Below are 288,358 nucleotides of genomic sequence, written 5' to 3'. Positions count from 1 at the left end.
GTGCATAGCCCAGAGTGGAGAAGCAACAGAAATGAGTTTCTGTATGGAGCGAGGTGTCAAAGGAGCATCTGGCAGGGAAGGAAGTAAAACAATATCAGAAACCCATTGGAGGAAGGTGACTGATGAACAATGCAAATGTTTTTGTCAGCTCGGGGAAGAAGAAATGACTGTGTTCTTTAGGCCGGAGTTTAGGAGAAAATTAACTTAGTCTCCCTGCTTTAATGAAAAGGAGATAGCAGATCTTTCTCTATGCATTTAAAATACAAATAAGATTAAAAATAATGGGTGTTCATCTGCAGACTAAAAGACAGTTTAAATTGTCTTCTCTCTCTCTCTTTCTCTCTCTCTCTCTCTCTCTCTTTGCTTTTGTTTTTTTGGTTTTGTTTGTTGGGTTTGTTTTTTTGTGGTTTTTGTGTGGCCCATGGCTTTTCTTTTCAGAGTGTACTGAGACAGAACACTTTATGTAATCTTGATTCAGCCAAGAAGTTAATTACCATACTGGAAAATATTTATACACTTGTGCCAGAACTTCTCCATGTCAGAGTTTGCACACCTTCCCTTGTATTTCCTGTATACCTATTAGAAATGCACAGAACTCTGTCTGCACTGTTCTCTCCTTTTAATCTCCACCCTTGTTTGTCCAGGGCATGGTGTAGGCACATGGTGTGATTCTTGGTCCTGTGCAGCAGCAGGAGTTGGCCTTGTGGGTCCCTTCCCACTCAGGATATTCTATTCTATTCTATTCTATTCTATTCTATTCTATTCTATTCTATTCTATTCTATTCTATTCTATTCTATTCTATTCTATTCTATTCTATTCTATTCTATTCTATTCTATTCTATTCTCCTGAATAGCCTGTTCATTTTAACTGTGATAATTTTCACAATGAGTTTGTATTCTTGATATACAGTAGATCATACTGACTGAAGACATACTGACAGAACCCATCCCTGACTTCCAATTAAACCTGACGTCTGTGTTGCTGATTACAGATGTATTAGAATTGAGTTTTTGTTGAAATTTTTACTAAATTAAAAAGATAGTAGAGTGGTTATTGTCTCAGTTGCTGAGAATCATCTCTTCCCAACTTTTTGGAGGACTGTGCATCTGAAATAGATACAGATTTCCAAAGGAGGGGAGCAGGTATGAGAGAAGGAGCACCTGCAGTTGGTTTTGCCTAAATCATCATCTGGAGAGGACAGAGCTTAACTAGTGCTTAACAGTGAAATGTGAAATACTGAAATGATGGGCAGGACTGTATTATTTGTCTCATGAGTGGCTAAGAGCAGGCATTGTAATTCATCAGAAATAGAACTAGCTGTGAAGGACTTGTCTCATGAATACTTAGGAAGAAATTGAGGCTTCCTCAAGAGAGACAAGCCTCAGGATATGGGGGCTGAAGTGTTATGAAATGCCTTTGTCTCTGGTGTTCCAAACCCTTGGAACACTCATGTGAGCAGACCTGGCTCTGAGAAAGGCAAAGTGGATAATTGTCTATTGGAGCAAACTCCTGCGAGCAACAAGCTGCTGCTGTTCACTGAAGCAGAGATCAGCTGCTTCTAGGTAAGGCAGCAAACCTCTGGCTTTCCCAGGCCCTTCTGCTTAGCTTGGCTCACACACAGGCTTTGCCTGATCTGTTGGTGTTTCCCACCATGCTGACACACCATATGCCTGCTTGATTATGGATTACCAACTTGAATTTTGCACCAAACCCTGTGCAGCTTCCTGAGGAATATTCACTGAGCCCTCCTACACCTCAGGATGCTCTAGGAACAGTCCTCCAGCTGACTGTGTCCCTTCTTTAAATTAAAAATAAATAAATTTTTAAAAATTAAAAACAAACAAACAAAACCCAAACCAACAAACAAACAAACCACCAAAAATAAAAAGCAAAGAAAAAATAAGTTATTAGCTCCTGCATCTGGCACAGAGAAAATTAAGGTAAGAGCATTTGTGGCCATATTTTGGGTAGATGAGTAGAGACTAATAGGAAATTTAAAAATGTGGTGGGTTTTTTCCCCCAGGATGGAAGAAATGTATGGGTCTACTGAGAGTGGAATTGTGGAATAATGTCCATAGATAAAAGCCAGGCAATCCCTGTAATGCATGGCTCAAGGACACAAGGACTACTCTGTTTCTCTTGTAACTCTTGCACACTGAAAAGGAATATGGGGTGTGTCCTGGGTTGATTAACCAGAACAGGGAGATACGAACTGGGAAAATATATTGAGATCACTTTTATTGACAAAGGTGGTATGGCCATCAAACAGAGCACAGAAGTACTCTGCCACAAACCCCGAGATGATAGCAGTTTCTGCTTTCAACTGAAAAAAACTATGCAAATAAAGACTTTAACTGCAATGTGTTCTCCAGAGCACAGTGAACCTACCTCTTCTGGGGAAGCCCAGAAAATGAGAGGTGTGCTCATTACATGTATCTTTATGGTGCTGCAATTTTATGAATCATGAGGAAATGTGAAGACACAAAGGAATGGGTTTGACCCAAGAAAAAGTCAGACCCCTAAATAGATCACATGCTTGCAGAGACAGATGCTCAGGAAGCCCCACATTTGGCCTGGTTGAAGGACATTATTTCAGCATGAGAGTGACTCAGACCCAGAAGTACATATTCATATGTACACTGAATTTGTCTGCTTGTCTGCCTCTGCTTCAGACTGGCCTAGCACATGCCAGCCTGCTTTTGAGATGTGCTTGCTTTGCATTGAAGGACTTCAGTACCTCTATCAAGCACAGTGTTCAGAGGAATGATTAGACACCCAATTCCTATTAAAATGAGGACTCAGGCTAATGAACACTAATGAAAGTTTCACTATAGGAAACTGAAACTCTTCAAAAATTAGGCTTAACCATGTGGATACACACAAGCTAATGAAAATGGAAATCCAGTAGGACCAAGACAGAAGTTGTAAAATTTAAGTGTGCTGTTCTTGGATTTCTTTTCCATGAAAAGCATTTGTTTATGTGTTTGCGATGGCACCATGAAAAATTATCCTTTTTCAACCTTTCTGTACATATTGAAAAATGAATTGTAGTTATATATCAAGACATAAATACATACATGTAAGCATAAAACCGTTTCTGTGCAATGTAGGCAAATATATATATATACATACATAAAAGGAAAGTATTAACTGAGTAAAAGACTTATATTCTTTCTTTAGTTTGAAATCTCTGGACTTAGTATAATTCTTTGAGAATTACTGTAATGTATAAAGGCACACAAATACCACACATCCAGCAAAAACAGCTTGACAAAACAAAAGCACATTGGTACAATCTAACAGCTCATGTTCTTACTTTTCAGTCACTAAGGTGTGCTTGAGAATAATAACATTAGAGGCCAAACATGGCTGTGACTGGAGTCCAGGCTAGCAAACCCGGCTGGGAGAATTAGCATGACCTCCCTGCTATTGCCATTAAGAAATACTAAAATGAGGGAATGTACAAGGAGTAAAACAGATGAGGAAAGGACCAGAAAAAGATAAAGTCTAGGGGCTGGGAAAGTGAAGAAGGTGGTTGCAGAGAATTACAGCTACAAAAATGTTTCGAATAATAGTTTCGTATTCTGTAATATGATCTAATGGTTCCAGCTGGTCCTAACCCTGATGGAAAGGCTTTGTTTAAAAACTGTAAAAAACTTCATTTTTCATAAACTCTGAGTAATCTGGGAAAAGAGAGACTTTGTCTGATCTGAATTATTTGGTCTTTGTTCACACTGTATTCTTTGCTGAATCTAGGGAACAATATGAGAGCCCTCCTGTGGCCAGCGGAACACCTGTAAATTCCCTTGATTGCAGTCAAAGACAAGACAGCTCGCTAGATCATTACCTAGTGTCTGATTTCTTGTTCAGTGGGAGTAAGTTGTTATTATCACACTATTTATTGTGTAGAGGTGTGCATGGCATTCTCAGCAATAAATCAAAGGCAACTGTCCTCAAACACTGATGTTAGAGCAACTAAGTTTGAGCACAGAGAGAGTGAAGTGAAACACAGAGGTAACACCAGTACAGAACATAATGAATTTTTATCTACTGCTGTAAGTCAGCACAATTCCACCAACACAGACAAAAGATGATAACTGAATTGAAGAGGTAGCCACATGGAACACTTTAACAAAAGGCAGTGGACTTGAAGTGGAAAGGATGACTCTGAGTGCCAGTCTGTCTTCATTCACAATGCACTGACATTTACACCAAGATGGAAACGATGTGAAATCCTGTGCTCTGACTGGGTGTTTTTTATATATCCCTTTGCAGAATGTAGATACTGCACAAGCTGCGCAGCAGGATTCTTGTTAATAGTCTCCCACTTCTAGACAGCTTGAACTCTCCTGGGCTAATCCTCATTCACATCAACTTGGTTTACAGAAGTATCAAAACAAAAGGATTCAATAGCATAAGAAAGGCTGAGAGATAACATTTTCAATATCCATAACTTTTCCAGTAAAAAAAAAAAAATCCTTTCGCTAAAGGAGCAGAAAAAGGTTCTATGCAGCCTCTTAAATATTGTGAAAAAAGTGAGTAGCTGGTCTAAGTAAGTACATAGATACCTTGAAAGGTTAGGAAAATAACAACTTATATTATGAAGACTATGAGCCAAACTAATACTTTTAAATCTAAGAAATTTGACACCAATTTATTCCTTTCATAACTACAAAAAGGAAATAATCTAATTTGATACAGTCAAATTCAAGAGGACATACTGAGAAGTGACTGCTTAACTCCTCTGAACAAATATGTTTGAAGCTTAGCCTGAAGAACCAAGTGTATGCCTTATGCAATGCAATATGTTACATTACTGAACTCTTTAAATGGACACAGGCAGCTGAATACCTTGGGAGACTTGTCAAAGATAATTTACACAATATTGGTGATGATTTTTATTAGCGTAGGTGCAGAAAGAAAAAGCAATGTTTGATCCTTTCAGTGCAACATGAATAATGTTGCCTATCATCAGGTCACCAGTTTTACATGTTTTGTAAGTCAGAGCAAAATGCTGTTCAAATAATCTATATCTGCAGTTTTTCCAGCAGCAGATCAGCATTACCCAAAACCCCTAACTAGTGGCTCCCCAAAATTTTTGTGTTTTACGATCCTTCTGGACTTCTAGATTTAGCTGTCTTTGCTCTCCTTGTGCACATGTGCAACATGTGACAAACTCTGGCTCAGTACAAGAATTTTAACTTGCGAATTCAAATCTGCAAATCTTAATCGGTCCAGGTGGGGGCCTTTCTCTCTTGGTAGTACAGCCAATTGATCAGTAGGTGGTGGTGGTGCACTGTCACCTGATGCAATTGGCCGACGACAGTAACCAGCCGTTAAACCATTTTTATTACAGAGCAGACCAGTAACAGCCTTGGACATGACCGAGTTTTTAATATATCGGAACATTAGAACATTAAGAAATGAGAAAGACTAAATATGTTTCTTATAAACGAGACAAAGTTGTGCTTTCTTTTTTGTTTTCTTTCCCCCCCTAGAGTTTCAGCAAGCTTCTAAACTTCCTTTTCTGCATCCTGTATTTCAGTTCAATGAGAACAGACTCCTTCAGCTTTTGCTGTTTTCGTATATTAAATAGAAGCAAGGAGAAATAAAGAGAAATAAAATAAAGAATAGGAAGATTCTTAATGAAATTGTCAAACTCTATAAATCCTATAAAAATGGGTATTTGCCACTCCTCCTCCCACATTGACTTTGTCAAAGCAGCAAATCTCTGGAAGTGAAGAAGAGACAGAAGGAGCTGGTTTAAGTCTCCTTTTTCCAGGCAGGTGAGACGGAGAGGACAAGCACTGGGGACATCCTTCACCTGTTCAGGTACAGGATTCTGGCATGGCTTTATCTCTGAATCTTGATCTGTTTGCACTGCTGTGGGTATTTTAGAGCATCTTTCTAGGGATATATGTGCCATTATGCACCTGAATCCAGGGTGCTTGTCATGGAGATGTACTGTATTGATCTTGGGGCTTCTACTGAGGAAGGAAGAAATAAAGTCTTGGAGCAGGATCACAAATGAGTGAATTAGAGATGCCTTTCTGAGCAGTTCAAGTGCTGAAACTTTACAGCAAGACCTCTGATGGGAGTGACAGGCTGAAAGCATTGAGGAAATATTGTAGGCTAGGAACCACATTGCAGAGGCAGATCAGATTCCCAGTTAAACACGTTTGCCACCCGCTGGCCAGGCTGCAGATTTGCCTGCTGCTGCAGTGGGAATTAGCAGTTTGCAGTTAGAAGTATTCACATATGATGGATGATTAGGATGTAGAAAGCATAGTTTAACAATAGACTATCTTTGAATATTTATAGGCTTTTCTTTAAATTTTAAATGTAATGGCTCCAGAACTGGGCAGTGACAGGGCCATATTAACACTTTTAATTTGCAACTCACTCCTCCCATCAAAAGCAATACTTTCTCAGTTCCTAAGTCGTACTTTTTCGGCTGACTGACAGATTATGTGCATAAATAATCAGAGCCAAAGGAGCAATTTCATGTGGGCTATGCATAAAACCTTAGTTCAAACATTAGTTCAAAATTGAATTAGTACTTGAGAAGAGGTAAGAAAGGTGATCCACACTGTTCCTTTTCCTCAGCCATCTAGTGCCAGAAGAATCTGGTGTCAGAAAAGAGAATTGAAGGGGACGTCCAGAAGACTTGGCTAAAAATGTCTTCCAGCAGTATTGGTTCCTATTCAGTTTTGGTTTTTGTCCTATCTTCACCCAAAACCAGAACTGTACTGTGGGAGTGGACGAGTCTTTACCTCATCTCAAAAGCACCAGTACAAGCTGGGCAGAGAAACAAAGAAAAATATGCCCCAAGGCTAGCAGGCCAGAAACAAGAAATGGCCTTTTCAGATTTACTAAACATGAGTCAGATTTTTTTTTTCCTTTCTTTCCTCTCTACTTCACTGTAATTTTTCTATCACCTAGAAAGAAAAGCATGTTTAAAGATGTAATATAAAGAGTAATTCCCATGCTGCCCCTTTGGATTTGAAAGCTGGTAAGAATTTATTGCTTAGTAAGTTAAACCCGATACTGTGACATTTCTAAGGGCAATGGTTATGCATATACATCCTTATACTATCTCTGGGGTGCCACTGCAAACAAAAAATACAGTCCTCACAGGGTAATGATATCACCTTTACATGACTGAATATAGAAAATGGAAGACCATAAACTTTTACAAACAGTTTCTCTTTTATTAGGTCCTAGAAAAATATGTGTTGTTTTAAAAGGAAACAAAGTAGTGAAGGAGTGAGAAATTTAAATAATTTTTCATGCTACTTCAAATATTAAAAAGAGAATACAATAAAATACAAAGAAATTAATAAATTTGGACTGCTCAGATATAGGTAATTTTGCACTATGAAGGTGTTAGTGCAGAAACATTATTCACGTCAGAAAAAAACCCAAGTCTCCGGATAAAATTAATATCTTATAGAAAAATAATAACACAGCTTGTACTGTGAGGCTTAGTCATTAGTGAAGTTATTTAATATAGCTCTTTCATACAGTAAAATTAAAATGATAAGTTAACCATAGTTAGGACAGTTCTTTCTTGGTTATTCTTATATCAATCTTAGAATCATGAACTTTTGTTAAATCGGGTTGAGAACCTCCATATGGATTCATGAGGTTTTGCACGCAAATAGAACTTCTTACCCTACAAAAACTGAAGAAAATGTACCTAAATTTAAGTATCTCCAGTAACCAGAGGGAGTAACTAGTCCTTTAAGGCATATAAAGTCATGAGTGGCTCTCTCTCTGTCCCCTTATATATATATATATATATATATATATATATATGTATGTATGTATAAGTATTTGATGTAGTGTTAATGTTAGTTATCACACCTATCCATTTAATATGAAATCTCTATTTTTCTTGCTTAGATGCATGGCAAAAGATTCAGAGACAAGGTAACACCTAGAGAAAAATATCACTGTAAACACTGCAATTAAAAAGTACCCAGGTCCCTCTGTTCCTTACCATGTTATAGGGCACAGTACTGCACTCCCTGATTCTGTAGATGATACCTATATATAAAGAAAGGCAGACAATAGAAGTCAAAATGTGTTCTTTAACTTTGACTTGAATGCAGTAATTTATTTTGTGCTTACTATTACCTCACTGAGACTGTTTCCAAGAAAGCAACATTTAGTATTAAAGTTGAATTTCATGCTTTCCGAAGTATGCTGTGGGAACTTTCCTGTTGCTTGAAGAGCTAATGAATTTTTCAAGATGATACTTTAAAAAATTGCCACTCAGCTGATTACCTCTTTCTACAGCTGTTGATAGACTTACGAGCAGTACTGGAAAGACTTCCAGTACTGGGAAGAACTCTGCAAGGTTGCTTTTGCCATTCTTCTGCCTTAGGCTACACTTAGTTTTCAGTTCAGCCCAGTTTTCCAGACTGTATGTCCCAAGTCACACTCCAGGGAAGATGATTCGTATGTTTCCCTGGTCTGCCTGTTCAGAAACACTTTCTAAAATCTAACTTAAGCCTCCCTCGGTGACACACAAAACTTTTCGATTTTTATCCTGTACAACATGAACATGGCAAACAGATTACTTCCTTCCTTTGTAGCAGCAACTTTTTACGTGTCAGAAGCTTATGTCTGTCTCCCTCCTCAGTCTTCCTTTCTTTTGGCTGTCAGTCTTTATAGACAGTTAATCATTCTTACTGCCCTCCTTTGAACCTCTTCCAGATCATTCACATCTTTTTAAAAAGAACTGGAGTTGCCAAATATCCCTTATAATGTGGGATTTCCCATGTTTAAGCCCCAAATCTCACATGCCATATTAAAAACATGTGAAATATTGCCTGCTTGAATAGTTCCTCTTTATTTAAATAGGTGACATGGGTTTTGAGGTTGAAACATAGAAACTTGCAGCTGCTTTCCTGCCCATTCTTTAGAGCTGCCTTTGGCAGCACAGAGCTGTGGCTTGGATGTGGCTGCGACAGAATTAAAACCAAACTGTCCCTAAAGGAGCTGGGGAGGTCTGAAGAACAGTGCACACCCTGAAGCTCCAGGAAGGCGTAACAGTGTTTTTAAATTCAGAAGTCACCGTTTCTGAGATGCTGCCCTGCATCAGATGTAATCCTTCACTCAAGGGGTCACTAATGTAATAAGAAAATAAATACTCCTATGTTTTGTAGACAATGCTTTTGCTTATACACCTCAGGAGGTGACATTTTAGGTCCTCGATTTCTGTTTTTCTTGAGATTCTCCACGCTCTCTTCTCTGCAAAATGCTATCCAGTAAGTCATGCTCTATCCTACATTTGCTCAATTGCTTATACCTGATTACCTAAGGACCTTGTCTTCACTGTACTTCCTCTTTTTCTTATCAGAACACTTTTTTAATTTACCAAGATCATTCTGAGTTTTCGTCCTGGCCTCCATTACTCTTGTTGTTTCTCCCTGCCTGTTGCTATCTGTGAATTTAATGCCTGCTGTGATTTCAAGTGCACAAATGATTTAAAAAAAAAAAAAAAAACAAAACCCCAAAAAAAACAAACCAAAACTATAACCAGATCTTGAACAGATCTTTGAAGTTTATCTGTATCTTTAATTTCAACAAAGAATCATCTGCTATGTTAGTTGGAGCAAGTAGAAGCAGAACAAACTCTACTCCTTGGACACCATTTCCATGGATACGATGTAACACAGAGGTATGAGTTTGCTTCTTGTGTTTCCAGACGTGTGGAAGTACTGTGCTGCTTGGAGAAGCCAGTATCAGCTCTTGTCTCTGGAAGGAAAGACTGCAGAGTCATTCTGAGTGTCCTTAGCCCACCTTCCACTGTCCACTGTGGGAGAAGACTTGTTTCAGAGACATGAGTACACATTTACCTGGGGCAGGAGATCAACCAAAAGGATAAACATCTCCTCTCAGTGCTAAGAATACTCCAGGACTAAGAATATCTTCTGCAAAATATCTACTTCAGCAAATAGGAATGCTTTTTCTTGGAGTCCCTAGGTAACTGATAATAACAAGAGAGAAACTACAGCCTCTTTCAGGCTCTAAGACCTGTGACATTCAACTGCAACAGTGTCCATCACCTCTAAAAATAAAAACTGTAGCAGACCCAAACTGCATGAGAAGATCATCAAAAGGTCTGGGATCGCTCACTTTGTGAAGAGTTTTAGAGGAATCTTTTAATAATTTTCTATGAATATGTATGAATCTTTCCAATCTGGGCCTATCAGAGGAGCAAAGCTTGGCATTTAGGAAATACTTGAACCTAACTCACTTCATTTCTTCTCCCAGCACCCTGATTGATGACATTTCAGTGTAAAAGAAGGCTTTGCAGCTGACCTTTCCATTCCTGCCAGAGAGACCTTGCAGGCAGTGGCAAATTCTGTCATTACCCAAGGTGAAAAACATACTATTCATCCATATCCAGTCTGGACATCTTGGAAGGATAAGAAATATATTTCTAGTTAATTTGATCCCAGTGCAAAGCTTTCAGTGACCAAAGTGGGTGAAAGGGAGTGAAGAGAAGCAATTTGAACTATGTTTGAAAGCTAATTTCACTCACTTATGCTATTTCCAGCCAAATTCTAAATTTTAAGCCATTTGTTATTATTTTCCAGACCATTAGAAAATAAATTCCCATTGAAAACTGAGATGGTGGTTTATACCATCCACTTGCCAACAGTGAGAGTAGAGGTGGCTGGAAAGACATGAAATGTATAGCCTGTGCTGATAGAACATGGTCTTGCAGGATTTATATGCACTCAGGGATCACTTACAGGACTGTTTTGTGCCTGTGTGGCCAGACATGTGAGCGTCATGGGCTAGTTTTTCTTTGCAATGATGCAAGAGGGTAGTAATTCCCACATTTTTCCCCCAGTGACAGGGGAAAGGTAGTTTTAAGGCCTGGAAGGCTGAGGATTGGGACCTCTAGTTTCTCTAAGGTGATTTTAAAAAATTCTTTAACTCCAGACACTTCAGATTACTAAGCTCCTTAAAGATTTATGATGTTTATGACAATCATTTTTCCCTGTGATATTTCCTTTCTGCTCAAGTATTTACAGGAATAAAAAGTTTTCTTTTTTTCCCACATCAAGTCAGCAAAGCTTATCCTGTGAGGATTTCTGAATGAAAGGGGGAGATTAGTGTTTCAGGGACATACCTTAACTCACTTCAGAAGCATTTACTGGACTTCCTGCCATGCCTCCTGTCCAGCTGGCTGGGCAGTCACTGTCCTGCCTCCCTCTGGGCTTCAGCTTTATTTTATTGGAAGGAGTTGGGGAAAAAAAATCCACAAACAAGCTTTGAGATGCTTTATATCATAAAATCCCACTTGGGATGTGATTGTTTTTGACTAAAGCAAGGAGCTTTACTTAATGGGATTAAGGAAATTTCCAGCTGCTTAGAGATCCTCCTTTTCTTTGCCTCTCATTGACAAGGGAAAACGTTCAATCATAATTGTATTGCAGGATAATACATCCAGTGGCTTTTGACTCAGTGCCCGCCCACAGCTATCACTGCCTCAGCTGTACAAAAGGGAGCCAACTGCCCTCAGGGGTTTTACCAAGACCTATTTCTCACCAAGGTAGAGAATATCTATTTTGGTCCTTAGATGCACTTTGACATTTACAGAATCATAGAATCATAGAATAGACTGAGTAAGAAGGCACCCATCAGGATCATCAAATCCAACTCCTGGCTCTGCACAGAATCCCCTGAGAACCACACAATCTGCCTGAAATTAACAGTTCCTTTTTTATGTCCTGCTCAAGATGTTTGGGAAAAAATGCAAAACATCTTATTTTTTTTAACATTAGCTTTTCACAGAAAATCACTTCAAACTGATTTTCATTCCTACATCTTTCAGTTCTGGAGTATACTTCACTGTGATTGTGATGGAGCTGCATATTAGGATCACACAACTTTTGTTAGGACAAAGGAAGATGTAGGACTGTGAAATACAGCAATCCATCTTAAAAATAGTAGCTTCCACACCACTGCACAAATTAGTTACATTATATTTTTGAGATTAGCACAGTGTGCTTCAGAAAGTCAGTTGCCCTTTCACCCTACTCTTCAAGTTTTTTTACCTTCACTGAGCTTTGTTTCCCAAAAATATTTAGAGGGGATATTAAAAAGGGGATTTTTTGAGATTTAAGTTCATAGTTAGAAAGATAGCCCTATCCATAATGGTTTCTAAAATCAAACCAGTCTTAGAGGATGGTGTAATTTTGAAAAGCAGATCACTAGTCAATTATCTGCCCAAGTATGTGTTGTTATTTAAGGTTACTTGGCATTTAACACTATCAGTGAGTTTTTATCTTGGGAAATTAAAATTCTGTGCCCAAAAGAGCTTGCAAAAGGTTTCACCAAAAGAATAAGGTGCAAATGTTTATAAGTATGCCTTGTTCCAGTTTGAGGCAGAGAAAATATGCGTGACACTCTTGGAATTTTTCTACTTTTTCTTCTACTGTCCAAAATCTGTTTTACCTTTTCATTTCTCTGTCAAAGTCTGTTATGCAGGCCCATGTCGATGACAATCTCTCCTCATGAAGGTGGTTGCTGATCATCCACCAGGATGCCAAATGCAGCTGGTGCAGGGTATGTGGACACTGGGGTCCTCATGGAGCAGCCAACTCTGCATCTGAACCATCCCCACCAAGGACTGCTCTGTGCCCTCCCCTCTCTCCTTCATCTAGGGGCCTCTATACAAATATGCATGATTTCTGTATGTGTGTTTAATCTTTTATATTTAATTCAATATGTGAAACTATAAAACAAGTACAGTTGTTTGATGAGTAAACTAGCATTTTTTCCCTAGATGGATTCAAAGAGAATGGATAAATTTTGCTTTTGCTTTAAATATTTTCAATGGAAACTTGTATTTTAAAACAAGCTATAAAGCTTGCATAAACTCAACAAGATGAGGCATTATCTTCTAAATAAGTTTTCATTTTTTCCTAAAGAATCCAAAATATTTGGAAAGTTGAAATTAATATTCTTTGATTTTGCTGCAAGACTTGCAGAAAGCCTTGGGGATTTTTATTACAAGCTCTATCACCTTAACTTTAACATTTCTTTATGTAAATGAAACTCTTGTTAAGTGCTAAGTAGGTTAAATCAGCTCTGCAGAGATTGCTAAGAAGTTTGACTTAAATTTATGCCCTCCTCTTGATTGCCTGATTTTCTTAGGAAATCATAATTCCACTTCCTTTCCAATTGCCATGGAACCTAAACAACTTATTGAAATGAGCCAGAATTAAAAAAAAAAAAAAAAAAACCCAAAACTGCAGAAAAATAGAACAGAAGCAGGAACATAAAAGGTTCTGACTGTAGGCAGGAACAAAAATTTAATAGTGTATTCTTCAGAGTGTTTCCCACTTGCACTCTTCTGATTAAGCAGTGCTGCAAGAACACCAAAAAAAAAAAAAAGCCAAGCTCCATATTTTTCTAAAAAAATATATAATATTATATTACTTTTCATTAATATGTTACTTTTCATTGCTATCTCTTCACCATTTTTTTCCCACCATGTTCTCCAGCTTTCACCCACAAGTCAGCTAGAGAGGCCTCAGGGCTCCAACGTAGAGCTTGAATGACACATTAATCACTACTGAAAACTTAGAGACTTCATGCTCACCTGGTTCCTTGGTGCCTATATCACTTAAGCACATTTTTAATACAAGGATCTCCCAAATGAAGCCCTCCACAGATTACAGATTACTCCAGAGGAGAAGTTTTGTTATTTAGTTTTTGCTAAGGACTGTTGTCCAATAGGAGAATGTGTATCTGAAAAACTTATGTTATGTCCATATGGAAAGGTTAAAATTTTTATTAAAGGTGGATTACAACATATCCAAAGTGTTCAGTCTCCATAATGCAGCAGGCTCATGCCCAGTCTCTTCAAAACACCAGAAGAAGAAAGATGCAACAGTAATCTTTTATGCAGAAAAATACTTAGCAAATATACAAACTTGCTGAAACATCCCCTGAGAGGCTAAACAAATTTCTACTTGTAATCTTTTATAGCTCCTTTAAGATGGTATTTTCTCCCCTAAATACAATGTTGAAATTCTACTTTCAGCATGTTTGAAAAATGAAAATGATGTTTTCAAAACTGAAAAAGAAGTCTTTGTGAATAACTAAATCTCAAGAACTATAGCTACAGACCTATAGATACAGGCATTACACCACTCAAAAGTTTCAAAAACCACAGTGTTTAAGCTTAATAAAGCCCAGCATCATCTGCAAGCCAGATTAGTAAAAGGGTATGATGTCTTGCCAAACTTCAGGGAAAGCTCATATTTTCAAGAGTTCATAACTCAGTTGTAAAATAGTAACAACTCTTTTCCAGACTTCTCTTCGGTACACAAGTTGCAATCCAGAGACCCTTCCATTTAATCAAACATAGTTCACATTAAGGGACAAAGAAACCAACTTAGAATATATTTTACAGTGTTTTGTTTATAACACTGAAGTTTTATGATTGGGAATCATTGTAAGAGAGACAATGCAAACAGTTATGTTTATTTGTAGAAATTGAAGAAGAAATGTTAAATATCTAAGTACCTATTTTTGCGTACTACCTTTCACCAGTAGATTTCATTAAGTCAGATGTCATACTCCATGTTAATTAGATGAGCACCTAGTTCTGTGCAGTACTTTTTACCAGCAGTTGCCAAGAAATCATGTTTGAAGCCTGTCATCTACAAAGAAACAAGTTGAGTGATGTATAAGCTGAGCTACCATACTGGGAACTGAGGTAGGGAAAACATCTGGACATCTTTACTCCTAACTGGGCCTGCTCACTAAAAAGCAAGTTATATGTGCAGTAAAAAGTACAATGCACTACCATCACATATACAATTTATTGAGAAGAAAAGGGAAAAAAGGTAAAATAAAAAAAATGCAATAATACAAGAAGACCACTGACAGAGTCAGAATACAACCTGAGCAGGGTGATGGAAGCAGTCCAGGGGAGGTGCTCTTCCTGAAACAGTGATCTCATAGAAAAGGTCTGGTAGCTCCGGTCCTCTGGGAATCCAGTGGGTTAGGGCTGCTTCTACTGTCCCCAAATCTCAGCCTATATCCAGGTGAGAACGCTTGGCTCCTCCCCCTGGGCAGAGCATCTCACAATGGGATGATGAGTCATGGAAGAGAGCCTTGATGGCCCATTAAAGAGAGATAGCTCCTGGAGGGAGTTATCTATGAGTCATGGGCAAGGCATTGATGGGCCAGTAACAGAAGGCACCCCAGAGGGAGGGGGGCCTGGGAAGAGCACTGCTCCAACAATTGCATTCATCAGTTCATGAAGATGGTGATAGAATACATCCTATACTACAACCCAGGAGAGTGTATTACAAAGTCAGGTCTGTAACAGCCTGTTCACCCTACACAGCTCCAATCATGGATGTAGCCATGGCTTGCTCTGGCCAGGAGAGATCAGTAGCCCTGCAGGGCTCCAGGGAGGGCTATATTTGCTTCTCAGGGGCACCAGGAGTCTGTCATCCATGAGCTTTGGAGCATGCCATGCTGGTATGTTTCTTTAGCAGTAACTGGAGATGTTATAATTATAGTAACACTATAACTATTATACTGTTATAGTATCCTAATAAACAGGTTTTAGATAGAGATTCTGCAGTTGTCCTGAACACCTAGATATTAAACCAACAAGTTTTAGTGGTACAGAAATTCAGTTCCCACTCATCCCCCTTCAAAACAAAGCAGGGAACAAAGTCACCCAGTATTGTCCTTCACCTGAGCACCTCTAATAGCAGTAGTTTTGTAAAGCTTTCTTTCACAGTATATGTGTGTGTGTATATATATATATATATAAAATATGTTATACACTTAATACAGAAATATGTCATGTCTGAAATTGTCTTCTGTTGAAATTTGTGTTCCTTATTCTATAAAAACCTTACAAAATAATAAAGTTTCTAAAAAAATTAATAAAAATTAGTGGTCTGATTCCTTGCTTGCAATATAAAGCTAAATCTTCAGTCTTCAGTCACCTCTGTGGGCTTATTTATATCTCAGGCCAAGCATGCCTGTGACAGTACAAAAGGAACATCTGTTTATGCAGAGCAAACAATCATTACCCATTATGAGGGCAGCACTGGAACAGAGATATAATTAATTACAGTAAATTTAGCACCATGAATTGAAGGACTCAACTCCCATTAGCAAACAGGGGAGGGAAGTTCAGCAGGCAGATAACATCTTTTATAGACAGGGATCATATACATGCCCATTTCACACTTATTTAATCTTGCAAAAACACTATTAGGGGAAAAAAATGTTCCTGAAAAGCAAATGAGCTAAGGCATTCAGACACCCCATACAGAGTCTGTGTTCAAGAGAGCCCTGAGCAGTCAGGACAGCCCACGATCCAAGCTGGCAGACCCACTGGGACATGATGGAGCCCTGAGTGCCCCCATGGACTGATGCAGAGCAGTGCTGCTAAGGCACCTGCCTCACCCCTTTGGATGTGTGCCAAGGTAGGGATGCACCAGCATCCATGGTCTGCACCACAACCCACATGTGGTGCACACAAGAGGCTTCCTGGGGTAAAAGATGCCAGGTAGAGCAAGGAAAAGAGTGCAGGGCCATGCAAGCAACCTGCCCAGGGTTTAAAACCTTCAATAAGGTTCTGCAGTAAAAACCAGCGTGTGATTGTTGGCATGCTGCCATTCTCTGGAGGTAAGAGCAGCAACCAGAGTGAGTATGTTCTTGTGAAGATTCCTGAAAATGACACCACTGTATATGGGACCAAAGTGTGGTAACACCTCTCTCTTTATTTCCTAAGCATGCAGCAAGACAAAGCAGAAAACAAGTTATTAGAAAAGCATCAGTGACTTTGAGATGGGAATGCAATAAAAATCCCAGAAAAAACAGCTCATATTTACCAGCTGTACATATGAACAGCTCTACCATATCTAAAAACCCAACCAGCCAAAATTTCACCTGTGGAAAGATCTAAGAATTATTATATGGACTGACCATGAACTGTGTCCAACTAGGTTGGAGGCTAGATGCTGAAGTTTCTAGAGGACTCTCTCTGAACCACAGGCTGTATCAGAGAAAGTAGAGCAGGAAATACTTCCAGAGGTGGAAAAAGGTCTGTTACATTCCTTAAAATTTAGGCATCTAGTGCTGGAACATTTTTCCCCTTATGAGGTACAGATGATGAGAAAAGCACAACAATGAGGAAGGTCTCTTGCACTCTATCTGTAGCACTGATGTCAGGGAAGAACTAAGAAATGTGTAAGTGCTTTGGTAGTTTTGTAGTCTTTGGTCCATGACTGAGTAATTGGTGCTGAGGATTCTGGAGTAGGCAGTAGTACCCTGTTTTAGTGTAGTCACTTTTTTCATCTTACAGGTAGGAAAACTTTAATTTAAGTGTTACTGATAACGTCCAATAAAAATAGTTACTGACTTTATTGACATTTTAGCATGCAAGAAATTTTTAGAATGCAATTTTTAGAAATTATTTTGAACCTCTTCTTTACCTTCACAGATAGGTATTTTTCTATGTTGCTTGTGAAAGAATATAATTTAGGTGCAAAATGTTTGAGTTAATTCCTCTCTGATAATACAAACATTTTCTTATTTATATCTGTAACTTGATGATGAACATCATCAGTTGCAGAATTCTGTAATGTAATCTTTAGTTACTCAAAACACCAACATGTCTCCAAATTATTGCAACTCATGTAAAGTGTCCAAGTTAGATGCTAACCCTATGTGAAACTGAAACTTGGGCACCAGAGATTTTGTCATGTGGTCTAAGCGTTCATTAAAATTGACAGAAGAAAAAAATACATGAAAAGAAAAAGTAAATTCAGGAAACTAAAATCTAAACCCAACCCTTGGCTGACACTTGAAAACACTTTCATTTGTAGTTTTCTCAGGTATCAGTTAAAAGTCAGCATGAGCATGTACAAACAAAGCACAGATCTGGAAATACTGCTGTGTCAGAATCTCAGCTTTTACCATGGACAGTGCCAGGGTGTGTATATCAACCTCTTGTGGTTTTAAAGATTACACTGTCTTCCTCATCCTTCATCCCTGACCCCCTTGCACAACTAAAAGGAACACCAGCAACATCAGTTCCTGGCCTGGCAAGTGCATTGTCCAGACCAAAACACCTAAAAAGTAATGTTAGTGATTAGAGGGAAACAACTGTTCCATGGCAGCACCCACAAAACTGTCTTTCTTGTTTTTCTGTCATCAAAGGGCTAAACAGTGAGCAGTGTATGACTTTACAACTGTTTTCATGGATATTTTATAATTCAGACACCATACCTCCCAAAATTTGTCATATGTAAACGACAAGATGCATTTAAAAGCCTGCCTTTTTATGAAGCACTTAAATCATGTCCTGTGCCTACATCTGTGTTCAGATACTTCCTGGTCAAGTAAAATGTGCAGCAAAATCAAACCGGGTATACACACAATCACCTGTAGTTTACTTAAGTAACACTACCTCAGAGAAGCAAGAACAATAGTCTAAGAAGTGTTAAGAACCCTTTATTTTCCAGCCGACATGCACAAATCTACAGCTACTTTGTTCCCAAAGGCCAATTTTCCTGTATCACATAATGAAAATTGTTCCTTCATTTGGCCTGAATTTTGGTATATGTTTAACAGTGAGTGCTTCCCTAATGTCACTGCTCATCTGCTATTATAAAACAATACTTACAGCTTGTTTACACTTCTAGCTGACTACATTCATTTATACTTCATAGAACATAGTTTTCTACAACAGTTCAGGAGCTACCACTCCAATAAACCAGAATGATAATCCAGTACAATCCTTCCTATCCCAAATGTCAGAATTTATTTCCATGCAATTTCTGGATCAGTTGCAGTCTTTGCAAATCTTATCTAACACTATCTCTTCTAGGAAATGTTCTAAAATCAGTCATGCACATATAATTGAGCTTTTTGTTTGGTTTTGCTGCAATTTCTATTCTGTAGCAAAGATAGCATTTAAAGTTCAGACAATTCTCAGAGTTTTTACCTTATCTGTAAGTTAGGTATTTGCAGATGGGTAAAAGGTATCTCTGTATTTTAGTTACAGTATTTGCAATACTTGTCCCTTGTGGTGATGGCAACAGTCAATTTCATCTTATGATACTTTCTATTAGGACATTACATTTTTATACCTATAGACCAACCTCTACTTATTTGAGTTAATTTCTGATAGCACCTCTGGCATACACCCTCCAAGTGTCCAGTTTTCATGCTACTGCTGCAGGAGATCTGTATTAATGCACTTTATGGAAGTCTAATTTAGACAATCTCCATTTGTCCATACCACTGCTGGTGAATCCCAACAATTTTGTCAGAGACCAGTTCCAGATTTTCCAGTTACGGCCACCTTGCTCTTCATATCATTCTGCTTGTTTTCAGGGACCCACACTGAGTTTAAATCTCATTGGAAAAGCTCTTCTTTCCTTCAGGAACTCTGTATTAGGACCTAAATGGTCCAACTAATCAGGCAGCTAACATCAAGCAAGTCTTGAGAGAAGGATGAATACATGGGAGCCCAAGGGGACAGCAAAGACTACAGCAGAAGCCTTAGTGGGCTGGAGGAAGAGCTTCTGGTTGCAGCTTTTCATACATGTGAAGAATTGTAGCTGCTGGTATTGTCAGTATGCCAGAAAAAGGAGCAGCTGCAAGAGAGGGAGGAAGAGAGGACTGTGTAGGACCTCCTGACTTGACCCCACACTCCTGTAGTGTAAATTTTTCCTCCCTCTCTCCTGCCATACTCCACCCATAAAAATTTGATTACTATGATTTCATGCAGGTGAAGCGAATTTCACTTCTAAGATTTGAAAGTTGTTTCATTTTCAAACCCTAAGGGTTTACAGTAAAAGAGTGGGAAATGAGCTGTGAGAGATCATGGGTGTGATTTTTTATGTGTGGGGTTTTTGGGCACTCAGTTTCAGGAGCTGGCTTTTTAATACTGCTGAAAGAACTCCACACTGAGGATTGCAAGCTATCACGTGAATGCCATAAAATGAAATACCATCTCTGCAGGAAGTGGTTTGTTTGTCTGTGTTAAACTTCACATCTGCCAGTCATAATAGCAACCTTGTAAACCAAAAAAAACTCAATGTTAATGTTATCCTTTATTTAAATAAAAAAAACAATTAAAAACCTACTTTAAAGCTGTCATTTCTTGATTCATGTCTTACAGAATAAGCTATGACTTTTCAGCATATAGAGTGACTATAAAAAGAAGCTGTAATTTCCTATGTAGTTAAAATTTATCCTGAGTCCTTATTGCTCATCTAATATATTTTGGTCATATAATTATTACATGTCCAAGGGAATGTGTTTTTTCCATAACTGAGCTCCTTATTTGATATTTCTCTTGCAAAACAATTCAGAACTTTTCATTCTATTGTTTTCCCTACAATGCACAACTGCAGAGATTGCACATTTTGTCAGACATATTCATACTGTAGCAGATTTCAGTATTTTCTTCAAAAAACAGTGATTGTTTTTATTATTTAAAATATGTTAATATTTTGTAGAAAACCTTACAGCTGATTTAGACAGATCTGTAAAAAAAACCTTTATGACGGCATTATGACCTGTGGGAAGCTGGGGAACAAGACCATGGGCTACTGGAAGCATAAGGCTCCTCAGAGAGAGCTTGCTCCTACATGGGCTAAAGCAGTGCCAAATTTGTGGAAGGTTCTTTGACATAGGAAGCCTATGGGCTGTACAAGAGGAACTTGGGTTGTAGGATCCAAAGACAGACCATGAGAGATGGATGTGTGTAGGATATTGATCCTGACTGTGGAATTGGCTGGGTGTTCCAATTACCTTCCTGTAAAATTCTGTGCGGTAAGAAGAAGAGGGCTGGTAGGACATACATCCACAGCTCACACTGGTGAAAGACTTACTGGTCTGGGTGCAGGAACCTTTTCAAATCTGACTGTTCATATGTTACCTATGAAGTATAGAGCCCTGCTCTTTCTTCCAAATTACTCATTTTCCCTTGTATCAACAAATTTTAGTCCTTGAAAATATTTGATGGAGTCTTTCACCCCAAGCCCTCCTTCCTGCAGCTCACAAAGGATGGCCACTGCTCTCTGGTTCACTAATTCCTTATCCAAAGGGAAACTGTTCTGCAAGCGCTGCTAAATAAGAACACACCATCTATCACACTTAATAAAAATGAAACACAGGGACATCAGGCAGCAAATATAAACACTCCCACAGACCTCCTGCCACCGTAAAATAATTCATGGGGTTGGAGCTGGAGTGGCATTCTGTCCCTGATAAAGTTCCCAGCTGGCTTACCAGCACCTAGAGTTTCCCTGGCTGTTTGCAGAACAGTCCCAGCTCTAGTTTCAGTTCAATAACTTATTTTATTTGTGACCTGCTGCTAAGGAAGTCTCAGATGTGGTCAGGTCTCACTCAATGAGCAGAAAATTGTCTCAGTTCTATCAGAACAGCCATCACTGAGCTCACTCTAAGCACTGCGGCTTTTTATAGAATAGTCTCAAAAGAAAAAGGTTTAACTGCTACCAACTCATTTTTCCTTTCTAAAATGTCTCTCACAAGTCACTACAAAAGGGAAGAAAAATCTTTCTTAGTCAAATAAACCCAAGAAGAGCAAATAAAAATAGGCTATGGACAACAATTAACGTAAAATCCAATACTCTTCCACCTTCAAACCTGTAATTTTGTGACATCATGTGGGAAACTATCAAAATTTCCACCTTTACTCCTACAGGTGCTATATAATAGCACAGTTTGCAGTGGCGGCCACATTTTTCTGGCCATATGAGATTTCAATAACATTCTTATCACTCTCCCAGTCACAAGAATCTCTTTATAAGAATGCTAATAACTGGTCTTTTAGAAAGTCAAGTCTATAGGAGAAAACCTAAATGAAAAGTGCAAAATGAGGATTTTCATTACTGTAAAAGCTTTTTCTGAGAAACAACTCCAAGTCCAAATGAGAAAGACTCAGGCTATAAGTAGAGGAATGAGTTTGCATATACTAAGTCCTTTAAAAGATACAGCTAGATGTGGTGCCAGAGAAATGTCTATTATTTTCTACTAGGCATGGAAAAATCAATGACAAAGAACAAAAAAGAGAGTGATATAGAAGGAACGTGCCAGTGGCAACCTCAGGCCCCAGCAGAATACTGCTCTCACAGTCAGGGATTCAGAGGCACACAGCAGCATAACAACATTAACTCAAATGTTTCTGTCAAATTTCTTCTCTTCTGTTCTTTGACACTATCATTGCAATAGCCCTTTTACTCCCATATGGACAAAAAAATCCATCAAAATGTGAGAGCAACAGGTGAACTGAAAGCATTTCTACACTTGAGTGATGCGTGAAAGTTAGAACTGAAAGAGTGAAAGAGTGAACCGAAAAGGCAGTTCTCATATAAAACATAAGATTGGGCTTCTATGAACATAAATCTATGGATACACAATGCAAAATTCATTCATTCATATCATTGACATAACATGAATGAGCTGCTTTTAATTGAATGGTCTTTCCTTTATCCCATTATTCCTCTATTAAAGCATGTGGCTGCTCTGACAATCTATACTGCTGAAATGAGTTGCAGTGTACAATGACACTCACTGCTGCATCATTGCACATTTTTCCAGCACTAACAAACAACTAGAATAAGAGTCTGAAAATACTTTTGTTCCATTATAAACTCAGAAACTTAGAAGCTTGATTAGTTCTTCAGCCATCGAACTCCACTGCAAAAATAGTGCTGGATCCAGTGTACTTTGGATAGAGGGGAAACACATTGGCCACACATCATTGCAGAGAGTGTTTGCTGCACCAGAACAGCCTGAGCTGAGAGGTGAAAGCTACACTATGAAAAGGATTTAGGGAAAAGGAGGTATTTTATAGAAGTCAAGGAAGTTATGATCAGCAATCTAGATCCAAATTATAAAGGAGTTATCTTCCCTTTAAAACCTGCTGTAATTAAAATTGCCTAAGCTCAAAAGGAAAAAACAACATCTTACTACATTCTTAGTGAAAGCCAGGATATTAGAGTCTCATTACCTGAAAAAAAGTAGGCTGAAATTTTTGAAGTCTCTGATGAAAATACAAAAGTCAGCTTGAAGTGAGCCAAGACTAGGCTTTCTTGCTGATAATAAAGTTAAACAAAGTAATAGTTGTTTCATTAAGTGTGGCCTGGAATTTTTTCTGTTTTAATCTCTTGAGTAACATAAAAATACACTGTAAGTAAAAATTCAGAATAACTAAAGTAATGGCTATATTTATAAACACTGCTACTCCTTTTGCCAGGTCATTTGGAGTGTTCTGCTGCAAAATAAACAGATGTTGAAAATACTAACACACTAATATGAAAACAACCTCTTAACATTTAAACAAGGACTGTTTGAGAAACACACACACACACACACACACACAAAACCAATCAGAAGCAGGAAAAAGAATGGATAGAGGCAAAAAATATAAATAATGGATGAAATGTGACATAACCGAACCCTCTGAGGTGCAGAATGCAAGGACAGCCAGAAATGCCCCCTAAGATGCTGTCTTCTGATAATGTGTAGGAGAGGGGTAAAGCCCTGGTGCCAATACAGACACCCCCAGTGCTAAAACTTGTCAGAAGCACCACGGACATGTCCTAGGAGTGTTCCCACTCTTCCACTGCAAAAAGAAGGAAATGCAAAAAGATGAACATTTTCTCCATTGCAAAGTAATCATTGGTACACTTCTCTCCAGGAATGTGTTGCTGCCAAAGCTCATGGGGAAGCAAACTTCATAGGACAAACCAGTCTCATCCATGCCCTATCTCCAAAGGGAAGGGAACACCTCAAGAGGGGTGTTGCTGCCTGGAGTAATCTGTCTGTGCCTTAGCCCTGTGTCTCTGTTTCTTTCTCTGCCTCAACCAGTAAGCTGCAAAGCTGGAACAGGGACGGTCTGATCCAGAAAATGTCCATTAAGAATTCAGGACTACAAGGGATTTGGAGCAGGTGGAAACGGCTCATAGTACCCTTGGCACACAGGGAATCTCCCCAACTACTAAGGCTGCTGAGGTCCCTAAGACCAGGTGAGTTACCAACCTGTTTAGCATTGTAAACAGCTACAGGAAACCTCCTCTGATGGAGAGAGCTGCCAGAATCATGGGTCTGTCACCAGCCATGACAGGGCACAGGGGTGACCTCTGAACCACTCCACAAACCGCTTGACATTTCCAGCTTCAGATGTTTGGCTTAAGAACAGAAAAAAACCCCAACTCAAATCCAAACTAAACATGTACTTTCTGCACTTAGAAAAGCTTTTTCCTCCTTAACTTTAAGGCTTCAAAATTAACCACAGAAATTTCCTGTCCAAGAATAAATAAGCCCTAAGCAATTTCATGACACTAAACACCCTCAGCATCACTCATTCACCTTTCTTTAAAAGAGAAACAACTCTTATATGTCTCTTTAATAGTTCTGTGAGGCCTCAGGCTCCCACCTTACAAAATATTTAAGCAATTGCCTAACTTTAAGCACTTAAACTCACAAAGAGCCTAGAGCAGTAATAGAAAAATGAGAGTGCAGAGTGTAACATAATACTTTGTGCAACAGATAAAAACAATGTATTGTTTTGGTACAAATTCTGGCAAATAACAATTTTTTCTTTTTAAAGGAAAGAACAATATTTTGAAATTAAATTAAATCCAAATCTGAGCTTCGTTCTGTGTTCTGATACACACACAAAACTCTTATGAAGTGAATAAATGTCATTAATGTGAGTGTTACACTGATATTAAAAGACTGTGTGGAGACATTTAACTGCCTCAGAAGAGAAATTGAGGAAATGCTTTCTGGTTTTGCTGCTCAGTGTGACCATTGACTAACTATAAAGTTATTCTCATCACTGGCAACACCTAAGCACAATAGAGTGTTGAAAAGCATGTATGAGCTATGGATAGAAAAACTCTATCAGTGGTATTTTCATAGAAGCCATTCAAACTTTCATTAGGAGAATGCTGGGTATGGAGTGTACTGAGGCCTGTACAAAGTACAGACTTTCTGGCTTCAGAAATTTAACTCTTCATAAAAAGTTAGTAACATTTTTCATTAGCAAGTACCTGAACAAAAGTTTGGGCAGCCTGGGGATACTCAGACTAGCATGCAGTGACAGACATCACTGTACTTGTAAAAGGTTTTGCTAGTCTGGGCACACAAATTAGGTTTCCTTCCATTTGTACAATGCCTGAAAGATATGCTATTAAAATTTAACAGAGTAAATTATCAATAAGAAGAGTTCTGGGAACATTTGGTGCTCCATATTCTTTACTGCCTTCATGATAGTTCTTCTTTCTAAGACTTAATCCATCTTCCTGCCTTAGGAAGATCTACATGATCTCTCTACTCCTAGAACAACCATGGTAACCACATCTGAAGTGGTCAAAGTGAATCTTCACACAATGTGCCCATGCATTAGCCATGCTTTATTCCTGGGGGAATACAGGATGGGGCTGCTCATCCTCCTCTCAGCTACATGTCTCCTTCTTCTGTCCCGGGGTCGTGCTGTACCAGAAAAACCAATCTCAGCTGTAGAGCTCCTGGTCTGGAGAGGTACCTGACCTAGAGCTGTTTAATTTTAAATAGTCTTTGCTGCAGAACAGTTAGGGAAATACTGACAGGTTACACCAAGATACTGGCTTTTTAATGGTTTGGAACAGGGAGTGGATCCCACACAGTGGGACCGGAGTCCTACACAGGAATCCTAAAATCATAGGGCCAAATTTATTCTCAGTGTGGCTGTATTGGCACTAAGGAAATTACATCTGGAATAAATTTAGCCTTTAGCTTGACAAAATGGAAACCTTGTGAAAATCTATTGCTGAGTTAATGACAATGCTGAGCAGTTAGCAATTTTCCAGTAGGTTCCAATACACATGATAATGAATTGTTTTCCTTCTTTATTGGCAGTCAGCCCTGTTTAATCAGGTTGCTAGAAGGCGGGCAGTGTCCTTAAATCCTATTTGCTCTTTGCTTCCCGAACACAGAGAAGCATCTTTTAGGGCTGACTGTATGTGCACCTGTGATGCACCAGCACAGCAGCTTCTCCTGCCAGATCTGCTTTGCCCAGCAGCATCCAGACACAACCTGGGTTGGTGGAGAAAGCAAAACTGATGTCCTGCCAGAATAGTGGAATGGGACAGTTCCCTAATGCACTAACTTGAATGAGATACAGCTGGAGATCAACTCTAAGGAGAGATAGGGGAAAGTCTGTAAGAATGGAGTCCCACTGAAACATGGCCTCTGCCTGAGATAGTAAAGCCTGGAAGAAAACCTCACCAGAGGCAAAATAGGTGAAGAAATGCCTGTTCCCAGTGCAGCTGTTTTACCCTGCATTCTTGAGAGCAATACCAAATGTAAGACTGGCTTTGCAGAAGGTTTGCATGGGGCACAGGAGTGTTCACTGTGAATTTATCTCCCTGCCCCAAATTCTCAGTTCTGATTGGAAGGGGATGTGTTGCCATCTCAGCAGACTTTGCCACTGCAATCAATTTTGCACTGTTTGCAAGATACTAGGATGCATTGTGCTGCTGTAAAAAGTGCTGGAGAAGAATAAAATACTTATTTTAAAAATAATTTATACTAATGCTCCCAAATGTAAAAAAAAAAAAAAAAAAAAAAAGGAATTTTAAAAAGAAAATTTAAAAAATCCATCATAGAAAGGTTTTCAAACAGTCTTTGGTTTTCAACCTCTTTCTTGCCACTGAAAACAGTGGCCTCTGTCTGGCATTTAACTTTTCCTGCAGCTTCACAGAAACTTCAGCTGGAACATCAAAACCCCATAGTATCTGCTGTTGCTTCACACTAACCATGCTCTCATTATTACAATACAAATTAGTATATCTTTCACAGCAGTCATTATACCTATGAAGAACTGAATGACCGTAGTAGCTCTAAAGACCTCAAACAACTTAATGATAAACCATTCCATTCTATCTTTCCGTAATCAGAGTGAACCTTTCCAGGTGTTCTTTAGCCAAATCACTTAAGCAGTGTCCAGGTTTATATATAAACATTCCATTTGCTAGTTTATAGTTTCCTGTCTTTTGCCCTCTTTAAAATGTGAGATTCAAATCTGCTACTTCTTAATCTCCAGGAATCTCTCCTTGACTCTTGTGATCTTCTAGAAAATGTCAGTGAAAGGATTACAGATGTGCCTTTTCTAAAAACTTACATTATCTGGACTTCAGGCTCTGTTTGTTTTTAGTGCATCTAGAGTTTTATAGCTGATACTGCTGTTACCTCTAACACATGGTAGACTCTCACCCTCCCTTTCCTTTCTGCAGACAGCTACAAATGAGCTGCTCAACAAATGTTCTGTTTGCTATCATCCAATATCTATTTCTCACTATCATTTTTCATTGTCCCTATGATTATCCTTTGTCTGGCGTGTGTATATATATAAGATCATATAACATTTATCACATTAACCACATACAAATTCCAGACCTGGACAGTTGTAAGACATTATTTTATGTGCAACCAAAGTCACTTATCTGAACAATTTGCAGATGTGATCTCAGAGCTGCCTCCAAGTGCAGAGGGAGGAATGGTGACCAAGAGCCTCCTGCTCATGCTGGAGTGGGACCACGCTTTGAGTCAGCCTCAGCCCCAGCTCCTAAGCAGTAAGATAATCAAATTATGCAAAGTGGGCAAAAACTCTTTTGATGACATAAACGGGAACACTTACTTTCAATTCCTTCAGGAAAACTAAATGAATTAATATGTGTTCTTGGATGACTATACTCAGAGGTACATGGTGGATTTGAAATGGTTCCAGTGATGATGACTGTCACTTTACATTGGGGCTCTCTGCATGATTTCTAGAGCATGTTGAAAGAGCTGTTGTCAGTAGCAAAGCATTCTTTATTCATTCTTAAGTTATTTATTTGCTTTTGAAATTATTCATTATATTTTATTTTCCTTAGTAATTTCCCTGTGTTTCTACACAAAATGAAGTGGTTTTTATTTACTAGCACCTTTTCTTATTTACTCTCAACCTTTTGTCTGTTCCATAATTGTAACAGCCTGTGATGTACAGTGAAGACTGAGAATGCAAAAAGTGATTAGTAGCCTACTGTCACTTAAAGTATTATTTATGTTGCTTAACAATTCACTCTCTAAAATTGTATCTATTTTTTTAAGCTATTTGGAAGTATAGCAGATATTAGTATGCATTATAGGAACTAATTTAAAAACCATGACCAACAAGAAAAAAAGTTCTACTCACTGTGACATCCTTCTCTGTAGTAGCTAGCCATGCCTGTAGTAGGAAAAAAAAAAAAAAAAAGACTTTCGTTTCCAGGTAGGAATAAACACCAAAAGCTAACTTCATTTATTTAAATAAATGCAATGAATATATTTATTACTGTACCTTCAGCTATAGATGTTTATTTGTGCAATAATAATGACTGGCAGTAAGAAATTGACCAATTGGTGTAGCTCATGTGCAGCACCCAGCAGACACTAAGTAAATCACAGGGGTAATGCGATTCTCCTGAAAAGACTGACATTTACAAGGAAGATTTAGCCTTTAAACATTCAGTAGGTGTATGGTGGGATGTCATCACATCTTTTCATTTTCCCCATTTGGTTCTGCATGGTTCCCTTTGAGCTCCCTTGTACTGAGTTTGAATAATAATTAGAGTTGCCATCTGACAAGCAATGTGGTTTACAGATTAAGGAAATGTTTATTTTATAGAGATTAAAACACAGTAAAGTCAGCAGATTTTAAAAGAAGTTATCCTGTAGTCTCATTATTTTACTTTCTGCAATACATCAAATTTTATATTTCCGTAGTAAACCATGGATTTTCCACAGCAAAAGAGAGATGAAACTGGTCATAGCGTATCAGATAAATATATTCTCCACCAGCAACACACCAGTGATTTTGCTTAAAGGTGTCTATTTCTCCCTGACAAGAGCCACTTTAGGTTTTCACCCTCTCAGTAACCCTCAGTTTATCTATAATGACAAAAACAAGCTGTGTTTTACGGCTAATATTTATGTACGAATATTTGACGTGGTCTCCCGGCAGGCACCTCACACTATTATTTCCATTAATTAAAGTTCCCGGCCCCCGCGGGGCGCACACACCGGCCGGGGCACGGCCCGCCCCCCTCACGCGCCGGCCGGGCCGGGGCGGCCGCCGGGGGGCGCTGCACCACAGGCCACGGGCCGGCCGCGAGCGCTGAGGGCGGAGGGCTGAGGGCTGAGGGCTGAGGGCTGAGGGCGGGCTGAGGGCGGGCTGAGGGCTGAGGGCTGAGGGCTGAGGGCTGAGGGCTGAGGGCGGGCTGAGGGCGGGCTGAGGGCTGAGGGCTGAGGGCTGAGGGCTGAGGGCTGAGGGCTGAGGGCGGGCTGAGGGCTGAGGGCTGAGGGCTGAGGGCGGGCTGAGGGCTGAGGGAGGGCAGAGGGCGGGCTGAGGGCTGAGGGCGGGCTGAGGGCTGAGGGCTGAGGGCTGAGGGCTGAGGGCGGGCTGAGGGCTGAGGGAGGGCAGAGGGCGGGCTGAGGGCTGAGGGCTGAGGGCGGGCTGAGGGCTGAGGCTGAGGGCTGAGGGCGGGCAGAGGGCTGAGGGCGGGCTGAGGGCTGAGGGCTGAGGGCGGGCTGAGGGCTGAGGGCGGGCAGAGGGCTGAGGGCGGGCTGAGGGCTGAGGGCTGAGGGCTGAGGGCGGGCTGAGGGCTGAGGGCGGGCTGAGGGCGGGCTGAGGGCGGGCTGAGGGCGGGCAGAGGGCTGAGGGCGGGCTGAGGGCTGAGGGCTGAGGGCGGGCTGAGGGCGGGCTGAGGGCTGAGGGCTGAGGGCTGAGGCCGGGCTGAGGCCGGGCTGAGGGCGGGCAGAGGGCGGGCTGAGGGCTGAGGGCTGAGGGCGGGCAGAGGGCTGAGGGCGGGCAGAGGGCGGGCTGAGGGCGGGCAGAGGGCGGGCTGAGGGCGGGCTGAGGGCTGAGGGCGGGCGGGGACCGGGCCGGGACCGGGCCGCCACTGAGGGAGGGGCAGGTGCCCGAGGGCAGCGCAGTGTTGTCCTGTCCCTTTCCTCTCCGTGGACACCTCCGTGTGCCCATGGAGCTACCCCGGTGTGCTTCAGGCTCTCACCTCCCCGAGAGGGGACCTCTGTCCGGCCACCCCCGCGATGGGCGCAGCCCGAGCCCGGTGACAAAATTCTGCCGGCAGAAGCCTGCAGAGAATCAAGGACAGCTCTTGGCCTCAGGGCAGGCACCCGTTTTGTTAGCTCTGGTTTAAGGATAAAAGTAAATTCTTTCATGTCATTGAGTCCATTAAAAAAATATTTTAAAACTTACCTTGGAACGTTCATAGAATCGTAAAATTGCCAAGGTTTAAGATCATCAACTCTGAGCATCAACCTGGCACTACCACTGGAACCCGTAAACAGCTAAACCACAGTACCCAATACCACCTCTAAACACTTCCAGGCATAATGATTCCACTCCCTTACGAAAAGAGAGGGATCAACTGATAGGACATTGAAATGGACCTTAAAGCTCTTCTAGTCGCAATCTCCCTGCTATGGACACGGACACTTCTCACCAGACCAGATTGCTCACGGCCTTATCCAACCTGGTTTTGAACACTGTGAGGGATGGGATGCTCACAATCTCCCTGGGAAACATGTTCCAATATCTCATCACCCTCACAGTAAAGAATATCTAACTCTCTTTCAGTTTTCTACCCATTGCTCCTTGTCCTATCACTACAGTTCCTGATGAAAAGTCCCTCTCAGCTTCCCTGTAGGGCCCCTTCATATACTGGAAAGTTGCTATGAGGTCTCCACTCAACCTTCTCTTCTACAGACCGAACAGCTCCAACTTTCTCACTTATCTTCAACTTCACGGTCCTCATCTGGACTTGTTCCAACTTGTTTCATGTCCTTCTTATGATGGGGACACACTTCTCTGGCTTTTTTTTTTTCCATCTTCATTTTTATCTCTCGCTCCAACATTTTTGCATTTTTATTTCTAGTCTCAAAACAAACAGAAAAAGTGCTTTCTTCTGGTTTGTCTGCAGCCTCAGGATACCATTCTAAATATTTTCATTTACTTTTTTTTTTTTTTTAATCTGTGTATTTATCTGTGTCTTATTCAGAATGAAAACAAATACTTGAATATTATGTCAGTTCCTCTCAATTCTGCTGCTTGACTGTGATTACACAGCACTATCTGAAACACCCTTGAGACAGTGAAGTGGTTCAGAAGTGCTGTTTACAGCCCCTGACAGAGGCCCTGTTCCTCTTCCAACTCTGTCTACAGGGCTGATTAAAGCAAGCACAGTATAACATAAGGTTGGGGTCATTTGTGCTGCCATCCTGGTCAAATTATTGAATTAGAGAATTCTGACTTTCTGGAGATTATATTCACCTTTGAGAGTCTTCTGAGAGACCCGGCAGTCCTGAACAGCTGGCTACAGTTGTCAGCCTGATTTGTGGCCAAAGATGATGTATTCTATTTTAAACATGGTATTTAAATTCAATAATTAATATTTTCCCCCTGAGACCTCATAAAATATCATAAACAGGTAGAAATTAGACTCATATTCCTTGATATTTCTGATCTTTAGGCAGTTCTGCAGTCTTTACTTTCAGCTGTGCCAAGAAAGCGCTGACTGGCACATTCTGCTCAAAGCTGTCCTAACCTTAGTGGAAGGCAGTGTCACCTGAAGGGGAGAACTGCAAGCTTTCTGTAACTGAGGTTAATTTTGTGTGAAAAAAGTTGTTCATATTATCTACCTGCCATGCATTATACTGTCAAGTAATTACATATTAAATCAGAGAAAACATTTAGAAATATCAAGATCTAGTGGTTCAATTCTGGGTTTTTTTCTCTTTTTCACAACAGTCATGGTATCAAACAAGGAATCATAAGAGCCCCTCCTTGAAAGAAATCTGAATTTTTTACAGCTATGGGAAGTTTTCTTTCCTGCTTACATTTTACATTGCAACACCAGGTTATATTTGCTCTCTTTTTGTGGGAACACTGTACAGGTTGCTGGAAAGCAAGTGGGACTAAACTTTGAGAGGCAAGTTGAGAGCAGATGGGTCAAAATAATGACCTAGAAGAGACAAAATTTTTATTTAAAATTTTTATGTCCTTTGTTTTTCTAACTTAATATTGGGCATATGATTAACCCAGCAATGTGTGTTGCTCATTTATTTGGTGACCTTGCAAAGATGTTGTATCTATTTCCCATGTATGGATGGAATCAGGGTACCTTACAGTGAACAGTAAGGGACTGTGACACAGACCAAGTGCTGAGAGGCAGTGTACATTAGGTTTGTCACAGTGCCACACCACTGTGATGACACAGCTTTCACACAGGAGCTGGCTCCTCTCCTGCCAGCTCAGAGCTCAGGCAGAATGAACATGTGTCTGTCTGCACCCATCTGCCCAAAGTCTCTCAGATTTCCCTGGAAGGTAAGATACCCCAAAGGTAAGAAAATTCATTATCATGCAGAACATATAGATTGCTCTATGAGTCCTTGTTCACATTTGTGCAAATGTAACTGATTTCCATATATTCCTGATTCATCTTCAAAACATCAAATCTTCAGAGTTAACTGGCTGAAGCTCTGCTCCTAAAATACTGTCCTCCTGATGATTTTCTAGTCTTTGTGTGCAGTTTCCTTCTCCTGTAGAGTCTGGGGAGCTGATACTTCTTGATTTAAAGAGGCTATTTAGGAACTGAGTAATGGCTGTACAATGATATGAAGCCATTTATGTCTTTCCTGCTGGGTGCTTGGCAGTGAGCACGTGGGTTGTGCCATCTTGTGCAGTTTACAACGATGTATTAATATACAGAGAAACAATCTGAACTGGAATTCCAGTTCCCCACACTCCCTTCTGAGAAACATAAATGAATCCCAACAGAACAGAATTTTGCCCTCCTGACTATACCAATAACCATCCCACATCCTCCAGAATGTTCTTTTAATGGTGTGTTTATGGGATAAAGTTTTCCCACTAAAAATCACTGCAAGAACATTCTCTGTTCATCAAAACATGAAACCAAGTGGCTGCTACTTCTTGAAAAGCATGAAGGCATTGTTGTGGACATTGTTCTAGTATTTACAGGGAAAAGCAAAAAATAGCAGCCTTTTAGAGAGGTTTAACTCAAATCCCCATGCGCAGCACTGTTGCCTCCAGCCTAAAGCCAGTGTAGCTTTTGATCCTAAGCCTTGCAATCTGAAGTTATCCTGTGGTTCTACAGTTGTGTTTATTTTGGAAGATACACAACAAATAACAAGAGGAAGGATATACAAGATAACACAGAGAGCTATAGGGAAAGGGGTTGCAGCTCCAATGACGGGGGAACTTTGTGCATGTGGCCTCTGAAAACCAAAAAAATGTCTGTAGATAATATTTGCTTTTTCTATGCTCCCTTGGGCAAACAAAAATAAAGGGCAGAGGGAAATGATGTTTTTTCTAAATTATAGCCCTGGGTTACTAAGGATCAGATAATGTTTTAATCAGTTGATCTACTGAGGAGGGAAGCAGAAAGTTTTAGCCTCAAACTCCTGGAGAAGGTTGTAAAACAGACAGGAAATCCATGCACTGTAAATGGGAGTCTGCTGTGAGTTGGGTGAAATGCTGAAGTTCTCTTCTGGGGGAAAAAATACCCACCATCTGAATTGGCTTCCATGTCAGTTGGAAGGAAAAGTTAGAATTCCTACTCCCCCATATACTAAGCATTCCCCAAAGCTGAATTTTGGGAATGCAAAAATGGCCTTATCATAACATTTAATTTGAGTGAAGTCATAGCATTTTGTCTTGATAGAGTCAACAGACTTTGTTTCAGCTTTTGATCTGGAAGCTCTTTGACAGATAAAATGATGGAAGCCTATTCTCTGAAGGATGTATTGCTCCCTCAGAAATCTCATGGATTGTTTTTCCAAGCAAGCTGGGGCAGAAGAAGTTAATTGGAATATAACTCTGTCATGATGGCCAGTTTGATAGTAATCCAAAAGACACTAAAGTGTTCTAGTGAAGGGCAGTATTAAGAGTGACAGCAAAGAGTGACAGTGAAAATCTTTGGTGCTGGCAAGGGTACTACATTTTATAGATATAGACACATATATATTTGTCCTACAGTATGATAAAATCTATTGGAAAACTGTCATATTTTTCAGTAACATTTTAATTGTGCATAATTAAGCATATAAGGTAAAAGAAAAGCCTTGTTAGTACCTGAGCAGTTAATTGTGACTGGTTGTTTGTTTTTAGTAGTAACTAGCATTTGTTCTTGTAAGATCAGCTCTTCCAAAAGATTTCAGGGTAGTCTTGCTAAGTAGCCAACAACCAGGAGTGAAAAAATAAGGATGAAAGCATTACAAGTAGATTAAATGTTCATCAGTGAGAACAAGGAAAGAGCAAGGCTTTCAATAGCCCCCATAGCCCAATGGAAGTGGCAGCTCTCAGACTGTCCAAAATTCACTCAGATATAAAAAGATTCAAAGCAAACCATGCACTTCTAGGACTATGTACTCTGACAGCCATGCTCTTTGTGATGTAAGGTCATTGCCAAGGGAAAATGTTATTGTCCTCAAAGGAATTATAAAGGCAGCAAGCTAAGGAACCTGCAAGCAAGGAAGAACAGGATTCTGACTAAGAACAAGTGAAAATGCATTTTCTCGGCCCAAAAGGTCCTCCACTGCTAATTTTCTTGAAAATTAAATCAGATGCAGATCCAAATATTTGCTAATAATTAAAGAGATTATTTAAAAAGTTGTGTGACTAAATGCAAGAAAAAATTTCACAGGTGAGCAGGTAAAGAAGAGGGGACTATTGGGGATAGCTGATAGAAGCAAAGTGCACAGAAAAAGCAAGAAAGAAGAGTGATGAAAACAGTGATTAACTGCAATTGAGCTCCTAATGGAAACTGATTAATTTCAGGTTCTACAGGAAAAATACATTAAATATTTACTCTTTTATCTGGTCTGATACCAAGGAGGAAGGCAGTTATTTTAAAGGAGATTCATATGGCTGATAGGGAGGAAGGAAGTAAGGACAAGTTTAAATTAAGACATGGGAAACCAGGAAGAACAAAACAACAAACACTGTCAAGGAGATGGACTGGGTGACCTTGCAGGTCTTCTCTATCAGATGCTTCCTTGACTCTTTATGAAGAGAGCATGGTCTTAGTAACAGCTAATGAAGATGTCACATTAATGGCCAACTTGAGCAGACTTGTCCTGCTCAAAAGAAATAGTCTGCTTCTCTACAATGTCTTTAGAATAATGAAGATACTATAATGCAGCTCAGAGATCATCAAATTACCTCTTCAAAATATTGTCAATGAGCAGAGCTTTTCTCCTCTTACTGTCTAAGTGTAGTGATATCTGAGTTGAAAGTTATTTTTTTTTCCAGCTGCTTTGTACTCTACTGAGAATAACCAGGATAATTGTCTGGGCTGATCTGCAGTCACTTCACACAAAAGCCACCCTGTCCATCTAGAGGCTTGCATCCAGTTCATATTTGTGGGTCACAATCCAGTAGTTTGCTACAGCCTTACACTGCGAGATAGAATAGCCCACCGTTTTATGGAATCCTAGAACAGTTTGGTTGGAAGGAACCTTAAGGATCATCTAATTCTAACTGCCCTGCCTTAGACAGGGACATCTTCTGCTAGATCAGGTTGCTTAAAGCCCCATCCAAGATGGCCTTGAACTCCTCCAGCGATGGGGCATCCACCACTCCTCCGGGCAACAAGTTCCAATATCCCACTACCCTCACAGTAAAGAATTTCCTCCTAATCTATTAAAAAATCTACCCTCTTTTGATCTAAAACCATTACCCCCTCAACCTATCCTTGATTCAGTCAGTCCCTGTCTGCCTCAGGGCCCCTTTCAAGTACTGGAAGGCCACAATAACATCTCCCTGGAGCTTGGCTAAAACCCCAACTCTCTTAGTCTGTCTTCGTAACAGAGGTGCTCCAGCACCCTGACCATATTTGAGGTCCTGACCTGTTCCAGTAAATCCATGTCTTTCCTATGCTGGGGGACCCAGAGCAGATTTAAAGGGAAAGAATTAGCTCTCTCAACCTTTTGGGCATGCTTCTATTGATGCAGCTCGGGGCATGATTTGCTTTCTAGTCTGCCTGAGTATACTGCCAGCTCATATTCAGTTTTTCATCCATAGATCCCCTGTGGAAGGCTGCTATCTATGCAGTCATTGCCCAGCTTGTGTCCTTGCTTGGGGTTGACCCAACCTGACCTTGTTGATCTTCATGAGGCTCACACAGGCCCAAATCTAAAGCCTGTCAAGGTCTGCCTGGATGTCATCCCTTCCAGTCAGATTATCAACTGCATCACCAGTCAGCTTGGTGTCATCCACAGATTTGCTGTGGGTGCACTCAATATCACTGTTCATGTCCCCAGTGAAAATGTTAAATAATATTGGTCCCATATGGCTCCCTGAGGGACACCACTCATCACTGGTCTCCACCCAGACATTAAGCAGCTATTTGAGTGCAACCGTCCAGTCAATTCCTTATCCACTGAGTAGTCCACCCATCAACTCCACATCTCTCCATTTTAGAGATGATAATATTGTATGGGACAGTGTCAAATGCTTTGCAGTAATCCAGGTAGATTTTAACTGGCGATTGATGGAGAGACAGGAAGATTGATTCATGATCAGAATTCAATTTTACTCAGGTTTTCTAAGTCTTATATAACATTTCAGTGAAGTTAATAATTTCTACTACAATAATTAGACGATCATACAAGCAACTCATGCATTATACAACATCTTTATCGTAGAAGGTTGATTGAATCTTTTCCCTTAATCAAGTTTTAATCCCATCTTCTCATAAGCTCAAAGTTCTATTTGTCCTTGCCACAACATCCTAGTCACCAGACTAGTTATGCTAATTAAGTCTGTCTTACTCTCAGACTTGTGTATTCCCACATCGAGCTGTTCTGGAAGTTCCAACATTGTGGGAAAAAAGAATGAGAAAATACCAGTCTTTGCACTCAAACCTGCAGAAGTGTCAAAGAGAATTGCTAAGGGAATAGCCAGATAATAAGAGGAATACTATGCATTGTTGAAGTCAAAGGATACTAAGATGGTAAACCAGTGGGGCCCCTGTATTGTCTGCATTTAGGTGAGTTGGATGGGATTTTTGTGCTGGATACCAATGTCTTGGATTTGATTCTTGCAAAAGAAGTAACTGAGTACTGTCTGGTGCTGTACTGTATGTGAGAATCCAGCTGAGAGCAAGTAACGCTGCCTCTAGGCTGCCTGGTCAGGTGATCCTCATTCCCAGCCTTTTCTCTCTGAGAACGTGCATGTTGGAAAAAGCGCTGCATTGGAGTTAAACCTCTCATCACCAATCACAGAATTACAGGTTATAATACATGTCTGGGAGCCTTTTAAGTCCTTAGTTTCAGGCACATGCAAAGTAGTTGCTTTCTGAATTCTTCTTCTCAGCTAAGAAGAATGACTACAACTGTGGAGATGATAGTAAGGTACTTTCTAGTAGTACATCCACCAGTTACTTCCTCCCTAAGTCCTTTTTTTTTTTTTTTTTTTCCCTTCTTGCCTGTATTCCTCTTTATTTGCAGCCATGCCCTGACTGTTAAAAAAAGATAGCTAGAGTGTGACACAACAGGCATGACTGCTGGGAAACAGCTTCTCCAGAGCTGTACTTCACCCCTATTTTCCTTCTTTGTTAGGCAACCCTCTCACTTACACTTAACCCCCAGCCCCTGCACAAGAAGCACTTTAGAATCCCCCTTCAGGGAGGGTATATGGCCAGACTGAACCTTAGGCAACTATTTCTGTCTTTTATTTTCATGCAAAGAGTGAGGTGTTTCAGTACAATGGGAAATAGTCTTACTAAAATTCATGTCCAGTTCTGCCTGAGTGGATTTATCAATAGTAAAGCAAAAGCATGTCCTCTCACATTTGCATTAGCACCAGCCAGAGCACAAGGTGATTTCATCTCATGGGACATGGTCTCCCTCTATTTAGAGGGGAGATCAACAGCTACAAATCATGCATTGTTCACACCTGAAACAAATCCAGTGGTCCCAATGCAACAGTTATGGAAGCCCTGGGCTGACAGTCTATCATGAACCCAAAGACTATACTGTGCCTTGGATTTTGCCATTTTCCACGCTTGAGTACTTATTTGCCTCTCCAGAGCATCCAATTATGCAGGAATTAGTTACACACTATGTTAAATTCATCTGAGAGATATTTTCATTTGCCAACTATTTAGCCATCCTCACTTTCGAAAATTTGTGTCTCAATTGCAGCAGTTGTTTCATCTTCCAACACTTTGCCTTTGAACAGGGAATTTGCTATCATTGTTATATCAGTATTAATATTTATTGTATCTAAATATTACAGGAATGTTTGTGGGGTTTATGGAAATATTGATTAAAAACATTAGATAACATGGGAGCAGAAGTGGATACCTTTTTAGAAACACCTGCTCAGTGATGAGACTCCATTGCCAATGTTCTCCTGTTTCCAAATTAAAATTTGTCACTTCTTGTACATTTAGTTGGTAATCCACTCAATGTGAGCCACACTGATTCTGATTCACACTGAAATTACTTTGCAGTCAAAGAACCCTCCAAAATCGAATGTTTTAAAGAACTCAGCCTTCTATCAGTGCTGCAGCTTTTACCAACTACATTTGTAATCTCATTTTTAAGATAAAGGTAGACAAGAACATTAGCCATACAGAACACAGGATTGCTCACAAAACTACAGGATTTACTCTAGATTGAAGTGTTTCTGATTTTAATAGTAATGGTCATCTATAAAAGACTCAGGAGCACTGAAGACCATCCCACTGCCAAACAAAGTCAGAGCTGCTACCAAAACTTCCTTCTTTCCATACAAAGGGTGATGGGAGGTAGGAAAAAAGAGGGTGATTGTGTCTGTGGGTATTTTGGTTCTGGCATCAGAGAACAGCAGCTGTGAGCTCTTCAGCTCTTCTCAAAGCCTTCCACAGCTTTCTTAACTGGAAAGGGAAATTGGAAGTTAGAAGTTGATAAGCATTCTAGCTTAGCCCATTTCTGGCTTCCTCATAAAAGTAACAAAATGTAGTGTTAAATATGATGCCTCTGTGTGACATTTCTGTTGTAAATGTGTTGTTACAATTATGTGTGCAGATATACTGAAAACTAACATGGGAGCAATGGTACTTAAAGTTTGGTGTACACTCCTAAAATGGAAAGCAGCCATCGATTTATTTACCATGACAAGAATAAAATAAATCTTGCATGCAGCATAGTTTTAAGGGGAAAAAAAGAAGGATTTGATATATAGCCATGCACCAAGGATCCTGATTTGGCAGTTTCCATTGTTTTTTCTTTGGGAAATGTTTCTTATCAAGATGGCTATCTGGGATCTTTCTCATTTTTTCTGTACCTTGGAGTTTTTTTCTTAGAGAAAATGTTTTAAAATTCTAGATATAATCACGATTTTTTTCTTTGCCTTTTCAGACTCAGATATGCTCTAGGTTCTGTGCTTCTCAACACAGACTGACAGGCAGCTGGGGGAAAAATGTTACTTTATAAATTGAAGCTCTTGTTTCTTCCTTTCTTTACTCCCTTGTCCAGTCATCCAGATTGATTCTTGACTGAAAACATAATTTAGAGCATTTATTGCTTTCCCTCAGACCAGAGGACATCTATTTTTTTAAAGGAAAATTTTCATAAATAGTACTTTACTAAAATACATGTGCTTCAGAAGCTGAATTGTTACGAGCCTTTTCCACCCAGGCAGCTGGTGAATGAACAGCCTCATGGAAAGGGCCTCATTGCTGGGACATGGAGTCAGGACAGCAGCTGCGATGTTTTACTCAGGTAACTGTGTGGGATGGTTTTCTCAGGTGTGACACAAACACAGCCCCTCACCTGTGCATCCATGGCAGTGCTGCAAATCCTTGTGTGCTGCCTACCATCCTGACCCAGAGTGTACCTGTGTGCTGCAGTGCCATGGGCAGACACAGCAGAGGACACAGGTGGCTTCACAGTGCACGTGCTGCAAGAGCTGCTCCTGCCCCTCTGCTCCCACCAACAAACATCACACCCATGTAAATGACAAATGTGGGGGAATGAGATTTGATAAGGAATAAGAAAGAGGGAGGAGGTATAAGAAAAACACACTCCCTTCTGCTGACATGTCATCACTAGAACATCTGCTTTATGTCTCAGTGTGCTAATGATCTCTCTGAAACCCCACTGCAAGACAATTAGGGCTGATAAATCACTAGGGGTTTTCTAAGGTTTTAAGATCCCAGATGCTATGGTGGAAAAAAGGAGGCAAAAAGAAAAGAATGGACACTTTATCTCACCTAAAATCTGCTGAGTGCTGACACAAAAAATATAACTTTAAAAAGATAGTAGAATGCCATAAAACACAAGAAGGACAAGGTGTTTTTTTTTCACTTTTGTCTGGATTCCAACTCATACACAAGACATTCTTCATGATTATCTCTTTTTTTGTGGGGAAAAAAATTAAAAAGGACCTTGGTCTTCCTTGTCTTTAGGAGCTGTGTGTATATACATGTTCTTGACTGATGAACTTTTATGCACATATGAGCTTTTTCATCCAATAAAAAGTAATTTTAAAAAATCAAACCATAAATTACAGGATGATTTCATTGCAAAGGTTAGGGGAAAGTCAGAATTGTTTGTTAATGTTTATTCTTTCCCTCTCTAGGACATAGTCAGTTACAAGGCAGTATGTATCAGGCTTTTCCAGTTGTGTTTGTACACACTACCTCCCACACCCTCACAGAGTGGTAGAAGACAGATTACATACTGTTTATAAAGCTAAAGCTGGAAAATTATCAGCAACAGATAGTCTGATTAGCCTGAGCTTCCACCTTGCTCATGAATTTTCTGGTAGTGGATCCTGGTGTTTCAGATTAGTTTGCTACTGAGATTTGTCCAAGCAAGGGACAGACCGGAGGAGCTGGGTGTCAGCTGCACCACTGGGGAACTATAGCAGCTTTTCAGAGATCCCGGAGGAACTGACTGAGAAGTTTACAAACACTGAGCAGCAAGCTGATGCACCACAAAGAAGCCACTAATATTAAGGAAAGGTCAGTTTTCTCAGGACTAGTAAACATTGCCTGGAGTTGGTGTCTGGAGTTGGTTAGTACAGAGCCTCCTCTCCCTCCAAAGGATTCTGAAAAAAACAACTTCCAGATCACTAAGGTCTATTGTTTAAACCAAAATAGAGGGCAGGATCCTTCAGGAAACTGGCAGTACAAACCTGCTGTCCTTCAGTGGTAAACCACTTAATGTATTTCCTTCATTAAAAGACATGCATATAGTCATTTATGTGATGATGTTGAGAATGAGGATGAAGGTGATGACAGTAGAACTAAAGAAAATTGCAGTGGATGGTTTCAGTAATCACAGGTTCCAGTCATTTAAAAAACCTGCGATGCTGATGTCAACTGATATCCTGCATTTGTTTCCCTTGTGCAAGAGATCTCAGTGCTGGCATTGACCTTACACCACAAAGAGCATGGCTGTCAGAGTACATAGTCCTAGAAGAGCATGGTTTGCTTTGCATCCTTTGTATAGAAAGAAGGAAGTTTTGGTAGCAGCTCTGACTTTGTTTGGCAGTGGGATGGTCTTCAGTGCTCCTGAGTCTTTTATAGATGACCATTACTATTAAAATCAGAAACACTTCAATCTAGAGTAAATCCTGTAGTTTTGTGAGCAATCCTGTGTTCTGTATGGCTAATGTTCTTGTCTACCTTTATCTTAAAAATGAGATTACAAATGTAGTTGGTAAAAGCTGCAGCACTGATAGAAGGCTGAGTTCTTTAAAACATTCGATTTTGGAGGGTTCTTTGACTGCAAAGTAATTTCAGTGTGAATCAGAATCAGTGTGGCTCACATTGAGTGGATTACCAACTAAATGTACAAGAAGTGACAAATTTTAATTTGGAAACAGGAGAACATTGGCAATGGAGTCTCATCACTGAGCAGGTGTTTCTAAAAAGGTATCCACTTCTGCTCCCATGTTATCTAATGTTTTTAATCAATATTTCCATAAACCCCACAAACATTCCTGTAATATTTAGATACAATAAATATTAATACTGATATAACAATGATAGCAAATTCCCTGTTCAAAGGCAAAGTGTTGGAAGATGAAACAACTGCTGCAATTGAGACACAAATTTTCGAAAGTGAGGATGGCTAAATAGTTGGCAAATGAAAATATCTCTCAGATGAATTTAACATAGTGTGTAACTAATTCCTGCATAATTGGATGCTCTGGAGAGGCAAATAAGTACTCAAGCGTGGAAAATGGCAAAATCCAAGGCACAGTATAGTCTTTGGGTTCGTGATAGACTGTCAGCCCAGGGCTTCCATAACTGTTGCATTGGGACCACTGGATTTGTTTCAGAAGTGAACAAGGAGATGTCCTCCAAAGAGAGATCTGTGTCTAAGTTTTTCCAAAGTGTTTTTTACCATTTTCCAACATAACTTCGCCTCCACATGCATTCTGGTGACACATATAGCTACCATGAATATTTGCTGGAGATGGTGCAGGAACAAGTCAAACACACATGGGAATGTTTGAAAAGCCAGTTGCTAGATGCACTGCAGATGTTGCTTGTTTGGAACCCTGGTAGCTGTTCTGCTCACAATTATTTCCAAAAATACACTAAAAACTGATGTGAACAGCATATTCTTTTTTAAATCAATACTTTCACTTTGCCACAGTTTTGTTCTGTCTTTGACATTTCAGAGATGAAAGAAAAAAGTGACTGCAAAGAGAGGCCAGAATATCTGAGGAAAAAAAAGAGGAAGAGCCACAAAGGAGAAGGTTAGCTTTTGTTTTCCACTGAATGGCATTTTTAAAAACAATTAGAATTCATTATTTCTTGAAGAACCTTGTCCTTAGTCTTGCATGCTTATGAGAGAAGCAAAATGAGAACAGTATGCACGAAATTGTACACTGCAAATACTCTATGCCTTACAAATGGAAAAAACCAAAACTATCACAGTAGATGTTATTGTCTCATAGTTTGGTTTTTTCCCTTCTCTGAATATCATTATTCCAAAATTAGTTTGTTTATGAACAAACAAACTCATAAAATGTGTAAAAAATTAGGAGATAATGGTTTTGCAGATAAAACACTAATTTAAAATAAATTTATAAGCTTTGCTTAAATAAAAATGAAATGTTTCAAACATTGAGCCTTCTTTACAGAAATGGGGTTGTTTTTAAGCAGTTAAGTTTAATGTCTTTTAAAAAATCTGACGCAAATATAACTTGAATTTTAGAATCTGAAATCAAGTTTTTGTTTAAAAAATTTTAATGACAAACTTTTGCATTTACTTGAACAGGGAGTGGTTTTGAACTGCATACCACTCACCTGCATGGAACAAAAAAAAGTCAACCCTAACCTTTGAGAGCTGTTGTCTAAGGGAAATCCTATAGATGCAAGAGAAGTCAGTTGGGCTCTCTGTATGTGTATTTCCCTATCACTAATTTACACCAAAGAAAAGTATTTTCTTTCCTGTCTCTTCATTCCACATGCTCCTCAAAATTCAGAGTTGAGACTGAGGAAGATGTCACCCTCCAACATAATATCTGTCACAGGTTAATGAAGCTGTGAGGCTGTGGCAGACTCTGTGCTGCTGATCTCAGCGTCACCACCTACATAGGTTTTACCTCTGCTAAACACACCCAATGACAGTGACTTCAGTGGCATCTACAAGCACTTGGCTTCTCAGAAATCCATACCAAAGAGCATCAGAATTGGCCAATTATAAAATTTGCTGCTACTACTATGGCTGTGGCTTTTGTAATTAGTTTCAAGACAGGCATTTTCTGATGCCAAGTTGCTCCTGACAGTGTGCACGAGGCTGAGAGGGTAGCACCAATGTAAATCATCGACCCAGCTCTCAGCAGGGTTTCTGTTGGCGCTCCTCACTGGAATGTGCACTGGGGCTGTGCTCTGTGAGCAGCAGCAGCCTGTATCTGTACTTCTCAAGAAGAGGAAAGAAATGGCTTTGTGGAAGAAACTTCCGCATTACTGACATTCCAGTTGTTCCTTTGAGCCACAGCCATAACTCTCTCCAGATGTAACCCTTCACTTCTCCCTCTTTACAAGTTTATTTTCCTTGTAAGGAAGAAAAACATGGAAAAGATTTTTGGTGGGTGTAAACCAAACTGAGAAGTACTGAATGTAAAGAATGAAGAGGGCTTTATACAACATTTGGCAACAGCCAGTGAGCTGAGTCACAGACACAAAGCCATGGAAGAGCTAAACCTCATCAGATGTTCTGTCTAGGTGAAATCCATCTTCTTGCCTAACGTTGCATGGGAGAGGAGTATGCGTGTGCTGGTACAAACATAGGAAGGGAAAACTTTGCCTAAATTTATGGCTTGACCAAGGAACTCTGGCCTCTATAGCTCCTGCTACAAATTTTGGGCCAGACAGAAATCTGGAGGTTCTGTACACATCCTGCCTGGGAGGGTTCTACCATAGCCAACATGTATGTACAAGGCTGTGGCAGCTCTATAGCTCTTATGTTTCTCTGCAGATGTTCTCTAGAGCAGGAAGAAGGTACACAGTGAAAGCAGTCAATTTTCATGTTTTTAAAGTGTTCTCCTGGTAAGAGTATGGTGATAATTCTGGATTTCAGTTTCAGTTTTGGGCATAGGTATGTACCCTTCCAGTTTTTGTATGAATAATACTTTCTAGTTTTCAAGGCTGGAGGGTCTCTGCAGCTAAACCTATGTCCAGGCAGGATAAAAGAGTGAAACACCATTCGTTTCCCCACCTGGGAACCCTATCTCACACTGTGACTAAGGGCAGGGGTAAGGGGACCACAATCATGGGTGCTATTTTAACCTTTTGGTGAGTAACAGGATTGTGGTAAAAAGCTGAAGTGCTGACTGAGGTGTGCTGCCTTTTACCAGAAATTCCCAAACTCTGCTCTCCTACCAGAGGAGCTGTGGATGGACCTGCCTAAGCATGTTCACAGCTGTGCTGCTCTCCAGAGAACCAACTGACCAGAGAGAGGAGTTGCAAGAACAAGGTGTAGACCCCTGGAGAACTTTGGGGTTTTTTTGGACTTTAGTTTACTGGATGGAGAAATCATAGCACCAGTCTCAAAATAGTCATTGTATTGACTCCACTGCTATATTGTTGTTCTGTCTGGCCACATTAATGAATGAAAAAATGTTGGTTTATTTTCCTTGAACAAACATAAAGTACACCTTGTCAAGAGACCTTCAAGCAGATATTTAGCTTTTCCTGAGGTTGCAAGTAGGATATGATAGTTAGCCTATGATATTTGTACCTTTAAAAACAAGCCCCATTGACAAATTGTAAATTTAAAAACAGATAAGTAATTTCTGATGCCAGCAACCCTGGGCATCTCCTAGATACTACCAATGTGGCATCATAGCATTAACAACTTCTTCACCTAGAAGCCCTCCTGAGGCTGTCAGTTTGCAGAGCAGGACTGATGCCCAGAGCTGCAGCCTGAGGGCAGAGGTCAGCTATGGGTCAGCTACGACAGTAGCATAAGAACAGAAAACATAAAAAAACTTTACTCATCAGTGACACCAAAATTCATTTTTGAGAAGGCCAAGGAAATTACCTGGGAGCAAATGAAGACCTTCTGCTGAGGTGCTGTGGGCACCTGAATGCCACTTGAGAACATCTCAGTGTGGAGCCTGCTGTCTTGGTATGTGTGAGATACAGTAGTTCTTTTCCAAGGACACGTTGAACTACTGATTCAATAATTCACATTTGAAAGAAAACTGCACACACAGATGCAGTAGGCCAGGATTATTCCATATTTTATGTCAACACATAGATATCCTACAGAGCATTGTTTTTATTTCCTTCCCCCCACTTCTCTGTTTTTTGGTCTGGTTTATGTTTAGATTCTTATTGAAAACATGTGAGAGTATCACAAACATGAATTTGGCTGCCAAGACTCAGGTCCCTAAAGCCATATGTAGGTATCTAGAGTGGCTGATTTTCAGATATCAGAGTTCAAAGCATGGGAGAGCAAAGCATTGATTTAGGTGCCTACATAAAAATCCAGTTGTTTTGAATGATCAAGTTAGAAAAAAATTTTCCAGTATATTCAGGAAACTGAACATGAAAATAATGAACCTTTGAGCATTTGACAAGTTAAATGTTTAAATGATTAGCAGGACATGGCAAGGCTGTAAACTTTCCAAGACATTCACTGGGGATCTCAAACAACATAGCTGGAATTCCAGGCTTCTTCAAGTTCATTTTTTGGCAAGGGGTCACATTTAGACTGATTGTGTTAGGAGACCTAGGGCTGATTTAAGAGAAATTTAGGAGCCTTAGTTCAACAGAGTAATTTGGACCACATACTAGTTGGGGAAGCCAGCCCACAGAGGTATCCAGCCTTAACACTGCTGCTTCTACTGCTGCTGTCTGTAGATGCTCATGCGTGATCACACAAACTCAAAAGTGTATCAGCAGGAGCACTTCACTGCTGGAGTTCTTGCAACTGGTGCAGAATAACTCAAAGTCTGTGGGAGGCCCAAGCTACTGAGCCTGTTTAGATGGTGCCACACATAGACAGGCTCAAAAAGAGATCAGAGCAGAAAGGGACACTACATGTATAACAGCCTCTTGGCCACTTACTCAGCCAAAAACGCAGAGCAAGTGAATGTTAGAATTAATTCAACCTGTCAGGATGTGAACAACCATTTACTTCTCAGGAGAGGACCGTAACTGGGTGATGGACATGTCTGGGGAGAGATATATGCATCATCTTTCCCACAGCACTAGTGCCACTGGTGCAGAAAAGGACACTGGGCACTTGGGAACCACAGGACAGCAAGCATTGGCACTCAGAGAGATGGCATCTTCTTGGGGTTCTAAATGCCCATGCTTTGACCATTTTGTAATACAGAAGATGCAACCCACTCACTCCTGTAGCACAACTTTCCAGTCCCAGGAGATCACTTTCCTCAGCTGACTGCAGCCAGACCCTTGTCTCTCTGTAGCCCGTCTGCATGGTGGGCTGCTGTGAACCACAGCACAGCCAGAGCAGAGCATATAACACAAGGCTGAGATGAGCTCCTGGGCACCACCTCTGCCTGCTTGTCTCCCCTACCTTGCACACCAGTGCTCTTCTGAGAAGTGGCCTTGGGACAGTACATCCCAGTGGCACCCAGCGCCTAAGCCCCCAGCAAGGCAGGGAAAACAGCCCAAGCTGATGCCTGCTGTTTCCTCCTTGGCACCAGACTTGAATGTTACCAGATGGGCTCAAAAGAGTTGCTGGAGAGTAAATCCACAGCTATAATTTCCACTGGCTGTACAAAGGCATTGAAGTATCTAGGAGAGATGACCTGGGTTGCTGTGATGGGCCAGATGACTTCTATTTAGGTATTACAATGCCCAATTTAGGAATCCAGAATAGGAAGTCTCCTTATGGCCCTGGCATGCTATGACCATTGCTTATTACGCTGTTCATAATCGTGTCATTGTTTCCATATGAAACATTTTATTACATCCATCTGCTGCTCCATATTTTATATTTGAAGTGCAGGCCTTCAGTGCCACAGATTTGCTCTGTGCCTAGCACATAGTAAAGGCATGCCAACACCCAAATCCTGCACTTCCCCCACAGGTCCTGGTGGAAGTACTGAACAGTTGAACAAAATAGTTAAGACAGTAGATTATTTAGAAAAATGCTTCATTCCTCCTTAGAGCACCAGCATTTGAGGTGTTTTTCAGCTGGTGCCTGCTATTTAATGAGGCAAAAAATTCAGGACTTGGAGAGCATAATAAGAGATTGACTCTATTCAGCATTTTAAGCTGTAGACATCATTGCAGTACATGGAGAAGACAGTGTTTACAAAAGTTTTACACGCCATCTTTACATCTGTGATACAAGGCAGCCAAAACAAGGAACTGCCTTGTTAACACACAGGCTCCACTGCCAGCCTCTTCCACTCATGGTGGTTTTATGGCAGCTTTGGATGCTGATATGAAGTGATCCTGCTCCGTTTGACAAAAAGCCATGCCTAGGCCAAAACTGTCAAATGTTCTAATCTTTCTGACTGCTCGGCTTCAGGCACCTCTGATTTTTCGGAGGGCACCCAGGGATTCAATGCCCCAGTCACTTTATCTGTAACCACTCCTTATTTAAGTCAACACACCAGCTTGGCTGTTGCTCAGAGACACACATTTTCAATTCCTTGAAATCCTCTTCAATAATCTGATTCACAGTTGCTTGTGTATCTGTACTCCCACTGAGGGCTGTGCATCTCTTCTGTTACAGAAACAAAAAATGCCTGGTGTGCAATAGAACAAAGACAAGACACTACATTTCTATCTCATTGCTGAAAGTCTCCAGAGTAATCCTAGAAAACCTCTAGATGTGACAGGTAATTCCTATAATTCTATGTTCAAAAGAAATACAAGCTTGATTCTTTGAGTGTTCATGGATCCAAAGTTGAAAAGATTAGTATTTAATGTTACTAGTTCTTCCCAACTAAACTGTTCTACACAGCAGCTTAGAAAACTATTATTTGTATGACAGTTCAACAGCTTCATATATATTGGATTGATGAGAATGGAACAAGCAGACTTTTTTTCTGCAAGCCTGATCTTAATAAATAGCTCAAATCACAGTATTCATTGCTACTTTTTTCATCAGTTTGGTTTTACCTTATTGCATCACTTATAAATGATGGGCCAAATAATGCAAACATAAGCAGCTAAAAAATAATCCTATATGGTTTTATGGGTCTGTGGAGAAAGAAAGGGAGCAGCCATCCTTCTCCAATACAGGCACATGAACTTGCAGCAGCAGGTCTGTGGAGGCTGATGTTATTCAGCACTGATTTGGCCTTTTAAGCTTGCTTCAGCCTTAGAGAAATGGGAGAGTTCTAGTTTCCACCTGAGGAGTTTTTATTTGCAACACATATCCAGCACTGTTATTTGGTGGACCTGCTGCAGATGAGAAAGCAAGGGATGAAGTGCTTTCCCAAAATAACATGAAGTTTGTGGGCAATCCCACTGCCCTCAAGGAGGAGCTATGAGGGGGCTGGAGGGTAGGCAAGACACCAACTGCAGGAGGGAGTGAGGAGAGGGAGGAAAGGGGCACAGAGAAAGGAAAAGAGTGCTTCAGGAAAAAGGGACAACAAGCACAGAGCCCCTGAGTCCAATGGCAGCTGAGGAAGCATCTCTTCATGCCAGGTCTGGACAATGCTTTATGCTGGAGGCGATCCATGTCTTTCCAGGCACTGCTCCTCCCTGGTGGTGCTCACACCCCACACTGCCACTTCTTCTCCTGCAGACCTGCTCAGGAGGGACTGGTAGTTAAAAGTTCACCAGCTCTGAGTGTACTTGCAAAAGAAAATCCACATTTTTTCCTGCCCTTCATTCCTACTCTCCAGAGAAAGCATTTCTGAGATAATAAAGTCTGCTAACCATGGTCTACATAAGATCAGTATACATTCTGACACAATGTAACAACTGTAGGGATGACAATGAGGAGTACACAATATGTTTTCCAAGATTTCCTCTTAAAGACATTGAAGTGAGTCGATGGTTTCACACAGATGTTTGCTTAAAATGGCTGGGGGGCCAAGTTCAGGGTTACTATGTTCTGCTAAATTACAGAACAAAGACTTAGCTGGTTGCTTAGTGAAATAATCTGTAATAGATATGGCAAGACTGACTTTTTGTGTATATATGGGCATTAGAAAAGTGGGGTGGAGACTAAACACCCCTTTCCCCCCAAATCAAGTAGAATATATTCTCATCAATCACACAGGAATTACTGAAAAGCTGCAGAGATGTTCATGAGACAGGAGACATCCTCAGCATTTTAAACAAGAAGCAGATGCAGAGGAGATGGCACTGATTCTCTACCATCCAAACCAGTTGAGTATGGAGGAACCAATGAAGCAAATAATATTAATGAAGCAGCACTCAACAGGGCAGAGCAACATGCTTCAGAAATCTTTTAGGCAAACATGTCAAAAGGACTGAAAACTGTTATGGTATTAGCATTTTCTCCTCTTGGGAGAGTAACAGCTTTGTCTGATCTGTTAGCATCTTACATTAAACACAAATATCACTGTTAATGTGTAAGTGCTTCATTAGTACCCTAGTATATTAAATGTGGAATTAATAAACTAGTAAACCTTGAAAATATCAAGCATTCATTACAGCCAAAATCACATAGCTGCCATCTTCACTACATCAATTAATTTTTCAATTCCATTGCTGACTTAGTTGTGCCTCCTTCATCTGTTTGCAAAGAGTTGCTTCAGTTTAACTACTTGAAACTGGATTTAAAGACCAAAGATTTTGCATGTATATAGAGAAGTTTCTTAGTGCATGTAGCAACACTTGATAAATAAAACCATACCATTTCAACACCACTTTACTCCTTAGGTTTCCTGGGTAAGCCAGAAAGTTTCCACAAAAGATTTAGTTTTTACTAGTTTAAAAGAAAAGGCTTTCTGTTACCTTTGGATAGCACACTCTGTACCACTACAGTGAAATATGTCACAGTGCCTCAGCAAATACTGAAGTCATTCTGAAACAGCAGTGAAGCCAGAAACTGGAAAAACTTCAAGTGTCATGTCATTATCGCCTCCTTCCTTCTCTCAAAGTCAATGAATACAGTCCTTCATTTAGGAATGGGAGAGATTCACAGTTAACACAAGAAGCCTGTCACAGCTGCAGCTATTTTTACTTTCATTATCTAATTACTAGGGAAATAATCTCCTCAAAGTTTGCATGAGCAATGAATCAGTTGGCCATTGTGGAAAAAAAAAAAATCACTGTACTAGATCATTAATCTCATTATATTCTGGGGTCACATCTTCTCATCTCCTTATTTCCAATCCATCCATTATATTAATCATTCTTTCTGTTGATTCTGATCTGTGATAACATCTGTGTGTTTAAAGGTTTGATTTCTCCTCTCCAGCCTCCTCTTCCTAAGTTGTTTAGAGTTATTGTAGTATCCTGCAGCCTCCTTAACTGTTTGATAGCAAGTCCCTTGTGTGCAGCTACCTTGTGTTTATTCTTGTACCCACGGTGCTTGAAGGGCAGGGCTTCCATGGGATTGTGTTCTCTTCAAGAAAAACAAATCTTTCCTAATTTTAGGCAGTGAGAAAATTTTAGTCTTTGTCCTTCTCCACAAGAAAGTTTCTTCTTGGTGTACCGAGTCAAATTGTGACTGTCTCCTACCCCTAGTTTAATGATGTCAGTTACCCATGCTGTGCCTGTTCTCATATACAGGGCACGTAGGAGATGGTGGACCCAGTTCTTTAAAACAAAATTTTTTAGTTTTCACATCACTTGGCATGACAGTATTTGTTACAACAAAGCCAGAACACTCCCCACCTGAGCTATCTCCTGATGTCTCTTCCAAGACCAAAATGGAAAAAAAATAACCCAGATATAAGCCGGGGTCTCCTGTGAGACTTCACTGTTAGTTTAAATCTATTTTCTTGTTCAGGTCTTACTATGCTGACCTATCTTTTCTCAAATGCTATTAAAATATCAAAAACCAACAAAAAATCAGTAAGCCTACCTGAAGAGCCAAAAACTATCATATAAATTTATAATGTAAAATTTCTACAAAGAATATGAAATCTATGGAAACTTTTTTGAAACTTTTTGCAGCTTCAGAGGTTATTTTCTGGTGCTGCAGATCTGGGCAGAGTGCTTTAGCTGGGAAAATATTAACCTTCATGACCAGGAGAACATCACAAGAGATGGTGTCTGTGCTCTTGCCAAAGACTTGGTTTGGCTGCTATACATTTGTCTTGTGCAAGTTTAAAACATGCCCTCCTCTCCCCAGGTTTGCTAGGAGAATTTCTTGGTGTTTGGCTTTTAGGGCAATGATAAACAGGGCACACCCTGGCCCTCCTTGACAAGAGAAATGCAGAATCTAAGGTTGTTTGTTAATACAACTCTGAATACGAACTTGGGTAAACTCCTGAAAAGTAAGCTAGCCCCTGTAATGCACTGACCATTTAACACAGTGTCCTGAATTCTGCTCTGCTGCTGTTATCCTGAGTGGCTTCTGGGAAAGTAATACTGTCTGATGCAGTCCAGTTTTGGAAACAGTTCCTGAAGTCTGCCTTAAAAAAATCCTCACTGAAACAAAGAACAATATACAACCAAAAGAAATGTAGTGCATTGGCTAAGTAGAATAACATGTTGGAAACAAATGAAACCGTCTGAAAAGCAAGTTGAACAATTACTTCCATTCTTCTTTCCTAAAAGTCACTATGTACAGTAAGGTAGCATCTTGAATAGCTAAGCACCTCTCCAATACAACACACAGGGAAAACAAAAACAGTCCTTCAATATTAAAAGCATTCCTGCTGTGTCACATCATGGTGCCTGCACGAGCTGAATTCAAGACTTTTTATTGTCAAGAGGTACTGCCATTACACTACATTTTAATATGGATCTTTGCCAACAGTCATAAATAAAACACTCATAAACGATTCCTAAAGGCAGTGTGTCAGATGGTATTTCATTAAAAAAAGGCTTGCAGCAATGGAGTTCCATAGGCCATGGATGGCTGGGGCTTTCTTTCCCCTGCATATCTCTAGGTGTTTTGTTGGTTCCCAAAAGGCTTTTTAGTTAATGTAAGCTATGCCCACTAGAAGATCCTTCATGCTAATGGATGGAAAGTTCACAGCTAAAACAGAGAAAATCAGTGTTGTTTTCAAGAGCTGTCTAATATGGGAAACCTGTAAAAGCTGTGAGAAACAGGAAAAACTCAAAATTAGTTACAGAATGGTGACAAGGAAAAAATTAAGCTGTGGTAAATTCAAAATTGTATTTGCTAAATATCTTTAAAGATTAAATACGTAAGGGAAAGCATATTCAAATATACTCATCCCTGTTATGCAAATTCTGAAATTTTCATGAAACAGAAAATATGATACAGTCTGCTGCATGGATAAAATAACTGGACAGCCTTTCTCAAATTCAGCAAGAAGCATGTGAAATAAAAGATTAATGTCTCTCTGTTTACTAGACTGCTGTGGTGGTCATGGCAATAAAGGGTTTTAAAAGACTAATTTTTAAGTAATCTTCTGGTTTTCCTGCTCTTTGGACTCCTCCCATGTTCTCTGCAATTAGCAGCTCACCACATACATTGGGAAGCATAAGACTGAATTACCTTTACAGAAAGTTGCATTTAGTAACTCATTAAAAAACTGACATCACTGCAACAAAAGTTCAGTCATGTAAGGATGTGACAGAGGTTATCATGTAGCACAGAACTAATATACTGAGGGGAAAGATTATGTCAACTGCCTGCTAGTGTCCACATCCAGGATGCAATCTTCCCCAGGGAATAAACACTCTTGGAAATCACTGAAACCCAGAAATATTTACAAAGCTGTTTGCAATTTGCAGCCAAAACTATCCACAAATGCTGGGAATAGACTACAGTCCTTGACAATACACAACTCTAGACATTTCCATGGGAGAAGTTTAATCTACAAGGATGTAGAAATACAAAACAAAGTATTGCTCAAAGTAACTGCCAGATCATGTGCCTCTAATTTGGTTTCCAGTGACATTACACAGCTGCAGCCAATGGATTCCAGCCAGGCCTAACAGTCACTGAAGTTCCTTTTTTGTTTAAATTTAGTATCTGAACATGTTTTGCTCGTCATTGAAATGGAGAGTAATTGCTCAAAAGTGAACTGTAGAAGTTACAACTGCAAAGAACTTATTAGGTCACCTAGTCCCATCCTCAGAGCAATGCAGGATTGAAAACACATTGCAAGAAATATTGAACAGCACTGTATTTGTTTTCCTCACCCCCCCCCCCCCCGCCATTCCATCTTTCCTTTATTGTAATTGTTATCAGTATATTCAAAAGTTTAAAAAAAACAACCACACAACCACAAATGCCAGTGTAAACATGCTTCAGGTATATAAGTAATATAAAGTATTGCACATACATAAGTCCTATGTTCAGTATCTCCATATGCTGGTTGTGCAGATGATGTGATTACAATGAGCTGCTGATATTATTTCTGAAGCTGCTACACACAACAGTTAAATATTTACAAAAGCTGGAAGCTCACATTTTTCTTCGTGAAAGGATGATTTTGCTTGGAATGTATGGGATACAGAGGTGTGCAAATATGGGACAGGCTTGCTTTGTGATGGTGTTTATCAGCTGATATCTCTAATCTACAAGGGATCAGCTCAAAACCATCTGGGGGAAGGAGTTTGTTAATGGTTTTCTGGGGCACTGGGAAGTTGTCAGGCCTCTCCATCCCTAGGAAACAGAGGTGCTTGTTTGTGTGAAGCACATAGGTGCTTCACCTCTGTGTTCAGAGGCACGTGTCCCCTCTCAGCAAGTCTTGTGGGCACAGTGCATCTGATAAGCTAAAGACTACATAAAGGTCTTCTTGCAAAGTTGCCTTAGATATGAAAATGTAACACAGCTCCTGCTTGGGTTTCCCAGGTCAGTCTGCATACAAGAAATGATAAAACTCTAAAATCTCATGTCAGACTGGCAGAATTGACAGTGTCTCATGACTACTCCTGTCTTGAACTATTAGAAAGCAGAAGGGCAGTTGTTTAAAAAGAGCCAGAAAGTGGCAGAATGGATGAGGCCATTTACCAGTGGAGTAGCTGAGATGGACTGAAAAGGAACTAAGGAGAAGGCAAGTGGTGTGTATGTTTCATAAAATGAACAATACTCCTGAAGTTTACACAGTATTACTAATTTCACACTCATAGGCAGCACTGAAAGACTCAAGTGTAGAAATGTCACAAATTTACAAAAATGTCACAAATTCACAAAATTCACAAAAAAAATTTGCACAGATCAGGGCTAAGAGCCCCTTCTGAGATAAAGACCATTTGCTGATAGAAGGGAAAGAATGAAACATCCCTTCTTTGGAATCCTAAACCCAGAAAAAAAAATAATACTAAATGTATATTTTTAATCTTTACCTCAAAATCTCTTTCTTTTTGTTCATGCTTGGTTGGCTGGCATCCTATTTTTCTGAATGAAAACAAATCCTGTCACCCTTTCCTGCAAGACTTTACTTAAAAAATAATTTAATTAAGCCCTAAACTTTGCCAAAAGCATTATTTTAAGATGTTGCCAGCTTGTAGATTGAGAAACGAAAAAGGCAGAGATTTCTTTAGGTGAACAATTATGGCAGTAGCTGTTCCATTTTAAGAAGTGATTTCAATAAAGTAACAGGGAAAAGGCCAAGAAAATTTGCCCCATCCACAAACCCCCCAAGCCTTTTCAATATCACCAGTGTGGCTGTGATAATGTAAAGCAGTGTTTCAGAAATGACTGTATCCTGTTCAGTGTACAGCTGCCAGCCATCAGCAAAGCAAGGACAGGGTCACTCATCCCTGCTCTATACTCTGCTAGGATTTAGTTATTTGGGTGTGATACTGCCAGCTCTGGGCTGAAAGAGATACAATGTGTACTTGCTTATCATATGTGTCATCTTGTAAAGTGTTCCATAAATCTTCTGCTTTGCAAAACACCTTGTAGCCAAGGAAGTTGTGTTCTGGGCGTACAATGCATTTACTCTTCTATTTACATGCAAATAAGTATGTGATTTCTATTATTTTTTTCATTTCTTCTCTCAAAATCTATGTTGATGAATATATCAGATACTTATTCCAAAAAGGTGGAAAAATAAATAATTGTGCCTCATCTATAAAGTTATTTATAGACTACCTTTGTGTTTCAGAAGTACTTTCACAGTACTGATATATTGCCTGTCTCCCTGAGCCATAGTTTCACAGAAGTTCTTAGGGAGGTTTCAAAGGTACTCTGCATGATACAGTAGCATTCAGAAGGTTTGTCCTGCTTCATCTTCTAGATGATACAGCAATGAAGGCATTCTCTCCTTGAGAGATCTGGGCTTGTTCTGGAAGCATCTCAGTATACCACACGTGCTCAGAAGTATCTGCTGAAACGTAGACTGGAATATGGGATAAACATTCTGTTCAAATGCATATATGTTTATAAGGCAGTGATAAATTGCTTTCTTTGGCAAGGATGGCCATCATGTGGCATGTTCTCAGAACATTGCATAGATCAGATTGACACCATGTCACTTTCAGGTACAAAAGAAGACTGGTTGGAAGGAATCTTTCATTTAATCTTCATCATGTTTCTAGTCTCTCAGGCAGGATTCTGACTTGAACTGTCACTCTTTTCCTTTATGCATCAGTAGTCTTGCTATTTGTCAGCTGTTGCCTGTCAGCCATGTCATCTTGAGGAGGTCTAGCTCTGTCAAAGAAGCCACACTGCAGAAAACAATCAACAGAAACAAAGATGTCATGGTAAGACAAGAAGACTCAGCTGCAGTTTGATTCTTCACTCAGGCAACCTGCAATGTTGGGCACAATGTATGGCAGGCTGAGAGACTGTGAAGACATCTTATTTCTATCCAAATAATTCCCTATGAAAGTTTTAGATGCAAGGCATTGAGTTTCAAAGCACAGTTTTAAAAATCCAAATTACATGAAAAATTTCTTTGCAGGAGATGTAAAGTTGGCCTGAATGCTGGTATGGACTGATGCTAATGAGAAATCTGCTCCTCTCAGTTCAGCAATGTGTTCATTCAGAAAAGAGATTTAGACTGACAGGCAGTAATAATAAAAGAAGTGTAATGTGTGTTGGGAAATGTCCACAGGGCAGTGTTGTGACCTAGTCTAAAGATCACTAAAGATGAGATTCCTCCCACTTTACTTAAACTGCCTAAAAGTCCCTCTTTTAGTTGAAAGCTTGAAAGTTCACAAGTCGTTAAGGGAATATACCACCAAAACGTGATTTCTCTCCTCCTTGCATGTTTAGACATAGCTTTTTGCTGCTGCTACCCAACCGGGTGAAGCTGGGAAGTCAGCATAGGCTGTACACCTAACCATAACCTTTAGGCAGCTAAAGACAGGTGAACATATCTTAACGTAAAGAATTATTTCAATCCTATTTTTAATGTAAACTGGGAGGATGGACAAAGGCTACACTGGCTCTCTGTAATATAGCAATTTCCAGTAATTTGTCTTAAAACTTGTGAAGTAGTATAACAACCAACTCAAAAATAGAAAATTTTAGAAAACAAAATATATGATCTATTAATATAAAAGGAAATATTCTAAAATTAATTCTCAGAATGAGGAGTGTTGTTCCATGCTGACAAAAACTGGAAATTCCTGAATTATTCAATGAAAACAAAGTTAGAGTAACTTCTGTTTGAACCTAAACATCCTGAAATCGAGGATCATAGGTCTTGGGAAACAGAACCAAACTCTGTATGCCCATTTGTAACCAGGTTTCAATAATAAAGGAGGACTTTGAAAACAAGTTCCCTGCATAAAGGTCAATGACACTAGCATGTCAGAAATGCCAAAACAAAAAAGACACGTGTACTGTTGCTTTTGCTCCACACTGTTAAAGATCACAAAAATTCTAGCCTCTCTTTTTATCTGTTGGAATCTTTCAGTATTTTCAGGGTTTTTTTTAAGGCAACAGTAACAGAAATAATGGAACATACCTTCCATAAAGCAAGGGTCAGCAGAGCTAGTACTAGTAGTCCAAGAAGTATGGCTAGTATTATAACCCACAAAGGGATCTCAAAGGACACATTTGGGGTGGACCAAATGACAGATGTTCTGATCTGTAACGAAAGCAATACATTTAACGAACAACAATGAAACAAGTAAAGCAAATCTGACAGTAGAATACAGAGGTTAGAACCATTGACTTCAACACCATTTTGCAGATTAGAAATACACATTTACCGAAACTTTCCCATGCTGGCTTCATTTATTGTAATTTCCTTTCCACTTGTTCATGATAATCAATAGCAATAGAATTCACACATATATAGATAAGTCTTGTCATATCAGATATACAAATAATTTTCCCATAATACAGAGTGGCAAAAAAAGCCCTTGCGTGCAGATGCTTCGTGAACATTCAACGAGCAAAGTTCTGCTCACATGCTGGTACAGCTTAGGCCAGTACATTGAACTGCACTGAATTACTCTCTAACAATGGTTGACTTTGGCCCAAACTCTTAATTCAAACCACAGTAGATACCACCTACATTTTTCTTATTTTAATTTCTGCTGACATACCAGTATACTTTTTTCCAATGATTTGAATTTCAGTTAAGCAGTCCAAAAATGAAATTCAAGCAGTGTGTATTGTCCTTGTGATAAAGGCTAACACACAGTATGATGTTATCTTCTTTTGAAGAAGCCAAGCATACAGACTACTACCTAAACGGGAAACACGTGTGAAACGCGCTCTCTCACTGTCAGAGGCTCTACAAAGCAGCAGATGTTAACAACAGGTATCAAAGATTTTAATTGACTTGGCAAATTTCTCTCTTTAGACCTGCATGTGGACAAAGAGTAGTAATAACCCTTTTGTATTTCTCCTTTTGGGGACACCCACACTCTCCTCCTGACTCTCCTTTTCATACCCTGTACAAAATTTATTATATGCTCTCAGGCTCTGCTTGGAAGGCTCATCATCAGTCTCACTGAATATTTGCTCTGTCCCTGCTACTCCCAAGTGGGAAGGAATGAGTTTGAGCTTTCATTAGCTCTTCCGACACAATTATATCCCTTCAGTCTTAGTTTATTTTCTCTTTGTTGTTAGCCTAGGAAGTGATTTCTCTCTGGGGTTTTCTCTTGGACCTCTCTCATTTACTGCTAGTCTCCCTTAAACACATTAAGTATGTGACACATGGAAGTTATTTGCTTTATGACATGATGAGATCAGTTTGCAAAGAAATTGATGACACAAACTCTTAAATGATATTTTTTTCTGTACTCAAGGTAGAGCTAGGAAATCTACTCTTTTTAATCAGTTTCTTGGCTATTGTCCAGTCCCTAATCTGCACTCATTTTAAATGTTCTATGTTTTTTTCCTCTGTTATCTTAGTGATTGATGCACTAAAAATTTAACAAAATACTAATTTCTAATTTGTTCATTGAAGGAACAGCAGCCTAAGTTTTAAGAATGGACACAACTTTGTAATTCAGCTCAAAACTGTTTCCACTCCTGTGCCTCTCACTTCTGTCCTTGAAGATGGCAAATTTAATAATTTAATTTTTTCTGCAACACCCAGTTCTTTCCACTCTCACTTCTTCTTGTGATCAGCATTCCTTCATAGTCTTTTCATTCTGAAAGCACCAGTAGATCTGTCTTCCAGTTACTGTCAGGCTTAACTGGAAGACACTTTTGAATAGTCCTTTTCACTTCATCTGTGCAGCCAACTGCTCCCTACTCTGACACAGTGCTTGCAGAGATGGCAGTCTGGTAAGCTCTACTGGAGAATGTATTTTTTATAGTATCCCTCACCGGGAAAAAAACAAACATAGAGTCAAGCTTTCTATGTAGGAAACCACTTGCTTTCTACCAAAGCTTACACTGGGGGTTATAGAGAAGATTCCAAGACACTCCCCAGTCCTGGAGTTTGCACTTTAACATTGGCTCTAAAGATGAAGAACCGGCAGTGCTGGCCATGCCACTGTTAATCTAACAAACACAGCTAATATACATCCTTAGAGCAGCAGTTATAAGTCTAATATATTTCAAAAATATAACATCTACAAAGAATAAATACAGGAGCTAATTAAAGCAAGAAAAAATATTTTAAGGCAAATAGTATTAATAAAACAACCCATGAAATGTCACCCTTATGTTCCAACAGAAATCCTGATGGTATGATCAAGTGATCAACTACGCCATTGTAGGAATACCATTCCCTTTTCCAGCCTCCTCCTTGGGTTGCTTCTTAACCACTGCAAAATTTCATAGGCTCTCTGCATCATTAAATTCAGCTAGAGCAGAGCCCATTTAGTAGGATAAAATGTTCTTGAATGGCTCTGCTTGTGTCTCAGAGTGGCATTAATATGCAAAGGCAGAGAAAATGACAGAAGAGTCATCTGAACAGTCTGCAGAGATTCTTCCCAAGAAAAGCCAATTAAGGAAAAAGATTAATTCAAGTAAAAGGTTAAATGACCAGGGAAAGCAGAAAGGATGTGGTTACAAGGGGCTGCTTGAAGCCTGTAGAAAACAATGAGCTCAGCTGTCCAAGGAAGAAAGCATCTCCTTTCTACTGATAGACAATCATGAACGCTGCCCTGAAGCAAGCCTGATCACATACAGCACAGGAGTTTGGAAGTGCTGATGAAAATTCATAGGCCCCAAGACAGCAAAAATGGACTGATTCAAAAACCCCCAAGTCATTCAAAATGTGCACTTCCTCTGTTGGCAAACTCTGAGGTATTACACACAGGAAGTTACAAATTTTATTATTGTTTGGAAAAGACCTGACATTGTCAACATACAGATTGCATATCTAAGATTTGAGCTTCACTACTGTTTCTATTCCTAACACTATCACTTGCCTGAGCATGTTGCTGTGAATCTGGAGCACTAATGTGAATGACTGCTTAGCAAATCCATCTTAAAACAGCAGAAAAAATAAAAGGCAAGCACTTCTTTCTGTTGTCTCAAGTTAATGAAAGACTGACTCCATTTTACAGCAAGACCAAACCATAGGGAAGACCTATTTACATACAAAGACTTTGTTTTGCCATTTCTGCTACTGATAGCTTCAACCAAATTGCTAGGTGGCATAACGTGACTGAGATAAATACTAGAGGAAATGGGAGCCAGCACTGCTGCTTTAGGGTGGATTGTAGAACATCAGCAAAACAGAACAAAGAGATTCTGACAAGGTGCTGGCTAGGTATGGACAGCATGACAGATGGACAGTCATCATGGGTCTGGCCAGAAAAGGGCTAATTTTTTGAGCAGTCTGGAGGGGGCATGGCCAGGGCCTGGAGGTTACTCTATAACAGCTCTCATTATTGCCTGAGGCTGGGGAAGGGAGTTGCTTCTGAAGTTCCTCCCAATGGACTAAGCCTGGCAGAGGGAGCTGTCAGGAATTGTCTATTGTTAGGGAGCTTCCCTGTCAATTTTTCCTTTCTTGTACCCTCTGTCATTAGTATTGTTGCTGTTACTTTTCATATTTAATAACTTTCATAGTTAATTTTCATATCTCACTGCTGTTTCCTGTAAATTGTTCTTATCTCAACTCGTGATCTTTATGTTTTGTATCTTCAATTCTTATTTCCATCCTGTTGCAGGGTGAGAGGGAGGGGAAAGCATGGAAGTGAGCAACTGGTGCATGGTTTGGAGAGTCACAGTGGAAGGACTAAATTGAGGAATACCATTCCTAAACTGTGACAACAGCCTACTGAAGGACTGTACATCCTGAATATGGAAAATATCTGAGGGGACAAGTACTTCCTTCTTGGAGTAGGAAGAAATTTTGGTTTATAGATTTTTTCAGATAGTATTTGACTGAACCACGTCTGGTTCCTTGGGCACTAAGTCCACTTTAACCCAATCTAAGGTCACTACTTCAGCACCACAAGTGCTCTGAGGGGTGAAGTAAGCTGCTGTGTGGTGTTTAGGTCTAAATAGCTCATAGGGCAGCATACAATTCCACAGGAGCAGAGCAACAACTAGACTCTTAATGTATGCCAGTTCACTCTTCAAAATTAGGTAGGGTCAATCCAGATTTCAAAGCATGTTTGAGATCCTCCTGAAATCAGTATAAACAAACTATTTCATTAAGGATGGTAGATTTCATTAGGTTTTGGATAAAGCTGACAGTAGTGTATGCAACTACAAGTACACATGTGGCCTTTCCATGCCCTCTTTTATGTGCCACTTCTGCATGTTTGCTGTATCTGTGTGCTCTGTTTTCTTTCCTCTTAGGCTATGAAAATAAGACGAGCTAGCTCTTCTTCTGTTGTCTACAGACCGCCTATCAGCATGGATCCAGACAAGGACATGTGAATCTTCCTGAGGATGCTAAACAATTATGAGTCATGTAGCAGTACTCAGCCTTGCTTGTGCTGCCTGTGTTCAGAATCATTTCTCCCTTCTTCCCTCTGTCATTCTGGCTTTGCAGGCAGTCAAGTGCAACTTGTGGTTTAATTTCGGTAGCTCAGCTGAAGCTTGACAATTGTTGAAACATAAACAAGAAATTGTAATCTTACAGAAGAGAAGGGTATAATGTTCATAATCCTTGGATTATCAGCAATGAGCAAAATAGACAGCAGAAATTAAGTCTATCCTGGATCAAGCAGAATGCTGCTGCAAAGCTGGCACATTCTCTTCTCTTCTAGCCTGAGTGCAGCCAATGCTAATGAAATATTTGCCTGCTAGAATCTTGAAACCATCCTGTTGCACTTGCACCCTTTTCCCACAAATCTTTCTTTGTCTTAGGTTTTAAAAGCAAGGGGATGGTTGTGCAAAGTACTTGAGATTGATTTCCTGAGCAGGGGAGATTGTATGTAGGTATCAGCCTCACTCCTGCCTGTGTGCATTACCAGTAGGGTATAATGCCCTTGGGCTGCCACCCTTTATACTCTACACAAAGACTTGCAAAACTACTAATGCAGCTGCTGGTGAACAGTTTGACACTGCATGTCCTGAACACCCACAGACTTGAGGCAAAAGCTGGAGGGGAAGACAGAAACAAAATATTCCTTCAGTTTTGTCTGCCTTGTTTCATCCTTTTTACAGGACTGTCACTTCTTCACCCCATGCTGTCCACAACAGTTTTACAGATGATTTTGATTTAAAACAAGTTTGTATTTTCAGCTTGGATTTCTGTTCTTCTCCATGTGGTGGGTTTAGTACTGCAGGATCAGAGCCAGAGAATGTTTCCATCTAAGGTGGCCAATATGAAGTGGAATTTTTATACAAGTGTTGTATGTTGACACTGTACTTTAGATGTGTATTGGCTTTTCTCTCTGTTCAGGACAAGACTATGCTGAACACTAAAAACAATGCCTGCTTCTCTGTCAGGTGGGTGAAAAGCATATCTCCTAGACTTGAGAGGAACCATCTCATTTCTGACACTGCTGAACATCTCACACCTTTTGTATCCAAAGGGTGCCTAAGAATGCCATCTGCCTCAGGCACTGAGATGAGGGTGAAGTCAACCCAAGAGTTGTGCAGAGAGCCTTTGTTTGCTATTGGAAATAAAATCTACTCTGATCTTAGCACAGATGCTGTCAGATAGTCTTAACTTCATAACCCTTCTTGTGGTTTGATGGAAATAATTTGTTGCTTATTAAAGTGTTTTTCTGGGGGAGGCTTTTAAAATGTGCCTTATTTAAAATGGGCCATAGTTAAACTCACTGTAGATAAAAGTAAGCAGATAAAGTAGATAAAACAGTTATTAGGGTTTTTGCAGCTATATTTCATCCAGTTTGGATTTTGCTTCTGATTTTGGTGTTAGTATCTCTTCAAAATAGTGTTTGATTCCTCTGGAAGGGAGCACAAAGCAGAGAGAAGCACATGTAGTAATCTGCTGGTTCTCTGGCACTTCTTTGTGTATAGATGGGAGTTAGGTTTGACTGGTGCAAATTTCCAGCATCTGTGGGGAGAATCCAGTGCATGCTAGTGGGATTTTACCCAAGTTTTTTCCTCTCTGATTCTTTAAAAGACACTTCTAAAAATAAAAATAACTTCTCCATAATTTATCCTGCTACTTTAAGAAACAGCAGCTAAATTAATTATTATTCTAGTGTTGCTGCTTTTGCTGCCCATGATGATCTTTCTTTAGTCTTCAGAAATTTTCTTTACAGAGGCTGAGAAAAAGGAATTTTTTTGTACCCCTACATGTCCCCATCCAACCATTACAGCATCATGTTCTTATGTTCTCAAAAGATACTCAGAATAGAACGTAAAAGCTCCCTCAAGCTTGAAGTCACATTTGTGTTTTACACATTACAAATGATTATACAAATATATTTCATGAGGAATATAAGCTTGATTAAAGTACTATCACCATGTAATAGCTAAAGAAAGTTATAGGCCTTAGTCTGAAACCAATGTTACTCACAGGTCAAACAGTTTAGACTAAAGGCATCCACAGTGAAAATCCTATCAAATGTTTAAGAAAAGCAACCATATTTCAAACTGTCTCAAGAATCTTAAATTAAAATAGAGCAAATTTCTGCTTATTCTAACTTTGTACTTTTTGCAATAAAAAGTACTTTCATGTTGCACATGAAATTCGCCATGTAAGACACTAATATTTACCACAACAATACTTGCAGCAAAGAAATGAAAACCTTCTCTTGAATGAAATAGCTGTTAGCAAGGAAATTCAACCAGTTGTATAATATGTGGTTGCAATTCTAGGACTACCAAAATTAATGGAAATACTATTATAGATGTCAGTTGATTCTGGTTTAAGCTCCATGCTAATTTTCTGTTTGATGTATTTTCATTTAATGTTCTACTATAAGATATCTAGGATTTCTTACATTTACCTAATGTTTCACATACCTCTGTATCATGACCCTGTCTTCAAGATCCATGTGTCCACGACCTATATTCCATGATGATAAAGTCCTCAGAGCTACAAATAGGACTACATGACTCTGTAAACTACTGATGTGTATGGGATTATTCATGCCATTAAAACTAAAAGTAAGTATCAGCCTGCATCATTGGAATCCAGCAGTATATGAATTAAATGAAGGACATATGCTCTATTCTTTAAAATTTATTATCTTTATATAAACTTTAAAGTGCTAGCTGATTATTAGACATATACTTCTGAAAATTGATTTTAAAAATATTTAATCTTTCTTCCACTTCCACCTTTTTATTATCTGAAGGAAAACCATAAACCTTGAAAGAAATCTTTGGAAGCTTTTAAAACACAAAGAGTGATCTTTTTCAGAAGGAGCAAAAATATTAAACTTTGCCCAACTTCAAGGAAATATTTCTTCTTGCAAGTGGAACATCAAAGAACTGGTGCATATCACACATCAAGCTGTAGAGCTGGCAGGCATCCACTGCCATGTCCAGATATGAAACGACATAAAAGTGTTATCATTTTTCAACATTTTACAGTTGCCATTACAGGCATTTTGCTGTAAATCATTTGCTGCAAATAACAAGCATTATACTGGCTGGAGTAGGAGAACGAAATGCTTATCTGATCATCTGGTAGATCATCTGACACTTGTTGAGAACAGCAGGCTATCACCTGGGGTAAAGCACTCCAGTCCAGATGAAGGCCCCACTATCAACAGAATTCTGCACATGTGTTTCTGGTATGGAACACATGCTGCAAGAAAATAAAAAAGAGCCTGAGTATGTCTGTCAGCTTGGTGCCTTTGAACCCTTCTGGATGAATACTGCATTAAGCACCAATCCTCTCTAGTGAAATCATCGTTCTACTGATGATGGAGGTTGGAGTCACTGTGCACACAAGAACCAAGATTTTACCTTGTGTCTTCCCAGAGCAAGTATCAATCAACCATTCAATCTGTGCATGAAGTGTCTTATTCTGTTGGTTTTCTAACTAAGAAAGTATTCTGTCCCTACTACTACATCTCAACAGACTGATATGATGTATCTCCACCACAATTCAACTTAGCAAAGTTTGAACTGAGCTTACCTTTTGAAAGAAGGAACAGAACTGATGAATCTTTATAAAGGTGAGAATATTAAGTCTTAAAATTTCAGATTACTCCTACACTAGAATCAATTTTTGCCCTCATATTTTACTTATTTCTATCAGTAATGACAAAATAGAGTGCTTTTTAAACACAGTATTAGACATCATAGGAAACAAATTGCTTTAAAGTGCTCCCAAATATTTGGCATCAGCAAACAATTAAATCAAACTTATGCCTCCATAATTAATTTTTCATGTAGTACTCCAAGGGCATATAAGTCTTGGTCTGCAAACAAGGCAAGTACTTTAGCATCTATCTACTGTAAGGATTACCAAGTAAATTTGTATCTTGCACTTGAAGTGCTGTGAGGTGGAAGCTCTAGAAAGGCATACAGACCTTCCTGAAAATCAGGGTATCAAAGAAACCTAATACAGATGAGAGATAAATTGCTGTAGACAATACACAAGCTTGTGTGAGAGAACTTCTGACTGGGAGAAGAGTGAGATCTCTAAACCTGACAGAAACATGATTCTGGATTTTGCATTAAAATTTCCTCCAGAATTTTTTTTGCCCCAAACAAAGAAACTAGATACTTGCTTTCACAGTTCTGTTTTCTTTTGGATAACAAATCCATCCTAATTGCAATAAAACAGTCTGCACATTAGTTCAGCAAGAAATTATTTTAAAATGTAGTTAGAATCATGTATCATCAACTTCCACAAAAACCAATGAAGTTATTTCCTTTAGGTATTACTTCAGGAATTTACAGTAGAAACACAGGAAAGACCAATCTCAATATTTTCATCTATAAGAACTTTCACAGCTGTGATCAGAGTGACCAAATACATGTGCTTCACACAAAGACATAATTTTCAGTTACTTACTGCTATGCTTCCCTCGGGGAGCTTTTCTGGTTGCACTTTATATGGCATGCTCTTAACTTCAAAGGAAACATTGGAAGAAAGACTATAGAGATAATTCTTTCTCTGAAATGATAGAAAAAAAGAAATTATTAAACCCCATGTTTATATTTAAAAGCATTATGAAAGATAAGCAGACAAAAAAGCTCCAGAGCACTGATTTCATAAGTCAAAGATGGTTTCTTTTGGTAAAGAGTGCAGAAATATTGAGACCTGTATGTGTCCATGAGATAAATACAGCACAGAGCTGCAATACAAAGGCACGTGTTCAAAATGGGGAAGAAAGGTTACATGCAGAAAGATACATACAGTTGTTCCTCATATTTCTCTCTGAAATAGTTTAGTTAAAAGCATGGGCAAAGTTTATGGGGTGTCTGAGTTTTAAACCCTCACCTCTGCTGACCAAGCTCAACAACCAACATGGGTATATTGAGAACATTATTATGTTAAGACCAGGTTGGGAGAGCTTCCTGGTAGCATCAAAGAAATGCCTGTGCCTTCCCACCAAGCAACAGAAAAAATGACCATCTTTGAACTTCACTTACACAGAATCACAGAATAGTTTGGGTTGGAAAGGCCCTCTGGAGATCAGCTAGTCCAACTCATCTGCCAAGGCAGAGTCGCCTAGACCAAGCTACACTTAGAATGTGATTGATTTCCTATTGCAGTACAGCTCAAAAATCCTACTCACTTTGCTTGTTTACTAAGTTGTGTCAATGTGAGAGGAATGTAAAGCAGACATTTTTAAACTAGCCACCTAGTAAAATATTTATATAGCTGTCATTAAGCATTTCAACAAACCCAAAGATGTGTAATTGATTTTCTGGGCGATGCCACATGCAATTCATTTTGTATATCCCTTCCCATGTAAATCTGGGGTAGTGATATGGATCTCTTTTGAAAGTGCTTCAATATTCTCAGAGAAGCATTAGATTGTTAAGTGCTAATATGGTCAATGGAATCCAGAGGGCTAGGAGTTATGACTGTTATATCCTTTTTTCTATATTATTGTAATTATCATCCTATTTTTGCTACCTGTCTTAATCTTTTATGAAATATGATGATCAGTTCTCAACACAATATTTGGCTGATGATTTACAGAAAGACAGAGCCTTGTAAGTAAATCAGAATTTCCTTCTGTCATCCAGCATATTTGGAACATTGTTGTCACTTCCTAAATCCCCTTTTGCAAAACCTTCTCCTTCCTTCTATTTCTCACACATTTAGGAGTTCTCCTCCGTTGACAAGATTTGTTTCCTGTGTGATTGTTCAGCATCTTTTCCTCAGTTTTTCCTTGTAGTTTCCTGTTGCATCAAAGGCATAAACCCTCTCAAAGAACTGCTTCTCCTCCTCCAGTTGTTTGGCTGAGCAAAGACTGAGGTAAAAAGACCCCTTGATAATTTGGGCTACTGTTTCTTTCCTTCACTGATGAAGAAAGGTTTGTTTGTGAAATGACCTGAAATAAGCATAATTTAAGCCTGGGAGCCAACTTGTATGCATTTGAAGGACCATGTCCCAAATCAAAGTTTTCACTGCTGAAGTTGGACAGCATATTTAGAGTTTGTTTGCTCCAAGCCGAGGCACAGTAGAATCAACTGGAGCAGTATGGTCAGGACCACGTCCAGTTAGGGTTTGACTATCTCTAAGAAAGGAAACTCCACAGTCTCAAGAAGCAACCTTGTTGAAAAAAAATTCAGTTTTTTATCACCATCCAAGTAAAAAAGGGGATTTTTAATGTTTAAATGGAATTTCCTGTATTTCAATTTGTGCTTCTTCCCTGTTCCTTGATAGTGAGAAGACTTGCAGTGTGTTCTTTACTCCCTCCAATTAGATGTTTACACATGCTGATGTGATCCCTCCTGAGCTTTCTCTTCTTCAGACTGAACATTCCCATCTCTTTCCGTCTCTCCTGGTATACTGAATGCTCCAAGCCCTTAATCATCATTGTGGCTTTTAGTTGGACTTGCTCCAGTACGTCCACCACTATCTTGTCTCAGTTAGGCCAGGACTGAACTCTAGATCTGTTTAATCGGTGCTGACTACAGAGGAAGAATCAATTCCCTTGGCCTGCTGGAAACGTCCTTCCTAATGCAGCCCAAGAGGTTGTTGACTTTCTTTTCTCCAAGGGCACACACAGCGGGCTCATGTTCAACTTTGCACCTCAGGACTCCAAGATCCTTTGCTAGAACACTGCCTTTCATTTGGTTGGTTGGAATAATCCTATGTATTGACGCACAGGATTATTCCTCTTGTGGTACGACACTTTGCATTTCCCTTTGTCACACTTTATGAAATTCCTGCCAACTCACTTCTCCAGCCTGTTGAGGTTCCTCTGAAGGGCAGTACAAACAACTGGTGTATCAACCACTCCTTCCACTTCAGTACCATGTAAAATTATCAGGCTATCAGGCTGGTAAGCAGGATATCCTTTTTGTAAAACCATGCTGACAGCTTCCAATCATCTTCCTGTCCTTGTGATGCTTGCAAATGGCTTCCATGATTTTTTTCTCCATCACTTTCTCTTCTCAAGGACTGAAGTAAGGCTGACTGGCCTATAGTTCTCTGAATCCTCCTTGAAGACAGGTATTACCATGTGCTTTCTAGCAGTTTTCAGGAACTATCTCCGATCACCAGGAACTTTCAAAGATAATTGAGAAAGGTCTCACATTCTCATTGCCCCTCCCTCAGGACTTGTACGTGTATTCTGTCAGGTTCCTTGGACCTTGTGTGTCCAATTTGTTTAAATGTTCCCTTATCCTGATATCTCTCTGCTGAAGATCAATGTCGATAGTGGCAAGTTTCCTCTCTGGTTGCAGAGACCTTGGATTACTGTATGCAGATTTTCCCAGTAAAACGGTGCTGGAGGGCTTCTAATTTAACAACTCTGTCCCTGCATTCTCAGACACTCTCTCCATTTCTTATCCAACCCCTGCACTGGGTCAACTGACTCTGCTTCCACCTCTTTTATGTTTCACAGAATCACAGAATCATAAAGATTGGAAAAGACCTCCAAGATGATTGAGTCCAACCTTTAACCTATCACCACCTTTGTATGTCTGTGTTGTACCAAGATGGCAAAACCGCATTTGTGAGGATGCACGGTTCTCAAGCCTAAAGGATGATGATCCTGGAGAATCAGTAGTTCTTCTGCACTTTGCTTTTTTCCAGGATCATCTCCCATGGACTTCTTCCAAACAGTTCCCTGTAAAGGGTATTCTCCTGAGCTCCAGGGTTGTAGTTCAGGTATTACCCTTGTCCATTCAGTCTCCCTGTTAAAAAACTAATTTTCTCCGCAAATATGTGAGGGTGATAAAAAGCCAGCACATTTATTGCCTTCTGGAACTCATTTGGCTTTGCCATAATTTTGTTCTTTTAAAATATTGAGAGCAGCTGAATGGCTATTATGAGAAAATTCAACCTCTCCTTGGGGCTTATACTAGGAAAGAGCAATACTAAATCATCTGTCTCAAATGACTGCTCAGGGATAGTCAAATCAGCTGCTTAACACAGTATCAAATGAAAGGGAACGATCAATATCTATCGATTTCTATCAGTAGCATATAAAATGAAAAATCAGACACGGTAAATAAGTAGTTTTATACACTTTCATGGTGATCATCTATGAGGTGATATTCAGAAAAATAACTTTTCCATATCACATTAATTCTTTTCCATTTCCAGACTCAAGACATTCTTTATATTTTATTCTTCTGCACTAGATTCCTCCTCACACAAAATCTCAGCATGTTTCTGTGGCTCTGCATTTAGAAAAAAAGCCTGAAAAAAGCCTTATATTTTCAATCCTAAAAAATTCATATTAAGCAAGATTCTGGATATTATTATATGATTTATAAACATAGTATGTAATGGAAAGAACAGAATATGTTATATTTTTGAAGAAGCAGATATTAGACATTCAGCTGGATTGGCTAAGGTACAGTAAAGGCATTAACTATCTTGAAACCTCCTATAAAGGAAATGTAGCAGTAATGGAAAAATAAAGCCTTTCACCTACTATACATGGCTTATTTAATTTTCAGCTTTTATCAGCAACAAGAACATCAGAGGAGGGTACTTCCTGAGGATTAATGCTTGGCTTGGGTTAATAAGCTTGGGTTGTGACCACAGCTAACAACTTGCCTCAACCCTTGATTAGGCTCTTGGAAATGCTGGAATACAGGAATGGAGACCATAAAAGACTAGAGAGTATTTTCCTGCATCTACAGAATTACGAGTTTGTGGCAAAGGACTTGAAAACAATGACTGTGGTCAACATTGGTTGTAAGCAGGATTCTTACTTGTACTAACACCTTTGAGATACAAGTAGCTGTCTTTCTTACAGCCTTTTTTTATAATTCTCAAGCTAATTGTAAGAAACAGCATTTCTTTACCATATCATTTTTAAAATAGCGTATGTTTAAATATTCAGTATTTACTGGAAGCTGCAGGACTTGTGGTTTGAAATTCAAGCTGAGGACTTAGTCATGGCTCAGAGGATGGAGAAGAAAGAATCTGGTATTTGTGCCAGTGCTTAATGACCAACAGTAGAGAGCCCAGCCCTATGTACACTGGCCTTTTGTGGTTCCCCTTGTGTTAGAACAAGCAGAACCTGATCTTGTGCTCATTGCTGAGACAGTAGTTTGCAATATTCTGGGAAGCAGGCAAAACATGGCCATCCCCTGTGTTGCCTGGGTGGCAGATCCTGATGATGCATTTATTAAAGCTTCTCTCTCTCTACATGCTTTTCTTTTACAAATAGATCTTTGAATTGAAGCCTTTGTTTTCTTTAAAAGTTGCAAGACAATAAAGCAGTCAGAAATGAAGGAAAGGGTTCCAAATAAATATTCAGTGTAGTGTTTTACTACAGACAATTGATACTGAAATAATGTGAGAAGTGATGGGAAACCTCTGACAATGTGAAAAACAGTTCTCCAGGCTCCAGTGGAATGTTGGTGCTTTCTGCAGGAAGCTCAAGTACAGATCTGCTGACCCCTTCAAAGGATCTCTAAGGCATGTGGGCATCTTGGTCAGAGAGCACACTGAAATGCAGGGAGAAATCTGGATCCCAGGGAGCTAGATTGAGGATAGCAGGAATAATATCTTTTGCAGTTTAATGACTGGCAGATCATTGCTGATCTGCAGGTTTGAAGAGTTCAGCTGCTGGAAAGAGTCTCCAGAATGAGTCTGCTCCATTGCCTCTATGGAGAATTGTTCAGGCCTTCGGAAATCCTTTTTTTCCTCTGCTGAGATGTAGCCCAGTGAAGTCTCCCTAGCTGAAATGCGGATACTTCCCCTATGGCAAATTGCATGCTGCGGCGGTATTCTCAACCCAAGAACTTATGACTTTTGCACATGGAGTTTGGTGCTGTTACAACAATACTGTCACTGCTTGATTAAAAATTGTTTCCTTTTGTGTCTGCTGGAGTCTGGCACACTTTGAAGACAGGAGAGTAAGCAATACCTTTTAAATGTATGCTTTGGGAATTCATTAGCTTGTTTTCTTTGACCAATACGTTCCAAAACCTCAACTGCTGCCAATAGAGTAGCTTACGTAAATGCTGAGAGTAGAGCTCATACAACTGCTTCTTAATAATTTGTTTAAAAATGTACATGTGACTCCGTATACACGGTCAAAAAGTATTTGTGCTATTTGTAGCAAGAGGACATGTCCACCAAATATAGCTGTGACCAAAGACAATACTCTGAAAATCAACGCATCCTTCTCTTTATCATTATATTCTTACACTTCACATACTGTATTTTTCACATCCATTTTAACAGCCTATTTTAAGTTATAATAGAGGCAGATGTTTTGTTGTGATTCCAGAAGACCTCAATATACAGATGATAATGGTTATCAATCTAAGATGTTTATTTCTTCATATATCTAACATTACCTATACTGTAGCACAACTGGGGAGAGTCTCATGTTCTGCTCTTGTTAACACTGAAAATATTTTAAATAAAAATGAATGAAAACAAAACTAGGCCACACCCAAAAGACCTCCAGTTATTTCAGCCCCATGCAAATATCTCTTTCTTTCTAGCTTTCATTCCACATAAACAATCAAATCCAGTATAATATATTATTTTTGGCCACAACCAAAGTTTTGAGTTTTACTAATTTTGTTTTTTCAAATAACAACAGTTTTTTTGATGCAACTGAAAATTTTGTATATGACTTCCTCCTTTTGTTATATATGTGCCTTGAAGGGCAGTGCATCAAATTTTTGGCCTTTAATTCACAGTCTGAATTAAAATGATCTACATAAACTTCCATGTATGGCTTATATATGGCAATGAATGAGGGCACAAGATGTGTCTCTCACTAATTTTTCTGTTTCCCCACTTCCATCCACACACAGGGATTTAGGAATTTGGTTATTATTTGAAAATACTAAATGGGATGTTTTCCACTGGACACAGAAAGAAGTTCTGTGCTGGAAGATGCTGAGGATAGAAATTATTGTTCCTTGGGGTTGTATTCCACTTACAGATCAAATAATTGCTCCCATAGTAAAGATGATAGGAAGAAAAGTGAACAAATAAAGGCTCTATGCAAGAGGATCTCTCACCTGTCTCACATCACCTCCACCTCTGTTCTGAGCTCTAAGCCTCTGCCAACACATGTGCTGCAGTGTGACCCCACTGCACAGGCTATCTGCATTCTTCCTCTAATGGCCTTTGTGCAACTGAACTGAATCCTTACCAAAAAAGCATTACCTGGCCTAAAGAATTTCTACCACACTAAAGAGGCTCTGAGTTCACCAGTAATAAAATTAGGAGATTCTCAACAAAATTTCTCATTAGAATATGCACTCTAACAGTGGTGACAGCTCCAGGTTCCAGGCAATGAAGGCAAAGGTGGATGCCAAGACTGGGAGAACTTGTAGTTGATGGTCCAAACCAACAAGATATTACATCATGGTCTTCCCCATTTTCTATACCTTTACAGACCTCTCAATTTCTTTTTATATCCTTGGTGCAGCTTCAGCAGAACATAACACAATCATTTTATAAAGCAGAAATGTGGGGCCTCTCAAGCTGACTTCCAGTCCTGAATTCTCTAATCATTGGACTGCCAGCTCTTACTTCTGGCAATTAATATGGAATAAACCAAGTCCTCTTAAAGTCTTTCAACTAATTCTGTAGGCACCTTCTAAACCATTTTTGGATTCTTTGTTCAGAGAGGGAGGACATATTCCCACTAAATCCTGATTTGAGTGCCCATCCTCCTGAGGAGGAACAGCCTTTATGAAACAAGCTGATGGTTAATGCAAATCACTTTGTCTGAGTTATCTCATTTTCTCCATGTGCTGAACAGGGACCCTAAGTATTTAGTTTCATGTTTTGGATACCACTCTGGGGTCAGGCAGCTAGGATATGAGTGTTGCAGCGCACATCACTGTTAATATGTCAAGCATATATTTCTATTTTTAGGCATCTAAAAAGAAACAGGGTACATGCACATTCAGAAACATTGAAATAATGAGTATTTAATAGAGAAGCCAAAATATGACTTTGGGTACCAAGACAGCACCCCAATACAGAGGTGCTTCTCTTGCTTTTCAACTTTTTCTGATTAAAACTAGATTTTTCTCCCTTCTAACTATTAAAGTTCATGCGATCAGGAGTGCCAAATTCACATATCTGGCGCCGTCAAAAAGTCAAGAGAGAAACAATGCAATTATGTTCAGTAATATTAAAAGAAAATACAATAAATTTCAAACTTCTTGGGAACCTCACACACTCTCTGTGGTTTTGTTCTTTTTTTTTTTTTTTTTTTTTTTACATTATAGCCTTCCCTAGCTCTCCCAGAAGGAGATTTGTATCATTATGAGAAATTTTCAGTACAGGATGAAATTGTAGCTAAGAATGTGCTGAGCTTCATATCCCACAATGTTGTAAGTTCCAAAGAGCTTGGAGCCTGAAGGTTGCCACAAATCAGACAGATTATACAGATTCAGCACTTAGAAATGTATTTTCAAAACAGATGTTTTACTAGACAACTCCTGAGTCTTATATTAAAAAGTACCCATCCATTCGAAGAATACTGGGCCAGACCCCCTTGGGTCTCCCTTAGATGACTCAGAAATATGATGAGACAAATGGGGACATAATAGAGCCCCATCAGAGCACAATGTAACATAACCATGTAAGGTTGTTTCTGTTTTGAACGAATCAGGCTATTATTTGCCTGCTCAGCAAGTCTGAATCCAAAAGTCAGCTTTACTAGAGGGTTCATATTTACAGCCAGACTTTGAAGTTAATCCAAAAAAGTATGTGATTCTTTTTGGCCTTATCACAACGTCTGTCTCTGTCTTTTTTGGCTGGTTGGGAAATTTGGGCTGCTTTATTTATTCAAACATGTCTAATCACTGCATGTCATTTAACTGTTATTTGTTATGGGAGTTTGGGTTTTAAGGTGACAGGTTACAACTGTCAAGAGACAAAAGGGTCAGCTGTTGTCAGTTAAACTAAGTGGAAGAGGAAGGAGTCACTCACTGCATGACAGGTCTTTTGCAGCAATAAAACACACATGTTGGCCCATACAACTTTGATGAAAAATATTAATTATTTCATCCTAGCACAAATCAACCACTTTCAATAAAATCCTTCTCAGGCTTGCATTAGCATATCTGTAAGAAGAAAATACATCATAACACTGTGCTCTGGGCTTTAATTAGCACAAACAAGTTCTTCTGCAAATCATCATGTCTTCATTTAGATTATAACACAGTTGAGGAATGTTGTATGTCACCATTATTCTGATTTTTTTGGCATATGAAAACTTTTATATTAACTGAATGTGCAAAAGAGGTTGCAATGCTTCTCTAGAGACTTTTACCCTAAGTTTCTTTACAAAAGCATGACAGTGGGGCTCAGTCTGGCCCTCAAACAGTCCTGGTTCACAGTCATCCCATCCTGATTATTTTGACTTTTGCATTTTAATTCTCAGTTTGAATCTGCAGATTTCAGCCTAGTTAACAACAGTTACAGCCTTACTGAGGGCAGATTATGCCCTTTTTAGGAAACTTATTATGTTCTACAGTCTTTTATGGTGATGACTGTATAACTGTGAATTTTAATAGGGCCTGTGAAAAAGGGAACTGTTTTGAGATGAGTGGAAGGAAGATAACCAGACCCTAGGACACTATTTACTGTTTCCAAGTTTGCATATGAAATAAGGATCATGTTATTCTGGCAGCTAATTTGACAGAAATGGGGAAATGCAACAGTTCTCTGCGAGCTACCTTTTTCTACTTAGGAAAAAATTCTGTTGGTTTGAGTGGAATTTTTCTGATTCTTAACAAGACTTGCAAGTTACTGTTCAAAGGACACAGAAATGTTTACAGGGAAAAGGTAAAATCACAGCCCATATAAAGTCTTGTTTGGCAAAGGCATGTAAGGCCAGTGGAGTAAATAGAAGATGTTCTGGTAGGAATGCTTCTCATGAGGTCTTTTCACGCAGTGAATCTACAGGATGGGTCACCGTTGTCCCTGCCCACAAGCTGGTGTAACATTCCATCTTTGCCTGGAGCTCAGTGAGTGAAGGGAGGTGCAGGCAAATCAATCAGGATTTATTGAGGAGCAAAAAGGAGCTAAAGGAACTGCAACACTGGCATTGCCTGGAGTGTTTGCACACATCAGTGTTCCAAGGCCCAGTTTTGACCCTTTTGCCCATCCAGATCAGACAGAGAAGATGTTTCAAAACCAGCTGGATAATATATCCTCTAAAGATACCTTTCTGTATTGTCACTGTCTACAGAGTTAGCAACCAGCTTTGGCATCTAACTTTCAGATTACTAAAATTACATAAAATGAGTCCCACTCCTCTTGCATTAAATGTGCTACTGAACTTCATGCAGTTATACTTGTTCTGAACCTAAGTCAGGGTAACTAAGGTTACACCTCAGAAAAAGATCTTGTTCTTACAAAGAGTCACCAAAAAGAGGTGATTTTGTGTCTTCTGTAGCTAGTTTATTTCAATTGTTTCATCTTCTGTCACAGTCAAAAACTCAGATAAACAGTTTCTCATTAATTTTGTTTAACTTTATTCTCTTACAGATATTTTTGATACATACTAACCTAGAGTTAAGAAAATCCTAATAAGGCTAATTTCCACTGAAATAGCTGTAAATAGCCTAGAAATTTCATCTAAAGATCTGTGCACAGGATATTTCACAAGATCTTTTTGGCCTTTACAGAGTTAATTATATTTCACCAGCAGAATGATGAGGAGAAAGATTTGACTGGATCTGGAATACATCAGGCTTAGTTCCCAGTAAGGAAGGTAGCTAAGGGAGCTTTATCTTTTGCTTGGTGAAGAAAATGATGAAGATCCTCTGCGTTATTCCTTGCTCACTGCAGTGCTCAAAATTGTCACACATTGTTCCAGTCAAGGAACAATCTCTGCCTCTCTGCCTGTCTCTGTGTATTAGGAATGGAGAACCAGTGCAGTGAAATTCTTGTCTGAACTTAACCGGCCGGTGTGAGCTTGTCCAGCAGTCTCTAAATGGAACTGGAAAGAACTGGAATAAAATTTCCATTCTATTTCCCAATAGATATTTTTCTATAGCTGTAGAGATGCTTACATACTAGTATTTTCTGTCCTTTGCAAAAGCTTGCACCAGACAATGTCTGTCCTAGTTCCCAGATTTGAAAGGACAGAGACATCCAAGCTGGCATGCTTCTGGGCTTGAATTTGAACCAGACCTTGTTTTTTTGTTTTTTTTTTTTTTTTTTTTTTTGCACTAGCAGATGACCCACTCAGGAAACCTAAATGAGGTACACCCAGTCTAGAGTACCTAGACATATCTAACATTTGTTAAGTATGCTTCATCTTAAAAGCATTTTATTTGTGTTAATGGAACTGAAGAAATTTCTTGGGATTGATTGTTCATAAAAAGGAAATGCACTAACAAATCAGGAATTAGTTCACTTAGTATCTGAAAGGATGTCCTTTGTTACTGAGAGAGACAGGAATCTCTTTTCTTCAAGCAAAGCCAGGTAGTGATGACAGAATTAAGTGCTCTTCAGTCATAGTGGTCCTATAACAACTTTTGGAGGAAAAACACAGAATGTGACCTGATGTCTTGACAGATGGGTAGAAAAACATTTCAAGTCACCACTGCCATAGTCCTATATACCAAGGGAGACAAATGACCTCCTGAGAGTTTGCACCCATTACGGATTTGGAGCAAAGGTAGTTAGCTACTGAGCTGGCATTCAACTTTCTGGAAATATTATCCCATCTGCTCTCATTTCTCCAGGAAGGCAAGTGAGGATTAATTTCTTTTGTCTACTTTCATATTTGAGGGAATGGAGAAATTAACTTAAAAGGTGTGAGGAGCTTCATTTAAAGCTGTAAATTGAAGATCCTCAATTCTTCTCTTGCTAGGGTAAAAGGTACCCTGCATATAAAGAATTCTTCTCCCACAGCTATAGGGAGCATAGGAAGGTACTTGCATTCCAGATCGACTGGGGAATTCTAAATTCCTTGAGAAAGAAGCTGATAATAAATCAGCTTGATCAAGATAGGAGATGAAGGTATTTCTTAATAACAACAAATGGAATTTTAAGTTTCTCAGTTTATTTTCCAGTGTTAAAGGTATAACAACTACACAGTAAATACAGACACATGGCCAGCTGTGATGTAACAGCTCACAGTAAAATCCCTCTGCCTTACAAAATCATAGAATAATTTGAGTGGGAAGGGAACTTTAGAAGTCATCTGCCATAAGCCTGGACATCTTCAATTAGCCCAGGCTGCTCAGAGCCCTGTCCAATCTGGCCTTGAATGTATCCAGGGATGGGGCATCTGCCACCTCTCTGGGCAACCTGTTCCAGCATTTCACCATCCTCATTGTGAAAAACTTCTTTCTTGCATCTAATCTAAATAGATTCTCTTTTTGTTGAAAACCTATTGCATCATGCCCTGCTAAAAGATTTGTTCCCATCCTTCTCAGAAGACCCCTTTAGGTACTGGAAGGTGCTAAAAGGTCTTCCTGTAGCCTTCTCTTCTGCAGGCTGAACAACCTCATCTCTCTCAGCTTTTCCTCACAGAAGTGTTTTATTCTTCCAGTCATCTTTGTGGCCCTCCTCTGCACCCACCCCAACATCCCTTTATGCTGTGTGAATATAATCCTGAGAGCAGAAGTTGGAAATGTAAGAATTTACAAAGAGAAGTTTGATTTTTTTTCCATTGTCTACACTGTCCCTTCTTTTAGTAGTAAGACAGATTGTCACTACAAGTGTCATGTATCATATGAGCTTGATGCATACTACTGTTCCCTAGATTAACAGAGAATGAATAACAATGAATTTTTAAACTAGACATACTGTACATGATACACTGTTTGGCTCCAAGAAAAACCTTCCACTGGGAAAGAGGTTATAAATGCAAAACATTTGGGCCAGTCCAGGAAAGCAGAAACAAAACCAGAAAAGGTATTTAAAAATAATCTTGGAATCTTCAAGTAGGATTCAGGACATAAATCTGAGAAGGCGTGATAGCAAAAAAAAGAAAAGTAAGAAGCATGCAAACAACATGGACAGGAACCAGTGAGATGCTATCTTCAAAGAAATTGGTAACAAAAAGTATTTACATTTGCCCCATTTAATTTAATTATTTTTATTTTTAAATGTCTGGTAAAAAAAAAAAAAAAAAATTATATGTGTATAGAAAGAGATGTTTGTGTGCATTACCTCCAGGAATGTTTGTGCCCAGAGCCGGGACCTGATTTTCAGTGCAGCACTCTTTCCTCTTTCCAGCTGTCCCACAGTGCACGAAATTAGGACACACTTCACATTTGTACAGTTCTGAGCAAAAAATAAAGGGAAGTCATACTTATGCTTTGAGAATGAAGTAATTTTCAAATACTATAAATAAGCAAAAACAAATCAACTTTTCCTTAAAGAGCTAAATAGTCTGAAATCAGTAATTTAATCTAATATACATGAGATACCCCATGACTCGTTGTGATAACTGTGAACCAAGGAGCAGACTCTTTTTGAATCACCAATGACTACAAAAACCTACCTATAGTAAAGAAAATAAAAGTAATAATTTTCACCAGTGTTTACTCTGAAGAACTCTTAAAACATCCAGGCACTTACCAATCCTTTGAAGCTTGTGCTTTTTCCTCACCTATCAATCATTTTATGATTTCAACACTATTTTTTCTGTTCTCTATGCATTGTTTATTTATATTCCTAATTTTTTCCCTGTTTCTAACTCTCCTGGTTTTCCCACTGATATTTACATCATAGCAGCCAGAACATTTGCTGAGATTCATTAGTTGCTTTACTTGAAACTTATTGTCCATGAAACATTCCTGATGAGCAGTGATTCTGGCTCATACACAAGGCTGAAGGGAAAAGGCAAGCATTGCAACTCAAAACTATATACTCCTAAAGTCTGCCAGAGGAATGTCACACTAAAGGTTAAAAGCTGACTGGAAGCCACTGAAGGGAATAAGCAGAGTCTAATTGGGTAACCACAGAAATTACATGGTTGTTCAGGACATAAAAAGGAAAAAAGACCTCATAAAAAATGAATAAACATTTGTGGAAAAAATGAAAAAATTTGTATTTACAAATGGGTTTTATCTGAGAAGTTTTGTTTGACTCAGGGGAAGGCTGAGGTTTTAATTGATTCCTATTTTTATAACAAAGCAGAGCATCCCTCCCATGACAGAAGGCCTCGTGACCTCAAAAGCAAAGTTAAGTTTTCACAAGTAAGTGTATTCCCTAGTGAGAGTGAGAATGCACTACCAATGCCTAATCTTCAGGAAATGAGATGATGATGCATGCAACAGATCTGAAAACACCCTTAAGGAATCCTGTATCTTTACAGACAGCTTTCCCCACAAGTCTGTCTTACTGGAGGATAAGCAGAAGCTGTATGATTAATTGCTGCTTTTTATATCTGCCTGAAAATGAAACTGTAAACCCTGCAACTATAAACTTTTTTTTTTTTAAATGAACATTTTAAAGTATCTGTTTATTTGGCTTTAAACATCCTCTAAACAGATTTGTTTATTTTGCAGGAAGGAGAAGACTTGTTTTCATTAATCACAGTGGCCAAAAACACACATTTGCAAAATAAATCATTAGTATGCAAAAAACTCTACTTTTTGGCTGACATTTTAGGACCTGAACACATATTTCTGTTTTTCTTAGTAATGCATTTAGCCTGTAGTAATTTTCAGAACAATGTAACATTGGAACTAATGGACAATAAACCAAATGTTTAATCGACAGTATAAATAGAATAAGAGGTTCTCAGAACATTTTGTCTCTCTGTGAAAATGCTTTGATGAAAATTAAAATAATTTATAAATTCTAAAAAAAATTTACAATTTTTAACAAAGAATTATATTTGGCCAATCAGTCTTTTCCAGAGTAACATTAATTTTCCATGTATACTTCCAATGTGTCAAATAAAAAAAAAAAAAGCATCAGGCGCAACTGATGTTGAAGGCACCCAAATTTGGGACATCTTCTAACTGAACTAACGACACTGCTTTTCTATGCTCACCCTGGAAAAGTCTTGCTATATATCCAGTGATAAGCACTGCACCCAATTCTATCTTAATTTGTGCTGATCAAAAGCATATTTTATTAGAAGACTGTTCATCAAATTTCCAATTTCATATTCCTGAGTACGCCACTAAATATGTTTGACCCATCTACATCAAGCAGCTGAAAATTCTCTGCTTCATATTTTAAGTTGCAGACACAGTGCATACTTCAGAACTTTGTTAACCACTTCCAGTTGCTGCAGTCATTTTTATGCTGGCAGCCTATGAGCCTAGTCACTTAGAAAGATTACTGAAAATTAAGATATCACTGAAGAATGGATTAAGTGTTCTGTGATATTGACTGGCATGTCTTTGAAAGTACTGGCATTTTTCCTTCGGACCCAGTTGAATTGGATTCTTTCTAGGGTATTGGGTTGATGAAAGAATGGGACAGGAATCAACAGTCATTATTGTTTAAAATAGGTTAATCTGTGATTTTGTTCTTAATAATGTTACAGTTTTCATTACTTTCAGATTCTATCTTCTTCCTCTTATGAAAATTGCCAAATTAACTTTCAGAAGCAGTAATTATTCTATTACTCCCAAAGACTTAGGTTTGTGAGGTTCTTTGCTTCCAAATTCTAGTGAGGTCAAGGAATCCAAGCATGAGTTTGCAGTAAACAGCTTAATAAGAGACTGGACAGCATGAGACACTCAGCCCAAGGTAAAATAGATGGAAGGCACTGACTGTGTGAGTCCCTTGACTGATCTCAAGGTCACTGAGTCTGCACATTGCCTTTGGGCAAGGGCAGCTGACAGCTACGGTGCTGAAGTATGCCAAAGATGGCAGAAGTGGAAAAAAAACTTCTGAAAATACAGCCAAGTCCAATTACTCATGTACCAGACTGTCTAATCAGAACTATTTTCCTAGGAGAAAATAGTGCTGCTACTGTAGAGAGTCTCACCCTTCCCTGCACAGTCCCAGCATATAGCTTTTAGATAGCTCACCAGTATTTTTGCAGAGTTTTTCCTGTGAGGTTCTGCCACTGCAACATCCCTTCTCCTGATGTAATGAGAAATTGTGGAATTATATAAAAAAGCAGCAAGTTCAGGAGTGTCTTCTGGAACAGCAAACTGCAAAGAGAGAAATGGACATGGTAATGACATACACATAGAATGATTCTAACAGATTTGTTCCTGTCTCAGAAGTCTTGAATTTTGGATTAACACTGTTTTTTCAATAGAACAACATAATAATGAAAATACGCTGTCTTCAACTAGGAGCATGATGAGTTACAGCACAGCAAAATATTGCCTAGTTATAAGAATTACAGTAGACAACATTTTTCTCCACTTTTTACTGGTGTCAATTTTGTTGCTGTACTTCATAATTTACTTAATTTATTTAAATTAATATTTAAATAATACTTAATGTTCAACTCTCAGGAGTAAATTCTGATATATGTAACAGGATAAATTTGGAGTCGTTCACAGTAGTTTAGTCATTAGTTCAGATCAGAATTTGCCTAATGAAATATAATTATTTTACCAGTTTTAGAAAAAAAGGGAAGTCTGACTTCAAATAACAAAATTTTTGATCATGTAACAAATATATTACAGATTTGTTCTGGTAACAGCTCTACTTCATATAAAGCAACAGCTTCTTCCTTCTTAATATCACATTATAATGCATTCTCTTCAACTTTATATTTACAGATTCTTGTTCTCCAATTAGAAGTACTTTTGTTGGCAGTTTGTCTTTTAATTTCTATACAGGGCATTTATGGCTTCTTCTACAAAGCCTCAAATAACTCCTGGAGCCAACTGCTACAGAAGGAAAGATAAATTTTAATTCATGACAATCCAATCGTGTAAAATCACAATTAAATATACATGGAAGTTTACAGTAAGATTCCCACAGGAACTCAACTAAACATAGAAAAAGATGTTCCCTAAGGACATCAGATTATAAAGCACTACATCAGATCCTTCTTATCAGTTCCTTTAACCTCTGAACACAAAATATCTTAAACAAATTCCTAAGGAAAATGTTTGTAATTGTAATAAATGCAGTAGCATGACAGGGAAGAAAATAGCAATAAACACACACTAATGCTGTGTAGTACTAGATTTGGAAAATTTGTGTCATTTATCTGATTAAAATTATAATGCTGTAAACAGAACATAAACATTTGACATCATCTGAGATCTTCAGTCAAAAGCATCCTACAAAGTGAAAGATATTAACAGACGAAAACCCATGGAAGAAAAGAAGAATCCTTTTTTTTTTCTTTTTTTTTTTTTTCCCCTGTTGCTTTATTAGGTTAGCATTGTCTATTTGCAATAAGGGAATCCTTAAGTAGTTAAAAAATATCTCTCTCTCAATGTGGTAACATGTGTGAATTCTCCTTCCGGAATTCTTTCACCAGCATATAGACTTCTTTATTGACAAATTAAAAAAAAAATCCTCACAATATAGTAATATACCTGTGAAGAAGTTCTTAATATATGATCACAATGGATATATATGTAGATCCACTTGAATACTAGAGGGTTTTCATATTTATATTTTTATTTTTTCATAGATGCTAGAGTGTTAACATCTTAGTATTGAATTTTTACAGCAAAGGTTTGAAAACAGCCCTCTGAGGTTAAGAGGAAACACATGCATCTCCTGCAACCATTTAAAAGCAGAATTTGTCCAGTGGCCTAAGATGTCCAGTTTAAAGATATTATTTTATCATTCTTGAGCTGGTCACATGGAAATGCTCAACTGTACAATCTGTATCTGTACCTATTTTATATGCTACATATTTAGCACGCAATGCTTTATCTTAGAGGATCACTCCTTCCCTTTAACTACAGTGTACTGTCTCAGTTTCTCCACCATGGAAAACTGTGCTGCTTTCTTCTCCTAAGCATTATTACTTTGGGCAGGTTTCCAGACCTCTCCAGCTCCCCACTTGTCATTTCAAAACCCTGTTTCACTTTTCTTGTTTTCTAACCAGTCAACAGCCTTTGCTGCATTGTGTAACTCCATCAGAAATGCTCTGGAAAAAGACTTTTTTGCACAAATAATATACACATTATTTTATGTTACTTATATTATATTGTATTGTATTATATAATACTACATTACATTCTACATATTTAATATTATATCATATATTAAAATGTCATATAATAGAAATATATTTTATTACTAGATTATATAAAAAATGATACAACAGGGTGGTGACAATTCAAGAGCAATGCATTGGATGGCATTACTTTGCCTCAAGACCAAGCCCTAAACACAATAGCAACAGTTTTGCAGCATGAGGAGACAGTACCTCTGGAAGGGCTTAGCTCCTGCCACACATGTTGGTGGGTGTATCTTATACAAGTGGTGGATTTTTGCTGTTATTTCACTACTTCCCTGACAGATGCCTCACTCGTGCTACTGCAGTGCTCAGCTATTGAAAATGTGCCTTGTGTATCTGTACATTCTACCACAGTGGTCTTTATAGGTACAGGTTTCATAAAAATGGTTTTTGCCGTCAGTCTGGGAGAAAAAAACCAACTCATCAGGAAATTGTCTCAAGACAGAAGGTAATCTAACTGAGCCCTCTTCTCGTCAAAGCCACCTTTAGGAAGAGTAGGAAGGAAATAAGAGGCATGCATACACAACACTCTCCTAATAACTTTCAGCTTCCAAATGTTTTCAGATCAGGGACTTGCTTATCTATATGAAGTTTTTGTTCATTTACTAATCTTCACTGGATTTCTCTTTTGGGAATTTGTTTACTTTCCTCTTAGAATCACGTAAACTTTTAACCCTGACTACTTCCCTTTGGCCACAAGTTCCAGACACCTGAGACCTGCCTCCATGAGCAATCACTTCCTTTTGCTTGCTTTGAATCTGGCTCTCCATGCTTCATTAGATGTTCCAGTTCCTGTGCAGGAAGAGGCAGAGAACAGTCAATCCACACCCACGCTCTTCCTGCCACTACTCATTTTGAGGATCATATTTTTGCATAGTCACCTCTTTTCTAGACTGAAGAGTACTAGCATTCTGAGTTCTTCTGCATTGGAATTAATTCCGTATCTCTGATAAGCACTTTTTGAAGTAATTCAAAGGGGAAATGCCTCAGTGCCCTAAGAGAGGTAGGTTTGGGTATCCAAGAGAAGTCAGGCATTTAATGTCCTTAGCCTTATTTGGAAATTTGAGCTAAGCATCCTGTTGTTTGTACAAAACTTGAAGGAGCCTGTCCCTGTGTCCTCTTGCCACCTGAAGCAATAGATAAGCATTACATATTTGAAACCTCATTCGTGTATTCATGCTGTTCAATGCTTTGAAAAACTGAAATAAGGAAAGGATATTTAATTTCTTGCTATAATGACTGTGCATCTAAAGTCATATTCTGCCACAACAGATGGACCTTTATGACAGGAAAACTCACAATCTTCACAAGAATTTAGTCTTTTTTATGTAACAGATGCAATCATTATCAAGTAAGAGAAGGAAGAGCAAACCAATAAAACAAATTAAAAAAAACAAACAAAACAAAACAAACAAAAAAAACCAAAAAAAAAACCAAAAAAAAAAACATTGCCTGAAAATGTCAGTAAGAACTGTGGCAGTATTCTACCCAGCTTCTTAATTCAACCTGAAACAAAACACAGTGGCCATGGTGTGAGGATGCTGAACTCCTCTTCAGGTACTTGCAACCTGATACGAACAGTGAGTGTGAGAAGCTAGGCTTGCAAGTACAAATGCAGCCCCTTAGATTCTTCCTCCTCAGCACTTTAGAACAAGAGGTAAAAATTAGGTAGGAAAAATATGTAGAAATTCCCTGTCTCCAATCTTGCTGTGCTTTGGGTATAAAATGGACAGATATTTTCTATCTTCTGTTTCCAATCACACATTTGCTTTTTCTTTCTCTAAAGAAACTAAATAAAAGGGTGGAATTCCAGCACCTCTTTCATTTCCTGGGTGAAACACAAAACTCTAGCCATACTGCATTTGGTAGACATCAATTTTTCTTTACTCTTTTTAAGTATGTATTATAGTTCTGTCTGTTTAAGCTAAAGACTTGACTCATAGCTCCTTAGGTTATGAACACTCCTCACCACTAGAAAGTTGTCTCCCCTTTCATTGAATATACTGAACTCAAACCCCCTCTGGTATGCAAAAGACGTAGAGCATTTTTAGCACTTGGAATGCAGCTCTCCCTGAAAGATGTTTAACAGGCTACTGCTTAAACTTGAGAAGTGTTGTTGTTTACTCCAGAAATGTCTGGAATCAGTCATGCTTAATAAACTGGATACCTTGTTTTTGATGGGATAATACATAGAGCTGTGTTTTGCTTAATCTTCTGACTTTTAGCCAAACCAAGCTCTATTGAGAGGATCTGCCATCACAAACAAAGATCTTAAAACAGGAAATTGTCCAAGCAGCCAGGGATTGTGTTAGGAAAGCTAAAGCCCTAAGAGAATTAAATGTAGCCAGGGATGTTAAAAACAATATGAAAAAGCTTCTATGGATGGTCAAAGGGAGATGAGGGAAAATATAAGTCCTCTCCAGAAGGAAACAGGAGACCTGGTTACTCAGGATATTAGGAAGGCTGAGGTACTCAATTACTTTTTTACCTCAGTCTTCACTGGCAAACAGTCCAGGGACAATGCCCAAATCACAGAAGAGTGATTTAAGTTCTGCCTGTTGTAGGAGGTCAGGTTTGAGAACATCTAGAGGACCTGGAGGTGTACATGTCCATGAGACTTGATGAGTTGCATCCATGGGAACTGAAGGAATTGGCAGATAAACTGGTTAAGCAACTATCCAGATCTGAAAAGTTGTGGCAGTCTGGTGAAGTCTTCACTGACTGGAAAAGGGGAAACATAACCCCCATTTCTAAAAAAACTGAAAAAGGAAAACCTGCAGAACTACAGACCAGTTAGTCTCACTTCTGTGCCCAGCTCAGTCATGGGGCGGATCTTCCTGAAAACTATGCTAAGGCACATGGAAAATGAGAAAGTGATTGTGATTATTGAAGCCAATATGGCTTCACTAAAGGCAAATTGTGCCTGATGGATTTGGTGGCCTTCTATTGTGGGGTCACAGTGTTGATGGATAGGGGAAGAACAACTTACATCATCTACTTGCACCTAGACAAAGCATCTGCCACAGTCCCAGATGACATCCTGGTCTCTTTGCTGGAAAGACATGGATTTGATGGAGCCCTCAGGGGATAATGAATGGGCTGTGTGATCACACTCAAGGAATTGTGGTCAATGGCTTAATGTCCAGTTGGAGACCAGTGATGTGTGGTGTTCCTCAGTGCTTGGTATTGGGATAGGGCCCTTTTTAACATCTCTGTTGAGCACAGAGATACAAATATCTTTTATCTCTCATATAAATCTTCTCATATAAAGAGTACAGAAACTAACTATGTACTGAGCACACAACTTTGACATTAGAAATGTTATAGACTATCTATATCTCGCTTTTTACCCAGGAAAATTATCTTGGACTGTTAAAAATTCCAAAGAAAGTTCCATCCACTGTGAAGCGTAGGCAAAAAATCCCAATCAAAATGCAGAAAGGGACAGAAATAAAATACTTACCTTTATTTGCATTGTATTAATAGGAGAGCTTGTTTGACAGTTCAATGGTCCATGTGTTTGAATGTGAAGAATATAAAGAAGAAATTCTTCTCTACTGGATATAGGCCAACCAACATGGAGAACTGTATTGTTGATGGCACTTGGTCCTATATTGTGCAGCTGTTGAAGAAACATGATCAGTACTTTCCAAGGCACTAAATAACAACAAAAAATACTGCACCAACTATTCAGATATTTTCAAATTATTAACAGACACAGCCTTGAAGTATTTAGGGAAGGATGTATAGATTATTAATATCACTTCATTGATGGAAAGTCTGTGGCAGGTAGGAGAGAAGGATTAATAAGTCACAAAGCCACATTAAGTCACAAAGCCAATAGCAAATCTGAGACAGTCTTTTCTGTTTGAGTCTGTGTTCAAGATATTCATCACCCTTCCCACTTTTTCCTACATGTGAAGAGTTGAAATGATCTAGAAAAGTATAAAAAAACCCCAACCCCAAACACAGCAGCACATAAATCCTACAGAAATATAAACAATGAACCTTAACAGATCATCAGAAAACAGTAGTCAAAACTTCAGAATACAGAAGAAACACATTTCAGGGCAGAAGACTAGAAGGTAGAGCAGAACCTAAACTAGCTCCTTTGGTTAAGAACTGTATTTTCAACACTCTCAATCTAAATTTCCTCAAAAGAAGTAAAGGAACTAGTTTTCCTAAATTAATATCCCATGACTTCTTTTTCTGGGGAAAATGAACAAAGATAGAAATAATAAAAGTTTAGAAATCCAGGCAATTAAAATAGTTTCCTTATATCAGTTTACAGTTTGAAAATAACTGATGATAACAGGAGTCTGGACATGTGTTGTCACTGGGCATGAAGACTTAAAGAAGCTGAACACCATGGACCTTTATGCAAAGTTTCTAGAGATGTGAGAACCTCTTTTTCAAAACTTTGCAGAATTTTTGTGACTGATGAGCTTTAGTTACAAATAAATAAAAAATACCTTTCAATCTTACATCTTCTGGAAGACTGCTTCATAGTTTTTATGCTTTGCTGATATAAACCATGTAAGTGGTTTCCTTAGTAACTGTAACTAATCACTGTAATAATTTTAATATATTTGAAGTCAAAAATACATTTTCACAAACAACCCAAATGCTTGAGACAGGATGATTTGTTAAGTATTTTTCAGTTTAGAAAAATATATTAAGATGAGGAATTCACAAATGATAATTTGTATTTTACAATTGTATTCACTACACTTTAGTATGTCATGCAAATTGTAATCTTACACTGCTGATTAAGCTCAGTTGCTTATGTTTTCTTGAGTGCTAGTTTGTGAATTATAACCATATGCAAAGCCCTCTGCTTTACCCTCTAGAATAAAGGCCATCCATCAGATTCTAAGGATGGCTTCTATTCCATATAGTTCACTCAAATCCCTTTTTCTAAGCTGAACTCTTTTAATTGACAAACCATCCATAGGAAAAAACCAACAAAAATACAAGGTAAAAATATGTGTACTTCAAAAACTGTGAATTATTTTCAACAGAACACTTCCTGAGGTAACAAATTACATGTATGCCTGCATTATTTTTTTTCAGTTAGCTAAACGTCAGAGAAAACATTTTTTCCAGTGCACAGCATGCACAGCTTCTAATGAGAAGATATTTGATATTGACTATAAGGAACTTTTAAGGACTGTTTTTAATTCTTGTCAAACACCCCAAATGTTTATAAATCCCTTAAATATCAAGACAGACTCCTAGCATAAACTACTATCTCCTCCACTCACATGAACAGATAATGGGGTTGCGAATTCCCAGATTAAATTTGGGTCATGTGCTGAAGTCAGAGTATTTACATTTGAGCCTTTATCTAGCTACAGATAAAGACAATAAACCAAATTCATCAGGAATTCAGTGGAGGCAGCGTGAGGTCCTGTGGCAAATATCCATAATTTTTACCTCATATATGTGTTCTACTAAAGGACCAACTTCTTCTTCTTTTGTAGGTTGATCTTTGGGCTCCCAGTTGTGAAGCGGCAAAATAATTGTTGGGGGGTGAGACACTCTGTAATTATACAAACCAGGTTAAAACAGTAACTGTTACCAGTGACTGATTGCATTAGCTTTTTTAAAAAAATTATGATCAATATCAAAAACTGAGACCTCAAAGGCTTGTAATTTGGGCACATTAATTAGAATTAGATGAATACTACAATGCCTCGATAAAATACTACCCAATTCTTCCAAATGACTGAGGGTGTGCATTTAGTATCATACTTCCTGTGCAGGATTGTCCTTTCCAGACAAGGGTGTAGCTCTGTTTGGAGAGAGGAATCCAGTCTGTTGGGCATTTAAATCATTCTCACTTGTAAGATACCTGAATACATTATCCACAAAGGTAGAGTAAATAAATGCATTTTTCTATTTCCATTTAAAGCCTGTAGGTGTTTAATGTTATGCATCTTTCTTCCCTAGAATACATTTTTAGATATTACTTTAACTCTTCTGACCATAAATTTCTATAACACCTGTTATTATTCCTTTAAATAACCATGCAAAGTAGCCTATCTCATCTTACAGATATTTTGTCTTCCATAAAGTCATGATGGAAACTGGTGTACTGAGAAACAGAATTCAGGACTAGAGTCTAAAGAAGTGCTCCAGGCTTTCCAACAGCTTTGCAAACAAAATGGCATTTAAAGCACTCTCTAAAATATTGTTGCAACTAGCAATACACATATAAAACATAAACAAAGAAAACTGTGACTTAATATTTGACATCTTTCCAGCTGCTTTTTTCTTTTTCATTTTCTTCTCTATTGGATCCTAAGAAAGTAGTCTTCTGTTAACATTTTACTTGAATCACAAACATTGTATTTCCCATAAAAATTGGAATTTCATTGTACCGATCCCATTCAGATGCCAACTAAACCTCACTCAGTTCAGCAGTTGGGAAATCAGATCCCAAGACTTTTAGCATGACAGGTCAGTTCTGGCACAGGTATCTGTCATCTAGAAGTACTGCATGTAGCTCTTGGTGCTAAAATGGTATTACCCTTTCTTTGCTAGGGTCAACTATTACTCAGTTTTGCTCATTTATGGAGTCCTCAGCTGAAATAAAATCCATAAAATTTCAGTGTTGGTTCTGCCAAAGCTGGAGTTCAGCTAACAGAAAACCGTTAAAAAAATCATTAATTGCTTTAGAGTGTAAAATTTAAATAACATGATGGACATCTAGGCACTGATGTTAATCACTTTGCAGTGGCCCTGCTGCAGAATGCCTCTTAAATAAAAGATTGGATAGTTTTGTTGCAAATGCTGAAAAAATACCATTGGAAGAAATAAACTGTTTTTGATTACAGCTCTTATGTCATATACAATGAATGAAATGTCTGAAAGACCATTTTCTACAGTACACAGCTTCTCAAAGCAGCAAGAAATCCCAGAGAAGAACAGCTTAATACCATTCAGCTGAAGTACAATGATTTGTGAAGTTTGGAGTATTCTGGAGTATCCTGTAACTCTTAATACCTCCTCAGACTTCAAAATGCCAGCGGTTTGTACTAACAAGCAGGCCAGAGGACAAATTCATAAGCCAACCCTAATAATAAAAGAAACTCCACATACTAATTTAAAAAGTCATTTCTGATTGGGTACTTAGCCTAAGTTTCACAAATCACCTTGTTTCCAATATTAATTTTAATTATTGATTGCTGTTGGAGAACAGGAGCTTCAGAGTATTGTTACAGAAGCCAAGACACATAGACCCTTAATCTACCAGAAGAAACTGAAAATCAGAAACTGTACAGAGACAAAAAGAAGAAGACATGCGATTTCAAAACTCAGTGTTTTCTATTGCACTGCCAGGGAAGTATTCATATCCATGGAATTACAAAATGCAAATAATAAATTCAGACATTAAATTAAAATTCTTGTATATAAGAACATTTATTTTAAAAGAATTTAGTTTAGAATAGATGGTTATTTTGTGGACTTCTGCTATTGACATGAAAGTAGTAAAATTAGGTCAAATGAAAACCAAATCCACTCTTTTCACTATTTTATTTTGCATTAAATTGAGAATATTTTTAACATTTGAATGACTTATTAGAGAAGGATTTTTCCTGGACTTTTAGGTGACAATTATAATGAAATAAGAGTACTGAAAAATAAGATAAATGAAGTACGGCCCACAGAAAAGACTTATATGAGGATATACAATAAAAATTCTGCCAGGTCTAAATCCTCTCAATCCAAATTACTTCCTTTCTGAATCCTTCACTCCTCTAGTGCTTTTTCAGCAGTGGGAGATAACAATGACAATACCAAAACTCTTACGTTTTTATAGACGAAGAAAGGTAAGCAGAATAATCAAATCTTATTATCAAAGCAACTGCTTATTGAACTTTTTAAGGAGTTATGTTATTGTTCTTTGAAATAGGATATTGAAGAAGATTTATTCCTTTCTCACAGAAGGAGTATTTGCATGGTCCGACTCTGCAAGTATATCTGCATGTGTGCATATGCACAATTTCATAACTACTTATTTTTCCTCAGTAAAACGTTTAATGCATCCAGTTCTACTCTGTGTAACTCTCAGAAAAGTAAAGAAACTAATGCAAGATATTTTCCAGTCCAAATGTGGACACAGTCTCTCTTTTATTTTTATCTAGGAAACAGTGAGCAATTCCTTTGGAACTGCATGTTTTAGCATCTCTGAGTAATTAGTAAAATCTGTCAACAAAGCAGTTGGGAATGCTACAGCTAATAAGAAAACTAAAATACTTAAGAGGAAAGAAACTGGAAGTCATTCAATTAAGTAATTCCACTGCATTTAATAACCTGTTTCTTAGAACTGCAGGTAGCAATTCAAGCAACTTTTTCCACTTATCACCAAGCTCAGAGGAACTGAGGATTTTGTGGTCATTTACCTGTTTCATTAAAAATAACACACTATGGCACAGAAAAAGCATGATGGAGGCAAAGTTTCCAAAGAATCTTCAAAGAATCAAAAGTTTGTAAGACTTTTTTGTTAAAGTGAGGAGAGACTTCACTAAAAAAATAGAAACTACAGCGCTGGAAGCAACCCTTACTGGGAAGTCCTGTATATGTAACCATAACTGTTCCAGTCTGGAAGCCCAGACAGTCCTCAGCCTGGGTGTTCACCCATGGCAAGACCTAGCAGCCACTGGCTCCCAACACTCTCACACATCTGTAGCCCATTAAATAACACTTTTGATTCTTTTTTCCTCAACCTCTACTTTGTATTACACCTTTTGTATTTTTCACCTCTCTTTCTATCCAGCTGCTTTCCTTAGATCACCACTAGCTACAGAAAATGAAATTATATTCTCACTTCTGTTCTTATTAAACATGTTGTCTGTCAAGTGTTCCTTTTCAGAAATAAAATAATTAACATATATCCACACAGTCTCTGAGTGCCAGTCTTTTTTCTCCACCTGACTAGTTTTAGGCTCTTCTTAACAAAATATGATGAAAAATCGTTTAAAAATCTCTCTGATTTAGACTGAATATTAGACCAGATTAGAGCAGATAGACTGAATATTAGAGCAGAAAACATATTCTCTGTGACCTGCAAAAATATCTGACTTATTACTAGCACTAGGTAGTCATATTGTTTCAGAAGTGACAACAATAAAAACATTTTTATAAATCAAAAAAACCCATAAATAAATGCATTTTTATTTCTTTACATCTATGGCAGCCCTTTGAGGTGCATCACGTAAGAAACATCTACCCCTCTTGTATTAGCCAAGCCTTATGGCCTGACTGTGAAAGTGAATCTGGGCCTTGTAGCTCCTGTTCAACCCTTGCAGAGCTGATAACAGTTAAGGGATTTTTTGAGCTGTAGTTTCATAAGAGGAGATGTAGGAAATCTGATATCCCAGCCAAAAAACATTGGGGGCGATTATTTCCTTTAAAAAGACATCCTCCCAACTTCCTCCAAGATGCCAGAATAGGAGTCTAGTTCCAATCTTTTATGGGAGACTCTAATATTCTTATAAAATCTTAGAATCATTTGGATTGGAAAAAAACTGGAAAATCATTGAGTCCAAGTATAAAACTAGTTCTGTCAAGTTCACATTAAATCACGTCCCTCAGTGCCAGATCTGCATGTCTTTTCAGTATCTTCCAGGATAGTGACGGTGACACTTCTCTGAGGAGCTTCTTCCAGTGCTTGACAACTCCTTCTGTGAAGAAAATTTTCCTTACATCTAAACTGAACCTCCCCTGCTGTCACTAGAGGCCATTTCATCTTGTCCTGTGACTTGTTACCTGGGAGGGGAGACTGATTCCCGCCACACTACAACCTCCTTTCAGTTAATTGTAGAGAGCAATAATGTCTTCCTGAGCTTCCTTTTCTCCAGGCTGAACACCCCCACCTCCCTCAGCTGCTCCAGGCCCTTCACCAGCTTTATTGCTCTTTGCTGGACTTGCTCCAGTACCTCATTGTCCTTCTTGTAGTGAGGGGTGCAAAAATGATCCCAGTATTCGAGGTATGGCCTCACCAGAGCCAAGGACAGAGGGTTGCTCAATGCCTGCTGGCCACACTATGTCTGACACAAGCCAGGATGCCACTGGCTGTCTTGGCCACATAGGCACAGTGCTGGCTCATGGTCAGTTGGCAATTATCACCTAATTGCATTGTATAATTTCCAAAATTAAACTGTATATGAAAACAGAGATAGAAATTATCATTTTTGGCCATATCCTGTGTTTAATTTTTATATACTTTGTGTCAGTGAACAGTTTATCATAACTCATTTCTTACTCATCTTTTCTCCAAAGGGCTCACTCTGCTCTCTATTAGGACATGCCTTGCTATAATGTGTTTCACATTTCCAGCCATAAAAGCAGTAGATTCTGTTTGGTATTCAGCATTAAGTGTCCAAGTGGTTGCACAAGAAGACCTACATATATGAGCAGGCATTTTATATTAGTAACATCCATGCACAATTTGAATGCCTAGATAAAATGTTGGCTCTGACAGGTGTTCCCACAATGCGAGATTCTTTAGGTTGCTGTGTTCGCACAGACACTCAATAAGTCTGTGGCAGCTCCATCCTGCAAGGTTTGCAAGGGTGAGACCCAAGTGTCCTTAGATGGATAATGCATTTAGGTTTACAATATCCCAAAAGATCCAGTACACAAGATTATCATATGCAGAAAGATTCTCTAAAAACATAGTTATCATAATGAGTTGAAATAGTTGAATTCTTACCCTCTGATCTGTACTTGAGCCATAGCACTGATGTTGATATGGAGGTTCACTAAGTTGCTGGTGGGATTTATCTTGTTAGAACTGAAAAATATATGTACAAGTATTAACAAAGGTTTTATATCAGAACTCTAGATTATTGTATCACTCAATCCATAAGGCCCACTGGACATATTACAAAATAGGATTACTATTGCCAGTCTTCAGTCTTGTAGGACACTGGTATTTAAGTTGCATATTATTTGAGCTCATCACATATTTAATAATATCTTCAACTCAAGCTTCCTTTAAAGAATCTTGTGATGATGAATAAGATGACACAAATTTATTTGGCTCAGAATATCATGTAAATTCTCTTGTACAACTTGGCTATTTGTGTAGATAAAAGTATCTTTATAGAATAGAAGTTTGCTTCATGCATTTCAGGAAGACAGTGTTAATGAACAAGACAGGCTTTGTTAGAATAAAATTTATTTTTATGACTCTCCAAACTTGTGACTTTTGCATGACAGAGTCTTTGGGGAAAAAGAACCAAAGATCAATTGTTTCTTTCATTTTCTTATTTTATTCCCTCCCCTATCCAGAGTGTTTACATTTTTAAAACCACTTTGAAGTGAAAACAGATCTCTGTGTTTAAAATCTAGAGCTCTCACTCATCTTACTGTCTTTTCTTATTGCAAACCCTTAGTAATAAAGGTAGTTTCTCTTACTTCAAAGGGCTACTCCTGTGATAATAGCCCATTCATATAAAGAAAGGTTTGCAGGTTGAAATTCGTGAAGATAGTAATTACAGACTTAGAATTTATTTAATTATGGGATTAAAGACACTAAATTTGGGGTTTTTTTTTCAATCAAGTGTGGTCTTCCTTGCTCCATGAACACTAAGCTTCAATTGCTCTCTCAGTTTGCTGTTATCACATCTGGGCAGCATCAGTCAATTGGAAACATTCAGAGGAGGTCAGCATTCCCAGTGACTGACTCCTGAGAAGAGCAACACTGCTTTGATCCAGGCTTTCTGGCCACAGATTGCTAAAATTAAGAGCAGCTCTAATTTGCTTGTAAAGTAATGCAGATTCCCATCAAACATTATCTTAACTTTTATGTAATCCTCTATAACCATTGTTTTGAGTATAAATGTACAAAAATTGCTTCAAGTATAAAAATTTTTATACCGCTGCCTTTGTTAGAATAAGCTGCCCTCCAATTTGCATATTCATCTCCTACTTTCCGTAGAATTAAAATACAGATTTTGGTCATGTATATCTGGTGTTCAAACTTTGTTCATGCTTTATGGCATTTTTAGAGAAGAAAATAGTTTAAATAAAAGTGCCAAGACATCTCTCTCTAAGGGGTACATAACTGCATAGCAATATCCACATCAGAAAAGGAATCAGATTTCAAGACACTACTCAGCCTCTTGCTTGTTTCTTGTAAGAATGAACTTCAGTCTTCCAAATCAAAATACTTATTTTCCTCTTGATGTTTTGAAGCAAATGAAAGTTCTCTATTTTGAAGAAAATTAAACTAGGACTCAAATTCAGATGTATTCTTGCCTCTATTTAGGCAATTTCCTCATTTTGCCTCATGGAGTTCTGTTCCATTTTTCTTTTAGCATTGTTTTACCTTGTCCTTGTTCACTAAGGATATAGAAACACACAAATTGTCCTGCTGCTTGTGAACAAATGTAGAAAGCAGTGAGTTTTAACTGTAGGGTACATTCCCTATGCAAGAAATTTTACTCCTTTACTTTTTCCTTTTTTGTTGTTTTTAAATACCTGTGTGCTCTTTAGCATTTTCATACCAGTTTGTAGCCCAACACATTTCCTTTCTTTACATTTTACGAGTCACACTCGTGGAAGAAGCATGAGATGTTATTGTCTCCTGAAGTTCAGGCTTATTCCTCAGGAGATTCTTGTCACTTTTTAAAAACAGTTACTTACACTCAACTCTTAGACAGATTTAACTACCCAAAAAGCTCTGGACCTCCTCAATTTCACAGCATGATAAGGGTAGTGACATGAGCCTTGGATAACCACTTAAAACTATTGCTTGCATTAAGAAATGAATAGTGGCATGGACAGGGGACCTACAAGTAAATGTGTCTCTCTCCAGAGGAGCTCACGTCCAGGTTTGCATGATCCCCAGCCAGATTCCAGGGACAGGGCTGAGGCCTGACCAAGCACCTAATGGACTTCTGTGGCATCGCTGTGCCCTTCCTGAGTTTCTGCATGTCCTTTCCTTTCAAGGGTTACATTATGGAGACATGACTTAAGCACTTTAAATGTCTCAGTTATTTACCATAATGAACATGATCAAGGCCCTCATAAAAGGCCAAACATTAGCAATTAAGTCTCTGCATGTGGGGCAGAGAGGGCCCCATAGAGAACTCCAGTGTGCATTTGATGAGGACAGATGGAGCAGAAGCCCTGCCACCTACTGAAAAAGTCCCAGGTTTGTTTTTGCTGTTATCCTAACCTAGCCCACTCTGCTTTTTTGGAAACAGTACTCTTCAGCATAAAACACAAGATTCTACAGTATTAATATGTGAGGCCCACAAATGGGGAGGAATCTAATGAAAAAATTACAAAGGTTCACCTGCATCAAACTGAGACAGTTCTCTCCATGCCAGTAAATCTGCTGAGCAGATTTTAACTGCTTTCCTCTTATTTTCTAAATTTTTGTGAAGAAGCAGCATGTCTGGTTTAATTCACAGCATGACAGATTTGTACATATTCACCTTGGTTACAAAGTGATTACCCTTTATTAACTCTGATGTAGAAAATAAAGTTTGGATTTGACAAATCTGTAGAAGATTCTTGGATTATTGACCAAAATCAGTTAATATGCATTTTAAAGAAATAAGACTGATTTTCGTAACAGCTAACAAGTCTCCAACCTCAAAAATTCTCATGATATAAGCTACCATAGGAAAATCCCTGAAATTATTACTGATACTTAAGAAGGACTTTATTATATAACAAACTTCATATGCCAAGAGGAGTTCATAATTTAAATAACCATGCCCTTGATAAAATATCTAACCTTTTTATTTGCAGCTCAAAATTGATGCTGAAATCTGCATTTTCAAAATGCTGAACAGAAAATCGAATGCCTGTAGAGAACTGAGAAAGAAACAAAAGAATAGGTTACTTGAAACAATTGATCTCTCCAGATCAATAAAGCAGTACAGTTCAACATTGCATTTCACAGACTTATACTGGATACTGTTGCCTTTTAAACTTAGTATGAAATAACATCATCTAGTTGTTCTCAGGAAAAAATACCATCCTGCCTGTGTATGCCACCAGATGGAAAACTTGGCTGGAGAGAGGAAAGATCAGAGGAATAGAGAAGCACACTCCCAAGAACACAGCAGTGGGCCCTTCTTCATCCAGACAGTCTTTGCTTTGCTTTGCCAAGCCAAGTGAAGCCAAAAGAAAATAATAGTTGTCTGGCAGCTCTCATCCCTGCCTCCATCCATGCACGCCTTTGTCCAGGTCTGCAGGGCTTCCTGGTCCCTGTATGGTCTCTGCACCTGGGAGTTCTGCACTGCATGCTTTAGGTGTTGTGAGGCTGACTGAGCACCCGAGGCTAAATTAGCAGCTATTTTAGTATACTTTTAGTTTGATTCTTTTCTCCATTGCAGTTCTGTTAAGAGGAATACAGCTTCAAAGTTATATATGCAGTTCAATTTGCCACAACTTGGAGTGAGTGACCAGAGGAGAGAGTAAAACACAGAGTTCCCAAAACTGAGGGAGGTGAATCCTTCCACTGATGCTGCCCTGTGTTTAAGTAGGCCTGGCTTCCTCCCTTTGACAATTTCTATTTGTTTTGCAAGAAGAGCAGGGATAAGCAGATTAAGTTTATTCAGAAGAGAGAAGGGCTAACTAGAGAAGGAATGTACAATATCCCATGGTGGGGTCTCTGCAAGCCTCTTGTTGGACATATTTATAACCCCAGTATGGAAGTGGCAGGTGAGTAACAGGAGATGCCATCTGCCCTCAATGTTAAATTAATTAAATTCTATTGTAATGTTTAAATTATTGTTTTCATTATTTCAACTGCACGTTTTAAATCTGATAATTTTCAAAATGTGAATTTTGCAATTCCTACAACATCTCACTCCCCCTCTACCTTCCATCTGGCCTGATGGCAGAATTTTTTGCAGGGTAACATGAACATTGTACTTCCATTTTTTAAAAAAGGACGGTAACACATAGATATATCTTCCATGTGGGTAAATAATCTTCCTGAGAAATTCATCAAAAGGCATCAGGAAATGAGGACATCATTCCCTCTTTTCTGCCAATGTCTGACTACATGTGGGAGTGGGGTGGGGGAGAAAAAAAAAAAGCTATCTGCTTGGCATAATTTCCTTAGAATATTTAAGAAAACCTTGTGAACCACAGGACACTCCAATGTAGGGACTTACATTCAACATCATTAAAGATGAGGAATTTTCCTCTGTGGATGTCATTTCATATGTTAAAGCAATTCCTTTTTCCCACCAATTTTTTTTTCATTCAGTTCTCCTATTTCTTCATTTGCAGAGGTGCAATGCTATCCATCACCAGAACAAAACTTACCTAACATGTTTCAACTACTTTCAGCTGACTCATGCTGAAGCAATACTGTCATCATAAATGGAATAGTGAGTTCAAATCTGTGAATTCTGATTATCTTAATGTCATAGTTACAGTTGCTCTCTCCTTTTAAAAGCAAAACCTTTCAGAGTCTCTCAGAAAAGAGAGTGCTCATTAAATTATTCAGAAGTTGAATAGAATATACTTGGAATAGAGATGTAAGCTCTTTTTAACTTTTTGGAGATGATATTAGCAACTCTATTGATATTCCATTCACCTTTAAAAAGATAATAACTTTCTTTAGTCTTTTAGACAAGAATTTCCAAATATTAAACTCACTGTTTTTCTTACTGTTTTTACTAACCAGTCTAAATTTGTTTCCACTTATAGCAGAAAAAAGATTTGATGAAGCAAAGATAACATTTTCATCAAACAGAGCAGACATGATCTGCAGTTTTGATGATCTATTAAACCCCTGAGGTTAAATCTCCTATTTAATAGTGAAACACTCCTACTGTACAACTCTAATAAGTTGCAGATGTTGTCTTTGTATAGTCACAACTTTGTTAATGTCAAGTAACCCTTGACATTGCTACTAATAATGGGGAAGAGATGATCGCATGCCCTTGCTGAAAACCCACTGAGGCCAAAGGAGTTTAACTTGCTTGAACCTATAACTTAGTAATTACTCAACATCCTTATTTTACTAGGACATAAATTTTATCAGAATGGTTTATTTTTACTTAAAATTTCCAAAGTGAAGTTAGTTTCATTAAAATTACATTATTTTCATGTTTTTAACATCATGTATCTTTGAAATACATGACATTTCTGCTATTAGTAATAAGTTTTAATCTATTATGTTTGACAGAATTTAGGAGTCTACTGGGAGACAGGGGTGTAGCTTTTTTTGAAGTGTCTTACAGTGCATTAGGAAGATAAAACTTTGCACTCTTGAAGAATTAGTCTGGGTACATACCAAGAAATAGGCAAGATCTTCCAAGCCTTCAGTCTTCTTATTTCTATTAAACTTAGAGATTTTTCTACTAGGATCTTCTCACTTGCTAATGCCACTGAACAGGCATTGGGAAGCTTGTCAGTTTGATTCATTTCAGTGTCATAAATAAGTATGTTGAGCAATCTTTGCCAGTGAGATGTTGTCAGATATTTAGTTTGCCTTCTGGGCCATTTGGCATTGAGGTTTTCCTTACCATTTATTTATTTATTTATTTTATTAACTTCAAAGACATTACTGAAAAGGTGAAGTACTTTTTTGTGCCCAGTAAACAATTCTAAGAATACAGATGACATAATGCACTTCGAAGATGTAAACACTACAACCCCACAGTCTGCTGCAGTAATATCCCACAGATTATATTACAAATCTCGACAAAACCTTCATACTCAGAAGTTGATCTTCAAGAGCTCAAGAATTCTAGGATTTCAGGGTGCTGGCAAGTCATTAGGGTGACTCAATAGTTAAAGAGTTTTAGGAATGTTCAATTTTGACCTAACCCTTCCTTCCCACTCACAACTTCCACAAAGAGTCCCTTTCTGACTATTTTGTGATCTCCTGCCAGAGCAGAATTGTTTTGCAAAACTGGAAATGGATCAGAGCAACCTTTTGAGATTTATGCAATTTGTACAAAGGTTTGGTATTTTGCTTTTGGAAGTACATTTGCCATCATTAATATGTTTTGACTGGAAGAACACAAGTCCTTTCACCTTTACTGAGTGTCCAGGAGAGCTGGCTTCAAAGATAAACTTAGGATTTAAGATTTCACTTACTCTAATCAAACAGTGTTGCCATCTGGCTTTGTAATGCTCTACATTTGTATGCCTCAGTTTTAAAGGGCTGAATTATTTTGTTATAAAGTAGAAAACCCTTGAATATTTTATGAACCCTGCTGTTTTATTCTGCTGCTTCTCTCTTTATGAAGTAGTTTGCTTAGGAGTATCTGGTAATGGAACTTACAGCAGTCCTAGAGTAGATTCTGAAGAAAAGGATTATTTATGCTGTGAAAATTCATAGAGACAGGTGAGAGTAGTAATGTTTTAGTGGCCACCAAATGGCATTCCTGAAGTCCTCACACTGCTAGCATTTTGGGTGAAGGATTATGTGGAAACAGGGCTTTGGATTCAAAGGGAGGTGTACAAGGGTCTGTAGTCTAACACCTCTACACTTAGACCTTTCCATCACTTATGCTTATGACAATATGCAAACTACAAAGATTTTCTTCTTGGTATACAAGTTAGTGTCTCTTGTGTTTGTTCTTCCTTTTCTCTTCCAGCCCAAAGGGTTTATGCTCTCCTGCCCAACCCCACTGCATCCCAATCACCCACAATATTCTTGTCCACTTCTGTCTGTACCCTGAGAATTTGCGTCTGCCTTGAGACTAACTAGGAAACTACTAAGCAGATAAGTAAAACTGCTGTCTTCTCAATACTAGAAATTATTTGCTTTGAATTGGAATTTGTCTCATGCTTTGGCCCATCACTGCATCCCATCATCCCATTATGAAAATTCCATTCCTCAGAAATATTTTCAATTACTTTTACTTTTTAGGTTCATTAAGTAGAAAAAAACAAAACCTACAAAATCTTTTGGCCTTCTTGTCTATGTCCTTCTCAGATAATGTTTATAGTCTCTTCAGACTTCTAGTTCAATGAAGTCTGCACCAGGAAGATTCCTCTTCCCAGGAGATCCATCACCTAGAGTTCAATTTTCAATGTTTTCCACCTCCCTGTAGCTCCAAAGAATCTCTGGGACTGCCTGTGACCATATAAGCAGAACACTGAATGAGACACCTGCCCTCATTGACCTTCTAACATTCTATGGCTGATCTGAGGCTATCCCTAAGAACCAAAGAAACTTATTCTAGTCCCAATCTCCAATGATACGACCCATTTTGTTTTTCTACCAATGGTCAGACATGAACTGCTTCAAGCTTAAAAGAGGCCAGGAAAGCTACCCTCTGTAGAGAGGCTGAAGATTGATATATTGATCTTCCATAGGATAAACCTTAACTTAGTAGGGATTTTGAAAATACTAGAGAAATTTGCTTTGGTTTCTTTGCAAAGCTGTCCAATATGAAATTAAAACAGTAGCAGGTTTCCATTAAAAGCTGTTAGTTATTCCTGATATGTGTTTATGCTGTTCACTGCTTCATTTTTATTAGGACAGTTTTTTATTTAGGTATCAATATTTGGATTATTTTTTTTTTAGTTAAATATTCATAGAACTTAGGAGTTTATGATAAACACTAAATTCCTCTGCAAGAGCATCCATAGCTGAACATTCCTGGATTTAACACTTCTGGGATTTCCTGGCTTGTTTTGTTATGAAAAAGGGACAAAAGAATGACAACTGTAAAATTTTTTATCTCCAAACCTATTTTTATCCTTATCTAGTGTTTATCATTAGTTATTACACAGTTCCACTTTTCTCCAAAAACAAGGCTACCATTATTTCATCTAATGTGTAGTAAGATTTATGAGATGCTGTATTAGGAAAAAGCTTTAGGATTAAAATAATAACTTTAAAGCAAATGTTTATTCCAAACACACTTTCCTTGATACAAATTGTGATACAAACTGGTAAGACAACCCCTATGCACTCAAAATGAGAATCACACTGAAGAAGTTGTCATTTACTATACATGTATCTGTGTATTTTAAGTAGAGGGAATACTAAAAGGGAGAAGTAAACCAATCACATTATAGATTGGAATTCTCATTATCCTAGTGCAACTTCTAATGAAATTATAGTGATAAATTGAGTCATTCTCATTTTCTTTGAGTGACATAAACCCCAAGTTCTAGCATAATTAATCTTTTAGAAAAACAAGTTGTTCATTTTTCAGAAGCACATTTCTGCCTCATATTACACCAACAAATTCTTGTCCAGGTAGATAATTTGGTTTATGTGCTGCTTATTGGGACGCATTCTGGTAATTGAATAATTTTCCATTTGTTCCCCTTTAAAATTCAATTAGATAAAAATCAGTAAATGCATCTAGTTTTCCCTTACGTTTGCGCCAGCCACCATGGGGTTCCCAAGATCACAAACCACCATTCTAGTTTCATTTTCCATCTTGTAATCACAGCTCAATACGCGCAGTGCCTGCAACAAAAGGACACCAATACAGAGGTCAGAGATCACAGTGGAATGCATCCAGTTGGGAAAGTGATGCCTTTTTGACTGTGACCTTTCTTTTGATTTTGGACACCTGCTCAGTGCACTATCAAAACATTTAGTTGGTTATTGTCTGACAATGGGGGAAAACTGATGCCAGGGAAAAACAAACAGGATAGTTTCCCAGTACCTTAAGAATCATTATGAGATCACTCTAATGTCTAGTTTTACCATACTGCTTTGTTGTTGTGAATCATTCATACAGCCACAATGAATCAACGGAGAAATGAAGAGTAGGCGAAAATAAGTGAGAACAGGTCTCATAGTAATTACATGCTTATCCATCACCAGAAGTCTCTATAATGAATTTCTGACATTAGCAAAACTTGAGTATGGATCTATTCTAGATCTTTGCTTTCCAATCTGTGGTAAAATACTTAGAATATTAAATACTTCTGTTAAAACATAAACTGCTCTATGTGTTTATAAATTAGCAACAAAGGAGATAGACTTTCACATTATCAGATATAAAGATTTTTGTTGTTTACAGCAATTTTTAATACTAGCAATATCATCTGTAAACAAAACCAACTCTACAAGAGGAGGAACAGCTGTAAAATAGTGCAAGCTAGGAGATACATAATAATGCAAAGCAATAAAATGTGGGTGGTTTAAGTAAAATGCGGGGAGTTTTTTTTCTGTTTTCCTCTCTGACATATTCAGTAAATTAAGGTATTTCCACATATGTGCAGAAGTAAACCAGCTTTGTAAAAGCAGGATGCAGCAAGCTGCATTACCTTTCTGCTCATTTGTGATTCTCACAGATGAAGCAGTGTGAGCAAGTTCATGGCCTTGACATAAAACGACCTGGGAAATCTCTGGTCCAATTTGCCCTATCTGTAAAAGGCAGTATGGACACAATGTCCTCATAATTTCCTGACATTAAAAGAAAAGACAGGGCATGTCCTAAACTGAGCCCATGTGAAGCATGCCCTCAGCACACACCTCATTGTATGCTGACATTTTTATAGTTTGCTAGGAGGAAACAAAGTTTGTTACACAGCATGTCCAGTGCACTAATAGCCTCCCCAAGCCTCTCTAGGGTTGGGAGGGAAGCATTTTTACACTCTTTCCAGCTGGTTAATTAGAGGTGGGAAGCAACACATGGGAGAAAAGAGGGTGTTAACACAGTTGGAATCAAACTTGTCTGGAAAATTGTCCATTTGATCTTGATGTGTGGGTCTATAGTTTTGCTTTAATTGGGGGAGGGGGGTTGAAATTGAGGTCTAATAGTTAGAAATAAATACTCATTTATATTAGATATTTGGCAGTTTCTTTAAAGATGCTGCATCATAGACCAGCACAGAGTAAATCAGCCCTTTTCACACTTTTTTTTTTGTTCCTCAAAGGCTGAGAAAATAAAGGAATTTTTCAAGTAGTCCTTCCGCAATCTGGTGGTTATGTTCCTAGACTAAAAATGATTAATGGTGCAGAATTTGTATGACCAGCATCACAAAAGCTAATTTGTGCAGTATGAAGATGTGACAAAGGATCAACTGTGATAGAATTCCTTCCATAATGAGATTCACTGTCTTTGTTTTTGCATTCATCACCTTTTTGAGGTGGTTAAGTACAATACAAGAAAATTAAAACCAGTCAGGAAGCTAGCAATAGCTGAGACTTGTACACCTACTATTGTCAGTATCAGTGTATTCACACGTAGCTTAGCCAGATGGAAGGGTTTGCCACAAAGGCCTTCTACATGACATAGGTAGCAATTCACATTTCTGTAGCAAAACATGATTTTTTTGGCAGCCTCGAGGAGAAGTAAAACCCCAACAACTACCACATATGCTCCCAGGGTGCATTTTAACTAGAAAATGATTGGATGATTTAAGTAATCCAGGAAATCTAAAAACTTGAAACTCTTTTTTGTGGTTGTAGTGATGAATTACTAATTGATGCTACAACAGCCAAACACAACAGGCTGGCAAGAAAAAACTTCCTCTTTCCTTTATCATCACCTTCCAATTTTATTTTCTGAGGGAAAGGGGATGGATTAGGTACCATCTTCTAGTTGATGGATATGTATGTATCTAGTTGATGTATGAAGAGTAGTCTTTGCCTTCACCAAGCTCAAATCACATCTCATCGAGCCAGCCACAATATACCTAGTCTAAGAATTTCCACGTAAGGCAAAAATGTTCCAGGTCCTTTTCGTATTTTAAGAGTGCCATGCTATAGTTCAGAAAGGCATGGGGGGAAATGGCTCAGAGCTTATCCACTGCAATACCTCTCTGGATGTGATTTTACCACTCTGCAGTTTCCAGCCTAAGCAGAGGTGGCTCTGCCAAAATACATAATGTTTTTGGTGTGTAACAAATATCTGTTAGTGCTTTGTATTTGCCTGATTTACTAATTATTCCGTAAGAATTTGGGTCCCAGGTTTTCCGGCTAAAGTAGGATTGAGCTGTTCAAAATGGGCAACGCTGTCATGGAGCAAAGGGTTAGTGCACAGTATCCAGGCAATGGGGGTTCAAACACACAGTCATGTTAGTGACTGTTTTAGTGTAAGGATGTACCATACAGCAGTATATCTTGTCTCTGGATCTACTGTTGGAAATGTAACATGGTTATACTTTCTTCTCTGCAGATAATTTCAGTAAATTCACACCTACTGCATATGAAGAGTTGCTGCAAGCCAATGGGTTTCCAGGAGCTAGTGAAGCTGTGGTAATGTTCTCATTTACCTGGTTTCTGGACCTTCTAAATGTTTCCACAATACAATTGATGAAAAACACACTTGAGTTCATTAAAAGTCATTCTATTTCAATCCTTAGTTTTTGACTAAAGGAAGTGTCAGTATCTGCAGGAATCAATGAAGCTCCAAAATCATCTTCCTGACCTCAAACTTTAAGATCACAGACATTCACTTGTGTCTCCACTTGCATATGATCACATTTCTGCAAAATATTGTTCATTTTTTTTATGCAGTTGCACAGTCTGTGTGCAGCACTCTACAAAATCAGGTCCAAGATAAGAAGATAATGCCAACTGAGGCAGGTCAAACACTAAATTGCATAAAGCTGAAGGGAGGAGGTAGAAGGCAAATGAATTTTCAGTTAAGTTTTTGACTTCAACAGCTTCCAAGTGTTCAAATGATACAGAATAATACATTGTTAACATGAATAAAAAAAAGCAGGGCTGGACAGGAGGCACCCAAGGCATTTCTCTATTAAGCACTTAACGTGTGTTTCTTTATTAGATAGACTTAATCCAGAATAGCCCCACAATAGATAAATATCCTCTATGCATACAGTCACTTTGAAATTATGACAGTGTAATTGAATTATTTGATTCTACAGATATTTCAGTTCCATCAGAAATTTATCAAGTGATTTATTCAGCTGATTACATTTCATTTATTCTGGTCTCAGTCAACTCCTTAACTGGCTCAGAGAAGAATCTTATCTCTGCCTTAATACCAGGAATTCCGCAGTTTGGAGAAAAACAGCCACACAGAGGATTGTAAACACGGATGCAACCAAGAGGAAATGCAATCCTAGAGGCAGAGCTTTAAGAACATGATTGCAATGGGCTCTATCATAAATTGACCTGTCTGCTGAAATTGGTCTGCATTAAATTAAGTATATTTCAGGAGCAGTCACAGATGCCCTATTGTCAGGATACAACAAAAACACAAATAAAAGAACTGAAATCCTGACTCCACCACAACTGACATGAAAACTGTAATTTTCATCTCTAGCCCTGCCTCAAAAAGTGCCTGCAGACAGAGGGACTTTTTCTTCCACATGCCTCAGTGTTTACTGCATTCAGTGTGATGATTTCTTCTGTTATCTTGTCAGTTCAAATTACTGTATTTTCTCAAAGCCCTGTAAGTTTAATGAATTGAGTCCCTCTCATTTATACTCCCTTATGCTCATTTATACTATGACCCCTAAGAATTTGGTGATCCTGATAGCAGAAGAATTTACATTTAGAAAATGTTAGAAGAAATTAACAGTATAATTTTTTTTTCAAATTAACGTAGCAAATTAACATTTTAGCTTACTTATGGAAATATAATATTGCAAAAATCATAGTTTTAAAAAATATACATTTACCATTTAAAAACAATAGAAAGAAAAAAACTTGCTTTCAGTGCCATTTGTAATCCTCCTGAAAATGGTCCTTGAAATGCAGAAAGAAAGACACTAAAAATGATGTAGAAAGTAGGACTAATGTTTTGATTCTTCTCAGAAAGAACATGATGACATCTTTTTGAATGGAGTAAGTATGAAAAGCGAAGAATATGAAATAAATTATGTGTAGGAGTGAGCTAAGTAAATGTGGACAAAATGAAGACAGTTTTTGATATATCTACAAGGATTCAGAACCGAATTTGTCAGAAAGGCATTTTATCTTCCCCAAAATCTGAAAATAATGAAGTTGTTGTATTGTGTCTCCTGGGTTTTCAAAATTTTGTCTTCAAAAGAAAGACAAAGTCAAAATAAAAAATATTCTAACTTTAAAACTCCTTCTGAATCCATTCTAGCTTTCCTTTATTCTTCCAAAGCACCAGGATCTTTCCTTCCTCTCTCCAAGAATATATCATGTCAACACTATAAAATTAATTTTTCCTAATATCATAAAAAGCTTTGAATGATTTCTCCCTGGTCCAAACCATAGAATAGTTTGGATTGGAAGGGATCTTAAAGATCATCTAGTTCTACCCTCTCCTGTTGTGGACAGGAAACTTTCCACTAGACCAGGTTGCTCCATCCAACCAGGCCTTAAACATTTCAAGGGATGGGGCATCCACAGCTTTCCTGGACAACCTGTTCCAGTGCCTCACCACCCTCACAGTGAAGAAATTTTCCTAATATCTAATCTAAACCTACTTTCTTTCAGTTTGAATTTATTCTCCCTTGTCCTGTCACAACATGTTAGTGTAAGAAGTGCCTCTCTGTGATTCTTTTAGGTTCCCTTCAGGTAGTAGAAAGCCTGATGCAGCCCAGGACAGATTTGGCTTTCTGGGCTGTGAGTGCACATTGCCAACTCAAGTCCAGCCTCTTGCCCACTCCCACCCCCAGGTCCTTGAAATAACAGATATGTGCTAATATGTGCTTGGGTGTTGGAATCAGTGCCTCCTCTGACACCTTGGTAAAGTCCCAAAGAACAGTGAAAGATTTCTATAGACGAATGAAGGAAAAATGTAACCATTAGTAACATATTAAAGAGAACTTTAGTTTTGTAGATTACAGTCCAAAACACCAGAGGTTTTGCTAAGAGAACAAAATGAACAGGCAGTAGGAAAAGATTGGTGTCTTTAAGATATGCTTCTGAGATGTGAGGTTGCAGAGAATTTCTATCATCTTTGATAGATCATTACTCCTTGTAATGTTTTTCAAACTAGGTTAGAAGCCCATTAATAAAGTCACTGACAGAAAGAGAATAAGGAAATACCTTGTAAGTTACTTTCAACTTCCTTAAAAACATTTGCCTTCAAAAAGGAAATTAACTTGCTTTCTCCCACTCTCACCCTTGAGGCCCTTTTGAACATTCCAGGCACTAACAGAAAAAAAGCAGGCTCATGTTGCAACAGCTTGGGAGATATATGTGCAGATGAGGCTATTCAGACTTGCTCTCCAACAGAGAATACACGAACACTCTGCTTGTTTTCAGGATAGTGTTTCATCTTTGCTCTTAAAAAACAAACAGATCCAAAAAGGAAAAACACTGCATGTTCAGTACAGCTCAGCAGGACTTCAGTCAGTCCTTCTGTGAACACTGGCACATTTTACATTTTAATTTGCATTTTTGGTCCATTCGTAACATAAAAGAATTGACAACAAGGGAAAACAACTTTGTCCAACAGTTAATGTCCACCTATTCAGGATATTAGAGACTGGGTCACCCTTAATAATGGTAAAACACTGGTGTACTGTGAGAGGAGACAGCAGTGTCCAAATGTCTGGGGGTTAGCAGGGCTCATTAACTCTGAGTGGGAGTTGGTACCACGGGATCCCAGGTTGGAAGCACTAAGGGAGTTTGGCAGTATTGCTTTCTGCTACTGGTATTGTTTACTGGTTCAAAATCTGAATGATGTGAATACCTCTATTCCTAGAAGAAATGTGACAGTATTTGTGTAGTATTATAAATAAGTTACTGGGAAGGAGCTGAACCTGTGCTGGATCTCATCAGAATGGTCTCGTCCTTCCTATCTTTTGGAGGCATGGCTTATCTTCACCCTGGGCTGTGCAAGCAAGGATAGCTGAAAGTTGATGGAATCCCCCTTCCTGAAAAGAACCTCTTTATGCACTGCTTTCAGCTGGTACAGCCTGTGTAGGTTATCCTTGCTCTCAGTTGTCTGCTTCATTATCACTAACATTTTGATTTTACTTTACCTTGTTGTTGCGTTCAACCCCAGTGTAATCTGCTTCAGGTGGAATCTTTATATGTAGCTCAGCTTCATAGGCTCCTTCCCCATCATTCCTTGGATTTATTATGAGCATGACACAGTTTTCTTCTCCAATTATTAGCTGATCTGTGTCCCTGTATAGAACATACTACTTGTCAGGAGTTAAACATGCACAATTATGATTTACATATGAATAAAGCAGAAGGACATTTGGCTCTCAGAGCCCCTGTTCGGGAAAATACTCTGAACACAAAATTAAACATTTTCTATAAAAATGACTCCATGAAAAATACACCAGCACCTGGGTAGAAAAGAGGTCAAGAGAAAACACCACCGTGGCCAAAATGGACTACCACAAAACTTCAAAGTAACTGGTATAAAATTTCAGAGCCTGACTACTTTCTAAACAGCAAGAAGTATTTAGTGGAGGAAGCACTTGCCACAGGGGTCTCATTGGCATTGTTTTCTGGAGGACACAAAGGTGGTAGTTTTCTCCTCATGTCCATTGTGATACAAACAACAAGATAAATTCTCCCGAGACCCTGCAATGGCCCTGTGCCCTTTTGTTTCACAGCTACAGACTGATTCTGATGAGAGTCAGGTAACTCTCAGACATTCCCCACTTGTCCTGCTTGGCATATTTCTCCCTCCATAGGAGAAACAGTTGATATGTTTTGAACATTTTATTTTGAGATCAATTTAATTCACTGTACGTTGAGTTCAGGAGAATTGTGTCCAAGGTCAAAGTCACTGGCACACCGAAATAAAAAAACTTCAAACCTCCTATGAACAACAATTTGTCTCATCTCTTGGTTTTCAGAGAACTGGAACTATTCCTAACAAAGACCTGCAAACTATATTTTCTACGATAACCATTAAACATCATGAATGTGGTTTGCAAGTGTGTATTTCTCCATTTCTTAGTTTTATAGGTGAAATGGATGCACCAATTAAAATCTGGAAGTCAGGTAAGAATTATTAGCTACAAAAAACAACAGAACTGTGTTCTACATATTTCATTCTGTTGCAACAGTTAGCAGTGGCTGAACTTTCTCATGTACAGAATAATTTATTTAATTTAACTTACGGCACTGCAGAAAGTTGCAAGTCAGGAATACATAAGTTGTCTTCCCCACAGTCAACCAGAATGTAAGCCTGTATCATTGCAAAGTAAAAAATCGTAATACAATTAGTACATGCCTCAAAGTCTAAATCACTTCATTAAGTATTGCTAACCCAAGTTTTTTAAATACCACTAGCACTGCCTTATTGAATTAATTTTTTTATCCTTTCTATAAGTTCTTCTTCACATGGTAGCTGGAGGTTGGAGATTATTTAGATGGTCAAATATGTCCTTAGCAGAACAATATAATCTTCAGGCCCTTTTCCACACTAACTTGGCTTACATATTCTAGAAGGCAATCAAAACTATGAGCAAAAGAAAGTTTTGGAAATACTTGAAAGGCCTGTTGGTTCTATATTTATATTCAATCTACAATTTGTATTAATTAAATTTGTGTTGTGTAATTTCTGGCTGTGATACTCTCTTTTAAGGAAGATGACACATAATATTTGTAAATGCTTTCATGTTTATATACAGAAAACGTGGCACACAAAATTCATACCTGCTCTGCTAGTGAGTTTTTCTGGTAATAGTTCAGTATTGGCTTCACAGTCAAACCATCTTCAAAACTGGATTCATCCAAACTGTAATTGAAGTTTATATTGATGGGAGATAATTTATCTCTAAATTCTGTTTCATCCTGTGAGTGACAATCACACAATAAAAACCAGTGGTTTACTATTTCAGTTGGTATGATATGGCAACAAATTCAGACTTCTGAAGGTAAAGATACGGTCCTTATTGAAGGTAAAGACATGGTTCTTTGACAGATGCTGGCCAAAGTCTGGCTGCATGTGGTGTCATTAGGAAAGCAAAGTGACTCACCAGTAACTGGAATGCCCAGAACACATTGCCTACACAGGCCCACATCTGGAAGAAGCTGGCTGAGCTGAGTAGACTCAGAAATTTTTCAAAGCATTAGCCTAAAATGAAGCTGTTTAAGAGAGACACACAGAACCAACTCCTATCAGCTACTGCCCTCCTTGCTTCTGAAATGGAGGTAGGGCATGTGTGGATTTGTGGAGGTAATATTGCTGGTTTGTACCATAACCAAGAATTTATAAGAATTAGAAATGGTAAAATTCAACCATCTTTATTGTCTAGCTATGTCCTTACATAGTGCTTAAACTTCTCCATTTCACCTCCCACTGCATTTCTTGGATCAGACTTGGAATCTACTTCAACTGCATGAGGTAACTCCACCTGCAAGTGAGCAAGTGTTGATCCTTTCTTCTTTAAAATTTCAATTCCATAGTTTCGGTTTTTCTAGAAATATTTAAAAATATCTTTAAAATATTTTTAAAAATGTATGAATTTTAGGCCAATATTTTTGGTAAGACTCCTTTCAAATCTTTTGAACTCGAACTGGCATGATATTTAACATGATTAGTTTATTACTGCATGGTGAATACTAAAAAAGTAAAGGGATACCAAAAAAGGAAAGCATCTTGCATTTTTGTATCAGAAAATGCAGTATTTGATCAGAATTTCCAGAAGAGTGTGAAATGAATGTATTTTTACACAGAGAAATTCTACACTCCTCAAATTTAGTATTTCTTTAATATTTATATTAAAAATAGCCAAAGATTTACAGAGGGAATTTTTTCAAGGTAGCAGTATGCTCTGGACATACTGAACACAGAAATGAGGTCAATATTGTATCCCATTTCTCTAATTTTGGAAATTATACTTTCTTTTTCAGTGACTCCTTTTTTTATTATTAGCTTTAAATCCCTGGTACTACTCAAATGATGATGAGAACAAAAAATATTTTAAACTACTTACTCTGAGATAAACAAGGAAGTCCTGGCAATGAAGGTGTTTCTGTTTTTCTATCACAATGGAGAAGTAGTGATGTGACTGATGGTAATCAAAGAAGAGGGTCCTCCTAACAGCTCCTTTCTGTTTCAATGAGTCTAACTGTAATTCACCTTTCAGCACTAAAGGATAGAAATAAATATATTACTTATTGATTTAACAGAAGGAAAATAGTAAAGAATTAATTATGTATTACAATTAATTAACCTAAAGAAGTCTTCCAAGAATAACTAATCCATGCTTTAAATGCCTGTCTGAAAGTCACTAGGTTGTGATCCAAGTTATGTAGGACATGTAATTTAAGCATTCTTATTTCATTGACAGATCATATGTGCACAGGACTTCTGTCTCTTTATTTTTTTTCAAAACAGAACCTTCTCCAACAAGGTACATTCTTCATTTTGTTTAGAAAATTACTAAATCTGAAACAAAAATCCTTTAAGTGAGTAATAAAATGTTTGTGTTTTCACACAAATATATATACACACACATACACACAAATACTTTCTTTTTAAACTGCATTTTCTTGCTTTAGGAGGATCTCACTCCTAATGTCTTTCCAAGTGTAGGAATAAAATACATCTGAAATGGAGCAGGACAGGGTAAATTCTAGGAATAGAAAACATTTCTTACCTATCTCATCTGAAATACTTTGACCTTCAAAATCTGCGCAGACTCTTACAGTAAAGCTACATATAAAAAAAAAAAGTAGAAGTAATTCATTACTAGAAAATGGACTGACCCGGGAATCAGCAGTTCCCAAGTCATATTTTAGAAGTTTCTATCTCATTTTGCTTAAAAAGATGTTAACTGAGATCGTATCTAGATACCTATGATATTCCCGAATTAAATCAGGAAGTGTCCTAGGCTTCACTAAGAATAACAGAAGACAGTCTCTGAATACTTCCTGGCAAAGATGTGGAGAAGATTCTCCCAGATGGTCCCAGTAGTTCTGGAGAGAGTCCAGGGAGATGACCCTTCTGGTAATAATGCCAAAGCTGGATTCTTTATGCTGAAGTTCAGCAAACCACCTTTGGAGCAGGCTGTCTGCAGACATCCTTTCTGGTTCATCAAGGTCAAATCAGAAAAATCTTAGAGCATGTTGTCAATGCTCAAGTTGTTTTCCAGCAAATTAAAACACTCAGGATACCAATGTGTTCCATTGGCATTACTGTAAGATTTCCGTTATTTCAACAGACTATAATTAATTCCAAACATAAAACCTAAATTGTAAATTGATTTTTGTGGCATTGGACTAACCAAACTGCACTGCATTTAATTTGCTAAGTTTTGCAGAAAGTGGCACTTACATGAACTAAATCAAAGCACAGAGAAACTGTTCTTTATCTAGAATGCTAAAGCAATGCATTCTACAAAAAACACATCATAATTTAATTGTTTTTAATTTGCCTGTTCTGAATGTGTCGCAAGCTGTTTTGAGCCTAGAAATACACACATCACAACTATAATGATACAAATGTCACCTCAGCCATAGGGAGTCCTTTCCCATAAAAAAATATTTATGTGTAAGGCTGGCAACAGATTTACAGTTATACTCACAACTGATAGGAGAAGCCTTTTAGTTTTATTGGCTGATACCTTCCAATCAGAACTTTTAACTTACACAAAAAATCATTAAAAAACTAAAAAAGTAATGATTATAGAAAAGTTTCAATTTGTAAGGAATCTTGTAAGCAAGTTTTGTAAATATTTAACTGAATTGCATTTTGAAAGTTATCACAAATTACTCTGGATGGTATGAGAAACAATATTAATTATGTCTGCTGATGCAATTAGCAGAGTGTACTTCCCTTACAAGTGGCAAAACAAGAAACTGTCACTGGAAAGATGTTCTTGATTTTTGATTTCTGCTGCCATCTGCCACATAGACTTAGTTCTGCATATCGTAATACCTAATGAAATCCCGTGTAATGTAACCAAATTGCTCAGGTGAAACATTCTTGCAAGTGTCTCTGGTTACCGATCATTCTTAAAGAAAATTTTCATGAGTTCATAAAATGTTTTAGTTTATACACAGACAAAAAATTGTAGGTCAGCATTAAAATCAGCTTGAGTTCAATAAAAATATTTGCCTTATTCACTGATCTTGATCTCCTCACTACTGGTATACTGTATACTAATGTTCCCATGCAGTGGATACAAAACCACTAACATAACCATTAAACCAACCTGTAATCACATTCTAATTGCATATTTGTTTCCTCTGACAGATGTAATGAAACTGCCACATCTGGGATATGTGTCACTCTCATGACCTTAATGAAAAAATTCTTGGAAAAGAAAAAGAAATTATTTCTTGAGGAACAAGAATGGCATAATGCCATTAATCTCTGCTCAACTGTAGCCTTCAAATGACTTTCCAGTCCATGCAGAAATTGTAAGTTTATCCATATTACTATTTCTTTACATTTACGAGTTAATACATGAAGAATCAGTTATTTCCAAATACCCAAGGACAGAACAACAAAAATGAGCAAATCTTGTGCAATTGCATAAATGCAATTCAGACATTCTTCACAGGCCAGTCTCACATGTCAAAATGTAAGAGTGTATTTCCTCAAATATAAACTCAAGAGCTGTCATTGTATTAAACTCAGTTATCTTGCTTTGGAGGAATCTTATAAATTTTGCCCTATCATGTTTTAAAAAAGGTTCCGTTCAAAAATGCAACTTGGAATGCTTGTTAAACAGAACAATTTCAGTGTATGCTTTATTTACTGCATTGAACAGAATAATTCATCATACATATTTGATAACTGAAGTCATGCTCTTAAATATCACTGTAAGAGTCAAGATTTACTCATTCCACTCCAGGCAGAGTATGTCAAAAAGGGAATGGCAGAGCAAAAAGGCAAAAATTTGGAGTAGATAATCTATACTTTGGCCAAGAGGAATAACTATGGTTTTAACAGAATTTTGCCACACATTTGTGATTTTATTATTTAGTTCAGAAATAGTGCTAAAGATATCAAAGATTTCAATTGCAAATATAGTTGAATTTAGATTTACTCATCACTTCAACAAGAAGATGCTGGAGAGATGTTGAGGGATGTTGAGGGATGAGTGTCAAGAAAAAGAAAAGCAGAGGGAAAGACAGACGACAAAAGACGACAGAAGAATTTATAGAGATTTGATATGTAACTCCTAGGCACAATAAGAAATAAAATACCTGAGTTTTTTAGCTTGCTTGTATGAGCAATCAACCAAACAACCAAAGGAAGAAAACTTCAGCAAATAAGAAACAAATGGGAAATAGCACATCACCCTAAAGCATATGAACTTTTTATGTGCTAACAATCTTGCCTCTCTGAAGAGATCCCCACATCCCATTTATTCTGCAGTGTCTGTCATCACTATGAGATTACGCTTTGAATAGTATTTGACTGTAGTTACAAAATAGAGGAAAAGCCTTAAAATTGAACATACTGGTTTTCCCTGGTAATCTTGGGGCAATAAAGCAGTTTGTTTAAAATAATTTTATATTCTTCAAGTAGACACAAATATTTTTTCAAGAACAAGACGCTTGAAAATATTCCTTTCTTCAAAACTATTCTTGGCACAGATGGGAGCAGTCTCTTCAAAAGTTAACCCTAATAAAATTACCTAGTATCAACAGAAGTGGTGAAAAGTTAGTAACCCATATATAATATTTTCAAGACTGCACTTAGTACCAGAAAGGAATCATTTTAGTCTGGTTTCTCTAGCAGCTGAAAAAAAATAGAAAACTTTTTTCAGGAGGTGAAAAGCAAGGCATTAGCAGATCCTACCAGATTGTCGTTTGTCATTACTAACAAATTCTTTAGCGCCCAGGTTTGTAGATGGATAGAATGAATTGTTAATGCCTTAGCAGAAACACAGTGTAAACTTTAATGTTATGGCCTTCCATTCTGTGTGATACCCAACCCACAGGGTCACAAACCTCTAGAGAAGAGAAGAAGCTGTTATCATCTACTGATGAACGACCTTTAAACAAGCAGTTTCTTTTTGAAGTACAATATGTCAAAGCAAGTCAATACACCTCTGTTATGATGCTCTAATACTTGCCCTGCGTTTAGATTTTGTTATGGCAAAGACTAATCCAGTGACTAACACATAGTTTTAATGCTGAAGGCATCTCATGCCTAAGCTACACCACGTGGCCAGGCTGCAGTAGCACTAGGGCTGCTTGATAAATCAAGTGACTGCCCTTTGGATATCTCTGGAGCTACTGAAGCTGAAACTTGGCACAGAGGCCTCCTGTACAGCAGCTCAGCTGTGTTAGTAGCAACTGACACCACCTGCCTACTCTCCTTTGACTAGCCCCTGAAAAGTGAGGTAACCATCTTCTGACTCTTGGCCATATGGCTTTGCTATCCAACCCACGGAGTCAGACTGGCCAACAGCCTTTGCAAAATCTCACGCAAATTCATCTCAACAGTCACCCCTAGGTCCATACCCAAAGGGCACAAATCACATTCTCTTTCAAATTAGGTCAATGAAAAAAGAAAATACTAGCAGTAGAAAGGAGCAAAAGTAGAAATATAGTCGAACCCATGCCGCTAGGAAAGGTTGAAATAGGGAAGGATTGGTAGGAATTTTGTATTCAGCTTTTTTAAAGCATATGTAGAAATGTCTCATTTGCTGAATCTAGCTGACTAAAGATCATGAATATTTTATTACTGCTTTAATGGTAAGAAATCTGGAGATAAATGAGCTACATTTTTTTTCAAAGTATTTTTTATAGTAGGAACTTGAAGATCAGAAATTTTAAGCACTCTGGTTCTGGTTTTAGTGGGTTTACAGAAGGTGGATGGCCTACAAGACACATCTCAAACCAGACATTCAAATCTGAAAAGCACTTACAAATAAAAACTAGCTTACAAATATAAAAATATAAATATATATATACAAAATATATTGTACGAATTGATTTTTTATCATGATTTGACACTTCTACACAACTTTCGGTAAGTCAGGAAACTTTTCAGACTTACTGCTTCTCTACAAAACAGAATCAACAATATTCACCTTAAATTAGTGAAAGGTGAGAGTAAAAACTTCTGTAGACGAAATTTAAGAAAAAATACACGAGGTAGCTAGTGGATAATCAAACCTCAAATGGTAATACAAATACCAATAAATTAGACCTCCTGACAGCTAGAACCCAATCTTGAACGTAAGAAATCACATGATGTGGAAAGAGGTTTTGAAAAATTAAAATCTTTATTTACCTCTTTTTACAGATATCAACTTGCATCTTTCACACTGAGGGGGAAAAAGTCTTTTTCCATGTTCTTTAATACCTTCAAAGTTGCAGAAGTTGTTATAGATTTGCTAGTATTGGGAACTCAGAAACAGCCACATTTTACACACACAGCAGAGAATGAATTATGTGTTTCTAGAAGTTCAGGACAATTCTCTTTGAGCTGTGCATAAAAATGACTTTTTGTGCATGTTCCCTCTGCTGCTTCAGTTTTGCAATTTATATCATGGCAGAAATAATATTTTCCTAATACTTGGAAACATACAATAATCCACATTATTCATGCACACACACTTCCTGAAACTTTTCTGGTAGGAGGTTTCCTTTCATTCTAATTTTGCAGTGTCAGTCAGTAGAGTTTTAAACAAGTTGCACAGCTGGCTAAGAGGTACAGAAATCTGTCCCATGGGATGGAGGAATTCTCTGCCTGTTGGAGTTCCCCTACTAATTGTTTTCATATGTACAATACAAGCTTATATCAACTAAGGAAAAAAAATTACAGTGTGGAAAATAGCAGCTGCTCTTCAGTCATTTCATAACATGAACTAAACCTTTAGGGAACAATATTTTAGACTAAAGCTGACAGAAATTAAGTTATGCTCCTATTAAAGCTCTTGTAGATATGAGCCAAGCTTCTTCCGGCTTATTGTAGTGGAGAAATGAAAAGAAACACAAAAATATATGTTAAAGGAGTATGCATTTCTTCCTTTTCTAAACAACATCTCAGAGCAAGAGTATTTTTTAAGAGAGATTTTTTTTCCTCTTGAGCAAAAAGCCCCACCTTTCTTCTTTCAATACCTGTTCTTAACTGCTACAGTTCCAAAATATTTTCCATTATGACATTAAGCATTTCTTAAAATTCTTAAAATTTGGAGTTGTGAATCAACATAATTTGGATCAATGAACATGCTTCAGCCAAGTGTCTATATTTCTAATTTTTTTTTACATCAACTGTTAAAACAAAAGAAATTTGAATCAAAAAAATCCAGAAAGACCAAAGCTTTGTAAAGTTCCGGGATTGCATAGTTCCACCAAGTGCCTTGCACATTTCTCTGTAGATGGGCAATTTTCTACACTGGATGTAGAAATGAGGAATGTGATAAAAAACAAACCCCATAAAGTGTAAAAGAACAGTGCAAGACCGAAAATCTCTTGACAACCTCATCCCAGATGCTTTGGAAGCCCACATATTTATTTCTATAAGTGTATCAGAATTTATCAGAGCCTCCATGGTTCTTAAACTAACTGTTTCTCATTATGATGTTTTACAGTTCATATTTATCAATTAATTCTTAAATTCTTCTGCTGAATCTTATATTTGAGATGGTTTTTAGGACTCGTCTCCTATAAAGAATGTCTCCTATGTGAGGAAATCTTGTGACCATCTTTGGTCTAAAAGTAGTGCAAAATTTCTGTATTCATGTTATCTTCTGGAGTCCTCCTTTACACCTTATTATTGTTTTTGTTCAGTCCATGTCCTGGCAGGTTTCCTGCTTCTAATGTTTTTACATCTTGGAAATCTGTTGCTCATAGTCTCTCTGGCAAGACTTACTACTATTTTATATTCAACTTGCACGTGTTTATGCTCTGTTTTGATTTTAGTTTCCTCATTTGCTATGATTTCCACTTTTAAACTGTATCTTATGTATTTGTAATAGCCTCTTTTGTCAACTGTTCCTGGGGTCCTTTCAAAGTCACCTTTTTCTAGAGCAGTAAACGTGCCTTTATGTAATGTCACATGCTATTAGATGGCTTCCAAATGTCCTGCAAGCATTTTGTACTTGTAACTGATGTTAAATTGTTTTAATTAGCTCCAATGTTTTCTATACTAGGGTTGGGTTTTTTTTTTCTGTTCACAGTTAAATGCTACTGTGGTTAAGGGTTTCTCTTTTAGGGATGACTGAAATATTGTCCTGTGTGATGTGCTAAAAAAACCTTTCCTCTGACCAAAGACAGCCAGAAACAACATCCTGTGAGCTTCTCTCAGGATGGCCAGCCAGATACCTTCTCTCTTCTAGAAAGGACTAAGATCTGTCCTTTTCCAACAGAAAATGGTGGGTCCACCAGGTCTGCATCACTTTCACTGTTACATTTTGTCAACAAACAGATGACTGTTTATGTGTTTTGTCTGGTTTAGCTGTTTCATATTTCATTCATCTAAACATTACATATAACTTTGCAGCTTGCCCCTAGCAGACACTGAACATCCTCCTATGCAGAAGGAGACTCAGTGTATCAAAGGACTCTCAACTTTTAGCTACCAGTTAGTTAGACAATCTGCTAAGTACTGGAAAATATCAAAAAGATTTCAATATAGGGAGGTATTGTTGTGCTCAGAGCATGTTTCAATATTTTTTACTTTGAACATGTTCAACAAAGAGTGGCAATAAAATTATGGAAGAGGAAGTTATTTGAGAAAGAGGATATGGAGTAATCATGGACTTACCAGGCTACCAAAAGCTGAGAGCTGGGGAGCTGACAGGTTTTATTGTCTGGATTCACAATCATGGGGTTCAGAATAAGATGAGCATTCACTGTCACAACAGGTCTGGCTCTGAGGGAGAGAAATAAGGTTCACCACATTCAGAAGGAGCACATTTAGTACCTAAGCTTCAGCAGAGAAATAACTGAGTTGGCTGCAAAGAAGCCAGACATGTAGGGTTACTTGGGAGAACACAATTTTATAATGCTGCTCATAGCCAAAAGAATCTTTTTTTCTTTTTCCACCAGAATCCTTCTGAGATTCACAAAAAAAATTACATTAACACATCACGGAAACAATATCCTCTGGTTAAGCAATAGATGTGTCCCAGGACTGAGGCACAGCAGACACATTTCATCACATTGAGTTTTCTCGAAGGGACAGAGCTTGCCTTTTTGGGTTTTACAGCAGTCTTCTGGGCATCTTGCAGACTTCTTTTGTACTGTCTCCATTAATAATGATACATTCAGACTTACTATGTCTGTTTTAAGACTCTTAAAAAAATAAACATGATTTGGTTAAAGTAGAAGTTGGTATAGACTTTCTTGGGCCAATAATGAAGTAAACTCTGTCTGACATTTCTCAAGACAGACAACTGACTTTGTAAACCAGGAATAATCATCAGTAAATTGTGCTGAATACATGAATATATAGTTTTGGTGACGGAAACCATCCCTCTGAAGCTGTTATTAAGTGATGAGATAATCTATTACTGCAAACAGTTTAGAAGACAAATAATAACAAGTATGTGCCCAGATTCTGTTTTAAGACAGCAATACTATTTACAGTAAGTTATTTAATCCCATTTTTTTTAACTTTCCTGATATTTTAATCCACATGTGAGCTTTTACAATTACTTCTTTGTATTACTTCAGCAAGACATTAAAAAATAAAATTACTCTCTTCGCTTTTGTGCAACAGGGAAAACCTTTTTTTGCCTAGAAAATTTCAGTAATAAAATTCTATTTCAACTTGCATATTTGATACATTCTAGACAGGAAATGGTCTCCTGCTATTCACTTCCCTAAATTAAATAGAACACGTTTTATTGTTATTGGAAATACAGAGTGGATCTAATTCTTCAGTGTTTCATCCTGTGCGGTCACTCATAGCATTGTAAAGTATTTGCATGATTCTTACATAGTGCAGTAGGAAATTCGGGTCTGCTCACTGCACCAACAGTGTTGGATGAGTTGAGCTTACATTCCTGCTTTATAAAAGTCTTATGCTGTCACAAACATTCAGTTGGGAAGTACAACATGCCTTTTCTCAGTCAGGTGCTGTTGGGAATACAGACAACAAGAACCCAGACAGGAATCAGAAATGTGACTACATTGTTGTAGCAATGGATGGTGAATACTTAAATGAAAAGAGCTGTCAGCATGGCTGGACTGAGACAGCATTAGCAGTCTCAGTCCAGCCATGTATTTTATGTAAATGTTTGTGTATTTGGTGGTTTTAAATTTTACATCTAATCAAAAGGTGCATTTAGTGAAACACCATAGTCAGCAATAACTTTTTGTTTTATAAAATGGGATCTTGTGCATTTTTTTTAAATTGAGGCTAAAAGTAGCAGTCTTTATTTTCAGTAAATGGTTCATGTCTTAACATACACAATCTGTGAAGATTGGCCACTTTAATATTTCTTACTAGCACCATTCCTCAGGAAAGAAAATAATTTTCAATGCCACGCCTTTTAAATTTCTTATTTAAAATTAATTAAAGAGTCAAACATTCCAGAAACTGCTTGAAATAAGCCTAAGCATGGAAATTTTAATTGAAAATTACAGGTTTTGAGCATGGGAGAAAAAGCATTTGTTTCTCACAAGATGTTTAATTTATTATCTCTAATGACCATTTTTTGCACAGTGCAACAGGGAAACAGGAATATGACATTTTTTAATTTTAGTATCTCCTACCAAAGCTGTAAAATATCAAATACATTGTATTTGCCACATACCTGTAAACAACTGCTTTTCCAGCTCCAAATGCACCCACAATTAAATCTGGAAAAAACAAATGGTTTCAGAATAGTCATACAGAAATCTCTCACATATTTTTCTCCCATCATAAATTACATTATTTAAATTAACATTGCAGTAACATAAAACAAATATGATAATACCTTTCTAAGCACTTTTCTTCACAAGTGTACTTGAAGAAAAACATTTTACATGTCAGAGATGGTGTCATAAATGTCTCAGTTGTAACCAGTAACTATCAAAGTATTTAACATGAGGTCACCCACCCCACGATCTCACTTCTCTGCAACTTGTATCATAAGGGAAAAAACTATCATTAAACTCTATGTATTTTATTCCAAATCCTTAACTGTCAATTAAATGAAGACCTGCAAAACATTTTCTTGCCAGTTTCATATAAGTCATATAGAAACTTTATGGTGTTCCTTCCTGACAACCCTTCCATTCTGCTTCATGTTTTAAGTAATTTGTTCATCAATTTACGCATTACATCTCTGTTCAAATGAACACAATGCAAGGTCAGAGGAAGGCTGATTTGATAGCTTCTAATGTTTCCAGCATTGTAGCAGTATGTGCTAAGGCTTACAAGAGTTATCCATCTAAAGCTGTCATTTTCCCTGACAGACGGAGTCAACAACACAAGCGCTACACTAGGACTTGGGCATGTCTTTGTCAATGGTCATTGGCCTGGGCCAGAATGTTTTCTCTTTTTGCTTGGAGTCCCCATGTAGTGCTCTCTGGAAAGATCCAGACTGGCTTGCTGGATCCATTTAGGCTTGCTGGAGAATAACTGGAGCCAAGCCATGAGGTAAAAGGATCAACTTTCTCGCTGCCTCTGCCTTTACAAAGAGTTTTGTTTCATTTTCAAAGCCCCCAGAGTCCATCTGGGCACAGCTTTCACTCCACTACTGCTATCATTCAACATGACTGACACGTATCCAATTCAGAAGACTGAGCCTTACAACAGACCTTGCAGTGGTACAGACTGACAACCTAAATTTATCTAAGTAAGTTAATTAAATGAGTACTTAGGCTTGTAAACAAACCCTTACTTGCTGCTTCTATAGTTGGAGCAGTGGTTTGCTTAAGAAGCCCTGAAGTCATCAAGCATGATGCAAATACCAAGCTTTGATGTTAATTATTTGGATGGGTCTGGTCCAGGGCTGGCAGTATTTCCTAGTGCTCCTCCATCTTTCAGATGGTCAGGATTTTACAAAAAAAGTTTAAACAAACACTTCACATGGGCAACAGCCAGTCCTTCACTGAATTCCATTAATTAATGTCCTAATAGGAGCAGACACAGATAGTTTATTGGTCTGATCCTCTTTTTGTACAACATTTACATTTTTCTAATTTCATTGGCCCTAGAGAAATATGTTTCAGAGTCAGGAACACTTTAAATAGCAGAAGAAAGTAAGTCTTTTTATCTCCTTTTTGGGACATTTGTGCCTCGTATTCTTTAGTAGCTTTTATAGACAACTTGCCCACAGTACCAAAATCTAAAGACGTTTTTCTCTTAAGTAAACAATTAATTGAGACAAAGCCATCATCATGAAGGCTGCACCACACAAAAACAGAACTTCTCCTGACAGTTCACTTATAGTGGCATCCATAGCAACCCCCCCCCAAAGATTTAATATTTTGTTGATTTTTATTTTGCTTGTGTTTGAAGTTTTTTTTGGTAAGTTTTGCATTTGGTAGGGTTTTCTTCTGTTTGTTGTCTCTTAAGGAAAAATAAACATTATGTTATGAACAGAAAGACAAGATGAAAAGCATTTCTGCTCTATTCTTCCCAGCTGGACACTGTGAATTCTATAACAGACTAGACTTAGGATATGTACTGGTTCATAGCAGACCTGGTAACACACAAGGTTTCAGGGCCATGCTGGAAGAGACAAAATAGGTAGATATCCAAAACTTATTCAGATCTTGGCCTAATGATGCTTTTTCATTAAAAAATAAAGGTTAACCACACAACTTGGGTAAGCTTAATAAAATGTAGCCTGATAGAATCTGAAGTTGAGAAGAATGAGTCTGTCAGATACAGCTGGCCTCACTAGTGTAAGTGAATGCAATTTCAGTATGTACTGCTGTGCAAAGGTCCCCTCTATGTTGGCATCCCCACTTTAATATTAAAGAGGAATCTGTTCATCTGCTTAATGGTTCAATCCTGGTTTTTTGGGTCAGGGCCCAGCTTATTTGAAGACAGAAAGTGATGGGTCTAGAAGAGGAAATACAGGCTTCAGCCACCAAAAGACTGGTTCTTCATGAGCAGTCTTTTCTGCATTGCCACTTCAGCCAGGTTTGGAGACACACCAATTAGGAGGCGGATCCTCCAACATGGCACCACCACAAAAGCCCTGTTTGAGACTACTTTAGAGGCAGCCAGGACTGTGCTCATCCTGCTCTTGTTTGGAGGCTCCTACTTTTACCCTGACATGTCATCTGTTTTCTGGTCTATTCTTGTTTATTCTTGATCCAAAGAGCTTGAATGAGTGAAACTACTGAGCAGAAAACGTGGAATTAGGAATGAATATGCACACCCCCTCACCCCATATTTATAGCCAGCAGTAACTTCTACAACCTAGTGGAAGGACAAAATTATTATATATTCAAGCAGAACATTCACTAGAAGATTAAGGGGGGGGGGCTTTCTTTGCTTTGTTTTGTTCTGTTACAGAGCAGTAATTTCACTCTTCCTTTCTTTATTGCTTTGTGGGGTGCAACTTCTGTACCCATAATTGGAAAAAATAATTTTTGATGTTGCTACAAATGAATGAGGTTTGAATACACATCCAATCAGTGCACTTTTGTATGCAGAAGTTTTGAATTTGTTGACTGTTCTGTAGAAGAAAAGTTACTAATCATTTCTATGAAAAAAATGCATGAGATGTCTAAATAATCTGAATTTTGGCAACTTTCCACTCCTAAAAATAGAAGTTTTCTTTATTAATTCTTGTTAATGCTGCGCATGCAATGTCACCGATGCAAAGGTCACTAGCTGAAAAACAAGGTTTTAACAAGCAATTACAGAGCAGAAGCCAGCTTTAAAAATCCAGCTTAACTCCTTAGAACCCTTCCAAAAAGAGCCTGAACAAAAGCCTATGAAAACCTTTCCATCGAGGCATTTTTCTCAAGCTCAGATTAAAATGTGTGATTAAAACATAAAAACAAAGATGGAAAAATGTAAGAATCACAAAATATCCTTCAGTTCTTCTTTTCTCATATTTCATGTTTCTCAGATGATGAGGGACCTCATTGGTTTAGTTAAATGACCACTTTGCCTTTGTCTGCTAGAGAAGATTGTCTATCAGCTGCTCACCTGCAGAGAAGCCAAGATCTGTAAGGAAGGGTTGGTGGCAGCACCCATATGCTTCTGCCTCATTGCTTTTGAGGAATAAATGAGCTGTGAGGTCACAACCACACTGCAAAAATTAGGAAAACAATCGTGGAGCAACTCTACAGGAACTTTTAACACACATTTTTTGCAGTTTGTAGGCATTCAAGTCCCAACTGGTGGAGTTCAGAGCTTAATACTGAAACAAGTGTCTTTGGGACATATTTAACTGAAGTCAAGGGGCACTGAACAAAGTTTAACAATCCTAATGCTTATTTAAAATACTTCAAATTTACTTAGCTCTGAAGAGAAGGGTTGCAAGATGCTGTCTGGTGCAAGATGTCTATTTTCTGAGATAAAATCATCAAAAAAAGGTAAGGTGATAGCACTGAAAGGGACACTGGATTTGTAAGCTCCTGTGTTCACTTGCACCTTCTACCATGTGAGTGTGCCAAACCTGAAACACTGTATGATAAAGGGCAGAAACTTGCCATGATGCTCACTAAACCTTTAAGCAAATGAAGAAAGTAGGAAGATCAGCTAAGTCCTACTTCCAGTCTCAACAAGACATGTTCATTTATTAACTCGAGAAAATTTTTTGATTCCCTCACATTTTTAAACGTCATCCCCATTCTCTCTGAGAGATGCAGCCTCAGGGAGTCTGATCAGGGAGGAACATGCATCACGTTCAGCACTCCACACTTGGCTGGAGTCTGTGCAGCAATCCCAAGAGAAATTGCCAAGACATGGTGTCTCATATCAGTACATGGGAGACAGAGGACAAGAAAAACAACCAGTGAACAACTACATAACTGGCAACAACTTCACTTGTAAGAAACTCAAAAATGAAACGAGAGCTGAGTCACCTCCCCGCTGCAACTCTACCAGGACACAGGCAAGAAAGGACACAACTTCATGCAGTCTTTCAGTTTCATTGTACAGTATAAAAAGGGACTGGAAACCAGTCATATTCCATCTGACTACAGGTGCCAATGGAAATTTGTAAAAGGGAGAAAACCATGTAATCGTAAACTCTCTTAAAAAAATCTTTGTGAGCCTTTTTGACTTTATTTTCCTCAGCAGTTTAGGTGCCAAAAAGGCCCATGATCATATCTCTATTTGTTTTCTAGGATTTCAGTGTGCATTAGAACCCCAAATCTCAGTATGGAAGGTCTGGAATAAAAAAATACCTTTAAACAGCCATCACTACAGGCTTGACTATAGTAAAGGACACAGGCCTGTCCAGCATAGCCAGCTTTACTCAAGAATTTTAATTGAATACTATCATTCAAAGCAGAGTCACTTTCTTCCAATCCTATAATTCTCAACTACCTTAATACTTCTCTGTTTTTAAACCATTGTGGTAGCAGGTCTGTTACAGATAACATGTAAGGCTAATTCATATCAGTGCTTCTCTTTTGTCTGAATGAATGCCTTTCACAATACAATGTATTATTCATTATATTACAAAAAAATCCCAAAAAGGGCAGTTAATGTTTTATCATTTAAGTAAAACACTCCTTACTGGGATCAACTGCTTTACTCTTATATTCTAGTGGGCAAAATACTGTGATTTCATAAAATATTGTGAATAATTTTAGAAAAACATATCTATAAATTACAGAGATATTAATTTCCCATAAAATCAATATATTTGTACACAATTCTTGGCTTTTGGACTGATTATTCACGTGAAAAAATAATTAGCTGGTAGAACCACTTCAGCTTTTCTGCATTTGCTGGCAGAACCCAATCCATTGTTTTGGCTCCCACACATAGCAGTCCCCTCTTACCAGAGCAAATGCAGCTTCTCACTGATTTAATTTGTTTGTCTTCCACAAATCTCCTGGACCAACTTCCTAATTTAATCATCACTAGATTCTGATTTGTAATATTGTTGGCACAATGCCTACTATCCTCAAAAAAATTTATTAATCTGAAGAACCCTAGCCTCTCAGAAAGAAATTTGAGGATTTTCTTCCTGCCATTTCAGTTAACGTACTCAGCAGATGGAGCTGTTAAATATTCTTGTTTTATTAAGATTAGATCGGATTACTGAAGTTATGTGGAAATTTTGTCTTCTTATTACATTTCTTTCCTTCTTAAAATATTTTTAGAGTAGTTCGATATTAACTACTATGATATTGTAACTAACTATGATATTCTTAAGATAATTACTGATTGCAAAATAACAAGGCATGAAGATGCCTTTATGCATTTCTCTGTGCTGACAAAGGCTTGACTATAAAGAACAACCAAAAGAACAGGCCAACAGCTGTCTTTGTGCTAAAGCAGGATACCCTGAAGATGAAGCTTCTGTGGCACTGATTCCAGAACGACTCTCTTAAGTCAGTAAGACTTACACAAGCATCTAAACAGGCAGGGAGCAGAGACAATAGTGCACAATTTATTTGAGCAATTAACTAATCAACAGTCCTTGAATAGTGAATTCATTCAAAGCACTGTTCTGAATCTACCCACACTGTTAAAAGAAACTGGTTAAATCATTCCGATTCAGAAACACATTTGAAGAAATCCCAGCCTTTGGGAGGATATTCCACAAGAAAAAATCAAGTTTAATGAGTTGAGTAAGTTATTCATTATAAACTATTTGCTCAGCTATAATCAGCCATCAAGTGACTGAACATATGCTGAAATGTGAGGGTGAAAACCTTACACCCTACAAATGTCTGAGCCCTGTACAGACAGATGAACCAGCTGGAAGTGCAGCATCATCACCTAGATAATCACAGACTTCAGGCACTCAGTGGGGCCAGCTTTGAACACATGCCCAGAAGCCAAAAGAAACAAATTTCTTTCCCATTAAACAGATTTATGGATCTCTTTTGTTCCTATGAAAAGTGAACTATGCTAATAGAAAAAGACAAAATTATAAATAAAATAAACTATAATTCAAAATTTATGCCTTTGCTTCATTCTCTGCTCCAGCCCTTGATAACACACATAAAACTCAGGATGAAGCAAAGGGGCCCTAAAAACCCCAGATTTACAGGACAGTGGAAGTTGCCTTGAAAGATATTATTACGCATCCCAGATGTCCCAGCACAGAAGATAGACAGGAAGATTGTGCTGAGGCAGGTATTTCAGAATATCTTTATGCAAACCTTGTAGAGCTGCTGTTACAGAGAATCCCATGGTTATATAAACTGTGTTACAGCCCTCTCTAGGAGGGCCTCAGACACAGCACAGTGCTGGTTTGCCATGTGCTCACCTTGGCACAGAATCTTGCACAGAATTCCAGCTACCACTGTATTTGCACTTAAACTGATGGGAAAAGACCATCTTTTATCTTTTTTCAATCCCATCACCTCCTTTATGTCTTTAATCTCACTCACATTTTTAATGACTGTCAATCCAGAATAATGGTGTTAAACCAGTATTTACTATTGCAGGAGAAATGAGATCAGATGTTCCCTTTTGAATATGACCTTAGAACATGAGTTGTCAGAAAACAGTGAAATTGATCATCTGCTGAAAGATGTTACAATTATCTCAGTGGTAGTAAATTAGTGGCAGAGAATGTGCCTGTATGCTGCATCTTTACTATCTGCAGTGGTATCATTAAAATAGCCCTAACGCAGTTCACCCATGCCAAGTATTAGACTCTGGAAGTGAGCATGCAGCAACTCTGTTTTGGTAAAAAGTGAGTTTGATAGTGTGCACAAGGAGTGTTCAGTGATCGTTTAGAACCAAAACCAGCATATTTCATTTACTCGTGTAGATGTACCTCAGGAGGATTAATGTTGTGTACTGGATACATGTTGTGTACTGGAGAGATACTGAGGATTTCAGGTAAGTATAGTACTATGCTTGTCAGTGTCATGCTTAGAAGACTGGGAAAGCTGCACTTTGTGGCCTGACAGAATCTATCTGACTGATATGCTTAACCTGCTTCCTTTTACTAGTCTTATCTGACTACAAAGTTTAATCAGGTTCTGCCTCTTACATAACTACAGAGAAAGGAGCATCCATCCATTAATTACCTGCATCATCACTGCTTGGCATTGCAATCCTGCTAGGTGAGGAGGAGCCCTTCATTTGGGACAGAAGGTAATGAACACAAGCACAGAGAGGGCAGCTGCATGAGTGACACAGCTGTTAGGATTATCAGCACAGTTTTCTGCTTCTGCTGCTTCCCAGGGTTGAAAGTTTCCCAATGCCTCCAAGACTGCAAGCAGAGACTACCATATTATCACCCCTGTCTGTGCTGATAAAGGAACAGTTCTGGGTACATAACATCTGGAGTGTCTGTAAGCATGACACAATTTACAGAACTGCCTCCCTAGAAAGCTGTAGAGATGTAAACCAAAGGTTGTACTTAGTAACAAAACTCGGTCTTCTCTGTTGAAAAAATCTCTGTATTTTCACAATGCTGAGAGGTCTGTTACTGTTACAGTGATAACATCTGTGCCAGGACAGCTGAAGACAGATGGCCATTACACTGAGAGTACTGCTAACAAGAAGGAAAAGCCTTGTTCTGTCTGCATGCTGAGCCTACCAGAGAAATTTCCATTTTTAGGTATGATATTAACTAGTTAGCTATTCAGCTGCCCGTAACTTGTGCTTGTGCAATGAAGGCAGGGCATGAGCTTGAGCACTGTGTAAGTACTGTCCATATTTTTCTGTTGTTAGTACAGCTTAGCGGCAATTTTAGTGTGTGAAGGTTAGTACTCTCCCAGATAGCAGCTGGGAAAGGTCTGGAGAATCACCTGGGCCAAAGACCTCTCACAAAAGAGAGTTTGGGTACTGCCATCTTGTTTCAGTGGTTTCAGCTGATGATAGTGAGCTGTGCTGTGCCATGTAGTCTCAAGGCCAGACCACAGTTCCCGGCTCACTTTATTTTCTTGTCCAAACGTAATTACTGATAGCAATGAAAAACATTTGGGATTATTGTTTTTTCAAGCACTAATTCTTGTAGAGTAGAGAAGATAGAGCTCTTTTTTTATGTTGGTTAAGTATGAAACCCAGGTCAATGGTAAAATCTTTATTAGAAGCAATACTTCACCAAGACACAAGACATAAGCTACTTGCTTTTATGCTCTTTACATAAAAATATCTGAAGAAGGTGAAGAGGCAGCAGTGGTGGCAAGACTGAACAATCATTTGGTACAGCAGAGCGGGTGTGCCACTCTCCACTGCACAAGGAACAATTAAATACATTATAATTCCTTCCACAGCATTGCTAAAATACATGGCTGATAGAGGAAGTATGTTGGAAGCCTGTAAAATAAGTGGACTGCAGAACTGTTCACTGCCTATTCAGTGTAAGAACTAGAGGCAGTCCAGTAGAACATTTAAGATTTGAATGGGACACAGTGAGAATTACTCCTTCACAGAACATTCAGCTGGGCTGTGGGGTCCCTTGACCAATTCTGCATGTGCCAAAGGTCTGCATGAGTTCTATAGCTGATTCATCAAATTCATGGAAGAAAAATCTGTCAAGCGATACTAATTTTGGAGGTGTCATCTCTGACTCAGGGCCACCTTGATATTCTGGTTGGTTAACGCTGGACGAATATTTTGGGAAATATCACAACAACTGTATAATTCCCAGGATATCTGTTGTTGGCTACTGTTGGAAACATGTTACGGTGCTCAGACAGATCTTTCATCTCCATCAGTATGGCTGTATTATGTCCTTCCTTGTCTGCTCTGATACTCCACCATTAAACCTGTCTGTGATCAGTTTTCTCCCAAATTTATTATGCAACTGGGGTCACAGGGGACAAGACACGCTTTCTCTGCCTTTGCAAACGAAGACCTGTAAGTGTGAGGTGGGGGAGACTCTCCCTTTGGTGGCCAGGAGTTGCAGGAAGAGGAGAAAAGAGAAACCACTCCACCCATAGGAAAGCTGAAGGATTTGAAGAGCACTGTGTACTAGGGAATCTTTGTCTGCTCCCTATTTCCTTCTCTGTTCCTGAGCTTATACTGGCATTTGGATGAAGAGAGGACGATATTACTTCCTGTACCAAATGGCCACTCTTCTCCAGAAGGCGAATACATAGATCTCAGCCTGAATTGAACTCCCAGCCAAGAGAGGATTTAACCTTTTTCCAATGAGAGAAAAATTTGGCTGTAACTGACCCTCACATTTTAGGAAATGTATTAGCCAACTTGTAATCAAAGAGCACTGGTTGTGGAGGTCAGTACAGTGATCCCAGGGGGAAGCTCAGTGGTCTGTGGTAAGAAGCCATATGAACAGGTGGTATCTTCTGTCCTCTGGGTCAGTGACCTGCTCCAAAAACATTACCTTATGGTCTGATTTAAAGAAGGCCTGAACCTCTAAAAGCCCTAAAAATGCTGTACAGTGCATTAGAAATGAAATAGCAGAGTAACGCCCATGTCTCAGACTCCCACTTCCTAGCATGGATATGCTGCCTCATGAACAATGTCAGGCACAAGTGCTTGAGTAAATTATACAAGCACAGCTACAGTTATACAGGTCAGTCTTGAACAACTGAATTCTAGCCATGGAAGAGCTACATGCTTGGAGAATCTCACCTTAGACAGTGGCAATATATCTTTATACCTGCAGCCAGACATTACATCCGTCTCTCATCTCCCAGACCAGAACTTCTGAAAGCAGAACTTCTGAGAGTGTTAAGTCAGAATAACCTGATTTTATTACATTTTTCTTTTTTATAGACTGGTTGCTTTTAGAATATACACACTAGAAAAATAAATTAAAATTTTTGTGATTTTTTTTTCCTAATCTTTCATAACCCTCTTTGAATCACAGGCACAAACAGTAGTTTGAGAAGTTTAAAGTCTAATTTTCTAGACCTTCTATAGTCAGCAAGACTCTGTTTCTCTAAAATAAAACTTCCTTCCTAATCCTTCCAATTTCAGCACCTTGTTTCCTCCTTTTACAAGGGCTGCCCTTCAGCATTTCCGTTAGGAGGTGAAGAAGAAAAGCTCTTTGACACAAGAAAGATTACTTATTTCATTGCTTAGTGTATTTGTCCTAGGCTTGCATTTCCCTGTATTATTTCCTTTTTTTTTTTTTTTTTTTTCCTTTTCCCATAGGAAGTACTCTATTTTTGTGCTAGCATTGTACCATATTTGCACTATTTTTACAGCTCTGTTTTGGTGCTCCAAATCTTCATGTATTAAGGAAGAGGTGGTTGACTGATAGTAAGGGGTTTTTCTTCTCATTTTCTGAGATATTTTCACTAGTACTGTGGACTGCTCATCCAGGGGAAAAGCTAGTTACAGTAAATGCAGGGTGGTGTTTCTTCTGTTTGTTTTCATTTTTAATTATGCAATTCCTGTAATAAAACCAAATAATCTAACACATAGTAAGCTGATAACACAATAAGAAATTCTGCAAGTAGGATGCATGGTGGAGGCACAATGACAAACAGAGAACTCACAATTATAGTACAGTTCCTCAGTGCACATTTAGAAAGATCAAGACTCATCACCCAAGCTTTCCAAAAATAAGCTTAAAAGATGCTCCACATAAAGTATGCTAGTACAGCAGTGAGACTTCTACTCCTCTTTCTTCTCTATGTGAGTCAAAGAATCTCTCCCTTCCCTCTATCTTTTCAATCTTAGAAATGTCAGGAATGCAATATCCTGTTTCCTTTGGTTTTGCTGAGGGGCCTTGTGGGTGCTTTAAGAAATGTTTAAATACCGAAACTTTAATAAAGAGCTCTGTTGTCCAAAAGAACCTCATTAGTCATGGACAATGAAGGACTATTAATAGCAACATCAACAATATGCAAACAAAAAGTCAGAACAGTGTTTAAAAGCCCTTTCTTCTCTCAAACGCTAAGGATCTTCTTACTTTGGTCTCATGATAGCCTCACTTTATTACTCTGCAGTTGGCCTTTCTGCTTGTAAAACTGTAATTTCTATTGTAAACACCCCTTCCCAGAAAATGACTTCTGGTTTTGGAAAGATACATCTTTCAAGGTTTTTATAATCCATCACAAAAAGGTAAAAGATCCTATTTTCGTCCCTTTGAAAAATTACAATTTTCACTTTTGAAATAGTGCAACTTTGAGGAACTCTAGCCTTGAAATAACCCAGGTTAACAAGAGTGATTTCATAGTAAGTCCAGGAAGCATGGACTGTTAGGATTTTACTGTGGATGAACCTTTCACAGTAAGAAAATATGATGTTTTACTACACACGGTAACTAAGGCTTCTGAATTGTGATGAAAAGAAACAGAACAGATTGGCTTCCAGATGAGAGAGTAAATACAAGCACACTTACATTCAGACTGCTTAGATGGTAGGAAAATTTTTCTTTAAAAAACAAATGCTTACCTGAAAAACTTAATTAATGTTACTAACTTGATAAATGTGAATAGATGTCAGGTAAACTCATTAGGAAGAATCAAACCTAACCTAAAAAGGAAGAGTCCATATAGCAAAATGCAAACATAAAAGGGATGGAAAGTTCCAAATAAAATAGCTGCTTTAAGCAATTTGCGTGCTCTCTGCTTTTTTGCAATGCAATGAAAGCCATCAACTATATATAGCTCAGTGTCTCTTCGGTCAGCAAGAAACAACTTAGAAACACAACCAAATCAATCCCTTCTTCTACAATGCAACATGGTTTTAATTAAGAAAGAATGTCAGGATGAAGGAGACTTTACAAGTTCAATAAGCTGAGACCATTCAATTTTTGAAAGTCGGGGAAAAGGGTTAAGCTTTTCATTGTAAACTTCACATGTTTTATGTTAATACAACTACTTAAGGCCTTTCTTGACTTTCTGATCATGTTTTTAGACAGGAAAGGGAGAATTTGTTTTGTCTGTTTTTAACTCTCAGGAAAGCAAACTGGAACTGTCCAGAAATGTCTACCTTTTATTCTGACCTCTGCCTTCCAAAAGGAGCAGTTTAGGCATGATGCATTTACCAGAGAATGGAAGCATGAATTTCCCTTTCTAAAGCAAAAAATCTTACCTGGGTAATCATTCTTGTCTACATCTGAGTCTCCTCTTAGAGTGAAGCCAAATCCCGAAGGCATGGACTGTGAGGCCCAGGCTCCATTGAGAACCTGGGAAGGGTTAGAGTTTAACCCATTACTGTATCCATTGTAAATGAGCACTTTCCCTCTTCTGTCTTCTCCTGCAAATGGTGCACCAATAGCAATGTCTGCAGTGAAAAAAAAAAAAAAAAAAGAAAAAGAAAGAAAGAAAAAAAAGGATAAAAAAGAATGGACACAATTAAAAATTAACTCCCTGCATGAAAATAGACACAAATTGCTTCTGCTACAAACAAACAAGAACTTCAACATTCTGTACTTCTGTATGTATTTTAGTTTAAAGGCAAATACACAAAATGTTAGCAGTGTCTTATCTGTGTCAAACTTTCAAGATAGAAGCTTATACAATAATCCTATGAAGAAGTTATTTAATTATACTAAATAGCCAGTCCACATTCAATTCCTCTACATATATCCAGGGCAGTTACTATGCTTTAATAATCCAAAATCTAATGAATGCCTGCTTCTACTTCTATATTTTTATACAGGCACAAATTTTCTTTGATTTCCTCTTTCACCTAGTTAATAAGGAACAGCTGTTAGATAAAACTTATTTTCTTTTTCCAGATAACATATCCTACATAGACAAAAAACTTCACCCCCTCAAACATTCAGTGCTTTAGAATGCAAAAGACAACAATGGAATATAATGTTTTCATCTATACCAATCTATCATTTTACTGAGAAATAGGAATAGTACTGAGTCAGAAATTTCAAGGAGGTCTTAGGCACTATGGAATTACACAGTTCAATCCTTGAAAATGAGGTGCCATATCAAAGCAGAACTGACAGTGTTCTAGTTTCTGTGCACGGGATATGGAGCCAACATTGTCTAGACTGAGATCAAACAGCTGCGCTAGCTGAGCTACCTAATAGGAAACAATAGAGCATATATATATGTATTTATAGCTCTCATTTTTGTGTTCTGATCTAGGAGTTGATGCTGGACTTCTTTATTAAACTTGAATTGAGCACCTGAACTCTGTAGCTTCACTCTAAACAGAAGTCCACCAAAGCTCTATGACTGGCACGTTCAGTTATGAAGCAGAAGACTTTGGCTCTAGAGTCTTTTTAGTTTTATACAGTGATTGAGAAAAGCAGAAATGTCTTCTGCCTACCTCATCTGAATTCTGAAGAGAAGGGAGACCAACACAGCCTGTCCAGAGTAGCTGAGGGTATTTGCTATTGTTCACAGGTGGAAAACAGGAATTCTCCACTCTGTGGTTCAGCTGTGCTGAACTCCATGGTGGGATTCCAGGACAAGCCAGTGAAGGTACTCTCAGCAGTAACAATCCAATGGCTTCTACCTACAGGATGGTATCCATATTTTGTGCACTCTGAAGCCCAGTGCAATTCTGACTCCTGACATGAATGATCTCTTGCATAGCAGCCATACAATGAGGACATTGCCCTAAAATCCAGTGGCTAGAGCATTGTGAAAAACAGCCCTTGAGGTAAGGAGAAGCAAAGCTAATTTTTCCTTAGTGGGAAACCTATTCTAAAGACTACTGTGCAAAACAGCTCTTCCAAGAAAAACAACTTGGTGTTCTAGTTGCAAATATACCTGCTTTGAAGATCCCTAACATCCTGGGAATAAGAAGTAAGGAAATGCATCCAGGGAAAACAAAGATGCTACTGACCATGTCTAAGAGGTTAAGTCTGGGTGCTCAAGGTATCCCAGCTTTCTCAGGTAATCAAGCAGTTAGTTTAGTTGCTCTGTTTGCTTGAATGTAGGCTGCCAGTTAACTTACATGAACATTTTGTTATGTACATGTGCTATAAGCATTTGACAAAGAACCCATTATGCACCTGTTTTTTTAGTGCTTAAGTACCAGTGGAAGGCTGATTCCAAAATAGTACTTCTGTACTTGCCCAATTCTTTTATTGTTGACAATGCTCCATGTACTGAACCTCATTCAATTATCAAACTCTTCCAAGCATTTGAGAAGAACTCTGCTTTCAAAAAAATGAAACATCTTAACCAAGTAATTAAATGTTATCATGGTTATAAAAACACAGGTATTTTTATTCAAATAAACACACTAATATTTAGTAAAAAATCACACTGTAGTCACTACGACTGCCCTCTTATTGGTCAGCACTTCATGATTTGGGTCTCACTAACAGTTTCATTAGCATTAGTGTAAATTCTCATGAATTTCAAATATGTTAAAACGCCTTTTCCAGCACAACACAAACACAATATTTGCTGCTTAGGCATTTGTAATTTCAGTGCTGGAGCTATACAGCATTACATACAAATTACCATTATATCCATCTTGATTGAGATCTCCAAGGTGTGTGATTGCACTGCCAAATCTACCAAACACTTCAGTGCCTGTCAGAATTTGTGCATCTTGGAAGAGGAATGCACTTTCTTGCAGGTACAGATAAACTTGCCCAACTTCTTTAGGCTTGCTCTCAAATTCTCGTTCCATAAAAAGAGGGGCACCGACTAGGATATCATCTAAACTGGAACAAACAAAAAAGTGTCACTGAGAGACTGAGTGTAAAAAATACAGTTTATACATTTGCTAAACAGGAAGCTGACATTTACCATACAGCCAGACTAGAGGTAAGAAGGCACTTCTGGAGTCCAAGTCCAAACACTTGGTCAAAGTATGATCAATTAGGGAAGACTGTCCACAGCTATACTCAGTTTAGTTTTGATTATCTCCATGGATGGAGACGCCACAACCTCTCTGGGCAACTACTTCCTGTGCCTGATCATCATCACAGCCAAAATGTTTCTTTCTAGGTTTAAACGGAATTTCCTTCAATTCATGCCCACAAGAGACACTGATAACTTACTTTGCAATTGATGAGGCTGAAGTCAGGAATCTAAGTGTGAATCTGTAGATCACTAGAAAAAATTCTGAAGATCTGTTTTACCAACAGTGCCAGTGAGATAAATTTTAGCATAAAATCTAGTTTTTGCAACTTACACATTAGTAAGTGACCAAAACAACAACAACAAAAAAACACAACCCTGCCACTTTACAACAGATTTTTGAGTAACATACATGAAACACAAGTAGAGCATCAATTAATAGCGAATGCCTCATCACTTCTTCAAACAGAAATAGGGAGACAAAGTCAAAACTCTATTTTTGAAAACACTTCTGTTCAATATCACGTGTACAAGTAGTGGCAGTGCTCCTATAGTTTTCTATACTGAGTATTATAGAGAAAGGACATAATCAAATAATAAAAAGAAGATGCTTAGAGGGAAAAGTCTTTCTGTCCATTATGTTACTCCAAGAAGAATCAGTAAAGGAACACAGACCATTTAAAGCATATTTTGCATGTTGTTGTTCTAAATAGTCATGTTTCAAAACATGTTACCAATATTTATTTAGAGGAAATAAAAATATCCTTTCATGCACTGTGAAGAATAAAAAAAAAAGTGTGACTGACAGACTCATTAAAAGTGGAAGTATTCTTAATTTATTGTTCTGAGATATGAAATGATAGTATCAGATTAACTGCTGAAGATTGCTCAAGGCCATATAATAAAATAATCTGCATTATATTCAGTGGGCATTGATCATCTGTATTAAGGAAGTCTGTTACTGCAAATAACTAGGACTACTTGATCCCAGAATATTTAATTTGGAAAATGTATTCTCTTGCTCTAATGTAAAAATTTTTTTAAGCTTTGTAAAACTTAAAAGAAGTTTCTATTCTAAATTCATCATATTTCCAATATGAGGCTTTATCTATTAGCAAACCAAATAGTAAAATTGTTTTTCCTAATTCTGATAGAAAAAAAGCTGTATGATTCAGCAGTAGCTCAGCTACTACTTTACCACAGATGTACACTATGGTTCAAAGATATGTAGAATTTAGCACAGAATATTTCATCTAGAAAAAAAATTAATTACATTGTAGACCTTACACATTCTATAAGTTGTGACAAAATACTTCTAGGAATGTTTTCTTCTACTAAATTTTATAGTATGTTTCCATAAAGGAAAGTGTAATTCTAAATGTCAGGTCAGTTTGGTACAGCTGTCCTATTTTTTTAGTTAGCTTTTACTCTATGGCATAAATAACTAAAAAACCAAGGAAGCAAATGCTGACTTGACATCAAAGGTGGGATTTTCCTTTCACACAAAACATTAAAAGTCTTTCTCTACTAATGGAAGATGTTTGTGGTTGGGACAGAATACCAGCTGAAATGGTTTCCATGAAACAATAGCAACAACAAAAACAATCCATGAATGATTTTTAAAAATTAAGTTATTTTATTAATGCCATGCATTAAAAGCATTACACAGTAGCACTATCATCAATTACTCTTTTAGTACCTCACAGTCCAGATTTTCCAAATACACTGGGACCCCATAGAGTTAAGTGATGTAGAAACCATGAAATAAAAGATGGGCTTGGCTCCCTTGAATATTTTTACAAATGAGCAATTATAAGACTAAAGGAAGTTTTTTTAGAGGTGATAAGGAACCAAATCACTGAGAGTCAGAAAGCTCTCAGGACATTGATGTAAATAAATAGATATCTTTAAACCCCCAATTCATAGAGCAGTATCTAGAGTGCCTAAAATGAAAAGAGAGACACAGACTATCCATTGTATATTAAACTCTATGAGCAGAAGCCTAACCCAGAACACAAGATTCACCTGGTGATACAGAAAGCAAGCAGACAGGAACTGGAGCTTGTTGAACACAGCATCCCAGCTAGAAGTGCACAGTGCTGGGCTATTTTTCTGGCAAAATTTCAACTTTGCTTAAATAAATCACAATGACTACATAAAATGCATGAACAGTCCAGGGAGAAGGGACTAGAATCTGGTAGCTAAGATGGGAGGGATAGGTGTAAGGAAGGCAGTCATCTAATACACTGACCTATATCTCAGCTGGTTATGGGCAGCAGAAGCACCTGGAACACCCATAGCACTTGGTTTGCCTTCCCTCCAGGCCTTCATATGTACTGCCCCCACCAAGGCCTTCCTTTCCTCACCCTCTTAAATTTCCCCCCTTCTCTTTCCCAGCTGAGCTTGGCAGGTCAAAGCACGCTGCCTTAGCAAGTCCTCCGAAAGAGAGAAGTCTCCCCTAGGCAGTTCTAGAGGTTTGGATTTTTTGTGCTGTCATAGCAGTTTACTAGAAAGTAAGGATTTGTCAGCTACACAAATCTCTGATCCTCATTTACTTTCTTTTGGCTCCTCTTCCAGTGGGTAAAATAAGTAAACAATTGCTGCTTACCATACTTTATACTCAGTTCTGCCTCCCAGCTTCTACAATTTAATTATTTAGATAACAAGCAGTCAAAGGGCCACAGCAGAGTGTGTATATTTGGTGGGTTGTAAGTGCCTATACGATTAGTACTATGCATTTTTGTTGGTGAAAGAGGATATTTCAATTGGCCTTTTAAATTGTAGGAGTTTGTATTTACAGAATTCAGAGTTCTGAGTCAAATTCAGTTTGATGTGATTACTTTTGAGAAGTCACGAGTAAATAAAAGCAGAAGTCCCTGGATAGTAATATTAAACCATAAAATGCAGTTCAGTGGGTAGTGGTATTTTGAACTGGTTCATTAGATTTCGTTATAGCATTAAGATGCTAGAGTTAACATAAATTATATATTAATTTTTGCTCCAATACAGAAAAGTAACCAGCCAGTATTACTTCCCTTCTCATTAAAAAAATGAAAAAAAAAATCTTTCAAAAGCACAAAGCTGGCCACCTGCTGAGACACTGTGCTATTCTTTTGTGTCCTGCAGAGTAATAAAAAAGCAGGAATATGGGAAATGTCAAGAGGTCAAAGTATAACTATGGAAAGCTTTGATACAGGCAAATAAATGCCCCCCTCTCCCCCCCCCCCCCCCAGTAAACAGTTTATTTCACTATTTTTATTGGACTGATTCAGCCTAAACTGAAAGTGTTCTCTTTTTCTTTCTTTACTAGGAATGTAGCCTGTAAGTTGATGGCATAGCTTGATTTGTTAAGTTTCACTGTGGATTTGTCATTATTAGCAATGGGCAACTAAAGGGTAGTTCAAACAATATCCTCAGTTTCCCTGTTCTGCCTACAATCCTGATGTGGCGCAGATAAAACTGCATGAGTCACTTGGAAATACCCACAGAACTGCTGGGCCAGGTCTACAGAGCTTTTTTTCCCCTAAGATGAGCCTAATTTTTGAGCCATATCAAGAGTCTTATTACAGCAAAGCACCATTCCTAATAATCTTGTATTAGTTTTTCAGCAAATAACTTAATCAGGTTTCTCATACTGATAAAGCCACCACTACCTCCTCATCTTTAGCTGAATAAAATGCCTAAGTGAATCTGAAGTGTTCACTTCCCTTTTGCTTTTTTCCCCTCTTTTACTCTTCCTTTCAGATAAATATTTCTATTGATTATATGTGCAAACCAGCAAACACAGACTACACATCTAATCAGACATGTTTATCAAGTAGAGCTTTTTGTGTTTTGTTTTCTGTGGGATGTTTGGATCTCAGGAAGAGTCTTTAGATTTCTTTTAAGATATAGACTGGGAGACCACACAGGCCTCAACAGCAGTTTGATTATATTGTTGACATAAACTGTGGTCTTAGAGGTACACAGAAAGTATGAGATCTTCCAAGTAACCCTACGGTTAACAGGAAATAACCTGCACAGGAAATAGTTTGGTTCAGTGAGAAGTTAAATAACAATTAGACTTTCCCTGAAAGTCTAATGAGTGTCTGTTGCACCTTAGGTTAATGTTTCTCCACTCTTTCACATGTGTAATACATCAGTAGAACTAAATTAATTCTGATTCTGTATATCATAAACCCAGAAATTTTCAAAGGCTGTGATCCTATGACAAGGTTTAATCTCAGAAATTTGGGAAGATTTGATACTATGAAGCCCCCACGGAAACTGCTGAAGAATCTGTTCTGTTGTTTCATTTTGTAACTGTAATAACACTTTACCACGTTGTTACTTTTCTATTCTCTTATAAAACTCAGTCTTTAAAGGGTCACTAGTCACTGATGAGAAGCAATGACTTAGCCCAGAAAAAGTATTTCACGGACTATGCTTAAGCACTTTATAAGAAATGATCACAAGAAAAAAAAAATGATGTAGACATATTTGAGACATTTTGTAATAAGCAAGAGTATACAACATCTCTAAATATTGTCCTGGCTCATCTTTGTGCAGACTTCCAAGCCTCTGAGTTTCAGGGATCTTTATCTCCTTGCTAGATAGCTACTATAAATCTTCTCTTACCAAATTCCTCCTCTTCTAAAATATTTAATCAGACTTGACATGACTTGAAAGTTAACCAGAGTTTTGTTCAACAGAGCCTGAAACCCCCAAGTATCTTAGGAATACAATCCCCAAGTATCATCACCCTGGCAACAGGGCATCATTATCTCCCTGGCACATACAATGCCTGTCATAACAACTATGGGACACAGATACTTGCTGATCCCCAGGATGATAAATCTGGATGGACATCCAGCAGGTACTGGAATGAGGAAAGAAAGGCTGATGATATTAGAAGGCTTTTAAAATTGAGAAGTGAAACTATGAATGTCGCAACGGGACATGAAATAAAGATGCTTGACTCCAGTCAGAAGGCAGTAGAAATCAGAAGGCTTTATTTACAGTTCATTCAGCCCTTTTATAACATGCTGCACTAAGAAGGCACGTTATTGGTCCGTAGGGCTGACACATTGGCTAAGTAACAGGAAATAGCAAACAACACCTGTTGTTATGGGAAAGGAATATTGTTCACACAAGGTTGTTTTGGGAAAAAAAAAACCTGCTGAAAAGTTTCCCTTGGGAAGAGCTCAGCAATTCTCAGGCTCTGAAAATATCAAGCCCACATATGTATGGGCTTTCCTGTATGTGAGAATGGGAGAAAACTTCTGACTTTCCCCAGTCTCTTCCCCATGGTAGCTAGTGCTGTTTATTCATTGTTTTTCTACCTGGATCTGTTTCCTAGGACTCTGGACATTCCTCTGACACACTGCTTTGAATAAATATTTGGGAAGATAAACTCGCCCAAACTAGGCCTGCAAATACTCATGCCACTGTGACTGCATAAAGATAAGTCCATGTGAACAATTAAAATCAGAGAAGCAGAGAAGCCAAGAGAAGCATTTTGCGGTATGAAGCACCTGAAAATCTACATTTATTAAGAAATCAGTCATTGCTTCTATTAATGTTCAGTGGAGCTGAATATATTTGGTAACCTACCCATCATTGTTAACATCAGATACTGCAACTGTGTACCCAAAATAGGACGCCATCTGAAAATCAAGAAAACAACAGATAGACTTTCATATTGGATACAAAATGTAAAGATTTTTTTACAGATAATACTTTTTGTTTTTATGGATGTTATTAAAAAAAAATTTTATATATTCTTGAAAATATATTAAGGAAACTAGATGGTCTAGAGGTACAATATTTCATCACATAGTTGCTTGACATTACCTGCTCACCAGTGAAGTTCTGGATAAAAGTCAAGTCAGAAGAATTAATAATTGATACCTGGCAACAGAGGAATAAGGAAAATTTCAAGCACACATGGAGATGCTACAGCATGACATCACTGCAAAAGAATTTGACACACTGAAAGATGGTCCAAGTGGACAAGAAAAACAGTTCTCTTTCTGTTTCACCACAGTTTTCCTGTACGATCTTGAACAAAATGCTAAGATTTCATGACTCTCAGGTTCCCCATGAAAAAAATAGGGAAAAGTATTTCCCTTCCTTGCTGGACACTGAACAACAGCAAATCACAGACTATCAACCAATCAGTGACTAGGCATGAAAACATGAACTTAACACATAAAGAAATATACATAGATATATAAATATATATATACATACACAAATACACATTTTTCCTAAAAAGAAAAATTAAAAATAAGTTCAGAGACACAAGGAATTTGGGATCCACAAAACTAGAGAATATGTCTGGGGCTGTGATCTCTTTTCCCAGTCAAGTTACTTGTGGAACTTCTTTTCTTCAAGTTAAAAGCTGTATCCACAAATGTATACTGTTTTATCCTCTTGACTTTCTAACAGCATATCACGACTCTTTGCACCTGGATTTCAGTGTACACACTTACACTGAAAGTAAACATGGGTATGAATAATCTGAACCTGGACTCCTCTGCACTGTGGACACAGCATTGCATAAAAATATGCTAACCTATGGGTGAGCTTAGGTCTGATAACACTCAGTGGGTATAGGGATACAGAGCATATAATTGTAATTGTGATTGTCAATTGAAAACAGAATTCAGAAGAAACTAAATGCTTACCAGTCAAACCCAAACTAGTAAAGGCATTTCAACCCAGCCAGATAAGCCTGAGGGTGAAAATCAGTGGCAGCTTTCTTGGTTTTAAAAGTTTTGTATGAATGAGACAGTAAAATATAATGTAGCATGTAACCTTACAAATAGCTTGACTGCCTTCTCACTATAAAAATTATAAAATGAAGGCCCAGTACATACATAGCCAAAGTTCTGTGCTCCCCTTGGGACTCCAGCAACCAGCTCTGAAAGGATAAATGATCAACAGTGAATTGGTTTTGCAATGTGAGTTGTGCATGAAACTTGTATCCCACACCACTTAGAACTTCTTTGATATATATGTCAAATGCCTTAGGATTTTGATTTGTGATATGTATCAGAAAGACCTGTAAATCACTTCAAGCCATTATTTCATAACACTGTATGCTTCATTTACTTGCACAAACGTTACACTCTGACTTTTGAATACACCCATCCAAGGATCTCCTTCTGTTTAGCATTGCTTAGCATAGCACAGTATAATAATGTTCTTGGCACAATTCAGCTTGCTACCTGACAGCTGTGTATTGATGTAATGAGAATTAGTTATGGCATCACATACTAGAGCACAGAAGCTAAATAGAAGTGTCCCTACAAATAATTCTTTTCATTTACCAATAATTTATCTCATCCATTATTTCACTTGATGCCATGCAAGTGCTTGACAAACTCTGCACAGTCTATCTAAACGCATTACAAGGAAATTTTTGTGGGTGGCATTGGAGGGATCCACTGAATAGGAACATTAAATGGTAGACCTAGCTGCCTTCTAGGAGTAATTTTGCTCAACAGTGAAATTTTAAACAACTAGTAGAAAAAAATGAGTAGAAAAAAGAAGGAAGAAGCAAAGTCTCAGCCTGCAGTCTTGCAGTCTAAACCTTCCCTCATTAGGATATCCACGTCAGAAGACAGCAGCAGGGACTTCAGATAACAGAGCACCTCAGCCACCTGCTTGTACTGACCTAGCCCTCCTCTGTCCTCACTGGGATCATATACCCCCCTCTGATTGAATGTGTTTGCTCAAGGGGAAATGCAGTCCTAATGAAGGCCTGAACATGACACAGGATGAATCTCAAGTCAGCCAACTATGCAGTATTTTTGGGCCAGTCATTCACATGATATACTGATTCAAAATAATCCATTATAAAACTTTGAGTATGCACTAAAAAAGCAGCCAAAAATGTTCCATTACTTGGGGGTACCTCTTTTTACACATTATAGTGTTTGGTTCCAAACTGTGTGGTTTTTTACATATTTTTGAATCCTTCATAATGCAGGACAGGCAACTTTAACTTCAGAGAGATTAAACAGCAGCAGTTCTGGAGCACTGGGTTTACTTGTGGACATGTACTATGTGGCTCTGTGAATCTGGACTACACAGCTGGTCAACCCCTCAAGAAAGCGACCCTTTATGGAATTCAAATTTTTGAGTTATTTTAATTCTGTTATGTTATACTGCCTAGGGAAATAACTGTCTCTGAGAATACTGATTCCAGATAACTTAAGTCTCACCAGTGTTTCAAATGTATAAGAGGCATGTTCCTGTGTAGAGGTCCAAAACAAGGAATTCAGTAAGTGCACAGCCATATGGTTTTCATTCAAGTACATAGGTGTTTACCTTGTTCAGAATCCCCAGTAAATTCCCCAGCAGCCACTGAGTATCCTGTTAAAAGATAAATTTAAGAACAAAAACCCAACTTGATAAACAATTTCTTTCAAAAAATATGCAAGGACCATCAGATTTGTCTGTTCAATTGATCCGCTGAATTAAAGTTTTCTAACATGAGTATACTAAAACTGTGTAGAGAAAAGGAAAATTATTTATCACACTACTATGACTAAATTAATGGCATGTCCAAATGTATAAGAAATTGATCCCCCTTCTCCAAAAATGGGCTTCTAATTCAATAATATGTACTAATTAATCTGAAAAAAACACCAGGTACTATGGTGTTTTGCCCTACTAACTATTGACACAATTCAGGTCTTCATTATTGTACTGTAATGTGTGAGTGTCCTGGCTGAGCTTTATAAGGAAAACAGATTTCCAAAGATGCAGTAAAGCTCCTCCTGGAGCTTTAGTAAACCTGTGAGATAGTTGCTGCTGTCACAGTAAAGAAAGACTTTTGGATTGTATCAGGGACTTAAATTTCAAATCTATGGGGAACAGTGCAAAGATGTGCCTTCGAATTCCACTGAATCTTTTCTATAACTGTGTGCAGAAAAACTTGTCTTACATGCAGAGACACGTGAGTATCAAGAAAGTTCTTAGAGATTAGTGCTAATAAAAAATAGATAAGGAGCCTTTTTCTATTAATGACATAGTATCTTCAAATTGACTTCTGTTATTGTTGACTTCAATTGTATCTTTTAAATCAGTAAGAATTAATTGAGTATTTGTGTAGTACTGTACAAAATACCACAGAACTGAATTTGAACTCATCTAATAAAAAACAAAATCGTCTTTAATTACATTAAGTTCAATGCATCATCCTGCAATGAAAAAATACATAAATGGGAAAATTTTGTATTTCTGTTTAATTATTTAAGATCAGATAATAAGAACCCTTACAAGCAATTCAAAACCTCAACCTCCAAACCCTGTTGCTGTGCATCACTTTAAGAATGTTAATTATCTCGCTGAAGTAACCAGCAAACTACTGATTTGCTGCTGTGCTTAAGGCAAAACACGTTCAAATCCTCTCACAACTGGGACAACAGTAATGTAGGACTTGTCTTCATATTTATGTAAGACTCATCCTTTTGGAACACGTTGCTAACTCATATAGAACTCAGCTTACCCATGTAATTGTCATCATAAGAGGGTGGTGCCACTCCTGTTTGCTTCTCTCGTGCCAGCTTCCTCAGAATGTCCTTGAAGGAATAATTTGCAATGATGTCCGCAACACTTGCAGTGATTACCTGACCTGGATTCAAACAGCTTCATAAATGAAAAGGACCTAAAAGAGGGCCAGATTCTATAAAACACAGTTAGCAGAACAGCAGAAGAGAGCAGAAAGGACGCTAATGCAGCACAGATGCAAAGAGCAGATAACTTCTCTTAAGCTTTCTCCAGTATTACCCTGTAAGTCTCAAGAGTACACACAGATCAATAAAACAAGGCACTGAATCTCTGTTGAACCATTACAAAACCACCTCCAGACCCATTTCAATGTACTTTTCAAACTAAAGTCACTGCACTGTACAAAAGTAGTAGACCAATGAAAGCAATTTCTCAATGGAGAATTCAAAGCTATGAATTCCCTACAATCACAGTAAATTAGATCTTCCTTAAAAAAATGCAAAAAAAAACACATCAAAGAGGCTGACGAAGGGCAAGCTGGTAGGCAGAGGCTGGGAATCAGCTACATCATATATGTAAGAACACGTCAAAACAAAAATAACCTCTTAATTCTTTACAAAACAACTTTGAGGTTCATCTACATGAGAAATTCCATCTTGGAACCTACAGTGATGCCACAAATGATCTTAAAATATGTGTAGATAGCTATGAAAGGTTGGGTTCAAAAACAAACAGCAACAAATATTTTAAAATAGTACATTTGCTCTACAAACATTACCATTTTTTAAACCTGCAGTATTTCTAGGGAAAAATTCAACTTAGTATACTAAAATGCCAACATAAAATGGTTATTTGTATTTTTTAACTTCCTATACAATCTACATCCTGGATTTTCATGGCTTATTTTTATGCTTAGTTGCTTGTTAAGCAATTCTTTTGATTTACATTTGTTGAATATAAGATCACAGACTGATTATCTTAAACTGACAAAATAGTGGAAATCTGGAATGACAGTACTTTCTGCTTCACTTCTTAGATCCAGTGAACCACCCAGATGAACATACCTTGCCAATAAAAACTACCGGGCCCGCCTACTATCAGGTCTCCATTCTACAAAAAGCAGAATTAAATAAAATTATACAACAAAAGAACACAAGAAAATTAGGCATGCATGGGGAAAAAGCAATTTAAATAGTCAAAATAATATCAGAATCATGATAAAGGAGAATAGCCATGTTCAAGAAAATTATGTAGGTGCATGGACGTGAAGGAAAATCCACAGTTAAAAAAAAGTCAAAATCACCCTATGTATCTGTACTTGAAATGAAAGCCACTTTACCATTTACCACTAACATAACATTTCAAAACTTGCTGCTTCTTTGTAACAAAACAAAGTTAACAGAAAAGAGGGTGCTCAATTCAATGAAATGACAATAATGTTATATAGAGAATTATACAACGCAGCTGCAGAACGCACAAAACAGTGGCAATGGTCAAAGTTACCTGAGGTTCTGATAATAATGGCCCAGATAACAACAATCATGCAAAGTTTATCCTTTCTCCCACAACATTGTTTCTGGACCTCTTGGCATTTAAGAAAATCTAGTTCTTTCCCTTATGTACTTTCACTCCCACATGAGAATGGTTTTACTCAATGACTTGTCTGCCACCAAAAGCATCCTTATATAGGCTATTTTAACTTTTTAAAACTAGTTGGTGCCTGCCCCACTGATTCTGGACAGTCAAGTAAAGCATTTTAAGATTGGACAGACTGAGACAGAAACACATAGAAGTTTTTGCCTAATTATCTGTCAAGATAGACTGAGACAGATTGGAATGCTGTAAAGAAATAAACAGGTGTTGATTGAGTATTTCTTTTTATTAATGAAACAAGAACGTTTGAAGCTTGAAAAGGAGGACAGAACTTGCAACAACTTCGCAAAACTTTCCATATCCAACAGCATGGAGACTCATGACCACTGAGACACTACTTGAACCCTGCAGATATATCACAATGATGTTTGGTCAAAATACTTCAGAAGCAGAATCTCACCTTGTAAAAATCTAAGCTGAAACCTGCTTGACAAAAGCCTTGTCCTTCAGGATCTGCATTGCCTGCAATTATGAAGGTAGAAGCATTTAATTGATTTTACAGTGCATGTGGAAGATAACACAGATACTCCTGGGGCTACGAAATGCAATACTGCAATGTATGTGAAAATACATATTCTTTTTCAGAAGAGGCAGAGCAAATCAAGACCTTCTACCAGATCCCAATCATGCAGTCCCTTGTGAAGATTTTGAAAAATAGGATCTGCTACGTGGGACTTCCTCCTCCCACTGCCAAGTACCCTTGAAACAACTATCAGGGATTCAGTTTTAATTTAGCTGGAGATAAAAAAGTAAAAAAACCTCAACTAGACTGTAGAATTCTCATCACAGTCTGATCTGTCATACAAAAACAAGTGTTTACTAAAGTGTTCTTAAAAAACCTTGACATACTGTAAGGGTCAGGATGGGTACACAGAAAAACAACTTTCCTGCTTCTGACTATTCTCCAAATGCTTATATAATTGTGCGGTGTGCTGGCGTACATCTTATGGCAAGTCTGTATGTGCCAGAGTGCCAGAAGACTGCAGGATTGTGAAACTGAGAGTAGGAATGGCCACTTGAACTCTCTCTTCAAATGATATAAGCCTTTGCTGAAGTCCCAGTGAGACATCAGTAAGTACATAAACCAGATCTTAAGGTCACCATTTGTTACAGATTCAGCTTCTTTGTGTAGCTGTCTAGGCAGAGACAGAACTAGGCTTTAAAAGGAAGATACAACAGAACGTTGCTTAAAGCCCCACAATAGGCACAGAATGCTGAACAAGATGAACGGTTGATAATAACCTAATATGTGGTATTTTCTGTAGACTTTTGGGTAGCTGAACCTGGTTCTAAATATACATGGTTTATCCCTTTTCCCCAGGATGCAAGGCCCAGAGATGGCTACCACATCCTCAGAGCAGCACAGAGAAGAGTGTGGAACACCAGTGCTAATGTGCATTGATTTCTTCCATGCTGAAAGTTCTTCACAAATGAGCTTGTGTGGATGATATTGGTATGAGTGATGATGCAGGCTTGTGTGTTTCTATGCAGGGTCTGATCTTCAAACCGTGACCTTGTGATGAGACATTTATACTCAGCGTAAGTATGGATAATTGGTTTAATATGCTGTCTGGTTCTTATCTGGATCTGTTTGCTATGTTTTAAAGCCACAAAAATTGAACCAATTATACCTGATTACTGTAACTTCACACACTTAATTTACTTAGTTTCTTCTCTTTCAAATTATTATACAATAAACATCTAATTGTAGGCATATAGTTCAATGTTAATTTTTCTTTACACCCTCATTCAATGCAATAACATCATATAGCAACCTTCATTCAGCCAAGACTCAGTGGTGTGAAGACTGAAAGAATGAAAACCCTCAGTGCAAAACCAATTCCTTCAACACAACTGTTCATATTAATACTTACTGTTGCGACAAGGTGAATATTCAGCATAGGCACTGAAGTTCTGAATTGCTACATAGCAGGTACCAACAGGGTCCTTCTCAGGGCTGTCTTTAAGGGTTCTCCAATGATACAAAGGAGCACAAGCCTATAAAAACAGAAACACAAACCAGAAAACACACATACTTTCACACACTCTTGCAATTGGCAAATATAATTTTTAATAGGCTGTGTACAAGGATTCTCTCTGGTGTGGTATCATTCATATAGCAATGATCACAAGGCAAGAAAATGCAGAACCACTGCTTCATATAATTTCATAACAACCTGAAAAACACTGATGTTTCACTCACAGCCCTTGGCAGGTAAAATCTGTCAGGGACTACGAGTCACATTTAAGCCATGTTACAAATACCCTCTAAGTCTCCTTCACAAGTAATATGTTTGCGCTATTACTTCTCATTGCACAGGAGTTGATCCCATAATTTAAGATGCATATCACATATATGTGGCTGAAGGCAATCCCAGTTCTGTCCTTGTATGTCCTAAGATAATGGGCATAGAAGCAGAATAGACTCCACTTAGCAGATTTGTCAAGTTGTTGTCATGTGGTCAATCGCAATCATCAGGGTGTCTGCCTCCTTATAAGCCCCTGGTTTAAATCTTCATAGACAGGATACAGTTATAAGGCATTCATAAGTCTGAGTTAATAGTTTTTTGCTAAGGAAGTTTTGGCTAGATATTTAATCTTCCATGTTATAGCAGTGGTGCTACAAATACGACAGAGTAAAGATAAAAGATACACAACTTGTGTATCAAGATAGGAGCATTATCTTTTTGAAGGTAATCCAGATAATGCTAAAAGTAAGAACAATAAGCTCTCAGGTCTGCAAGTCATTCCTCACAGTTTCCTGTGCCCTGAAACTTTTCATTGCCTGGGAGCATGAAGACACTACCTCTCCCTGCAACCTTGCCTCTGTAAGATAACAAATCCTTCATTCCTGTCCTGCCTACTCTTTCAATTACAAACCTGTCTACCTCTAGCAAGGTATTGCTATTATTTACAATATTGTATTAGCCTTTGTTCTGCAATCAGTATCAGCTTTAAGAACCACAGTGCTACTCAGAGTTTACCACCACCCAGAGCTTGTGGAGTAATGGCATCAGAAATAGGGACACTTCACACACCCCTGCCTAGGAAACCTTGCATATTGAGACAGAGAGCAAGAACAGAGGGCAGCAAGGAGGAGTATGTGTCCTATGGGGGTGATTTTTGTTACATTTGACATCAAGCCAAATGGACTGAAACAAGAACAATATAATCATAAATGTTGACTTAATCCAGTTTACTATTAAATCTGTAGCTTAAAAAACAAGTTCCTTACAGTTTGATGACATTTTCTTTTTCTCTTAGCTTACAAAGCTTAACAGACAAAGTTTTCCAGGTTTGCTGTCCAAATTTTTGCCTGAAAAGTGTTGACTATACCTCAGTTTCAGATTCTGAGAAAAGATACCCGAAATAAATTAAGTTTGGTCAGTACAGACACAGCACATGTGTTGAAGACTTTTTCTACTCACTTGATTAAGATTTCGCAAATGGCGGTAAAGAAGTATTTAATCTCAACTTGTGAATTGTTTAGTAGAGTACAGAAAATTAAAAATGTTCATCTATTTTTAGATTTTTTTTAGAATTTTTATGTTTATTTAGCTCTGTAGCAGAATAGGGTGATGAATAGGTTTACCTGTTTCATTTCAAAATTCTTCTGTAGGTTAACCACAAGGGATACAATATAGGGGAAAGCATTTCCTTCCAATACTTCCTCCCTTATGACTACTTTTTAAGTAGTAATTGCAAGTTTTAATCCAATCCCAAGGAATTTTTTTGTTTCGTAATTGTAAAAACTAGTAAAGCTAATAACCAAACCAATTATTCTTATCAAAATTACTTCAGTGCTGTTTTTAATGTAAACCTTACTGCAATTGAAAGCATCACCATCACCTTACCAGGCAATAAAAATACCTGTCCACTGCTGGGCCTCTATCAATACAGGTTAAAGGTGCAGTGAAACTGGAAAACAGATACTGTATTTTCATAGTCATCTTGATTTGGAGCTTTTTTATCAGCTGTTTTTATCAGCTTTTTTTTGCAGCTGTTTCACCATGACTATGACACAGGTGTTCAAAACAATGAAAATATGACAAAAGAGTTAAGTATTTTTCTAATTGAACTTCAGAGGTTCTTGGCTTTATAACATTTCATTACATTCCAACACATGAAATTTCAGTATATTCTGCATTTAACACTCCAAATATATCTTCATAATACTGAATATTTTTATAGCATACAGCTATCAGTTTCTGTGTATCTCTGAAATATGTCCATTATCTGTAAAAAAAATCATTCACTTCCACAACAATATGACATTCTGCTGTTTTCACATGGCAGCAGGATCATCTTCATTTGATCAGTTCAACCTGATTTTATAGGCTGCCTTTTTTTGAATTATATACATACTCTGATTTATAATTCATGCATAATCAGAGTTATTTCCATAATGTATGTATAGAAAGCTATTAAACACATACATTTGAGAAAAATAAACATCTCCAAATAAATACCAAGTGCATAAGACTTACCACAACTTTTTCTTTATGAGCTTTCACTGTTGCCCCAAACCACTGATTTGTCTTAAATTCAATAGGTTCCCTGGTGCCATTGACTTTAATTTTCCTGTTGTCTGCCAAAGAAAGAAGCATTGACAGCTTATTTTTAACACAAGGATAGAATTTTGAACAGATTAACAGATATATATATCATTGCATCTCTTTGTCATCCTCCAACCCATTCAATAGGAAATGAACTTATTATCATTTAACCTTTTCACTGGTCAGCAGAAAACAGCTTAAATTTACACTAAAAAATTCAAAATAGTAACACTGAAACTTTATGAAAAAAACCCCACAGGACTGGAATAAGAAATGCTGTGTTTCACACCCCCCAAAAGAGTTTACTTGGAATTTATGGTGAAGAAAGAACAAGAATCTACAAAAATAGGTGAAAAGCCCTAAAAAGTTTTCTCGGATGTGGTAGAAACTTTCCATGCAAAAAGCATGTTCCATAATTAGTTTTTGTCAAACAAATGACATTTCTCAGCATGCTTATTCAAAGACCAACACTACAGATAGCAAAGGACTTAGTTTTTAAGAGAATTACATATGTACACACTGTCACAAGAGACAGCTTCCTAATGTTGCTTTATATACACTTCCACAGATGTCAGCATAAGAGAAGCCATCTGGGCAAAGATTCAGGCCAATTATAATGCATTTCAGGTTTTAATAAAAAGCAGACATCCCTTCCCTTCACCCTCAGCTCTCTGAAGTAAACTTATTTCCCATATGTTCATGAGCTATGTTCTTCTCTTACCAATCATTCCTAATGAACTTTTCAATTTATACATAAGCAGGGCATTACTCCTACCCTCTTGTATCTGCATTCCCTTATGTTTGTTTCTGGTTCCTATCAGGAGGGATTTCAGAAGAATCAATCCTTTTTAGTCACTCTAAGTAAAAATAAAACCACTGTATACCTTGGAATGTTAAAAAAAAAGTAGCGTGAGATCATATTCTAAGGATTTACACATATTTTTAAATAACTGAGAAAAAATACAGCAAACATTTTAAAAAGTCAACACTCCTTGGCATTTGTCCAGAAGGAATACAGGAGATACCTGAATGTTTTCTAGGATGTCAGCTCACCACTGATTTCAGCTTATGGTAAACTCATAAATGTTATAAACTGAACTAGAAAGAAAAATTCATCATACTTGGATATTATGTCTGTATTTTTTCCTAATAAACATGAAGGAAAGCTGAATGAGAATGAATCTTTTAAACTCCGAAAGTCTCTAAGGAAACATCTTCCTTTGTACATCTTTGCTTCTGTGCTGCACCGATTATGGCAGCTACTGTTGAAGTTCATGCTCAGAGAGATAAAATTCAGGAATATTTAGCTTTTAAATTCACAAAGTACAATTTAAAACTACTCTAAAAGCATTCATTTTAAAGATACATTTTATTGAAGTTAGGCCTAAACTTGTGTGGATGTGAGAGACAGTGTATTTGATACACAGCATGGCAGGCGCTGCCAGCTCCTACCTAGTTGTTGGCAACACTATTTTTGATTATTTTTTCTAGTGGAGCCAGACCCATTCAGAATTTAAAGGTTTCTTTTTTTAATGCTCCAGCAGATCTGAATATGATCAATGTCCACAGATGGGGTCTTGATAGAAACAAAGCTTTTCAAGCTTGAAAATCAGCCACGGCCAGCTTACAGCAGCCAATGCTAGCCTGGCTTTGAGGATACTTATGGCCTGTATTCTAACTTACAAGGAGATTACATTTTCAATCAAAACAACATACTTGTCTACTGGCAAAGAATACCAACATTTGAAAAGAAGTTAAATTTTAAAACTTAGACAACCATTTGCAGGATTTATCAAACAACAGCTGAATTTACCAGTAAATCTGCAAGAACTGTACATACACACATGCACAATCCCACCTCATTTAGTGGCATATGGTGTAGTAGGAATCCTTCATCATGCGACTTGGGATTTTCATTATAAAATAATTTGAAAAATACCATAGACATACATATCAACAAATAGGTTTTCTTTCCCTAGATGAATCTCTTTTGATAGAGATTTTTTCATCACTTTCGTTCAGCATCCCTGCTAGATCTATGGAGTCATATTCCCAGTTTCTAAGGCTGTACCTTAAAAAAGAGTTTAGTATTTTGTATACAACAGCTAATCAGTACTTAAGAATGCTATAAAACATATACTGCTTTCCATGCAACTTTAGCAAAATAAAGTAATATACACAACTAACTTGTCTGAATACACACCAGCTGTCATTACTTTGCCCTGCTGGAGTTGTCCACTTCTGAGCTAGTCACTCACTTATATCTGAGGACATGATCTAAGCCAGTTCTTTTCCTCCTAAAGCAAAACTCTGAGGAGGTCAGAAGAAACATGGCCTAAAAGTACCTAAAGTACCTTTTTTTTTAACCAACTGTAAATAGACATGGATGACCATCTTAGATTAGACTCAGACAAAGACTATTTATTTACCCAGATAAATCCCAATCCAGTTTAAAAAAAAATAAATCTGTACATTCCTCAAATCAGCATTATATAATGTCTTGGGTTTTTTCAATTAAAAAAAATATATTCTATTCCATCTGTTGAAACCCAGCTGGGGGGGAGGCAGGGTTTTTTATCTGTTGTAACTCCAGGAGGGAGCATGCTGACAACGAGCCAGCTGTTAAAACCAAGTGGGGGCATTGTTTCTTATCTCTGCTCACCCTCACATTCCCTCCATGGGGATATCTTTTGTTAATGGGCCATTAAAGCTCATCAGCGACATGACACATTACATCATACTGTTGTGAGATGCTCTACCCAGGGAGGAGAAACCAAATCATTTCCATTTAGATAAAAAGGAGCCACAAGTGTCACCAGACATCCAGTGTTCCCACGGGACTCCTGAAGGAAGACTGGACCCATCTCTGGACCCTTGCCTCCACAGGATCATCTCTGCTTCCAACAGGACCACATCTGCCACTCTAGGAGCATTTACTTTTTGGACTGTTTCTAACACCCTGACCAACAGGGTGTCAGGTTGTATTTCTGACTCTGCCTTCTAGTGTTTTCTAGGATTTCTTGTTTGTTTGCTTATTCCTTTGTACTACAATATTTGTATTTTTAATATCCCTGGGAAAGAACTGCTATACCTAGTCCCAAAATCTTTGCCTGACAGCCTTTTAATTGCAAGTTTATAATAATTTGGAAAGGGAGAGGGCGTCTTACATTCCAAGGGAGACTCCAATCTTCCCTGGCAGATACCTGTCTGTCTAAACCAAGACACTAGGCATTTCAAAAAGTAGCATGTCTGTATCCTGACAACACCATTATATGATAGGGAAATAGCTGTCTTTGGGCTATTTATGGGCATCTGAGACCCACAGGCTAAGTTTATACTGTACCTCTACCCATATTTTTGTGAGGAGCAAAAACTTCATGGGAATTCAGGCTGCATTCACATGTCATCTTCTCTTCTGGAGGAGAATGCCTGGCCGCCCTTAAGAAGGAGTCCAGGCTATCTTGTATCATGATATGTGACACTAGTGCAAGGATAGCAAGAGTACAAGGCAGCAGCTGGGCTGGGCACACAACGCCTGAGCCTGTCCACAGAGAGGTCCAAGGAGTGCCTGAGTACCAGCTGGATTGCTTCAGAGCCAGCCCAGGAGCTGTTCCAGATGGTTAACAGTCTGTATGACTTGCAAATTTGGCTTGAGACACAGCTCTGGAGTCACTCATAATCATACTGCCTAAGACGGTATTGCAGACTAAGGCCCAGACAACCAGGAACATGCGGAGCAGAGAGATTTATAAATATAAATTTAGGTATGAGGACATCCTTAAATTGCATTTCAGCAAACCCAAAGCACCTCATTTTCTACTGCAGGAACCACGACTCCTATACATGGTATTGCCCTGCAATCCAGATTCAGAAGCAGCTCTGGAAATACAGAAGCATGATTATTAAAACCAGCATTCCTTCACCGAGTTTTTTAGTTGAGGTACCTAGGGGCTACCAAACAGGAAAAAAAGAAAAAAAAAGCCCCTTACATTGCCAAAACGATAGCTGGACAAATTTGAGTTTGGACAGCAAAAAACAAACCTATGTTAAGAGCAATAGCACAGATTCACTTGTAGGAATTAAAACCTAAATCTAGAGCAAATATTAGTGCAAAATCCATAATTTACACACATTAGAGTAAATTTGATGTTTTCTATGGGAGTTGGTCTCCTCTAAGTCACTAAGTCAACATATCATAAACAGCTTAACAGGCATGAACCAAATATTTCCCTTACCAATATTTTTTTATACTAATTATTATCTGCATAAGAGATGTATGGGCAAACACTGGTTATTACTTAGTGTAACTCATTCAGGTCTTGAAAATCGTAAGTAAAAAATGCAGCATCTTTTACAATTTAAAAATACTCAAACGAACAAAAGCAAATCAAGGTGGTGATCATTCAAAGGTTGGACTCCATGATCTTAGAGGTCTTTTCCAATTTAAATGATTCTGTGAAAATATTTTAATCAAATTTAACACAGGAAAACAATGTTTCTAGTCAATGCAAAATATCTGTCTATGTAATACACCTGCAGCTCTTTCACATAAGTTTTCACCATTCTGGAATTTTGAAAAGTATTATATCTAAATGCTCTGGGTCTACTTGCCTGTGTGTCCTGGATAAACACAGATGTCCATTAACCAGGCATCTGCAGCAGGTTCAGCTACACTCTGCCCTCACATCTGGGCCTACATCCATGATGGCAAACCCCTTTCAAATACCTATTTTGATATATCTGTGTACGTATCTATGTACATCAATCATATTAAAAATATAGGTAAAATATAATACATGGATTTAATACATTTTTACGTAATTATGCATACACAGCATAGAGGTGAACAATTATCAAAATCTACCCATATTTGTATAAAATGTGAATACAAACATATAAAACAAACAAATATTCCTATAAATCTATAGAGGTAAAGGAAAATTAATATCCCTGACATGGAGACAAGACTTGGAATGTTATGTACAGTTCTGAGACATCACGCCTTGCAGATGTTTGGCCCAAAGAAGAGAAAGAAAAGGATGATTTATTTGTGCTTCATCCAGTGTTCAATAGGTAGAGAGAAGAGAGTGCCAAACTCCCATCTGAGGTATGTGGCAAAAGGAAAAGGAGCAACAAGACACAAGTTGCAGCAAGGGAATTTCTGAATAAATCTTAAGCACCAGAAGAGATTCCTCAGAGAGACTGTGGCTCTCCCCCTCTAAGGTGGTTTCAAAAGATGGTGACAAAAGGCTCTGAGCAAACACAGTTAACTCAGAGAACAGTTTTGCTGTGTCATTATGTTCTGGCTTACAGAAGGGAAGAGGGAGAGGAAATGGTCCTAAAATACTTGCTTCCATATTCTAGAAATGAGGGAAAAAAGGTAATCTTGACAATCCTACCACCGCATCACTAACATAAGAGCCCAATGGTACCACCCGTTATAAAGCAAAGGTAACTAAGTAACTTTCACAGTGTCATTGATATTAGACCCTCACCACAGAGACTGAACTCAAATGCAAAGCTAAACTCTAGGTATGATCTAGGGAACTAGGCCAACAATTGCTTTAAATTAATGCTTAGGCGGAAAACGGACTCTGAAGTGGAGAAATAGTAAGGGTATGCAAAATGCTGTCATGATGAGAAGAGTTGCTTCTATATTTAGATTTATCTGGTTCTGCAACCATCTACTTTATATCTGGTTTCTACTGCAGCTTAGCTGCTATTCATATGAGTCATTTTAATTTAATAGATAATATCTAGACAGTTTTACTTGGACATTCCATGAATCATACACACAACTCCCCCCTCCAAAAAAAAAAAAACAAAATTTAAAGAAAATCAAACCCAGTAGGATTTTTTCCCTAAATACAATCTGATCAAAATCAAATTAAGACCTTAGGGCTTGAACTAACATAGCTAGGAGTATTTTTTCCTTTCTTCAGATAGGGCTGAGACTTACAAAAGAAACTCATGAGGGTCTATTATAAATCAGAATGCTACAAGTCAACCATGACATTCCAGATAAGGTCTTACTGGCATAGTGGACTAAAATGTGTCAACATTTAAAAGTACAACAAAGTTCTCTCAGATATTTCTCTTGAGATGCAAATTCAGTTTTATAACAGGATTCTGAGCTTTCCCCAGAATCTGACTATCTCCACCGCAAATGATTTCTTCATGTAACTAAAGCTCTGAAGTCCCAGAATACTAAAGCTCTCAAGTCCCAGAATCTCCTTATATAGTACCTGGGTTCTGTTAGAATCAGCTCAACTGCTGGCCAGATTAGCTCATGTTTTTTATCAACTGCACACTTGGTCAGAACTGATTTACATCCCCCTTCCCTGCTCCTCTTCAGAGCCTGTTTAGATTTTTTTCCAGCTAGTTTAGAAAAATATAGCCTATTTTAGTAAAACCGGTAGAGATAACTGATAGAAAAGAAAACACTCCAGTGTGTTCTGGAAATTTAAGGGAAGTGGTATCTGAAATTCTGCCTTCAGGACCTAATTTAAAATATAAGAATTTAATGCAGCCTATTAAGTATTACAATTAAAAGTGACCCTAATAATGAGTTTCCAAAATCTGAACTATTAGCTTTTTATCAGATTTCAAATGCAATAGTGCACTTTAGGGAGTATTTAGATCTGCTTCTACCTGCAAGATGCTTCAATTGGTTCAGAAGTTGCCTAGTTAACCAAGAGAGGAGAAAGTTTTCTTGATATTGCTCTCCTACTACCTCTCCTGGCAGCTGAATGGAAGAGCACGCAGCTGAAACAAGGACTTGAGGTAATTCTACCTCAGTGTTAATGCAAAAATAGTCATTGTAAACCCATTTCATACAGAAGAAACTGAAAAGAAGTTAGCTTTGTGTAGGTAAGAGAGGAAAGACAGACCACAAACCTTTAATATGATGCCAACGCTTGTTTCCCTGTCCTCTCATTGAGTTTCAGAGTATCACAGCCTTACACTGCAATGCAACCAGACAGCTTCACAAAGTAGGGAAACAAGGGAGAAGAGTTACTGCCCTTCAATCTATATATCCTGGAGTAAGGGGATACTAAAAGCCCTTCCATTATACTTTATCTCAGTTCCCTGCTGCAATGGAGCAGGTTAAAGCACCCATTGTGCTCTCAGGGGCAGTGCTTTGAGCTTCTTCCCAGAGCCTTGACCCTGGCACACAGATTTAGGGAGCTTTAAAGAAGTGCAAACATGGGACTGCAGAGTCAGTGCTGTATCAAGAGCAGGAAACACAGAGAGTTCCTGCTAAAGCCCCTTCCTGGCTGCAGGCCATATCACTGGCCAACCCATAAGGGAATGTCCGGTTACATGACTTGCTTATGGATGGGTCAGCTCAAATCCTACATGACAAAATTGCATCCTCCTTCCTTCCTTAGCCCCTCTGTTGCTTGTCAGGAATGGTATTCATCAATAGGATTAATTACTGCAAGTAAATAACCTCATTGCTTTGGACATCTCTGGGTTAGCTACCATGAAGAGCAGAGATGGGTGGCCTGAGAAATTAGTAACCATCTGGGACAACTTCCTCTAGAGAAATTTCAGTTGGGTGATGTGGCTTTTAGGACTGAGCTGCAGATACTCCTGCACCTCTACTAACTCTAACTAAGCCATCTTCTCAGCAGGGTAGTTTACCCCACACACATTTCCACATTAGCACAGGTTATGCAGTTGCCCATAGCATTCAGACCATCTTGGGCATCCTAACACATGCACAGTGCCACAGAGATGACTTCAGCAGTAGTCTTGTTTTTGAGTATCATGGCTGGCAGTAAGGAGCTCAGTCTGTGTTTGAACATGATTGAACATGGCTCCCAACACTAGTCATGCATTTTTAAAGGTTTTTTGTATCTTTCACAGGGAACACAGTGAATACTGTGGTATCTGTATTCTGATCTTAGCCTCTGAGGAAAAATAAAAAAGAGTAAGGGGCCTTCATAAATCACAAAGACTTTTTTTTGTCATTTAAAGCTTATATGATCCAAAAAGTAAAGTTTAATACTGAGTGCCACAGTCTGTGTGGTAAGAGGGAGGTTACCGGCACCTTGCCAGTGATTGGGTGCATCCCTTGCAGAATCATATCCCTGATTCACTGGGCAACACTGCAGTTGTCTCCCACCAGTGTCAGGATGTCAGATTCAGTTAAGCCAGGCACTCATGCTCTCCCTTTGGGACTCTATGGCTCAGGATATAGAATGACATATTTTAAAATAACACTTTAGTTATTGCAAAAATAAAAATATATTACTTACATAACTAAATAAAGAAACAAATCCCTTCAACCAAACACCCACTGCAGAACCAAAAATCATCCTATCTCAGCACTGAACATCATAAAATTAACCTAAGCAAGACTAAGTTTTTAACTAAGGTGTCTGTCACTTACTTGGTTCCCTTGTACCACTTATTGAACAAATGCCTCCTCTGTCTAAGGCAATAAATATAGTTTAGAAATTCAATGGATTACTTTTTCTTCTTTAGGTTTCCTGACTCATGAGCCTGCTCACATTCATCATTGCCTTTTAACAAGCCTTAAATGTTGGTGGAGAGAGATTTTGTTTCTTTTTAGTTAACAAGGCACATCTACCCATTTGTTAAACAACTCAATAACTGTAAAATACATGATAACTATAAATTCGTACAGAGTAACTCCACATCTTAATATCTGAAAATGTCCAGAATCTTGACTTAAAGCCATCACAGAATACTAGCCAGTGTCCTCCCTATTTTAATTTAGTAGTATCAAGATAGTAACAGTGTTAATACAAATAACACAAAAGCATTGGCAAACAAAGGAATCTCACTTGAAGTTAGCTGTGCTATTTTTGTGGAAACACAAATAATCGGTGCTGTTGCATATGAGTCTTACCAATTAGATGCCCACTTAAGATACTTTTTTGTGGCAGTAGAAGTCCAAAAATCATCCAAGTACACACACTGGATGTTCCCTCTTCAAGGGCAAAACGTAACTCACATTGAATGCAACATGCATTTGTGTATCCAGTCCTCAGAAGAAGAAGACATGAGTCCTTGTGGTCATATGTAATTTAAGTCACTGTCTTTCAACCTCTTGGATTTGTTAATCTCTTGAATTTTTACGTAAAATTGAAAATTTTAGTTTTTGTGATGTGAAGCAATTTCACATATTGAACTTTAGATATAGTATATGGAGTATGCTTGACTTTAACAATTTTTTTAGAATTCAGAAGTCCTCCCCATTGAAATTTGAGGCTGAAAAATGCCAATTTGGCAAATTCTTTATCCATTTGTTAGTACACACTGCCTTTCCAGTTCTTTTCATTTCCACTCAGTTTTTATTTCTGAACTTAATTCAGAATGCTCCCAATTATTCAGTATTTTTTTCTTTTATTGTGCTTTGCTTAGCTAATCTAACTGAAAGAGATAATATTTAGCTAGAGTCAAGAAGAAAGTATTGAAAAATGGAAGCTTAGTATAAAAAATGCATCAAAATGAAATCTTTCAGCTTCAAAGCAGCCTCTGTAGTTCTTCTGTTTTGTTTCAGAAAATATTCCCAAAGCTTTACAAGGCATGAAGTATGAATCTTTAATAGTAAAGCTGCTACAACTGAACTTCTAGTCTTCTAACAACTTTTGAGTGTTTCTGTTTTGGAAGAAAGAAAAATCTTGTGGTAAAGGCACTGGAAGAAGGAAAAGCTCCCAAGTCAGTTACCAGTACCATCATCAACTTTTAGTATGATCTTTGACAACCCAGACAAGCTTTTTTCTGTTTATTAGAATAAATATTAAAAATGGGAATAGCAACATGCCTGAGTGATGTTGTAGGACAAGGCATAATGAGTATGAGATGCCTGTACAGGAGTCATGAACATGGCAAACACCCCACATATTTACCAAGGCCTATCTATGTCCCAGAAGGCATAACATAGCTAAAGGCTTCAAAAGAAACTTTGTGTGACAGACTATTTGAAACAGTTTCATCTAGGACAGAGCTCATGTGGACTACTCGGCTTAGGAGAAAAGCGGAAAAGAAGGAAAATGTGAACCTGTAAATAATGGCTTTGGAAGAGAAAAAAAATTACATGTAATATACATCCAGAAATCAGCTAAAAGTATATTGGAGATGGCCTTTCTGCTGCTGGCAATGAAGAATAGGGTGTGGTACAAGCCATGCAAGCCTTCCTGGGGTCCTTGTCTACAGGACATTGCTAACTGTGCAAGATGACACCTTGACTGCCCTGGGGACTAGAATTAGAGAGCCAGGGACAGCACTGCTAAAGCTGCCTATGCTGCCACCCCTCCCACAAGGACAGTGCATCTCTGCTACACCACAGCTGCACTCTGGCTTAACTTCAGCAGTCCACAAGGATTCTATCTGGAGGACGCAACAATCTCAGGAAGACTGAATGAACCACCCTTTGGAGATTCCAAGCTGAATAGTTGTGTGATACAGTCCAAAGCCTTATTGATGTACTTACTCCTCAGTTTCTTTGTGCCCTTATTCAAAACACAGTATCTGCAAAAGCACATCTCTGCCAAGAGTTTGGAGTTGTCTCAAGTTTCCCACAGGAAAGCCAGATGTCCTTCTAGTTTCATCACTGTATTTTCATACATTTTTCAAAACTCCCCTTCAAAAATGTGATGGAATTTTCATTTGGCTATAAGTTTTCTATTCAAACTTGAAATTATTTTGTGTAGATAATACATTCCACTTTTGTTACATGAACTCTCTAACCGTAAGATGGGAAATACATGAATATCTCCTTTATCCCCTGATTTTATTTTAAAAATGTACACACAGGACATATCACAATTAAAATAATGTATGCATACTGTCTATACACATTTCCATTTATATATACAACCAGATGCTGTACATAGTTTTACCTGCCCCAGTAGCCATATACACACACATGAACTATCACTTATTTTGTTTTGAAGAACGCTCAGCACAATGGGACAATCATCCTGACCAGTATTCCTAGACATTAACACAGTAAAAGATGTGGGTGGCTGGAGTTGGGAGGAGTAAAGAACTGCACTGCTTATTTGCTACAGTTAAGTGAGCTCTTCTAATTTAACTTCTGCTTTCAGAAAAAAAAATTGTATTGTGCTCCCATTTCAATAAAACACAAATATGAAGATTAAATATAACCTAAAGAATAATAATTTTGCTTAATGGTCAAGCTGTCAAAGTCTGCCTAAATAAAGGAATTAGTTTTAAAGTCTCTGCAAACACTAGGTTTAAATTATTTTCAAGACCAATAAAGAGACAACAGAAAACATAAACAGCTTGAATTGTTTAAAACGTGTGTTCCCTCTAATTAAATAAGAAACATCTGTCTTGGGATTTTGGAAGTGGATATAATCTATCCACATTGTGCCTAAATCCGTTTGCATCTAACTTCAGTATTCTGAAACAAAATTCTTGCTTTCTGAATAGAATTATATAAGCATGCCACACGAGACACTTCATCCATCTGAACAGCCAGAAATCCCCTAGTTGAAAATATCAACAAACACTAGAAATCCTCTTATTTCCATAGTTCAGACAAGTGTGAGAAAAGGCTTTTGGGGCTTTGCCTTCTGAACATGCAAAAACATTTTCAAAAGCAGGAATCTGCCACAAATACCCGTCATTAAAGAAGAAAAAAAGGCAGTTATTAAGATGAACTACCGATCCTTGAGGTCACAATCCTGTTATTTTTCCGGAGACCATTAAACTTCCCTGCAAGAGCACATGCATTCAGACTCTCAGGAGCGGGATTTCTACCCGAGTGCAGATACTCCGACTAAAGCGACCCAAGAACAGAGATCGCGGAGGAGCCGAGGGGACCCGGGCACGGCGGCGCGACACAGACCGCGCTGCGCCGCGGGACAGCCGCGCACTTACTGGTGTTGTCGAAGGGGATCTGCCGGCACCGGGCGGCGGGCCAGGCGCAGTAATACACCGCTCCTCCTTCCACGATGTCTGGCTGCGTGGTGTTGGCTTTGGGAGCTCCCACCAGGACGCTGACCCTGCGAAACACACCGGGAGGTCACCGGGGCGGTCGGGGCGGGCGGGCGATGGGCGCTGTCACCCCCGGGCGCGACGCCGCCGTTCGCCCATCGCCTTCCCACAGCGTTCCCCGGGCCCGGCCCCGCCACCCCCGGCGGCGGCACTCACGTGCTGGGGTCGGGGATGTAGAAGTCCACCGAGTACCCGAAGTAGCTGCCGGGGGGGCCGCTGTACACCGTCAGCTTCTCCTCGTCCAGGTTGAAAGCCACCAGCGCCGGCGCCCAGAGCAGCGCTGACAGGAGGAGCAGCCGGCGCTGCCAGCGGCGGGGCCGCCCGCGGCTGAGGGGCAGCATCCTCGCCGCCCCCGCGGCCGGCTCCCGCTGGCGCAGGGGAGCAGAGCGCAGTTGTGCGGCGGCCGTGCGGTGCGGAGCGGAGCGGGGCGCAGAGATGCGGAGCGGGGCGCAGAGATGCGGAGCGCAGAGGAGAGGCGCGGAGCCGGGCGGAGAGGTGCGGTCCGGCCGCCGTGCGCGGGCGGGGGGCGGCGCGGGAGGCTCGGCCCCGCTCGCCCCTGAGGAGGCGCGCTCGGGCGCCCCCTGGCGGCCCGCTGCAGCCCCGGCCGCGGGCAGCGAGCGCCCGAGGCTCCGCCGGACAACCTGCCACACGCCGGTAAGCACGGAGCACCGTGACCGCCCGGCAGCTGCCGTGGGGCGGAAGTGTTCACGCGGGGAGATGTCGGAGCGTGCGCTGGTGGTTTCGAGTTGAATTTCTCTCGACTTCCATAATTTTCAAGGGTTTGAACTAAAGAGCCTGATACTTGAAAATCTCTTTAAGGAAACTGAAGTGCATTGAAAAAATGTAAACCTCCGTCAGACTGTTATTTGGTTGCTCGGCATGGTCATTATTAAATAGAAACCAAAGAACCCCAGCAACGAAAAAACCCCTTCTAACCACAGGAAAGATGTAGAGCCAGGCACAGAGTTCAGAGCACGTCAGAAGATGCAATTATTTTCTCAGTTGCTCTCAAAGTTCCCCCCCGTGGTGCCTGGCTACGTGAAGTTTTAATGAGCTGAAGGAGGCACTTCGCACTGGCGAAGAGGAGAGCCTCGAGCACAGCTCCATGCAGGCGCAGGTGTCGTGCCGCTTTTCCCATAGAAATAACCTATTGAACGTGGCACAAAAATGGAACGGTGCTTTTAGAAAGCTCCTCTAGTAATGTCTTCGTGAAAGTAATTAAAAAGGATGGAGCTGTAAAACTCCTCTCTTGTGCGAGCTCCACAACAGTTTCAACTGGTTTTGTTAAGAATATATAGAAAATCCTGACTGCCTGAAATGCTCCCTTCCCCTACGAAGCTGTGTGGCATCACACCCACATCTTGAGGGGACAGTATTATTAATATTTTTCTCTGGCCAACGCAAAGGTAGCAAGAAAAGGAGAAACATTTTATTTTCCATGTAATCAGCTCTGTAACAATAAGGAAAAATAATTGTTTTTCAGCATTTATAACACAGATATGTCCAAAACAGGATCAGAAAAAGATAAAAAGAATAGAGAAGAAATATAAACATGCTGCATTAGATCTACCTCTGAAAGCAGTTGAGAGCAGTTTGTTTTGTTGTGAGGTTCTGGTTATGTTACTTTTCTGTTTGTTTTATTTTAAGTGCTTTATGGCAAGATTATTCAGATAAGACTGACATTCCTTCTCACAAAAATAGAACTGTTTATTTTCAGCATTAACTGTGTGACCCTTAGCCGTCCCCACAAGCTTGTGATATTCCTTAATTCTGCTTGCCTTATATTTATGCCAAATTTATTTTCTAAATAGTGAAACATGACCATTGACATTATTTTATTACTTTACATTGTACAAGTATCTCTTGGAGATCTAAGAACCAGTAATCAATTCAGAAGTGAAGTACTTCTGAATGACTTTAGGATTACCTACCCTTAACAGTCATGCAGTCTTATGGTGATTGAAGGCATTTAGAAGTTGTGTTGCCTTATGCTAAATAATACAATAATAATAATGCTCCTTTTTAGCATAGCAATCAGTTCCAAGGCTGAGTGTCACAAATGTAGTTTCTGCGGCTTGGAGAACTGCTCAGACTGCAGCTCAGAGCACTGGCACTCAGAAGTGAGAAGGCAGGACATTCTGGTGCTGTACCCATCTTCTACTGATCCATCCAAAACAGTTAAATTCAGTAGTTAGCACAGTTGGAGATTGGCGAGTGTTCACATAAATGAAGCTGAAGAGGCATAACCAAGAACAGCGGCAGTTCTCATGTGCTCCCTTGTACCTGCCTTTCAGTTAGAAATACATGCCACCTAATCTGGTTGTTTTGAGCTAAATTTTACAATGTAAAAAACTGCTCCAAATGGCTATCAGTGCTAAAACCTGCAGAAGGCAGGGCAGCATGAAAAGAAGGAACTGTCTTTCAAGATCGTTTCACCCCCCCAAAGTGTTAACCTACAGCAGTCCCCCCCCCGCCCCCGCTTACCCTTTTCCTTTTTTTTATCCTCTCTCTCTATTAAGTAGACACACATGCATGCAGGATATTCCAAGTCAACTCAAAGAGATAAACAAAAAACATAATTTGTGTTTCTAAGGATTTCCAGTGTTTCCCTAAAGCTGGACCTGTTCTGATCACTAGAAGCTCATTTCATATTTTGCTTTCCTCGGACTTTAGAAATGTTTGAAGTGCACACTGATCTGCACTGCATAAGAGGTAAGCAGCTCCCCCAGTTGCTGGTAGACTGAAGTTTGCACTTTAGCATACCTGTGGTCTGATACATCAACTCCTTTGAATATCTAACTAAAAAGTCTTAATAGGCTCTAGAACTACACCTAGAGCCAGGACAGAGAGCTTTTATAAGAACATTTGGCCAAGAGTCAAAAAATCATTATCTACCTTATAGAATAAATGGAAGGCTGGATGTGGGATTTAGTAATTTATGAAGAAAAATGTGAGATTCATGGTATGCATTTCTACAGCTAATATTATGTGCAGTTGGTGATGTTAATATGTCATCATGGTGCTTCCAATCTTAAAAACAGATGAACCATATCTTCTACAGAAAGTTTTGTTGATGTGAAACTTCAGTATTAATATTTTCTAGGAGGAGCCCTCCATTATCAGGGCTTTAATGTTATCTATGTTATTATTTAGTAATCAACCTGCTAGCAGAGGAACAAGTAATTCAAAGAATCATATGGGCTTTTAACATAAGTCTTATCAAAATTAGTGGCAATATTACTGTTAAATATTTTCAAAATATGGCTTTACAGAAGCTGAAATGTCCAACTCCCACAGGAAAACTTACCTTTCAGTTGTTTCCTAGCTTTGTTTCTGTAGGCTGGGAGCCTTCTCCTGAACTGTGGTTGGAGCAACTACACAGACAGTATTTTGTATTGATTATCGTGTCACAAGAGGATGAAATGAGGATGTGACCATGAATTACAAAGAGAGTGAGTTTGTGGGATCTGAATCCAGGATGACATGCCGACAAAAGATGTTCAGCATTTCTCTTTGAACCTTACCTTTGTGAACACTCTCCAAGTTAAAAATCTTAGCAGAAGTCATTCCTACATGAAAAGCATTTAAGCTCATTTTAGATTGAGCAGATTAAATCATCTATCAATCAAAGCATATAGTCTACAGAAAAATCAGTTGCTTTTCAAGACATCTCCTGGAAATACTGATTTTTCATTAGTTATAGCTATTAACTAGTTTAATGCATAAAAATCACTGTAAAATGGAGTCTAATGAGCCAATCTACCATGCTGGTGAAAGCAGAGACTTTGTATGTGAGACTCCAAAGGATGGGATGTTGCAGAGGAAGCTGCGGATGTAGTGTTCCCACTACATCTCTGGCTATCACCAGCAGCAGAGCTGCAGCACAAGGCTGGCACAGCTGCAGGAAACTGAAGGTGCTCTCCAGAACATGTCAGAAGTTTTGTGCTGAGCAGCCTTACTTGTAAGCAGGAGCATCCAGAGTAGCAGTCCACAGCCTGACTGCAGACACTCATCTAGCTGGACAGCGAATTAGTGCACGGCCTTAAGGGAGGTTCTTGTTTCTGCTTGGAAACTGATGTGTAGACACAGCCACTCTTCTCCCCCAATGCATTTTGACTCCCACACATGCCTGCTCCATCAAGGCCCATCTTGGGCTTCTTTGACCTGAACTCACCGACACAAGAACTGAAGAGATAAGAGAAAGCATACAGATGAACCAGAGAAATTGGAACTATCTGAAGGAAAAAAACTTCAGAAGTATCCAAAAACCAAAATGCCTAGCATGTATTTAAGTGACTGACTGTTTTAAAGGGCTCTTGGTGTGGATTCTAATAAGAGTATTTATGTTTGGGTTTGTACTGGCTGCTTACCTTAACAGTTCAGACTTCAACAAAGCAAATATGTATTTGTTAGCCTTCAGCCTTTCAAATATAACTCACCTGGACTAGTATGAAGCACTAGACGTAGTCTTTCGCTTATTTACTTAGTTATTTGAAGGTGTCTGACTGTAAACCTCAGTATACACTGAAGTGGAAATAATTTCTTTTACCATTTACTTGGCAGCTGACCCCAGGACTCTCCCTTCCCCCCTTTTTATGAAAGTGAATTTAGAGCAAGAAGACACCAACATGTATCTGAACAATTTTCTGTCTCAAAGGGTTTTGAGACATTGGAGAGAAAAACCAGTTTTCCAGACAACTGTCCAACATTCTGCTAACTGCACCATGTTGTCAGCTAGGACAAGAGTTGTCTTCCAGAACATACTGACCTTTCCTGGGCAATTAAAATTGAACAACTCTGCAGAAAAGCCCCTAGTGTATTAATCAAAATGTCATATAATTGCATATTTAGCTCACATGCTTTCTTACAGTTAGCATTATCAATTTGCTCTGGTTACTTACAGGATGTATTTAATCCCATAGAGTGCACTGATTTTAATGACTAGGCCTCAATTTGCAAACTGCAATATATACATACATAGGCAGCATAGGCAGCACTTAGAGCAGAACAACCTATATAGAGGTTTCTAGACATTTTTTCTATGAAAGCAAATCAAATGTAGCAAACGTTAAGGCCCTGCCTGTTTTAAGTCTGCCAACTAAATAAGCACATTCTTTTAGGGGACAAAAAGTGAATTTCCGTAAGTGCAGAATCTCTCCCATCTTGCTCATCACAGAAGAAAGGCTGGAAAGGTTCAGTTGGCTGAGGCTCTCAGATGAGCTGCCTAAATGCCACGAAGCACTGTTAGTTAGCCTCTGTAATCCAAAAATAAATGAAGTAAACCAGAATCCAGGCCTCTAACAATGAGGCAGTATGAAGGAAAAAGGATACAGGAATGAGGGTTCTTGTATCACACCATCATCAGCTAAATGTCTCTGGAGTACAGCAAAAGTTTTAAATCAGACTAAAGGCAGACCTCACATCAGCTCAGCTTCTAATTTTCTTTTTTTTTTTTTTCCTGTGAGATAGAACATCAATTTTATGAGAGTGGGCTAGAAAAAAAAGATGCATATTCTAACAGATTCAAGCTATGATTCAGTGCAAAATCTGGTGTGAGGTACTCTAGTACATGCCAAGGACAGACACCAGAATTCAAGAGAAAGAGCAAGAATTTTTCCCCTTCCAAGGTGTCAGGGGAAGTCTAAAGAAATTTATCTTAAATGTGCAAAATCAGCTAAAACAAATACCTATCAAGTTTGAGATTTTTTTGAAAAGTCAAGTTCCACCTTGATAAGCAGATTCTCTTAATCTATCTATATTTTTCAGCAGTAATACCACTGTTGCACAGGTTTTTAATGTCAAGCCCACACTGCAAGGCAGAATACTTGTGTTTTGAGTAAAGTTTTCCTAAGAAAAACTAAGGATTTTTTTCAAATCATTGTTATCTGCAAAGGAATTTTTTTTTTTCAGAAAAAGAAATCTAACAAAAATACTCTCTTAATACTAAGATACTCTGCTGTCAGTCTGCAAATAAGGAATGGTCTTGGTAATTGTGGAAGTTAAGAATTTACCTTTTGGTGTGTGTTTTTTCTCCCCCAGGATGCATTCAACTCGAAAGCTGACATTTCTAAACCTGTGGTCCCTTTTCCTCATCTCAGAGAAGCAGCAAACAAGTCCAGGTAAACCAAACTTTAAATAATATATGATTCAAGGAAAAGATTTTATTTTAGGGCTAAGAACTTGATAATAAATAAAGGAATATAATAATGTAATAGCAGATGTTCTCATGCACTTAACACATACAGTAATGCTGGCTTACACTGCTGTTTGGACAAATTAGGAGGTATTTGGCAATATTGTAAGTTTTGAATAGTTTAAAGATTATAGAACAAGAAATTCTTTCTGCTGCTTTTACATTTCTTTTATACAAGTTCAAATAAATATTAATATATCTATTTTTCCTCAGATTTTCTGTTCACTTTTAACATGCCCAATAACTAAGCCACAGTAATATACAACTGCCAAGAAAGAGTATTTAAGAATTATACTTATTCCTAAAAATGTATCATATTTATGTCACATTGTGCAAGCTCTTTAGGTAAAATTAGATTTTAGGAAAAACTGCAGAAAATTTAAACTCATTAAAACATATCCAGTGCAAAGGCCAGTCTAGTCCACACATTATGGTACTGTAATGTAAGCTAATATAATTAAAATAATAAAACATGCCTATATGACTGAGAAAGCTGAATATGTTTCATGTTTTAAAGATCTGACATCTAATATGCAGATTCTGCAGTATCAGAATTTTTCAAATCTTCATGAGATGGCAAAATAATGGCAAGATTTTATAAGTAGGCTTTTTTTTTTTAGGATAACTCACATTAACAGTACTACAGTGGCCAAAAAAGACAAACTATTATAATAGAAATCAATCTGATTAAAAAATTAAATATTCCAATTAACACTGAAAAAGTGTTTGTAATCATTATTTACAATTCCTCAATGATACCAGTGTATAACTTCACACAGTCAAAGTATACCACTCCCCAAGCAATTCCAATTGCGTATCCCCACTGGAGGATCCAACAGCTGGATGTTGTTCATGGACAACCCATCAGTTTAGGGAAGGAGATCGGTCTGTGGTCCAGAGCAGTTCTATGTACGGCCATTTGGTCTGCAAGCAGCGCTTCACAGGAGTGTCATCTGTCTGCAGCATTGGTTCTTCAAAGCCCATGACAACTGCTGTGCCTTCTACATACATGACCTGTCAAAGGAAACCCAACTCTGTCAGCCTGCTCAAAAACTGGAAGATGAGATGATTATTTTCACCAGGTCAGGAGAGGACCTGTTATGATACACATGAAATCTGTGAAGTTTTACATACTTCTTTTTTTTAATGAAATAGAAATATGAAATAAAAAAAACTGTAATCTTTGAATGCTTCTGCTTACATTCTGAGGTATGGAACTGGTGGAGATTTCACAGGGGTAATTTTAAGGACTTAACTACAAGCTATTTCAAAGACTGAGCAGGTATATTTTCCGGAGGAAGTCTTAAGTCATTCTTGTTCCTTATGTCTCTTAATGCCTTACAATCTTTTACTCTAAATTCTCCTTCAGGAACTTAGAAGCAGCCATATTGTGTTTGGTATACCCCTTGTTTCAAGAACACTAAAAATGAAACAGGTCATCTTTGTTTCCTCAGTAAATAGCTCCAAAATAAACCTTCATTCTTTGGTACAAGCCTGGACTACTAAAAATATTCATTAAAAAATTCTAAACAACCTAACTTGGATGTAGAGTTACATCTTGAAGTCGCACTTCTTGTATGTTACATGTCCACTGTTCCTTACAGTTCAGAGCCCCCTTACGACAAGCAGGTGTGAGAAGTGCTCTTTTAAAAAAGCAGAGTTTCAGAGATGTGGTCTGGACAATCCAGTAGAGTAGTTCAAATACAATTAGGAGCACAAAAGAGTTTCCAATTCCAAATATATAATTTTAGAAGAAAAATATCAAAATAATAACTTTGTAAAAGTCTGTTTCAACTTAAGAGTATTTTCCTTGTAACTATATTCAGTTTTGCTTAGTAATTGTTAGTAGGGCTTAATTGTAAATCTTACCTTTTCATTATAATTAGATTGCTTCAGTCCATTGTAATGGTAAACAGTGAATGACTCTGAAACCCTGGAGTCCTAATAGAAAGAAAACAGTCAATTTCATGTGGCATCCATTGTGCCTTGATTCTCTTCTCTTTACAACTTGATAGATGCATTCAACCGGAAAAACTCAAGAAAGCTGTTTAAAAAGTGCCATTTACTTTACGTGACAAATCTTCATTTTACCTTTCTCATCAGAAATAAAAAACCCCAAATGTCAGTGAATTAATGAGTAATGCCCCCAAGAGCAACTCATGATTTTCTGTGTTTACCTGGACACTGAACTACAACTTCAGCATGGAGAAGCCATCCTTTTTTTTAATGTCAGACACCTTATCCAGTAGTCACATGCATGTTTATTTAGGATGGTTTGGATGCCACAAAGTATTTTACTAAGGACCAGATCCAATCTCTGGCCCTCCATCTGAGAGCTAAAAGGCTAATATACTCCTATGTGGGTCTAAGAAACCAATTTTGAAGACACCAGTTCTGCTGAGGTCCAACAGCAAAGGTACTGGCTCTTGGTGATCTTTACATTCCAAGTGTTTAAATGCTGCAGTCCTAAGAGGACTGAAAGCTTTGGATTTCACTGAACCAGGAAACACAAACCAGGTGTACTATCAGCACTTTTATGCCTACTGGATCAGACTCTAAACAAAAGCTTATCCCTTTTTTGAGCACATAAAAGTAAAGGCTGGAACAAGAATTAATCTCCTCAGGTTACAGTACATCCATCTGATTAGAAAAACCCTCATTTGTTTTTCTACTCTTGAATGATTCACAAACTCTGTTTCTCTATGGGTCTCTCACAGTCATTCAGGCTATTCAGTGGAGGGAGGCTGGTGAAAAGGAAGGTAAGAGGTAACTCTGCTTACAGAAATTGCTTCAGAGAGATTAAAAAAAGAAAAAAAGGCTAACAGGGAATTCAGGAATCCCTCTCTCCAGGTGACTTCCCTAAGTAGTAAGGAGTCAGGCTGAGTAGCTTTGAATAATTTGTTTCTAAGCCAACAGCTTTCAGAAGGAAAGCTGAGACACCTTCTTGCTTTTGAGGAGTTGAGTACTTTCTAGGAGAGTAAGAACTGGGGTTTGAATATTCTCATCAAAAGAATCAAACCTGCATCTCCTGAGCCCTAGCTATATGTTAAAATATTAACATCAACAATCCCAGCCATCATGGTATCTGTTATTTCCTCACAGTATTTAAAAGAAAGACATTCATCTTCATTTCTGCAGAATTTCACATTCAGAAAGAACTCTGAGCAAGGTGTCAGTATGGGTAAGGGCTACTGCTATCTGATCCACAGAGTACAGACAGACTGAAAAAATGAATACTGGCAGGTTCCAGTCCAAAACATGCTGATTGCTCAAATAGCACCCATAAGGCAGTAACAATTCCCATGTTTTTTGCTGGAGCCAGTGAAAGTTTAACAGGACAGGCAAAACTGAGTGGTGGGGAATCACACGTAGCAGGGAATTAGGACTTGACAGACAGGCACTGACTCAGGGGCTCCAGCTTTACAGGAGGCAGAGTTCCTTCACCAAAGTGATCAAGGCAGAGTTCTGTCCATGACTGTACTATGCTTTGTTCTCCAGCTTCCCTTCTTCAGTCAATGATGCCCTTATGACAGGCAGGAGAGGCAGCAGCCCCATGCAATGGCTCTTTTCTCCTCCCTATGGCCCACGGTACTGGACAGCCAATTATGGAGGATGTTCCCTAGCATTCTGAACTTCATTCTAAGCTTTCTAAAATGAAGCAGTGGAGCCTTGCAGATTTGCAAATGTAATATAATTGTAGAGAAATAAATTATATTCAATTGTACATACATTTCCACCTCTGTCTGAACAAATGAAAGGAAGAAACAGTTGGCAAAAATACAAGGCAGATACAATTTTAAAAGGCTAGACAAAAGGAACACTAACTCCTCTTTCTCTTTCCTCCAGATGACGAAAACCTCTGAATGATATATTTAGTCCCTACCATCTTTGGCAGTGCAATTCTACTGTCTTCTGACTGACCATGTTTCATAGTACTATACCCAGTGCTGCACAATCCTAACAAAAAGAACCTTGCTGAAGGCACTTGAACCCATCAGTTTCACATTTCCTTGACTGTAAAAATGAAGACACACAGTTTCAGTGACATTAAGCTAAAACGCCTTTAAAGAAGTATTCTCAGCTCTTCTCCTGCTTCCACCAGCCTTTCAATCCCTAGGTAAACCTGCTCTCTTTTGCCAATAAAAGCATGTGCACAGCCATGGAACAAGTCCCCACACACCTGCAAAGACATCTCTTATCCAGACCAACTCCCTCTCCTGGTTTACCACAAATCTGTTTAAAGAGGCTCCTGATGGCAGGGACGCAGTGTATGAGCAGGAAAATGTGATCCAAGGCAAAAGGAAAAGAGGAGAGCAGTGCTAGGTTAACACCTAGCACTTACATTCTTAAAGAATATATTCTTTAACCATTAGTGGTGCAGTCTTAAAGAATATATGGAACAGACTGAGAGTGTGAAAATAATTTTCCAATACTCTAACATCCACATACATTAAACCAAAGTTTATTATGACTTTTTTGCTAAACCATCAAAAATTTTATATTATCAAGAAATGTACATAAAAATAGTTTTAAATATGTTTTCGACCTTTTCCAATCTACAAGCAACCTTTTAAACATTGATAAAACCAGTATGGTAATTTATTCTCAGAAAAAACAAACTTAGATGAACTTTCTGAGTAAGGAAACAGTTCAATGTCATATACACAAAATGATTATATATTTCCTGAAGTTAAATTTAGAACAATGGAATTTCCTTCCAGTGTAAAGCTGACAAAATCATGGACCTGTTACAGAAAACAGAAGTCTACCATTTGTGGTGGAATACAGAAGTTATCTGCAGATCAGCTGAGTTGAATGAACACAATACTTATTAAGAATTACTTCTGTGATATTCAGGAAAGTTTTTAATGAATCTCAAAGCCAAGCAGAATAAACAATGCTCTGCAGCAATAAAGCTATATTGATTACCTGCTCAGGGAAAAATTCTTGTAGAAAGGGACCCAGTAGTATGATGCCCAGTCCTTCTGGGTCTAATTTGGTCTTCATGAGGTTTACACTAAGATTAAAAACATTGGATATAGAAGTATGAGTTAGACACTTTTATTCTTGCATGACTAAGTTATGCTGTACTACCACAGTACTGACTGCCAAGTATAGCAATACTATTCTATTTTTAATCATAAGGGACAAATCCACCAGAATGGCATGCAAGTTGCCAAAACATGGTTATTTTTAAGTAAAAGTAATCTGTTATTTTAAATTAAACTGTGATTATTCTGAAGGACCACCATATTTGGTCAAATAATTTGAAACCCATATAATCTAAAACCAGGTTTACAGCCCAAAAGGCACTTTGCTGTCTTGTAAGCATTCTTTAAAGATACAAAAACCAGTCATCTTTCAAATACAGCTCTGTTACTGCCAAACAACCTGTTTTTAAACAGAGATTTGAAAACTTTCCAAGATTTTCTAAGTACGCTGAAATAAAATTAAATTTAACAGATACATTTCTTATTTAGATCACGTACTTGGTATCAAAGAAGCCAGAACCAACAAACAATGGAAATACTAACAATACTAATCTGGAAGCCTTACTGCACAACTACGGTCTAATTTTGGGTCACTGCAAACGAAGGTCAATTATAAGGCTATGTATCTATTTAAGCAATATATTTCTACAGGCAGCAGATTGTATCTATTTGCATCTACCTAGCCCTCTGCTTGAGTTCCAAGTTGTACCGTACACAAGAATGTCCTCATTGGATCAAACCAACAGAGCGTCTTGCCCAGTATCCTGACACTGGTCAGTAGTGGATGCTTACGATAGAGAACAAAAGGGCAAACACACATCCTTAGTTTACCCTCCCCATTTCCAGCAGTGTGCTGCTCAAAGACATCTTCAGTGACAGGCAGTATCTAAAACACAAAGATATATATTTTTCTTTCCATGCATGTGCCTAATTGACTTTGAACCCATCTATAATTCTGGCTCTTAAAAACTCGTCAAAAAATTTGAATTAAACTATGGATTCTGGGAATAGATGTCTTCTCTGTTTTGAACCTGTCACCTGTCATTCAGTTTGATGACACCTCATTTTTGTATTGTGTGAAGCAATTAACAGTTCTTTCCTATTTACTGTGTCAATGGTTGTCTACCTTTTCCAGGGCAAACAGTTTTTCTAATTTTCCTTGCACTAATGGCATTCGGTATCTTTAATTAGCCTTGCTGCCTTCCTGTTACCTTTCTACAATATTCTTTTTCCAAGACAGAGTGAAAAATCAGGCATTTATATAATAACGTAACTCCTATAAATCCCACTCCACATGTCTATCACTATGAGTTTAAATCTAAAGATCTGTCTCCTGACCAGTAAATCTAGTTCACAGACCAACAATGTGTATGTGAAATCAGCACTGTTTCATCCCCTGAGCAACCAATCTCTATTTACTTTATTGACACTTCTCTGTTACTGTATCTTTTGCTGCTCTTACCCATTCTTTTTTTTTAATATCTCCAACACATTTGTATCAGCAACAGTCATACAAATCTCTACTGTCAAATCCTTGCTGGTAAAGGAAAAAATTCACAGACTTAGTACAAATTCCTGTAAAATTCCTCTAATTATCTCCCTCCATTAAGGAAAAGAGTGACATTTTTATTCTTTGATCAATTCCTAACGTACAAAAAGTATTCCTTCCTATTCCATGTCTACACATGAAATATTTATATGTGAATTTTCCCTAGACTGACCTTCAAATCCTTTTCTAAGTCCTATTGTTCGTTTGTCACTTTTCTCATTCCTATACTGCTTCACAGTGGTAGGTGACCTAAAACAGTTCAGCAATGTCATTCTGATGTTTCTTCAGGATTTGGGTTTTTTTTACTTATTCTGACACTTCAGAATCTTTAGTTACTCTGACACCCATCAAAGGCTTAGGTGCGGAACCACTCCGTAATCTTCTCCAGTGATGAGAACTGCTCCCTACCACCTTCTCTGGTGAATATGAAGAACTCACTGCACTTTTCTAATTGACTTTGAACACTTTTAAGACATTGGGAATCATCTGTCAGAACTACAAACATCTTGCAAGCCTCTTGGCACTGATGGGCTCAGAAGAATACTATTAGGATTTTTTCCATAACTTCGCTTATTAGTCTACAAATTTTAACTCTGCTTTATACTGTATTTACATTTAACATACCATAAATCCAGATTCTTCCCTTTTTTTAAGGTTGGCACTATGTTTTCCTTTCATAAGACACACTTCTGGTTTCTCATAGACCTCTCTTTTATTACTTAGGCCTTTAACCACCCCCGAAGTCTCTTTTGTTGGGGGCTGTGGGGAGAAAGCATACTTTCCAAGGTCTTTCTGATTGCTGCACAGAAGCTTTTTGTCATTTTGGCTACTACTTACGTTTCTTCATCTTTAAGTAACTTCCTTTCTTGGTCCTGGCATAGAACTAGAAGTATATTATTTGGATTCTTTTTGTTTCTTCCTCAACACACAGAGGATGTATTATGCAAATCTTAAAGAGAGTGTCTCTGTTAATACATTCTGTCCTTGGAAGAAGAATTTTAAAATTCATAATACTGAATGAGGTATCCTATAAACTATGCTAATTTATTATCTTAAAAAAATTCACTACTCAAGTGAAACCATGACTGAGGATTTGCAAGATACTGGACTTCAATCCTTCTGTTCCTCATTCCCAGTGTTCTCAAAGAACAAAATTTTGGCTATTTCAGTGGCTGTTTGAAACCTGCCCAAATTCTTGAATTGCTGCAATGGAATTGCAAAAACAATGTGTTTGCAAACAGAACTGTAACAGAAAATTTTTTAAAATGCACTTAAAATTATGTAATAAAATTAAAGCAAGGACTAAACTCATTAAGAAATACAGGAACTGTTTAAAAATACAGCACCATGTAAGTTTTTAAATATGGCCAGTGCACAAAATTCAATCAGTTAAGCACGAGGGTAAATCTAATAAACTTGGATTGTGCTATGTTTGTGCTATGTTTCAACTGAGGTTTTAACCTTCAGCAAATCATTAACACCTTTCAATGTTACTGGTACCACAGCAGAGCTACTGAACACTTGTGTTTCAGTCTTCTCAGTGCAAAGTCTGGCACCTTCACCTTCTGAAGAGGTGAAGAGGTTACAAGTGTTGGGGTGATGGCTTCAGTACTGTTAAGGCTGAGAAGTGTGTGGGGACAGAAGCCTCCACTACTGGTCCAACAGACAGAGAGCATAAAATGTTTTAAGCAAGCTAAACCTACATTGACAGATGTGCTCAAACTGGTGCCCTGAAGGGCATGAAATGGTTTTTAGAAACAAGCAAAACAAATGAGAAGTAGGCTCTCAGACACATTTACTAAAAGACTAGAAAACTACTAAAAACACATGCATTAGGCAATACATATTTTTAAGAGGAGATGATTTAAGACTCCATGGTTTGATCATGGCTTTCCAATACAGCAGGTATTTTGACTGGCTCTTTGTACATCAGCTTATATTTTATGTGCTCTGCACAATAAAATAGGACAGGGTTATGCAACAAATGCCTTAAAAGACAAATAGCAAAATGGAAAACCCGCTGAATGAAGAAAGAGGATTTCTGCAGATATATTGAGACAGCAGAACAAAAAGGCGTAAAAAATCTTCTCAGACCTATTAAACAATGGCTTTTTTTCTTTCCCCTCCTTTAAAAATATTTCTTTTGCAGATTTCGCCACTTATTCGTAATATGAATATGAGCCTTTTGTCCTGTACTTTCTTTTCGTTTGAGTATCTCTTTATTTCAATTTTTACTCTTATCCTCCAGAGAACAACTCAGTAAACTTCATTACACTATAACATTTGAAAGGAGATAAAATGGGCTCAATCACTTTTCAGATGGCTGTGGTAAGTAAATATGCAGTCCCCACAGTCATTCCAGTTTTCACCTAACTAAACTAGACCAAATGTTCACAAGAGAGCAGAAGCAACTTCTGGCACAGTAAAAATGTCCAAGTATTCAGCTCTCGTTTCTGGGTCAAGCATTTAGTCACAAAACATGGTAAGTTTTGACACTGAAGGTTAACTGCTGTCACTTAATATTAGTCTTGTCTGTCCATATTAGAGCTAAAGCATTTGAGTTTTAACTTCAACCCTGGGAATCAGTATATTATTTCTGAAAATAAATGGCAATTATAAACACTACTAGGTCCTGAGTGCTGGTGGAAACAAAACTGTAACTGAAGCAGTTTCAGCTTCCAACACTGCTGAAAGATCCAGCGGTAATCCAAACTTGCCTCTGAATACCTTGACTGTTTAGCTCCTCTGTCACAACCTTTCACCCGCATTAATTTACAGAAATATAATCCCAACCATCTCCTCATTATATAGCAATACAGTAGGTTTGAGGGGTTTTTTTTGCTTCTAATTATCACTACCGAAGTTAGAGGCATCTTAATTTTAATTCCTCCCATTTAATTTAAAGCGTAACATTTCAAAAATAACATTCTGTGCCCAGAACGTAAACTAGGAAAAAAGAAATCCAAACCAGGAAAAAACCCCTAAACTAAAACCGACCCGAAATTATAATAGATATGTGGTGAACTGAATCAAGAAAGAATCCTTAAATGATAATTAATGTCATTAATTGATACTTCTGCAGTATTTAAATTTTATTATACTTACTATTCAGGATCTGAAACAAGGTCCAGAGCCTTCATTACATCTTCTAGCAGTGTGTCAGGTATAAACCCATTATCTGAAGAAGTAGTAAAGTTTCTTGTGAGGAAAAGAAACAAAATGCTTTGCAGGAGAACAAATTTCACTCAAAAATACCAATACAACATAGCTTTATCAGTAAAATTTGCAAGCAAATGGTGGGGTTCTAGAAGGAAAGGAGTTTTCAAACACTTCTCTCAGACTTTAACAAAAAAAGAGTAAAATACAGAAACTAGATTCATCACTCATACACTTAAAAGCTTAATACTTGCTAAGAATTCAATCGTTGTACAGAATTTTCCACTAGGTACTGTTCTTCCCTTTGGATTAGTTAAAATAATACCTGAATGCTAGACATCCTCTGTTTTCCAAAACTTAAGAAAATTTTCTGTGTATGCTGCATACATTCAAGAACAAAATCTCATGAAGAATGAATCATATCAGATGAGCTGTTTTATGAAAATTTAATATAGAAGAAATAAATTTTATTTAAGCTTTAGACCATAACAAGGTTGAACAACGTCTCTTAAAACTCTAGTTACTATTGCACAACTTCCCTTGCTGCAGAATTCTCAGGTAATTTCTTCACAAAATTATGGAATGGTCTAGGCTAGAAGGGACATTACAGATCACTTAGTTCCAACCTGCCTGCTGTGGGCAGGGAGACCTTCCAGTAGACCAGTATGCTCAATGTCACTTGTAGATTGACTCCTGTACTGAACACTTCTTAAGGACTAGGCATTTCATTCCTCACTTAATGAGTGCATTTCTATTAAAAAAAAAAAAATTATTTCAGCACAAAGTACAACCCTTACCCTCAGGGTCATATGTCTGGAAAACTCTTCTTGCTTGTTCTGAAGGTGCCTCAGGAGCGACAAGGGCCATGTCCTATGGGGGTGGAAAAAAAAAAAACACCACCAAAAAGAAAACTTACAGAATATTCTCACTTCAGATACAGATTACTAAGAAAATATTTTGCCATACTACACCCAGTTGGAACCTAAATTAATGAAAATTTCAATACAACAGAAGAAAAGTTAAAGTAATTTGGCAATTTTGCTAACAGTGACATAAAACAACCAAGAAATATGCTAAAGACTATCCACAAACTTCTAGACGAATTTTCTGCAAGCCTTTTCGTGTGGATGCAGTGGCACAAAGCTAATTGGAAACCACAATTCCAATCATTTGTATTCAAAAGCTCCAAGTGGGAAACCACACAGAAGAAACTAATTTGGGAGGAGTCCCTTTGTCCTGCTAATCTCTCCTGATGAGAACAACTTGAAAATTGCTTGCTTTACACACTGGAAATATAAATGCTAACTTTTATAATAATTCAGTATCACAATAATGTAATTTTAAGGATCCATAAATATGACTTAATAGAAACAAATCCACTGTTTAATGGAAAAATTTTCACTGATTTATAAATTAATAACTAGAACATTTACAGAAAACTAGTATTTTAGCAGTGTATCTTCATGTTTACCTATGTTCTAAAATCCTTTAAAGTACTTCCAGATAAAAAGACTGTATTAGCTCAACACAGTTAGTTTCATGATGCCAAATAATGTATGAAGTTGTGCAGTTGTTGAGCACATACCCTATCATAATGGGTAACACTAATGTTATTATATAAGGCACATACATATACTATGAAATTTTGTAATATGTGACCAACTCTTAAATTATTTGGAATACAAAACATACTAAGCAGGAACAGATTTCATTATCACAGAATATTACAGTAAACTAATGCAAATATTTCTCAGTTTAAAATCAATGATGTCATAGCATATAGAGCTTATTACCAACAACATGATTAGTGATTTCAATATGCAGGATTTAACTCTGAAGGAGAGATATATTAGTGGTAGTTTCCTATTAATAAATCAGCAGCTCGCAAAGCGTGCATAACAAGTGAGAACTCTTAGAATTTCCAGTGGTATGGAAGGATATAATCCAAAGTAACTTCCAATTGCATGGAAGGATAGAACCCAAAGTAACTTCCAACGGCATAGACATATAATTTGAAATGTAAATGACATAGCTCTACTCTGGTTTACGAGCATGCAGTTACTTCCACACAATCTTAATGTAATCCAAGAATAAGGATTATCATTTGCATTGTCCTCCCTAGCCACAAATTATCTTGTTAATGTAGTACTTTCCACAGTTGCATGTGATCCAAAACAGACTCTTTAAAACAAGTCTTCTGCAACTGCCAACATTTTTTTGATAGTTCAATTCCAAATAGAGTGTATTTCTGTTAGCATTTTAATTTTCCAGGTCCTTAGTTTTTTGGTTCATGTATGTATATATGGGAAGATCCTAAGAGATGGATCACTAAATGCTTTAGTCATACTGAAAATTCTCTCATTCAAACACACTTTAAAATATGGTAAAGCCTCCATATTGTTACATATTAACATTTTTTATTCACTAAATGTGATTTACTAATGCTCTAATCAAATAACTTCAGATGGAACTTAAAAAAGTCTGCCTTAGTGAGATGACCAAAACTCCAACCTCTCTTACCTGTAAAATAATTCTAAACTTTCACTGAAATTGTTGTCCTATTAAAACTTTAAAATGCAAAATCCTTTACATACAAATCTCATACAACCTCTTAACTTCCCATGTCATTTATCTCCAGTATGCAGATAATTTTATAAGTTCAATTAGTTCATATATTTGTATCTGGGGGAAAAAAATACCGTAACTCCTTCATGCAATAAGGCTGAAAATGTGATAAACATCTAACAAAAACATATTTCAGCTGCCCAAGCTGATATTTCACCATATGTGCCAAAACAGATTCCCCACCCCAGCCTTATGAATTGTATTTTGATGTAACCCATGCAGTGAAAGTTCCATATAAGGGAATCTCATAAACAGTTAATTACAATAATTATTTCCAATACTAAGTACAACATGTCCCAAAAATCATGTTTCACTCATTGGCTCTTGTAATAAACAAACAAGTCATTTTATATTACTCTGTAAAGCTATTCTCATCAGTAGTACCAGTTATTTTAAGATCCCATGTTTAGCCTGAGAGGCAAAAAATATTCTTCATAAGTTTTAATGAAAACATTCCCAAACTTTTCATTCTACAAATCCAAAGCAGAACATAATGGCTAAGCCACACTGGCTTAGCCAAATCCTGGCTATAAATTTTTACAAAAGTCACACCCTGGAAGACCCATTGCCCTGAAAAACAAAATCTGCTTGCATATGAACTGCTCTCTGGTTCTACACTATCACTATTGAGTGATATGTGGAAGAATTACATATTGTAATACTAACTTTCTTCTTAAAAATTACCTAGAAACAACATAGAAACACTGACTGTTTATCAACTTTTTAACTTGCTGTAACTTAATCGCATCTGGAGAACTGAAGTTTATTTATTCCAGTCTTGTATTAAAGAGAAAAGTGTGTATTTTTCAATGCTATAATCAGTGGCTTTTAAGGCATCAACTTTTCCAAAATGGCTTCCTAAGAAAACAAGGTTGATGGGATCTCTGAAACTGATTCCCATCTCTCTAGCCAACTTCTGAATCCATTGCACAATTTAAATTTTACAGAGAAAAAAGAAGTCTCACAACTGATAGTTGAAATGGGATACCAAGCAGAGCATCTCAGTGAGGAGATGGTTCAAAAGGAAATTTGATTTTATGTGTCAGCAAGATTCCTCTGGAAATTATCTTTTGAAAGAGAAAAGACACTTCACACAATCCTACCAATGTACTACCATTATAATTTGGACTAACAGGTCTTTCACACATGACTCTAATGCATTTCAAATTGGAGAGAGCTCTGAAATCAGAATGTCCAACTTCAGTTTCTCCTGTGGCTGTAATCATTAATTTTCAATGAATCTCCACATCTACTGCATGTACCCTGAAGGACACAATTAATGTTCTTCTTCAAATGGTGAAGGGATCCTGCTACCAAAGCCAGAACTGAAATGCCCTTTACAGCCTTTGAGATATAGCAACTCACTTAACTAAGAGAGAACAGAATTACTTGAATGCAGCTTTATCTGGGGGTAAGGAGCAGAAGTGTCATATGTATCACCACACATACAAATGAGTTTATGTGTCCTAAAGGTATCAGATAGTTTTACCTGTAGGGACTGGCTAAGAAGAAAACCAGTAAGTAAAATTTAACAGACTGATATCAGCTGATAAGCAGGAAAGCTATCATCACTGCAGTAGCAAAAACAGGTTCAAAGTCTTAGAGTGATATAAAAATCCAGTTGCTGACTCTCATTAAGATGAAGAAAACTCAACAGAAGTTAGGTATTGCCTAAAATTAAATAACAGCTGTTTTTGTAGATCTAAAAGATCTTAGATTTTAGATCCTTAAGATCTAAAATGGGAGGTCATTGTTACCATCATACAAAGAACTGAACAGTTACGGAAAGGTCATAGACCTTTTTTCCTCTTAGGCATCACTGCCGAGGTATGAAGTTACTGGTTCTAAAAATGCCAATATAGCATCTACTGTCAATCTAGGCAGACTACTGTGAAGGGTCTGTCTGACAGTTAGAGAATTATGCCGTGGCAACAATGCAAGTCAAATCCTAGAGCACTTACCTGTGAAGTCAGTCCCAAACCATTTGATGTTACCTGACATAAATTTAGTTTAAAAGACTATGAGTCTGGCTCTGAACAGAGGGATGGCCAATGAAGACTAGTCCAAGACTCCCATTTGTGCTCAGGGTGGTAGTGTGTTCAGAATGCAAAAAGAACCCCAAACCTTTTCTTGAATACAAAGAGAGGAAAAAGACACAAAAGGAAGAATGCCACCCCCAAAGTAGCAGAGTTCTTATGAGGGATCAGAAAACGAAATACAAGCCTTGTCATTTAGACCAGGAAAAGACAACAGTTTATCTGTAAGTGTTGATCAAGGGATAGTGGTGGTGGTGGTGGAGGAATATTCATGACAAGCAGTTTGTTTCAACAAGGTGGTTAAAAGGAAGCAAACTGGCTCTTGCTGTACAGTGCCTTGCAAAAGTGAAATGACTGCATTTACTCTACAGTACCTTGCTAAGCACAGAAGAGAGTTCGCAATAGGGAGGAATGAAAAGCTACATATGGACTACTTCGATTTCTTTTCCACCTTCACCCATACTACCAGACAGAAAAAAGAGCCTACTTGATCCAAGGGTAGGGTGAGGCTGTAGAAGAAAAGTGAACACAAACCAAACAAGAATTAATAACAGAAATCTGAGGACCCTGTCAGTCTATTCATCTGGAAAGCAGAGCTGTTAACACACACGCAAGTAAGTTACAGAAACCACAATATATCCTCCATTCCTCTGGGAGAAGATATATTTGGTTGGTTTAACAAGAGAGCCAACAAAAAAAAGCCACAGTGATGCAGTTTTTAAAAATAAGAGAAAAGTACTGTGAATACCTGTTTAACAGTTACACTGCCACAGATATTGTTGGTTTAGTTTAAAACATCACAAGAAGGCAACAATTCACTGGGTGACTCATTAAAAAATAGGAACTTCTTCAACATGTTCCTTGCTTTCACGGACAGATTACAAGAGATTACTGTAACTCAATAAAGATTAGGTATATAGCATTTTTCTAAATCAGTTACTAGCTTGTTTTGCTCATCAACACAAATAAGGTCTTTAGTTTCAAAGTAAAAATACAGTACTGAAATTACAGACCAAGAGTCAGCAAATTTGAGTTTACTGGAATTCTTATCTAATACCTAAATTACATACTACTCTCCAGTCAGAAGCTTAATCTGAAAGGGCGGCTTTTCAAATTATATTCACATAGCTTTTTTTTTTTTTTTTTTTTTAAGACAGAATGCAATGCTATTTAAGCACAAAACTTTGTTCCTAAGAGGAATCAAGCTGGAAGTGGACAAATTCCATGCTTCATGACTTCCAAAAGCTCCAGAATATAATTCACTCAAGATGTACTTTAGCTTCTATTACTATGCTACCCTTTTCCTATGTAAAAAAATTAATATCTAGTATTAAATACTATTTCTACATCTAATACTATTTCAGCATATACACATGAGCTGATTGCTATACAATGCAGTGGTGAGTATTAACATACTAATTCAATTTGGCAATTACAGTAAGGTGGTGGAAAATTAACATGTATGTCAGGAACATTTGATAGCAAAGTTTAAAACCAGTGAAGATGTATTGCAGAAATTTGAATCTTAAATACAGTTCTCACAATACTGAAAGCTGCACTTAATGTTGGAAACCAGCTTACAGTATTCAGTTTCCCACTTAAACCATATAATTCTCTCTTGGGATGATGAAAATCCTCTGGCTTCCTTCAATCCAGAATGATGAAATGTTTTTGAAAATAGACTGGATCAATTCTTTTATAACTCAAATATTTGGAGCGTTTCTAAAGGACAATTCTTAGCCTGGCTTATTAACCTAACAGTAATATTTTATGGCTTTTCATGTGAAATGTCCAAGCTCTGCGAAGTAATGAAGAAAAAAATATATTAATAATTGCATGTGATCCACTGTTACCTAGTATTGGTAAGTAGTATCTCAGGAAATCTTTATAAGAACATGTTGCTACATGTACAGAGAAAATACTAAATATTCACAAACATCACAATTTCATATATTATAGAGACCGCATTGCCATTATGTTCATATTTGAAGTATATTATTTCAAGTGGCTAATTCTAACAGTAGCAGAATAGAGCAATAAGCTTCTATAAAAAACAGTATGCTTCATTCTTTTATTAATACGAAATGTCATTTTTTTAAAATTAAAGCTGTATTATAAAGTAAAGCCCATCTCGCTTCGCTCCAGTTGCATGAGCTTTCTTAGTAACACATAAGCACTAACTGAATTTCTTCTCTAAATACACCTCTCATGGTTCAATGGTTCTGACAACTTTGGCACCCCTCTGTAACAGTTATTTTTAATATACACATATAAGATACCCTAAATGATCAACTGGTAGAGAAAAATGGCATTGGATTCCCTGTAACATATAAAGAAAACAGATTTCATAAGCTCCTTATGTAAAACAAACCAACATTGGAAAAATGTACCTAAATATGGAAATGAGGTTGCTACAGTTTTAGAAACAAAAGAATTTATTATTCACAGAGCTAATAACATGTAACTTCTTATGGAATAGAAAAGATAGAAAATGAAGGCAGTATCTAAAGTGTCACTAATTGTGCTTCATCTTTGCTAGGACTTTAAATATCCCTCCTCCACAGACAATTCCTGTCCCTGCTTTTCTCTGTGTATCTACCCTTCCACATTTAGACTTCCAATTCTGAAAGTAGAGCTGCCTTATCAAGAGGCCAAACACATTATTTTTATTTTGTATGCAACAAAACTGCTTTGGTATGAAAGGAGTAAATAAAGGCATGAAAAACTTTTTTTTCAACACTTTTTTAAAATAGGTTAGAAATGGGTTGCTAAAAATTTTTGTGATTGATTTTACTTAGATTAAATTTAATGCTGTATATGGATTCACCCTATATTCCTGGGCATTCCACAGCTGTCACACGTATTAAGGTTTTGTGGATCGAACTCATTTCAACCAGGTTCCTGCCATTTATAAAAGTACCTAAAATCTCCTGATAGAGATTCTCGACAAAAGTTCAGTCTGTCACGTCACAGGTTTATTAGGCACTGAGTTTTGCAAAAAGCAGAACTTGCCACAAAGTTTCAGAACAGAACTACAATAGTTACTATTTTAAAGCATATTCTTGTTAATGAAGCATATGTTGGCATGTTTGGAGTCTCATTTTACTGTTTCTAGCTCCTGCATTTATCCCAGTAGGGATTGGGAACATGGGAATAAAGCAGACTGAACAGAGAATAAAAAAATATGTAAGCCTCCACTTCCAAGGATACATGGTGCCCTGCTCAGAAGGAACATCTGGTCTTCAGACATTTTGAAGAAAAACACTCAAAGAGATAAATGGCCACAAAATAATTTCCCTGTTGTTTTGCCCAAGAACACTTCACTTAAAAATATTTTTAATAGGCATTCACTAACTATATTTAAAACTCTCTGTTTTCAAAGTTCTGTAATACATTAACAACTTCAGGACATTTTCTCAGGAAGTAAAACTGTGAGGGGAAGAATGACTCCTCGGATTCTATCCAGAACATGTATTTATAACAAGGGAGCAAAGAGTCGTTTTCTCAAACAGAACACACGACAAGCAGATAACCAGTTCATATGCTGGAACTACCATTCTGTCATGTGGCAAATACTACATTCCTTATTCTAAGTCTTAGTATTCCCAGTATCATTATCTGGTATTAAAAATATGCAGTTAGTAGCCTACTAACTAATAATAATAACAACTAATAATTAAAATATAAAGTAAAAGGGAAGGTGGTTTGTAGAGCAAAGAATGGTTGGTGTGAGCCTGACATTATCAAGATTTATAATTTCTACCTCTTACCTCAGGTAAAGGTACGTGGGATATGTGGAGGAGTTGTTCATTTTATTTGCCTTCTCTTCATTAGTTACTATAAGCATATTAAATTCCTTATTTTAAAAGACAGTGGTTTAGCTTTTAAGGCTCTTATAAAAAATTCTGTGTGGAAATGAGTCAAAATTTCTTTTTCAAAATTCCATTTCTGGAATGATTCCATGAAGATAACCACTGATTATGAATATACTATTTGCTGTCCTAAATTGGTTTATTTACTGACCAGCTCTGCTTTATAACCTGTGACAGTCACACATATATGCAGTTGTTTGGGGGAAAAAAAAGGAAACCATTTTCTCCCCTCTCCATGTGCTGAGGTTGCATCTTATGATGAACAGCACCTTTTACCTCTACTGTATCTCTGCCATAAATACACCATTGTGCCAAAGCAGTGTGGACACTGGAGCACCACACTGAATTTACAGAATTTCTGGAAAGGAGTGTTCTACTGCTTTTAACTACCACTCTTCTTTCAATTCTTCACTTGATGCCAGATTAACTATTAAGAAAGCTAATGTTGTCTCCCTAACTGTGTGTGTACAGTACAAAGACTTGTAAACTAGCAGGAAACGAAAATGCACTAAATCTATTACAGCAAAGCTTCAGGGTTAGGCCTTCAGAAGATCCTAATCAAGAAGTTCATGCTTCTCCTCTCCATTTACTCACAAATACTGGATGAACTAAAAATTGCTTAGGGTGTAATACTCGCTCCACTATCCAAAGTGGTTTAAATAAAAAGGACAGTATATACAAATACATGCAGAAAGCTAAAACTTTAAAATAATTTTGAGCACTAAAAAGCCAGAGTTTAAATATACAAATGAGAAAAAGGCTTATAAAAAAGAGTTTCATTTTTCAGGCCAACACCTACTCTGAACTGACCATTAACTCATTCACAGCTTGGAAGCTATCAGGCACTGAAAGGATTCCAAGTTGTGCCATATAATATTCCACAGCAGGGATCCCCAGAAGGAAGGTGTCTGTGAATCAATTATGCAAAAACGTATTTGTAAACAATATCTAATTTCAGAACACTACCAGCAGACTGTAATAGCTGCAAACATAACACGTTCCAAATGCAGAATCCAGTGGTAAGTGTCAGTGCACTGTGTGAGGTGGATACACTTGGTGACCAGGAGGGAAAAAAAGTAACACAATACACAAGAGCTTGGTATATTACAAAAGGTATGTTTAAGAAAACTTCAGGTGAGTTCTTAATGGATGGCTATATCCTGTTGCACTACTATCTGAGCAACAGCATAAACAATACTTTGCTGTTTAATATAGCTGAAAATGAAACAACTGTGCCAGAATTAAATGGGAGTTGTATGTGGAAAGGCTAGGGCACCAGATTAGTGGAAGAAGCAAATAATGGAGGAAAAAGCCAATGGGATTTTGCTTTTCTCTTGATTTGGAATTACAAATGTCTTTTTTTCATGTGACAACTCATTAAATATCAATTTGATTTTTAAATACTTTAATGCTATTAAAAACTCTACCTCTTAATTGTATTTTAACAATGGGCCAGTATGTCTATTAATCCAAATTTCAAACCCAGAATTATTTCCCCATTATGTGATAATGCAGATGCAATGTCTTTGCTGTTTTATCAAATATAACTGGAACCAACATTGTTTTCACACTTAAAAGGGATACAAATGATACAAGTTCTCAGCCTGTGTTTCTATCCAGTACCTCTACTTTCACAATTTGATAGAGTGACAATTTATAAATTATAAAATTGCATTTAGAAATTTCTTTGATGTATTTATCACTTGTAAACCACTCTTCATATACTACAAAAAAGAATGAAACAACTAAAATGTGTTTCTTTTAAAAAATCAGTCTTTCCCTTGGTAAGCTAACCTACATGCAAACTAGACGTTGCTCATAGACTCCTCCTTCTGGAGACAGGAGGCTGCAATTCCTTCTAGACATTTTCCTATGAGGCAGGACTCAAGTTGTTACATTCCAGCCACCAATTTCAGTTTACAAACGAAAGTCATACATGCTAGCAGAAGGAAAATGTACTCCTCAGGACAGCACATCCTACAAATGGGCAGGAAATGACTCACCATTTCTATACTGCTCAGTGCATTTTTCACAACAGGTGCTTTTCAATATGCTTCACATATTTTCCACTAAACACAGAGCTAGCTCATGTTCAGAGACAACGTATCCATCAAGTTATTGCCAAAACATTGTCTCAAGGAAATTACTACCAATTAGTCTCAAATCTGTTCCCACAACCTACTGCTAGTTTTTAAAAATCAGATACAAGTTTGTTTCTATACCAACTAAAATGTGAACTCAGCAAGCAGAATAAAGTACCAAAGTAAACAGAGCACATACTTTGAAGGTAACTAGAAAATTGGAAAAGTAAATTGATGGATTACCTCTAGAATCATTTTTCTTCCTAACTGTATTGAAAAAAGACTTGAAATGGTTAAGGAGACACTCTTTCTAAAAATGTTTAATGTGATATTTGTGGTCATTACTTAGGCATATTTTTTTGTTAGTTTTCTGATTTAGAAGTGCTGCTACAATTTTAGTAAATTGAGAGCTTAACAGTTTGTGGGAAATTCCTCAATTTTTGATTTATAGGATCTAGAAAGGGTTCTAGAAAAGGTTCTCCTATTGCACTGGTTTTCCGTTCTTTATTCTCTCATTCTACCTTCTTTCATTTTGAACAGTATCTCATGCAACAAGTGACAGTGTTTTATTTTGAATTTTTCTATCTAAATGTTTCTAGATCAAAAATTTCTACTGGAACTGCTAGAACTACTTCCCATCCATCATTTTATAAGATATTATCTAGGCATGTAAACAGCATGCCCATAGTCAGTACAAAGGCATTCTCTCATCTACCTGAGCACAGAATAGTATCAAAATGTGTAACATTTCAGGATAAATTCTTTTCAACAAGCGTAACAACCCAGAGGGGCTTTGCCTTCTCCAGTATTTAAATTTTTTTAGTAAAGCTGAAGTAGAGAAAAGATTTCTGCCGTTGCCTCACACATCTATATCTATTCCATTTAGATATCCAGACTGTTTGAACAGAACCAATTCCTCTTACTCCTGAAACTAAAGACCCCAAATCCACAAGCTTTGTAACCATTTCCTGAAGCGGAATATTCAAAATGTGATTTTAATTTCTTCTCTGATGAAAACATAGTTTTTCAAAATTTGATTACCTGCATTTACTAGTCATGGAAGAGAAAAACAAAAGGAAGTTCATAGATATTTTTCACTACCTTTCCAAAGTAGAAGAGTTCTTAAGTTAAAGGATACTATAGATTGCTTTTGTAGAAGCCAAAGTTGTTAACACATACTAATAATGACTGAATTTTTACACATGCATCTTGTTTCTTTTCACATGACTGAAAAGAAACACACTCTGTTGGTGTTCTGAGCTTAAATGCTGTACCAACGAACACTCCCCCTCGGCCCAGCTCTGGTAAACACCACTGACCCACATTTAGGCTCTCCTACAGCAGTGTCAGTGTCTGCTGAGGTGCCCCTCAGTTGAACTCTGATGAATGAGATTGCTTAGGAAGAGAAGTGAATATTCTTTCTTCTGAGAGACAATGCTATCAAGGATGCAGAAAAAAGGCCCTGAGAATGTACAGAACACGTTACACTGATCAAAGCCAGAGAAATAAAACAATGTAATCCGAAACCAATGTGGTTCCAGGAGACCAGCACAGGACATTCTCCTTCAAAAGCAGTGATTTGTAACTTATTCAGATTATTCAGACAGGTGTTTTCTCTACTTATCTGACTCTTCGAGTCTAGAAATGCCACAATGCTATAACTGAAATGGATAGCCAATTCTGTTGTGGCCTCTGTGCTCAAAGACCTAGAAACGAACTACGGAATTTTTTTAAAGACCTACACAGCTGAAGTGTCCTCACAGTTTCAATCACCTGAAGTCACCCAATAGACATTTATTCCATGCTGTCTTTTCACTTTCAATAAGTCTGAATTCAAACTTCAACACAATGTGGATCTGCATGTCACAGACAGTATTTAGAAAGCACCTATTAACCTCCTGTTGTTCTTCCTATTGTTTGCACTGGAACATTTTCTTGTTATATTTTACATAACATTCCGACTTGTTCGTACTCTTTTATACAGTGTCTGACCACACTTCGACATTCCTAGAAGTTCTGAATTGTCTCAGCCTGTCATAACTTCCCATGAGTATCATAAAAATAATTAAGAAGTGCCTGTACAACATTTCATCCAGAACATCACAGCCTTATTTAGAGCTGCCCCACTTCCGACTCTCTTTTATCCCTACAATGAAAGGGAAAAAACAACAAAAAGACTGTAGTGATTAAGTTGATTTTTAGAGGACATTTACAATACCACATATTTGCCTTCACAATGTCTGACAGAGAAACTGTCAGGAAAACTCAGTGTGTCAGATGAAAGATTCCTTGCTTGCTTTTGTTGGACTGAAGCCATTTGAAAGTTTTCTATTCACTGAAAGGAAGGGTGGGCAGGGAGAGACAGAAATGATGGCTGATTAGATTTAGTAGCCTATGAATAATCTACATACTCACTTTTTCAGGCAAAATCAGGCAAATGCACAGTCCATGACCACTAAGAGTAATTGCCACACTTGTTTTTTCACAAAACGTTAAATTTGGACTGCTGAGCATTAAGCAGCTTTCTGACTTAATACACACAACAGTTGTGAAGAAAAGAAAAATAATATGATGGTACTACTTATGGTATTTTCCTAGGGACCCTCCCCACAACGATTCACAAAGTCTTTCCAACCCTACTATGACACACAACTATCAGAGTTTTGAAGAACTGTTATGGTAATTACAGTTGTTCGCATGTGCTTTCTGACTTTGACATTCACCCATCTGTAGAACAAGCTGTAGTATGTTTTCTCAAGACAGTCTACTCTAGACATGAATTTATGGAAGATGTGAGGTTTCATTTCAGGTATTTCCACATTCCATTTTCTTTCCAAAACATCTAGCTACAAATAATTATTTGCCTGATGACAGGTTGGTTAAGTCCCAGACAAAAAAACTACTCATACTGTCTTCAGTAAAATGTGCTTCAATCAGAACTGCTGTTTCAATGAAGGAATTATTTGTTATTTCTCTCTACCTCCAAAATAAAACATTACAAAATAAAACATTTCTCACAGTCAGCTACAAAAGAATTGTCCACATTCAATTCACAGTAGTGCAAATGTATTCTGGCAGACAGCAGCAGAAGTATATAATATTTAAATCAAAATATTCTGAGATAGAAGACCACAGAGGTTTACTGTTCATTCTACTGACAGAAGAAAAATGTTTATCATTCATCTAATGTAAGAATCTGAGTCAAATATCTAAGTAATAAAGAACAGCAGCCAGCTTTCTTTAGGTAGAGCAGTACGCAGAATTTGAGTAAAACCTTCTGATTGTTAAATCTCCATGCTCAAGGAAATGAAGATTCTGCTAGTTGTCTATGGCAACAGTAGCCTAGGAAGATTGCTGTTTCTAGATTTCTAGACTAAATTACTTAGCTAATGACAAAACTGAGTACTGTTCTGCTTAATACTTGCCTAACATTATTCTATTTTAAAAAGGCCTTATGCTCCTGTAAAATACATACAGCTTGAAAGAATTCAAACTTGAGGGTTTTTTTAATTTAATCTGCACAGGGTTTGTGCAGTTCCACAGTTCGTTTTTCTCTTTTTGTTCTGAACATTTTTTTCTCATGTAATCAAACTTAGCATCAAACTAGAAGCTACATCCTCAGTATCAAACACCAACTACACATGCTACTTTAACAACTTGCTGATTAACCATCTGCAATGAACTCAAGTTTCTTCCTGTAGTTTTTGACATGTAGCTTCAATTGATATAATAATTGTCAACACAATTTGTACTTCCACTGTAGCTGACATCTCTGCTCCACCTGAAATGCTCAACAACTGATACTTTATAGAAAGGGTGAGGTTAGACATGCAAATTCAAAACCTATGCGCTTTTTTTTACACCTTCAGCTCCTGCTTTGCTGGAGCAAAAGCAAAAATAGTAACAACAACAACAACAACAAGAAAAAACCACTAGAAAATTCTTTGCCAAGACCATGTCAGTTCTTTTTCTGCTTTTTAATAATCACAAGCTGAAGTTTTACACAGCCTGAGTGGAGTTCAGTGAAGAAAGGAGAACCAATTGGAGACACCAATTGATATTGATACTGATACCCAGTTACACTAAACCCAGGAAACAGCCTTTGGCATCCTAAAAGAAAGAGCATTAGAAGTGGCTTTCTGTCTGGAAATGGTCTCTGCAAACACTAAATATTAGCTTTGATAACACTGGGACAGGAACCCTGGACTAGCATAACAGAGCGATTAGACCTATTTGCATCACACTACTGTCTATACAACAAGGTACTGACTTGGATGGTATCATTCAGAGAAACTGGAGGATAACATTTCAAAACTGAAATAAACAAACTTTACTAGGCAACTCTGGGGAGAGAGTAAAGCAAATAACAAATATCCAAAGGTGAATAAGGTTTCTTCTATTTCATGCAGTGAAGAAGAAAGACTATTTAGCTGACATTAGGGATTAAAAATTTGCAAACAAAATTTCAGTGTGTAAAACTGGCTAATTAATTTCAAGGATTTTTTAAAATTTAAGATTAAAAAATACTACTGTGCATAAACTTTCAATTTATTGTGGAGGTTTGTTTTTTAGTAAGAAAAATCTAGACATTTGTGTCATCTTTCTAAAGATCAGGCAATCATTTTACCTAAGGAAATTCAGCAGTTTGAGAATTTACAGCTCTATCTTTATCATATGTTTTAGTATTTATTTTCAAGATCTATAATTAAAGTTTTAATTAACTTTTTAAGATATCAGGTACAGGGCAGTTAACTTCTAGTAAGTACCAATAAATATACTAGTAGGTACCACTCAAAGTTTCAATAAAACTTTTGATCAGAAACTAGCATTTTATAAAAATAATTTTTAAGGAAAACAACTTGCAATCTTCAACTAAAGAAACAGAAATTGTGTCCTTGGAAAATCCAGTCTAAGATTCTAAACTGAGAGTCCTCCCAAAATCATTTTATGCTTCACAGGCTACAGTAGATACCTGACAGAATATATATAAAAATAGATATTGGGACTGTTGGAAGAATTCTTTAATCTAGAACAACCAACTATAGATTAAAAATTTTCAAAATACTGTCAGGGAGATGAAATTACCACAAAAATCTCTCTTGCACTATAGAAATTTAAGACAGTATTTACCCCAAGCATAGTGTTCCAAAGCATAAACCACCCCCAGCCAAATAAACTAAGCTAAAACCGAAAGACTTCACACTGCAAGTGATGAGAGATTGCTCAAGTATGGGAACAACTCTGCCTTCAAGGAAAGGCTTAACTAGAAGTCGTAGTGACTATGTTTTCACATTAAACCCACATAAATCTCACATTGTAGCAAGATCTGCAGTTTGAATTTATGTGGTGTTTATCTTCCTGAGCTTACCAAAAACCACATCTAACATACCTTGGCAAAGAATACTGTGAGGTGCGTTTCACTGCCAAGTATCCAAATGGGAAATTTTGGAGATTTCAAATAGGAGCCAACCTAAAAAGGTACAAAAAAAAAATCAGAAATACAATACAAACCCAGAAAGGTAATCTAGTTAGTGTCCAGGTTAATGAAAATTTAGTTTTCAGGACAATAGGGATGCCTGTCCCAACTGATATAAAATGTTCAATAAAATGATATAAGTATTTAGTTTGCAGACAAGTACTATGCTTAACAATACTATAATTAGATGGTAATGAAAGGTAGAAGTCCACTTGATTTATTAGCTGGTTTTGGATTAATTAATTCAGAATTGACATTTATTTAATAAATGAAGGGACAGCCAGTTGTAGTCAATACACCAACATTCTGCCAACTACATTATTCTCTTTAACTCTGAGATAAGCTAAAGGAATTTAATACAGACTCAAAATAAAGTGAAGAACAACCAAAAAGATTCAGGAATTATAGAGTAATAATGCTGTTTCAAAAGCAGTCTTTGTAGAACAGCCACGACCTGTTGATAGAAGATGCTGGACAAATTCAGGGAGGACTGTCTCCCATGGGTGGGACCCCACGCTGGAACAGGGGAAGTACAGCCTGTGGTGAAACAGCCTGCTCCCTTGCAGCCCATGGAGGACCAGTATATGGACTGTACTAATGGTGCACTATGGAAGGAGTCCCCTGTTGCAGCTAGGCTGGGCTAGTGCTAGAACAAGTGAAGGAGTCCATTGCAGCATTGAACCAAATAACGTGGCCAAAAAGGACCACAGGTGAAGGTTGTAATACACGTCTTTAATTTGCTGTAAGCCATGATTTGAGTTGCTGTTACAGGAATTACTGTAACAGGAACCACCTGAGCCAACGGAGGAGACGACTTACAAGAAGCAGATGCAGCGCAACAGTGACTCGACCTGAGCTAGCTCTGGTGCCCAATGACTCCATGCAGCACCACGTCTCCTATCCTGAATGACCAACAGAAGAGATGGAGCCCAAAGGCAAGGACTAAATGAACTCAAAGGATGTTTTGTGGACACTGCACAGACATTCAGCAGGGGCGGTCAGATGAAAGGAATGATACACATATTTTATATCAAAGGGTGGGAAGGAGGGTGGTGGTTAATGAGGTTGTATTAGATAGTGTGGGACCTGAGCATGGCATAAATGGTATGGAATGAGGGGTGGAATGTAACAGAGTTCATTCTCTTCACAATGGCTGGTACAGGGCTACGCTGTGCATTTGTGCAGTACACAGGGTTGATAATGCAGAGATGTTTTTGTTGCAGCTGAGCAGAGCTTACACAGAGACAAGGCCTATTCTGCTTTCTTTACAGCCACACTGGCAAGGCAGATGGGGTGCAAGGGAGGATGGGAGGAGACGCAGCTGGGACACGTGACCCCAAGTGACCAAAGGATATGAAGTGGGAGGGAAGAAGGAGGAATGGGGGGACATTTGGAGTGATGGCATTTGTCTTCCCAAGAAAGTGTTACACTTGATGGGGCTGTGCTCTCCTGGACATGGCTAAAGAAGCTGTAATTAATTTCTCGTCTTGCTTTGCCTGTCTGTGTGGCTTTTGTTTTCCCTATTGAACTGCCCATGAGTTTTTCAGCTTGAACCCTTCTAATTCTCTCACTGATCCTGCTGCTGAGTGAGCTGGTCTGCAGGACCGGGTTGCTGGTGGCTGGGCTTAAACCACAACAGTAAAGCACAGAATTTCTCAAATAAAAACAGAAATCAAGAAATTCTGTCACAACAGGAAGAAACAATATGGACTAAGGCGCATATCAGCAACTTTCAAATGTTCAGAGATAAATACATAAAATACCTTTTAAATTTTGAATAGATTATATTTAGAATACCATTGTTTAATAGTAGTTTTATCATTTTTACTTATGTATATTTATATTAAATGGAAGACAGTGACAGCATAAAAAGAGATCAATAAAACTGCAACACAACAGCAAGCCATTTTGGGACTTCACAGTTTTAAAACAATCTACATAACTTTCACTAGAATTATTTTAATAAAAACATAAGCTTCTAACTAGCAATAATCAATTGGTGCAATAAAATTCTACTTTAAATGGCATCAAACAACATCTGCTCAGTAAAATGCATTTAACAATTTTATCATATGTTTGTCTTAATATATTAGCCTCAGATTGAATTTGGATATTGTTTCAAAGCTCATTAAGACCTCCAACAGTACACAGTAAAGCTTTTAGTAACACTGTTAAAAAAGCCCACAACACTTTAAGGAAAGAAAACTTTTAAATGAAATAGAAAACAATATAACATTACCTTACAATATCTCAGAGATTCCATCAACGTCAAAAAGCCTACTGTTGCCTGTTTGTGTATGCCAAGAAGTTCTGTTCAAAAGAAAACACAGAATTTATTCAAGAAAAATCTGCAAATCCTATTATAGGCCATTTTTTCTTACTCTCAAAATTGGTCATTTAATAAAAATTTTAAGTTATGCAGTTTTAGTAAAACCAGCAAATCATCAATATGGAGTCAGAAATTGTTTCTCTCTCTATAAAACAAGATCTCCATAAGTAAGATCTCTCTATATATCTCTATAAAATAAGATCCAGACTCACAGTTTTAAGAGCTTCCTGTTGACAGCCTCTTTTGAAAATCTGCTGGACTTTGTAGGAGAGCAAGTACTTGCAACTTACATCACAATTATTCTTGGAAAAATCTAAGAAAAACAGCTATCTTGAAGAGAAAATCCCATATATATGCATAAATGAATGTTTCTTCCTCTCTCCCTCTTTTTTTCTTAGAGGTCCTTGCCCATATTTATCTTAGCCATTTTAGATTCTGAATAATAAAATACAATTTTGGAAATAATAGTTTTGTTAGCAGAAAAAACTAATTTGATTTTCAATACTGACTTCCACTTAAACTCTCAAACACATACAGCTGCCAGGAATAGCTGAAATATTTATGTACTACTGATTGGAAGTGCACTTACAGAGCCTAACTTGAGGTCCTTATTATAAAGAAAGTACTTCAAAATTCAAGCTTTAAACCAAATTACACAGATTTGAAAGAAGCTCTGGGCTTTCAAATACATCATCTAAGGAGTTCCAAGTACTGCCTGCTTAGATCAGCTCTGCTAGATACCCAAACACTGTCTAACAAGAGCAGCACATATTAGAAACATACACCATGATCAACTTAAGAATACCTGTATTTCCTTTTTTTGTTGAACACTGACTTTCACATTTGAAAGTTCCCTCTAAATCACTAAGTCTCAAGCATAATTTTTACCAATCATTTGTGTATAACAGCATAAAACTGATATCTTTATCCATGGGCTAAAGACTCAGGACTATAGCAAGTGAAAGAAACCATTCTGAAACTAAAAGATTCCTGGATTTGCAGAAGTGAACTCTGCAGCACCAGGCATTCCATACTCCCTTCACCAGCTTCAAGTCTACCTCACTGAATTTTGCAACAGTGAAGAACAGTTCTTATAGTAATGGTTTAATTTTTCCCCTCTACTGTTAAGCAAAAGTCCCTACACATCCAATTCTGAAAATCAAAACCCAAAAAACTGATAAACATGACCTTATTCACTACCTTTGTGTCTGGAAGTACAACTCCTTCCTTAAGAGTGTGAGTTATACATATTAAAAAGCTCTCTGCAGTGTAGAATTCTTTGATCTGAAAGCTGTGCTTTAACAGATTACCTCCAAACTTGCTTGGAATTAAAATATTCAGGGGTGCATAGATTATCCTTTGCAAAACTCCATTATCTCATGGCTTATAGCTGAGTGGCTATAAATTGCCATACACTGAGACAATTCATCTTTTCTTTGAGCTGGGGGAAAGCAAGCTATAGCCCAATTAAAAAAAACTAGTGAAGAATCCTCTGAACCAGGAAGAGCTAAAACACAGAAATAGCACATTTATGCGTCCAATGAAGGAATTACGTGGCAGAAGTAAGCAACAGTACATTAGAGAAGTAATTTTCTGCATCATATTTATTTCTTAAAAACCAATAGCAAAACTCAATGTAAAGTTCAGCCTGCTAAACAAGGGCTTCAGATGTAGGAGCCAATAGCTGGGCGCAGAACAACGATGTGACATATAAACAATATCTATTATTCAGAAAATTATTCAAAATAGTTCTACGATTAAGTACTTTGTTCCCGACAGATAACTAGATGAGAATTCTCACTGGTAACTAGAGAGTGCTGGGATTCTGGCTACAACAGTAGCCACGCAGCGTGAATATTCTGAACAGTTAGTAGTCAAGCTACACAGGCTGTATCTGGAAGCTCCTAGGTTAACTTCAGCTTGTTGTCCGTGGTCTACCCACGCCTCTTTCAGAATTAGTCGACAGAGAGAAGAGACACAAACCCAAAAACTACTCTCAGCTGATTAACAAAGAAACAAAAGGAGACTAGCTGCACTAAATCAAAGCTTTTTCTATGGATATCCTCACCCCAACAAAGAGAGAATATAACTGGAAGACATCTGATAACACCAAAAATCAACTAAGAACATGAATTATTTATGTTTCTTGTCACAAAGTTTGTTTCTCTTGTTTGGAAAACCACTTTTGCAGAGGACTCAAATTTCGGACATTTCTGTTACCATCCGCATCAGCACAGCGCCACCCAGCGGCCACACCAACCCCACAATTCCCTGGCACCGCCCGGGAAAAGCAGCTCCAGCACTGGCTGCATTCACAGGGAACTGCTACCGGGCACGGAGGAACAACAGCCCTAAAAAAGCAGTAAAAACACCCCTGCTACCTCCCCATATCTTCCCACTGTGGATAGTTGTGGCAACAGAAGAGATCAGAATGAGAAGGTTTAAAGGCGAACATGTAGATAGTAAAAGAAGAGGTATCGTTTCACTGGCATTTTTGCCACCAGTGGCCAAGAAAAATTCCAGTTAATAACTCCTACCCTATTTGGAAAATATGCAATACTGTGAGAGTCAGTGCTCTGAGTACAATCTGCAAACACATGGTAATTCCTCAGTTTTGCAAGTCAGTCTGTTCTTTTATCACTGCTAAAATTACTGGCAGTACCTTTAAAATGGCTTATAAATAATTTTAATTATTTATTAATTAAAAATGCTTATCTAAATAGCAGAGCAAGAGGTAAAGTGACTTTAGATAAATTCTGAATAAATCAGTATTAAGTCCTTGTTATTCTGACACCTGCAACCCTTCTGGATGAAATGCTCATAAGCATTGACATGAAAGAAGCTGAAGGTTTTAGACAGGAAGAGAAACAAAATCCAAGACAAATGCTCAAAGAAGAAAAGATGACAAAAGGATTTCTATATAAAGGAAATATGAGTATGCATCCAAAATTCAGTCTTGAAGTTGTGAACAGTACCAGCTGCTGTTTATCTTTCTTTTTAATAGACTACAACAAATCACTTGGTAACAGGTATGATTATAGACTTAGGACAATGAAGAAGCAGGTTCTGACTGTAACTATCCAAGGATTTCAAGACAATGGAGGGCTCCCAGCAGTAAAGCCCAATTACTCGATCGGTCAGAAAAACTAACAGGACACATAACACCAGGTTGTTAAGTACTAAAGATCGTTTTGTGTTCCTCCACTCTCCACAAAAAGAGACAGACTCTATAGGAGTTCTGGTTCTAGGTTTTCAGGGCAGAACTCACTGAGAACCAAAATGTGGACTGTTATTGTGTCCAAAGCAAGTTCAGCATTCTCAGAAAAGAAAAAAAAATACAACTTGGATAACTAAGAAATAAAGCCTACCAGAAAGATAATCTGAAAGGCAAATGAGGGAATGAACTCAGGTTTCAAAACTAATATACTGAATTGCAGAAGAGCAACTTTGCCTAATGTAAAGGAAAGCTCCTAGAACAATTCAGATTGATTGATCAGAATCTAAAAATTCTGACTGATAAATCATAATCAAAAAGAGAAAATTAAAAATACTGAAGAGAACATACAGATAAAACCCAGAAGGCTAACTGAAACAAATTTCGATTAGAAATAGGTGGGATGAATCACAACAATGTCAAATAGAGGAAAGTTAGATAGAATATCCAAATGACATTCTGTAAGTCTGAAAGCACAGGCTGCATGAAATCATAACCAAGTGCAAGTCTAAGATGTCTCAAAGGAGATCATATTTCTTGTTCATCATCAAATCAGAGCATTGTGATTCAGGGCTTGCATGGTCTTGTCCCAAACCTCATTTCAAGTAAGTATTTTCAGTGCTGACTTTGATGATGGAAAATCATTTTAAGAAACGTGCTGATGAACCTGAGATGGACTTTGTAGCAGTGGAAGAGAAGACGTAGCAGTGGAGGAGAACATTTCCATAATTCAAACTGTTCCCGTTTTCATATAATCTCTATTTGTAAAATGAAATGCAAAAACCACAAAAGCCCTCTAATCATGAGCCTCCACTGAATCACTCCACTATGTCAATGTCTTTCCTGCACTGGGGAGCCCCAAAATGGACACATCACTCCAGAGGCTGTCCAAGAGTCAGATAGAGGGAAAAAAACAGCATTTCTCTTCAGCTGCTGGCTACCCTCCTGCACAGCCCACAGCCACCCTTCTTTGCCAGAAGAACACAACAGTGACTGAGTGCAACTAACTCACTGCCCACAGAGGCCTCAGGTCCTTTTCTACAAGGCTGCTTCCCAGCCAGCACTACCCTGTGCTGTCCCTATGGGTTTATTCCATCCTGCGTGTAGGACTTGGGTGCATCTCAGTTTGAGTTCTCTCGTTTGACGTGGCTGCTTTGAATAGTGGCCCTGTCTTCAAACTTCCCAAATTGCTGAGACTGTACTCCCTTCCATTAGCCAGGTCATCAGGTAGCTTCTATGTTGAACTTGTTGAATTCTGTATTCACTGACACTAACACCAGCATTTTTGTGCAAGTATGTTTTATTTCCATTTGAGGCCTACTTAAATCCAAGGGCAGTAAACAAGGAGACTATCAAAACAGAAACAGAATATATTCCAAATCGATAGGTCATCATCTCAGAGCATGTAAAAAATACAAACAAGTATAAATTAAATTCAACTTACTCATTCCTGAACATTCTCTGTCTCCATCCCACACATTAGAAACAGCATGTCCCGTCAACAGCAGATTAATCAAACTTTGGCTGCACAACAAAAAGAAATTATGTAAGACATAAGAAATTAAAAGGGACATGCAATTTATTTCAAAAACCATGATTATCTGCAACAAATTTTAAAAATACTGTATTATCCAAGAAGACATTTTGTAACTATTTTCCATTAACTAGTGCGCATTTTAATTCAGGAACACTAATTATCATCTCCACTCTTTCAAACACACACTTGATATAGAATGTAGCCCTGAATTTGAGAATTACTCATCTGAAAATTCTGCAAGAACAGAACCATTTCCTCAGAACTGATGTACTAAAAGGAGTTAGCAGAGAAAAAGACACTTTTTTCAATGTTACTTTTAGTTATTTTCAAGTTATAACTGAGACTCTCTTTTAATGTCACTAATTTCCTAAAAGAATGATCAGTTATAGAAGATAAAAAAACTCGCTCACACATCTATTTCAAGTGGTAGCAAACCTATTTTGCAGCTTACCTTCCATGACCATAAACAGGATCTATCAATGGCTCAGTTGCATCTTCAATTTCATTTTTTATGTTTTCGATACCCTGCAGAAAAATTATAAACATTTTTGCTATCTTAAGGAATGAGTTGCAATATTTACACAGCAACAGAATGCAATAGTAAAACATTGGGAGGCTGATATTTTTACATGAACTGGTAACTCAACAGGCTGGTTTCTCTTCAAAAGAAGACGTTTTCAAACATCTTGTAAAGAAGGATGTTTTCAAAATGTGTAAGACCTCCAGATCAAAAGGGAAAAAGACAAACAAAAACCCAAAAAAACCAAAGGACTGAGTCTTTCAAATTTTTACTGCAACATAGATGTTTTACTGTACTGCAACATAGATGAAAATACCATTTCATCCATTTATCGGGACTTGACTTGGTTCATCAGATTTTTTTTTTTTTTTTTTTTTTTTACAGAAAAAGGGTACACGATCAAACCTCCTCTTAACAAAGAAATAACACCCACCCACAAAATACACCAAAGCAACCCACAAACCTTTGTCAGTATTACAGAATACAGAAAGAGCAATACTCCAAATCTGTTTGTCCATGCTGAATATTGATCCCAAACTGCATCCTTCAGTTCAGGGAAGCTTTTGAATTCTCGTTTGCTAAAGAAAAAAACAGTAACAAACAAACAACAGAAAGGAATTATGTATTTAGATGAAGCATTAGAATAGTGTCACAAAGCACAACCAAGAATTACTAACACTGAACACAAAAATGTCAAAGTAAAAGTAGAACAGATCTGGTGTTATATACAGAATGACACAGCAGCTCCTCTTGAGTTACGGTAACTGCCATCTGAAGATGATAAATAACTCTGGAGCAAAATGCAAAAATGAACGATTTTTATCTGCAAACACTAACCATAAAGTTACATACATGTGTGAAAGAGCTGAGTGGCTTGCACCACCACTGTAATTCCATAAAGCACTGTTACTGAAATTGCAAATAGACTGTATGTCACCAAAATAACATTTGCTTTATACAGCATTCTGAAAGACATTCAGCCCATAAACAATGGAGAAATAAACTTTCAGCTTAACCAGGTAAGACTATCTTCCAGGCTTTTGAAGAAATTATTGTATTTCCCATAAGAATTTGACTTTTGTTAGACACTAGCTCTGGAAAAAGCAAATTGTTCAAAACATCGAACAGTGGTACATTAACATTTGGAATACTATCTTATTGCATAATATGGTGACTGCCTGGATGATAAGGTAACACCATGTGATCATATGTTTAAAAAGGAAAAAAACTGAAATAAAAACTGAGGAAAGGAAGGAATTCACCAATATCTCAGTGAAGCAATACACTTTCAATTTCTTGGGTAATTAGAGCTAAATACTACATTTCAGAACACAAACATGAGTTTGAGTAATTCAAACTAGATCATAGTCTTTGCTTATCTTACACAAACAGGTATATTATTTTATTTCTGATTTCTTTCACACTTTTAGTAAGCTTTGTTTAAAAAAGAAACAAACATCTACAAAAATATATCCATAGATGGGCTTACTCTGGCTAATACTTGATTTCTAAACATCCTTTCTTCATCAGTAGAGTACACATGGCATACAAGGTATGCAAGGCAAAGCCAGTTCTGAAATCCATCTGTTGTCCAAAGGCGAATGCCAGAGCATTCATTCCCAGTGAGAATTACAGAAAAAAATTGAAGATTGAAGGGGTGAGCAGGAGGGGAAGAGGCAGGGCAGGAAATTAGTCTTTAGATCAGCTAAGGTTATAAATTTTTTTCTCCTCTCTCTCATCTCCTTATACGACAATGGGTTTAAAAAATGAAACATAATTACTACTGATAAAATGAGCTGTGGCTATTTCAGTTCAAATTAGCAACACTTTCCATCTCAGGTGATTTTTGGAATGCTGATGCTCTTTATTTACTCTTTGGGAGTTGACTTGTACAATATTTACCCAACTGTTCACCGGGAAAATAAAAGACTGTTACCCTTAATTATAAACTCACTAGAACTGTGAGCTCTGGGTTTAGACTGCCAAAAAAGAACAGTGTATGAAGTATGAAACAAAAATCAGTCTTGTATATGAAACATTTTAATAAATATTTCATATGATATCTCAAACAGGAAAAAGTACTGATGACATTATATAAATATTGAGGATTAACATCTTTAACTTAAATAGGAATCTTGTTAAGATTCACAGAACTCTGTGTTCATAAACTTCAAATGCATAAACTACCTGGCCAATTTATTACAGTACATTGCTCCAGTTTTATTTTAAAGCCTAATACTTACGCTCAAAATAATATTTCATTTTAAATGGCTAAAATGCAAAGAAAAAACACAAAACCCCCCCAAATCAAAACCTGAAATCCAAGTTTAACCTGAGGATTAAACCCACAAAAAATTCCTCAGAATACCACTTTCAGGGCTGTGAATATTAGTGTAACTTCAAAATATTGTATTTTAAATGTTCCAACATATTACTTACTGAATTAATGCATGAAATCGCTCAAAGCCAAGCTCTTCGACAGCCAAGGCAGCTATACACAAGAGACACTTTTCAGCACTACACATGGCAAAAAAATGACACAAGATACACACAGCAAGCTAGAATACTTTCAAGCTCTAATTATTTTTTAATCCTCTCCTGACATTTAACTTTAACTGATTAGTATAAACTAATTTACCGCAACATTAAGATTCCACCACACAAATTAGTGAGAACATTTCTATTTGGACTAATCAATTAATTAAAAGCACAAAGCCACTGGAGTGTATAGTCTTGGAAATATTTGTCATATACTGAGCTGTTGATTTTGTACAAAATGTAGCTGTCACAAAGTAACCGAGCATATGCATATTATAGATATAATTTTGCAGGTCAACAAGAAGTACTATTTCCTAGAAAAGCAAGCATGATTATTTGGATCAGTTTATCAGTGTAGGTAAGCTGTATTTTTTCTTTGAATACACACTTCTGTTACTGAAATTTAGTTCAATTTTTTCCCTTTAATACTTATTACAAACAAAAAAGTAGAATTATTCTACACAGTGTTATACACTCTGTTTTTAAGTAAGTTCTCATTGCTTTCTTTCAATAATGGATAAACAGCCTTTCAAATTAGTGTTGGGTCCAGGACATAAAAAAATACAGCACTAGTGTTTTCCCAAGTTCAACACAGGCTTTATACCTTTTTCTTTTCTTTATCTTTCTGCTAGTAGAGCAATACACAAAACAGATAGACCTGCTTTCTGGTAGATACCACTTGATGCTGAATATTTAAACAGTGTCTGATCACCGAGCTAAGGAATGTGGCTGCATACAATTCAATTAAGATCTGAAGCCATCAGGACTGATACTACTAATCAATTCTTCCCAGCAGAATTCCCAAAAAGGCGTTTTATGCCCATTTTGATTGTATTTTGAAAGATGCACTTAATTTGCCCTACATGCAAATACAACTGAATCTAAAGCAACAGAATAGTTTAATTTTCTACTTAAGAAATACAGCAGCAGTCTTAAGAATTTTAGGTTTTGTCATTTGGAAAACTAAAGGGAATTGCTTGGATTACCAAGAGTAAAACTGGACATAAAATAATGCATTTTTAAGATATTTTTATAAAATACTAAACAATTAATCTAAATTGCAGAAAACGCTGCAAAAACTAACCTTGCTTGAAGAACATGTTTTTGTAAGCAGAAGGTTAGAGGGACTAACTCATATAAAGCAATCTTTGAACCTGGGAACTTGCACTACTAAAGCCAACACATGGCCAACAAGTGACTGCTATACACCACAAAAGCAGATGAAAAATGCTATTGCAATCAGTAAGTGTGCTCGAATCAACCTTTTGTTCACACAGCAGGATGACAGGCAGTTTCATTCTGTTACTAAAGAACAGAGTGAAATGCTAAGAGAATTAGTATTTGAAATAAAGGGAAATAAGTAGAAATTCTAAAGCAAAGTAGAGCTATACATAACCCAAACAATGCTAAATAAAGACAGTGCTTAGTGGAATGAAAAAGAATGAACAGCAAGAGAACATGAGATGCATGAGAAATAACAATTGTTTAGAAACTCTTCAAAATGATACTCTATCATGCTGTGTCTAAGCCATATTTCATGGCTTTATAATAAACATATCCCCATATTCAATTCTCAAATAGCCTGCCATATGGAACTGTATCTGTAATACTCCCCGCTCACCCAACTCATCACTCAAGTCCTATGACAATGTCAATTTCTATTCTTATTGAGTACAGCGGCCAAGCATGAAATAAATATATTCCTTTGCACTAGCAGTTACACAGCTCTGCATTACTCACAGTATCTTCTCCTCAACATCTTTGCCCCACCCCTAACCAGTTTAAGAAGATGGTTTACAAGTAAATAGCAGGATAGAGGAAAAAAAAAGTCCAAACCTAACTAACATATGTTCAATCAGTAAGTGTATTGCATTACACATAGAAGGCAAAATACTGTACATACAGGAGGCGCATTCAGTGCCTAGCAGGAAATGTAGAATAGAAACAATGAAAGAGATCAACAGTGCCCATGACATAAGCAGGCTGTACACGGTAAATGGATCCTGGTCTTCCTTGAGCATATTCCACCTTATAAAGCACAAGTCAGGCAGAATGTGAAGACTTGTACAGAAACGTGAAAAATGTAGATATATAATAGAACAGTTTAGTTCATATGTGTCAATGTTGAGAGTAATTATTAAGTTGAGTGTGTTTTTAAAAAAAACTGTTGAATGTTTTTCTACAGTTAAAAGTCCTTTGAAATCAAGCAGTACATTAAAAAACAGGACAGTAAGATCCTGGAGATAACTAGTCTCTGCTTCACTTTATCTAGAAAACAGACTTCCTATCACTGGCAAGAGCTTCAGAGACAACTAAGCAAAAAGGAAAAAATTAGGAATTTCAGCGTTAAAGTGCCTTATCTTGCAAAGGAAGATTTTTTTTTTTTTTTTTCCAGAAAAGCTGCAGATGAAACTTTCTGTATAATACTTTTTCTTACTTTAAAAAATGCTCACCTTGGAACTCTTATGCACTGACCATCTGTTTTTTCAATTAAATATCATTTTAATTACTACTGTTTGAGCCTTCCAAAGCACAGGAAGCACTTGCTAGAAGCAGATAAAGATAACTCATAACAAAGAGCTCCAGCACTGCAACTTGCTATAACTAGCTGCACACAGATAAATCTATTTGTAGAAGTCTTACTTAGGAGTTATTCCACAAACTGATGAATAACATATTCCCTCCATCAGAAGACAGCACCTTGATAGGCAATGTTCTCATGTGAAGAGATTTTCATACTTCTTATGGCACACATTGTGAACAAAAACTAAAACAAAAAGCATCTTATCTTTTAGGACATTAGATCTCTCCTGATGAAAGATGAAAAAATACAACTCTCTGATCATATGTGCACAAACTTTACATGCCAATGACTCTGCAGTAGTTAGGTATGACTGGATGCCTCATTTTAGTGTAACAGATGATGTCTGCTGGATACTTGACGTCAGCGACTAATGAAGGAATGAAGACATTTGCAAAAAACATATAACTGAAAAATTCTACCCTACAGAAATATGATGGTGATTTACTAGAAGGTGACTTAAACTGTTTGGTACTGCACAGAAAAATGGAAAAAGGCTTCTCCTCTATAACAGTAGATCCAGAATAATTTAGAATAAAGAAAGGATTAGAAAATTTTCTACAAGCTCTTCCAAAGCAACAAGTAACAAGTATTCTTCCAGTATAAAGAAGCATGTAGATGTTTCAAAATTAAAGATGTATCAGGTCCCAGTAAATTACAAAAATAAAATTGAAGATTACAGAAACTGCTGAAATTCTAAAGAAACATGTATGTTAGAACTCCAGTAATAGACAGCACATTGCTTTCAACAAAAAGGATCAATGCCTCTACTTACAACAGACAAAAATCTGCCTTTTGCAAATGGAATCACAAAGGCAGAACCCCATCTGTGAATTAATAAAAATGCAGTGGTGCCTCAAAAACCATGTAATACTTCACTAAGCAATGGGTAATTTAGCATGGAAATACATCTTACAAGGTTGTTCCTCTTGGTGACTAGATTCTGCAGGACTTTCAGAAATACTAGCAGTTTCTTCGGTTGTTTTTCCTCTTATCCACGTTGCCAGACAGTATGACTCAGAATTATCAGAACAAGCCATTTCCAAAATATCACATAGTGTATGGCAGAGAAGGTTCTTCTGCTCCTCTTCTGAAAGATCAGAAACCTACATGAGTCTGACTGCTGAGAACCATTACCCTATCTAAGCTAATAGTATCTTTTTATATATTAATGCTATCTAAATAATTACTATTTTTATCTCATTAATTACTAATGTTAATCGCTCTTTGACTACACTGGACCAAAGATTATAAAACTGACTTTAGAAAAACCTTGTTTTATAGGATTTGTAACCCATTCCCTTTCTTAATAATGGATTTCAATTAAGCATTTATAAAAAATCAAGTATTAAGGACAAGCATAGACCTCACAAATAGGAATTCTCAGGCACGTAGTATACACATGATATGAAAGCACACAAACAAAAAAGTATGAAATATTTAAAAAATTTTGAACTAAGATATGCTTTACAAATAAATAAAATGGAAAAATAATGAGGGGGAAAAAAGATGTCTCAGTACCTGGACAGTCTCTCCAAGTAGACTTTTCACTGGTAAAAAGCCTCTTCAAAAGGAATGCCTTTGTTATCAGAGAATAAAATATTATTAAAATACAAGACAACACCCCCTTTTACATTATGTCACAAGCTCCACATCAAAGCATTTTTGCATGTTTTTAGAAGAGTTTCAAGCTGCTTACCATTCAGAACAAGACCCTGAGCTTGCCTTGTTAACCGACTTTTCCCCATCAAACCATCTACAAAGGTGGCCTGATAACTACATTCAATACCATTGAGTTTGAACCTCAAGTACACTTCAAATAGACATAGTGGTATCGGCATATAGACTCCAGACTCACAGGACTGCAGTAATGAAGGCACAAATATTTTTCAGTATAATTGATCAGCAGTACAAGACATCTCTAGCCACTAACACAAACTCCTTTAGTAGTTAACGAGCCCACCTCTTTCAACCATTGCAAACAATAACCTGCAGATCAGGTTAAAGAAAGCCTATGCTTTATCATCAACGCTAATGCTGCAATTAAAAAAAAAAAAAGCTCTAAGTTACACAGAAGGAGCCATGAAAGGAGAAACTTTATTAAGCAGTGTCTTGGGCTTTCTAATTGCTTTGTAAGATGCAATTTCAGGTATTTTCTGTACCTCAGAAACAGCTGGTTCAACTTTCACTGCTTTCCTGACACGCTCACCCTGTTCTCCTGTTACATACTTTTTGCACACCATTCTAATAATGCACAGCAGCAGCAGGCACTGCAAGATCTGTTTGACCCCTTCCTCCTTCCCTAGCTGGAACTCAATTCACTTTTAAATATGCTTTAATCACCTAATTTCAAGGAAGTTTAACTACATCACCTAAAAAAATATTTATCTATGTGAACATTTTATATTTTAAAGACTTGGCACTGCCTTTAAAGACCTGGCTGGTCCCATTCTTTACTCTCTCCAATCCTCCAAATAAAAGACTTGTAATTCTAACATCAAAAAACAGACACTCTGCATCTGGTTTTAAGACCACAGAACTAGAGAGAGTCACACTATGCAGTACAATTCATAGCAAAATAGTTTTTTATTGATTATTTGCCACATAAACAAATGCTGCTTCTTCCTGTGGTACGAGTCTTTTGGTGAGACCAGCAGTAAGAGTGGTAGACGTTTTATGACATTTTATACACACCAGAGATGCAAACAATGCCAGTGTCAGTTGACTGACCCAGTTATGTTCCAGCTCACGATCAGATTCACTCTGCTACACGATTTAAGTATGGTCCACATCAGTGGAAGAGGCCTGAGACTGGACTGGGACATATCTGCAGAATCTCATCTGTGTTTAAGGGGAGTCACCAGCAGGTTACCAGAGAAAGTAACCTGGTCCATGACCCAAAGCCTGCCTGTCACTACAAGGTGCTCCTATGAGACTGAAGAGCAGCCAGAGTTAAACAAAATGTTCCAGCGGAGCAGATTCAGCCTACAGTCCATCCAGCAGTCTGAACTGCCCTGAAACAGCATTGCAAAGAGCATGCACGGCCTGCAAGGTACAACTGAGTAAGAAGAGGGGGGGAAAAAATCACAACCACAGTTGATTTAGTATATCTGCAACACAAGTGAAATTCTAAGCATGTTAGCAGGAATAAAATTCAATTGTTCTGCTAATTAAGACTTTAAAAGTAGAATTTTTCCCCTTTTAGTGCACAGCAAACCTTGTCAGATGTGAAAATCAACTACTTCATATATTTCTAATACAGATTTACAAAAAGAAGCAGACATTGTGACACAGATATTACCCTTAAGGGCAGGGAATTAAAAAGATGTGAATAGATTAGGATTAAATTTCTATCTGATCTTTTCCTCCTCCCCTTTATAATGCATTCCTGATTTTGAAGCTACATCTGCTTGGATCAGCCTGCTGCATTTTCTCAAACAAATGTCCTGCAAAATTATAGTTCAAAATCAGCCTCTGCTCATCCCTGGCTTTTTACAGAGATTTTGCCTCCTCCGCACATGAATTAAGAAATCAAAATACAACTGATCTGCAATTTTTCTTCATTTTTATTTTAACTCCAAATACATAAAGAACAAATTTTTGGCTCATTGATTTTAAACGATTCCTATTATAATAGCATCTTACCTGCACAGGTGCTATCACTGCACAAGGGCCACCTTCAAATTGTTCTAAAGCAGTTGATTCAGAGTCACTAAAGACAAATCCTGTCAAATGAAAAAGGATTTTATTTAATGAAATATGTAAACAAGTATGCATACTCCTTCCCTAACAGAAATGACACGATTGATTAATCTTTAAAAATCAGGTTTTTGTTTCCTTGATAATGTAACTGCATATGGTTAAACTATCTGAAGCAAAGTCATGAGTACAGATGAAAGGACAGAAATTAATTATTTATATCTGCAATTAAATCATGACCATAAAGATCCAATAGCTAGGGTTTTCAACAAAAGAATTTCTAACTTAAACCATAGGTTTTATTTTATGATAGCTTATTTCTTATTAATAAATTAAAATCTGTGTATTATTTTGTCTACATATGTAACAAAACTACATCTTGGAACCTTCACTGAACACATAAAATACACTTGCATTCCTGATGAATGGCAGAGTATGCCTCCAAGTGATCTCATTTTTGACCTATCAGTGCATCCTATTAAGACTGAAATATGCTGAGTAGCTTAAACATTCACTTGCAACCCCTGAATCAAACCTCCTAATGGTGCTCTTTCACAGAAGATACACTACATTTACTGAGATGGAACATCACCTATTTTCCCCCTCCAGCTTTAATGCATTTGTATATCAGAATTATCTTACAATCACATAATAAAGCATATACTGGAGCAATTACTGCAAAATTGTTTCATTATCACTTTGCCCTTAAACTTGTCTTTAAGACAAGGCAATTCATAGATCATTTCTCATGGATAAATGCACATGCAATTACTTTGATGAAGCTGACACACAGCAACCTAGAGTAAGTGGTGTTTTGCATTATCCTTTTAAGTAATGATAAGACTGTGCAGAAGTCATTCTAGTTCACTATAATCTAGAAACCATGCAACTGTAGTCAGCAAGTAACCAACAAACACAAGCAAGTGGAGGCAGGCAGAAAGGGATACACATGCATTTTGTCATGGACTGACAGTGTCAGTCTCAGCAGAAAGTAAGTTTAATGCCACTTTCCTACAATTTCTCCTCTTCCCAACTCTGTAGGATTACATGCTGCCATAACAAAAGCATCTCTAAGCCCTGGATATGAACTTGAACTGAGGAAATGCATTCCCGCCCCCCCCCCTCCCACTACAGCATGGCAAGTACATCATCCCAAGCAGCAAGAGATAGGACAACTGCATGTTTTGTATGCCACACTTCATCACAGAATAGCAGTTGTTCCACAACGATGTGATTTTTTTGCTTTAAAAAGGATCAGGGTAGCCATGGGCTTTCCGCTGTATCTGACCAAAGGCTCCAGGTTTATTTTCAACCACATGTGCAAATGTGCATTACAAAGATGTATTTTATGACCAAAACATAGGCACCTATGTCAAGCCTACATACTTAGATCTGGCATCACCTGATGTAGCAATGAAGCTCTATTACTTCATACTTGAACCAAAGTTTGCAGTAATGCCATTTCACTGCCCTGTTAACGTGCCCTACTGAGAAATATCATGGTCTTTTCAACTTTCTGAATTGGTTTGTGCAGGCCTAGAATATTAAAAAGTAAGTCCTCCTCTGCTTTGAAGTGTTACTGCATGCCATCTAAGCACACTTCAACAAGACAGCTTTTTTTTAGTTGTTTTAATGATTTGTTTCTGCAGAAAAACAACATACTTGGGTATGGTACGACTAAAGCACACTTAAGAAATCTTGAATTTGCTTCACGTTCTTCAGGCTTCTTATAGAAGGCATGAACTGTCTCAGCTTAACCCTGCCCTGTTTTTCAAAACTGCTTCCTAAAAACAAAGAACACCGAGTGATCCACCAGAATGAACACAAATTTGAGGCAGACAATGTAAAGTCGATATCAGACAGAATTTCACAGAACACAGACAAAACACATGTAAAATATCTGAGAACACAATTCTTATTACTTAAATGTTGCTTAATGCTTAATAGATATTAAAATTCTAAAAGCTGTTCAGCAAAAAATTGGGCTTCAGGCAGTATGGTCTTGCTCTTTTTCAAAAGTACTGAGAATTGGAAGTCAGCTCAGGTAAAATTTGAGAAATCAGCATTCTGAACTCCAGCTGGCTTCAAGTCTACCTCAGCCTGAAGCCACACCTACTTACCTTTTTAACCCTCCACAAAAGTCACCTTTTGCGCCATCTCTGTAAACACTCATCAACCCCACATTCTTCCTTATAATTTCTAAGAATGGCCTGGCCAGCTTTTAAGCTACCAAGATGAGCATCTCCAATCCCGAGGAACTTCTGCTCACTCTTTCTCTTAACCATTCCTATCTATCACACAGCTCTTTTCACTCAAGACAAAATTTCTAAAAGAAAAAAGATGCAATGCAGCCAAAATAATATTTTTTTAATTAATCTGACTCTTATCCATGAGTGTAATTAGCATAATTTCCCTGCAAGAAATACAAAATAATGTCATTACCACATATCTTCTGTGTCATTTATAATACTATTAAACACTATATTGACCCAATTTTTTCAACATCACTACTACTCTGCTGCTTTAACCTTTTGGGGCAGTGTGGCAGGGATGAAGTGGATCCGAGAAGTGGATCCTAGATTCCTGCAGGTAGCCAGTGCATCGCCCAATATTTTGAGTAATGACACTGAGAAATCTGTCTTTATATGCTTTGTCCACTATAATCACACAGCACAAAGTTTTATTCTCCTTATTTCCCCATCTGGCATTTATGAAGGTTCATGTTTCTTTCTTGTGTCTAATTCTTAGCTCTTCTGTTTGCCAAAATTAGTGTATGACTTAGTTACCCACTGCTTTCCTTCATCTAATATGCCACATCACAGCCCAAAGTACTACAAAACCCATTCATTCTTATGACTACTCCACCACTTTCCTGCATCTTTTTATTATTAGCATTTTTATTATTAGCATATTTCTAAAAAATACTTTTCCATCCAAGACACCACAGACATAACTGTCATTTCACAAAGGATGCTGCATCTCCTCAGCATTTTCACTCTGTACAAACCCCAATTCTACCTGAATGAAAGAGACAAGGGAATTCTAACCAGCTGATTTCTTGCTGGTTAGAAATTCTTGCTGATCCAATCTAGCCATAAAGATGCTGTGCTATTCACCTTTTGTCCTGGAATCACAGAATATATTGAGTTGGAAGGAACCAACAAAGATCATCAAGTCCAACTCGTGTCCCTGCACATGACACCCCAAGAGACACACCATGTGCCTGAGGGTGCTGTCCAAAGGCTCCTTAACTCTGTCCAGCTTGGTGCTGTGATCACTTACCTAAGGAGCTGTTTCAGTGCTCAACCCATCTGGTTTTTCAAAACTCTTCCTGATACCCAACCCAAACCTCCTCCGACTCAGCTTCACACTATTTTCTCAAGTTGTGCCACTGGTCACAAGAGTGAAGAGATCAGTACCTGCCCCTTCAATTCCCCTCGTGTGGATGTTGAAGACCACAATGAGGTCTCCCCTCAGTCTCCACCAAGCTGAACAAACCAAATGACTTTAGCCACCTCCCACTGTGGAAGTGCATTTCTTTTTCTCTTTTGGGATACAAGAATTACCTGATGGAAACACTAGAATAACACATTATTACCCAAGCATGAGGTTTACAACACACCTTAATGCTTTATTCTTTTTCTAGCACTGGGAATAGAATCATACACATTTTGCTTGTGGCTTTGAGTTTTCCAAGCATATCTTTAGAGTAAAATGAAACTCTGGAAATTTTCTGTGGGGAGAAAAAACCCCCAACAAATAAAAAACATTTTCCTCTCCACATAAAGGAAGAAGTATTTACTACAGTAATATTACAACAAAACTCCACTGAATGGTTGTGGATAAAGAGACGGAAGTCCCTAAGCAACTAAGGAATGTATACAAACTACCTGGTAGGCTACCACTAAACTGGGCAACTGGAAGCTGGAAGAGAATCCAGACAAAATGGACCTTTTTACACTGTATGTTACCCATATAAACACAAAGTGTACTTCCCACTATGCTTTTGCAGTTAAATGCTGGTTTGAGAAGACCATTCTATTTTTTTCTTTCCAAAGACCAGCGAGAACACAGCTTATGTAATTCTGAAAGGATGCAGTGTGCAAGTCTGCCAGACATTTCTATTGGATAGACATGATACCTCATGCCTTGAGGATGACATGAAGAGCAGTTTTATGCCTGAAATTTGTCCCTTGGATCAATGAAGAAATACACTCCTAACACAGGTATGTTCACTTAGGGTTCAGTCATCTTCTCAGCTCCTTCCCAAGTCCTCATATCTATGCCAGGAAACACCGAAGAGCAGACTGAAACTTTGCACTACATTCCCGTGTCTGCCTTGAGGATTCTGGGAAACAGAATCCACAAAGTTCAAACTACAAATTCTGCTGCAATCATAAAGAAAAAAAAAATCTGTTAAGAACTCTACACGAAAACCCTCACAACTTTATAGCCACGACTTTATTAAATCCAGAATAAAACCAATGTATTTAAAGTTGCCAATGTAGAAACCTGAGGGAATTACTGCCACCAAATTCCAAAAACACAACCACATGAGCTGGGTCAGTTCTTTCAACTGCTTGCAAATCAGCCCGTCTCCAAACGACTACGATGGTTAATGAGAACATAACAGGATTCCTGGAATGCGCTGTCTTCACTGAGAAACTGACAGCTCTCAGTCTTAAGTTCCTCAACACCTCCCTGCTGCCTGCTTTTCTTTCCAAAGAAAAATCATAGCTCTAAACTGCCAAAGGGCTTGAGAAAGGATCAGACAATGTTCAGCAAGTATCCGAAATAAATGCTAGTGATGGCACTACAGTCAAAAGAAATAAAAACAAACACAAAACAATCCAACACCAAACTAGTTGTTTGATGCTTTCAACATTTTTTTATGTGGAACAGGGTTTATCTTTGACACTTCTAAGTCTTTAGAAATAATAAAGCTTGATATAGTTGTTTGCTGTTTTTTCTTTTAAATCTTGATGAGTCAGTGTTCATGGGCCTTCTTTGCAGCAAGTAAATGCTGCAGAACTTTTTCAACGAAATGGAAACTGAAAGCTGGGTGAAAGTATTATGCAGTTACTGAAGGCAAGTGACTGGAATTGACTGTTTTGATCCTCAGCACAAGACCTCCAAATAGTCTAACTTAATGTCATGGGGTTTTGCTGCACAAAATTGATTATACTGAGAAGGATATAGAGAAGGGAACAGATGCACTGCACATTCTAGTCATAGGACTTTCCCTAAAGACAGATTGGAAACAGCAGCTCCATTGCAGAAGCCACCAAGAACTCCAGAGACCTTTTCCATTAAACCCTCACTCGATCACAAGTACAGCACATTCTAGCACATATTTCAATAAATTTTGAAACTGCTAAAATGTCTCATTCAAACTACCTTTAAAACTTTAATTGTGGCAATCCAACATTACCAGTTAAATAATTAAGCTTTTTAACACCAATTCTTCTTTTCTGACTTTTCACACATCTTGTACTGAAACCGCAACATTACCAAAGCTTAAAGAGATACTTCAGAAAGCAATTATATTTCAATAAACAATTTTGTTAGGAAAAGCAATGGCTTTGTTGTGCCTACTTAAATTTTAGATCTTAGAAGCGATTTGGCTTTTTCCCTTAAATATTTATCACTGAATTATCTGAAGACACATAAATCTAGGGAAAAAGATACGAGTCAGGTAATGCATTGTGTCCAGTAATGGGGAGCAGCTATGCAGCTCCCAAATCTACTGACACTATGTAGATGACAACATCCTTGTTGAAAAAAAAAAGGCAATGAACATATAACAAAACTTCTCTTTCAAGCAACTTTAACCTGAGACCTGGATGTTTTTTTAATCTAAAAATTCCACTATCAGTCATTTTCTCCAGGAAAGTAGTTTTATCATGAACATGAATAATTATTAGAATTCCTCAATGCCCAAAGTAAGTTATAGAGAAGGCTATTATTCCCTTCTTTCAGCCAGGACAGGTACACAGACTGATTCCTTGCATATAATTTTTACAGGTAAGCATTGTAATTGTACTTTTAAGGACCACAAGCAAGCCTCCACCAAAAAAAAACCCATGCATTGGCTGTACAACTAAAATACAGAAAAAACACCTTACAAATACTGCAGGTTCCAGCGTTACTGCTGCTTTTATCTCTTGACATGTCCTAATACTAGCATGCACCTGCTTCCATGGCCAAATAACCAGTTTAAAAAACAAATCTGTGGGTCTCTGTCCCAAGCCTGGCCCCGCTTTTGCCAAGTCTATTTGTGACTCATAGATTCTTCACAAAAAAACCAAACCCAAAGCACAACTTATTTCGTTTCCACAAGCTATGTAAAATCACGACATGAGACGCTGTTGTTATACTTAATAAATTCAGATCCTTTTCTACGGTTTTAGAGAGATGTGTGGAGATGTGTAGCTAAAGACGACCACGTCGCAAACCCCCAAAATAATTATTTAGCGAGGGAAGCTGCCGCATCATTTTCCCGCGTGGGCCAGCGCGGGGGCGCCGCTGTCACAGGCACAGGAGCAGCGCCCAGGGCACGGCGGCCCTCAGCGCACGGCCCCACAGCGCGGGGGCGGGGGAGCCGCGGGCGCGCCCCGGCGGGCGGGCCGGGGCAGCGGGGCGGGAAGGGCCGCCGAGGAGCGGGGCACGGCGCACACGGGTACCTTGCGCCCAGCGGCAGAAGATGGTGTCGGCCAGCCCGCGGGGCCCGGCCTTCTTGCCCCACACCAGGTGGACGAGCTCCTGGCCCGCCTCGGACATGGCGGGGCGGCGGCGGCCCCGGCGCCGGGCGGGCGCGGCGGCTCCGACGGCTCCGGCGGCCCCTGCGCAGGAGAGCGAGGGGCGGGGCCGCGCGGGGGGCGGGGCCGGGCGGGGCGGGGCGGCGCTTCCGCTTCCCCAGCAGGCCCTGGTGCTTCCGCGGGCCCGGGGGCGGGCGGCCCGGGGTGGGCGTTCTTCTGACAAATCCTGAGGGAGCCGGTCACACAGGGGGCAGCGTTTCCACCTCAAAGTTCCCCAGATCAAACTGTTGTGTATTCGCACTGGGAATCCTTCTTGTGGTGTGCAGCCGAAGTGGAGCTGCGGTGTTGTGTCCACTTTCTTAAACAGTTACTGTATCGGTAGGGTTGGAAGGGAGCGCTGGAGATAGAATTATATAATCATAGAATCATCGGTATTAGAAGAGACTAAAGGAGCATCATGTACAACCATCGCCCAGCCCTACCACTGTAACCCCTAAACCACGTCATTAAGCCCAGATCCAGACACTTACACACTTGTGGCATGGTGACTCCACCGCCTCCCTTGGCAACCTGTTGCAATGCCTGACCGCCGGAAAGTGGAAAAGATTTTTCTGATAATCTTATCTGACTCTCCCCTCTGATAATCTCCAGATCAACTTGTCCAAGCCCTTTCTAAGGCAAGCACCTGGAGCCTGTGACACATTAAAGTGTTGAGGTGAGTTTTGAATGTCTTCAGAGAAAGACTTCATGACCCCCCTGGGCAGCCTGTGCCAGTGCTTTGCCACCCTCAATGTAAAAAAATGCTACTTCATGTTGAGGTGGAACTTCTTGTGTTTCAGTTTATGGCCATTGCTCCTCCTCTTTTCACTGGGCCCCACTGAAAAGAGCCTGGTGCCACCCTCCTGGCACCCACCTTTGAGGTATTTATATGTTTTGATGAAATTGCCTTTCAGTCTTCTCCAGACTGAATAGGCCCAGTTCCAGCATCTCCTCCTTGTACAAGAGATGCTCCAGTTTATTAATCATTTCTGTGGCCTGCCATTGGACCCTCTCCAGTAATTCCTTGTCTTTCATCATACACTTAGTGCTTTTATAAAGATTGATCACATGTTGAGGCTCTTACATCTGCAATCTTTCTGAATTAAATATGAAAATAGCCAATATCAAGCGTGTTTCTGAGTTTTCTAACATGTCATACCACAAATTGATCAGAAGATGGGGTGGTTGTGCTTCTGATCTTTAAACGTTTTCAAGTTAGGCACAGTTAAGCGTTTTCAAAATAATTACTGACAAGTCATCAATTTCCTTCAATATTGATTCACAGAATGGATTCTGGGAATAAATAATGCGATTATAATGGGTACTTTTTGATTTTTAGCAAAAAGGAAGAATTTCAAACAGTGGAAAGGAGTTTAATTAAAGGCATCATGACAACAAAATCAAGTTCTGTACATACTATAACAAAGGCCATCATGTTGCTACGTTTTGTGTCTTTCAAATCAATAATGCAGTAAAAAGCAAATTTTGTTGTAGTTCTTTGAGTTTAGTACAAGGTATACCACACTTGAAATTGTAAATGTCCAATGAGCAGGAGAAAAATACCAAAGTACATTTATTTTCGAGTGTGTTGTATATACATGTGAAGTTTTTCATTAAAATAATTATAAAAATGGTGCCATGGTGCAAGTCTAATTTAGCTCAACAAGTTTCACTCCATATCTGTTCATAGGAAGGCTTTACAAATTAGAGGAAAGAAGTGTAACTTTTAGGCCAGCTCTTCAAGTTCCTGGGCTTGTTATAGGGAAGAGAATTTATATTGTCATGGATGCTCAGGGTGTAATCTGAAAGCCAGTTCAGTAGAGAGAGGGAAGAAGGCACTGTAAAATAAGGATGCTGAACCTGCATTGGGGTGATGGGCACTGCTGTATGGCAGAGGAGTTGTATGGCACCACCCAGAAGCACCAAAAGGCTGGAAAAGCTCCTCCTCCACTTCCATCTCTGGTGTCCTGGATCATGACTTCAAGAATAACATTGTGTGTGTTCACAGAAAGGGCAATGAAGCCAGCAAAGGGTTAAGAGAGTGGGTCATGAAGAGTGGCTGAGGGAGCTAGGGTTGTTTAACCTGGAGAAGAAAGGCTCAGGATGAGCTTTATCAGTCTCTACAGCAACCTGAAAGGAGGGTGTAGCCAGGTGAGGGGAGGGCTCTTCTCCCAGGCAACTAGTGACAGGATGAGAAGACATAGCCTCAAGCTGCACCAGGATAGGTTCAAGTTCCACATCAGGAAAAATTTTTTATGGAGAGCGTCATCAAGCATTGGAGTGGACTGCCCAGGGAGGTGGTGGAGTCATCATCACTAGAGGTGTTCAAGAAGCAGCTGGATGTGTCACTCAGTGCCATGGTCTAATTGACAAGGTGGTGATCAAAGGTTGGACTTGATCTTGAAGATCTTTTCCAACCTAACTGATTCTATGACTCTGCGGTGATTGTGAAAAGCAAGTTAATGAGTGTGTCCTTTGATTTCACAGATACAAGCAGTTATTCACAGTGAAACTTTTCCACATGTAAGGAAAAGCTGAGTCTCAAGCTGGAGAGCTGTGAGCCAGAAGAGATTCCACAGTTTAATGTGCTCTAAAGTGCAACGAATTTATTCTGTCACCATAGAGTGGAAGAATGCTTAGCTTCAAATCTGTGATTACAGACCTGCAGGTGACCCAGCAACTCATATCTCCTGTAACATCACAATATAAGATTAAATCTATATTTCTAACCTAACTTAGAATGACAAATAGTCACATTTTCATGCAGTACCAGTATTTTTGTGTAGCAGTGACTGGTTTGCAGCTAATGCCTTGTGTTGTGTAAAAATGCTCTCACCAGCAACTGATGTGAACTCTGATATTGCTAATTTGATCCATATAATTTGATATGAGAAAACATTTTCAGAGTTACTCACAATACTGGCAAAAGCAAAGGCAGTAATGAGACACACAAGATGTTAAGTGATTTGACCCATCTTGATTTGGTTGGCATACAGCACATGGAATTCAATATAGACAAATAAAAATTAATTCATCTAGGAACAAGGGAGCAATTCTGGGGATATGTGCCAACTGGAACAATCTGTCATGTGCTGGTTAGGAAAAGCATTGGGAAATTATTTTGGAAATACCATGAAATATCACTGAAATCATTAGCCTTACTAATACAAACGGTACAAATCAAACTACATATCAGCTGTAGCAAATAACACTGAATCCAAGCAAATGAGACTATGGATGTCATCAGTTTCTTATAAGTGTTGGGCATTCATAAGATAATTATAGGTTGCCTATGCCTAACAAAGATTTGGACAGGAAGCTTTGTGTGTGAATTTATGTAGGTAGTTGAGTTTCAGTTAGTGAGGAGGAAACTAAAAAGGATGATTAGGAGAAACTACAAGTTCAGTCAATACAATAGTGCATTGACAGTTATGCTGGATTTCAGAAATAAATGTAAGTGGATTGAAGTCAGAACTCTGAACAAAGAGAGTGCAAATCTGCATACTACTACATCAAAATAGTATTTTCTAAAACTATGAAACTGGTATTTAAATCCTTCATCTGTGGACTCTGGGATGTAAAAACTGTCCTATGAAATCAGGGCTTCATGGAAGATAAACAGCAGATTTATGTGCATTTTTGGTTTTTAAGTCCTTGAAGTATTTAGAGATGTGCAAATGGAGAAGGATTTAAAATTACTGCTCTGCAGCATTGTTTGTATTTATGAATAATATGCATAGATTTTAAACTATTTTTTCAAATAGTTTCTCATAAATGCAGAGGTTTTTTTCCTTTTTTTAATGTTGGACTGCCATCATGTGGTTGATTTGGTGACTTAAGTTGCACTTCTTTCTTTTTCTTTGTGCAATGCAGCTGATTTTCTCTGCAGGCTGGTGTTGTGGGTTCTAGGAAACCATAGCAGATACTGTTCTCTCCCTTCTGATCTCTAGATCAAATTGAATCTCTAATCCAAATTCACTTAGATCAGTTTGATTCTCTTGGTTGCTGTATGTTATGTCTTAGAAGGGTTCTCCACTAGACAGAAAGAGTAGGTAAAAAACATAAGCATATAGTCTCTAAGTGTGCAGTCCCATTTGGTTTACTTAATATATATTTTTAAGAATTAAATCTCTTCATGAAACTTTTTTGGATTAATTGAGAATTTATGGGTTTACTGCTATGAACTGTTGACAGTGGTACAAGTTACAGACATTGTAGATTTTTGCCAGTAAAGTTCATCTACACTGAGATAGTTTTGCCTTACTTGTCTGTAAAAAAACTGGCTTGACTGATAGGAAAAACAAATATATTAATTAATGGCAGGCTACTTAGTCCATAGAAATCCAAAGGAAATTACAATGGTGTTGTATTACTATATTAGAAATGAGTATTAACGTTTTTTACAGTTCCCTTTCCTGTTTATGCCCATCTTTTAATTACCTCACTCTGTCCTTCAGCTCTCTCAACTCAACAAAACAAAAATCAATCTATCAATCTGATCTGTATAGAAAAAATGTTATTAAGAAGTTGAAACACTGTGGTAGGCTAGAAAATGCTGTTGAACCAAATCACAAAAATGTTTAGTAGTCTGCCTGCTGGTGTTGGATGCTACTTCCCACTGGTGTGAATATATCTGAACTTTGTTTATAGTACAACACGAAGTACTGTATAACTATTTGCTCTCAGGTTGATCTCTGATAAGAAATTTTAATATCAGAAGTCACGCTCAAAATTCCATCGTGTGCACATTTGTGTCCAAGAAGTGATGAATGCCACCAGCTTACAAAATGCTGATTACTCCGTCCCTTGTAGCAGAGGAAGGAGCTGTGGCTGACATTGATTCTTCCAACTAGTTCTCAGTGAAGAGGTAAAGGTAATTGTAGTAGCAGTGATAGCAAAGTGGTGGTGGGAAGAGATGATGATCCCTGTTTTGTGCTGAGGTCAGACAGTGGGACACTATATGGAAGAGACAAGAACATGGTCATGCTTATCTGCCCATCCTGAATTGGGGTGGCCTGACAGGGGGTTTTGTCTGGCAAAGGAAAAGGTTCTCCAGTCTAGAGCAGAGTAAGGTTCTTTCTGCCAGGAGAAAGACTGGGAGGTAAATTTGGACCCAAAATTTTAATTCTTCAGGTGTCAAGGGACATCCTACAGCCCTGACACTTTCATGGTCCCTTTTGTCTCTCCTTAGGCCTCCTCATTTTAAGAAGAGGGTAAAATTTTTATTTTGACCTATGTATCAGGACCAGATTCTCTGAGAAGAAAGAGTCCAAGTCTTAAGAAGCAGAAAGCTCTTGTGTTTCTTATTTTCTCTTTTGAAATGATAAATTAGTGTTAGATGGAAAAATTTCTTAATTTACTGGCACCTACTGAAATTATAGAAGAGAGCAAAAGGGCAATTTCATAGGAGGTATTTTCCATCAGAATCTGTTGATGAGACTAAACAAGCCAGTGATCTTCCTGTGCACATGAATGCTTGGAATTGACATCTTTGTGGAATGGGAAGGATTTTCTGGAGAATTGCAACTTTATTTGATAGCAAGGTAAAAAAGAGTTATTTCTTGAGTATATACCATATATATATATACTGTCCTAATGCTATAGACAATAGATCAGTTTTAGGTAAGCTGTTTAAAACTGCTGGAGCTAACACTCCATCATTTGCAGAAACACCAATGAGTGAATGTCTCTGTACTCCTAGTACAATCCACATCAGAACTTAACCATTCTACTCACTGTTGCGTTTCATGTAGGATTCATAAGTGTATGGAAGAATAAAATGGACTATTTCAGAAACAGTAATTTATTCATTTTTTGCAAGTTACCATGGCATTTTCATATTGTTTAAAGACAAAAGTCACCTTTCCCTCCCAAAGCTTCCTGAGGTTCTCTATATTATTTTCAGATAAAATGATTTTACAGAGACAGGTAAATTTAAACATCCATTATCCTTACGTGGTCACTCAGTGTGTAGCTCTCAGAAAATGCTTTGGATTATGGACTTGAATCTTTTGGGAGAAAAAGAAAAAAAGTCTGTAATTATTAAGACTATTAGTGGTATAATTAAATTAAAGATGTCAAGTTCCAACACAGTGATACTAACACTATATTTCTCGCATTATTAGTTAGAAGTGGCTCAGGCAAACTTAAAGCCCAATTGTGCAGTGGGCTAATAACTTGCTGTGCAGTCAGTATCCTCTGGTTAATTGCAGAGTTTACTTAGCAGTGACACTGCACAAAAGGAAAGATAGAAGGTATTTATATTCATCAAATTTAGTAATGTGAACTGCATTTCAAACTCAGAAGTTATTTGAGACAAGGGACTGAATTTTTTATTTCAGAAAAGCTGAATGGAAATAAATTAATTGCACTGAAATGTTAAAATACTTAAATATGCATTATTTAGTCAAAATTAAACAGGAAAGTTCCAGTCTTCTAAAAGGACTGGTTTCCAGCAGAAGATGTGTGTTTAGACTAGCATCATACACTCAGGCTCGACCTTTGGAAGAATGTAACCAGTGGTTGCTTTGGATCAGTGAAATTAACTGGTTTTTTGTATTTGAATGAAAATTATTTGCCCAATAGAGGGTGTTATAGTTCTTAGAATAGCTAGAGTCTCACTACTTAGCTTAACTAAATTTGGTGGAAAAAAAAATCCTCAGCGCAATTGTGTGGTTAAGAAATTAAGGGTCAGGGAGTTTTGCTGATTTATAGCAGCTGAACATCTGCTTTGGAATACACAAAGTGAAGGATTCAAATTTACAGTTTCCCACAACAACCATGACTTGTCTCTGTTTTACATACTGTTGGCATTTTTACTGATAACTTTTATTTTTGAACATATAAACCATGTTAGTCTTTGGGTTGTTGGGTTTTTTCTTTTAAATTTCTTCCCCCAAAATTTATGCTGATACTGTTCTTTTTTCTGATCCTTTAAAAAAAAAAAACCCAGAAGAATAAATAGTAATAAAATCTAATAGCCTTTCTCCTGTCATTCTAAGCAGCAATTGATAGACATCAAAGCTTCAAGAGAAGATTGTGATCAAGAACGGTCTAGATTAATTAGGAACATGTGCTGAATACCGCATTCCTCTTTCAGTTAAAAACTGTGTAGATGAATAGGAGCATTTTCTCAACACTACAGTTGTTTGTTACTTAAAACCATCTATTCCTGAAATAAAATACTTGGAATGATTCATAGTCCCTACAGACCATAGCTGCAAGTATTAGAAATGTTTTGGGGTTTTGTTTTTAAATTTTGCTATTACATGGAAATAAACAAGTTTCCTTGTTTTGTACAAAATCGGTTTTCTTCGGGTTTTGTGAAACTAACAATTTCAGAAAGTCCTGAGCCTATTAAGAGGTGGTTTTTCTTCTCTTACTTCTCTCCTCCCTCTTTGAAATATACTAAGTAGCTTTGGGTATAATATGTTCTTAGAAACCTGAAAATTAAGGCTAAAAAGAAAACTGCTCATTCAGCACAACAGTGGGACTGCAGCTGCTCACACTGCTTTAAGAAATAATCAGCAGATAAATTTAAAGTATTATGGCAACTCTTATCTCAAGATGGCTGGCTGTGGAAAACGGAGGAGACACTCTGATATTCAAGCATCTTGTAACTTGAGTCACTAGAAATGGTTGAAGTTTAAAGGCTTGTTATTAAATTTTATGAAACGGGTAGTGCCAGAGCTTGTTCTGCAACTTGACATATGGCACATCCTTGCATGGTGTTTTACAAAACTTAGAATTACATGAAGTACATTTGGGTGGGTTTCAAAATTCATTCGCTTCTCTTATTGCCTCACTAATTTTATTTTATTTTATTTTATTTGCTTTAAAAATCTTGATAAACAATCAGGATTAGTATATTTTCGGCAGTATCACCTATGTACAGCGAAATCCTAGTGCAGCTTCCCTCTCTTTTTATGATAGCTTCACTCTGTAGCAGTGCAACTGAAAGCAAAACTCAGGAGCTCATCAGGAGACGTGAATGCAAGTCAGTGCCATGATGACGCATGACAACAGAGAAATGTTTTTGGCTTGGAACATTTTTCATATGACATTGAAAAGAAAAATCAATGTGTGGCTTAGCATGGCAAAATTTTTAACAAGCTTTGTGTATTTTAGTGAAGAAATCTTTTCATTTCAGGCAATGAGTGAGAAGGACATATACTCTAAATCTCGCACTTGTGAGCTTCCAGTGTTGGTGCATTTGCATAAAAACTTGCTACAACTAACAGAGAAAATGACAATCCTGACTCCTTTTTTTTAAAGTTTAGAGGGCATCATGTTTACAATGAGCAGAAGCTTTGGAGAAAGAGACATTTCTCAACAAAATTTCAGAAGAAAATGCATGGCCAGCAGGCAACTAACAGGTTCTGGCTTCCCAGATTTCTAGATTTTTATTTTCTGGTTTGCACCAGTCAGAAAATTTGCCATGGATCTGCTTCCTATGTACCCTGGCCACCTCTCATCTCTAATAAACTTTCTTTACCTATATATCCTCTGTGCCATGGTTTGGGAGGGTCATCTGCCTTCTATTCTGTGATGAGATTACCAGCTAAGCCATTAAGAGTAATGGATGTTGCATTGCCAGGCCTTTAAAAATTTGCTTAGTGCTCCTACAGCCAGACTGGTGAGCCAAATGTGTGATGGGTAGAAAATTAGCTCAATCATTGTACTCTTAAGATAGTGATCACTGGTACAAAGCTCACCTGGCAGCAAGGTATGAGTTGCTTACCTCAGGGATTGATGCCAACTATGCTTCTTCTCAGTAACAGCTTGGATGAGTGGATTAAGTGCATCCTTTGCTGGTTTGCAGATGTATGAATTGGGAAGGACATTCAGTACATTGGGGTGCAGGGTTGCTGTTCAGAGGAACTTTGTCAGGCTCCAGAAATGGGCTGTCAGGGACCTCAGAAAATCACCAAAGGAGAATACAAAGTGCCAGGTTGGAATAAACCCATGGAACAGCACACAACAGCACTGGCTGGCTGGGAAGCAGCTTTGTAGAAAAGGACCTGAGGATCTTGTGAGCAGTGAGTTGCACTCAGTCACCAGTGAGCTGCACTTGTGGCAAAGAAGGGCAGCTGCATCATGGGCTGTGCTAGGAGGAGGGTAGCCAGCAGCTGAAGAGAAATGGTGATTCTTTTCCTCTATTTAGCATCTGTGGGACCACATCTCTAGTGCTGTGTCCAGTTTTGAGCTCCCCAACACAGAAGAGATATTGACATAGTGGACAAAGTGCATCAGAGAGCCATTTTGATGTTTAGGGGTCTCTAGCACATCATGTAAACGGAGATATATGTTTTTACTGTCCTAAGTAGAGAAGGCTAATGCTCTATATGCCTCCCTCAACAGGGGAGTGTTGAGAAGACGGTGCGAGACTCTTCTCAGAGGAGGACAGTGGGAGGACAAGAACCTGTGACCAGAATTTAGAACACTGGAACATTGGAAACCCATCCTGGTGCAGGGGGAAAACCTTTGCCCTGAGTGGTCAAATGCTGCAACAGATTGCCTGTATAGGTTGTGAAATCTCTGCCCAAGGAGACTAGCCACTCTTGACTAGCTGCTGTTTTCAGCATTTGGATCTTAATAGACTTACACTGAGTAGGGTGTTGGTGTGTTTTCCAGTAGTTCCTTCCAACTGACCTGATTCTGTCTAAGGTAGTCATTGAATGCATATGGACTGATGCCAGTAAGAGAGATTTCTCTCTCTTCATTCATATTTTTGAAGTGACAGGTACAGGTCAGTGGAGTTTTGTTTTGTGGGAAATAATATAAAAATGAAACAACTAAAATGAAAGAAGAAGAAATCAGTTGTGAATTTTCATTTGTATAGTATGTTGCTTAAGTCTTAGAAGTGTGTGAACAGTATTATATGTATTTAATTTCCTCTATGTCATCTTGACATTTCACTTGATAAGTTCTCTCATAAGAACTTTGTAGTAATTGCATTCACTTTCACGTTGCAGATAATCACATCATGTAACTGTTTATACCAATGGTGATCCAGCTGAAACTTTTTGCTCTTCATGGTGTGTTTTCTTTTTTTCCTGTGATTTCTTATTCCCAGGCTAATCGTGATGATGATGGTGATGTGTATTCCTTCTGATGAGGGAAGCTGATTAGTAATTTTGAAGTCTTATCTTCAATGGAGAGGTGAAGTCATTTTATTGTAGCAACAACATACAGAGACAGTATCAATTGTATACCAAGTGCTTTGATTAACAGCTTAGCGGTTTTCTACTTGAATTGATGTATACTGATGCTTTCCCAGTATGTTACTAGCTAGAAAATTAACAGGCTTTGAGATTTGCCCCACTGACAGTCCAGTATTTGAAAGTTTAAAAGAGAAATGTTTGTTTGCAAGCTAGTAATTAGTTACGGGAAAAGCACCAAGACAAAACCAGTGTGCAATATATGCTCAGATCTAAAGTCTGACTTCAGATAGCTTGGCTGTTGTACATTGGTAATGAATCTGTTTCTAGCCTTTCTTGGTTTTCTTTGTTGTAATGCTTCCCCTGCCAAAGTTATGTATTTAGGGTATCAAACAGTTTTATTCAGAAATAAATGGTAGTTATACAGACATTATAGTCTCACTATGGGATTAAATACACAGGCAGTTCAGGGTGAAGTTGTATAAATCATAACAGTGTATTCTATCAGCTTCCATTTTTATACCCATAAGATGAGGCATTAAGAACAGTTTTTACCTTGTAAAATGAAGAAAGAGAAACAATAAGAATTTATTACAGCCCATAAACAAAAGGAAAGAAAGAGAATAGAATTTAAGGAATAATGTGCTAACTCAAAACAATTTAGAGATTAATATTAAGTATATATGGTTTATATATAAACTAATTCAGTGTAATAAATAATGTGGAAAGAACATTGTAAATCATAGGAGCTAGTTTAGTTTCCACACAGTTTGTTTTATGGAATATCAGCCAGACCTTATAGGAAACTGTAGAGCATAATTTTACAGTGCACTCCTTTGAACTGGGTTTGTGTATGTAAAGATTGTGAAATAATAATGTACCAAATGTTTCCCATGTTACCAAGTGTTATAGCAACCTTGCTGTTTGCCTGCTAGAGATCCTGCTAGAGCTGGGTCTTTTACCCTCTTTGGGCTTCTCAATAGGCATGGTATGCAGTATTTGATTTCTCTTCTTGACTCTTAAGTTTTAATATGTCAGAATTAATATTTTAGATTACTGAATGGAATTAGGATTCAGTGCAAAAATTTTTTATCGACTTGTTGGAAATTAGGTCATGTGTCTCCTGCAGTGTGCTTTAGAAGCCTTTTAATGTAAAACTGGAAATAATTTTAAAAGTATTTTCAATAAATGCCTTACTAACTCTTTTGCCAGTGAGGCTTTTGTAAGCATAAAAAAATATATCATACTCTTAGATATAATTCTGAGCATCCTTTTATGTATAACTGTACATGGTAAAGAAATAACACTAAGGCAAACTTATGTGGTCAGAATCTTAAGTCCAAGGAGCTCCAAATTTGGATGAATTTTCAACAAATGGTTTGGAAGGGTTGCCATAGGTGCTTACCTATGACCTGTCAACAAATATGTGTTAGAAAGTATCTTTCCAGAACCAAGCAAAACAGAATAAGGGAAGCTATTTAAAATTAGGTCCTTTGTATCCAGTTTTTGTAGCAATCTCACAAATACTGGTGATAGTTTCCTAGATGACAGTCTCTTTCCTGTTTAAGAATAAATGATATAAAAATCTTGCTTAGGATGATGTTGGAAATATTTTAATGTTGATTGCCAAGTGAATCATAAAAGTTATCTTGAATATCTGGCCAGTTTTCTGTTAGTATGAAACTTGGCCCAAATGCTGGTGCCAGACCTTCAACCTTGTGTCAGCTTAGGAGTCTGGCAGAGATTTGCCAGATGGTCTTCCAGCCGTTCACCTGGAACACTGAAGGTAATAGAAAGTCTATTTGGTCTTTTGAAATATAAATCCCATTCTCCTTATGGATTCCCAGTATTGAATGCTGTCTTCATTTACAGAAGTTTTGAATACAAATGCTTTTTCAGAATCATGAACAGTTGAAAAATGTGAGAGATCTGTTTCATTTCACTTTTAAAGCTGAGAAGCTTTACCAAAATAATTGATATATTCAGCTCCAATTAGCATGTTTAAAAACTTCTCTAAGCCATATTGTTATGGTAGGCCTAAAGGTAAAAGCTTAAAGATCAGTGACCCAAAAACCATAATCACCCTCAAGTGGTTAATAAATGCCGATATCTGTTTTCCAGCTGGAGAAAAGAATAAGCTACACATATTTGTATCATGTATGTTTCTAATGCAAAAATGGATAAAGAGTATAAGGTCCACTCTAAAATACAATGCTCATTAAATTTCATTCTTCCAAGTTCTTTACTAGGTGTGAGAGAAGCAGTTATGTAACTGTGAAATGGAAAAATCTATATTAAACTGTGAGCTGTTCCCAAAAGAACTGCTCCAGTGTGGGTCTCTTCCACAGGGTGCAGTCCAGGAACAGGCTGCACCTGTGTTGGTCTCCCATGGGGTCACAAGTCTTGCCAGCAAACCTGCTCCAGTGTGTGCTCCTGCGTTCACAGGGCCACAGGTCCTGTCAGAGCCTGCTCCAGTGTGGTCTTCCCAAAGGGTGACAGACTCCTCCAGGCATCCACCTGCTCTGCTGTGAGGTCCAGCGTGGGCTGCAGATGGATATCTGCTTCACCAAAGGGTTGAGCACAGGCTGCAGAGGCATAGCTGCATCACCATGGGCTGCACCATGGGCTGCAGGGTTACCTCTGCTCCAGCACCTGGAGCACTTCCTCCTGCCACTCGCTGACCTTGGTGTCTGCAGAGTTGTTCCACATGTTTTCACTCCTCTCTTCTGGCTGCTGTTGTTTCAGAGCAGGTTTTTTTCACCTTTTAATTCTGTTACCCCAGAGGTGTTACTGCTGTCTCTGCAACTCCCTCACTACCAAAACCTCATAACACAAACACAATACAAATAGTTATGTCAATGTATTCTGTAAATGTTTTAAAACGTATCATTTGTTCTGGACATTATGTTGGTTTGTTTTTTTTTTTTTTTCCCCCTCAATCTGTCTCATGTGATTTAGGGTTGATAAGGCATTCCTCATCCCAGCCTGTAAAGAATCTGTGAAGCAGGGCCATTGGGCATCTTAACAAGTGTCATGGAGGCCTGGCACATCCTCTGCAGTGCCTGAAGTTTGCATACTGTTCCCTCTGCAGCAAACAGGCAGAAATCAAGGACCACAAATGGTGGGGGAAGCAGAAGTCTTTTCCAGTGACACTGAAGGCCCTCTGACATGCAATAAGGTACTTCTGTGGAAAGCCAAAAGGTAAAGATTCTCATCATAGTGTATTTATATTGCTTTTTTAAACTTGAGTTCCTAAAGAAGCAAAGCATATGTAATTATTCTTTTGGCCTCTCTGTACATTTTTCCTTCCAGCTATCCCTCAAACCTTTTGAATCCTAAAACTAATTTCAAATAATATGGACAGGGTGGATTTGAGATTTTAAAAGTAATGAATTTTGAGAAGTTTTGTGAAAATTGTTGTTTGGATAGTTAATATCTATGTCATTGAGGAAAAGACAAAACAGCTTATATGAGTCAGTACATGTGGAGCAAGTTCATGTGCTGTAACAGCTGGTCAGTCACAATGTGTGTGATACCAGCCAGCTATTTCACCTTTTGCCCAGACAGAAAGCTGGGATAAAAGCAGGAGCTGTGGCGGCAGCCTCTGTGAAGGATGTAGTCTGTAACCTGTTAGGAAAAAAGGGTTTGTTAGCTCTGTTGTTCATGAAAAAATAATTATTTGTGTAATTCTTGCTATATTTCAGAGCAAAATATTTATGTTCACATTTGAAAATATTGATAGAAACAGACTAATAAATGCATTTCTTGCTTTTTAGTTAATTTTAACTAATATATTGTATTGATACATGTATTTTTGTTTTAAAAAACTTTTTAAAAATACAGTGGTGACAATGGGATTGTGTCTGTTTCAGCTAGGCACTTTTTATAAAATAGAAAGCTTACTTTTGTTGCATACAAGTCATATGGCATCCTTCTTAAGTAAGTCACATATGCTTTCTTAAAGGGACAGTTTTGATCTGGAAAAAATAGGGTTTTTTCCCTAATCACTGCCAACAGTGTAACTTACTTCAAACCTGACTCCGATACTCTTTCTGTTTTGTGTAAGGATTATTTTAACAGAAACTTTTAAAATGGATGTGTATATTATTTAGTTCCGTCATTTGCACTGCTATAAAACACGTTATGCTATATTCTAGATCTTTGGTAGATGTACAGTACAGATTTAGGGTCAGTTTACAGAATGTATTTGTCTAGAATAAAGTTTAAAATATGGGAAGTTAGTGCAATTTGTTAATAAATTTTCTTACTATTAAAAAATGGAAGAAAAAATCAAGATGTTCTGATGTTGTTATTCAAGTGATTAAATAATTTACACTGCAGAGATCCATTTCCAAACTTAAGCCCTTAAACAAACCCATTGTTTTGCAACACTGGGAGAGTACGTACAGCTCCTGGCTTTGTTCTATTTTGATGAAATGTGTCATTGATAAAAGAGAGTTCAAGCTTCCCTAAACCAATTAAAATGTTCTTGCCTCAGGTGGTAAATAAAAGCACATGATAGAACTAAAGCAGACTGGGAGAGTGGTAATCAGTACAGTAGTTCAGTATTGAACAATATTGAACACTGTAACAATAACACATAATAAATCATTTTGAAAGGTACATTGGATATATTTTTTTCAAGGACAAATGAAGTATACTCACAAGGATCAAAAGGACACCTTAGTTATTTTTATGCTTTGTTTTAGAAATTATTGACAGTTTCTTTTACAAGTAGCTTTAGCTTGCTTGACTGCAAAATGTTCATAAGAATACTTTTGGGTATTGGTCAGTTAGATGTAAATATGTTTTATTGAAGGCTTTTTTCTTGATAAGATCATGTGGCTGTAATGTTTCCTTTTTAAGAGCACTGTCCTGATTTTTATACATTAAATATCTGGATCTCATATATGTACAATGTATTCAACCCAGTTATATGATTCAAGCCAATGTGTACCTTTATAGAACTGAATCTCTTAAAGAAATGCTTATCTATTAAGAGAAAATTTTTTTGTCCATTCATAAGAATGTCACTGTGGAAGTGAAAGAGTGATATACAGTGTTTCTATTTAGCAAGAAGCTAGAATGGGATAAATCCCCTCTTTCCTATTGGAAAATTTCCCTTTGGTCTAAAGGAGTTTGGCTGTTCTTTACTATCAAAAGTTTATTGTAAAATGCCAGGCTATCCAGGACAAAATACAACTGGGATGCTGAGGGTAAATTCTACAGGATGCCAGATTAACAAGTTGATATGGAGTTACTTTACTGTGCCAGGATAGCTGGAGATCCTGAAGGAAGTGTCTTAGGTATGGGTTAAGCTCTCAATATGCAGCTCCCTCATCAAAAGGCAACCCAGATGCTGAAAGTGGACATACAGGTGAGTTTAGTTAGCTTTCACTACTGCATATAAAAGCTAAGTCCGAATTTTCTCTCCTTCTCAAAGGACAGTCAAGGTCAAGGATAGTAAATAGTATCACTTTAGTGGTACTGGGGTAGCACTTTAGTGTGTGGGATACCTGCTGCTAGTATGCATTAGTTGACCTCTCAAGATGAATATTTGCCTTCACAAAAAGAAAAGAGCAGCAACAAATGTGTAATACATATAATCTGTGGCTTTAAAATGTGCAAGATAATACTCTTTTTTTTTTCCTTTTCTTTTTGGTTTTTATTTTTTCAGTGCTTGGAAACCTAAAAAGGGAGAAAAGTTTTGGTATTCTGTGCATCTTGTTAATAACTGTAGGAAACAAGCCTGGTCCCAGAGAGTTTACCAGAAAATTGCTATGTTGTGCAAAATAAGGCAAAATACAGTAAATGTGATAGACCCAAAAGTGAGAAAACTTTTGCTTGAAACTAAAAGACTTACATTTATTAAATTAAATCTGTATTTCAACATAGGCCATTGTGCCTTCTGTCCTTTTATTCTTTTTACATCTCTGTTTTATCTGTAGACAACATAGAAGGTGATCAGGTGGTGAAAGAGAATGCCCAAATGATAAAAATTAAGGGTCTTGTTTCATCATTGTTATTCTCCAGTGCTCTGGTCTCATTCTAAAGGAGCTCCATATCAAAGCCATTACTGCCTTTCTGTGTCTGTTTCAAACCCTTAAGATAACCAAGGGATTTTTTTGTATTGGTTCCCTATTTTTTCAGACTTTAAACAACTTTGTTCTTGATCATCCTGGAAAACTGTTCTTTATATCCTTCAGATATTTATGGCCATTCTTTGTAACTTCATGCAAGGTTTGATTTCTTAGACCGCAACTGGTGGTCACCAAGCACATGCACAATGTATTCCTGTGGGTCCTCTCCAATGAAGTATAAGGAAAAGATGGTGCTGTGTTCAGAGCAGTTACACAAATGTGCAGTCCTGAAAAGCTTACACGAGATTTATTTTACTGTGACATATTTAATGTATGTTTCTTTCAATAGCACTCTCAGCTTCTTTGTCTCCACTGTTCACTTAAAACCATTTGCTCTGTCATGTGCCTTCCCCACTGCTATGCTAGTGGGTCTAGTAGTGGGTTTCCACTGGTAAGCCTGGTCAGGAAAACTACTAAAGGCTGCAGTTTTAAATTTTTTTAGGTTATTTTTAGGATATCATCTGTCTCTATAGCACCAGCAGGTAATTTGCTATTTCAAATGCAGTTCAGATCTTCCATGAACCATTTTGCACAAAGTGGTTTCTTTCAGCTCATTCCGGCTCTATTTTGTTTACTAAAACCAGGAAAGCTAAACAACACAAATCTTAAAGATCCACAGCCAGAGTGCCAAATACAGGTACATATTAAAAATATTTAACCATTGTGATTTCTTTCTGTGCTTTGCAATATAGCTATTCTTCTTTAAGTGTGGATGATCTTAATTGTGCTGTGTTTTCCATTTTTCTTTATTCCTAGTGATGCTCTCAGAAGACTGAAGAAATATTGCGGCTCTTACCATAATATATACACTTGAGAAAACACCAAAAAGACATGTTTTTAAGCACTCCAGGCACTAACTCAGCATTGATACAACTATTTTAGCCATCCCACATGCTCACTGATTTTACATCAAAAGGTAGGAAACAGAAAGTCAGTTGCAAATTGGTATTAAAAACACACCCTGGTGAGTGCACTCCGAGCAGATATTAAACACCTAACCGGAGCTCACTGTATCCAGATCTCATTGTTTCTCAGAGAGCCATCCTATGTAGCTAAGCTTTAGATTCCTGTTCTTTGATCATGCTCTGCAATTGCTTCATTATTTTATTGTACATAGACTCATAGAATAGTTTGGGTTGGAAGTGATTGTTAAGAGGCATCTAGTCCGCCTCCCCTTCAATGTGAAGGGACATCTCCAACTAAATAATTTTGCTCAGAGCTCTGTCCAACCTGAGCTTGGATGTTTCCAGGGATAAGGCATCTACCGCCTCTCTGGTGATCATATTCCAGCATATCTCCACCTTCATTGTGAAAAGTTTATTCCTTGTATTTAGTCCGCATCTACCTCCTTCTAGTTTAAAACCATTACCTCATGTCCAATTGCAAGGGCCTTACTAAAATGTTTTTCTCCATCTTTTTTATAAGCCCTCCTTTAGATACTGGAAGACTTCTCTAAGGTCTTCCCAGAGTCTTCTTTTCTCCAGGATGAATAATCCCAGCTTTCTTAGTTTGTCATCATAGCTGACATGCTCCAGTCCTCTGATCATTTCTGTGGCCCTACTCTTTACCTGCTTCAGCAGATCCATGTTCTTCCTGCGCTGGGGACCCCAGAGCTGTATGCAGCACTCTGGGTGAGGTCTCACCAGATTGCAGTAGAGAGGCTGAATCACCTTCCTTAACCTTCTTGCTGCAGTGCTGGTGATGCAACCCATGATACAGTTGGCTTTCTGGGCTGCAAGGGTACATTGCCTAGTTATGTCCAGCCTCTCATCCACTAGCACCCTCAAATCCTTCTTGTCGAGTCTGCTCTCAATTCGTTCATCTCCCAGCCTATACTGAGATTGGAGGTTTTCCCAGCCCAGGTGCAGCACCTCGTATTTCATTGTGGTGAACTTCATGAGGTTCACACAGACCCACTTTTCTAGGTCCTTCTGGATGGCGTCCTGTCCTTCAGGTGTGTCAGATGCACCACAAGCTTGATGTCACCTGCAAGTTTGTTGAGGGTGCACTTGATCCCACTGTTTATGTCACTGACAAAGATATTAAACAGTACTTCACTTGATTCATATGTTTTACAGAGCAGAATGCCCTTCTGTTTTGCAGAACTTGGTATGCCCGAGTTCTGAAATGAGAACAGGGTAGCTCACTACTATCTTCCTGTTTCCAGTCCCTTTCAGTATTTGTCAAATCTGTAGAAGTTTTAGAGCTGCTGAGTCCCTTTGTGGATTTGACTTCTGAAATGTATTTCCAGCTTGACATATCTAAAACTTTCTTATGCTTAATGAAGAATGGAAAATGACCATGAAGTTTCACATACTTCTGGAATCTCTTTGCAATCATCTTTACAGATATCTATATTTAAGAGCAGTCCAGATGTCTCTTTTCATGTACCTGACTCCATTATGTGATTTTTATCCTACAGAGGTCTTCAATCCCCCTTTTTGCTCTCCATTCTGCTGCTGCTTTTGGTTTTGCTCTGAGCAGACCCACTTACCTTCTTCTGCCTTGACTGCTTATTTGGCATGTAAGTAGAGATGACGTGTGAAAGTAGTGGAAACAACACTCCTATATCTTTTTTGTTGACTTGAGAAATTGGTCAATAAGATATTTCTTCTAAGAAAAGTTGTTGAGGAAGTTAGGTGTCTTAACATGATCCTCTTTATTTTCAAAGAGTGCTCAAAATGACAGGAATTGCAAGCCTCTTTCAGGCACCACTTGGCATAACTTGCAGGGCTTTTTTGAGAGCCATAATCCCAGTGCTATTCCATGCATATTGTTGATTTATTGATTCTTTCTCTTCATGTCTTTGAATTGCACAAAATGGTGTTCTGCAAAAATCCCTCCACCTGCATAATTGATGTGCCTTTGTTTGGCTGTCATACATGCTTGCTCCTATGCTGATTCAACTATTGCTTCCCATTATGTTGTTCCATGGAGGAGTTCAATGGCATACTACAACTTGCTTTTTCTGCCTACTAAGGAAGCAGTCAAGTGACCAAAGAGCAGCCCTTCCTAGAATGGACAACGATCTAAGTACATAGTGCACAGGGAGGTTCATGGTTGGTGTGATGGGTTTGAATGTTTTAGAGTAAGCTAATTTTAACTGAAATATCTGATACAAAAATTGATAGAATGCTACAGTTGGAGAAATAGGAAATAATGGACAAATTATGCAAAATAAGTAGAATAATGTAGCTTTTGTTTTTAAGTGAAAGGTAAGGAGAATAAACAAAAGGAAGAGTTCTATGCCCTTAGGAGATCATAGTGGATATTAGTCCAGGTCTACTAAATGGACAGACTGAGACACTTGGGGTTAAGTGACCTGAAAAACTCTCACAGATGTTTGTAAGTAGAGCATCATATTCTTTGTATCTTCCTTTAGCTGAGAGGAAAATAGGTGAAAAATCAAGTTTCTACAATTACTCAGCTAATAAATTAATTACTATGTCATGCTGGTTCCAGATTTTGTAATACAATTTTTTTTTTTAACATTTTGAAGCCATTTGCTTCTGCCGTCAGCTCTTATAATTTTTGCCATTGCTGTTTAGTTGTGCTGTCCAACATTTTTCCAGGAAAGTATCCTTAAAAGCCTGAACTAGCTGCATTGCGAAGTGCAAGGGACTGTATCTTCTTAAGCTATGTTAGTGTCATACCAAAATAAGTTTGCCATCTGGGAAAACATAGCTCCTCAAATGTTATTTTGTGGTGGAGTCTCTGGTCCTCAAGTCATACTTAGTTGAGAGAAATGACCTGGATAGCCTGCTTGGACAGAATCTGATGTCCCTGCATTTTATTACAGAGCTTTTATTCTGAAATTTTTCTATCTCCCTTCTTTTTCATAGAGCAGTGTTGTTTATGAGGTGGAGGGAAATGAGAAGAAAAATACTAAGTATTATTAGGATTTTTTCTTCACCCACTTTTAATTTCATGTTCCACAAACCCAAGAAAAATAGGAGTATCTCTCTGGCTTTAGTCAGTGATTTTGGATCTAAAACAACAGACACTGACCTAAGCACTGCTCTTTTATTCCTCTATAGGAAACTATGATAATGAACTTGGTTCTAGGCTCAAGTATTGTATACAAGCTCAAGATGTGCAACAGCTTGAACAAAAACAGTGATAGCAAAAAAAGCTAGAAAAAATGGGAAAAACATGGCTATGCCTTTGCCTAAATTAACAGAAATTGACTTTTTTTTTTTCTATTTACCAGGAATATCAGAAGTACTGAATATCATGAGATTTTAAGAACAAAGGAAATGTATGTGATAATTTGGTATGTTTGGTAACAACAGTAACACAGAACTATGCTGTTTTCAATTAACAGTGGAGCAGTACTGAAATATATTTCATTAATACACAGGTAAAAGGACTTTCTCTCTAATCAGAATGAATTGCTGCATTCAGCAAAGAGCTGCTACAGGTCTTTAAATTACTTTTGCCTTGCTGCATGGATACAGCTGAACATAGTTTAATACATTTTTTACATGATGTAATTTTGTCTAGCTCATACAATGTCAGGGAAATAATAATGATATTCTAATATTAATGCAAGCACAAGATATACATATTGATGAATAATGGTCATATGTTTTTGGATCTCCTTGCCAAGTCATATTAAAATGACAAATAATTGCCATTGCTTCAGAGAAATGGTACAGGCTCTGTAGTCAAAAAGCACATTAGGGAACCACAGCGTCCATTTGTTATCCTTTGTCAGGAAAACATGGTTCTTTAATGAAAGTGAATGAAAGGACACTGATTGAGGACACTGACACTAAACCTCTTTCTCAATAGGATCCATGACATGAGTATTAATAAGCAGATTGAAAGGTTAAGACTCAGCTTTGAAACTCTGAAAGCACAGTAGAATCTGAAATAACTCACCCCTTATAATATGGGGAAAATCACAGTGTAAAATGCATTGTATAAGCCTTCTGGCCACAGGAGGATACAGCGAGTGGAAATTGGTTCCCAGACAATTCAGGCAAATGCCATTTAAAATCTTAACCCAAATATATTTTTGTTAAAGTTTTGTTTTTAATTCTATCTTGATAAATGATTCTTTTCCTTTTCATTATCCCTCCCTCTCTGCTCCCAGTACTATAAAAATGCTAACAAAATCAACCTGGGCATTTCCTGAGCATTGGTGAGAGCAGCTGAGAAAGCAAGGGCAGAGACACAGCCTGAGTTAAGTATGAAGCAGTCACCTAGAGCAATGCATTTAGTAAGAATTCAACATGTACGTTACTTGGAAGAATGAAGAAATAGCTGTATAAAAAAAAGATTTTTGAATGCATAATACATTATGGTGATCACTTATTAATTACTGAGAACCCAGAGGAGCCAGTCAGGGTCATGGAAGTCTGAAACAGGCAGTCTCTGATCTTGCTGAGCTCTGGAAGTGTGTGTGGTCACACTGGAGCTGGTGGTGCATACAAGGGAGCAATACAGATGTGCATGTCTCTGCTGGATAAGGCCTGGAGCTGCTGTATCTGTATTGATAAGGTTTTCCTCTGAAACTCTGTGTGATCTGCACAAACTCTGTATGATCACAGTCTCTGACCGCCTTTGTAGGTTTATGTTCTTTTTATAGTTCCATTTTTCTATGGATAGAAAATATCTTCTGTGTATTACTCAGGAATTAAATAGGTTTAATGTTGGAGGAAAAATGCCCCATAATACTAAAATACAAGGCTTTCCCTGCCAGTAATGAAGCTGGGCAAAATGTGCCAAGGTTAGAGGTACTTGAATGCAGAAACTGGTTCTGTTCATCACAGAGATAAAATGAGCTGGGATATTTACAATTAGATTTCAGAGCAGTCAAAGTTAGATGACTTTAACTGAATGTCTCACTTCCTAAAGATCTGTCAAAATGGCAAACCATTGCATACATTGAAGAAATGCATTCAAATTCAGATTTAAGTGTACTTAAGAGTTTGCAGTAAAACCAGATGGGTAATTTTAGGTGAAGCTAATAATGTTTTCAGCCAAATCCACACCAGAAAATTAAGAAGGCCTGGGACTATTTTCTGATGAAGAAGCCAACAGCATGGCATAACCCATGTCCATATTATTAATTGCCTTTCATCTTCAGAGGTTGCCTCCATGAATGATGCTGATTGAGAGTCTTTGGCAGCTTATGCTAAGTCCTAAGTGATGCTTAGGAGTTGGCTGAGACAGCCAGTTGAAACGGGAAGATTATACCATGGACTTTTCTAATAATTGCATGATGGAAGAGTTTTATTGTTCACTGGTACTGTTTTGTTTAATGTCTTATTTTTACAGTCTTATTTTTTTCAGTAAACAATCATTGAATCAATACAAATTGATGTTTGATATTCAATGTGGGGCAACAGCAGAGATTTTAAGGATGAAAGGGCTACAGAAAATAGTCAAAAGGAGACTGTAATATTTTATTAACTATAAAGTATACTTGAAAGTAATGTGCATTGGTCTGGCCAATGGAGAGCAGCAGGAACATTTTTTCTGTCAAGAGAGGAGTCACAATCTTTTGGAAACAACAGAGGAAAAAAGGAGTACACACAAGTGTGCTGGTGAAATGATGGGAATTCTCAGCTTGTTTCTTGCTCTTCTCCTGCTCTGCATGTATCTTGGACCTCACCGTTAACTCCTTCCCATGTGTAGCCATCCAAGCCTGTTTAAGCAAACCCAGTACCTCTCATATGTAACCCACACCCAAAGAGTGTTCCTGGTCTGACATTTCTCTGGCATACTCAGTTTCCATTTTATTTCAGGCACCTTAACTGAAAAGCCACAAGAGAAATTCAGTATAAAATCTTAGGGCCCAGGAGTATCATGCAGACACCACAGGGGACCCAGGTCATGTGCTGTGCAATTTAGACACAGATGGTGCTCACTAGAAAAGGACTGCATGTCCCAAGCAGTGTGAGCAGGAGGCATTTGAGCAGGAGGCATTTGGCATCATTTGTGGCTATGACCTCTGCTGTTGCCTGTAGAAGGTGCTTTAAGCAGTGCAGATGCAGTTTTAGTTGGTCAAAGGATTACTGAAGCTGGTTGGATGCAGGACTGTGAAAAGTAAACAGTCTTAGGATATATCAGGTGAAGCATTTCTGTGAGAGAAGGGAACATGAATGCCATTTTATAAGGCTTTAGTGAGATCTCATCAGGAGTACTGATCAAATTCTGCTCACTCATATGCAATAATACTGAGATTAAGTTGAAACAATCACAAAGAAAAGTTTCCAGGATGAACAGGGAGCTAGACATTACAGCAGGGTCTTTTTAGTCTTGCAAAAAGTAAGCTGGAAGAGGATGTGATTGCTTTAATCACATCAGGAAGGGGGACATAAGGAATTGAGAATTGCTTAAACTCTAGGGCATTGTTGACTCAAATGAGCACAGGTGAGTAAACATGAATAAATAAATTGAGGCTAAAATAAAGAAATATTGCAACCTTTAAGAGAGTAAGCTTGTGAAAATATGGTGTGTGCTTGTTGCTATTTAACCCCAGCCAGCAGCCAAGCCCCATGCAGCCACTGGCTCTCTTGCCCACCGGTGAGGCTGGGGAGAGAATCAGAAGAGTAAAAGCAAGAAAACTCATGGGTTGACAATTTAATAGGGAAAGCAAAAGCTGTGCATGCAAACAAAACAAAACAAGAGTTTAATTTGCTGCTTCCTGTGGGCAGGCAGGTGTTCAGTCATCCCCAGGAGAGTAGGGCTCCATCATGTGTGACAGTTACTTGGGAAGACAAACACCATCATTCCAAATGTCCCCCCATTCCTCTTTCTTCCCTGCATTCTGTATCCTGAGCATGATGTCACATGGTCTGGAATATTCCTTTGGGTCACCTGTCCTGGCCGTATCTCCTCCCAGCCTCCCATGCACTCCCAGCTCCATTGTGGCAGTGCAAAAAGCAGAAGAGGCCTGGGCTCTGCATAAGCTCTGCAATAACAGAAACATCTCTCTGTTACCAACCTCATGTTCAGCACAAATCCAAAACAGCCCCATATCAGCCACTGTGAAGAAAATTAATTTTACCTCAACCAAAACTAGCACAGTGGGCTGTGAACACAAGACACCTAGATTTTCAGATGGAGCCTGATGAATGTTATGATGTGACTGAAGGTCCAGAGATCACTGCATGACTGTTTATTTCATGTATCCCAAACACTGCAGAAATATTGTTCACAGAAAGAATTCCAATTTTTTGTGTGTATTCCAATACACAAGAATTGGAATACAAGAATTCAAATTTTGTGTATTCCAAAGAATATTATTGTTTCTTAGTTGCTCTTTAAACGTGTAACAATTGGAATAATTTTCGTTTTTGAAATTATTATATTTACATTGAACAAAATACCTATGTGTTTTCCATGTCTAGCTGTATCAAGTAGATGATAAGTAGAGATACCTGTACCTTAACTGAGAAGTTAGATGCATACACGCAGAAATGCTTCACTAATGTATGGATGCATTTTACAATTTCATAGAAATACTGTGTCACACAATTTGAACTTTGCAAATTATACCTTTTTTTTTTGCCAAAATTTGAACTTTGGAAATTTAGCCCTTGATATGTGGATTGTTTGAACAGAGTATCTGCTGCTTGAAGTTTTTTAAGGTTATTCTTTTGTTTTGCTTCATTTCTGATCTGCAGTGAGGCTTGTTCTGGCAATGACAGGAGGGACAAATTGTTCATAGATCTTGTATGCCATTCCTGATACAGTATATTTTCGGTACTGTAGTTCTCATGTGTGGTGTTAGAAGTAGTTGAATGAAGAGACAGAACATCAATATCTTGGTAAATAATAGACTTACTTTTCTTGCTGATAGTCTGATCTTTCTGGAGCTCTCTCCCAGAATCCCAGGCCCTAATCAGACTGGTCTCCACAATCCAGTAATGGACTTATCTTGTGACTAGCTATATTTTTACATGGGGAGAGGAAATTTTTAAGAAATTTAAGAAACCAAAATGGAGTATCTGGTGCTGGTTATATTGCATTGAAATTCATGGCAAAACACTTTTTGTATTTTCTTATACTATTATAGCGCATACTGATGTGGTTTGAAAGTAAAACAAGCGAGCGGCTCCAAGTCAGAAATACAATTTAATGAGAAGAAAAGGGAAAAAAGGTAAAATAAAATAAATTCAATAGTGCAAAAAGACCACTGACAGAGTCAGAATACAACCTAAGCAGGGTGATGGAAGCAGTCCAGGCGAGGTGCTCTTCCTGAAGCAGTGATCCTGTAGAAAAGGTCTGGTAGCTCTGGTCCTCTGGGAATACAGTTGGCAAGGGCTGCCTGTACTGTCCCAAATCCCAGCTTATATCCAGGTGAGAATGGATAATGCTTGCTGGGTGGAGCATCTCACAATGGGATCATGAGTCATTCAGGAGGTCCTTGATGGCCCATTGAAGAGAGAGAGCTCCTGGAGTGAGTTATCTATGAGTCACGCACAAGGCATTGATGGGCCAGTAACAGAAGGCACCCCAGAGGGAGGGGGGCCTGGGAAGAGCACTGCTCCAACAATTGCATTCATCAGTTCATGAAGATGGTGGTAGAATACATCCTATACTACAACCCAGGACACATACTTTTGCAATTTCCCTTCAAAAACAAGAACTATCTATTAGTACATACTTCTACAATTCTCCTTTAAGAAACAGAAATTATCTTTATGGCTGTGAGATAAGCTCATTCAATGGTGAATTCAATTCAGTTTTCAAATAAACAATAGTGGATACCACAGACATTCATAATACTGGTTTTATATCAGTTTTATATATACAGAAATAATACACATACAAAATGTCTATTTAAATGTGTTCTGAAATCCAGTGTTGTAGGAAAAAGTGCCAAAAAATACTGTCATTGAAAAGAATTAAATAGAAATGCATCCATTATTCCCTTTTCATACTGGAGGTATAAAGAACATTTTTTCCCTAGTTAGGCTGGCAGCGTTTAACAACACCAATAGTTCCCCTTTGTCCTTATGGCCCTCCATGTAGTCAGTGCCTGCTATTATATTTATCCCAAACAGCAGCCTCACTTGTCATAGTTCTGTTCAGACATTTATTGTTCACAGCTTATCAGAGTGGGAGTTGGAGACAGATTGTTGTCTTTACATTTTTCCTGGAGGTTAAGCAAAAAAAACTTCCTAGTGTAACACAGAGTCCCACTACAGGAGATGCCATCCATCCCCTTGTGAGGCATGAGCCTGTAAGAGGACAGCCCTTGGTGCTTCATTGCAGCTTGGGAACTTCTCTGTCAGCTGGAGAGGTAGGTAACAGCATATGCATACCCATACACTGTCATTTTGGATGTCATGTCCTGTGGTGACTGTACAATTTTGTTGCCCCAGAAATGCAGATATAAATAAAGCTATGGGCAGAGTCTGTCCTTACTAAGCACTGCTAGCTTCCATTGAATTTTGTGGATGGGAAATGCTTTGGCCCTAGGGAACCATCTTTATGAACTTTATAACAAATTACTAACATGTCTTCAGCAGAACTGTATTACCCCTGCAGGAGAGCTAATGAACCTTTCTGTGTGTGATTAGAGTTGGAAAGTTTCTGTTTTAAATAAACAAATAATCAGTATTTTAAAAAACTATTTTCCCAATGTTATTTTACTATCTTAATTTTTGCACTAACTGGGCAGTCTGGTTTAAACTGTATTGGTATTTTTAATGAAAAGAATTACTAATAATCAAAATCAAGGCTCAATAAGTCTAAATGCAAAATATTAATATCTTTCTTATCAGATTAATCACATAATATTTTAAAAATACCATTTTGTTACAGCTTTATTTACTGGAGAAGCATGGTTTAGCAGCTCCTAAGTACTGCTCAGCTTCTCAGAGATACTGAGGTGTCCAAATGGGCTTTGAAATGTTTGGAATATGTGCCTTTGTTTAAACATGGAAAGAGCTGAACAGACCATTTTACCTATGTTTACCTCTATCTGCTTTAATCTTGCTGTCTCTGAAATGAGACTGCTTATATAGCTAAAGTAAAGCCTGTACCTAAATTGTATTCTTGCCTGAATCAGGATCAGAATCTGGAAGTTCTACATGAATTCAAATGATTGCAGTCTCCAATCTTGTTACTACTTATGTTTTTACCTTTGATTTTGGGAAGAGTAGAATCAAATGCAAATATTTGACACTGCTTTGAAATAATTTGCAAGGCAGTGTAGAAATGTAGAAGGTGTAGAAAATTTTTACAAAAAGCATTAATTCAATTCCATACCTGGAACAAACACAGTGGGGTTTTGTATGGATTTTGAGTGGATGGAGAAGTCAGTCAACAGCTGTCTCAATTTTGCACTGAAAAGAGAATCTCTTGAACCTGTCTATGGAACTTGCTCCCTTGCAATCTTTGCTCCAAGTTGGAGGATGCTCTGAATGGGAAGATAATGAAGGCACCGCTAGGGTAGATGGTGATGAATAATTAAAAAACTTGTAAATTATGTTGCCATCAATTGCTGGAGGATATGATCCTGCTGCAAAAGAATGGGCTCTCATATGTCTGAGGCATTTTTCAGAAGATATTAAGAATGAATATTGGATGCATAATCCGGTTTTCTTGAAGGTGTATTAGTACATTAGAGGTAGAACATTCAATAATTTCTATTATCCCACATTACCTATACTTTGATTGAGCAGTTGTGTCACTGCTTGTATTTCTGCATCTCTAGTCAATATTTTTCCAGAATAAATGTATTTTAGAGTAGGGAAGATTGTAGTTCTCTACATGCAGCATGCCTTTTTTTATCTTTTTCTCTATATTTTTTATTCTCTTTGCATATTTTCTTTCCCCCCTTTAATTTAATGGGAACCATACACAGAAGGCAGGGAGATAAATGTACTGAAACCTTGTTAGCATTTAATCTCTTTTTAGATAAATGCAAATATTGCTGTCAATGGTACTGGAGCCCTGTCCAGTAGTCATCTGAGGAACTTACTCATCCATTTTTCAGAATGTGTCCAGTATTATCAGTTGCTGAAGATTGTGATCCCAAATATTCATTCTTGATGAAAACAATAGAATTAGGCCACAGGGCTTCAGAAAATTGCTTTCATATTCAAGCAGTGCTACACATATACAGACACCTTGTTGATGATTTTCCTGCCCTGAAGAAAATATATTGCTGCTGCCACAAACCTCTCTTTTGGCACTTTGTCACTTACAAGTGATGATAAAATTGCAACAAAGAGACTCCTTTTTAATCTCGTAGGTCATCGTTTGTTCTCTGGACAGTCCTCCCTTTGTCCTCTCGTTTAGTTTAGATAAGGTGGAAAAATCCTTTTAGTTGCCTCTAAACTTAGCTTAAAAATACAAAATCCAGAAATTCAGCCTTATTGTACCCTCAAATTTTTAACATGGTAACTTCTTTCTCCACATTTCTCATTTAGATCAAAAGCTCTCTGTGCATCTTAAATATATATTTCTTGGACAGCTGAATTGCAGGCAGTCTTTTGGAGTTATAGATTCACATCAAACTGTAAACCTTTAGAGGGACATTTAATCCCTTTAATTTTGTGAAACCCCCAGAATCATGTGATAATTGTATTACTGAAATTATATTATATCCTGAAATTATATTATATCCATTTGTTACTGCTTTACACTTAAACTTTTTTTTTTTTTTTTTTTTTTTTTTTTTTTTTTAAATTCAGTAATCTGGTTCAGAACTGTAAAGTTGCAGAAATGTGGCGATGGATAGAAAAACTGTGAATAAAGCCATGCATACATTGAATATTTTGAAGGTAGGCTTTCACACCATTGCTACGATTATCCTGGCTACATCTTTTCCTACATTTTCTATACTTTCTGGGAGATTTCTTTCTTATCTTTGTTATGCTTCTTCTTAAACTTCATACCACAATGAAGCCCCAAACCAATTTGTGACATAAAAAGGCTACTGCCATGGGATTTTGATGCGCCATATGCAGTATTTTGTCTCCTGTCTACATTCTTTTCCAGTTCCAATCTCCTCCATCTGGAGATATGGAAAGAGTAAAAAGAAGCTTAAAATCTCCTGAGAAAAGCAGCAGAAGAAGGTACCCCTGGAGTGTGCCAAGCAGAGTCTGTGGAGGTATCACACCTTTCCTAGGGTGAAGGAGGAGTCAGGTCCTGCACTCCTCATTGCACGCAACAGCTTGAAGAATGTGTCCAAAGGAAACACAGAAATGCAAAGTTTTCACGTATCAGTACAACCTCCAGAAGCCTAGGACTTTCACAGTTCCTCCTATGAGAAAGCCAAGCATTAATAAATATAGAAATGGACACTTAGGTGCCTAAATAACCATTAAAGGCTAAATCCTCTTTGGGTGTCCAGGGGAAACAAGACTTACCAGTCCAGATGAAGGGATTCCTGTGTTCAAACCAATCACTACTGCAGACAATGAACAGATTACTCATTTACATGGATTTAAGACCAACAAAGAGAAATATCTTGGGCCTCTGGTCTGTGCCACTTTTCCGTCATCTCCTAAAATCACTGCATATTCACTAATATAAACTGGCAAAAGCAGAAAAAGCCACAGTGAGCATTCTTAATTCTTTGTGGAATTCTTCACAATGTGGGCTTGACCTGAAGATAATGAACGACCATTTTCTAGTTAAATTATATTGCTCAACAACCTTCAGAGTTAATAGCTAATAGCCAAGATCAGAAAATTTTTTTCCCTAGGTTAAGTGCCCTTTTGGACTTACTAATTATTCTTTTTCATTTTATATTTACCCTCTTAATTTTATTTTTTAGTAGATGTTTGAACGTCAGATACAAAATGCAATTCCTCCAAAAAAAGTGTAAGTGTTGTTCAAAGTATTTTCTCAGTAAGATAGTGTATTGCAAATAATAATAAAGGGAGATTACTCCTGAGATTTCTCTCAAACTCTTCTATTATATGTCACCTCTTCCTGATCTTATCCTGATAATACAAGATTTTGCATGTTTATCATGCAAACACATGGTATGTGTTTCCACGTCAAAAATGAATTACATTAAATACGGCAAGAAAGGCAATTTCCTCAATGACAGAGTTTAATATAGAAGCAGAAAAATATGGAAAAACCCAAACCAAACAAAAATTATGAAAAGCATGAGCAGTTTTAAGTGTCTGATTGAATTTTCTCAAAGTTTTGGCAGGCTTTTGAACTATTAGTGCATTTCACGGCAACCACTGGTAGTTTCTGAAGTGATGTTTTAAGACTGTGTTTATACCAGGAGCTCAATTCTGTAGTCAGTTACAAGCTGAGTAATTTTGTAATAATGAGGGATTTTGTAATAAAATGAGCCAGACTCTTGCTGTGCTTATACAGGGCTGTCCGTTTGCCCCTGCACATTCAGCACTGTGGCTTCATGCCTGTGCTCTGGTCTTCAGCGCTGGCTGCCCTGTCTCACACAGACCTGCTGTGCCAAAAAGGGACAATGCACAGCAGCTATCTTCAATCAATTGCTACCTTACAATTGAACACTGAATTAACCTGTAACTCAGTTTAAAAATTGACATGTAGTTCAGGATTTAGCAATCATTTTGCCAGCTCTGGAATTTTGCCTGTATATAGTTGTTAATGTTTTCTTCAGTTTTATTTATTTCTGCAGCAATCCTCGAGTATTTAATCATCTCTCTCAATTTTTGGTGGATTGTTTTGTTTTGGTTTTGTTGTGGTTTTTTGGTGGTGGTGGTGTTTTTTGTTTGTTTGTTTTTCGTTTGTTTTTCGTTTTTTGTTTAGTGAAGCAGAGTTTCTCTATTACAACCCTGAATCTCCACACTCAGATCCTTGTGGTAACCCAGGCAACCCTGCTGGCAGCTCCAGCTCCAGCAGCTCTGACTGGGCAAAGTGGGGTCCTTTCCCCAGCCCTGCAGGCTAAGCTGAAGTGTCATCACTGCTGACATGTCACCCTCTCTTTTGGTGTTGAGGGCAATAAGGTGACATGGTTTAGTTCTTTATCAAGAAATGTGGCAGGGCCAAGCCTAAATATGCTTTTCAGATTTTGTAATTATTACTCACACTGGAAACTATGGCATAAGATCTTCTAAATTCTTTTTTTAATTGTTTAATTAAGCAAACAGTTCTGTGTTTGCTATAGACAAAAGTTTAAAAAAAAAGGAAGGAATTTTCTATCCAATTCTATAGAGTCCACAAGAACTCTGTTAGCATAATCCATAACCTATTAACATAATCTATATTACATTCTCTGGTATCATTTATTAAATTATACATCCATAAGACACATGAAATTAGTATGCATCCAAATCATCCAAATCTTAACTGTTTTTTTTAGATATTTCCCAAGAATTCTTCTTCCCATTTCCTACATGTATACTTGAAAAACTGTAGGAAGGAAATTTTGAACTGATAGGCTTAAAATATGGGCTGTTCATCTCTTGAGAGATGTTGACAGTTGCTGTGGCTTCCCTTCACAGGGAGCAGGCTATACAATTAAAACTTATTCAAACTCAATATTGTAAATTTTTAAGTAATAAATTCTTTCTGCAGTCCTCTGATTCAGGCAATCCTTCTAAGTGTTCCATATCTTCTCTCCAGTAGCTTTCTGTTTTACAGGTTGCTTCAGTTTGGTTGCTTTTCAGCATCCTAACTTTAGTGTGTTCATATTTTTGAGAGGCAGTATAATAGTCTTTTATATTTTGATCTGGTATTTATTGGAAAAATTTCTTATAGATATTTCCAAAACCAACTGAGCATTCAGAAGAATAAATGTAGCTTATAGAATATCTTAAACTTTTGGAACACTTTATGTATGTTAGTGTCTTGGTTTACTCCTTGGTTAAAATCTGAAGGGATGAAAGTTTGCTTTAAGTTTTAGTCTTCAAAATTCACAATATGAAATACATTGATTTATTTGTATTAGTTTAACCAAGCCAGGTATTGGGGCTTTCTGTAATAATTGTATTGAAATTGATTTATGACAAGAGATTCATGAGTAATTTCTTCTTGATCTATTGTTGTGTGTGGAAAAGGCTGAAGTCATAGACATACTGTTCAAATTTCTTCACTGTACAGGCCTAGGACAGAACTGGAATGAACAAGGGATAAGAAGGATTAGACTGAAGGTAATAGTTTGAATTGGGGTTGAGAGTGGGACTGAGGCTTGGGTTGATAGTTTTACACCTTAATCTTCTGAGACCTTGTCCATGTTGGTTTAAGAGCTTTGTGAGTGCTGCTGCTGTGGCAGTATCTGTAGCATTATGTATAGGGTTCTAAATTTGTTAGATTTGCTTAGTGTTTGGATTCTACTTTGGATTCTACACTGAGATTCATTCTGTACCAATGGTCAGCAGGATGCAGTTCAAGCTGCCTGCACTCCAGGCCTACGTGGAGACTATGCCACCAATGACTTTCAAGGGTCCCATCCAGGAAGGTCTGCAAAGGAGCCTCAAGCTTGAGTCCTTCTCAAGTTTAGGATTAGGCACAATGCTGAAATACAGTGGATGGCTCATGCCTGTGCTGGGCCACATGAAGGCTAGCCTGACTGAAGCATGGGATGGATTCTATCTTTCCACAAAAGAGCACTTCCTTTTTGTGTTAAGTGAGAGATAAGTGGCTAGATACTGTTAATGATATTGATGCTGCACACAGACCTAGTTGAGGACTTACGAGAAAATCGCAAAATAGTTTTTATTCCATTGTGTTCTGTGATAGGTAGCAGAGGGCAAGTGGAGTTGGATCACAGGCAGGCAGAGGACCAGCACATGTTGATTTCAGTGCTCACTACCTGAAGGTCCTCATTGTGGATCGTAAACACTCTTTTCCAACTATGAAATGACTGATGGAAAACTGCAAGCTGGGATGGCTTCACATGACTAGGCTGTGGATTTGGCAAAGTGAGACATAAACCAAGCACTTCAGGTACAGCTCTCTCTAATATGTTTTTGCCGGCCTTTGTCCTATTGTTAACAATAATCCTTAATAGTAGTTTAGACACCTTTCCCCTGGCCAAAATCATATGTAACTCAGTTTCCATTTTGCATCAATTGTCAGCCTGTTTTTCAGGTGTTCAATTTCATACAGTAGTAATAGGAAAAAAAGTCAGTTCCCGGTGTCTATGGCACTAATCAGACTTCATCTTTAGAGCTAATAGAAGCAAAAGATAAAAAAAAAAAATACTTCTTGCTCTGGCCCAGCCCTGTTTCCACATCCTCTTTCTTCCAAGATCTTGTAGCAAAAGTAATAATTTATCTACATTCTGTAAATTGAATCAGAATCCCTACTAGTGCTAACTATTATCAAGATACAGTTAATGGAACACAAATTGTTTGTAAACTGCAATTGATTTGAGCATCAAGCTGCATAAATTAGCATGTTTCTGTCACCATGACCTCAAATCAGTCCTAACCCTGAAGTGAAAAATGGTCTGGGATACCTCCTGTAAAAACTGTTTGTTTTCCTCCAAGTGTCAGCATTTCTCCTAGTTCTGTGGATCTTGAAGGAGCAATTCAGCTTTTTCTTTTGTAATCACACCCCCAAAGCCAAGATTAATTGTAGCAATTTTACCTTTACTGTTAAAGTACAATGCACATCAAAGCAGTCTCTGCAACTTTAATAAACTCTTGGGCACTAAATGTCATGCTTTAGTCATACTTCTTTTAAAATTCAGGTGGGTTTTTTTCTGTGTTTTTTGCTTCTAGGCTCTAGTTCTCAAATACTGCATAATAAGAAGCTCTAATAGGGCTTTGCTTCACATTATTAGGGAGCACGCATATGTGATCTTAGGTGATGTTACATATAGTAGGGCAATAGCTTGCCTAGCAATAACAGTAAAATTACAGATAAATGTAGTCAGGGAATGTCTAAACTGTAAAGTGTCTCACAGAAACCCCTAGAAACAAAATACTGACAGGGTAAAGCATAAATTAGTAAATACAAAATATTATTAGCATTCTAATAATATGAAATTCATAATGATAGCACCCAGTAGTATTTGTATTGCAGTGTCATGTTTATAATGAAGAGACCTGTCTTTGCAAACCATTGAGCTGACAATTAGTGGATATGTGATTGCAGTGGGATGTGCGTGGCTGCAGTCAGCTCTGCACTCCTTAGTAGTCTAGCCCAAAAGACAAGTACAGCACAAGGCAGAACAGGCAATCTTTCACTAGATATCTAAAGAAAAAAATCATATTATTGAGAGTAATATAGAAAAAATTGATCTAGACCATTTTGTGCTTCAGTGCTCCAGTGTGTTTGATTTCCTTGCCAGGCTTTATGGCATGAGCTTTGTTCCAGGATAACTATTTTAAGCCTGACTCAATGTGTAGTTTTCCTACTGTTTCTTTTGCCTTGGATGTTTAGCTATTCAGAAACCTTCAACTCTCACTGTTTCAGTAGGAGCATAGGAAAGTTCAGTTGACAGTACTACATCTGTAAAATTGTAGCATTACCAAAATTGTAGTATCACCTACCACACATTCAGTTTCCCTGACAAAGACGACAATAATTTCTTCTTCATGGAATGGTTGGAGTAACAGGATACTTTAGTATTAAGAGAGAAACTCCCTGCAATATCCTATTTACAGGTAGTTTGTCTTCTTAATAGTCTCTTGAAAAATTTGTGACAAAATTTGGTAACAGATTGTCATGCAGGGCATAATTTACAATCTGTAGATTGCAAGTTTTCACAAACATCAAAGTGGGGAGATCCATTATACTGGTACATCACAAGGTCTTTCAAAACAGCAGTATGAAACACACTGTACCAGATATATCTGTTCTCTGGTTGTAAAAACCTGCAGCACAGTGAGACATGGCAAAAAATGGCAGAACTCTGAGATCCTGTGCGTATCAATGCGTAGGGAGTTCGTCATGAGGTGATACTTTTAGAACACAAACTGTGATATACAGTCATTGCTTTGAAATGTTAGGGAATAAGTTGGGAGGAAAAATATAAATATCCACTGTCTTGAGGTGCCAGAAGGCATGAAAAATCACCACCCGATAAATCTAGTTGGGTTAAAAAATGAGTTCCTGGCACCTCTAGGACTGAATACACAGGATTACCTGATTTATGGGAGTTATGAAGTTACATGGTGCCACTTGAGAAGCCCAAGGCAGAGAGCTGTTCAGGTGGAAGGATAAATAGTGATTATGAGGTAGAAAGGAAGAAAAAGTTCCATCAAGCCTCAATCAGTCTTTGAGATCTCATTCTGGAAATATCTTTCCACCAGATACAACAGCATTTGGGCAGCTTCCAGATTCACATCAGGGTGGCCCTTCACTGAAAGTGGAGAAATAGCCAAAACCCAAATGATTAGCGGGGATGTGGATTTTCATGCAGGCAACTAGGGGAAGTATTTTCTTCTGCAAGAATGGAATGTTTAGATCCTCAAATAAAAGGAAACAGATTCTCCAAATGCACAGTTGAGCAGCTGAACAAGAGAAGAATTAGTTGTTAGATTTTGAGTGTGGGTACATAGGACTGTTAGAGAACTATTTCAGATTTAACCAAATCCTACTTGTATTACACTTGAAAATAGTTCTAGTATGTAATTAATGGAATAATATAGAAATTATAGTCAGTACAAGTAACTTGACTATCAAAATTACAGTGTCCAAAAGGTGATCACTTTTCTTATTTCCTTTTTTGTTTGTTTGTTTGTTTTTTTGTTGTTGTTTTGGTTTTTTGTTTGGTATTTTTGGTGCTGTTTGCCCACTTTCTTCACATTATTAAGACAACAGTAGCATGAAGTAGCAAGTAGATCATCTGTTGGAGAGGATCAAGGTGTAGGTGCTCACGCCTTGAGGAAGGGGATTGAGGATCTCTGAAAGAATTGCTTTCAGTGGTTAGAAGAGCTGGAAGTACATCTTGGTTCTCCTGAATCTATCTGTCTCTTTTCAAAACAGACATGCCTGTTGTGTCACTGATTGAGAGGAAAACTGTGTAAGCATTCAGGCTTATTTACCATAAAAAAACAACATGATAATCTGCTTGAACTTAGGGACCTGGCTTGTAGGAGATGTTGAGTGCCTTGGCTCCAATGGAAATGTTGGAAATTACCCAGTAAGAGAGAACACAGTCAGTTCTGTTTAGATTTCTGGCTTTAGGTAATTTGTTCTTTTCCTTTTTCCATTTTCCCACCTCCCAGAACTGAAATACTCTGAGACCCTTTGACTGGAAATGTGAATCATTTATGCAAAGCTACTGATAATAGCTCTATTTCAAGTTCTTTCTCATCGGTAAGAACTTACAGTTTCAATTCCTCCAAAACTTCAGTTCTTTGTCAGACATAAATTGCAGGTCCCATAATTTCCCTCAAAACATTTTCTCTTTACTTCATTTCTTTCCTTCTATGTTTTTCTTCCTCCTATCAGCAGATTTGCTTTCTTTCTTTTTTCCTTTCCTTTTCAATAAAAATATTTCACTTACTTCAGAGAACAATAATAGAAGTAAAGAAATTGTTACCCCAAATATAAAAAAGCTAGTTAGGGGGCTTTTCCCCCCAAACCCTTCTGTAAAAACTTGAAATGTAAAAGTCTATCATGTGTTAGCATGGACCAGTTGTTTCAATCTAAGCTTCCAAGATAACAGAAATTTTAACTTTGCAAGATGATTTTTTAGGCCAACAACAGCATTTTCTATCAAATTCTGCCTTACTGGAATATGCTGAGGGGGTGCACAAGTCCTTCATGCTGGGCAAATAACACAAACCTACACCACCCCCTGCTCCTAGCAGGGTGACTGGCCTTACATTGTCTGGTGCTAGTTCCACTAAGGACTTCCCCTACAATAGTCCCGTCCCGTGGTGGGGCATCAGCTTGCCAGAAAATGTAAGAATAAATTGTTCTTGAGAAATGAGGACTTCCACTGCTGTTACATATGCTAAATGTAGATTAATGAAATGAGCTCTGGTCTGCAAAGAGCTGGACAGGCTGAGACTGATCAGAAGCCATAGGGCACGTGCTGAAATATGTTTTATTTCATTTTCCTTTCTAAACCGCGAAACTGAGTCCACATTTAGGAGAAAACCTTGTTTCAACTCTCCATTGGCAGAATTACTCGTGATTTTTTAATCTGTTAGATGTCCATGTAAGAGACCACAATTAATACATGAGTTCAACCAGGAAAAATCTGGGCTGTGAATATAAAATTCTGCTCCTTGCTAAAGAACTATTTGGGGCCAGAATGATTCTCTGGCAGAACTCCCATTCATGCAGGCTGCATTTAGAGAATGTGAAAATGAAGAAATCACAGAAAAAATGAAAATTGAAGTGAATAATGTAGTTGCAAAATGTGAAGTGCATTTTATTAGGCATTCTTTCACTGTGTTTTCACATATAATTTTGTTCTAAAAAATACTGGTTTATCCTGTCTGTAGTAGATACACTTAGGTACATTTACCGGTTAGCTATTATGTATTTTTTTAAATCAAGCTAGAGAATTAATTTTTCCTACTAAATAGGATTAAGTTTTCCTTTCAAAAGGAATTCATTTGCTTTGCTGCTTGAACATATACTGCAGGAACCAGGCCTCAGTCAAAACAGCTTCATGAAAAATGAAAAACCTCTTTTATTCCTGTAATTTTATGATCAAGTTTAGTAATAAACTTTATTAAGCAATGTTTTGCTTTTATAATTTCATACAGTAACAATTTAGGAGAGTGCTCTACTTCCAGAAGTGGTTAAGAAATCTACTTGTGCATCTAATAAGTAATTCTGGCAGGCAAGAGCCAAAGCACTGCTCTTTCTATGTTCACCCATGTATAATTGTGCAGTGGACCTTCACAGGAACAACACAGCATTATTGAAGATTTGTCTTGAAGGTTTTATCCTATTTTGTTAAAACAAGTCATTAGATTTATCTCTTTCAGTATCATAGGTCTTCATTGAGTCAAATAAACCATATTTTGTTTACTGCCCTGGAAAGATATAAATGCTAAATACTCTTTAACTTTACTTTATGGGAGTGAATATTATATTCCTCTTTCCAGTGACCTTTTATTGCCTTGTGAATAAAAAAATAATTTACCAGACAGAAATAACAGCCAGAGGAAGGTGGGATTTATGAGTATGCCAACTCCACTAAAACCAAAGGATAAACATAGTAGTCTCAGAATAAAAATGGTGAATTATCTAGTGCTCTGGTCTCAGAACTTTAAAATAACTTTTCTCAGAAAATTAGAGGTTTACTTATGTCATCATGGCAGAAGCAAAGAAGTGCAGTCTCTGTTGTTTTTGTTTATTGGTTTGTTGGGGTTTTTTTTTGCCTTTTTTTCCCTGTAGCTTTTATCCTTTTAAATCTAAGAAAATAATAGATATTCTATTTGTAAGGAATTAGAATATGAAAAAATTTTTTTCCAGTCTATAATATGTCGTTATATATATGAGCTGCAAAGCATTTCTAAATTCTGGACAGAGCAGATCTTTATACTATCCCAGCAGTGTTAAGTATTCTGTTACTGCAAAAAACTGTATAAAGTCTAGAACTTTTCAAAATGAGGCAAAAATCAAGTTTCCATGCTGGAATTTGTTCGCTCTATAGGACCTCTGTTTTTGAAACACAGTCTGCTTTAAGAAGTAAAATGGAAATTCTTTTTTTTCAGAGATCAGCACTCAGAACTTGGTTTTGTGCTACCCAGAAATATTATTGAGGTGCCATCATGCTAAATTCCTTGATGAAATCCAGACAGGCTAGTTCTTCTACACTGTAAAAATCAGTTAATCATCTCAAAATATATGATTAGTCTAGTCCAATAATCTCACTTTGCATTTTAACTCACTACCCATTTATAGTTTAAATCTGATTTTTCTTTCATGTGAAATTCTCACTGAAGCCTTGCACACAGACAGGTCAGACTCATAGGTATAAAGCTTGTTGTGTAATGTCATGTCTTCCCTATTTTCTTAAAGGAAAGAAGCTCGCAAATATTAATTTCATTATTTTTAAAGTCATACAATGCTGCATCTGCATTAACAAATTAGTGAAAACACTTGGCATTAACTTCTGAGGTTGGAAACAACTTGTTTTCCCAGGTTAGTTACATTTTGCACTTTGATTCTCTTTCCTGTTGGTATTTAGTAGCTTCCAATTCTCTATCCCCTGCCACCCTTTGGAGAGGAAGAAAAGAGGGAGAAGGAAGAAAGGTGAGGGGCAGCAAGGCATCCATCCCTTTGCAAGGTGCAGCACATCCCCCTGTCACAGGGGGCTTCAGGTTACAGATGGGATATGAGGAGGAAGAGTGAAAGGTGGAATAGAAAGGAACCCATGCAAATTTGAGGAAAAAGAAATGGTTTCTTTGGGCTCAGGAGAATAACAGAGAGTAGACTAGGGTCTGGCTACGCTAGATCAGGGCAGGAAGCAGTGGTCAAGTCCTTCGTTAAATGGGGTTCAGAATGAACTGCTGTAAAAGGATGAGATGGCTGCTTTCTCCCAGGAAGTGAATGGTTGAAAGGGAAGCACATAGCAAAGCGCTCTTTGCACCTTGCACATTCCCTGTCACATTTCACTCTCCAGGTTCCCGTCTGTCTCCTGTGGAAGTTTTTGGGATGGAATACAGGGAATATTGCACATCAATACGGTGAGTCAGGTGAGGGCTTTTACCCTTTTTTTTCTAAAAGGGTTTTTAGTTTATATTGATTTCATTCTTATTTTAATTGTGTTCCTTATTTCATGTTTCAGATAGTTTTTCATATTACCATCAAAGTAACGCTTGCTGATAAAATGTCACACTTGCATGTATTTCCTACGCAACATATTCCTCTGTTTAAAAAAAAAAAAAAAAAACACAACAAAACTCATTCTTAGTTATCTGTAGTCTGGAGAGAGTCCTCATCCATAACTGATTGAGGAAATCAGCGAGCAAGGTTGCTGGAGTGGGCGATCCTCATTCCCTCACAATTTCAAGAGAGCTAGGAGGGTCTCCCACTGCTCTCTCCTCGGTGGAAGACTGAAGTGAAAGAGCAGTTTTGCATGTTGCCTCTCCCCAGACCAGGCACATGCACCTCTGAACACTAGACAGAATTTTCTGGCTTTTCAGCTGCAAAAAATAACAAAATCAAAACCTGAAGTGAATTAGCATTTGTCTTTTTGTTCTTTAAATGAGTATTCTACTGCCCTAATATTTCATAGATTTCTATGTTAAATTAATAAAAAAAATTGTGAAGAAAACCTCCATCTTGCACCTGTAATAGAATTTTCTTGCATCAGCAGCAGCTCTGTCTCTTCCATGTAGGTGACAGGCTGACAAATGGAAAGATTATTTCTGTTCCTTCTTTCATTTGAGAGTCATAAATCTGAAAAATGCGGAATAGATTTTTTTCATGCATCTTATAAGATTTTATAGGGAGATCCAAGATGGCAGAGAGGGCACAGTTCCAGAATATAAATTAAGATTTGTACTGGTACCACAAGCAGTCACTCAACATGATTTGACAGTATCTTTGTCAAATCGATATACAATGCTTTGTTGAACTGGTGGAGTAAGTGGATATGTCTGATAAAATAAACAGTGTGTTGTCCATGCCATTGACATGAATGCTTATTTAATAAGATCGTTTTGATTCATAGTCAATTTTGGTATTTATACTATTGCAAATCCTGCAGAAGCAGTTGTGTCAGTCATGTGTATGACCTCATATTCCTTAGAGATGCAGATCTTCTCAGCTTTGTCTTGACGTTTGTGCTACTGTATCGATAGCAAATACTATGGTAATTTACATTCACCCTGCATAGGCAGACATGAAGCTTTATTCTTTCTCACTGGTGATACAAAGATCAAGCAAAGTGGATGTTGAGTTATTGGTCAGCTCAGGAGCTCTTTGTCACAAGACATTTCACTCAGTACTGCTCTGGAGCCAGCTGATTTGGGGGCAGTAATTACACCATGGACCTACTCTTCCACAGGATTTTTTGTCTTGATTTTTGATGCTGCAGTTCCACTAGAAAATTTTCCTCAGATACAGAGCTACTATATTTTAAGAAAAGTATAGATCCTTTGGATCTTTTAGATTCACATATCTGTGGTAATTCAAACATAGTGGATTAAGTTGGATTTCTCCATGTGAACAGCTAGAGCCAGGGAAAATGTCATCCTTGGCCACAATCATAGTCTTCAGGGGACAATGGTGTCAGTAGAAACTAATCTCTTACATCAATGACACAATTAGATTGCAAAATCCTTACTAAACCTAAATTACTTACCTCCTATATAATTTTATTTATCTGTTTTGTTGAAATCCTAAACCAATTTTTAATGATAAACCTTTGCATTAATTCTATCTTTTTCTTCTCCTTTTCTTCTTTTTAGTCCTATACATGTATCCAAGCACAGGTGCCCTTTTGTCAATTGACATATGCAGATTATATAATCAGAGGCCACTTTAATATAACCTTTTAGTGCATGATGTATTACAGTAAGAATTTATGGTTGTCTGATTATCCCAAGAAAATCCTTTTGTTCATGGTGTAAAAATGAAAGTATGGTGGTGGCAGGTTCTGTTCTTTAACTGCGTGCTGACTTCTTCATCACAGTAAACCCTTCCTATTTCTGGTAGTGTAAGAGATACTAGTTGCTTCCTGAGCGTAAATGACTCAAATATTTTTTGTATGGAATCTTTTTAATGTGCAATTAAATTTTTTTTAGTAGATGCAACAGGACTGATATGTCTTTCTCACAGTGACTGCTTCCACAGAGCCAGGCATGTCCCTTTATACCTCAAATAGCCTGAAACCTTTACCTTTTCTTCTTTTCAACTTCACAGGCAACAAAAATTGCCTTTTATGGGAGATCTATATAAAGACTGACCCCTCACGTCCAAAGCTTTGAGCAGGATTCAGGGTTTGTGCTTAAGTTTTGCACACAGAGTGAGCCACAATGTGTTTGAAAATATAAAGCTATAAAATAACTGTTTTAACTTGAATGTAGAATGTCTGTTTCAGTATGGCTCCCTGGTCTTCTTTAATATATGAAAGAGCAGCCTGAAGCAGAGAGGGCAAGCCTGGGTGAGTAGGCTGGTGTCTTGAAATGTGATGAGTGGGAGGTACAAAACTCCCTGTGTGCCTCCCCTCTACCTCCCACTCCCTACATTCAACATCCATCTGCAGATGGAGTAAAACAGGGAAGAAGCAAAGAGGTCGCTCTGTTCCTCCTCCATAGCGTGGTCGCCTTCGTAGGATGATTCAGGAAATTATCCTTTTTCGTGCATTCCACCCTCTGGCAGGCATCTTTCCTATGGAAAGATGTCAGCAGCATTTCTACCTCCAGGAGGAAGAAGATAAAAATCGTAAATAACATTTTAGAGTTAACTATTTTTGGCTACGTTGCATAGGCTGAAAGTCGTATTTTCTCCTTCAGAAATTTGTTTTGTATGATCTGACTAAGGCAAGTCAGGGAAAGAACATGAAAGACACAAAATCACAGACCAGTGATTTTGGGCCATGGCTGTTCGTGGTTATTACCTTTGCACACTCCCAATTCTGGATCTTTCGTTGTTTGTGGGGTTTTTTAAGTAACTGTATCTCTGCTGGCTGGTACCTCCAGTTTCAAAATAAGCTTCCCACTCATAGGTTCCTGTTGCTCCTGCATGCTGTCTCCAGTTAAGCCTAGCCTGCTGGGTAGCACTGCTGCACTGATGTCTCAGCTTATACCATGCCACCCTCTGTTCCTGGTAAAAAAACCTAGGCACATAAACCAGTAAAAGCAGATTTGTTTGACCCTGATGTGAACCGTAGACTGTGGTAATTTTGTAGTCTACTTATAGCCTCTGAATTGCTTTTTTGGGCTCTCAGGGTCTTAGTTGAGATGGAAGAATATGGTAGACAATAATGGGCAAGAATATCTTAGAAAGCTTTCACTCATTCAGAACAATTTTTAACAGAGCACTTCACTATAGTTCTGTTTACAAAACTGTAAACAGCACTAAGGAGTTTTCCTCCTCCACCAAAGTGAATGTGAAGAGAGCAGCTCCTGTCACTTGGTGCTTCCTCTTGAGGCTGCAGCTTTGGTAGATAATGCTAAACAACTTAGTACAAGCCCAAATGTCAGGGACAAAGACTGCTACATTAAAAAACATACCTCCAGAAACAGATATTCTGAAAAATTCTTGGGGTTTGGAGAAGATGATCTGATGCTCAGTGCTGAAGCACAAAACCACTAATGAAAATAAGCAGGATGATCTCAAGGAAGGATGGGAAAAGAGAATGTCAAACTAAAACAAAGCAAAATAAACAAGGATTATTTTTCTAATGCTCTGTATGTAAACTGCTAAACTCATCGGCATGCAGTATTACTTTTTACAAGGGTATGTAGTGGGAGGACAAGGGATAGTGACTTTAAAGAGGGTAGGTTAGGATGAGATATTAGGAAGATATACTTTACCTGTGGGGGTGGTGAGACACAGTAATAGGTTGTAACAGAGAAGCTGAGAATGCGTTCAAGGATGAGTTGGATGGGGGTCTGAGCAACGTGGTCTTGTGGAAGGTATCCCTGCCCAGGACAGGAGTGTTGGAAGTAGATGATCTTTAAGATCCCTTCCAACCCAAACTTTTCTATGATTCCATGATTATGGAGACCATAAGTTTATATTAATGAGACAAATTCTTTTAAGTATCTTTTATGAAGCACTCTTGAGCACAGAGGTGTCTGTATTTTTCATAAAGCTGGAGGCTGATAGATGAGTTCAGAAAATATCACTCACTTCTTTTCTTTTTTAAACTTTCCCTGAATCATCCACTGCACACCCCTGTCAAAAATAGGACATTTATCTAGATGGACCTTGGGACTGACCTAGCACAGCTAGTCACATGTTGTTGTTCCTATTACTGATATATTTGCTATCCTGATGTATGATCAGAACTCTGATTCTGATGCTCACAGTCCAAGAATGCAACTGAAAATTTGAAGACTGTAAGAATATTTTTTAACATTAAAAATAAGTAAAATACTAAGGGACCCTCTTTATTTCCCTTAACGAGGGCAAGGCTAAGGGGCAGTTTGCTTATAGTCCAAAAGTATCTAAGTGAGAAAGGCCAAACTCTTCAACAGAAAGAAGTCATGCATGATGGTAGGATTCATCTGGCTAAATATAGATGACTGTGCCTGAGCCGGTCCGTCTAGAAGCTCTGGATGTCAATACAGATCTAAGCAATACTCTCAGTAGATTGTAAAGCACAATTCATCTCAGTCTAAAGGAGATGTCTAAAACAGGTTAGATGAATCACTCCCTTAAAGTTTCTATTTGTTCTACTGTCTGTGAAAGGCACCTAGTGTGACTGGCACAGTTGCAGACCACTACTGAAGTTGCTCAAAGTTGGTTAAGTTTTACTCTTAATGTCTGTGAACTGATTGGTGGAGATTAGGAAGAGTAGTAGAGTACAGTACTGCTCAGTGTGATTAGCAGTTGGAATACATTAAGAAGGACTGAGATGGTTCTCTTTCAAAGACTTTTTTAAAAATAAGGATATTTATTTCCTAGAAATACACCCTAGAAACCTGGCTTTTGGCTTTATGCCAGAAGACTCCTCTGACCTGTGTTGTACAAAAGATCAGACTATCAAATCAAAATGATTCCTCCCAGTCATAAAAATTTGTGCTTTCAATCGCTGTTTTCAATCACTGCTAATAAAGAGTGGCATGTTTTCAATTCCTTTCTAAGTGGGTCTTGATCAATAAGATGTGCCATTTACCTTCAGGGTTCTCCCCACAATTGTTTGCTGCTGCTGCTGTGTTGGTGTCAAAGGATGTAATGTTACAAAACATCTGATGAACCTCAGGCATTCTGATGTTTTCCTATCAACACCAAGGGACAGATTTAGCAGCAGCTCAGAGAGTGGTAGACTTCCCCCTAAGCTCCATGCTGTGCAGCCAGAAATGAAGTTGCAGTGTACCACTCCCTTGTCTACCAATATCATGGCAACATCCAGTCCCATGTAGCCAAGTTTATTCTTATATCACTTAGTATGCAGTGAAAATGGCTGGATTTAAAGCTGGCAGTTTAAGGAGGGTCTTTCCCTACTCAGTCTTGCGTGCCAATGACAGGTTTATCTGTAGTGCAGGATGCCTTTATATCCATCAATGTCAGACAGAAAGAAAAGATAATGGTGTAAGCATGGCTATGGCATGAGTGTGTTCTATGCTGCCCTTGTTTTCATTAAGTACAATGGCAAGCAAACACATTAATTAATCTTAGTCTCAAATACAGTTTTATTTTGTATTGCTGACATTTATGATGACTAACTAGGACTTGCACACAGTAGCTGTGTTCTTGGGGTAGCTGGTGTGAAATCATGTTGTGAGTCAATACAACATCAAAACCACTTTTGACTGGCCTGAATACCAACTGAAAAGTTCTGTACTAATTTTGCCAAATCAATGACATGCATTATAGTTCCTGATACTGTCTTTTCATTATTTTTGCTGTTATAAGAAATTCTGCATGTTTAGTGTTTGATAAAGGACGGATCAAGGATTGCATGCGGGAAGGGGATGTTGAAGAATATTATAACACCAGAACGATCTGTTTTTCATGGGCTGAACAGTGATCAGTGTCACTGGTAATAATCACTGTTGTCTCATCTGATTTGTTTTCATCTCACAAAGGAGCACAGCTGGAAAAGCTATACCTGAAAGGCTTCAATTCGTGGTTCTTAAAGCAAGATCTTCAGTTGCAGGTGCTCAGACATCTCTAAGGTACTATCAGCAAGCCCAGTCATAAATCACAGAGACTTGCTGTTTACCACCATGACTGATCTCCAAAAACAGGATCAATGCAGCTCATTCCTGAAACCTGAAAACAAGTGTATATATATATATAAGAGAAAGTGTTGAGAAAGACAATTTTATGAAGAAGGTCAAACTTTAATTCACCTTGGTTCCCAGAAACATTCCTTTAAGCCTCCTGATGAGAATAACTTCACAGTCTGTGTGGATTGCATTACGCCTACTCTTAAACTGAGTCCTTTAAAGATAGTTACTGACTCATTTTTATTCTAAAAATCTTTGCTGTGGTGACATCCCTTCTTATCCAATAAGGTAAATGCAGATGAATTAAATGTAGTTTTCAATGGTATTTTTGCTGCTAGAAGGCTCGCACCAGGTTTTGCCCCAGTTTGGGGCAAGGGGAGGGGGGGAATTTTTTGCACTTTTCCAGGAGAGGCTTGGAGAAAAGGGAGCACTTTGAGGCAGTGATGCATGGAGCAGTCTATATCTGCTAGCACAGGGAGCTGCCTTGTTGTGGGGAGAAGGCAAAATCAAAGCTTCTGCCAATGTAATTCCTTTCTCCTTGCACAAAGTAAAGTCATTACTCTGCAAAGAAAGATCGTTCTCCCTCTCACAATCTGGTCTTTAACTCCAGCATCCAGTACTGAGGCACAGAAAGAATTTTCACAGCCTTTGGCTTCTCTTTGCTGTGTGCCAGCTGAACCACAATTTGTTCCTTCCTGAATACATCCTGCAACTGAAGAAGCAGATTGTGCAATCATCATACTCATATAAGGTGAGTTTAAAGATCCTTCCAGCCCACTATCCTGTTTCTGAGAGTGGACACAGCAGATATTCTGGGAACAAGTAAGATAAAGGCAAGCTGCAGTAACACTTTCTTGGTAACTTTGCCTTAATTCCAGGGTTTTGTGCTTCACGTATTTTCTCAGCTAAAGCCAAATTCTGCCCAACATTTTCTTCAGAGAATTTTTGTAAACAATACTGTATGATTTTCTCCCTGAAGTTGATACTCAAGACAGTGATTCCACCATAAGTTGAAACAAATTCATCTGTTGCATTACATTCTCCACCAGTTGCAACAGAATAAGGCTTGCTCCTGGCAGGTTGCCTCTTTCCCTGGCACAACTTGAAGCAGGAATCTCAATAAATGGGTAGGCAAACCCATCTCTCAGACAGGACTCAGAGCATATTTATATGCTCTCAGACCAAGAGCCTATTTATATAACTCTGCTGACTTTCCTGAAACTGGAATACATTTTCAGTGGACTCTATGTTATGTTTAAAAGCCAAGGTAGAACAAAACCTTTTGCACCTTTTGTGACAGTTTTAGAGTAGAGCTGTGCAGGCATGGCTGGGTAGATGGGCAAAGGAAACGTTCACACCATATTCTGGTGCCAATTTGAGCATTCAGCAGTCTTCTGCATCCAAGAGAAAGAGAAGGCATGTACCTCATTGCTACAATTATCCCTGAGAGATCAGCAGCCTTGTCTAGATGCTAAATTTGGAATACATGAAGAACCTTTCCATTACTCCAACATTTTCCAGTTACAAATTTAGTCTTAAAAATAAAACTAAGTGACTAGGTCTCTGACAATTTGTAGTGGCTCAGCATCTTGCCCTGCAGCACTTTCAAGTCTGACAACAACAACAGAACTTTTAGGAACAAAAGCTGTGCCTGATTTTCTAGTTAACTTAATTTATTGTAATTAGCTTTACTTAATTATACATACAGCTGTTCTGCACCCTCAACATAGCCCAGGGGACTGTTTAAAGTGCTTAAGTCTAAATGTCATGTTTTAGCATAGTATAGAGCACAGTATTGTTCTCCTCAGGATCTGATGGGAAGGAAGGGCATCCAGCAGCCCATCTTTCTTTCCTTTCACTTTCTCCATACACTCTCAGCATATTCTACTCCCCCACTCCTTTTTTGTCTTGCAAGGGAGAGATGTCTGCTCCTCTGCTACGCCTGACCTGCACTCGCACCCTGCACTGAGGGTTGTGGAGCTCACCACCTTTGCCCCTCTGTGGGGCACACACTTACTGTCCTCACTAAGTCTCACCTGGTCTTGCCAGGGGAGGAAGATGCCTCAACAATAATTTTAACCTTGAATTTTCTGCTGCCTTTTCACTACTGGGATATAGAGATGTTCTTTTTTCCTTATCACAGATAAACAGTGGAAATATTTATGATATTGAATCACATGTTACAAGTCTCGTGAGAAGACCTTCTTTAAAGTAAAGCTTCATAAGGACTTTTTTGACCCTGTTCACAAAGCATTCCTATGCCCCTAAAAGTGTTCAATAAATTCTTTTTCTAAATCACCTTAGCAAAAAAGGCAGCCCAATTTCAGCAAACCAAGCATTTACTCACGTAAACAATCAGCTGGATTCTTCTACTGGGTATGTATTGTTTATTGAAAGTAGTAATGACAATGGTTGAGATAAATAGGAATTTTAATCTGCTTTTCTGTGAGATGAGACTATGCAAGGTCACCTTCACTGTGGTTCAGACACTTGCATGTCCACACTCGCAATACAGATAACTAGAGCTGTCCAATTTTGTTTGTATTGTCATTCCACTTAAAATAATTTATTTTCATTCTTTCCCCCTTATTAATCCAACAGAGTTTTATATCCTTATCTTTATCAGCTTCTTCCTGTTTTGCTAAACTTTTGAAAGCAAGATGTAGAAGGTGCTGGAGCATCTTGGGAATAATTAGTCTTCAACTAATTTGAAGCAGTAATGATGATATTCTAGATTTTTATGGAGCAAATGTTTTATGTTTTATTAATTGCAGTTGTTCTTTTCTTTGGTATTTTTCCTGATGTCTAATAACCTTCCAGGTTTACTGTCTAAACTACTTCTATGCTGTACATCTTGTACCCCAAAAGATGGGCTTTATGACAGCACACTAAAGTCCAGATGCTGCCCTTTGGAGAAGGAAAGTATTTATGAAGAAAACTTTAGTCAGAAGCATGTTCAGTTCTTGTGATGGGGAATGTCTGGCAGATTGTGCCCTTTCACAGACTCGATGTATAGAATCTGTTTGTCTAACACAACCACAGCTTGTGCAACAATTCTATCCAGGTACCTCAGAAAGTCTAACAGATACAACGAACAAAATTCCCTGTACCTTTTCTCAACACCCACCCGCCTCTTTCTCCCCCTTTCATTAACCTCCTCCTCACTGACAAGAGCATGGGAGTTTTGGCCAAACAAATGGGTAGTATTCTTTTGTGTTGGAAACATCACATCAAAGGTTTGAGGCAGAGAGGGTGAGCGGATGGTGGCTGTCTTGGGGTAGTGTAAGGGTATGACTGGGGCAGAGCTGGTATCTCCCTGGGAAGGAAGCTGCCCCAAAATTCTACAAAACCTTATAGGATTTTGTGAATATAGACTGGGCAGTGTATAAGGGGGGAGCACCTAATCCTGATTATGAATTATTAGAGACTTCTGTAAAAGTCATTGGATATCTGAACATGGTCTGAACATAAAAGCACTTGAGTCTGCCTTTCCAAGCCTTCAAACCAACATTCAAAGGGGAACTTGATGCTGTATATGGATTTTTATATAAATCATCCCTGATCTTCATGCATTGCAAAGCTCAGAATATGTCAGCAACACTGGCTATGCCATCCCTCCTATAGCTTAGGTAAACACCATGGAAGAGATGGGAACAAAACTCAGAGCTTGTAGGTTCCATGTGATCTTTCAAGATGTTTCTGATGGTGCACTAACTAGGGCTTTTTTTGTGACTCTTGTCTTTTCAGTACTAATGGTTAGTGAGGTTGGGAACTTCAAGCTGTAGCTTCTTAGGCAAACTAAGGCATATTTAAAATGAAGGTCAAATTATGATCTCCTAATGAAGTGTTGGTTGTTTCTTGTATACCTTGCAGAAAAAACCCATAGCTCTGCACAACAGATGGAGGGCCAGTTGCCCTGCTGTGCCCCCATGAGTCCCTGTTTTGCAAACAAACAAAACAGAGGCAGATACATTCCTGACCTCTAATCACAACACTTTTCTGCCACTTAGAGAGGTTGAGGATGCAGGTGATGCTATTGTCCATGAGTTTGGTTGGTACTTTGTCAAAGACAAGAGTCCTGGAATCAAACAGGACCACCCTTAGCTTCCAGAGGGTTTCTGGCACAGAAATTTTTGATGGGACTGTATGACTGTTGTGATGATGCATGAATATTTCTGGGCTTCTTACTTTCAGTATATCATTCAGCACTTCCTTATTTCTGACAATTGAATGTGGGGTTTTTACATCTCCCTTTGCTACACATAGAAAACCAGAGGTTTGTGAAACTTAAGGCGTGGCATGTGTCTCACAAGGTAGTGAACACACTGTGCTCCTCTTCTGTGGCTCTCAAAGCCCCCACAAAACCTCTCTGTGTTCTTGTCACCATTTTTATATGTGAAACACAGAGAAGTCTTTAATTGCAAGTATTGCCAAGAGATTAACTGGCAATTTGATTATGGCTCCCAGAAAGGCCTTGACCATTTCCTGTAAAGGGTAAAGTTAAAATTTTGAAAGAAGAGTAGCTAATGTTTCAAAGAAGTTAGTATCCTCTTTCTCTAAGTGAAATAATTCAATCACTGTGAGGCAAGTTCTGTCCCTGTTGCTTTAGCCAAATTTGTTCTGGACCCTCAAACACACTGTTTCCTTGGTGTCTGCACCAACTCTCAGGGGAGGGTCTCCTCCTTTTCAATGTTCTTAAACATTCAGGTGTCCAGAACTGTGGCAAGAGAAGCCCAAAGTCACCAAAAGACCCCCAGAAGTAGGAGAGAAAATTTTCACTGAACGTAAGAGCAGCTTGTTAACAATGCAATAACTCACACTTGTAAATTTACATCTGTCATTTGACTGTCACCTCGTTCTCCTGGACACCACTTTTGTATTTATTCACCATATGACATCTTCTGGTACTTGAAGAGTAAGGCTCAGATTCACAAAGGGGCTGAGGGATAGGTGCTGTAACAAGAGACAGTTGCAATTGCCCAAGATATCAGGATCCAACAGTGCAAATCCCAGAGCCAACTGGAGGTTAGGATTAAAGTCATGATGCCTGACATACCCAGCTGGTTGGTAGGGAGTTATGTGGAAATAGTGAGAGAGCTGCTTTGGGATTTACAGTCCAGGAGCTCTCCCTGAACTAAGTTTCCATTGGATATATGCAGTTTTCTCAGTATTTTCTTGGGGAAGATGATGGTAGGGGAAGAAGAGGTGGCCCAGACTTATTACCCATAATGACTCAGTGCACCTAAGCAGGTTGTACTACACTAGAGCAAATTTTTGGCTTTTTAAGTTAATTTTTGGAATCATGTGTTCCATGTATTTACTGAGGATTCCAAATGATTCCAAAATTGGGGAAAAAAGTCTCATAAACAACACAATCTTCAACCCCCCATAACCTCAACCCAAACAGTATGGTACACAGCAATGTTCCTTGGTATATTTTCAAATTGGCTGTTATTCCAGACAGAAGTGTGTTACCCTGAGGTTGGAAAAAATTTAGTTATGTAATTTTGTTACATTCTTTCAAGCTTAAATGCCTAAATCTATGTTGGCTTCCTGTAATACTAAAAAATGCAAATATGTTTTTAAATCACAAAATAGGCAGATAATGAAGGAAAGCACTGGACCCAATGCCCAAGTATCTAGTGACTGTTCTCTTTTAGGGGACTTTACAAAACCTGATGGGCAAACACAATCCTAACTAAATAATGCTGATTCGACTTCTTCCTAAGAAGAAATAATTGAAAAGAATCAAATGATAAATGAAATGAATGGTCCGCCATCAAAGCAAATGGTGATAAATAGAAACACCTTAGTGTTGCCAGCACTCACACTAATGTGAACTGGTCAGTAGAATTTATAATTTTTTTTTTACCTTTTGCAGGCTGGTTCTTTGTGCTGAATCTGATGTTAAAGTGATAAATTAGAAAGAGGGAGGTTGTCTAATGAGCAACTAGGCAGCAATATATCAGAAAACCCCAAACACATCTAGGCTTCTACCAGTGTCTGGAGGTTTTTTGGTGCTCCTTTCTGGAGAGAAAAACATGCTCATTCTGAAGCTACAGTCAAAAACATTTAAATATTTTATATGATTTTCCATATAGATGCATGGAAGGCTCACAAATATGCAAGTCATCTTCCAATATGTGTAAAAGTTTGCAAGACTGGGAGGACGATCTCTACTCATGATAAGTGGAATAGTTTGCAGTTACTTGCTTGTGGTTGTTTAAACATGCAACAATACATTTGTATTTCTGAAAGTGAAGCCCTTAATGTTGTACTAGAAATATGTCACTTTAAGTCAATGGGGAAGTGCTCATTTAATCCATGAATATTCAATCAAATGCATAATTTTCTTACTTTTAAGGTTGGATGTAGTTCCTCTAAGGAATATATTTAATCAAAGGCAAAGCACTTATTTAAGTGTCTTCAATTAACTCATTCAAAAAGAATTAATGAATAAAGAGGAGAAATTATATTTTTGTAATAAAAAAGTTCAGAAACATTGAAAATTTAAACCATACAAATATAAGAAATCAAAATGTTGAGAAATTTCAAGAAGCAATAACATGTGTGAAATTGCCATTTCTATAGTTTCAAATATTTCATTTTGCTTCCAACTTCTATGTTTTAAGTAACTTAAATGTCAGTATAGAAGTAATTTTGAACTAAAAATCCAACATGTTCTTTTCCTAGAATAGCAGCATTGGAAGTTTTGTGCTGTTTATGTAAATATTCTTTTCTTTTACAAGGTTAAAATATAGACCTTTTTCCATCTTTTGCTTTAAACATTTTTCAGCAAGAAGGGTCTTTATCAATAAATTAACTGCTAATTCTGTAGCAAATTCCCCACAGCCAGGAAAACTAGCAGCATTTTCCCCTTTTTCTTTCTGTTCATGGATGAATTTACTCAAAGTGTCTCTAATGTTGAATGATGTATCACTTACAGGTCCGAGCATAATTTACTCTGTCTGCTGAAGACAATGTGATGAAGATGATGGTTTACCTCTGTGCTTTCAGCTCAGCATTTTGCTATCAGAAAGAGATACACCAGAGGTTTGATATCTAGGGTTTTTTTCCAAAGTCTGTGAATATCTACATGAAAATCATTAAAAGCAGAAAAAAGTTATTTATTAAATTCTGACTCCCTGTGCTAGTAATGCTGCTCTTAGGTAAAGCCTGTCTTTGCTCTTTCAATCTGAAATTTGGTTTTGTTGCTCTTCTTGATGGTGTTCCAATATTTTCCTGGTTTTTCACTCAGTTTGGCTATCGTGGGAGAACCCAGCTCTTTCTTCATTTTCAGTCTCATCCTGGAGGACGTGTTTGCGAAACAACCTTCCTCAAGCTAACTGCAAGATTTCTCTTTGCCACCTCCCCAGCCTACTGCAAGGGCACTTGGTAGTATCTGAGAGCATTTCTGGCAGATAGTATGCAGCAGACAGCTGTGGAGGTAAACTTATGATGAAAACTTCAGAGAAATGGAAGATAACCTCCTGTGGCTGCAATGTGCCTTCTTCTCATATCTCACAGTCTAAAAATAGGCTTTTGTGTTTGTCTACAATTTTTATTTTCTGTGGGTTTTCTATTAATAATGGACAATAAGCTAATTAAAAAAAAAAAAAAGTGCCTCTCTGTGTGCTTTGGCTTCCTTTTAGCTGAGTTAGCAACTCTGGCTACATGCTGAGATGACTGGTAGAGCTGCAGGCCCTCACTGCCAAGGTCTGCATTATATTTTTCCCATCAATAGCAGTAAGCAGCTTTTTCTTCTTCTTTTAAAGCTTTGAGGTAATAGTCTTGTTATTCCAAACTCATGGAAAGGGAGACATATTCAAATAGACACCAGATGACAGCCTCAGTGAATCCTGCATTTAAAAAAAATCTGATTTTTTAATTTTCAATTTTAAAAAAGTCCATTTAAAACTTTAAAGTTCCTTTAAAACTTTATTTATTGCATACAAATTTCACTTTTACCTCCAACCTCACATTTTATGCTTCTCATCAGTTACCACAGGTACAGAGAGCCTTGCAGGACCCCTGGGAGTTTGAGAAATACTGCCATTTTTTCCACAAAACCTGGAGTCTCATACATTAAAAGTACCATGCATTACCTGCCTTAAAAATTGATTTAAATGCCTCTGATTTATTTGTGGTCATACAGGAAATCTTTGGAGAAGCAGAGCATTTGGTGTAACATGTTCCTGTGAGTAGTTGAGTGCAGCTCATTGTCTGGCCAGATGACTTCAGATCTTTACGATCAAAAACTCTTGAAAGGCTTTTTCTGGTTTTAGGAGGAGAGGGACCAAGAATATGGACTTATTCATATCTGGAAGGGGAATGTCCTACACTTTGGATATCATGAGGGAGCAGCCTACCCCAAAGCAAGGACTGGGGAACACCCATGGCATCCAATCAGTAAGAAAATAATGACCTTTTTGATTTCTTAGGTACCATAAATTGGTTTTTGCCATTGGGATACTGCAGCATTAGATACAAAGGGTCTGAAAACTAAATACTAAACGTTTGTCAGTTTCTGAGGGAAATAAAACAACCTATAAGTAGTGCAGGATTGTATATTAATCACTCCCCCCTATTTCAAATGTCTTCCTCATACTTAGAGTTTGCCCTATGTAAATCTAGCTTATTCACATGGTTCTCATTAGCATTTCATGTCTTCAAGAATCCGCACATGAAATTATTTCCTCTTCTCCAGCTGTACCAGAGCAAAAGCTTGCATTCAATTAGTGCTGGTGTATTTGCCACTTAAAACTAAAGTGCTCTGTTTTGCTGAGTTGAGTCATCAGTAAAGGGTATGTAACATCCATCTTGTAACCAACTGTAGTCAGACCCTTTAATTAATGGCTTGGGATTCTGCTTTGTCTTTTAAAAGGATAAAATCTAATTGCAGTTCAGATTAGGCTGTCTAATGAACATGACCACAAAGCAATTGATCAAAACTAATAGGGGGAATAGTTATGCCAAAATTAAGTAAACCTCTTGTTTGTTTTGCATATGTAACCAAAGGAAGTATTGCAAACATTACTGATGCATTATTTGCTTCACTGGAATTGCAGCCAAATACTTTGCTATGGTTCAAAGACAATGCTATAAGCCCTATTTTTCTAGTACTAGGAATATTGCTTTTTCATCTTTCATTTAGTATAATATAACAAAGATGCTGCTCTGAGAGCCTTTTGACATAGCAAATCTAATTTTAATTTACCACACATCTGGAGAGATGCTGGAGCTGAGTAAGGCTGCCCAATTTGCTCCCTGTGTAACAACCAGAGCAAGTGAAAAGAGGTGCAGGGTGGTAGTAGGAGGTGACTCTCTTCTAAGGGTTATGGAGCACCCATTTGCTGACGTGATGCACACTCCAGAGAGGTGTGATGCAGGTGTTTGTACCAGGGATGCCACCAAGAGACTACCAAGGTTCTTATAGTCCACTGACTGTTATCTGCTGCTGTTACCTGTTGTTTCATGGGGGCACCAGTGACATAGCCAGGAGCAGCCTGGAGTATGAAGGATTGCAAAGCACTGGGAGGAGTGGTAAGGGACTCTGGAGTGCAGGTAATATTTCACCAGTCCTCCTGTTCAAAGGGAAGGGGTCTGAAAGAGCCAGTTGAGTGTGACAAATCAGTAACTGGTTGATTACAGGACTGGTGCCACAGCGAAGGGTTTGACTACTTCAGAGCACGGGACTGTCATTGAGAGACCTGGTCAGCTGGGGGCTGATGGAGTCCATCTGTTGGAGAAGGGAAAGAGCATCTTCAGCCATGGGCTTTAAACCAGGGAACCTCAATCCACCCCACTCACACGAGAGTGGTGCCAGTCCCCACAAGAGATGCCCAGGGCCTGCAGAGAGATCACACAGCAGCAGGAGAGCACCTGAAAAGCAGCACAAGGAATTCCAGCCACTCCAGTCAGCTTCACTGGGGAGATGATGGGCAGGGGCAACTTGAATACCTCTATGCAAATGCACAGAGCATGGGGAGTTAGAGGAGAGAGGAGCTAGAGCCAGGCACATGCCTGCAGGGCCATAGTCTTACTGGCATTGTGCAGATGTGGCATAATGGCTCCTATGACCACAGTGATGGAATAGATGGATACAGGCTCTTTAGGAAGGACAGGCAGGGAGACAAGGAGGGGGTGTCACCCTCTGTGTCAATGAGCAGCTGGAGTGCATGGAGCTCTGCCTGGGGATGAAGAGAAGAGGGCCAGGATTAAAGGGAGGGCAGGGACTGGTGACATTATAGTGGAAGTCTCCTACAGGCTCCCTGACCAGGAAGACCAAGCAGATGAGACAGTCTTCAATCACCCCATTATTAGGAAGAAATTCTTTACTGTAAGGGTGGTGAGACCCTGGAACAAGTTGTCTATAAAGTGGCTATCCCACCCCTGGTAGTGTTTTAGGCCAAGTTGGATGAGGATTTAAGCAATGTGGTCTAGTGAAAGTTGTCCCTGCCCACAGCAGGGTGCTGGAACTACATGATCCCTCCCAACCCCAATTATTCTATGCTTCTATGATTTTAACTTTCATGCAGAAGTATTCTAGAGGTTTAACTTCACATATGAAAATAAAACAAACCCCAGTTTTCTCCTATGGAATGTTTTGCTTTTATTATTGAAAACAAGTTTTTTTTGTCCTAATTAGACAGAGTTGGAGATCAAAAGATAATCTTTACTTTTTTTTCAGTATCTTCATGGTACACTTGTAGGCAAGAATTAGGTCACAGGATGAAATTCATGCTCTAAATGCACAATAAATGTTTCAAATTTACATAATGTAGCAATATATCTTCAAAGTACTTTCTTCTTGATCTTTAGTTAGAGACGATTTCTGTTACCTGAGCAAGGGTTTTAAGATAAAGTAATGTTATGATAAAAACATTTTAAGATAAAGTAATGTTATGATAAAGTTATGATCTTGTACAAAGAGCATAAAAGATTAACTTGTATATTGAAATAAAAATGCTTGTATTTAGATACATTCAGATTTGCAAACAAAAGTCCAAGCTTCTTTTAGTTGTTTTGTTTGTTTGTTTGTTTTGGTGGGTTTTGGTGGGTTTTTTTTGTTTTTACTGGTGTTTTTTTTTTGTTTTGTTTTGTGGGGGGTTTTTTGTTTGTTTGTTTGTTTTAGTGATATGAGGGAAATTTCTAAAATATTAGTAAATTTTATCAGGTTCATTATTTATGAGTATTTTTATGGTAAGGTCAGTTTATGAATATCACAAAATGTTGTGCTAGAGATGTGGCATTTTTTTCAAGATTAAGGAAAAGCTATGAAGAGAAACAAAATACTATATAAGAAAGTTTACTGGAATTAATTGGAATCATTTCCACAGAATCACAGAATTATGGGAAGGCACCTCTGGAGATGGATTAGCCCAAACTCCTGCTCTGAGCACCTCCCCTGGTGCTCAGAGTAGGGTCAGTTACAGCAGGTAGCTGAGGGCCATGTTCAGGCAGATTTTGAGTATCTCTAGTGATGAAGATGACATATCAATCTGAGCAGCCTGTGCCAGTGTTTGACCACCTGCAGAATTATTTTTTTCCTGATTTTAAGCAAAATTTTTTTGTATTTCTGTTTGTGCCCATTGCCTCTTGTCCTGTCACTGAGGGAGACTGGGAGGGCTATAGCTCAGTTTTAACTTCTTTACTCCTTCTCTTCAGCTATTTATACACTTGGATAATATCCCCCCAGACCGTTTTCTTCTCCAGGCTGCATGGCCTCAGCTCTCTCAGACTCTCCTCATGTGTCAGATGCTTCAACCTCTACGAAATCTCTGTGGCCCTTCTCTGGACTCTCTGTAGTGTGTTCATGTCCTCCTTTCCCTGGGGAGCCCAGGACTAGGCACAGCCCTGCAGGACTGTCTCACCAGGGCTGAGTAGAAAGGGATGAGCATCTTCCTTTGCCAGCAGGCATTGCTTTTCCTGAACCATCCTGGCACCCTGTGAGCAAACTTTGCCTAACTTCCAATATCTGCAAAGCAAATGCTAGCATCTAACCTAGATACCCAAAGATGTCTTTGTAATCAAAGACCTTTGTAATCAATGGAGAGAAATAGGGACATTTATTGGAATATCATTGAATTTTGGCTTTTTATTTACAGTAAAAGGAATTTAAATTACTCAGATTAGAAGTATAACACCAAATAAAAGACACTCAACTAATAAATCACAATTTAGAATTTATGAGGTTTGCTCTGCCTAAGCACTTGGCACCTATTTCCATCTAATCATATTTGGGAGTTAAAATAAGTTTTCTGAGGTCACAACTTACAAAGGATTACTTTTACTTGGAAACATGATCAGAGAAAAAGAAAGTACTCAGCTTTTAGAAGTACCTATCCACCAGAGCATTCATCCAGAGGGTGGAAGAAAGACAGGTTCAAAGTTCTAGTCCCTACTTGCCATAAAAGTATTCGAATGACTACCATATAACCTAGCAGAGCAGAGTATTTTGCAATGTGTCAAAGTCAAATGACAGTAAAGAAAAAAGAAGGAAGATTCACAAGGTCAGTTAGAGATCCTGACTTTCTAGCTTTTGCATAGGCATGAACAGGAAGTTTGTTGGCGTACAGCATCCTTGCATAGGGAATCAGATCCCTGAAACATGACTGCCAGTGGCTGTCTGATGGTGACAGGAATCCATGCTGGAGGAGTGTTTGCAGCAGTGTCTTTGGCTGGGTTAAGATTCCCAGAGCTGCTGATCTGCTCAGTTCTAACCTGTTTGGCTCATGGTCCTTCATGATCACCTCCAGCATGTAATTAACAACATATAAAACTACTCTTAAATATCTTAACAACATATAAAAAGTTGCTTATGTGAACATTTCTGTAGTTGCAGAAGCAGTTTCAACTATTAATAAGTGTCTTATCTATGCACACATATGAGTTCTACAGCAGAAACAGCCTGGGCATCTCTAGGACATTCCAATCAGGCCACTAATCAACACATTTGAGCATACGAATCATTGCCTGGGGAGAATCTCTGTCACTGCCTGAAATTCCCATCTGGAGAGCTCCTGTCACAATCAGTCAAACACTTCCCTGTGGAGGAATAATGTTTAACACCCATTTCATACCAGCCTCAAAACAGCCCATTTTCCATTTCCAGAGAATTTCCATTTTCCTCTTTGGGACATGCATTTCTGGAGCACAGTGACTCACCGCAGTAGGAGCTACTGGGTGCTTCCCATTGTGCCTGATTCCCACTTGCTTTCTGCAAAGTAGTGTACCTAGATTTGAGCATTACTGGACACTACAGAATTTAAATGCAGGACAAATCTATGGGAAATAACCTTTATTAGTAATTTTGCTTTTAGAGAATTTTCTTTTAATTCTACAGCATTTTACAACCAGCTTTGTATCTTAATGTCTCCTTCACCCATATATGCAGAAATGTGTTGCTCTGAAATGCAGAAATTTCCACAGAAATGCCAGAAATAGATACATGCCATGAAAACCTCCACATAGCTTACGTCTATAGTTCCAACAATGAGAGAAATCAATATGTTTGTCCAAAATATTCCTATGGGAGAAAAAGGAAGTATTTCCTCTTATTTTCTGTGCAAACCAATGTAGAAGTGATATTTTTTAAAAAATTATGTAAAAGCTGCAATGAAATTGAAAAGAAAGTCAGCAAACAAAATGTAGAAATCAATGTTTTAGATGGAATTTCAAGGGTATTTGCTTTCATAAATAACTGTATCAAAATACGAAGCCAAACTGATTCATCGAAGAGAGGGAAAAAATAGTGTTAAAAACATAAGACATTGAGGAGGAGATGAGGGATGACGAGGTGTGATACAGTTTTTTTTTTTTTTTCATACATATATATGAAATACATACTTCATTAAAATCATTGCAGAAAGCCAACCTATGCAAAGGGAGTCAGAAAATAACATATCTTCCTTTTATGCACAAAAATACTTGTCTCCAAAATATAAGATCTCAAAATACAAGCAATGAATCAGCATAATAGGAATAGAATCACAGAATTGTTTAGGTTGGAAGAGACCTTTAAAATCATTGACTCCACCTGTTAACCCAGCGCTGCCAGATCTGCCGTAAAACCATGTCCCTCAGTGCCACATCTGCAGGTCTTTTAAATACCTCTAGGGGTGGGAACTCAAATGTTCCCACCTGGGCAGCCTGTTCCAGTGCTTGACAACCTGTTCTGTTAAAACATTTTTCATAATATGTAATCTGAACCTCCCCAGGTGCAACTTAAGGCCATTTCTTCTGGTCCTGTCACTTGTCACCCATGAGAAGAGACCGACACCCATGTGGCTACAAGGTCCTTTCAGGACTGCAGCAGGTTTTAGATGTAGAAAGCCCTAAGGTCCCCACTGTGACCCATTTTTCCCAGACTAAACACCCTCAGCTCCCTCATCTGCTCTTCACAAGACTTATGCTCCAGACCCCTCACCAGTTGCATTTCCCTTCTCTGGACACAGTCCAGCACCTCAGTGTCTTTCTTGTAGTGAGGGGCCTGGAACTGGACACAGCACTTGAGGTGTGGCCTCACCAGTGCCCAGCACAGAGGAACGATTAATTCTCTCCTCCAGCTGGCCAAACTACCTCTCACATTTCTCGGCCATATGGGCAGAGCTGGCTCAGGTTCAGCTACTGTTGACCAGCACCTCCATGTCCTTTTCTGCTGGGCATCTTTCCAGACACTTCTCCCAGCCCAAAGTGCTGCCTGGGTTAGTTGTGACCCAAGGGCAAGACCCAGCACTCGGTCTTGTTGAATTTCATACAAGTGGCCTTGGCCTATCCAGATCCAGCCTGTCCAGATGCCTCTGCAGAGCCTTCCTGACCTCCAGCAGATCTCCTGCCCAGTCAATTAGATACAGGGCTGGTTAAGCTGTCTTTCCATCAGGTACAATAATTTCACACTTTTGTGAACACCTTCAAAAATATCAGCTGGATCCATTCTGACACAAATATACTGTGCATTGAGTTTGAAACTTCCACCAGAAGAACATGCCTTAAGTGATTTCAGATGAAAATCAGGAGTATAACCTTTAATATTAAGACATATGAAAGTGAACCTGCTTTCAGACTCCTTTGAAGGAATGAGATCTTCTAGCAATCACAAATGGACCAAAAGATAGGAAATATATTAAATTAATAATTTTGAACTCAGTAGATGGTATTATTTCAAATGTGTCATAAGCCTAAAATACTAAGCTTCCAACAATTAAAAGAATATTTTCATGTTCCAATTAACATTCTAAACTTTACTTTCAGGAAAATTCTAGTTTTAAAACATACTTATAAAGTAGTCTGTAAATACATAAAAGGAATTTACAGTTTCTCAGTATAATGCATGGCATGATAGATTTGCAGGAGTTTTTAGGAGTGGGGGGACTGGAGAAGTTAAAATCCAGATAGAATGCATCATTTAGGGGCTAGAATTTCCCAAGTCAGAGGACTGTTCAAGTTGAGGTGGAGACTGCCTGATGGATAATATATAACTTTTCTTTCCCAGTTCTAGCATCATAAGAGTGATAATAAAAGAACTTTTATAACTTTGTAACAGAGATGGGTCTGGAGCTCAGCTAGCTAGTGAGATGTCCCCAGGACACTAGAAGAACATCAGTCTCTGACTAATAATTTGCTCCTGTGACATCTGTGCACCTGGGAATCCAATGCTAAGTTTCTGTATTTGTGAAATACCTTCTTGTTTTGTATATGGATCACTGTGCTCAACACAGCAACAATTCAGACACTCAATGCTCCATGATTCACTATTGCCTCCTATTTATTCCATCCTCATACTAATAATTGTTGTAGGTATTAAAAAATACATTGTTGTAACTTTTAGCAAATGATCAGAGTCAAACAAATCATTTTGCTGACAAAAAGTGATATTGCTTATATGAGGTTCTCAGATACTTGAAGGTGGAGTAAGAAAAATAAGATTACGATCTAACAGAGATTTGATCGCTGTCATCTCAACAACAAGATGTTGACAGCTAGAATAAATAACTTCTCAGGAGCAACTTGTTAAACTGGGTTAAAAGAGGATCTGTAATGGTGTGGCCTGCTTTAATACCTCCTGCCAATCAGATTATATTTTATTACTCAGCTGAACTGCACAGTATGATTCAGTTTGTGTGAAACCAGAGGGTGTCACAAGATACAGACACTCATATTTCCTGAAAGCAATTTGGCAGAAAATGTGGATAAAAACAACAGCATGGTGGTGTCAGAAGAAAAGACAAAAGGCTTCATGAGAGTTATTTAGGGCTAGCAGAGTGCTAGTCTAAAGCAAAGTGGCCACACTTTGCCAACTAAAAAATGTTCTGTGTGCTTCTGTGGCGCACATCAGGAAAACCTCTGATAGTAGTATGTATACATCCGCTCATATTACCATTAACTGTCCTTGAGAGTAAGTTACAGGGCACCATCAGCCTCTTCAAGCAAGTCCAAGTCCTTCCTGAATTATGAGTGGAAAAACTTCAACTACCAAATTCAAACCCACCCAAATGGTGAACAAGAAATTATTATGTTGCTCAGAAAAGCAGAACAGGCATGAAAATTTCATATCAATACTAGTACTGTTGGTGGTCCTCTGAAGCTGTGCCCCTGACTTGCAAAAAACAGAGACTGGAAGATGCAGAAGAGTGAAAAGATGCTTGGATGAGACAGCCTGGGCAGCACAGCAAGTTACAGCCTTATGGGAAGTCTCATGTTCCCATGTCTACTTCAACAGCTGGCTTTGTTTCACACACAAGGCTCTGTATATTTTCTCATTAATTAAAATATCTGTCTGTTCTGCTTCATTCCTATTTACCATTCCACAGGCATTTATGTCAATGTCAGTGTTTTTAGCAATGGTTTTGTGTGTAATCATGAATGAAATCATTAAGTAGTAACTAAGCAATGATCCATGAGGAAGTTCTTGTAGAAGCACAACCCAGTCACTACAGCTAATGACCCATTCCCAAGCATTTTAGATAATTCCCAAAAATTATTTAAAATGTGTTCTACTACTAGAGTGCTGGTTTAACCTTTTAAAATTAATATTTTAGGGGTCTGTTACATTTTTGGCTTTGTGGGCCCATCTGAAATATCTTCATTTGAGACAGCACAAGAAAACTTAAAATGTCAGAATAAGACAGTATGGCTTGATAAAGACACTACCAGTATGAAATGGAGCTGATGGTGACTGAGCCACTGAGGCAGATTAAAGAACACAGAACTTGACCTGATTTTTTCAGCTACCAGAAAGACAAATCTTTACCAAGTCAGATGGTTAACAAGTAACATGCTTTTGTCAGGTAATTCCTTTCAGTTATACTTCATGTCTCTCATTCCCTCATGTTAACTCAACATTTAATTTCTTTCTTTCCTTAATCTTAACCCGTTCATACCAGAGATATCTTGTGCTCACAGGAAAGGGCATCATGTGTTAAAAACAAAATTACAAAATTAATAAAAAATACTTTTTTGCACTGCCCTTGTTATTCTGCTGTGGTTTGAAGAAAAGGGAGGTGAAACGAGATAAAGAAAGAGCTGCTCTAGTGCCTTTTGTTTCAGATCATAAAATAAGAAGATGGGTTAGGGAATGGTTGAAGGATTTAAACAGAGAGGCAAGTATAGAAAGGATTTTCTCCTATAAACCTGCATGAAATGCCTTTGAAATCTTTTGGGCTGTTATAGCTTGAAAAAAGCACTTGATTTGTAGTTGAGCTTATCCTATATTAACAGGCATGCTGACATTAACTTAGGGAAGAAAGACTGAGAATCCTTCTCTGTCTCAGGCAAGTTATTAAGATTCACAGTAAACCTTTGCAGGAAAAGAAAACAACTGTGAACAGCAGAGCTGAGTTTGCCAAAGGACTCTGGGCTGTGCCAGTGCCCTGGGGGCAGCACGTTCTGGGTGGACGTGCCTGTCTGTCACCAGTGAGCATCCTGAGGGACTCCTGGGGAACAAATTTAGGACCAGGAGATGGAAAGAAAAAAAACCAGCCCTGTTTATTTAGGGAGGCTATGCCAGTAAAGCAATCAGCCCTCACTCTCCAGCTCCAGGGTTCTCTACAGAGCTGCCTAAACCTATTTTCAGTGATGCCCCGCAGCTTTCCAATGCTCCCAGTCCACCAGGGCTCACACTGCAGCAGCTGCTCATAAACATGTGAAACCAACAGGAAAGGACAAGTAACTTCCAAGGACTTAACACTGAATTTATAAAGTTCTGGAACCTGCTTTGATTTTCTCCATGAAAAGTTGGAGAGATATTTCTTTTCTGAGAACATTTGGGTCAAATGTTCCTGGCAGAACTGAAAGATAACACAGAGTTGGAATCAGCCTGGGCAGAGTCAGAGCAATTTAAACTTTAGTGGCCTTACATAGGTAATCTGGTCTTCATGACAGTCTGGTTTTTGTTAAAAGTCTTCTTAAAATTTAGAGCTAAATTCTTTAATATTTTCCTGTAAATAGCCAATTTCCTTCTACCTTTTCTGGAGCTTTTATCCTTCACTATATTCTCATTAAATTTCAATAGAGAATTGAATTAACAGGCACTTTTTGACAAAGCAAACATTTCTGCCTACTACTGAGACATTTGTATACCTGAAACTCAACATGTCATACTTCTCCTCTTGCATTAAAAAAATCCCCCTTTCTATGATCACAAATGAGCGCTTCCTTGAGCACTTATCCTGTAAGCTGGCACAATTTCCACACTCATTTTACAGAGACTCAGCTGAGGAGACTTGGTCAAAGAGAAGGTATGCCGTGCAGGAGACGCTCTTATTGAACTTAACTAGACATAGCATGCTGACTTAACTATGATTAGAAGTTAAACCCAGTCAAACCCAGCCCCTCTGATCTTTGAGGACCAGCTTCAACCAAAGGTGGTTTATTTTCTGCTAAATTTCTATACCTTTAATGCAACACTTATTTTTTGGAGAGTCTTGTTATCTTTCAATACTTTGCAACACTTTATAGTTTTCTGTATTGATCACTTTTTCTTCCTTTACCTATAGCCTTATTTCTTAGCTCTACTATTTCTCTTCAGATCTGCAGCTGATCTTTCCAAGGTTTTTACCTCTAGGCTGGTGTATATGTTTTGAACATTTCTGCCTCTGAGATACAGAGAAATGTAAACCAAGTCATGCCAGGTCTGATGCTTTCGGTTATTCTGTCATCTTTAGCTTGTTCCCTCAGTTAAAATAATCCCTTCTGAAATTGCAGATCTTAAATGCAGAATGTGTTCATTATCGATACTTCTAAACTGGGGTGCTGAACTTGAGATATCACACTTAATGATGTTGGCTTGGGAGGTGATACTAATTAGCTGCAAACCCCATGGAAGAGAGGGAAAGCAAGGCTAATGCAGTGCCCTGACTCAGGTCTGCCACTGTCCACCCCTCAATTTCCCTTTTCCCTCAGACAAGAAGAAGCACCAAAATGATAAGGTAACAGACATTTTGTGTTTATTAATGGTTTTCTTCTTAGCTTACCACGTAGGAAAAGAGGCAAATAATGTTCTGAATTTTTAAGGAAATGAGCATTTAGAGGACAAGGAATTTTCTGCAGAGAAGGGATTTGGTTTTCCATGGTGTAAGACATATCTCAGGTTTTTGGAGACAAAAGCCCTGACTGAACCACCCTCACCACCATGCTTTGCACTTCAGATAAATGCATCCCTGAGAACAACAGGTTCAAGATAATCTTAGACATGGATCACAAGCTGAGTGTCAAGCATGATCAAGCTCCAGTAAAAGTGATGTATGAGGCAAGAACAAATGAACAAAAATTGTCTAAACCAGACAGTGAGAGAATTAATGATAACAGTCCTTAGCAAAAGTGTAGGGAGGATGGGAGAAAACTATGCAGGAATAAACAGGAAAAGAAATAATGGACTTGGATTGCTCCAAGGAAGTTTTAAGACATGTTAAAATATATCTTTCATATGTGTATACTAAAAAATTAATAAGAATTGACTGGCAAGAAAATCTGCAACACTTCCACTACTGGAGTTCTCTAAAAGCAGATTAAATAGATTTAAATAGCTTTTCTCAGGAGAGTTGTGGTTATCATTGATTTTGCCTTGAGAATGAGAAACAGACTATATGAGCCTCAGAGAACCTTCTACACCTATGACTCCATGGCAAAACTGGGAAATCTAGGAAGGTCTGGTGTTTCTTGTATTTTCATTAATCCTTTCTCTAGATACAGACTCTTCACCATAGAAGTACATAAGTGAAATAAATTCAACTTTAGCAAATGTAACTGTTGAGGTCTTGATGTCTTCTTTGATGAGAAAACACAGCTTAGCAAAGGCCAAAATAAAGTTGCAACTTTATTGAGAGAGCAACTCCTTGTTGTACATAGTGGCATAAATAGTTTTCTTTCACTATGTGTCTGGAGATAATTTTGTTTCCTAAAAACAACAGGACTTATTATCTTTATCTTGGCAGGTTACCATTTTGATATTGCTCCTTGCTTCCCCTCCCTCATAATTATTCAGATAAAAGACAAGACTTGGTTTTTTTTCCTGATAAATTCCTCATCAATGCCTCTATTCTTCCTCTGTCAGTTCATTTTCTTGGCAATTTTAGCTGGCCCTTCTAAAACGGTCTTCATTGCTATTAATCTAGGTCTTCTACAATATCTAATTACATATGGCTATCATACACAGGAGTTTGTATGAAAGCCTTTTATATTTAAATTCTATAACCCAGCTCTATAATTAGAGCCATCAGATGGTTTTTAATCTCTGTCTGCCATAAATTTTACAATTACCAGTTCACCAACCTGCAGCAGCCACTGTGGCTGTTCCCTTCCTGGGCTGCAGCCATGGTGGGATGAGGCTGGAGAGGTCCTGCCCGTGTCATCCTGCTCATCCCACCCAAAAAGGACAAGGAAATTGCAGCTTGGCCTCCTCACAGCAAAAAAGGTGGACCAGAACAAATACATTTTCTTTGTGGGTCTCCCCACACTGAGGTATAGTTGTGCCCTGTTCTCATTCAGAGCCTTTGCATTTTAATGTTTTACAAAAACATTGCCATTTCTCCATTTATGCTTAGGGAGCTGATGAGATCGATGGTGTTTTGGGAATAGTATAATGGTTTAATTTAAGGCCATTTTATATAAAAGAGTGGAAAATTACTTTTTATGGAAAAGGTTCGTAATTTTCAATTTTTTTCTTTGAAGACAAACATTTCAGTATTCTTTAAATTACTTTTGCTTTTCAGCTGTGGATAAGATGAAAAGATCAGTCATGGATATACCCTGGTCATCTGGGGAGAGTGCAAACCATCACTGAGGACAGACAGAGGAACAAGAATGGAAAGAAACTTGGAAAATTTGAGCTTGTTATAAGTTACCAATTTAATACACAGAAAATGACATTTAAGGTAGGGAAACATTAAAAATTTTACAGAATATGGATGCTAAAAGAGTAAGTAATCAATTGTTCAGTGTGGAGAAGGATAAGATGACATTGGCTTAATTTGCAGCAAAGGACACTTAGGTCTGACTTTAGGAAAACCTTCTTAATTCTAACAATAGAAAAGTACTGTTAGAGGCTACTCAGAGAGATGGCAGAATTCCCAATGGAAAGTTTCAAGAACATATTTTCAGAATGGCTTCGGTATGTTTGGTTCTGCCTCATTATGGAAAGATAACCTGACCCAGCCTCGTATTGCTCTGAGTTGCCTTCCCTGTGTTTTTTCAAGGAGACAAAAGGGAACCTGAGGAAAACTTTCTCAAACTTTAGTTTTAAATCAAATTGAAATTTCTCTTTAATTTCTGATTAAAAGTAAGTCTTGCAGATTTTTATGAAAAACAGATTGGACTTTTTTTTCCCCGAAGTGTTACTGCTGA

General features: G+C 38.0%; 2 protein-coding genes across 3 annotated transcripts; both read right to left on the bottom strand.

The window, feature by feature from the left end:
* Positions 1 to 53,507: 53,507 nt before the first annotated feature.
* Positions 53,508 to 165,678, bottom strand: ITGA8 (integrin subunit alpha 8). Its single transcript, XM_066316781.1, has 30 exons — positions 165,494 to 165,678; positions 165,221 to 165,345; positions 153,269 to 153,369; positions 150,656 to 150,779; positions 149,182 to 149,243; positions 148,193 to 148,238; positions 147,127 to 147,252; positions 145,944 to 145,988; positions 144,488 to 144,531; positions 143,460 to 143,516; positions 143,220 to 143,272; positions 137,283 to 137,488; positions 134,935 to 135,126; positions 122,639 to 122,684; positions 120,643 to 120,750; positions 113,567 to 113,622; positions 112,901 to 113,055; positions 111,618 to 111,755; positions 111,080 to 111,147; positions 109,979 to 110,126; positions 103,467 to 103,559; positions 97,896 to 97,975; positions 94,857 to 94,937; positions 89,573 to 89,678; positions 87,600 to 87,758; positions 82,002 to 82,127; positions 79,177 to 79,290; positions 66,433 to 66,534; positions 57,583 to 57,705; positions 53,508 to 56,335 (listed from the first exon to the last, which is right to left on the bottom strand). The coding sequence occupies exons 1-30, from the start codon at positions 165,676 to 165,678 to the stop codon at positions 56,249 to 56,251; spliced, it is 3,156 nt and encodes a 1,051-aa protein (XP_066172878.1). The 3' UTR covers positions 53,508 to 56,248.
* A 5,800-nt stretch (positions 165,679 to 171,478) lies between these two features.
* On the bottom strand, positions 171,479 to 220,600 carry MINDY3 (MINDY lysine 48 deubiquitinase 3). 2 transcript variants are annotated; one of them, XM_066316794.1, is made up of 16 exons: positions 220,418 to 220,555; positions 215,397 to 215,518; positions 213,681 to 213,760; positions 211,557 to 211,614; positions 210,952 to 211,125; positions 207,356 to 207,407; positions 205,380 to 205,494; positions 204,848 to 204,921; positions 204,304 to 204,383; positions 199,556 to 199,626; positions 197,230 to 197,310; positions 182,024 to 182,096; positions 181,176 to 181,248; positions 176,460 to 176,547; positions 173,400 to 173,471; positions 171,479 to 172,544 (listed from the first exon to the last, which is right to left on the bottom strand). In XM_066316794.1, the coding sequence occupies exons 5-16, from the start codon at positions 211,073 to 211,075 to the stop codon at positions 172,395 to 172,397; spliced, it is 1,053 nt and encodes a 350-aa protein (XP_066172891.1). In that variant the 5' UTR covers positions 211,076 to 211,125; positions 211,557 to 211,614; positions 213,681 to 213,760; positions 215,397 to 215,518; positions 220,418 to 220,555; the 3' UTR covers positions 171,479 to 172,394. The 2 variants fall into 2 exon arrangements, with proteins under 2 accessions (XP_066172891.1, XP_066172885.1); XM_066316788.1 differs by lacking the exon at positions 215,397 to 215,518 and having other exon boundaries at positions 220,418 to 220,600.
* Between the last annotated feature and the right edge of the window lie 67,758 nt (positions 220,601 to 288,358).

This window comes from Sylvia atricapilla, chromosome 1 (genome assembly GCF_009819655.1).
Source record: "Sylvia atricapilla isolate bSylAtr1 chromosome 1, bSylAtr1.pri, whole genome shotgun sequence".
Classification (NCBI taxonomy): domain Eukaryota; kingdom Metazoa; phylum Chordata; class Aves; order Passeriformes; family Sylviidae; genus Sylvia; species Sylvia atricapilla.
Note: the sequence above shows the minus strand (reverse complement) of the source record. Positions and strands in the feature narration are given on the sequence as shown.

Excerpts from the sequence above, each read along its gene's own strand:
- MINDY3 (XM_066316788.1), bottom strand. The coding sequence starts at position 220,514 with ATGTCCGAGGCGGGCCAGGAGCTCGTCCACCTGGTGTGGGGCAAGAAG. Across the intron at positions 182,097-197,229 it reads TCACAGTATTCTTTGCCAAG|GACATGGCCCTTGTCGCTCC; the intron begins GTATGTTAGATG and ends CCACCCCCATAG. Across the intron at positions 176,548-181,175 it reads CTTGTTTCAGATCCTGAATA|TGTAAACCTCATGAAGACCA; the intron begins GTAAGTATAATA and ends TTTTAATCTTAG.
- ITGA8 (XM_066316781.1), bottom strand. The coding sequence starts at position 165,678 with ATGCTGCCCCTCAGCCGCGGGCGGCCCCGCCGCTGGCAGCGCCGGCTG. Across the intron at positions 153,370-165,220 it reads GATCCCCTTCGACAACACCA|ACAACAGGAAAATTAAAGTC; the intron begins GTAAGTGCGCGG and ends TTTCTTTGGCAG. Across the intron at positions 103,560-109,978 it reads GGGTTGAACGCAACAACAAG|GCACTGCGCGTATTGAGCTG; the intron begins GTAAAGTAAAAT and ends CTTTTGTTGCAG.